Genomic DNA, 288,358 nt, shown 5'->3' on the forward strand with positions numbered 1-288,358 from the left:
TGTTGCTAAACAGAAAATTTCTACGATTTCCACTCACGCTCGAAAGCAGCCGAACACCACTATATTACATTAATCGGCAAGAGCTGAGTATGGCCTGAAATTAATTTAATAGACTGCGACGAAAGTGATAGTTAAGGTCATCAGATTTAAACCAGAAAAAGATATCGTTTTTGAGGTTTCAGATAACGGAAAGGAATTGCTAACGCTAGTGTCAGGAAAACTCTACAGTTAAATGCTATTACAACAATTTAGAGGAGAGAAAGTATATTAATCAACATGTTCACTTCATAAACAACCTCCTGACATGTTAGACCTATGGATGGAAAAGAGGAAGTGGAAAAGGGACCATACTCAATTCCCATAATATTGTCTTTTTATATTGACCACTAATCGGAATAGTCTTCACATTGCAAATTTAATATTACGATCCTAGGCACTAACCTGCAATAAGATTTGCATTTCATAATCGCAACTATCTGCATTAACCGTCATCAGAGCAACGTCAGGGGCAGAATGCAGCAATGCCTTGGTAACTACTTGGGGCCTGCTTGAGTCGTGTTCTAAAGAAAGCGTAGTTTCTGTTTCACATTATATTACTCAAGCGAGAAGTACCGAATTTTCGTTTTTCTCTGCAAACATCCAGAACTAAATTCAGTAATAAAATTCTAAGAAGATATTTCCATTGTGCCAACTCAACGATCAACCTATTTTTATAGATTTTTATTTTCACACCCATTCTCGTTCTGCATTGCAATAAACTTCGCTCATTATTTGCTCGATCTTATTACGATTATTATTGTCATTTTCTCACTCGCAAGAGTTTTCACTTCCCTATTCGGTATCGATGCACATGAAGAGTGGCTATGAAAGATGGGAATACTGAATGTTACGTCATGTAGAATACACTCCTTTACTTCGGCACCTCGTGATCAACGCTACAGAAGAAGTGAGATACATAAAGTTGACAGTTGGAGGACAGATACGCTGGCACAACTCTGCAACTACTCCTGTTGATTTAACACAGTGTTACCAGATAAACTGGTGCTGCGGGATCGAAAATGTAGTGCGAACTTTGCTACAGTAGCAGAGAGATGCTAATTTCAGACCATGACGGTTGACCACACTTGGGTCAGCTGCTGGTTAGAGTGTTGCAACTGTAAATGGAAGACTTTGCTTGATAGTTTTGTGCTGATGCAGTCTGAATAAATTATGTCATTGGATAAAAAACGGTTTAGTTTTGAGACCTAACCCTCGAGGGGGGAGGGAGGGGGGAGGCAAAGTGGTCTGCTTCATGAATTCCAAACAAAAAAACACACAGGAAGGGTTCAAAGAACTACTTTCTTGCAGAGACATGCATTTGGAATCTACTGATCGTTTAGGGGCCAAATAAGAGGGTAACATTTTGGAAACAATGATTAGGTTACTTAGTATATAAGAGAGCATACAGATTTCAAGGAGGAAACGTATGAAGACGCAAACTTCTTCGTTATCCATATGTGCTACATATCTTTCGTGTTAACGAAAGTAATATCCCGCTTTACCTCTTCTTAAATCTCAAATGAAATGAATACCATGAGGAATCGAATATTTGTTGACTGTGTCTCCTTTTGATTCCATCCCTACCAACATATTTCTTCATTTTCGTGGTAATCGTGACACTTTATATGTATGCTGCAGAAGATTGAACGTGGGCACATTCGACATCGAGGTGCAAAGCGTTTGATATCTTACATTACATTATATTCAAATAAGCTTAAGATGTATTTTTACTTCGTCTGTAGTTTGAGATGATTATGAACGTTACGGAAAATTATTTCACATGCTTTATGCTGAATGAGAAACACTGAATCATCCGTTTCGATTTCCTACGTTGAAATGATATAATGTCGGTTGTCAACAACCCTCTCCCACGCCGGAAGCTGAAACTTCTATCATTCTGGATTAATGATAATTGAATGCCTCAAATGTATACATAGCCCCCATGGTGACGTCAGAAACTATCAGGAGAGACCGCCGCATAAAAACCAAACATGCGCGCACGTCTCCCCCGTGAAGAACCGAATCGGACAATCACGACAAGCATTTCGCTGAAGAGCTGCCTCGTAAGAGAGCCGGGAATAGGCAGCGTCGTAGCAAATATTTGTCAACACTGTGATAGCGCATTTACTTCCGGGTGTAGCCCGGTATTACCTCGCTAAATTCATATGGCTTTCGTTTTTCACATCGAAGACTCATACGATATAACCCACTGTAAGACGAGACACTTAGAAAGTATATTTAATTTCTGGACTCCAAAACGGCGTTCTTCACATAAGTAACACCTGTTTGTGCGTTTAATGTTGCGCTTTGAGGCTCAGGCAATACCGCAATGACTATAGTCAGCCTGTTACGGCCAGTGTGTCGTTAGCTCAGTGGTTCCCTTATGCGTTGCGATGATAATGCTATATGAAATGGCTGTTCCAATCTGGGAGAAAGCCGCTGAACACAACCTTTTTATATTCCATTTTAATCAATGGAGTTACAAACTGCTAGTAAAAATTCCTTACACGAAATGTGAGGAATGCCTTTACACACAAATCTTCGTGCAATTTCGACTTAGTAAATTATGTTAATATCACGGATGTCTACTTTGCAAATGCCAAGGTGCTTCACTGTGAACTAGTTTCGGAAACGATACAAATTTGAGGTTTGTTCGTCATATAGGTCTAACATGTCAGGAGGTTGTTTATGAAGTGAACATGTTGATTAATATACTTCCTCTCCTCTAAATTTTTGCAGTAGCAATTAACTGTAGAGTTTTTCTGACACCGGCGTTTGCAATTCCTTTCCGTTCTCTGGAACCTCAAAAACAATAACTATTTCTGGTTTAAATCTGATGACATTAACTATTCTCCCGATAAACGTTAAATACTTCATGAATTCATTCTTGGAACTCCAAATGTGCAATGTTCCTGCACTGCTACAGAGCATGCATTGCAAGGTATTCACACAGTTTATCGCATAGACTTACCACAAGGAGTGAAACAGAAACCGTAATACACTTTACACCAGAGTAGCTCAACCGAGCGAGGTGGTGCAGTGGTTAGACACTGGACTCGCATTCGGGAGGACGACGGTTCAACCCCGCGTCCAGCCATCCTGATTTAGGTTTTCCGTGATTTCCCTAAGTCGCTCCAGGCAAATGCCGGGATGGTTCCTTTGACAGGGCACGGTCGACTTCCTTCGCCATCCTTCCCTACTCCGATGAGACCGATGACCTCACTGTCTGGTCTCCTTCCCCTAAGAACCCAACCCCAACCCTAGCATCCCACAGAAGCTCACTCTACCTTAACGAAAACATCCTAATATTGCCCAAAAGTTGCACAATTAATTGAATTTGGAAGAAAAAGAAGCGAGGTATGAAGCATTTATAAATTCATGGAATGTAGTGAGTTGATTTAATTTCGTCCCAGTGTATAAAATTAATTTCGGGTCATACTCAGCTCTTGCTGATTAATGTAATACAGTAATCTCTGTTGCCTTCGAGCGTGAGTGGAAATCGTAGAAATTATCTGTTTAACAACATTTAATAATAATAAAGCGTTTTAAATTATCATAAGCGATGAGCGGTAGCAGGCGCTTTCAATATAGAACGGGGGAGTGCAGCGCCGCTTCTGTCGCCACGGCCGCTGCCGGTAGCCAGCAAGTGGGTCCCGGAGCTTTGCCGCATACAGCGTCCAGAGGAGGACAGTCTTCGAGAAATCTGCTGCAAAATGCTTACTGTATAAAATTTTGCTATTGGTGTGTCAGAAAGTAAAATAGATTGAATCTGCGCTACCTTTAAATCCACGTCTTCACCATTCGGACAGAAGAGGCTATAAAAAATGTTTTACTCCAGCTGGTCTCGATCCAGAGACATCGTAGACAGAAAGAACGCATGCTACCACTAGACCACAGGCGTAAACAGACTACATTTTCTCTAACGTTGGACAAGACTTCCTCCAGGAAGTGCCGCAGTCTACAGTGTTGCCAGATTGTGCAGATAGCTGCAGAATTAGCGAGTTGGTCAGTTTATTTGTCCCATGTCGCGATCGGCGCGGACTTAGCCTCTGCAGCGGCCGGCCGCCGGTTGAGTATTATGTCAAAGAGTGTACATAAAAAACAATATTCCATTTGAGTCCGTAGACATATCACAGCACAGCACTGACGTGATATTTGGATGTTGTACAGGGTAGTTGCATTTAGTGTAACTGAACTATTAATTATTGTTGTTTATAGGGACCCTAACTCTGACTTCAGAGCATTTCTACTCAAGCTACAGAGGGTTCTTGATTCACTTTGTAGGAAGTACCAGAAATGCAGTGACTTCAATATAAATTTTTTATATGATGGTGCAAGGAAAAGAATGTTGGTAGATCTCCTAAATTCATATGATCTGATGCAGATAGAGTTTTTTCCAACTAGGGTGCAGGGGAACAGTAGCACAGCCACAGACAATATTTTCATTCATTCTTCGTTGCTAGATGGACATTCTGTTAGTAAATGGCCTTTCAGACCATATCTACATCTACATCTACATCTATACTCCGCGAGCCACCTTACGGTGTGTGGCGGAGGGTACTTATTGTACCACTATCTGATCCCCCCTTCCCTGTTCCATTCACGAATTGTGCGTGGGAAGAACGACTGCTTGTAAGTCTCCGTATTTGCTCTAATTTCTCGGATCTTTTCGTTGTGATCATTACGCGAGATATATGTGGGCGGTAGTAATATGTTGCCCATCTCTTCCCGGAATGTGCTCTCTCGTAATTTCGATAATAAACCTCTCCGTATTGCGTAACGCCTTTCTTGAAGTGTCCGCCACTGGAGCTTGTTCAGCATCTCCGTAACGCTCTCGCGCTGACTAAATGTCCCCATGACGAATCGCGCTGCTTTTCGCTGGATCATGTCTATCTCTTCTATTAATCCAACCTGGTAAGGGTCCCATACTGATGAGCAATACTCAAGAATCGGACGAACAAGCGTTTTGTAAGCTACTTCTTTCGTCGATGAGTCACATTTTCTTAGAATTCTTCCTATGAATCTCAACCTGGCGCCTGCTTTTCCCACTATTTGTTTTATGTGATCATTCCACTTCAGATCGCTCCGGATAGTAACTCCTAAGTATTTTACGGTCGTTACCGCTTTCAATGATTTACCACCTATGGCATAATCGTACTGGAATGGATTTCTGCCCCTATGTATGCGCATTATATTACATTTATCTACGTTTAGGGAAAGCTGCCAGCTGTCGCACCATGCATTAATCCTCTGCAGGTCCTCCTGGAGTACGTACGAGTCTTCTGATGTTGCTACTTTCTTGTAGATAACCGTGTCATCTGCAAATAGCCTCACGGAGCTACCGATGTTGTCAACTAAGTCATTTATGTATATTGTAAACAATAAAGGTCCTATCACGCTTCCCTGCGGTACTCCCGAAATTACCTCTACATCTGCAGATTTTGAACCGTTAAGAATGACATGTTGTGTTCTTTCTTCTAGGAAATCCTGAATCCAATCACAAACCTGGTCCGATATTCCGTAAGCTCGTATTTTTTTCACTAAACGTAAGTGCGGAACCGTATCAAATGCCTTCCTGAAGTCCAGGAATACGGCATCAATCTGCTCGCCAGTGTCTACGGCACTGTGAATTTCTTGGGCAAATAGGGCGAGCTGAGTTTCACATGATCTCTGTTTGCGGAATCCATGTTGGTTATGATGAAGGAGATTTGTATTATCTAAGAACGTCATAATACGAGAACACAAAACATGTTCCATTATTCTACAACAGATTGACGTAAGCGAAATAGGCCTATAATTATTCGCATCTGATTTATGACCCTTCTTGAAAATGGGAACGACCTGCGCTTTCTTCCAGTCGCTAGGTACTTTACGTTCTTCCAGCGATCTACGATAAATTGCTGATAGAAAGGGGGCAAGTTCTTTAGCATAATCACTGTAGAATCTTAAGGGTATCTCGTCTGGTCCGGATGCTTTTCCGCTACTAAGTGATAGCAGTTGTTTTTCAATTCCGATATCGTTTATTTCAATATTTTCCATTTTGGCGTCCGTGCGACGGCTGAAGTCAGGGACCGTGTTACGATTTTCCGCAGTGAAACAGTTTCGGAACACTGAATTCAGTATTTCTGCCTTTCTTCGGTCGTCCTCTGTTTCGGTGCCATCGTGGTCAACGAGTGACTGAATAGGGGATTTAGATCCGCTTACCGATTTTACATATGACCAAAACTTTTTAGGGTTCTTGTTTAGATTGTTTGCCAATGTTTTATGTTCGAATTCGTTGAATGCTTCTCTCATTGCTCTCTTTACGCTCTTTTTCGCTTCGTTCAGCTTTTCCTTATCAGCTATGATTCGACTACTCTTAAACCTATGATGAAGCTTTCTTTGTTTCCGTAGTACCTTTCGTACATGATTGTTATACCACGGTGGATCTTTCCCCTCGCTTTGGACCTTAGTCGGTACGAACTTATCTAAGGCGTACTGGACGATGTTTCTGAATTTTTTCCATTTTTGTTCCACATCCTCTTCCTCAGAAATGAACGTTTGATGGTGGTCACTCAGATATTCTGCGATTTGTGCCCTATGCACAAATTTTAACACTAAAAGGCTTTTGTAGTCAAACAAATGTCACATATAATTACAAACTATGTAGGAAAGGTAATCCAACAGCAATAGAAAGTTTTCTAAACCTTGTGAAGGAACAAGAGTGGCAGGATGTTTATAGTACTGATAATATAGATGATAAATATAATGATTTTCTTAACACATTTCTCATGCTGTTTGAGAGTTGCTTTCCACTAGAAAGTTCTAAACAGGATACTGTCAGTAATAGGCAACCCAGGTGGCCGACTATTGGGATAAGGATATCATGTAGAAAAAAAGTGGGAGTTATATAAAAATGTTAGAAGTAGTCACAATCAAGCTACAGTAGCCCATTGCAAGCGGTATTGTAAGGTGCTTAAAACATTAGGAAGGCAAAGATTATGTGGTATGCAAATAGAATAGCTAATTCACAGAATAAAATTAAAACCTCATGGTCAGTTGTGAAGGATATGTCTGGTCACCAGCACCAGGTCAACAATATAAAATCAGTTTGTAGTAAAAATATTTCTGAAACTGATAAATCAGATATATGTACAGTATTAACAATCTTTTCTGAGCATTACTGACGAATTAAATAAAAATTTAATTTCTACAGGGAATCATATAACATTCTTGGAAAATGCCTATTCGAGATTGATGTCTGAATACTCCTCTGTGATACAGACAAGGGGGAGATTGCGTCAGGAATTAAAGCACTGAAGACTAAGGACTCTTATGGATATGATGGAGTCCCTCGCAGAATATTAAAGTACTGTGCTGCACATGTTAGCCCTCTATTTAACCAAATTTGTAATTTTCCCTTTAGGACTGGTCAGTTTCCTGAACTATTAAAGTACTCAGTAGTAAAGCCGCTTTATAAAAAGAGAGAAAAGGATAAGGCAGACAATTTTAGAGCTGTTTATATGCCATCAGTGTTTGCTAAATTTAGCGAAAAGGCTGTGTATATAAGGATAATTGATCATTTTATATCACACGATTTGTTGTCAAATGTACAGTTCGGCTTTAGAAGTGGTTTAATAACTATGTGAGGTACTGGATGGGTTAAATAAATGGTTTCGAACGCTAGGCATATTTTTTGTTTAACTAAGGCACGTGATTGTGTTGATCACAAAATATTGCTCCAGAAATTGGACCATTATGGAACACAGTGAGTAGCTCACAATTGGTTCACCTCTTACTTCAGAAACAGACAGCAAAAGTTCATTATTCACAATGTTGAGAATGACTGTGATGTGGGGTCTGATTGGGGTACAGTCAAGTGAGGGGTGCCCCAGGGATCAGTGTTGGGGCCACTCCTGTTCCTTATATATAGAAATGATATTCCCTGCAATATAATAGGTAACTGTAAATATTTATTTTTGCTGATGACCTAGCTTGGTAGTAAAGGATGTTGTGTGCAATGTTGACCAGATTTCAAATAGTGCCATTCATGATCGAAGTTCGTGGCTTGTAGAAAATAAACTAATGGTAAATCACAGCAAGACTCAGTTTTTACAGTTTCTAACACACATTTCAACTAAATCTGACGTTTTAATTTCACAGAATGGGCATATGGTTAGTGAAACTGAACAGTTCAAGTTTCTAGGTGTTCAGAGAGATAGTAAACTGTTGTGGAAAGCCCATGTTCAGGATCTTGTTCAAAGACTTAGTGCTGCTATTTTTACTAGTCGAACAGAATCGCAAGTGAGTGATCATTCGACACCAAAAGTAGTCTAATTTGTATACTTTCATTCGCTTATGTCATACGTTATATTTTGAGGTTAGTCTTCCCATTCTAACAGGATATTCTTGGCTCAGAAATGGGTGGTTTGTGCAATAAGTGGTGTAAGTTCACGAAACTCTTGTCGACCCTTGCTCATGAGTCTGGGTATTTTGACATTGGCCTCTCAATATACATATTCTTTACTGTCATTTCTTGTTAAAAATATTAGCTTATTCACAAGAATAAGCAGCTTTCACTGAGTTAATACTAAGCGGAAAGCAAAACTGCATTTGAATAGGACTTCATTAACTCTTGTGCACAAAGGTGTGCAATATACTGCTTTATCCATTTTGAATAAGCTACCGCTCGAACTAAAAAATCTTTGCCGTAATCCACGCACTTTCAAATCTAAACTGAAGAGTTTCTTCATGGGCCACTCCTTGTATTCTGTCGATGGGTTTCTTGAAAAATTAAGCTGATTCTTGTTGTATTATTGATTGCATTTACTTAAAATTATGGATTGACTTTTTTCGGGTTCATAAATCTTTTATTGTTATCTGTTGTTACTTTTATGCTCTAATTCATGTACTCACATGTTCCATGACCTTAGAGATTTGCTCCTCAATTTGGTTCTATGGAACTTGACATATAAATAAATAAATAAATAAACGAAACCATGTCTGTGCTGTCATGAAATGTGTCTATACATTTCTACATTAGTCTTACACCTGCTGCCACCTGCCAGAGTCTCTACTTTTTAGTGTAATTTACTTGCCATGTTAATTCAGTCTGGATTGAAGAAGTATATCAAACGATATTTGCAAATTTCTCCATTGCATCAAATGACACTGGGAATGCAAAATTATTCCATTCTGTGTCAGATGACATTGCAATAATTAAATTGTAATTTTTCTGTTATAGTAATGACTGATTTCACAGAAAAAAATTGCAAAAAGTATCTTTTTACAGAGAAGTATTAACTTTTATCAGAATTCATTATTATTACTGATGCAAATTAATGGAACATATGAATGCCTGTTTTATAATTGATTAAGCAACCAAAGAAAATACAGTATAAAATTAAATGAATAAATGATGAAGAAATTTGTTACCCTACATCTTTGTTATTATTTTCAAAAGCCTAAATCAGAATTTTGACAATGTGATTTAGTATATAAAGTGTGCAAGACACTTGCTTTAGTTTTCATTTTTTAAAAAGGTGAGTGTTATTTAGAAGGTGTAGTTTACAGATGAGTACAACAGGGTTCATATACTGATCAATTGGGGTTTTACATGATGATATGCACCTGTAGATTTCTGGGAATAAGTAACGCCTGATCACTGCTGTTTCGTAACATGCTTAGAAGCTATGTGTAAATTTATATCACCTGTGCCTGAAGGAGACCATAGACATTGTATCTGGATGAAGTTGTAAGCTGAATAAAAATGTATCCTCATAACATTAATTGTGTCAGCTGATGGTAGGTGAAAACAAAGTAAAATCAGGGTGAAGTCATTATTAAATAGTGAATTTGTTTTAGCTTCATTTATTTATTACCCAACTTGAAAGCAATCCAGGATTTTCTGAAGCAGATACATTATTTTGTCCATTTCCATACTTCTTCTTGAGCTGCTGAATGGATTGGCGCCGGCCGCGGTGGTCTCGCAGTTCTAGGCGTGCAGTCCGGAGCCATGTGACTGCTACGGTCGCAGGTTCGAATCCTGCCTCGGGCATGGATGTGTGTGATGTCCTTAGGTTAGTTAGGTTTAAGTAGTTCTAAGTTCTAGGGGACTGATAACCACAGCAGTTGAGTCCCATAGTGCTCAGAGCCATTTGAATGGATTGGCACCTTTATCATTCGAGGTCTCAAATATCTGCATATGTTTAGATACCATGTATCCACATAGCCTTCTTGGAGCAATTGACATAGACGATAGTGTCTGTGAAATCGAAGATAGAAACAGTGTCACCACATCCTTGTAAGATATGTCTGGATCATTACAGTGAATTGCATAGAAAATGTATTTAACCATAATCCTGTCTTATATGTTTTGCCACACTTTATACTCCACATCCCTGAGAGTCTTCAGCGATGCTGTATTAGCTGAGAACGTCATTATTACACATCCACAGTTTTTGTAAAAGCAGTGAAGGCAATATGCTTAACTACAAACTGTCTGCATTCATTGGAAGAGCCTTGAACATTTACAGTGATGTTCACACTTCAAGCTGCCATCGTGAAATGGTTTGGATGTGACACAACACTTATTCATCTATATGGCTCGTTGTGCAATTCCTGTGAAGGGTGAATAGTTAATCAACCAGTCATGCAGAAGTACCTGCTGGGGGAGAAATTTAACTGTATTGTTCTCTTTTGAACAATGTATAACAATAAGTGGTGCCAGCAGCTTAAATGTCTGCAGGGTTAGCAGACATCATTCTACTGTAACGTCCTCATAGTAAAAACGGCGACACCTTGCATACATATAAAATCTTAGATTGTGGGTATAAAGTTTCCACTCCACTCATAAATTGTGATATGGACAATAAAATGAATTCAGGTTGACTTTGGCGTTAGTTAAATTACAGCAGTGAAATACCATCGAATCGTTTCCCATGTTGCCATTCCTATTGGTTTGAAATGCTCTTATAATGAATCTTGGTGTTCCTTATTGAATGGACATTTTAACAGTCTACATGTGCTTGGATGCCGTCAGTAAAATAGGATAGGCAAAGTGCTCCCATTAATGGAAAGTTAATGACAGATTCAAATGTTAGTCATCTGTTACAGTGATATGGGACATCTTACACCTTATTTTATCAACGATAATCTCATTCACATCACCATATCCTAATTCAATGTATGAGTTACAAACCGTTGCATTTCTTACCAAAACAAGTTCCTGCTTCAAACTCATAATTATATGCTTCATGTCCTTGAAGTATCCCATCAACATCTTGAGAGGCATACATTCATTAAACTGACTACTATTTTACTGTTCTATTCCACAGTTCATTTTGGAAACATCTTGCGTTTTCTAAACCATTCAAATCTCAAGTTTTAAGAGTTAACGCCTAAGAGTTAATGTTACACTCACATATCGTGTGTGGTCAGTCTTGACCATGTTCTGTTCATACCTTAATTCCTTAAGCACAAATGTTAAATCATCACATGTAACATTTGATCCAACTGTAGCATTACCATAACTTTTGCGAAATTTCCCATTGAAATATAGAAACTATTACTATCCTTATCCAGCACATAAAAGTTATCAGAATGATGCTAAACCTGAATCCTTGAGAAAGCTAGTAGTGGTCCTATTGGGAAGTCTTGGATGAAATCTATTGTCTTTTGGTAAATATATCTCTTTTTCGCACCTATTGCCTTCGCTTCATCAGCCAATATTTGATATGATGCATGACATTCTGTCAAACACTGATTTGTAGCATATGCAACATCATGATTCTTGTCCACGTCACCCAACAGATTAATTCCCATATCATCATTTTCTAACTCTTTTTGAAGTGTTACTCCAGGTATATGTTTGGCATGTGTAGTGTTCCAGCGCAATGACAAGCGCCGGCACAAAGACAAAGAAACGAAGAGCAGAGAAGGCTGTGAAATGACGTCAGTCAATAGCTCACTGACAAGGACCACACCACGACAGAAGCGGCCTCTCCTCGAAGAGAATATAAGCGCAGCTCCTGCCAGCCACAGCTGCACAGCTCTAGACCAGCACTCGCAGAACTGTCATTAGTGACCCACAAATTGTGTGACAAACTTGCATGAACAGTGTATATAGCAGAAGACTTTGAGGATTTATGTGTCACCCATCGCTTGCGACTATTCAGTGTAATTATAATGTTAAGTATCGTATCTTCTTTAATGTAATAAGAACTATTAATGTGATTTGCTTGAATTGTTGTATAGCATTCCGAGAATGCACCCTATACGAGACGAGAGGGCAGGAACCCACATTGGCAATGAGGACTTACAAACAAATCGCGCGCCTGATGCTTACGGAATATCCCGTTTTTTTTTTTTTACTGGCGCCTTTATTCTCTCTTGTCTTTACATTGTGGGGGCGTTTACTTGCTTTAATAGTTTATTGTTGTTTTTGCTAATCAGTGTCTTTCATGTGGGCGTTGCAGAAATTTTCTTGGTTCTTGTCCTTCTTTTGCTTGCTTGCTTTGTCTGTTTGCTGCATTTGTCTCTTCCAACATGCCAACTTCACCTATTCCATCCCCTACAGAGGCGCCGCAGCCGCAAACGCCAGATGCCACGCTGCTAGTGCAGGTGTTTCAGTCCGAGACGCAACAGACATCTACTCCACTCAACACGGCGCAGCAGCTGCTGGCCAATGCGGCACACTCGACGGAACGAGCACCACCTACAGCAACACCTGCACTATAACGCTTCTTCGACAGTTTTGTGAAGAAAAAGAAGAATGGCTCGAGTGGTTGTCCTAGTTTGAGACGAACTTACTAGCTCACAGCTTTCCAGGTACTGTGAAACTTTCCTATCTACTATCAATGGTAGAAAGTGCAGTGTTCAGACTTATTCAGAAGTTGTATCCTAACGCCACTCTGAATGAAGTGTCTTATGCCCAGCCGGCCGGCGTAGCCGAGCAGTTCTAGGCCCTACAGTCTGGAATCGCGCGACCGCTACTGTCGCAGGTTCGAATCCTGCCTCGGGCATGGATGTGTGTGATGTCCTTAGGTTACTTAGGTTTAACTAGTTCTAAGTCCTACTGCACTGATGACCTCAAAAGTTAAGTTCCATAGTGCTCAGAGCCATTTGAACCAATCTTATGCCCAGGTAATCCCAACGCTGACTAATTATTATGACCAACAAGGGATTGTGGTCGCAGTTAGGTATGAATTCTTTCATTGCAAGAAAAGGCCAGAACAAACACATCGCAAATGGGTAACAGATTTGCAGGGTATGACAAGGAAAAGCAAATTCACATATGCTTGCAGTGCTTTGTACTGAGACGTTATGTTACGTGATGTGATCACATACAATGCGCCTGATGTCAAACGCAGAGAACAGATTCTGAAACAGTCTAATACATCATTTCAGCAGGTAGTGCAAATACTCGATCAGTACGACTCTGGCGCCCTGTCAAATGTTACCCTTGCTCGCGACCGGCCCATTCGCTGGCGGCAGCAGCTCACCTCTCCGAATAAATAACCTTCCACACTGCGTAAGCAGTTCGCTAAACATGCTACACAGACGAACGGAATTATGTCTTGCCCTTGGTGTTATATACAGCACAAACGCCAAGATTGCCCCTCCCAACAGGCTCAGTGTTACGCTTGTAGTAGGAAAGGACATATACAAGCCATATGTTTGTGACGGAACAAACATAAGAATTCGGCCCACTCACAAAAATCTCGTCACTGGACCCATGTCATTAATGCAGTATATTCAAAGTCTGCAGAAGGCATATGCAAACCTAGCAAGTGTGCAGTTTCTTCAGTGATACGCCAGTCAAACAAATTTTTTGTTCATTTAGTTATTTGTGGGATACGTGTGAAATTTCAGTTGGCCATTGGTCCCTCTATCACATTCTCAATCGTCACACATATCAACTGTTAGGCTCCATGTTGTTGTTGCCCATACGCCTGTCTAAAACTAGCATGCAACTGACTGCTTATAATGGACAAGACCTTCCCATTCTCGGAACATATACTTTGCCTGCCATGTATCGCTAGCATAAGTGAGCAGTGAGTTTTACAGCGCTACACTCACGTGATGGTGAGAATATATTTGATCTTGATTCTTTTGATTTGTTTGACTTTACCATTGAGGACAATGTGTTATCGATGTCTGCATTCAATGCCAAAGACAGTGTACCTAGCTAGCTTACTAAAAGAATTCCCAGAACTCTCTTCTGAAGGGTTAGGCATAGCTAACAATTTTGTTGCGCATATTACTCTGAAAGACAACGCTCAGCCGAAATTTTGCCGGAACAGAACTGTTGTCATTGCATTACGGGACAACGTTGTTGCTGAACTTCAAGAATTACAAGATAGCGGAGTTATTGCGCCCATATCAGCTGGGCAATGGGCAATGGGCAAGTCCAATGATTTTGCTCCCCAAAGCATCACATCGCATTCGCCTGTGTTCACTTTGAGTGTACAGTCAACCAACAAACTGTCATTGATACTTATCCATTGCCATGGCCAGATGATCTCATGGACAGATTAGCTGGATGCTACTATTAAAAAATTGACTTGTGTGATGAGTATCTTCAAATACCGCTTGAAGAAGAATCTCAAAAAGTCTGTGTAGTAAATACCAGTAGTTGAACTAAGTTCGTTGTGGTCCATTTTGCTAGTGCAGGTTGCCTACATCAGGGGCAGATATGCACTCAGGGGCAAACCTATTGTTCTCCTTTGATTGACAGGTACTTAACCTATTGTTCTTCTTTGACTGACAGCTGCTTAACCTATTGCTCTGTTAAGTAGTTTTCCATGTCACTCCATCATTTCCTTTTAATTGACAGGCACTTATCCTATTCCAGAATGAGAACTGCAGCGGAGTGCAGTGGAGTGTATGCTGTTATGAAACTTCCTGGCAGATTAAAACTGTGTCCCAGACCAAGACTCGAACTCAGGACCTTTGCCTTACGTGGGCAAGTACTCTACCAACTGAGCTACCCAAGCACAACTCACACCCTGTCCTCACAGCTTTACTTCTGCCAGTACCTCGTCTCCTACCTTCCAAACTTTACAGAAGCTCTCCCGCAAACGTGTGCTAAGCCATGTCTCCACAATATCCTTTCTTTCAGGAGTGTTAGTTCTGCAAGTTTTGCAGGAGAGCTTCTGTAAAATTATGGTACACTCACACCGTCTATACGTATGGGCCTAGGAAATTATCTGTCAAAGTCATCGAATCAGTGCTACATCCTGCCAGGATTATCTCAAACAAGTGTTATGAAGGACAAGCATCCGGCACTATGTGTAATAATGAATATTGCACCGACGGACGTAATGCTTGGAAAGACATCACTGACGTCGGTTGGTGTACTGTAATCATTACTATGACAAGGAAAATACAAAGGTACGCTTAGGGGTGCTGATAACATTCTTTCTGCTACGTAGAGGCTCCCATATCCCAGCACAAATGGTGGGATATGATTATCATTGGCTCTTATCGAATTTAACCCACTGAATTACTGATGCCACCTGTGTGGAAGCACTGTCCACCTTTTTTGTTCTGCACACGAGACTTTCAGCGGCAAAAAACCGTATTACACAGATCGCTATATTGCACCAACAATTTAACCTTGCTATGTGCGCTACATATCGTCAAACACAGAAAGACTCTTACTCAATGACACTGACCTGTCACTGAGGAAAGGAGCTTGATATTAGAATGTGAAACCGATCTCCAACCGAGCAATATATCACCGCATTCCGTGTTGATGTAGTAAACATGCAATTCGTATCATGTGCCATAGACAATCACCCCTTTTATAACATTCGTACATACACCACGAAGACAGACAGCATAAGCACATGCACCATAGCTATACTCACATCACTAGATATTTCTCGCGAGGTTGGGTGGTCATCAACTCCCAGCACGTGACCAGTGTGCCCTCACAGGGTCGAAGTCACTCTCAGAACTTTTGTGCAAAGATGGGCTCATTTCCCCCATGGCACAAATGCATTACTGTCTTTGGTAAAGACCTGCTTGCTTGCTTGCATTTCGACACATATCTCGAGACTCTGGATTACAAGAACATATGTAATTTCGCATGGTTGGCTAGAATATCACACATTTTCATGGTACTTCTCGATATCAAGCACATGTCAATATTGCTTTCATAGCAATATCACTTTCATGACAGCAGGGTGTATTTCTGATACTTTGCTCATTCTTGAATGTCGTTCAGTTGACACTCTATGGTTTAGAGCATGTTCCTCCTAGACATTTCTAGTCTATGTATTCGGAATTATGTCATGTGGATAACCACCCAACCTCACGGGAAATTTCTAGTGCTGTGAGTATAGCTATGGTGCATCTCTTGGTGGTAGGCCTGCAACTCTACTATGAGTCATCACACCAGCAATGGAGCCTAGGTGAACATGTATTTCGACAGGAATTTCTCAGGTGTCAAGTATGAAATGGATGCCGCCGCCTCAGGTTTGCGGGTCTTGAACTAACACCTGTGCGTCACTGGGCACCTGAGGGCCGCATCGTCAATTTGTGGGACCCGCTGAAGCACCCAGACTCCAGCATCGGGCGTCAGATAGCCAGATATGTTTTGGTGGATGCAATCGATAGAATAAAGTTTAAACAAAACATAACTATATTCCATCGATTTCACCAACCAATAATATGCTGTGAATTAAGAAAAACTACCCCATACATGTGAATTTAATTAATTTGCATAAATTTTTTATATCAATGTGGTGTTAATGGTACAATAGTTAAGGGGAGGGGGTGTGTGAGTGTGTGACATGGAGCAGAACAGCAGGTTAAATGCTGAACAATAGGTTAATTTGCATAATTTTTATGTAAAATGCAGTGCAATAAATTAAGGGTGTGGGTTACACATAAGAATGCGCTCGTAATGGCATTGAAAGGAATGTGAAATTCGAGAAGTGCACCAGAAAATGGTGGGAGGGCATAACTAATTACTTAATTTGGTATCAAAGTTGCTACAATAGTTTAAGGAAATGGGGTGACATGGAAAACCACCTAACAGAATAATAGGTTAGATGCTGACAAAGGCCTAAACATTAGGTTAAGAGACTCAGAGTACAGTGCCGATCATTAAGTTATGTAACATGTTTGCCTCATGTAATTACTTGTTACAAGACCTGCATGTTTCCAAACAGCAGAGGTGATGAGCAAGAGAAATCCAACCCCACGAATTGAATTTTGTATAAATTAACAATAAACTATTGAATTTCCTTTTATGAGATCCTTCCTCTCCACCACCACCAGACTACCATATTGGATTATGTCATGGAAGGGACAACAATGTGCTCTGGTGGCAGTACTGTGTACTAGGTCAGTTGGACTCTGGACCTTGGGGTGAACACACTTGATTGCGGGTACTGCCTCTAATTGATTAAATAAAGACTGAAAATAAAGACTTATGTCCAACACAGACAGAGTCATTTTCCCGCCATTCCGTAGGAGGAAGTAGCAGTTGAATGACTTAGGTTAGTGGAAGTACCTGTGCACTTTCTTTCCCGCCATTTTTTTAGGTTAGTGGAGGTAGCAGTGGTATGTTGCATTGTCCTGATAGAATTTAAACTTACCGCCACTTTTTTGGGGGAGGGGGGTTTACTAGTGGGTGAAAGGTTAATTAATTGATCTATTTAATTTAGTAGACAGTCAAACTGATGAGAGTGAGAGGAGCAATTCCAGTAACTCAGACCTGAAACTGTACCTGCAGCAATGAGGGGGGAGGGGGATGGTTGAGGGGGAGGGGTTTGATTGAAAGGGGAGGGTGGGATTACAGAACAATAGGATAAGTGCCTGTCAATCAAAAGGAAATGGGGTTGACATGGAAAACCAGTTAACAGAACAATAGGTTAATTACCTATAAATCAAAGGAGAGCAATAAGTAAAGTACCTGTCAATCAAAGGAGAACAATAGGTTTGCCCCTGAGTGCATACCTGCCCCTGATGTAGGCAACCCACTCTAACAAAATGGACCACAACAAGCTTAGTTCTACTACTGATACTGATGAGGGCTTGTTCCAATTTTTGCATTTGTCTTTTTGCAGTGCTTCCCCACCTGTCATTTTCCAATGGTATTTAGAGCAGTTTACTGCACAAGTTCCACACTGTTCAAACTATACGGATGATATTGTCATAGAAGGTCGTACACCTGAAGAACATACTGCAAATTTATGTGATTTGTTTCGTGTGTTATCTGATGCAGGACTAAAGTGTAGACAGGACAAGTGTGATTTTGTAAACATGAGTTGCAGTATCTTGGTCATGACATAAACAGTCAAGGTGTACATGCTCTTCAGTCGCATTTGTTAGCAACACAAGACTTGCCAATTTCTCACAATGTCACAGAATTGGAGTCAGTCTTAGGGAAAACGAACTTTTACATTCGGTTCATACTGAATGCTGCACGAATCACCGCACCATTGCGTTGCTATTGTCGCAAGAATGTCCCCTTTGTTTGCACAGATAAGTTGCATTTGTCAGTGATCGATGCTTAGTTCACTTCGATTCTGGCAAACCAGTCGTACTACAAGTTGATGCTTCCTCTTCCAGTCCCGCGATGCGCCCACACTGCAGCTTCCCCCGCCAGGGAGTAACATTGCGGCGTAACCACAAGCTCCGGCACGACGACGAAGAAAGCATGAGCAGAGAAGGCTGTGAGACGATGCCAGCCGATAGCTTGCTGACACGGACTGCACCACGACAGGAGCGGCCTGTACCTGAAGAGAATATAAGCGCTGTTCCTGCCAGTCTCGGCCGCACACTACTTGACCGTCACTCGCGGAACAGTTAATAGTGATCCACAAACTGTGTGACAAACTCGCATGAGCACTGTATACAGCAGAGGACTTTGAGTATTTACGTGTCACCCATCGCTTGCGATTACTCGTTGTAATTATAAAGCTATGTATTATCGATCTTCTTTATTGCAATAAAAATTATTAATGTGATTTGCTTGAATTGTTGTATAGCATTCCCAGAACACAGCATCCTTTAGGCACCCTATACGAGACGAGTGGGCAGGACCCCGCACGTAGTTCGATCATTAGTTTATCTATAACGCTACCACCACCTCTGATGCACTTCCTAACACACCAGGGATATTTCTCAGGTGGCGTCAAAATTTTGTTCGCCGAGGTTGTGCTTGCATTGAGGTTGATGGCCATCGGAGTGTTTTACAAGATACAGTGCAAATGGTACGTTTGTTTTGTCAGTGATGGTATTTGCAGTTAACTATAACTAATGTAAATAAAAAAGTACATCGCACTGTGATTTTTTTCCTATTATCTCCTTAAGCTGGCTTCTCCAGCCCCAGATTCCCTACCTCAAATTGTTGAATGGAGCATCCACTATCACTATGTCCTATTGGATTTTTGCATGCTCTTGCAGAAACGCACTGTATAGCAAATCACATGCATCCAGCCAACTTTCATCTAATGATGGGAAACCAACCTACTTAACTAATGACCTAATCCTGGATGTTTTATCAACCACTCCACGAGAAACACATGTGGTTCAGAGCTCTTCTCCAATTCTTCTGTGTAAAAAGCCCAGAAATTTCTTCACCTTTGCCATCTTTTAAGATATACATCCTTGTGTTTCATCTCTGCAGTTTGAAAATGGTAAATATTTCTGATGGTCAGTTCAGTACACATGATTTCTCAAATTCAGTCTTCTACTCTGAAAGACCAAATCAGCTACATTAAATGTCTGACACTGTGGATCTTCCATTTTAATATGATTGAGTTAGAGTCTCAATACTATGAATATTAAGCCGTTTCATTCATATTGTATGACATACAGTTCAGTTAGGCTGTTCAGTTCTTTGCGGGAAAGTGTGGGAGAGTGTCTAGCCATTAGTATGATACTCAAAGATTAAAATGTATCGAATTTTTTTTCATGCTATTCAAACGTATCAAGCGAGAGGAGCAGAGTATTAGTATATTCTATACAACTACATTAACGCCTTAAAATACCTATTGTAAACTTCATCTCCATATCAGTTTGAAGGATTCCAGGATACGGCATCAGTTGTTCAAACATCCACCCAACTTCACCTTATCACTGGCAATGTCGAGGAAAAATTGGAATACATATCAATAACCATTAAGATGTACTCGAATCCTCAATTATGTCTTAAATATTGCATTGTATGTACAAGTCATGCAGTCCATGTGCAATAACATGCCTATGACAAAATCTTTCATGTGCTGATTTGTGTGGTTCTCAGACTACTGTCTCCATATTTGTTTAACAATTTGCCTTTCCCTAAACTGTCGAATGACTGATGTGATTTCACTCATATGAGCTCTAATTCCAGCAGTGGCTGATGCTGTGAGCAGTCATAGCTGCCCTTTTGTTTCAATGGAAGTTACATAATATATGTAGTCCAGAGATTGATATTTATCTTTTTATGCTGAATGTCAGTATCTTTACTGGTTCTGCCGCATAACACATGTTTAATAATGTTTGTGTGCCACCTAATGTTAGGGCTTTTTGTTCGACTGTTTGTGCCAACGCAATATTTCAGCACACGTTTTTAGATCTCTGGGTTCATGGCTGCCAGGCATTGAAGGTTTTAGGAATATTAGATCCATTAGTCCAAGCATTCTTTCAGAACCCTTATTCTCAACAAATAGGGCATGCTTGGTGAAGCTTACAGGCTGCGGAGCCTACATATATTGTACTTACCCACTGCCCTCAGTATGTAGAGTCTGTTTAACTGTCTCTGTGACAGCTAAAGAAATCAGGAGCATCGCATCCTAATCATTCTTCTTTGGCCCCATGTACCTTAGCAGGAATGTGTGAGAGTCGCTCTACAGATACAGTTGGATTAAACTTTTCTGTGAGAGAGTGAACTCATTCTGAGTGTCCTAACCTTAGAAATCGTAATTTCTGTCGAATGGCCTTTCGTGAATCAATGACTTTACGTTTTGTCAACATGCTGTTGCATACTAAACTGATTTCGACACAATGTGCAACTTGTGTGGTCTCTGTAGACTTATTTTCTCCGTATTTCTAAAATTCGTTCATCGTCATCAACCTTTACATTTAATATAACAAATAACTTCTCTACGGTTATGACATTTACTTCTTGTTGAACTTGTGTCCCCTCAATATCTTCAAGTTATTTTGTTCATATCTTGTAGTGTTTATTCAGTTAACATCGCCCTTGCAGTATGCATATTAATTGTCTTCAGCATGTTCTTGTTCTTCTGGAATTTTACATCAGTGTGCTGATTAACCATCACAGACTTCATGTCGACCACTTTTGTCGATCTTCTGCTGATGCCTTTTTTCTACTAGATCTTCTGCTGATGTTTTTTTTTTCAGTTTCACACTAAGATGTGATAGATAGATTCAGTTTGTGCATACACATGGACAAATGTTCTGTGTATTCATACACCTATTTTCAGACTGGATACATGGCCTACATGTGAATATAATCATAATGTATTGTAGACTGAAATATTCAACTCCTTCATTGCTATACGTAGAGAAGTTGCTGGAAATTCCACTTTTATTGGGTGTCATTCAATTTTCCTGTTTAATCATTTACCAGACACCTGTATTTTTTGTAATACCAACAGACTCCACATACCTTCATAAATTCATTCCTATTTCCTACATGTACTTGATAAATGTGTTTTAAATTCATATTGTCTTGTTTGAAAGCGATAATAAGATTTGAATTATTCCTTACCAAATACCCTAGAATATGTCAGACTCGTGTAAAAGATATCAACTCATATATGGTGACGGATATAGAAACATTCCAGTAGTTGAACCTCGTTTTCCTGTGCAACATCATTGCCTCCACTCTTTCTGTCAGTGGGATGTTGTGTAAGTTACTCCATTGATGCTGGCAAATCTACTGTACTAACTGTTATTTACGCTGCAATTGCGTTTTGAAAACTATATACACAAGTTCGAATAGATTCCATCTGGATGTGTTAGGAATGACATGACAATATTCATGTTGCCACGGTCAGATAGACCTACAATGCATTATCAGGAAGTAGTGTTCCTTCTTCTTCTTCTTCTTCTTCTTCTTCCTCCAGTCTTCGCAGTACTGCAGGATGTATCAGTAATTCAGAGATCTTGAAGAGCTGTGAAACAAGACTTTAGCCCTCAGTGTCACGTTACATACAGTGTCACTGTCGACCACTAAACGCTCAGTCTTCAATGTCTGTCCTTTGCTGACAGACCTAAGTGTGGTGACGTAAGCTAAATACGAGTCCTGACTTAGATTTTGTGAATGATGAATTTATACTGGTGATCGATGCAAGGTTCTACAGCAAAATAACGCAAAAACAGGAAACTTAAAAAAAAAAAAATGACTGAAGTTCTAGGGCATGTTCAAACTGTTTAGTATTTTTGTTCGAAAATAACTGAAATCTTTGAAATATTCAGAAAAATTAATGTCCAATGCAAAAAAAAAAAAAAATTTGAAAACGTTTCCGCTGGAATTTTTAGTATAGGCTGTTACCAAATGTAGACCCAGCGGTACATGGAAAAAGTATACCACTACATCGCTGTCATGAAACACATAACAATTATTAGATAGGTTTGAGTACCTTAAAATATTAAAACACTCTCTAAATACATTCTACCCATAAATTACTAAAAAGAAACATAGTTACATATTAATTTTATTCCTTGAATCCATGTTGACACAGAGATAAACAGTTTTCTTCAGCCACATATTGTCACTTGCTGGGAACATCCAGAGAGGACAACAACTGATCCACAGAAAGCACATGGTGTATGCTGCAATCAAGCGCAGTTCAATCTACTTCCTGACTCAGGTGGACAGTGGTCTGAGAACATATTTTTTGGGTTATTATTAAGTGTCATGTGCTGATTTTTTTTTCAGTTTCATTATAATACATATTGAATGTGATCTAGTAATGGAACAGTGTAACTATCAATGCCAGCTTCTCAGTCATCAGCAATTTCAGCAGTTTTTGTGATCCAGTCGAGGAAGTAGGTTACCCTGGAGAAGCCACCAGGTATAGGTACGTCGCACTTGTCATACACAAAGCTGGCAATGCCGATCTGCTTGTAGCCTTCTTTGGTCTTGAGAACAAGGGCTCCGCCATGGTCATACTGCAATGTAGAAAATGATTACCTTACAATATCTTGTAGACTTCTGCTGCTGATATTAAAAGTTTATGAACGATATTACACCTTGACCTATACAAAGGATGCACCACAGGTATGAAGGCCTCTTCAGAATCTGTTTGTTTACCGATGACACAAGTAAGCTGATGGAAGGCATAAACAAACCAGTACGAGGAAGAGTCTGGGTAATAATGTAACAGCTTTATCACTGATTCCCAACAAACAACTTCCTTTCTTACGAAAAAGCTGTATTGTTAGAATTTAAGTTTCACATGTTGATATCAATGCGGTCCACACTGGATGGGATTCCATATGAGACATTCTTTTACATCGAGGTGCACAACAGACTGATGTTGTACCAGCATGTGGATATGTTTGGCAAGAAAGATTAAGTGAAGTTGCTATTTCAGCATGTTGCGAAAGTCTCTTCAATGACCTTGGCATTATTAAACTTAAGTAGCATTACTTATAGTCATAAGTTATTAGCAGGAAAGTATGTACAATGGACAGTGGAAATCACAACAGTGACACTGTCATTGGAGTACTCCTGAAAATATATCTGTCCATATCTGCTTTTAAGTCCTAAATCCAGTCTCGAATCTAGGCCAATACTCAGAAAGCTCGGACTATATTCTTCATTCGAAAATGTGAAACTGTATCGAATGCCTTAAGGAATCCAGGAAACAAGTACTGTTCTACACTAAAAGTATCTGAATAAAAAAGGACGTAGTTATACAGTCAATATGAATTATATTTTACCGATAGCGATTTTCCTGTAAAATTGTACAATGGACAAAAACGAAATTTGTCCACCAGAGTAAAATTCGTGGCTTTAAAAATATAAACGCACAGCAAGTCTTATATATTAGCCAGCAAATTTATATTTCTGCTAGTAAATAATCAGGTACCTATGTCTCTAAATTAAAAATCCCGTAATTCTCAGACCATTTTGTTTGCTTCAAATTGTTAATGTCTCTCCACAGTTATCTTTGTCAGCAATTTTGTGCGGTTTCTGTACTTTTTTCCACGTAGAGGTTTGTTTGTGTTCCATCCATGGGTGCAGCATGCGAAGGCTTCTGCGACATGTCTGTGAGAACTGTCGTTTGCCTCAACTTATCTTTACTATAGATGTGACGATCTGAAGAATATTTGTAGCTTTTGCCCAAAAAGACAGTTCTTGACATTTTCTTACAAGTTTCTCGCAATAAGTACGACGACATCTTTCTCGGAGTGTCCCCAGTTAACATTTTCCCACGTATCTCCAGGCAGTCAAATAAGCCTGTGATCATTCGCACTGCCCTTCATGGCACGCTCTTGGTGATTCGTGTTGTTCAAATTCTCCATCCAAGATTCCACGGATTTCTCTGTGTGCTTCCTACGAACAAATTCTCAATGCAGTCAAAAATATGTCTTGACAGCCCATATGAACGTGCTGTCGATGATAATATTATGTATGTTGTTGAATCAAATATCTACATCTACATCTACATCTACATCCATACTCCGCAAGCCACCTGACGGTGTGTGGCGGAGGGTACCTTGAGTACGTCTATCAGTTCTCCCTTCTATTCCAGTCTCGTATTGTTCGTGGAAAGAAGAATTGTGGGTATGCCTCTGTGTGGGCTCTAATCTCTCTGATTTTAACCTCATGGTCTCTTCGCGAGATATACATAGGAGGGAGCAATATACTGCTTAACTCTTCGGTGAAGGTATGTTCTCGAAACTTCAATAAAAGCCCATACCGAGCTACTGAGCGTCTCTCCTGCAGAGTCTTCCACTGGAGTTTATCTATCATCTCCGTAACGCTTTCGCGATTACTAAGTGATCCTGTAACGAAGCGCGCTGCTCTCCGTTGGATCTTCTCTATCTCTTCTATCAACCCTATCTGGTACGGATCCCACACTGCTGAGCAGTATTCAAGCAGCGGGCGAACAAGTGTACTGTAACCTACTTCCTCTGTTTTGGGATTGCATTTCCTTAGGATTCTTCTAATGAATCTCAGTCTGGCATCTGCTTTACCGACGATCAACTTTATATGATCATTCCATTTTAAATCACTCCTAATGCGTACTACCAGATAATTTATGGCATTAACTGCTTCTAGTTGCTGACCTGTTATATTGTAGCTAAATGATAAGGGATCTTTCTTTCTATGTATTCGCAGCACGTTACACTTGTCTACATTGAGATTCAATTGCCATTCCCTGCACCATGTGTCAATTCGCTGCAGATCCTCCTGCATTTCAGTACAATTTTCCATTGTTACAACCTCTCGATATACCACAGCATCATCTGCAAAAAGCCTCAGTGAACTTCCGATGTCGTCCACAAGTTCATTTATGTATATTGTGAATAGCAACGGTCCTACGACACTCCCCTGTGACACACCTGAAATCACTCTTACTTCGGAAGACTTCTCTCCATTGAGAATGACATGCTGCGTTCTGTTATCTAGGAACTCTTCAATCTAATCACACAATTGATCTGATAGTCCATATGCTCTTACTTTGTTCATTAAACGACTGTGGGGAACTGTATCGAACGCTTTGCGGAAGTCAAGAAACACTGCACATATCTGAGTGCCTTGATCCATGGCTTTCAGAGATTCATGTGGAAAAAGAGCGAGTTGAACGTCAGACGTCGATATTTACAGAATCCGTGATGGCTGGCATGGAGGAGGTCTCTGAACTCAGAGTATGTTCTGAGATTCTACAACAAATAGCTGCCAATGATATTTGTCGGTAAGTTTGTCGATCAGTCCTGATGTCCTTCGTGGACACAGGTATGACCCGTGCATTCTTCCCAGCAAACGGCATAGAGTTCTATTCGAGTGATTTTCGATGTATAACGGTTAAAAGTGGTTCTAACTGAGTCGCAAATCATGTATAGAAACCGACAGGGATTCCATAAATCCTTGGAGCTTTGTTCAGTGTAACGACTTCAGCTGTTCCTCAACGCCACTGACGCTAATGTCTATATCAGTCGTCTTTGCACTGGCACGAGAATAAAATTGGGGCAGTACTTGTGAGTTTGCCTTTGTAAAGGAACACTTGAAACCCAAAGTTTCAGTTCCTGTCTTGTCCATGTGTTTCTGAGCACTAACTCTGAGGCCACTAACAGCCTTTACATATGCCCAATATTTCTTCGTGTTATGTGACATCTTTGGGTAATATTCTACTATGGTACTCACTGAGGGCGTCACGCACTGTCTACTTTAAAGCCAAATCAGCATCCCTGTATGTACATCGGTATTCCATGTTTTAGACCGAATATGCGGTTGTCTCTGTTTCCTTAGAAACTTCTTCACAGTGACCATATACCAAGGAACGTCCCATCGACCACGAACTGTTCTGCCAGGTACGTATTTATCTAAGGTATGGTCAACTATTCTTTTGAATTTGAGCCATAGTAGCTCTACAATTCCTTCATCTTAATCTGTTTTACTGAACATATAAATCCTTGAAACTGTTTCTGTTGCCCTTTTTAAACTGGTAATCGTTGTTGCTACAGCTACCTCATAGTCGTTGAGACAAGTTTCACTCTGGACATTCTCAGACAGATCAGGTGTATTTGCCTCATTAAATCCAATATACACTACTGCCGCCATGACTGGAATTCTGAACTATATGTTGCTGGTAGTTATCAGAGAAGGCATTTATTGATGTTTCGCAGGATGTCTTGTCACGTCTGCCACTAAAAAAACTGTAATTATCCCCACCAGTTGTTGAATTAAAGTCTCATCCAGTGATTACAATATGATTGAGAAACTTAACATTCTAGTGATCTAATGGTTCTCTCTCACGTTTTCAGTAACATTACGAAGTGAGTTTGGTTATCAATAAAAGAATCCAATTATAATTTATGACCAGTCCTGCTATTGAGTCTTGCCCAAACAATGTTACATGCAGCTGCAATTACTTCCTCAATGGATTTGAGTTTCTTGTGTACTACACAGAATACACAGGTTTCTATAACCAAATTAATCGTTTTGTTATCCTTGCCTTTAATAAAATAATTGTCGTTAATTTTACATATTTGTCTAAAGTATTTCACAATGAAAAGTTATTTAGTTAGTAAAATCTGATTGTGAATATATTGTAGCCGCTGATAAATTGATAAGTTTCGGTAGAACAAACTTGCATTATATAATTAAATTGTGAGAGACAGAGGTAGCATAGACCGCAGGGGAAGTTGGCAAGGCGTGGAGGGCATGTGGGGTGCCGACAGCTAAGAGTCAGGTGGCAGTGCGTGACTGAAGCGGATGCGTGTGGGGCTCCCAGTGCACCAAATTTCTTGCGATGAAAGTTATGGAGTGGATCAATATGGAAACTGAACAGACCACCAGTAGGTGGAACGATATTGCCATTATAACATGTTGGCTTTGCCAACTGTATCTGTGTGTGTGTGTGTGAATGGCAGGCGCTATAAATACATCTCAGCGTCGGAGGACACGTAGGACAGCCTGCAGCACATCACCATAGCCAACAGTACTGCGGCTTCCTTAGTTTTGTAAAAGAGCAGGAGCAGTGAACGTTATTCTGTGAGAATATAATAATGAATCTTAATCTGTGATAATGTAACAATTAACGGTACCTCTTCAAATCAATTTTTAACCAGAGTGGTATTACCTGTATGAGTTTTTTCTATTTGGTCCTTTAATGAACTGGCAAACTATCAAGGTGTCATGTTCTAACTACAATCAAGACAAAACCTCAACACAAAGCCATTGGTCTACCACAACACTTACAATCGAAAGCATGTTTTTTACAACCACAAACACACAGAAACAAGACAAGTGATTCCTGAATCGATAATGCTGCCGTTTATACAGCATCGAAAATTCCATATTATACGAACATTTCAAATTTCAGAAACTTTCCAGAAATGAAAACCACTAAATGACAAATAGATGCTGGTGGTTGGGTTTGAATGGGCGATCGGCAGTCATTTAACTTATGCATTTCAGAATCTGTAAGAGACTTCCTCCCAGCGTATGTCTAACATATGAACACATACAGATAGAAGAAGTTGACATTGTTAGATTTCTGGGATTACAACTCGATAATGAGTTCACTTGGGAAGGGCATATCACAGAATTGATAAAGCGCCAAAGCAGGTCTATATTTGCAATCCTAATGACGTCAAATGTAGCAGATACAAATGTAAAAAAATGCATATTTTGCTTACTTTGATTCTGTAATCTCATATGTGAACATATTTTGGTATAACTCATCAAATCGAGAAAAAGTTTTTAGAGTTCAAAAGAGTATAATAAGACTCATTTGTGGAGTAAATTCAGGAACATCATGTAGAAACCAGTTCATCGAACTGGGTATCGTAAACATCGCTTCTTAGTATATTAATTTTTTAATGAAATTTGTTGCAAATAATATGCCTCTTTTTCAACCAATAGCTCAATACGTAGTGTCAGTACTAGGAAGAGAACAATGTACATAAAGACCTAAAATGACTCAACTAGGTGCAAAATTGATCCAATTGTCATGAACACACATTTTCAATAAATTGCCAGTACCATTAAAAGCTTTCTGCTAAAACACAATTAAAGGACAGATTGAAGCACGTTTTTGGTAGACAACTCCTTCTACTCTAGAGTATGTTACAAGGAACTGTTAGAACAGCTTAAGTAGAAACTTTAGATTCTGTTATGACCTCACTTGGTCACAACAGTCAAGATTAGGTATTTTGTGTATGATAAATTTATTAAACGTACTTAACTATGTTACCTTCTGACAGTGTATGAATTCTCCAAATATTATCAGTTCCAATTTACTGTAATGTAATCATATATTTTAACAAAATGATATGATCGTTTGGTATTGATGGTCAGGAGGCCCAGTTCTGCGAAGTTCGGCCACCGGGTTTCAAGTCTTATTTCAGGCGATGCCCCATTGGGCGACCTGCGTGTCAATGATGACGAAATGATGATGAGGACAACACAACCCCTAAGACACGAACAGAGGAAACCTCCAACTCAGCCGGGAATCAAACGCAGGCCCACTGCGTGATAAGAAAGCAATTTACCCCTCACGTAAGCAGTAAGGGACATGTTTTTATTATCTCTTGACAAATGATCGGGGAAGTGAGTTTTATATTGAAATGTTCTGTGCTTTCTGTGTTATAGGTTCCGAAGTGTTCCACATCCACGAAAATCATCTCATCCATGAGTCTATGGAACGAAACTGGAATCTAATATAATCTAATCGGCATGCCTGTCAATGACGGCTAACCGTTACAGCACATTGCATACAGTGCAGTCCACGGCATTTCTCCCTCTCCTGGATAAACAGCGACATGTTGTTTCTGATGTTCTCACTGGAGCCGACTGCAGCACCCTGGATCTAAATCGTGTCAGTGAAGCTCGGCATGGCAATACTGGGATTCTCACGTTCCAGTCGTGTTGTCACATCCACTGCAAGATGGCAAACATTGAAGGTAGTCGCTCTGTCAAAGCTTCACAGTTGTCGAGGTGGTCTTCAGTTTCCTTGACTGAGGAGCTTCCAGAGTTATCTGCCCCTCAGAACTCTAGTAGGTCGTCATATGAAGTACATGGACGACATCTCTACATATTGGTCCTCTTGATGATGGGGTTACAATCCTCGACTTTGTAAGTGGCATCTGAGAACCGACAAACAATACGATACAGCACAAAGTAGATCTGCTTTAGTATCTTTTCCTGGAGTTCACCTTCCTACACAGGTTTAAATGTCCATATCAAATCTGCCTGGCTGTATCTCACAGGATGGCATTAGGCACCATAGTGATCTCGGTCTTTTTCGTGGGTGTGTTTAAAGTCTGTACGTGAGTCAGCTATCTTGCTTCTTTCGTCTTGGTGATGTGTTTCATGCAGCTGTACTGAGTATTGTCGCGATGAAACGGGCGCTGTGTATCTGTTTTCATTTCTGCCTCACGACTGTGGTGAAGTCTGTTTTTCTGCTGTGTTCAAGAATGTTACACGGGGCATTTTGTATTCCACTCCTGTTTGACATCAGTCTGCATCTCCAATAGATCTGCCAAGGTCTCATTAAACTGTCCTGTGAGGCCAATCGTCTGTGCCTGGCCAGGAGTCGTCATTCTATGGGTGATATCGCAACATGAAATTACCTCACATTCTAACCTCAACAAGGAAACCTTTCTATGACCAGTGTTGGAGCACTGTACTTCAAAATGATGTATAGTACATGGATCATAGCAACATCCGAAGCTTTGAGAAGTGACACTGCCTTGGTGAAACCATAAAATGTGAGGTATTCAGCCAAAATAATTATATGTCAACTTAGGGAACCTCCTCTAGATGTCGGTATCAGTTCGGTGCAACGGTGCTGCTGCGGGCAGAATTGGTACCAGATGTCCCAGAGGTAGCTGTGGCATGTGCTTCCATCGCTGGCATTCCTTACAGTAGCTCAGATAGTGTCTAACAGATCGGTAGAGTCCTGCCCAGAGATAACTGAGACTAAGGCAGTCTTTACGAATTCCAGGTGATCAGATTTTGGAGTTCATGGAAAAATAGGAAAACAGCTGACTGTATATGTGTCGGGATGATAACCTACCTTTTCTGCCCCATCAGGTTACAGTAATTCTAATACGATGTTCCCTTTTTTAATTGTAATCCTCCTTTGATCAGTACGTCCTTCTTCACTGCTGTTATGGTCCATCGCACTGGTGAATGGTTAGCCAAATAAATATGCCAAGAATATTTTAATGATTCAGCTAACTGAAAGACACACTTTCTCAGGTGCAGGTAGTTCATTTCGAATGTGGAGAGCAGGGCAGAAGCACCTTCCTGAATACTAGAACTGAACCCACTCCACAAATGCTAGCGTCAGGGAAACGTTCTGTCTCGGCTTTCTCGTTATGCAACGTGCAGAAGTGTCAGAGACAACCTAAGGGCAAGCAAACATGTTTGTGGCTCTCGTTACAGGAAGATTTTAAGGCTCCTTGAAATACGCGCAAATGAAGTGCATTGGTACACAAAACAGGAGTTCCTTATAAATGGCAAGCAGTATGAGCACATTGTGAGAGAGCTTCTCCACCAAGCGAGGTGGCGCACTGGTTAGCACACTGGACTCGCATTCTGGAGGACGACGGTTCAATCCTGCGTCCGGCCATCCTGATCTAGGTCTTCCGTGATTTTCCAAAATCGCTCCAGGCAAATGTCGGGATGGTTCCTGTGAAAGGGCACGGCCGGCTTCCTTCCCCGTCCTTCCCTAATCCGATTATACCGATGAGCTCACTGTATGATCTCGTCCCCAAAAAACAACAACAACCAGAACTTCTCACATCATGAATGTGTGGAGGATCGTTACGGCTATTATTTCCACTGGATCAGGAAGGACTCCTTTGGTACGAACTAAATGCTCAAAGCTTCTTGTTTTCCACGTGGTGAAGGTGCACCTTTTCGGAATCAGAAATCAGTCTGAACAGATCCCATATAGGTTGTAGGCAGGTTAGATGTTATTCAGATGTCTTCCTAAAGCGACAGTGTCACCCAAGTAGCAATAAAGCTTCGTTCATTAATGGTAACTAAGCAGGTTACCCACCATACGCCAAAGGTCCGGTCATGCTCCTCAACCTCATTTTGCTAGGAGTCTGTTTGCAAATCATTACTAGAGATACACTTTGCCACTTTCATGCACTTTAGGATGTCATCACTGCGTGGCAATGTGTAGACATGTTATTCAAGATTTTCTTCAGTCGATGCAAGATCTCCATATTCTGCACTTCTTCACAATTGGCCCAGGAGAGGACCAAGGACTGTCTGAAATTTGAATGACCATGCAGGATCTCCAACCACAATTATGTGTCTTCCGACTGGCGACTGCCTAGACTCATAGAAGAGCTAGCTAATTGGTGGACGATGTCCAGTGTTGATACGGTGCTTTACTATTGACCACTTAGTCTGCTTTTCACCTCAGATACGAAAGCAGCCAAATACTGTCCCAGAACGGCTAACACTCACCGCCCTCGATCCGCAGTCAGCCAGATGCAGTCAGCATTTCGCAAAAAGCTTCCTCCATTGCAGTTTCCTTAGTGGTAGTGGGGTACAATTTGTCGTTGTTGGTACTGAGCTGCCAATGCTGGACTGGTTGAGCTCTTTCTGTGCACATACCTTCAGGGATGCGTTGGTGCTGCTCGTCGTAATTAGTCAGCAAAAGATCTCCTTGTCAGCCTCTAATCCTTATGATCGTCACTAATACGTAGATTTCATTTATGAGCCCGTGTAGCGTTTGGCAATCTAAACAAACCTCCACAGTTTAATCAGCATCTAGACTGACGAATAATACTAATACGTTGATGACGGCAGGATAACAATGTTTCAACGGCGAACAACAATCCAGAGCAATATTCGTTACTGACGCATTTTTCTCAGTAGGTACTGTAAGGTTTGACACCAATGATTCGCAAAATAAAAGTCCGCAAGCTTCTGAATTGAGTCACCATAAACACAGTCTTGAGAAATTTCTTCTCCGCTATTTGCAGCGTGGTTCCAAACAGAGCACCAAACATACCTGTAATAAAATTCTTTGTTCTCCCCCACAGGTATTCAATGGATATTTGCTGTTTTCGATTTAAAATTTTTTAGAAACATTTCTCATTGATTTAACCATCAAACTGACGTGGAAATTCTGTGTTGTCAAAATTTTCATCACACCAACGCAGATCTATGGCCCCTGGACCTAGACCGGTGGCGGAGACCGCACTTGCAGCGGCCGGTGTAGGCGTGTAAGGAAAGGTAAGTAGAAGTGCATCATGTCGCGATGTATCGATGTATTTGTTGATATGTGCAACTTTCTCTCTCCTGCCCTGCTAGCATGACAAAGCCGTTACACGGGCTGTGCTGGCAGACTCGAAGCCCGGTCTCCTCCAGTTGATGCCACAGCACGGCGCCAGTCAGGGAAATAAGTCAGGGAAATAAGTCAGGGCGGCTGGAGACTCTCACCCTGCCGGTGCCTCAGCGTACAGCCTGGACTTTACCTCAGAGGGTGGCGGCACAGAGATGGGAGGGGCTCTGTGATGTAGCTTATGTTACTGTCGTCCATTCCATGCAAAAGTTGCTGGTCAATTTTGCAAGCCTAGTGCCTCAACCTCCCTTTTACGTCATACTCAGAATCACTGAGCTCTAAGGCCAATCTTGTCAGCCTACTGGATAGCGGCTTCAAACCTAGTTACCATTTAAAAGCAGCATGATCTGTCACCACACTGATCTTCTTTCCAGACAGGTAACACAGGCTGTACGTTACACCATACAGTAGACCATTCATCTCTCTTTCTGCCATTGCATAATTTCTCTCCGTTACATTAAGGGGAGCAGGAACGATGAAAATGTCAAAATTAACGTTTTTTGGGGTTCTTCTTTGTAACACTATTTAGACTTTTCTGATTAAAACAAGTCAGGCTTCACTTAGCGTGTTTTTTACCATTTCAAAGTTGATGCACCGCGTCGCGCCACGTAAATGGCCATAGCGAGTTAGTGTGTTATCTCTGACGGCACCGCTCGCTGTCTTTAGTTAGCGTTTAGTGGCGGAAATCACCAGTGTTCTGTTTTCCAACGTTGTAGGCCTTTATATCTGTGACAAATAATCGTTCATATCCGCAAACATAAATGGCACGCCGTGTTTGTTGACTTTTGACGTTTTTGCTATGTGTTTGTTGTTTGGCTCAGCAATTTTGAGTATTTTACGAATGTTCCTCGTATCTGTTTTACATATTTGGTTTGTGGATATAAATGTGTCCCATTTCAGCAATCGAATGTATAATTAAAGACGCAGTGAGTGAAATAACAAATCCCTTGTTGTTTTGAAGGGAGATGCTGTTCCGTCTGCTTCGCCATCCACTCTCAATCTGTGTGAGAAAACTTCTTCCAGCAAGAAACCTTTTGATAGCAGAAAAAATTTGAAAACTATGCAAATTACAGTAATGATGTGAATGAAATAATTAACATTTCCTTGCTGTCAAATATTTTGAAACATAATGTATTATTCCAAGTTTGCAAAGAAAGAGGACTCGAATTGAAAATAATTTCACACATTGGTTTGATATGTAAAATGTTAATGAAGAGTGACAAATGTGGTGTAGAGGTTCCGTTTTATAATTCTAATAGTATTCCTAGTAGTGTTAACAATGGAAAGAAGGTGTATGACATAAATGTTAGGCTAGTGTATGGCATGCACGGCATAGGAAAGGGCAGTGCTAGAGGAACAATGTTATGTGGAATTATGAACTTGTCAAAAGCGCCAACCAAGTTCGAATTTTATAATGAATTGGTGAGGTCTTCTGCTGAAGATGTTGCACAAACAACGATGGAGAAAGCAGCTAAAGAGGCTGTGACTGATAATGGAAATTGTGGAGAATGACTATTTCTTTGGATGGATCATGGCAAGGTAGAGGTCGTAAATGTCTAAATGGAATCGTGACAGCTACCAGTGCAGACAGTTGCAAAATTATTGATGTTGTTACTCTCTCCAAACATTGTAGATGTAAGGGCAATACCAAGGAGGAATATAAAGAACGTTCTGAGGGAAATTTTCATGGCACAGTTGAACAATGGAAGTAGAGGGCGCGAAAAGAATTTTTTTCAGATTGCACTTTGGAGTGTATGATGGAGTTGCAACATACAGTGCCGGAAACGCTATGTGCTGAAATGCTTAGGTTTCCAACCAGGCACAATAGCATTTTCGCAATGCGCCTAACGGATGAAGAACGACTAAGAAATGCAGCAAGAAGAGACAGAAGTCTGCAACACGTAGCAAAAGGGAAGCAGAGACCTGTGAAAAGAAAACTAGCACTAGAAAAAGAAGAGGATGCTGATGACCCATCATATGGAGTGTATTAAAAGACTTTGTAGCCATTTGCTGCAAGTTTCTAATTTTCTAATTTTCATATTTAGGGAACATTTTCTTAAAAACTACTAACTACAATACCATTTATTTAATTTCCTTAATTGTTATAACAAATTGTAAAAAAATTGTATAATTAAGGAGCTACAGAAGTAAAGATGCAAAACTTTAGAGAAAAAATTGGCAACATTTAAAAAAACTGCAAAACAGAAACCAATAAGTATTACTTAACATGGCGTTATAACTCTATACTCATTGAAAATATTCTCCAAATTTTGGAGCTGTAAGTTTAATGCTTCAGCTAAAAAAGTTCCTTGTATTTGCTGAAATTAACATGGAGAAGATAGAACGTTCTGGTTCCCCTTACTTTGTCTTAATACACAAGTGATATGGTGTTCATCTCCATCAGCCTCAGGCACAAACTGCACACGAGGGCTTGGTCTGATGCATCACATAATAATATAAATTTCTTATGAAATCTGGAAACATCGACACTGGATTCAACGTTAGTATCTCCATTAATTCGACGAACGACCTTGACTGTCTTAAGATCACACAAACGTGTATATTTCTTTAATAACTGCATAAGCAGTCGTGACATATCCACAAATCCACTCGTGAACTTTCTACAAAAATTTCTGAGGTTTAGACATTATTGTAGCTCCTTTCTCATTCCTGATTCGGAAAATCTTGCAGCCCCTATATCAAACTCGGATCAGTCGTCACACCAACCTTAGTAACTATGTCACCCAAATAATCTTGCAACACAAAGTAGCATTTCTCCCTACACAGTGTTAGGCAAGCAGCTCGTAATGTCTTGAATATTTCTTTCAGGCTTTGTCTGTGTTATTGAACACCCAATGCAAAAACAAATATGTCATCCATCACTTGGCATCGACAAGACTTCAATACTTTCAACACCTCATCTAACAAACTTTGGAATGTCGCTGGTGCATTCTTAAAAACCAAACAAATAATTTCCCCAAGGAAATACCGATAATTTCCCCAAGGTGCTGAAGACAAAGTCTTCGTTCTATGCTCTGGAGCGACTTCTAACCGATGATACCCACTCTTCAATGCCACTGGTGAGAAGTCCCAACACTGCCAAAGATTAGCGATCGTCTCTGTGACGTTTGGAGTTGGGTAGGTATCTATCGTAGTCTTACCATTTGTTTGTTGTTGTTGTTGTGGTCTTCAGTCCTGAGACTAGTTTGATGCAGCTCTCCATGCTACTCTATCCTGTGCAAGCTTCTTCATCTCCCAGTACCTACTGCAGCCTATATCCTTCTGAATCTGCTTGTGTATTCATCTCTTGGTCTCCCTCTACGATTTTTACCCTCCACGCTACCCTCCAATGTTAAATTTGCTCCTCAAATAGCAAAACTCCTTTACTACTTCAAGTGTCTCATTTCCTAATCTAATTCCCTCAGCATCACCTGACTTAATTCGACTACATTCCATTATCCTCGTTTTGCTTTTGTTGATGTTCATCTTATATCCTCCTTTCAAGACACTGTCCACTCCGTTCAACTGCCCTTCCAAGTCCTTTGCTGTCTCTGACAGAATTAGAATGTCATCGGCGAACCTTAAAGTTTTTATTTCTTCTCCATGGATTTTAATTCCTACATCGAAATTTTCTTTTGTTTCCTTTACTGCTTGCTCAATATACAGATCGAACAACATCGGGGAGAGGCTACAACCCTGTCTCACTCCCTTCCCAACCACTGCTTCCCTTCCATGTCCCTCGACTCTTCTAACCGCCATCTGGTTTCTGTACGAATTGTAAATAGCCTTTCGCTCCCTGTATTTTACCCCTGTCACCTTCTCAGATAAGGCGTAAGGTCAGTATTGCCTCAAGTGTTCCAACATTTCTACGGAATCCAAACTGATATTCCCCGAGGTCGGCTTCTATCACTTTTTCCATTCGTCTATGAAGAATTCGCGTTAGTATTTTGCAGCCGTGAGTTATTAAACTGATAGTTCGGTAATTTTCACATCTATCAATGCCTACTTTCTTTGGGATTGGAATTATTATATTCTTCTTGAAGTCTGAGGGTATTTCGCCTGTCTCATACGTTTTGCTCACCAGATGGTAGAGTTTTGTCAGGACTGGCTCTCCCAAGGCTGTCAGTAGTTCTAATGGAATGTTGTCTACTCTCGGGGCCTTGTATCGACTTAGGTCTTTCAGTGGTCTGTGAAACTCTTCACGCAGTATCATACCCCCCATTTCATCTTCATCTACATCCTCTTCCATTTGCGTCCATTGCCCTCAAGTACATCGCCCTTGTATAGACCCTCTATATACTCCTTCCGCCTTTCTGCTTTCCCTTCTTTGCTTAGAACAGGGTTTCCATCTGAGCTCTTGATATTCATAGAAGTGGTTCTCGTTTCTCCAAAGGTATCTTTAATTTTCCTGTAGGCAGTATCTATCTTAGCCCTAGTGAGATAAGCCTCTACATCCTTACATTTGTCCTCTAGCCATGCCTGCTTAGCCATTTTGCACTTCCTATCGATCTCATTTTTGAGACGTTTGTATTCCTTTCTGCCTGCCTCTCCTTTCGTCACATAAATTCAATATTTCTTCTGTTACCCAAGGATTTCTACTAGCCCTCGTCTTTTTACCTACTTGATCCTCTGCTGCCTTCAGTACTTCATCCCTCAGAGCTACCCATTCTTCTTCTACTATATTTCTTTCCCCCATTCTTGTCAATTGTTTCCTTATGCTCTCCCTGAAACTCTGTACAACCTCTGGTTTAGTCCAGGTCCCCTCTTCTTAAATTCCCATCTTTTTGCAGTTTCTTCAGTTTTAATCCACAGTTTATAACCAATAGATTGTGGTCAGAGTCCACATCTGCCCCTGGAAATGTCTTACACTTTAAAACCTGGTTCCTAAATCTCTGTCTTACCATTATATAATCTATCTGAAAACTGTCAGTATCTCCAGGCTTCTTCCATGTATACAACCTTCTTTTATGATTCTTGAACCAACTATGATTAAGTTGTGCTCTATGCAAAATTCCACAAGGCGGCTTCCTCTTTCATTTCTTACCCCCATTCCATATTCACCTAGTACGTTCCCTTCTCTTCCTTTACCTACTATCGAATTCCAGTCACCCATGAGTATTAAATTTTCGTCTCCCTTCACTATCTGAATAATTTCTTTTATCTCATCATACATTTCTTCAATTTCTTCATCATCTTTACAGATAATGGCACATAGACTAGTACTACTGTCGTAGACGTGGACTTCGTGTCTATCTTGACCACAACAAAGCGTTCGCTGTGCTGTTTGTAGCAGCTTACCCGCATTCCTATTGTTTTGTTCATTATTAAACCTACTCCTGCATTACCCCTATTCGATTTTGTATTTATAATCCTGTATTCACCTGACCAAAAGTCTTGTTCCTTGTTCATTACCATTTAAATGACGCTAATCCCAACAGAATCGATATTGCCTCAAACCACCCACAGACTTCTTTGGTACAATTGCAATTCCTACCTCTCCCAGGGACTACTAATTTTTCTAATATGCTGTCAGCCAACTGCTGATGAATAACCTGTTGTAAAATCAGCTGCAGAGACTGACATATTCCATATGACCTCCAGTACGCCAGTAGTTGGTTCCCAGTCTTAGCAGCATCCTGTGCCCCCTCTCCCCTCATATCCTACACCTCCTATGCAGCTGACTCGTTCCCCACCAACAAAGTTCTCTTTAACAACATAACCTTCTAAGCACAAAAATTACCCACATTGATGACTTTTACTCTACCACCGTCCTTCTTCTGTGTGCTTATGATGCTTCACTTTACTAATCAAGAAGCTGCATCTAATATGTCACTATTTTTCAGTGGGTCCACTACACGAAACGTACCTGTCGGTAACTCGGGCCTAACATTCACCCATAGCGACTTCCCGGTCCCACTCAGCACCCAATCATGTGAATTAAGGCCTAATGTCGTTGTTAACAGTTTAACTGGGTTATCTTGTACAACAGACTCCATTTGCGATGGATCGGAACTGACGACAGCTTTCCCTAGCCGTAATGTTTTCCCACTAAGCTCCACCACATGTCATCAAAGGTCAACCATGGCGTGACGCTGATACAGAAACTCTTACCCTAGGATCATGCTATAGCCATCGCTTACATCAAAGTCTACTTGCACACGCTGCCTGAACTTGGTTGCCTGCAACTGAAATTTCTTCAGCATCTACCGCAGCGTCGAACATCACTGTCCTCTACCCAACTCAGCCTATAATGCATTGGTTCCATTGCCTCTTATCGACCTCAGTGACTGAGCTTCACTGTCCCCTACCCAACTCGATCTATAGTGCAGTTGTTTCCATTGCCTCTCACCGACTAATTCTCTCGAGGGTACCGGAACATGCGCCACCAGCTGTTGTACCCACTATTGCACATTCCACTACTGCATTCGTTTTTCCTGTGTTTATCTTTACCGAGAACAGCATCCGACAGATCTGGGGTTCCTTCTGACATTCAGCGTGTGCTTGTCTAACAAAAACGTGTACCCTTTACCAGCTATTGCACCCGCTATTGCACACTGCGCTTCTGCATTCGTTTTTCGTTTGTTTATTTTTACTGAGGACAGCCTTAGGCAGTTCTGGGTTTCCTTCTTGTCTTTAGCAGGTGGTTACTTGTACCCAGTCCATCCCTAAATCGCACAATAAAATTAAGGCATGACTTCTTCGACAATCCGTAATTGTCTCCCACTGCGACTCGGCGACTTGGACTCGGCGGCGCTTCAGGCAGCAAGATGTCGACACATGAAGGAAAAAGCCACAGCTCAGAAGTCCAAATGAGTTGCGGGGTGGATTAATGATGTCACAATGGCAGAAAATTTCACCGCAGTGTTGCCCAGTGTCACCCCGGACGTCATCACACGATGGGAACGTCGCACGTCATCCCTTCTTTTGACGCCTTTTTTGATGGAGGGTAGACTACAATACCCACCATTGAAATCGTGAGATTTTCTAATGGGTTTTCAAGGAAAACATTTGACACACATCGCCGATTACAATCGATACGAAAATTTCTCAGGGGACGGCAGAAAGGGCGTCAGTGAAACCAGCCCTTCCCTCCGGGAGTTGTTCCACACACGTTTCTCACTACTGCTGCCCCCTGGGCGTTTCAAACCTACTTAGCACCTACATCTACATCTACATGATTACTCTGGAAGACACCATTACGTTTCTGACAGAGGAACATCCTTAGGCTGCAGCAACACAGAACGTGATCTCACTCCTTTCGAGTGTACTGTGATCGCAATTTTTGCTCTGGCATACAGAGTGGAACTGATAGGGGCTCTTCAAACCACTTGACGAAATTTCTACGTGATCCGAAGCAGCCAAGGGGGTTTCTGCTTTTTCAGCCCTCCTTTTTTGCGCCCTCCTGTGGCATGATCATTTAGGGGTACAACGTTAACATGTGCGTGAATGAAACAGGAAGGTACGCCCTCCCACTCCATTTCGGCAACGGTGCCACGTTTGTTGAACATTCTACAAATGTACCTGGCAGAAATCTAGAAATTTCGACACTAATTCACCATTGCGGCTACTCTAGCACCTGAGGGTTAGGCAACCCCTTCGACATATTTTAAGAGTGGTTTGCTTGCCTTCAGTGTTTAGAGGACCGCCATTGGTATAGAAGTTTCTGGCAGTTACATTGGTAAAGTCCTCAACAAAGGTGTGTGGATGGCACCGAAGGTGTTGCCCAACAGGGGAATATTAGAGGGACCCTTTGGAGTTTGCCGGCCGCTGTGGCCGAGCGGTTCTAGGCGCTTCAGTCTGGAACCGCACTACCGCTACGGTCGCAGGTTCGAATCCTGCCTCGGGCATGGATGTGTGTGATGTCCTTTTTTTCATAGTTCCACACAACTTCTTCCTGTTTTCTCAGTTTATCTGTGTTCAGTTTTTCAAGGCCTATCCACTGTGTCAACTTATAACTAAATCTGAGGGGGGCGCGATGGGGAGGTTCCCTTGTAAGATAGCAGTTGCATTATACAGTTGCACCCTCAATTGTTCCGGATACCCTGTACAGTCAACAGCATCACCCGAAACACTGAACAGTACACTCCCGGAATGTAACCGTCGTATTCAAGTACTGCATGCCCTAGGAAAAGGCGACGTAGCACGTTGTAAAAAATCTCCCTCCGAAAATTCTCTGATCGTTTCGTGCTGAAATAGGTTATTCATGACAGAAGAAGTGGAATATCAGAACGAGATTTTTCAAGTTACTGAACTTCCTGGAAGGAGGAGTTCATGGTGCTCTTACTGCACAAAAATTCGTTCAGAATATCTTGTCATCTAACTTCACATACACTGCAGTGATACTTCACATAGATTCAAAGGAAGCTAAAAACTCGCTAAAACCTAATCGAAAAGTACGACTATATCGTGTATCTAGTTAGTTACTTCACATAGATTCAAGGCAAGCTAAAAACTCGCTAAAACCTAATCGAAAAGTACGACTATATCGTGTATTTTGTTAGTTCTGACTCATTTGGCGCAAGACTGCAAGTTAGTAAATGACAGCCAACAAAATTAAATAAATTAAATCTACATAATCATTTTTTTATGTGTCTAAACCCGTGTTATAATGCTAGAAACCGCAGTAAAACAGCAAATTCTCGTACTGTGGATGCAGTGAACACCATCACAAAGCTGTCTCTACTGACACCTTTTCAGCTACTTCTGTGGGGAAAATCGACGTAATTTCAGCAGACTTTACTTGTCTCTAGATAGCTCGAGTTTGTATCAGTGAGCCCAGAAAATTAAGCAGATTTACTCGCTGCGCTCAGGTTAGTGGTAGTGAGCCAACATTCATTTCCAAGTTTCTCATTGTTGCTGTGTTTAAGAACTACAGAACAAATTGAAACATGTATCACCACCTCTGACGTGATAGCTGCTACTTCAAAGAGTTGCAGGATTCTCCCTGAAGGGGATCTGGAGAAATTCCATGAAGTCTGTGATGCGTTTGGAAGCACATACTCATTTTCCAGGGTCCCGATTGTATCTTCCAATATTGAGAGTATAGTTAGTGATCCCAAGGGAAGGCCGAGACCCTTGTAGGAGCAAATTATTATCGGAAAACCGTTAAAATTTCTCTCCCCATCCCTCTCTCTCGATTGAACTAACATTGTTCTGGTACCTTCAACTACAGGCTGCATTCTTAGCTAGAGCAAATGAGGCACTATGCCAAACCTTGTGATGGCAAACGACGGCGAGAATGAATGGCGATGGCAGGGGAACAAACAAGAAATCTGAATCCGGAATCTGAAGGACTTGGCCTAAGACTTTTCAAAACCCTACAAAAAGAAGGGTTTCTTTCTCCAGAAAATCCAGCATTATGGTGCCTAGTATTATTCAGCGAGCAGGGAAAACATTTATTTCACTGGAGGATATATTTATAAAGGACATTAACCAAAAAGAGATTTTTCAGGCGGAGACAATACACTGCGACAAAGAGACATGTGTGTGGAAGCTTCCCATTCGGGACAGATTGCGCAATACATTTTATATTCCACATCATGAAGTAAAAAAAGAAAACCTCTGTGCTTCATCAAATGGAGAATTGTATTCGGCAGTTTGTTATACAAGAAGAACTATTCGTTGAATTACCCTTTAGAAATGGGCCCTGCTTTACTCCTTGGAATCCATTCATTATTACTGAGATTCTGTCTATGTCCTGTAGCCTTAAATACCAATATCAAACAAGCATTTCTACAGTTAGTTCTTCATAGGAAGGACAGAGATCTCATGAGGTTTGTCCGGTTCAGAGTAATTAAAGACCAATGAGGAAACTACCAGGAGATCAAAGTCAGTATAAATTTGTAAACTGAATAAATCACGGAGTGATGTAGATAGAGAGGTACAAATTGGCACACATGCTTGGAATGACATGAGGTTTTATTAGAACAAAAAAAAAAAAATACAAAAGTTCAAAAAATGTCCAACAGATGGCGTTTCATCTGATAAGAATAGCAATAATTAGCATAACAAAGTAAGACAAAGCAAAGATGATGTTCTTTACAGGAAATGCTGAATATGTCCACCATCATTCCTCAACAATAGCTGTAGTCGAGGAATAATGTTGTGAATAGCATTGTAAAGCATGTCCGGAGTTATGGTGAGGCATTGGGGTCGGATGTTGTCTTTCAGCATCCCTAGAGATGTCGGTCGATCACGATACACTTGCGACTTCAGGTAACCCCAAAGCCAATAATCGCGCGGACTGAGGTCTGGGGACCTGGGAGGCTGAGAACACGATCATCACCAAACAACGCGCGCAAGAGATCTTTCATGCGTGTAGCTACACTCCTGGAAATGAAAAAAAGAACACATTGACACCGGTGTGTCAGACCCACCATACTTGCTCCGGACACTGCGAGAGGGCTGTACAAGCAATGATCACACGCACGGCACAGGGGACACACCAGGAACCGCGGTGTTGGCCGTCGAATGGCGCTAGCTGCGCAGCATTTGTGCACCGCCGCCGTCAGTGTCAGCCAGTTTGCCGTGGCATACGGAGCTCCATCGCAGTCTTTAACACTGGTAGCATGCCGCGACAGCGTGGACGTGAACCGTATGTGCAGTTGACGGACTTTGAGCGAGGGCGTATAGTGGGCATGCGGGAGGCCGGGTGGACGTACCGCCGAATTGCTCAACACGTGGGGCGTGAGGTCTCCACAGTACATCGATGTTGTCGCCAGTGGTCGGCGGAAGGTGCACGTGCCCGTCGACCTGGGACCGGACCGCAGCGACGCACGGATGCACGCCAAGACCGTAGGATCCTACGCAGTGCCGTAGGGGACCGCACCGCCATTTCCCAGCAAATTAGGGACACTGTTGCTCCTGGGGTATCGGCGAGGACCATTCGCAACCGTCTCCATGAAGCTGGGCTACGGTCCCGCACACCGTTAGGCCGTCTTCCGCTCACGCCCCAACATCGTGCAGCCCGCGTCCAGTGGTGTCGCGACAGGCGTGAATGGAGGGACGAATGGAGACGTGTCGTCTTCAGCGATGAGAGTCGCTTCTACCTTGGTGCCAATGATGGTCGTATGCGTGTTTGGCGCCGTGCAGGTGAGCGCCACAATCAGGACTGTATACGACCGAGGCACACAGGGCCAACACCCGGCATCATGGTGTGGGGAGCGATCTCCTACACTGGCCGTACATCACTGGTGATCGTCGAGGGGACACTGAATAGTGCACGGTACATCCAAACCGTCATCGAACCCATCGTTCTACCATTCCTAGACCGGCAAGGGAACTTGCTGTTCCAACAGGACAATGCACGTCCGCATGTATCCCGTGCCACCCAACGTGCTCTAGAAGGTGTAAGTCAACTACCCTGGTCAGCAAGATCTCCGGATCTGTCCCCCATTGAGCATGTTTGGGACTGGATGAAGCGTCGTCTCACGCGGTCTGCACGTCCAGCACGAACGCTGGTCCAAATGAGGCGCCAGGTGGAAATGGCATGGCAAGCCGTTCCACAGGACTACATCCAGCATCTCTACGATCGTCTCCATGGGAGAATAGCAGCCTGCATTGCTGCGAAAGGTGGATATACACTGTACTAATGCCGACATTGTGCATGCTCTGTTGCCTGTGTCTATGTGCCTGTGGTTCTGTCAGTGTGATCATGTGATGTATCTGACCCCAGGAATGTGTCAATAAAGTTTCCCCTTCCTGGGACAATGAATTCACGGTGTTCTTATTTCAATTTCCAGGAGTGTATATGGGGTGGAGCGCCATCCTGCATAAACATCGTACGTTCCAGCAGGTGTTTATCAGCCAGGCTGGGGATGATGCGATCGAAGAAAAAATGCCCGATAACGGTAGATGTGGTAAATCCAACCCATACCATGACTTTCTCGTCGTGCAATGGAGTTTCCACGACAGTTCTAGAATTTTCAGTAGCCCAAATTCTGCAATTGTGGGCGTTGACAGACCCTCGGAGCGTGAAATGAGCTTCGTCGGTCCACAACACGTTACTCAACCAATCGTCATCTTCCGCCATCTTTTGAAACTCCCACACCGCAATTGCCCTCCGCTTCACTAAATCGCCAAGTAACAGTTCATGACGTCGATGGATTTTGTACGGATCGCATCGGAGGATATGTCTCAGTGCCAACCAAACAGTAGTGTATGGAATGCCGATGCGACGTGCAACAGCACGAGCGCTGACTTCCCCATGCATAGACGAACCCGCTGCAGTCTCCATTTCTTCCTGAACTGTCTGAGCAGCATTACGCCTTGTGCTCCGTCGGCCACTACGGGGTCTAGCGTCTAAACACCCCGTAGACTTCGAAATCATTCTCGCCACAGCTGCATTTGTCAACGGACCTTTACCCGTTCGAATCCCCTTCCTATGGCGTTGGATCGTAACGCTAAACCAGCACATTCCCCACTCTGATAGTACAGCTTCACTAAAAGCGCCTTTTCAGATAACGTCAACATGCTGCGACTGCTGACGCATCTGATTCTCTCTCTCATTACAGCTCCTTTGATACACGATTGTCATGCGCAGTTACTGACGTTTTGCTGTCCAGCGCCATCTGTCGGACCTTTTGTGAACTTTGTTCATTCCAAGAATGTGTGTCAATTTTTACCTCTCTATCTACATTGTTCCGTGGTTTATTAAGTTTTCAAATTTATGCTGACTTTTTGACCACCCAGTATATTACATGTGACGAAACAGTTACATGTCGCTTCATCCAGCTACCTTTCGGAATCAGCGGTAGCCCATTTCTTCTTGCAGCCACCTGTAAGAACTTGCTAAGACGCACAAAACGAATTTTTGTCGAGCTGCTTCACATAAAAAATGGTTCAAATGGCTCTGAGCACTATGGGACTTAACATCTATGGTCATCAGTCCCCTAGAACTTAGAACTACTTAAACCTAACTAACCTAAGGAGAGCACACTACACCCAGCCATCACGAGGCAGAGAAAATCCCTGACCCCGCCGGGAGTCGAACCCGGGAACCCGGGCGTGGGAAGCGAGAACGCTACCGCACGACCATGGGATGCGGCCTGCTTCACATATTGAAGTTAAAGTGTATATAGATGATTCTTTGGCAGACGCTGAACATGACAACGTTGTGATTAACATAAACGCATCAAGAAAAGGTTTGCATCACCCCAGTTCCTACAAGTCCTGAAGATAAACATTGACTGGATATTGTACTACAGATGCAGTCCCTTTGACTGTTCAGAGATGTCATTAACCCGCCCAAAGATGTAAACAACCACGCATGACCAGTGCCTACTAGGCGGAGGGGGTCTGACAGCCGATCAGTTCCAGTCATTCCACCAAAAAGGAGGTGCATGGCTCGTGTTATCTGTAGGTCAATCGTGTCCGCATTGTTACTTTATGCCGGGAAAGGCTCTCAACAAGGGAAGTGTCCAGGTGTCTCGGAGTGAACCAAAGCAAAGTTGATCGGGCATGGAGGAGATACAGAGAGACATGAACTGTCGATGACATGCCTCACTCAGACAGTCCAAGGGTTACTACTGCAGTGGATGACCGCTACCTACGGATTATGGCTCGGAGGAACCCTGACAGCAACGCCACCATGTTGAACGATCCTTTTTGTGGAGCCACAGGACGTCGTGTTACGACTCAAACTGTGCACAGTAGGCTGCATGATGCACAACTTCACTCCCGACGTCTATGGCGAGGCCCAACTTTGTAACCACGACACCACGCAGCGTGGTGCAGATGAGTCCAGCAACATGCCGAATGGACCGCTCAAGATTGGCATCACGTTCTCTTCACTGATGAGGGTCGCGTATGCCTTAACCAGACAATAGTCGGACACGTGTTTGCAACCCGGTCGGTCTGAACGCCTTAGACACACAGTCCAGCGAGTGCAGCAGGGTGGAGATTCCCTGATGTTTTGCATTAAGTGGGGCCGTCGTACACCACTGGTCTTCATGAAAGACGCTGTGACGGCTTCACTATACATGAATGCGATTCTCGAACTGATAGTGCAACCATATCGGCAGCATACTGGCGAGGCATTCGTCTTCATGGATGACAATTCGCACCCCCTCGTGCACATCTTGTGAATGACTTCCTTCAGGATAACGACATCGCTCGACTAGAGTGGCCGACATGTTCTCCAGACATAAACACTATCGAACATGCCTGGGACAAATTGAAAACAGCTGTTTATGGACGACGTGCCCCACCAAAAGCTCTAAGGGATCTATGCCAAATCGCAGTTGAGGAGCGGGAGATTCTGGACCAACAGCGCTTTGATGAAATTGAGGATAGTATGCCACGACGAATACAGGCATGCATCAGTGGAGGAGGTCGTGGTACTGGGTATTAGATGTACCGGTGTGTACAGCAATCTGGACCACCGCCTCTGAAGGTCTCACTTTTTCTAATGTGTATTACGAGCTTACAACACCCATGTGGCAGATCAGCCTACTACTGGTGATGTGGACCATAAATGGAAGCCAATGGACAGAAATATGGCAGGAAGAAGATGTCGTAAACAGCTCAGATGTTGAGGTACTAGCGGTCAACTGGAACATGTGGTATCATGTATCAATACCATCCTAATGGCGCAATTAAATTGGCAATGGAAGTGTATAGGCAACAGATAAATCAGCAAGCTAGCGAAGACTAGTTTGCACCAGAAATAGAGCAAGACACTGAAGTGGATAACCTAAGTGGACATACTGGAGACGATATTCGTCAAGGAACCCGAATAATTCGCGAACTGGGTGCACCTTGTTTTACAGAAAACACTATGATGGAAGGTACAGGTGGTGAGACACCGGAAAGACAAGATGTGGAAAGTGATATCGATGGGTTACAGAATAGGCCTATCTGTTTGCCTATAACAGACCCATTCGCTTTACTTCTACGTGAGTTAGAAGATTGTGACAGAGAACATGATCACATACAAGGAGAATGTGGGAAGGCAAGCGACGGCTTGCAAGCAGAATGCGAGAGAGAACGTAATAGGAAATAGCCGCTGAAGCGAAATAAAGGGTGGAACTCCAGAATTGAACAGGTCGTGGAAAAGTTCACCGGAACTGGATACAGTCCTTGTCCATGCTACTAGAAACTTTACAAGCTGGGCGCTTGGCTGTAGAGGAAGATGTAGCGTCACTAACTGAACGCTTTGATAATCTTGCAGTAGATACAAATAAAAATGTAGAGCAAAACTTTATTGAAGAAGCAGAGAACAGAGAATCTGAATTCAGTAAATGGTTAGATAGCGAAGATAATGACATTGCCGACTGGGTAGTGTATAGGTAAATCAAGAAAAGCCCCAACAAGCTAGGACAAAAATTTAAAACCGATGATAATAATCACTAGCGCGACCGCTGTAAGCGTCGGAAAAGATGTATTTTGCTACGCCGGAAGGTGAATGACAAATGATGGAAACTCCATTCAATTTTTATGTCAGTAGTTTAGAAGACTGTGTCTTTAGTTCTCGTAGGGAGAAGACGTATTCTTGTGAGAAGCGTGTAGTAGACATTGTGTTACCTGAATAATATTTTTTATGAAAGTATGAAGTGTGAGAGTTCTTTTTAGTGCAAAACCACGAAAGTTTTCTTTTCTTCCGCGCACTATGCTAATGTCATGTCACTGTAGCTGCCTGCACCTGAAGAGGAATCCGATAAAAATCAGTATTTTATTCACAGTGAAAAATGAGAAGTAGTCATGGCGGAAGAAGAAGCATATAACCAAATTCCGTAAATCTCTATGGCGTAAAGCAAGCAAAATCGACGTAAGTTTACGCCACCGCTCACTGACAACAAGATTTTAAGGCTTCGTAATTAATTCGATTAATATTGATAATAAGAACATTTACTATGTTAATAATTATATGTTTGCACAGCAGGAACTCAAGTAAAGTGTCCAATACAGTGCCTAACGAAGGAAATACCAAGCAACAAAGTTGGCACGAGTGTTTTTAATGTACAACCTCTTTTGATGAATTAATAAAGAAGTTGAGGGTAGCTACCGTTAACTTCTTTACTAATTCGTCAAAAAGGTTGTGCATTAAAAACACGCCTAGTGCACTCAACATACCCACTTATTACTTAAATCACTTTTGCCTGGGTACATTTTACTTGTAGCCCACTAATCTGAGTTCGGACGATCATGATACTGAGGAAAACGAAGAGGACTTCAATCTAGTGGAATTTTTAATGGGAATGGAGAAGAAACTTGATAGCATAAAAGGTATGGAAGAAAAGATTAACAGATTAGAAGGAATGGAGAGAAAGATGAATAGACTAAATGAAATGGAGGAGAAAATTAATGACTGAGTCGTGATTATAACGAGACGAATACGGACATCAAAAATATCGGTGCTCAGGTAAATCAGATGCGAGAGGAACACAAGTGATGGGAAAATAAACTCCAGCGAAACCTACGGATAGTAAACACCAAAGAAATGAAAGGTTTAAAGATTGCACATGATGCTAAGAAGAATGCAGAGAACGCCAAGACCGTAGCCAGTATCGCCAAACGAATATCAGCTGAAGCATCGAAAGCGAGTAAACGCATAGGATTGCAAAGACGAGAGGCGGTGATCAATTTCAGCAAGAAGGTAGAATGCGTGGAAAAGCGGCAAAATGACGAGTCAGCGACCATGGACAAATTAGAATGTGACCTATGCAAATTAGGGACTGGTTCGGAGGTAACAACTGCAACTCCAGTGAGTGAGACTGAAGAGGTCCGGACTCTCCTTTCGTTCAAAGCTCAACAGGAAGTTATCAACACGCGCATGGAGAAGAAACTGGAGGAGGCGCTAAGGAAACAAATTCAAATGTGGCCAAGCGCGAACGCAACAGAACCTGAAACAAATTCAGTCGGGACGGGTAACTGTATACCGTTAGCGGCAAGCAGAGGATATGGTGAGATAAACGCCGCATTTTCTCGAAGCCGAGGAGGCAGCACAAATAAGGGGACGTCCAACGAGGACAACCAAAAGTCTGATATTTTCCGAAGGACGGAAGTTGTCGATGAAACGCCATTTGATTTTCAACACTTCTTACAAGTCCAAAAATTCGAAATTTTCCCAGATGAGGGTGATTTTGCTCACCCACGCACTTGGATATTACAATGTGACCTTTCTTTACCTCCAAATTGGCCTTTAAAATACAATTTGCGGACACTTGCAAGGGTTAGTCGCGGAGAAAATGCGCGGAACAGCAGCAACGTGTAGAAGTTACCATGAGTTCAAGGACAGCTTCCTAAATATCTACTGGTCAAGGAGACGCAAGAGCGCATAAAATACGAGATGATTGCTGGCAAAGATTTCGAGAGTTCAGGCTACAAAAGCCCAGTCAAGTTCCTTGATGCAATGATTGACAAGAACCAGTATCTTGACGTACCACGCTCTGCCGGTAAAATCATTCATTGTCCATCGTTACACCAAACTTCCGTCATCATATGAACAAGTATTAGCCGGCAGATGTAATGTGGAGCTCAGTACTTTCGGTAACACACTTTACGAATTAGAATACGCATTCCGAGCGGAGAATGACAGTGCACACAGAGGGAAGTTTGACAGATACGTCGCAGGCCCTATGTCGCGTCCACAATATAACCATTGCAATAACAGGAACGGCAATGAGCGGAATGGAGGGCCTTAAGGAAACCATTCACGGTCGGGAAATTTCGGGGGGGGATGAAGTTGAACAACGAAGAGACGGGATGGGAACCGCAATAATTATGTACTACGCAACAGAGCCTGGAATGGAAGGAGGAATGAAGGCTACAGACTACAAAACAATGGATGGCGAAACCATGGCTCCGGTTTCAATGACAATAGTAGATGGGCGCAACTGAACAACGGAGAAAACGGGAATGGAGCTCAGCTAGAGGCAACTGAGATTCGGGGACCAAACCCAGGTCGACGGGCGCGAGGAAATGACAACCAAGGCCACTGAACTTCGGAACAAGGCACAGATAGTTTAATGGTCGGTGACAGCCCAACATAAGCTTAGTAGGATAAATTTTGTCTAGTTATAATAATTTTAAACACAACAAGCATTTCTTTACATTTTCTTTGTAATTCCACAATGGTAATTAGCATAGCAACTTCTCCCATTACTGCCAGTCGTGAGAGTTGGTATTGTTAGAATTTCACTGTAGAAGTATTTCTTCGTAACATGTATCAAGTGTAGAGATGTACAGCTGGTCATCCCAGAGATGAATAAATTACAATTGTTGAGAGTAGAAATGTGCCGATTTCACGACAGAAACTTCGTTGTTTATTTGAGCCCTATTTCGCATAAGTTAACATGTTCTCAAAGCAGTTTTGCATTTTGCACGGAACGACAGAATCAGGTGTCACAACGACAGACTTTTATATCCTCGAGTACGAAAAAAGTGCACGAGTATTGGGGACGGAATTGTACTTGTAACATCTTAGATTTCAGCTACAGTCCTATTTCTTCTGCTTATTGTGTGTGCATCGCAGTGCAAACCCTTGTAGGATGCGGTATATAATTTGTAGTATAGTGTGTGAGAGGGGCGTCGTTGAGATTAGTTTGCGAGATTCTCGGAGGTATTTTCGCAGGATGGTCCAGTATTGTCCATGCAAAAAGGCTGTGGTTTGTGACCAGTGTCCAATGCAATGAGTCTTCCCTGTGGGCTGATTATTGTTATCGCCAGTGGCGCTATGTATTTGTGGTGTGTTTTTTGTCTGTGGATGTCACTTTCGGTGCAATGTTTCTCACGAATTAGATATTTTATTCGAGTGTAGTTACACAGATGAGCTATCGCGTCTAATGCGGTTGTTATTCACTGTGGTTCTTCGCTTGTGGTTTTCGCATGTGGTTTTCCACACTATTGTGTGATGATATTCGTGTAGGCTTTCGCGAGTAATTTGCGAGCGCCTCAGTGGTTTATTTTGGGCGATAGTTTGTACTATGTGGCGTGAGCACAGAATGTGCGAGTCACTTTAGTACGTTTTGCAGAGTGAGCGAGGCACACCATCAATTTGTGAGAAAGAGAAGAACGGAAGATGTGTAGCTTTGCAGTAAAATGTCGATAATACCTTGTGCTTTTTATGTTTGTTTCAGGGGCTGGAGTGAAAAAAAAAATGTGTACACCAACCTGTGAAAATTTTGTGTCAGTTGCAGCAAAAAAAGAATTTCGCGTTTTTTTTAATCCCACTTAGAACAGCGAGCAGACTGGTGACGTCAGTACTCATTGAGATTGATGCCATACAACAGTGTTAGTGCCACCTTAATGACATCAAAATGGGAGTATAGTAGTTTGCATATCTTTTATAGCAGTTGGGTTGCATGAATAAGTAGTATGCTGCGATGGAATGAAAATGACTGAAGTGAATATGTAGTCTAATCTGGCTTAGTACATTGAGTGTATGTAAGGGTGTGGGAAATTAACACTACACTATCATACAGTACAACACCTCACCACTACTTAAGATTATAGAGAAAATTAATCATTTAAAATTACTGATGTAATAATATCATATTATTTATGTAACAGAACAGGATTATATTTTTTTAAAGAATTGTAAACCCTTTTATTCTTTTTATTCTGGGAGTAATCATTCATTATAATTCACTGTATTTATGTTGTACGGTGCCTGTGCGGTTCTAGGTGCTGCAGTCCGGAACCGTGGGACTGCTACGGTCGCAGGTTCGAATCCTGCCTCGGGCATGGATGTTTGTGATGTCCGTAGGTTAGTTAGGTTTAAGTAGTTTTAAGTTCTAGGCGACTGATGACCTCAGATGTTAAGCCGCATAGTGCTCAGAGCCATTTGAACCATTTGACAGCGATAGTAGGAGGTGATTCACCTCAAACCTTTGTCCATATGCTGCACAGGTCTTCCCACGAACGTCTTCAACAGTGTCAACGCATTGCCGACCACCACGTCATCCGAGACGCTCAGTATACGAGATGGCAATGAGTACTGCCAGAGACCAGGTCCTGCCACACTGAGGGTGCTGCCCGCGCTGTACATGACGAAAAAAAGCTGTAACCCACCTTGCACAAACTCATCCCACATAGGTGCCACATCCAGCCTGTTACATGACGTATGTAGTGCGGTGTTTTTCTGTGACAATAATAAATTTTAATAAATTCGTCTCCCTAAAGACCTTTGAGAAGGGAGCTGCAGGCAGCTTTGTTTTCAGTACTGATTTATGTATGTTCCTTTTATATATATATATATATATATATATATATATATATATATATATATATATATATGTATTATGTGTGCCTTACCGTTTACATTTTACAAGATAAAATGTAGTCTCTATGTTCTATTGTCAAGTTTTATTTTTTCTTAATGAACTCATGTATTATTTTTTTCGTTTAGTGCAAAGATTCACTTGTTTTATGACAATCATATGTTTTTTTGTTGTGTTGACACTTATACCTTTGCATTTAAGGAACAACTTACACATTTTAGAGATATAAGATGCACAGATCACTTGCAAATTTGAACCTAGTAATACTCTCTTTTTAGATGAATGTGAGGACGTTCGTAACCAATATTATGTCAAGGAATGAATGCAGACATGTGTATTATTGAGCAGGGGTAGTAATTTTTCCGTGGGGCAGAGAATCCTCAAGACCCCAATATTATATTCAGGTTAGGGAATAACCTTCTCTGGCCCCAGTGTCAGGATGAATGTGTAGATAAATGACTGCATGACCCTGTAACTGTTTAGTAATTGTTATTTAAATCTTGGCGTTCAAGAATATAATTCGATGGTATGCCCATCACACTTTATTTCTCACTTAATTTTGTGGAAATGCAGCAGAGAGGGTCTGGATGATCCCTGGTTGAACTTGGTAAAGACAGAATATAACACTGTGCTGGGATTTATGGCGTACAAAGATTGATTCATGTTTGTTTCTTTGATAATGACCCAACTGAAGTTTAACACAGAACTATTAACACTGTTCTGTGTAACACTAACCTTTTAAAGTGTGAGATTCCCCATGAATAAATTTGAGAGGGATGGGGAGATTGTGAGAGATTGCAGGGCACTCTCATTTCTAATTCGGTGTTATGGCACTTCATGTTCATAGGGAATATGATCTTTATCCCGATTTTGACTTCATACACCATGATGAAATGGTGGGCACTAGTTAAGGCTCTTGCTTGCGTGCTCTAGGGCAGAAATAACGGTAAGCTTTACCTGCGTTCAGAGGAATAGAGTGCCAATTTAAACGACTGCAGTAAAGGCGTCTGGTGATGGTGGTGTCAAGGGAAGCGCGTTTTTTCTGTGGAAGCTGGGTGATACATTTCCTGACGGCCGAGTTCTGCATTCTGATTGTGCAGACACATTGGTTGGCGCAGGTCAAGAGGCTGCAGCATCCAGGTAGGTTGACTAGCACCGAGAAGTCGTCACTGCAATGGCCAGCACATTGTAGACAGGCAAAAAAGCAGAAGATGGACCCTTGTTATGCAGGAAGCCGACAAAATAACTGTGAGCGTTCTGCGAATTTCCGTGGGACAGTGCGACTGGCGCCCAGACATCCGGACTCTGTTACGAAACATATTTGTGAAAGCATGAGGCTTTTAGTGAATTTATGGCCGTTCTTTGGAAACTTAGAAATAGATGCAACAGGAGAGACAACAAGCTTTTTATGGTGGGCTGTAGTTCTATCCTGTTCATGTTGTAAGCAAAAGACATGGTATAACGAAGTGGGAAAGAGGCCGAGAAGCTGACTCTTTTTTCCTTTTCGCCCCATTAACTTTAAAGTCTCTGATTGGTCAGATCAGTATATGCAGAGCAAGAGGCACTCTCCGAGTTTCGAATGATGTGTTCCAACTCGTGACTGGCTTGTACTAAAGTAGAGAAAGTCTAAGAGGTAAAATGTGCTTTCCTGCAGATCTGGGCAGGAAAGCAGGCATGAGAGAAGAGAACACACTTGTACTGGCACTTCGCTAGTAAGGAACTGCAGGGCTCTACCTGGAAGGTGAGACTTGTGTCGTTTGCTAATGTGCCACTCAGAGCCTGTGCCAGGCCCTTCTGAACTGCCAGAGGTACTGCTTCTAGCATCACGCAGATAACAAGTGATGCATGGGTGTACTTATTTGTCTTCAGTCAACTGTCTAAACATTTGAAACATTCCATCACACATAGTCCTGGAATGGAGTCAAATTTGTTTGGCAGACTAATAAACAGGTGTGCCGCATTCCGAATTAACCAAATGCGAGGCTGAGTACTTGCATTTTGTGGGAGCGCGCCATTAACAACAGATTGCGGCCATAAATGACTTGTGTCGCCGAATGCATTGTGGTGTGCCTCCCTGACCAGTAGGAGGGTAAGATATTCGCTGCTATGGCGTAGTGCTCCAATATATGTTTCTCAGCACCCTGTTCTTTCGACCTATATTTTTCTTTTTGGAATGGTAAAATATAGATGCTTCATGGTGCCATAGTTTTTGTGCCATATCCCGGATTCACGTGTATGAAGTCAGATGAAGCGATTAGTGTTCCTGGTAATGTCCTATGTCGATCCCCAACTATTCACTTTGTCCACCGTAGAGCCCATGTTAGTGGAAGCGTTTGTCGAATAAAAATGTTTGTGTGACGTTTCTTTATTACTTTTTTTCTTGTTATGTTAAGATAGAATAAATCCATTGTCATTTAGATCACGACTTATCTCTGGTGTCTGAATAACAGTACCTTCCTATTTTATTATTGAAGTCTGTATTTGAAACGTGAGTAGAAGGCTTTCAAAGAAGCAAACAAATGAAAAAATATTAAATCACTTTAGAAACTGTACTATTCATTTATATTAAATACATATCAAAACAAGAAAAAGAACAGCTTGTAATTGACATCGAAGACGAACAAAAACCACAACTTACAATAAAATTAGAAGATGACAATCTGAAATATAAAAACTAAGGCAGGTAAACCCCAAAATACCTAAAATAGGGCTGAATGATATCATCTACATCATCACAACTTATGATCTGCAAAAACATCATTTCATTGATATTGCTGGAACAATAATCAAGTTAATCAAATCTTAGTTATCTGTAAACAATTCTCGAGAGCACCCAGTGCCAGCTAAAGTAGGCTTTGTCCTGCAGCCAGACAAAAAATTATGTTATGTCTATTGTGGATTATGTATCAACTATAAAGTGATTTAATATAGGTTTAAATCTGCTTTTAAGTGCTTCATGATTGAAGAAGCTACAATATGAAATTTGGTGATATAAACTATTATATAGATAGTTTTGTTGACTAAGAAATTAATTCATTTGCAATCATGATCTCAGTAATGAAGAAATTAAAAATAAGTTATTGATTATATTGTGCAGAATATATCCAACCTGATTAGTACCATAGTAAGTAACTTACATCTGTTACTTAAAGTATTTATAAACAATACAAATTTCTTCACCATTAAGTTTGAATAAATAATTCACACTCTTATCAGTTAATTGATTTATGAATTTAGTGACTACATCTTCTTCATTATCAGGATAACATACAAATAAAATATTATGAAAGTGTTAATTTTCTCATTTATATTGCATGATACATTTATATTTTAATATTTTTACAAATGATAAATGAAAATTTAAGACTGTCCAAGTCAGGTAACCTAACATATAGTGAAAAACAAGACCCTGCGATAGGGCTTTTCATGAAATATTATTATTTTTATCTACTCAACTATTATGTCAATTATCAAATACAAACCATTTAACATATACTTGTATCCTCTCTTTCTCAATACTTTCTCAACAGATATTCATAAAAATTTGCTTTTACTTCTTCACCATTTAAATCCCTTATTTTGTGCATGAATGAATAACACTTTCAATTTCAAAAATATCTGTTGTCCAATTAGCTGTGGAATCTTTTTCAGAAATTCGTTTAAGTTTAGTAATTCTAGCTTTATCGCCTGTTTCAGATTTAGCATAATCATTAGATACAACAACAGCTGGCTTGTAATTTTTTCATTAACTTATATTGGTTTCATTTTTTTTTGTTTTGTGTTATTGTGTTCATCAATTGATTTAGAACCTGAATCGTCTTACCTGTAATTGCCTTCAAGACTAAATATTGTCTGCATCTTTTATTTAACTGTACTATGAAATCTTTCTACAACAGATACTGAGAACACTGAATAGTGATAAATGCTATGTATTTTCATAAGTTTTATTTTTATTGTAAAATTCTTTGCCATTATCTGTTTGTAAATTTCTATGTTTTCTCTCTGTATATTAATCTTCAAAAGCTTCAACTAGAGTCTTACCTGTTTTACCTTTAACAGGAGCTCCCCCAAGCACATTTCGAAAAACATCAATGACAGTTAATAACTGTTTATATTATTTATTTATTTTTATATTCCTTTTTAGTTCCCATAATCTATTTCTACTACATCAGCTTGCCCCAAGTCATCTATACTAAGAGAAATGGCACTTACTTCTTTTAAATTTTTTTCTCATTGGTTAATGAAATTCATCAATTTCATGAGTCATTTACCACAAAGAGGTCCAATTTTAACAGATCGATTTCGAGATATAAATATTTTATCTTCCATTTTCATTTCAAGGGATGGATTACTGAACTGTGTTAGAAACAAAATTTGTAGTTCATCAAAATTATATCTATTGCTTTCTGTTTCTAAATTCATAGGTACCACATCGCCATTTACGTTGGCTGTATATAAAATAATCCTCTTGATGTGTAAATGATAGTCAAATATGTAATTTAATATTCCATCAATGCTAACAAATTTAAATATGAGTTTACATTTGATACGAATTATTTTTCAAGAGCACTTAATTGACATAGTGATGGTGTTAAACCTTTCTTAGAGAAATATTTTACATAAGCTTTTCCTACTTCCTTTTTTGTACAGTAAGTTGTAAAAGTGTTAAGGTTACCACATTGAAGCTGATTGAACTGTTTATTAAGTATGTTTTAGCGAAATAGTTATCAAATTGTATTAGAATACTTGCACATTCATTTTTTGTAACAAGATTAGCTGTTAGAATACTTGTACATTCAAATCTGTTACAAGATTAGCTAATCCGTTTTCTGAATATTGTTTGGTAACTACATCATAAGCGGTTATTAGATCTTTGAAACCTACTAACCTTCTACTTTTAAAATCAGTATATAATTCAGTTACTTTAAAAATGTCTCATCATACTTAAAGAAACTGTATAATTAAATCTTCTATTTTTGCGTCTAATTTTGCTTCTAATTCATGTATATTTTCCTTTCATTGCAGTCTGTGCCTGTAGCTTATCCCAAAAATGTTCATATATTGAACTCAATACATTATTAAATTTCTTATTATCTGATAATATTTTTAACACAAATGAGCACAAATGGCCACAAATTACTTCATTCAAATTTTGTATTTATTGCCAATTACATTACAGTTCATTTGAGCCAAGATATTTAACCACTTCTTTAGGAATATTTCCTCCAAATGAATCAAATACAAATTGTTATCTCTGTTGTTATAGTAACAGATCCAATGTGAGGCAGCATCATCAGATGTACCTAAATTTATTATTCCAGGTTCATATTCTGTAGCATGACTAGCGACAGGTGAAGCAGTCTTAGGTATGGCGATTGCCAAAGCAGCAGGATGTGAAGCAGCTTATGTGGGTAAACCAGTCTTCTTACGACAATGTATATTTTTAGGCAGCACTGAAATGAAGCTACTTCATTTTTTATAATCGCCTGCCATTACCATCAAAGACAGTCTAAAGCCTCTGTGCAGCCCTAAGGCTACCTCAGGTACTGCTGTTCAAGTCCCACACCTAGTTTTCATTTTCCATACATTATTCCTCTAAATGCAGTCGCAGCTAATCCGTTTCCTATAGATGCATCAGTAGCAGGTAATTGAAGTTCCTTATCTGCTTCACACCTTTTTTCTAAATCTTTATTACATTTATAGGCAGTATTATGTTTTTTTACAAGCCTCATGTAATGGATTTGTTCCTTGGTATCCTCTAGGTAATCTTTCATCTAGTTTGGTCCCCAGGCCGCAAAATCGGTAGTCTTGAAAGTTTTGTAGATTTATTTTGAATGGAAGTTTGATAATCAAACTGTTTACTAAACATTTTCCACAATTTTTTGTTTTCTGCAGAGTGTGAGGAAGATTATTCAAATATCTAATCAAATACAGAATTCCTTCTGGATTGCTGATTATGAAATCACTAACTTTATTTGTTAACATTTGCATTATTTTTACTTTTTTGATTGTAATAATCTTTATTTCGACCTAATTTTTCTCCACGAATTACTGCTAATCTGTCGATTAAATCTCTAACATCATTCAAGCAAACACATCCAATGTGTTTCTTTGTATAATTTTTACTAGACCTCCACCAAATTTTCTGGGACTTACAGATTCTCTTATTTTCTGCCTTATCAGATTTTTTAATGTGTGATATTTCAAACATTTACTTGATTTAGGTTTATTAGTATTAGGATCGATATTTTAAAATCTAATATTTGTTGATATTAACATGTCTTTATAGTAATATGTAGTATCATCATTACAATCATCAATATATTTTAGCTAAGAGTTTCCTTAAATTATCAGTATCTTTATTAGGTTTTTCATTGATAAAGGTGTCATCATTGTTAAATCTTAGTTCAGAATCCCCAATAGAGTGTTTAACATTTATGTATGCAAGCCAAAAACTATCATTAAGGGCATCAAGATACTTTGTTGTTGTTGATTAAGGGCATCAATATACTTTATTGTTGTTGTACTTATATAAGTAGTCAGAGGTAAAACCTTTTTTGGCTCAGTTTTTGTACCTCATTTTCTTCAAGTTGTTTCCATCTTCCCCGAAGGTGGAATTTCATTATCGTAATGTAATAAGCTTTTCTAACATGATGATTCCGACAGTGCTGATGGAGTAGGAAACATGCCATCATACGCATCTTTGTAAAGATGGTAATAAGCAACCATAGCTTTCAGAGCATTACCACATAAACCTTCAATTCCTTGTCTAACCTGTTCCTTTGCATCAATAACTAGTAGATCTTCTTTCAAATTTGTCTCATTCTGTTCTTGGTTGTTTTTTCAAATCTTGAATTGTTCTTTCACTTCAACGTTTTTCTATTTCCTTAAGCTTTTTTTACCAACCTCTGGGTCATATTTCCAAAACATTTAATATAAATAAGAAACATTAAATATAATTAATTCTAACATTCAATGTTTATGTCTATGGATTCAAGAGGAACAATTCATTCCCCTTTACGTTGTCAGAAATTTTTGTATTTTATCCCTGAACTGACTTTCAGTTGGGTTTCTAGTCATATGTAGAGAAAAAATACAAAGTGACCACTGCAATATTTACTGCACATTTGTTTAAAATCATCAAATTTTCAACCACCACCAAAAAGTTGTGTGAATGTGATTTTAATTTGTCATCCTGTTTGAAAATATTTAAAAAGTTGAGATTATTGTGGAGTAATTGTTTGGAATTTTGAATAAGGTATAGCTAAATAAAAAGAATATGTTACTCAATGGTGACTTCTAGTAAAACATTCTCTAATGATATCTTGATTTTCAATAATTAAGTCACCAAATATTACCAGTGAATTATCTTGTCATTGATCCAGAGGTATAATTTCATCACGATTTTCAATAAAATTAATGAACTTCTCACTATATTTGTTTTCAATTTTTTCCACTTTTTATAAATTCTTAATATTTCGGTTCATCTAAACTTTTAGGATAAACATACAAATGATTGATTGTATTCCTGTCAACCATCCTGGTGCTAGAGAAAACTGTCAGTTATTAATGTAGTTTTTCCACATCTGCTTGGTCCTATTATTACACATTCAATAGAATTCCCCAACATCTTACCATGTTTATATGTTGATTCCTTCAATGTAGTTCTTATTTTTGATTCCCAATCAGTTTTCATTTAATCAAGATAATTTTTATTAAGTAAATGATTAGGTTATTTCAGTTGAGTAGTAACTCATCTGTTCTCAAAAAAGGTCAGCTGTGATATTTGAGACAACTATAGTAATGTAACGCCAGTTGGTTTTCATACAACATTTGTAACTCAGATATTATATGAAAAATAATAAACTTTACTTGTAAGGAGAAACAATCGAAATTCATATTTGCCAGTGCAGTTTATAAGTTTAAAAAAATTTATATATACAAAAAACCAAATGTTTACTTTAAAAGAGATTAAATTTTAAATGGAATTATTATTGACAGAGATGCTAAATTAGGTATGTGTATAAAAGATAGTATTGTAAGTGTGCTTGGATTTAGTGATCAGACAGTTAAACCCAATACAAAACTGTTGCTAATGATGTTCCTAAAATTACTCCACTCGAATTAAATAATATAAATTTTAACTTAGCTGATGGAATATTTATAAAGTATACTGATAATTTTGATTGAGAAACTATTTTAATGTTTCTTTCAAATCAAATGCAGAATTTGGTGGTCTGATAATTTATGAACCAAATTGCCCTGTAATTATTCCAATTTTTGATCCTATTTAAGATTTAGAAATAACTATACTTGATGAAAATGATTATTGGATTGATTTCAATGGTGCTTGTGTAACAGTTGTTTTAGAAATGGCTTGATAAAATTTATTCTTTACGATAAAGGATGACAGCCAAAAACAGTTGCAGGATAAAAATTTATTAAAATTCTTGACCAAGGTTTTGGTACAATACGCGAAGTAATGGTGCAAAACTGTTCGCTTTGACCCTGTGCCTATAGTCATGTTGTACAAATGGAGAAGATGTCTTAATTATTGATGACGCCTTTGGCACAATTGTTTTATTAATCTCTATTGCATGACGTAATTTTAGATTTTTTACTTCTGATGAAGGTATATTTATATGTACCGAAACCTTGGTCAAGAATTTTAATAAATTTTTATCCTGCAACTGTTTTTGGCTGTCATCCTTTATCGTGAAGAATTTCAACAGTTGCTGTTGCAGCCATGTTTAAAATCTTGATTTATTCTTTAATAAATAATGAACAAAATAAATGGTCATCAAATTTACTTATTCTCTGTAAATCAGAAATCTAAAAATAAACTGAATGTACCTAATGAGGATACAAAGATTAATATAAATAATTATATATTTAAATTAATTATACAGGAGCTTCAGTAGAGATTATCCAACAGATGATGGGAAATGCCATAAAATTAATTGTTTATTATGTAGTTAAGCTATTTGATTTTGTAGCCATAAAGAAAGAAAATAATATTTCATCGAGAACTGAGGACCCTTTTATTTCAACACCAGTTCTGCTGTATTTGACTTCATCTGTTATCGATAAAATTAGTAAGGATGGACAATTACTTAAAAATGGAAAAATAAAAAGGAAGAGAAATGAAGTACTTTATCCACTGAATATGGTTGGTGGTTTCTTTGGGTACTATAAAGAAATTTTATGGGAAGGTGATCTTACTGTAATTTTTAATTGGAGTTCCAGTGGTGATCATGCTCTTCTTACATGGCCTGCTAAAAGGATGCTGGAGTGAAAATAAAAGACATGTTTCCAAAATGAGGAACATTTGGTGTAGAATCGATGGAAATTCTAGTACCAGTCGTTAAATATCAATCAAATTACTAGTTAGGACAATGAGAAAATCTATTGAAAGATCCTAAACTTCCGAAGTCTTATTGTGAACTGCAAACTGTAGAAATTGCTGTACTGACTGGTAAGAAAAATTTTAGTCAGGTATTAGGAATTTCTATAGCTCTCTAGAGTTTGATATGCCATATTTCGTACTTCCTACATTTCAAACAAACTGCAAAAATAATCAGTTGCTGGACTCTTCATTAATCAACCAAGTGAAGCTACAGAATATACAGGGTAGTCCATTGATAGTGACTGGACCAAATATTTCACGAAATACGCATCAAACGAAAATACTACAAAGAACGAATCTCATCTAACTTGAAGGGAGAAACCAGATGGCACTATGGTTGGCCCACTAGATGGCGCTGCCATAGGTCAAACGGATATCAACTCTGCTTTTTTAGATAGGAACCCCCAATTTTTATTACATATTCGTGTAGTATGTAAAGAAATATCAATGCTTTAGTTGGACCACTTTTTTCGCTTTGTAATAGATGGCGCAGTAATAGTCACAAATGTATAAGTACGTGGTGTCACGTAATATTCCGCTAGTGAGGACGGTATTTGCTTCGTGATATATTACCCATGTTAAAATGGACCATTTACCAATTGCGGAAAAGGTCGATATCGTGTTGACGTATGGCTATTGTGATCAAAATGCCCAATGCGCTTGTGCTATGTGTGCTGCTCGGTATCCTGGACGACATCATCCAAGTGTCCGGATAGTTACGTTTTTTAAGGAAACAGGAAGTGTTCAGCCACATGTGAAACGTCAACCACGACTTGCAACAAATGATGATGCCCAAGTAGGTGTTTGAGCTGCTGTTGCGGTTAATCCACATGTCAGTAGCAGACAAATTGCGCGAGAATCGGGAATATGAAAAACGTCGGTGCTAAGAATGCTACATGAACGTAGATTGCACCTGTACCATATTTCTATGCACCAGGAATTGCTTGGTGACGACTTTGAACGTCGTGTACAGTTCTGGAACTGGGCACAAGAGAAATTACAGGACGATGACAGATTTTTGCATGTGTTCTATTTAGTAACGAAGCGTCGTTCACCAACAGCGGTAACGTAAACCGGCATAATATGCACTGTTGGGCAATGGAAAATCCACGGTTGGTTGCGACAAGTGGAACATCAGCGATCTTGGCGGGTTAATGTATGGTGCGGCATTATGGGAGGAAGGATAATTGGCCCCCATTTTATCGATGGAAGTCTAAATGGTGCAATGTATGCTGATTTCCTACGTAATGTTCTACCGATGTTACTACAAGATGTTTTACTGTGTGACAGAATGGCGATGTACTTACAGCATGATGGATGTGCGGCACATAGCTCGCGTGCGGTTGAAGCAGTATTGAATAGCACATTTCATGACAGTCGGTTTGGTCATCGAAGCACCATACCATGGCCCGCACGTTCACCAGATCTGACGTCCCCGGATTTCTTTCTGTGGGGAAAGTTGAAGGATATTTGCTATCTTGATCCACCGACAACGTCTGACAACATTCGTCAGCGCATTGTCAATGCATGTGCAAACATTACGAAAGGCGGACTATTCTCTGTTGAGAGGAATGTCGTTACACGTATTGCCAAATGCATTGAGGTTGACGGACATCATTTTGAGCATTTATTGCATTAATGTGGTATTTACAGGTAATCGCGCTGTAACAGCATGCGTTCTCAGAAATGACATGTTTAGAAAGGTACATGTATCACGTTGGAAAAACCGAAATAAAATGTTCAAACGTACCTACGTTCTGTATTTTAATTTAAAAAACCTACCTGTCACCAACTGTTCGTCTAAAATTGTGAGTCATATGTTCGTGACTATTACAGCGACATCTACCACAAAGCGAAAAAAGTGGTCCAACTAAAACATTCATATTTCTTTACGAACTACACGAATATGTAATAAAAATGGGGGTTCCTATTTAAAAAAAACGCTGTTGATATCCATTTGACCTATGGCAGCGCCATCTAGAGGGGCCAACCATAGCGCCATCTGGTTTCCCCCTTCAACCTAGACAAGTTTCGTTCTTCGCAGTTTTTCGGTTTGGCACTTCTTTCGTGAGATATTTGCCCTGGTCACGATCAATGGACCACCCTGTATACCTGAAAAATGGAACAAACGATGTCTTCCCTCAAGAGACGTGGAATATTAACCCTCCCAATAATATTCGCAAAGCATATGATGCATCTCTCGATTTTGAATGAGTTACACTATTGCAAGAGGGTACTGACATAAGTCAATTTCATTTCGTAATAGCTATCCTATCTATGTGGTTAACATGACTCATAGAAATGATATTGTAGCAACTCAGGAGACAACAATGAAATAAGTTGCAACTTTTAATGAAAAAAATCCTGCAGTTACTTTTGCATATGTAATTATGTATGGTAAAAAGAACCTCACAATGTGCAACACAGAATCTTAGCTGAGAATTTTTAAAATGAAAAGCTGCACATCTAATTATATCTGATTTTATTCATTATAATTTTTCTGAATATCCCTTTTCATATAGGTTACATTAACATTTTGAATATTTTTTGTTTCGTGAATTTGTACTTTCCTGAGTGTGAGAGGTAGTGGAAGATAAGAACCAGTTGGCGACTCAAGGCAGGTTTCACTCACACATATCTCTGAACATAGCCACAAGAAAGGTGTCTATGTATTGACCAACAGTTGGCGCAGTTGGCAGCGTCTATTTGCATTAATATCGGCACACGATTCATCTTATTCACATATTACTCTTTTTTAATGCTAGTTTGAGTGCTGTCATTGACATTTACATTTTGCTGACATTTCATTTCTTCAAATAAATATAATGTTGTGAAGAAAATAATTTATTTGTACCCAAATTTGACTGATAAAAATGACTTAATTGGAAACACTTTGTCACTCAAATATCAACTACATACAGATTGGAGACTTCTTTACTCCATCAAACCTCTATGCAAATATGTTGACAGAAGTATGTGACATTATCTGGTGAAGTCTTAAATACATTATGTTGGGGGAGAGAACCCTATTTGAGAAAATATTCTATATCCTCGCTTCTGTATGACTCATCGCCACTCCTGGATGGGTTTGAGACCTGTCCTAAAGAAGCAGTGCCCTGTTAAGTCGGACATGGACTCCATGCTGCACTGATGCACACAAGGTCAGAGGCTGGAAGCTTGGTGAGAGCGTGGGTGATCATCAAATGGAAGCGTTCAATAGGACATGTTTTCTACTCTCTGAGATCGAATTATTTTTTTAAATTAATTGTACTGTACTCAACATGGCCAGAAAAATTTATGTAATTAGTAAGTGGATAAGTTGAGCAAACTGGCCGTGTTTTTAATGCAAACTGCTTTTGACACCTTAATAAAGAAATTAAGGGTAGTAATAGCAATTGCTGCAACCAACTCTGACAGTGAGTTATTTGACCTTTAAGTCTATCTGAATTGGGTGGACTAAGAGGTCAAAGTTTTAACTTTCAAAAGGGTTCCCAGCAACTGCTTTATTAATTCGTCAAAAACGGTTGTGCATTAAACTACTCCTAGTGCGCTCAACGCATCCACTTACTACTGTTGGCAACATGGATTCCACTATATCTGAGTCAGACGACACAGGGCACAAAAACAAACCAAGCAACACGCTCTGGCACTGAAGTGCTTCAGAGTGTTTAGACACTAATTGCAGTCCAGTAGACAGTAATTGGCACATTGTAAAATGTGGTGTGACAACATTCTTCAGTTGCAGGGGCAGCAGCTCCGGTTTCAAACTTATTACTTGAAGAAAGCTTGATTAAACATAGACATTTTTAACCTAATATTTAGAAATCTATTCACCCAGTTGTGTCCAACGAAGTTTTAAAAATACTATACCTTTGGGTCAGGGGCAAGAAAATCCAATTTATTTAGTTTAAAACTCGAGGTGAACCATCATTATGGCCACACATTTGGCAGAGACTTGTCGTAGACAAGAACTATTCAAAAAACCATTTCTAGTGAAATTCTGGTCAATTGGTATACAGCAACATTTATATAAACAGACATTAGGGCCCAGAATCGTATAACTCAAGACAGTGTTCTTTGTGGAATTTCCAAAACTACACAAATAAAACGCGTTACTGGGTTGAACCGATCTCTACTGACATCATCTGCTTATTGAAGACTAGGTTACCTCACAATATCAAAGAAAACTTGATCAATGTACCTGAAAATGATCTTGAGCAATTTATGTTCGTCCTACTGACCTCACACAGGATGTCATAAGGCACAGTAGTGAGCATGGGAACAGTAACGCATCTCCATCGAAGCGAGAGAGACCCAAGTACTTGCTGCATAGCAAAGGCAATAGAGGTGGCAGGAAGAGTAAGTACAATCACAAAAACAATAGACAACAAAACGATCGCGGCAATCAGTCACTTAACCGAAAAAGGTGTCACAACGATAAAAAGCACTGAAGCCCTAAACATAATGCGAAATTGAGAAATACTAGGCAAGGAGGACATTCTGGAACCTGTAACACAAATCATGGACCACCGCATAGTAATTTGAAATGCAAAGTAACAAAAGTCGACCTATTGTACAGGGGTAAATCCGCATACCCATCAATGGCAGAATTCCAATCAAAACTTGTGTATAGTGGACATAATGGACAGAGACCGCTTTGTCTCTCTGTTCCGCTGAACTAGATTTGGCTACACAATACGCACTCCACTGCTGGCCATATGGTAGAGTGAGAGCAACATGGCTCACACTAATGGGGCAATGACATTGAAAGTTAACCCTGTGGGCACTGTAGGAATGATCGAGAAAGTATGCAAAATTTGGTTTACTAACAGCTCAGGAGGGGCAGCAGCCTTTTCAGTAGTTGCAGGGGCAACGATCTAGATGATTGACTGATCTGGCCTTGTAACACTCACCAAAAGGGCCTTTCTGTGCTGGTACTGCGAACGGCTAAAAGCAGGGGGAAACTACAGCTGTAATTTTTCCCGAGGGCATGCAGCTTTACTGTATGATTAAATGATGATGGCGTCCTCTTGGGTAAAATAGTATCTTAGAAGAAAGATTAAGAAAAGGCAAACCTACGTTTCTAGCATTTGTAGACTTAGAGAAAGCTTTTGTGAATATTGACTGGAATACTCTCTTTCAAATTCTAAAAGTGTCAGGGGTAAAATACAGGGAGCGAAAGGCTATTTACAATTTGTACCGAAACCAGATAGCAGTCACAAGAGTCGAGGGGCATGAAAGGGAAGCAGTGGTTGGGAAGGGAGTGATACAGGGTTGTAGCCTCTCCCCGATGCTATTCAATCTGTATATTGAGCAAGCAGTAAAGGAAACAAAAGGAAAGTTCGGTGTAGGTATTAAAATCTATGGAGAAGAAATAAAAACTTTGAGGTTCGCCGATGACATTGTAATTCTGTCAGAGACAGCAAAGGACTTGGAAGAGCAGTTGAACGGAATGGACAGTGTCTTGAAAGGAGGATATAAGATGAACATCAACAAAAACAAAACGAGGATAATGGAATGTAGTCGAATTCAGTCGGGTGATGCTGAGGGAATTAGATTAGGAAATGAGACACTTAAAGTAGTAAAGGAGGTTTACTATTTGCGGAGCAATGGTCGAAGTAGAGAAGATATAAAATGTAGACTGGCAATGGCAAGGAAAGCGTTTCTGAAGAAGAGAAATTTGTTAACATTGTGTATATATTTAAGTGTCAGGAAGTCGTTTCTGAAGGTATTCGTATGGAGTGTAGCGATGTATGGAAGTGAAACATGGACGATAAATAGTTTGGACAAGAAGAGAATAGAAGTTTTCGAAATGTGGTGCTACAGAAGAATGCTGAAGATTAGATGGGTAGATCACATAACTAATGAGGAGGTACTGAATAGAATTGGGGAGGAGTTTGTGGCACAACTTGACAAGAAGAAGGGACCGGTTGGTAGGACATGTTCTGAGGCATCAAGGAATCACATATTTATCATTGGAGGGTAGTGTGGAGGGTAAAAATCGTCGAGGAAGACCAAGAGATGAATACACTAAGTAGATTCAGAAGGATGTAGGTTGCAGTAAGTACTGGGAGATGATGAAGCTTGCATAGGATAGAGTAGCATGGAGAGCTGCATCAAACCAGTCTCAGGACTGAAGACCACAACAACAACAACAACAACAACAACAACAACAGCATTTATATTCCCAAAACAAAGAAAGACATAAATTATGCTAAACAAGATATTGATTGAATACCGTAAATAAGGGAACAATGGAAAAGGATCCTGGTTGGCAGAAGTGAGTCTAGTACCCTCGCCCTAAAAATGTGCATAACGCAATCTAAATTGATCTGACGCTAAGCAGACTTTGATTGATCAACTGAGAGCAAGTGGCGATTGAGATCTGTATAGCCTGACAATGCCGGTGCGGCAGTACATTACCGTGTTGGCTTCATGCGGCGATGTAAATTGCACCTAGGGAGAAGTGTGCAGCGGTGATGAGACTTGGAGGCGGCACCTGTGAATCGACCACGGCTCGCAAAAGAAATATAAAAATCTTATGGTCTAGCGATCAGGCAGACGGATCACAATTAACTATCTACCAGAGCGCTGAAATCACAGAAGATTTCAGTGTGTGACACACCCATTTGCTGGTCGTACTAAGGACCAATTTGGCTCACATATACGACAGAGCGCACAAGGATACCCAACGTCAAAACTGGTAAACCAAAGGCGAATAAGTGTGTCCTCGGCAAACGAGTAGTCAGAGACGTTTCAAGTCACACTGTCAGTACAGTAAGAGCTTCACCACAGGCTCCCCAGTCTAAACTACCTGCAAGCAAAGTCAGTCTCAGGACAGGTCCCACGTACCAACCACACATGCCAGAGCCTTGACTGGCAGTGTTTCCCAGGCCAAAGTCCAGCCCCGGCCCCGGAGAGCTTCGCACCTCTTCAGAAAAAAAATAAATAATCCGTTTTCCTGCAAAGTGCACGAACGACACCGCCTTCACGCCATCTTGAGCCAATCGCAGGTCTCTAGAGGCACTAAATGCCCCTCCCCTATGACAACACAAACTCCTGTCAAACCAGGGCAAGAGCTAAGAAACGTGCGTCCCTGGGAAAAAAGAAGCCGCCCATTACTGCTTTTTTTAATTTTTCGCAGAGGGGGAAGATGATTTTCTCTGACGTCGTGTCGCTTCCCACGGGAACAATCAAACAGATACAATCTTAAAGGTCTTGATCTAAATCGCCTGTGCCTTGGAGCTTGTTAGTCCTAGCTATGAGGTGTAATAAAGATTCTATCTATGAAGATTTTTCCGACACTGGAGTTACTCGTACAACCGAGGCAGCCGATGGAAGTGGGTCACAGGCCTATGTGCAGAATCGGCAAACACGAAAACCTGTGAATATTTATCACGCATTGGCTCTGCACACAATGCCTGGCTTACTTCTCCACCATGTAGACACATACCTTCAGCCCATTGCCCCCAGCCCAGCCTTCTGCTGGCGCCGCGGCATGTAGCTTGGCATTGTTCTGCTGGAGACCTGTCTCGACAATGGGCTACATTGTCTGCCCTGTACGGCTGTGGGCCTGTTCGGCAAGATTTACTGAGGGATGAGCTTGGCGCCAATTACTTCCAACTCCCAACATGCCGTTTCTACGAGCTAAGAACCATAAAAATACCTCAAGCTTTTAGCGCCCTACCAGGCTCCATCAACATCTGCTCAGGCTGTTAACTTTCTAAAGTCTGGCTGAAGGTGCCTCAGGTTGTAATAAAATCTTTGATAATTTTCCGTATGAGGAAAATAGGTGAGAGAGTAACTTGTCCTCTCTAAACATAAACTCCTGGAAATGGAAAAAAGAACACATTGACACCGGTGTGTCAGACCCACCATACTTGCTCCGGACACTGTGAGAGGGCTGTACAAGCAATGATCACACACACGGCACAGCGGACACACCAGGAACCGCGGTGTTGGCCGTCGAATGGCGGTAGCTGCGCAGCATTTGTGCACCGCCGCCGTCAGTGTCAGCCAGTTTGCCGTGGCATACGGAGCTCCATCGCAGTCTTTAACACTGGTAGCATGCCGCGACAGCGTGGACGTGAACCGTATGTGCAGTTGACGGACTTTGAGCGAGGGCGTATAGTGGGCATGCGGGAGGCCGGGTGAACGTACCGCCGAATTGCTCAACACGTGGGGCGTGAGGTCTCCACAGTACATCGATGTTGTTGCCAGTGGTCGGCGGAAGGTGCACGTGCCCGTCGACCTGGGACCGGACCGCAGCGACGTACGGATGCACGCCAAGACCGTAGGATCCTATGCAGTGCCGTAGGGGACCGCACCGCCACTTCCCAGCAAATTAGGGACACTGTTGCTCCTGGGGTATCGGCGAGGACCATTCGCAACCGTCTCCATGAAGCTGGGCTACGGTCCCGCACACCGTTAGGCCGTCTTCCGCTCACGCCCCAACATCGTGCAGCCCGCCTCCAGTGGTGTCGCGACAGGCGTGAATGGAGGGACGAATGGAGACGTGTCGTCTTCAGCGATGAGAGTCGCTTCTGCCTTGGTGCCAATGATGGTCGTATGCGTGTTTGGCGCCGTGCAGGTGAGCGCCACAATCAAGACTGTATACGACCGAGGCACACAGGGCCAACACCCGGCATCATGGTGTGGGGAGCGATCTCCTACACTGGCCGTACACCACTGGTGATCGTCGAGGGGACACTGAATAGTGCACGGTACATCCAAACCGTCATCGAACCCATCGTTCTACCATTCCTAGACCGGCAAGGGAACTTGCTGTTCCAACAGGACAATGCACGTCCGCATGTATCCCGTGCCACCCAACGTGCTCTAGAAGGTGTAAGTCAACTACCCTGGCCAGCAAGATCTCCGGATCTGTCCCCCATTGAGCATGTTTGGGACTGGATGAAGCGTCGTCTCACGCGGTCTGCACGTCCAGCACGAACGCTGGTCCAACTGAGGCGCCAGGTGGAAATGGCATGGCAAGCCGTTCCACAGGACTACATCCAGCATCTCTACGATCGTCTCCATGGGAGAATAGCAGCCTGCATTGCTGCGAAAGGTGGATATACACTGTACTAGTGCCGACATTGTGCATGCTCTGTTGCCTGTGTCTATGTGCCTGTGGTTCTGTCAGTGTGATCATGTGATGTATCTGACCCCCCGAATGTGTCAATAAAGTTTCCCCTTCCTGGGACAATGAATTCACGGTGTTCTTATTTCAATTTCCAGGAGTGTATCAATATTGAAATGCAATGACGGGCTTGGCATACAGCAAGATTTGCTGGATGAACAGCGGTGATGTCTGAGGACAGATAGAGAACTTGTGCAGGCCATAGTAGAAAGAACCATATGTAGGATACCTGTCAATATAATCATAGGCACAAGAGGTTCTATGAACGTAATGAACGTAAAGAAAATTTCTCAGGCCCAAAAACTAACGACGTTATGGGTAAGAAACTGTAGGACGACAGGTGCTATTGGTGCCACATCGCAACTGATAAAATACCAGGTTCACGTTGTAATAATGGTAGGAGAGGAAGCTATTAAAAGCACCTTTCTCTGAGGACTCTCGGTTGAATGTATTCTGAGTTGCGAGTTTCTGTGGGAGTTGATAGCGAATATTGACCTATCCAAAATTGACATAAGCTTCAGCAAAGAGTCACTGGTAATGGGGACAACGGAATACATGGCAAATACCGCCAAAGTATCTAAATTACGCGTAGGGGGCCAAGTGTGTTACAAATCTGCAATACGATGTATGATGAGGGATACTGCTATTCAGACACTGGGGAAAATAATTTACTTCAGGTGGAAGAGCCGATTACCTCGAAAACACGAGATTCATAATACCTTACTAGTAGCCAACAAGTCGAATTTGGTCAGCTTCTCTAAAAATACTTAGAGGTCTTTCCCGACAAACCAGTATGTAACAACAACTGTACATATGATAATTTTTTCTTCTGATTTTCGATAAATTAGTGTAAGCAATGTTTTGATTTCATTTCTTTTTCTTTTCGTGTCATTATGTTAAAGAAACTGTAAGCAACTTTCGATTTGAATATTAATATTTATGTCAAATTTCAAGCAATGCTATAACAGAATTGAAGTGTAACCCATGTTGAATCTATTGTAACATGTTTAAAATTGTAATTGTGCGCCTGGTCCATACGTAGGCAATGTATTAGGATATGTGGAATGCAAAACCTTTGGTGAATACCCTGTCTGTAGGGGAGCGGTAAAAGGTGGATGGTAGGCGAGCGCGGGAAAATACACACGGGCGCTGCACGGCATAACGGGCTCAGCAGTAGTAGTCGGAGTTGGGCATCGGTCTGAGAAACACGCTCTGGATCGAGGAGGCTCTCCTGGAAAACGTGATTTCATTGGGCCTCGGATGTGCCGTTTCCGACGACTATACAGCATGGCTATATTCCATAGGCACTAAATGGAAAAGGATTGCGAAGCTAAGAAGAAGCAAAGTGCCGATACATCAAGAGCCATAGCTGTGATTGTATGTGTGCTGTGCGCCTCGCCATCTCGCCGCCCGCCAACCGCCGCATCGACACGAACAGGTTGAAACATTTACTACTGTATTCGTGTGGACCAGTGTTAATTTTGTTCCTGACTGTTCAATAACAACTTAACTTTTACCGGAATTGTCCTATCATTTAATTATCCTCATCAATAACCTAGACAGGGTCCTTTCCACATGTTGTGCAATCCGAGTGTCCCGAAATGAAGATTTAAAGTTTATGTTAATAAGAATTACCTGCAGACCTATCTACGCTAGAATGATGTTTAAGGAACTTTATTGTTAATGAATATACAATAAAGAACATAGGACTGACAAAGTTGGAAGATAATGTTGAAATTGGTTTGGTAATGAAGTATAATTAATTTGAGATAAAAATAATGGTAGTTAAATAAGCAAGAAATAAGACAAAAAGAGTAGTAATTCATATATTGGAAACCTTGAGTTCTTAATGAGTTCAATAATCAAAGAATTTCAATACGGTGACAATTACAGTTTCAGGGTCCCCCCCCCCCCCAACCCCCCTTTTCTTTTCTATTCATTTAAATTCTGAAGTCTACTGAACTGATTTGACCAGCAAAGTTAAAGTCAATATAAAAACTAAATTTATCAGTGTTTTACCCTTCTTAAAATTGACATTGTATGTGTGTTTCAAAAGTGCTATTTCTAGGGTAACCTATGCCCGATTTCAGTCGGATCAATAGACAAAACGCAGTTTGTAGTAATCATTATAGTGTAATGTCGTGTATTTATAGCTTGTCCAAATTAGTACAGAAAGGGAAAATATTAGTTCAGTAGATTTTCCTGGTTCTAAAATTTACCATATAATGCAGTATTACTACGTGTTGTTATGCTTGTACGTACATCCACTTGTACAAGGAAAAAACTCACTTAATGCCTAATTAGGCTGGCGACCATATTATTAACAATTGGTAGCATCTGCTGTGTATGTTTCTTGCCCGTCCTAACGTGTAGTTGCACTTTAGAGTTGCTTGACGTATCATTGTTGTTACTGACTGGGTGTAAGTCTGATTTTGCCTCCATTCAGGTACACGCGGTCAACATATTTACTAAAATCCTTTCTTATAAGGTGAAGCCCGTCAACTTACCATAGTACAGGCTTTAAAGAGTTAACGTATGCCCGAGCGTAGACGTTACAAGTATCATCAAGGGACACAAGTACAATACAAGGGTGATACCTCACAACAATTTTGTCATGCCACTTACTCTGTACCGTGGACCAAGAAGGAGTCAGTCACCAAGAAAATAAGGAAAAAGGTGAGTGGGGAATAATAGAACCTTCCTTGTCACCTTATAGTAGTCCTTTAGTTGCTGTAGCTAAAGCCAGTGGGAATATCCATCTGGTTTTAGACGATAGAGACATAAATAAGATAACTGTACTGCTTTGCACCAAACTGGAGAATCTGGAAGAGCATGTACAAATATTCTTTTTCATTAGATATCTAACATCAGTAGATTTAAACTCATTTTAAACGCAGATTCCATTAACTGAAACTTCTAAGAGTGTACATCACGCATATTTTGTGGTAGAAGCTACCACTTTGGAGTATTACCATTCAGTCTGAACGTTAGATCATATGTATTTATAACAGTACTTGATACAATGCTTGGCCCAATAGAGTAACATTATACTTAGATGAATTACTTATTGCCACCCCAACATCACAAGAGCATGTAGAGATCTTAGAAAAGGTACTGCAAAACTGTCTGGAGCAGGTGTGACTGCAAGCCTCGATAAATCAAGGTTTGGCGGACACCAAATCAAATATCTTGGACATGTTATTTTGCTCTTAGGCATCATTGCTCCTCCTAAGGAAATGCAAGTGACTGAGGAATTTTCTCAGCCAACAACAAAGAAGCAGTTAAAGGCTTTCATTGGCGCTGTGGTTTTTTTTTGGCATTTTGTGTCAAATCAAATTTTGAACAGTTAACAGCTGCTGAGATTACTAAGCAAAAACGCACCGTGGATGTGTTCAGCAGAAAGCCACAGAGCGTTTGCAACAATAAAACAAGCCTTGTTGGAAGCAAACCTGCTGTACCACCCAAACATGACAAATGAGTTCTGTATTGCAGCAGACCATATTCACATGGGCTAGGATGTTGTCTGTTCCAAGTAGAAAAAATGAACAGTTGCTAACAAATACAAGCAATCGGTTTTGCAAACCGAGTTCTCACAAGTTGTGAGAAATCCTAATCATTAATGGAGTTGGAGCCTTAGCGGTTGTTTGGACCACCAAAACATTCCATTTTTACATCCACAGTAAACCAATAATAGTATACAGTGATTATAAAACTCTGAGCTTTTTGCTTACATGCAAAATTGTACATGACACGTCGTCCCAGTAGGCTCTATCCTCACAACAGTAAGAACAAAGAATAACATGTATCAAAGCATATGACAACTTAGTAGCAAATCCTTTATCACAGCTACGGCGCGGTATGGATGACCTTACTGATCTGATTTAACAGGCTTCTAGGTACTTAGGGGTCAAACACATAGGTAAAAGTCGTTGCAGATGTGTAAAGACATGGCCGAATTGCAGAACTCAGATCCGACTTGGAATTAGGTAAGAACATTCTTGTCCTAGGATCCTGTGTGAGCCCTAAGCGGGAGATGTAAAATAGAAAATTCAGTCCTTTTCCATAGGAGGGATGTAAACACAGATGTGAGGTGCATGCGTACATCACAGTCGTGCATGAAATATTTCATCTAGTGCATACACATGACTTTGGGGCATATACGAATTGATAAGTGTGTGACAGTCATAAAAAGGTAGTGTTGTGCCAATGACCTCAAAAGACAAGCACAAAGCATAAAACGAACATGTGAAATATGACAGAAGACGAAGCCCATGAACAGATCAAATAAGAGATTACGGCGACGCGGAGCAGACCGTGTACGACCGCAGCAGTGAAGGTTTGCAGAACGCAGTGTACCCGCGAGCGTCTGCGCTCTATGAATTTACCAATAAAAAATTTTGCGTAGCGCAAACCGAGGCATGTTCAGTAAATTTGGAAGATGTGTGACAATACATCGCCAAGCCAAATAATCTTCAGAACTGGTCCTGAACAAACAATAATAACTTATAAGTTAATTAGTGTGTAGTGATGTACTTTAAACATTTTTCATAGACACGCATGGCGGAGCTGCACAGTCGAAAGCAGTCGAGGCAGCGACAAGTTGGCCGCATCTGCTACACAATCGTCGCCCAGAGGTTCGAGTTTGACCCTGTGCTCGTGCCGGGCGTTTCTCAACATCTACACCGAGACTACAACGTCGAGGTAGCAAAACTTCGCCTACATCGTTGGAAACTTCACACGAAGGGAAACATCTCCGAAAAATTGAAAACATTTCCATTGTATAGTTGGAAAGACAAACTCTTCGGAGAAAAAAATCAATGCTTGTAGCCAAAAATAATTATGCGGTCATGTCTGACCTGTATATATAAATAAAATGTTACCATAATAGCTCTCATTGAATGTAATGTTTTACAAATGCCACACAAAAGTAAAATCTGAGCAAACTGTGAGTGGAGATAGGCTCTTTCCTGTTTTTTCGAGCCGTTTTTCCTGTGTACTGCGCCCTAATAAGAGGACCACAAACTTTCTAACGACTCACTCTAATAAATCTGCAGTCCAAACAAGTGTCGTTTATAGGAACAGCTGCAAAACTGTGTACTGTCAAGTAACCTTAAAAATGCGCTGCAATAGTATACACAATCAAAAGTAGCAGCAAATACTAGTTTATAAGTTTCAAAATTGCAACGTGTAAGAAGGTAGATATGATGAAATTACACGCAATTTTTTATAAGATGAACATTAACCAGCGAACTACATAGATGTTACGTGTAAAAATCTGTGAACAATGATCGTACCATGAATTGTTAGCGACTAAGGATCATGAAATATTATTTATGTGTGTGTGTGTGTGTGTGTTATAAAAAACAGGGACTCTAAAGGAATGCCCTTTATAGGATATATTCAGATGTACGTATGGCCATTCCAGGTAGCAATATAGCATCCCCATGTGAATTTACCACGAACATTCTTGTATTTGTGACGAATTAATGAACTGTGGAACTTTAATAAAACAAACTCTGTACAATGTAATAACTAGTGGAAAAGAAAATCAGTGAACATGGGGCATAAGATTGTTAATTCTACGACTGATATTTAATGCTTTCATTTCCCAGTTTTAATGGCACTGTGTCAAATAACGGAACATTTACAGCAATTCTAGCAAGCTAGCAATTCTAGCAATACACATTTTACACACATAGTGCAGTTATCCTCTATATCTGTACAGCGCCCGAAAAAATTATGGTATGCCTGCACTCACACAGGCTATATGTCTCGATTCTACTCAGTCCTAGGAAAGTCATCGAATCAGCGCTTCTGGAAGTGTCGATGTAGTAAACACACAAATCGCATCCTGCGCCATACAGAATCGTCCCATTTACATCATTTGTGCATATACTACGAAGACAGACAGCACCGTCTACACTCCTCGCAGCACCAGATATTTCCCTGCGAGGTTTGGCGGCCACCCACTCTCGATGGGTGATCAGCGAGCCCTCAGCGGACCGAAGTCACTCTCAGAACTGTTCTACAAATTCGGGCTCGTTCACCCTCGGCGCAAACGCGTTACTGGTTTTGGTCCGGACCTGCTTGCTTGCTTGCTTTTCTACATCCATCTCCAGACTCTGGAATACATTTAGTTTCACGTGCTTTGCCATAATATTACGCCATTTTCGCGGTACTTCTCTATATCAAGCACACCGCAGTAGCCTCCCGATGGCTCGCGTCAACATAATTTGCGAAGACATAGACTGGAAATTATTTCTCTACGAACCCGAAACTTCATGGAGGTGGAGCGTGCTGTAAACCACTTAGTAACCAGAAGCTTATACCGCCTGTGAAGACCTTTACGTGAGAATTGGAAAAAAATAGAGGAAACTGATATTTCCACTCATGAATACCGATACTGTTGATGTGTCAGATTCCAAATCACCCCTATAATTTACAAAGTCAAATAAGGGCTTACTCTTATCTAGAGAACCAGCAAATGTGTCTTTCACCTGCTAGATGCATACACCACAATCGATGTTCCCTCAACTAAATTAAGGCGCGAAATGTGCAGAAGCGCTCAACTGGACAATATACATGGAAGGGAATAACGGTCCAGCGCATACACACGTCCATACTGAATCTTGTCACGTTTACACGCGATCACGAATGCTACACAACAGATACTAAGTATTAGTTAGCTATTCAGCCGTCTACAACAATATTGTTAACTACATTCCTACACTCCAACGGCCCTCTGCATTCGGACGGCTCCTACAGTTAATGGGAAACGTGAATCATTCCTGCCAAAGGTCACCATCGCTGCATGCCAAGGACTCATAGACAGAATCTTCCTCATATATATTTTATCCCTATACTTACAACTAAATGGTACGATTGCGGACTCAAAAAATGGCTCTGAGCACTATGGGACTTAACGTCTATGGTCATCAGTCCCCTAGAACTTAGAACTACTTAAACCTAACTAACCTAAGGCCAGCACATAACACCCAGTCATCACGAGGCAGAGAAAATCCCTGACCCCGCCGGGAATCGAACCCGGGAACCCGAGCGCGGGAAGAGAGAACGCTACCGCACGACCACGAGCTGCGGACTTGCGGTCTCAGCTGAATGACATTTGACAATGAGCAGAGTATCGGAAATACACCCAGTTGACAGCTGCGGCTCTGGAAATAGAAATATCGGTACCATTCTTATGACTTGACATATTCTCCCCTTTGCTATCACAGTACTCCACGTCAAATCCATACCTTCCATAAGAATGGACATAGTCATTTCCTTTGCACATGTCGGAACAGAATCACATACATTATAAGCCTGATGCTCAAGGCGAACCTATCACGCACTCCCTACTACTAAGCACAATACTTCGTCAATAACACATTGCTGCCGATACGAAATAATACTGACCGAAAATCAACGATGGGTGGACGTGTCTCTTAAGTTTTTCTTGCGAGTGTCAGAAGCTCTCCTGTGAACCTTGCAGAAGTTCTGCAAGGTTCGCAGGAGAGCTTCTGTAAAGTTTGGAAGGTAGGAGACCAGGTACTGGCAGAAGTAAACCTGTGAGGAGGGGGCCTGAGTCATGCTTGGGTAGCTCAGATGGTAGAGCACTTGCCTGTGAAAGACAAAGGTCCCGAGTTCGAGTCTCGGTCTGGCACACAGTTTTAATCTGCCAGGAAGTTTCATATCAGTGCACACTCCGCTGTAGAGTGAAAATCTCATTCTGGAAGTCTTTTAATGATTACAGCCACTAGTGAATCATATTTCTGGCACTCTGATATCTCGAAACGAGTCCCCTTTCTCGAACCTATCTGCTACAGTAAAATTCCTCGTTTTAGATAGCCTCTATGCATCCTGCAACTGCCCCCTCAGACTCTGCGCTACCATCCCTGCAGCTTTGCGCACATGATCATTCCAATTTAAGTCAGAACTGCGTAGCGTTCAGAGGAAACTATATCTACCACCTTCTGCACCCTGTGTAGAAACAGACGAAACTGAGCTACTGGGACAGAACTGTGTTCTGACCATTCGTTGGAAACGAGGCTTGCTCCCGCAACACGTGGTAGAAGAAGACAGTATGGGAACTGGGGGGAAGGACGTGGATTTTGCTACTGCACTGTAGTGCTTCTCCACTCCACACAGAGGTAATGTAGATCCACGTCCATCAGGGTCCATTCACGCCTATCACCCCAAAATTCTATCATTGTTATTCTATTCCATCGACCAGAGAAAAATTACAAACTATAAAAGCTCCACTAACTTCATCCGATAGAGAACTCGATAAGATTTTTACCGCATCTCTTTCCCCCCATATTTCAAAAACAAATACCGCATGTGTGCCGGCTTCCTATTAAATATACATGTATTGATCCACTGCACAGAACGGTTTAAAGTTTCATCACCTGAACTGTAAGATGATGACCGTGTCCCACAGACCATACTGTAAGTCGCAAGAGACGCATGCTGTGACCCTGAGTCTTTGTTTGAACATTGTGTTTTTTCTGCTGTAACACTCTTTGTACACTGCCATACATTTTATTTTTCCACCACTACTTCGAGGTCTGTGTCAGGTCCTAAACTGAAATTTAAACGTTCTGATGCATTGCCTCTCCCAGAAAATTAGACGTCACATAGTGTAAATCATCTTGTTACTCCAGCTACCATAACACACCACACACACTGGATGATTTGAAATAAAAGACAGTTACAACATAAGGAAACTGGAAAAGTTTGGCGGCGTTGTGGAGAATTTCCAAACTGACGTCCAAAAGTGATTGACGAGCTCTACATTCAAACTCATCTCTCACAGTGACGGAGTAGCTGATGGCTCTGCGTTCCATTTCGACTGATTCCCCACATTGCAGTTATGTACGTGATCGCTGTTTCGGTGCTTTCCATCCGCAGAAAGTGTTGTCCCTCCACAGAAACTCTTTCTCCAACTCAAACAAGCGATGTCAGTCAGTCATTATGTGGGAACCAACAGTGTACCAGTGGATGGATGGGGTGGAAAAGACACCGTCAATGTACTCTAATAATAAGCATCACATTTGATAGTGCAATTTTACAGTAATTACAACACTGGGCAATGCTGCGACAGCATGTTTCCCCAATTTCAACATCATAGCTTTACTGTCCTCCTCTCTACTTCTCGAGTATTTTTGCGAATGTAGATAGCGAGTCGCATATTTAGCTTTCATATTTGTTTTGCAGTTTGATTCTTAATTTTTTCCGAGTGTTTGTGCGCTTGCATATTTAATTACATAAAATCCTTGCGTATTCTCGTATTTGAGAGGAGTAATATTGCTTATTGATAGTCGTATAGTATAAATTCGCGGAGTCGTTAGATATTAGCAGTAGGATGGATAGGGTGTGTGCGTGCTGTGTGCGGGCGCAGGAGGAACTGCCGCGGTTCGCGAGCAGCTGAGCGTGCTGTTGAGCACGGTCAGCTGCCTTCAGGCTGCTGCCTCGAGGTGCAGCGACGACGGAGGGTCTGGCGCGTCGCTTGAGACACCCAAGGTGTCGCTTGCTGCGTCCGCGAGGCACCTTCTAGTGTACCCTGCGCGTTGGGACCGCCCTCACCTCAGGGTGAGTGGCAGACTGCAACGCGTTCGGGTCACTCGAGGTGGAGGGCCAATGTGGAGGCTAGCCGGCTGGCCTCGCCCGTTCATCCTGTCAGTGGGCAGGTGGCCGCTCCTTCAGCAGGGCCCGAGCAGGCACACGGGGGCAAAGGCTTGCTGGTTATTGGGAGCTCCAACGTTAGGCGGGTGATGGAGCCCCTTAGGGAAATAGCGTACAGAGCTGGAAAGAAATCCAACGTAGTTGGTCACGTCGGCACCAATCATGCCTGTCGCTTGGGTTCTGAGGCGATCCTCAGTTCGTACAGGCGGCTGGCGGATTTGGTGAAGACCGCTGGTCTCGCACGCGGGGTGCAAGCAGAGCTCTCTAATTAGTGCATTGTTCCCAGAGCGGATCGGGGTCCTTTGATTTGGAGCCTAGTGGAGGGTCTCAACCAGAGGCTTCGTCGACTCTGTAACGGTCTTGGCTGCAGGTTTCTAGACTTACGCTATTGGGTGAGGAATTGTAGGACGCCCCTAGATAGGTCAGGGGTGCACTACACAAAGGAAGCGGCTACTCGGGTAGAAGAGTACTTGTGGCGTGCACATGGGGTTTTTTTGGGCTAGGCAGTAGTGCGAGGTGTTCTGATGAACACTCACCAGTCGACGCGCAGGCAGGGAAATCAGGACGCACTCAGTGTAAAGACACTTCAGCTATCAAGATATTAGCAGTAAATTTTCAGTGTTCGGAAGAAAGTTCCTGAATTTACTGCCCTCCAGGAAGCGTGTGGCGCGCAAATTATTCTCGGGACTGAGACCTGGCTGAACCCTGAGATAGGAAGTTCTGAAATATTTAGTGAGGATTAGAACGTGTATCGGAAAGACAGATTAGACTCCATAGGAGGTGCTGTCTTCATTGCAGTTGACAAAAATATTGTGTCTACTGAGGTCGAAGTAGAGTGTGATTGTGAAGTTATCTGGACACGTTTAACAGGGCTACGGGAAATAAAGTTAATTGTGGGGTGTTATTACCGGCCACCAGGTTCCACCGTGGCAGTTCTAGAATCATTCAAAGGGAGTCTACACTCTGTATCGCAGAAGTACCCGGATCATGCTATATTAGGGGGAGGCGACTTCATCCTACCTAGTATAGACTGGGATGTCTGTGGATTCACTACAGGTGGTACAGACAAGCCGTCGTGTGAATTACATTTGAACACATTATCCGAAAACTGTCTCGAGCAGCTAAATCGACAGCCAACGCGTAATGGAAATATTATACAGCAGACCAGACCTCATCGACGGTGTCAGTGTTGAGACAGGGATTAGTGATCATGATGTTGTCATTACGACTATGGTTACGAAAGTTAAAAAGTGGGTCAAGAAGGCTAGGAGAGTATTCTTACTAGAAAGAGCAGATAAGCAGTTGTTAGCATCCCACTTAGCAAATGAATCGACTTCATTTACTTCCAGTACGATGGACGTGGAAGAATTATGGGCAAATTTTAAACACATTGTAAATCACGCATTGGACACGTATGTGCCGAAAAAGTGGGTTACGGACGGAAAAGACCCACCGTGGTTTAACAGCGGCAGCCGGCCGGTGTGGCCGTGCGGTTCTAGGCGCTTCAGTCTGGAACCGCGTGACCACTATGGTCCCAGGTTCGAATCCTGCATCGGGCATGAATGTGTGTGATGTCCTTAGGTTAGTTAGGTTTAAGTAGTTTTAAGTTCTAGGGGACTGATGACCATAGATGTTAAGTCCCATAGTGCTCAGAGCCATTTGAACCATTTTTTTTTTAACAGCGCAATTCGGAGAATGCTCAGGAAGCAAAGGCAGTTGCACTCGCGGTGCAAGAAAGATCGGGAGAATGAGAACAGACAAAAGTTAGTAGAGATTCGTGCTGCTGTAAAAAGAGCGATGCGCGAAGCATTCAACCTCTACCACCGTCATACCTTAGCAAAACATGTTGCTGAAAACCCACGAAATTCTGGTCTTACGTAAAATCGGTAAGCGGGTCGAAGGCTTCCATCCAGTCACTCACTGATCAGTCTGGCGTGGCAACGGAAGACAGCAAAACGAAAGCTGAAATTTTAAATTTAGCATTTGAGAAATCTTTCACGCAGGAGGATCGTACAAACATACCGCCGTTTGAGTCTCGTACAGATTCCCGTATGGAGGACATAGTGGTAGACATCCCTGAGATTGTGAAGCAGCTGAATGGGTTGAAAATAAATAAATCGTCAGGTCCTGATGGGATTCCAATTCGGTTTTACAGAGAGTACTCTACTGCACTGGCTCCTTACTTAGCTTGCATTTCCCTCGAATCTCTTGCCCAACGTAAAGTCCCGAGCGACTGGAAAAAAGCGCAGGTGACGCCTGCATATAAGAAGGGTAGAAGGATGGATCCTCAATATTACAGACCAATATCCTTAACATCGGTTTGTTGCAGGATTCTCGAACATATTCTCAGTTCGAATATAATGAATTTCCTTGAGACAGAGAAGTTGCTGTCCATACATCAGCACGGCTTTAGAAAGCATCGCCCCTGCGAAACGCAACTCGCCCTTTTTTCACGTGATATCTTGCGAACCATGGATGAAGGGTATCAGACGGATGCCATGTTTCTTGACTTCCGGAAAGCGTTTGACTCGGTACCCCACTGCAGACTCCTTACTAAAGTACGAGCATATGGGATTGGTTCCCAAGTATGTGAGTGGCTCGAAGACTTCTTAAGTAATAGAACCCAACACGTTCATCTGGATGGTCCCAGGGAAGTGTGGTAGGTCCGCTGCTGTTTTCTATCTACATAAATGATCTTTTGGATAGGGTGGATAGCAATGTACGGCTGTTTGCTGATGATGCTGTGGTGTACGGGAAGGTGTCTCTGAGTGACTGTAGGAGGATACAAGATGACTTGGGCAGGATTTGTGATTGGTGTAAAGAATGGCAGCTAACTCTAAATGTAGATAAATGAAAATTAATGCAGATGAATATGAAAAGAATCCTGTACTGTTTTAATACTCCATAGTGTAGTGCTTGACACAGTCACATCTATTAAATATTTGAGCGTAACGTTGCAGAGCGATATGAAGTGGGACAAGCATGTAATGGCAGTTGTGGGGAAGGCGGATAGTCGTCTTCGGATCATTGGTAGAATTTTGGGAAGATGTGGTTCATCTGTAAAGAAGACCGCATATAAAACACTAATACGACCTATTCTTGAGTACTGCTCGAGCGTTTGGGATCCCTATCAGGTCGAATTGAGGGAGGACATAGAAGCAATTCAGAGGCGGGCTGCTAGATTTGTTACTGGTAGGTTTGATCATCACGCGAGTGTTACGGAAATGCTTCAGGAACTCGGGTGAGAGTCTCTAGAGGAAAGGAGGCATTCATTTCGTGAATCGCTACTGAGGAAATTTAGAGAACCAGCATTTGAGGCTGACTGCAGTACAGTTTTACTGCTGCCAACTTCGCGGAAAGACCACAAAGATAAGATAAGAGAGATTAGGGCTCGTACAGAGGCATATAGGCAGTCATTTTTCCCTCGTTCTGTTTGGGAATGGAACAGGGAGAGAAGATGCTAGTTGTGATACGAGGTACCCTCCGCCAAGCACCGTATGGTGGATTGCGGAGTATGTATGTAGATGTAGATGTAGATGACTGTGCAGTACGTCCATTCATTGTTAATTGTTGAACAAATACATCATCTAAGTATATCAGCATCTCAAGCATAGTGCTTAATTTACGATCTATCTCTATGCTGATGGGTGTCACAGAGAATTCTTACAGTCTTGGGGTAAGATTAGAGACTGAAAGAGCCCTCACATTGTCATTGACCAACTCGCCCTGCAGCATCGTTACCAATTTAATCTGCAGTCTACCAGAAGTGACCGCTACATTCCACGTCTCGTGAATGAATGGATCTAGCCAAGGCCTCGCCCATCCAAGTACACAAGATTTCTCCAGATACACTCATGTCAAGGGGTTAGCACCCCTTATCGGTGTACAGTAACAAATTTGAAACTGTTGCGATGAAATAGCACAGGTTTAAGAAGCATTTTACGTAAAGCAACTACTTTATCAACTCTTAAAGTATTGTTCTAGAGTCTAGAATCTGTACCCGGAAGGTACTGGTAAGAGAGATCATAAACACACGCACTCCAAAGGATCCAAACTTAAAACAGGCTATAATGTTAAATCGCTTGAGTTCCCGACCTATCAGTCGTGTGGAACGCAGCGCTGTTAATATTCCAGTGTAAGAAGTATATTTCCAGCGCATGACATACATCCTTCTTGCAGGGTTCTCTATCATTCACTATGATATCGAACCATAAAACGAGAAAACTACTTCCTTAAAACAGCGGCTCTGTGTGATACATGCACAACATACACTCCTGGAAATGGAAAAAAGAACACATTGACACCGGTGTGTCAGACCCACCATACTTGCTCCGGACACTGCGAGAGGGCTGTACAAGCAATGATCACACGCACGGCACAGCGGACACACCAGGAACCGCGGTGTTGGCCGTCGAATGGCGCTAGCTGCGCAGCATTTGTGCACCGCCGCCGTCAGTGTCAGCCAGTTTGCCGTGACATACGGAGCTCCATCGCAGTCTTTAACACTGGTAGCATGCCGCGACAGCGTGGACGTGAACCGTATGTGCAGTTGACGGACTTTGAGCGAGGGCGTATAGTGGGCATGCGGGAGGCCGGGTGGACGTACCGCCGAATTGCTCAACACGTGGGGCGTAAGGTCTCCACAGTACATCGATGTTGTCGCCAGTGGTCGGCGGAAGGTGCACGTGCCCGTCGACCTGGGACCGGACCGCAGCGACGCACGGATGCACGCCAAGACCGTAGGATCCTACGCAGTGCCGTAGGGGACCGCACCGCCACTTCCCAGCAAATTAGGGACACTGTTGCTCCTGGGGTATCGGCGAGGACCATTCGCAACCGTCTCCATGAAGCTGGGCTACGGTCCCGCACACCGTTAGGCCGTCTTCCGCTCACGCCCCAACATCGTGCAGCCCGCCTCCAGTGGTGTCGCGACAGGCGTGAATGGAGGGACGAATGGAGACGTGTCGTCTTCAGCGATGAGAGTCGCTTCTGCCTTGGTGCCAATGATGGTCGTATGCGTGTTTGGCGCCGTGCAGGTGAGCGCCACAATCAGGACTGCATACGACCGAGGCACACAGGGCCAACACCCGGCATCGTGGTGTGGGGAGCGATCTCCTACACTGGCCGTACACCACTGGTGATCGTCGAGGGGACACTGAATAGTGCACGGTACATCCAAACCGTCATCGAACCCATCGTTCTACCATTCCTAGACCGGCAAGGGAACTTGCTGTTCCAACAGGACAATGCACGTCCGCATGTATCCCGTGCCACCCAACGTGCTCTAGAAGGTGTAAGTCAACTACCCTGGCCAGCAAGATCTCCGGATCTGTCCCCCATTGAGCATGTTTGGGACTGGATGAAGCGTCGTCTCACGCGGTCTGCACGTCCAGCACGAACGCTGGTCCAACTGAGGCGCCAGGTGGAAATGGCATGGCAAGCCGTTCCACAGGACTACATCCAGCATCTCTACGATCGTCTCCATGGGAGAATAGCAGCCTGCATTGCTGCGAAAGGTGGATATACACTGTACTAGTGCCGACATTGTGCATGCTCTGTTGCCTGTGTCTATGTGCCTGTGGTTCTGTCAGTGTGATCATGTGATGTATCTGACCCCAGGAATGTGTCAATAAAGTTTCCCCTTCCTGGGACAATGAGTTCACGGTGTTCTTATTTCAATTTCCAGGAGTGTAGCTTTCCAGAGATGTATAGCGTCCACTGACCACATCCGATCACAATTCACAAATTATACTATGCGCACATCAGTCCTATATAAAATGATCGTTGGTTACGGAGAATACCTCTTACAAAGAAAGTAAACAGCACATCTGCCAAGCAAATGTATACACAGAAGATTGCAGTGTCTCACAAACACTATCGCTAACTTAGTTATGATAGTGAAATATCGATTTTACACTTAAGGTGCGGCAGGGAGATGGAGTACATCGCATAAATCTTCGTTTGTTTAGAGGAATGTGTCACGTTTCGTCACACATGAGATGGAAGTCCTCTAATGACCGAGAGGTTTACTGTACACCATCACAAGTAGACACTGCTCTAAGACCCACACAGAACAAGCGGTTGTATACGAGTTGAACGCAGGCTAGGTCACACATCTGATTCATCCTGACAGAACATCAGCAAAAAAATGGTCAAATGACCTGCAAAAACTTCCCCCCTCCCTCTCTCTCTCTCTAGAAAGCATCATAAGTCTACCATTAAATCGCACCTCGTTACAACTCCATCTCAACCGACCAATCCATCCACTCCATGTCGTCCTTTAACGCAGGTGCAAGTGAGTTTAGAGGCAGATGTTGCTCTGCCTTCCTGAAATAGCGTCAAATACAGTAGTTAACTCGCGTGTGTTACCTCAATAGACAAGCAGTAGAATGCTGCCTCGACGAAAAAAAGTGACTGTTTCCGTGGTTCCCTTCGCGTCCATGTCGATGTTTTCTCGAATACTTCTTGCTGTCGGATGCTTGTTTCCATGTGCAAATTGTTCTGCGCAGGAAGAAGACACACAAGTACTTCCTCAATTTCCCCACATTCCATCGATTTGGCAGACAATTAGGGTGTCATGAATTTAAAAAAACTTCTCCAAACATGTGAAGAACATCGATTTAATTAATGTGCATAAATTATTTATATCAACATGGTGTTAGTGGTACAGTAGTTAATGGAGGGGGCGGGGGGGAGTGGGCATCAGTGTGTGACATGTAGCGGAACAGAAGGTTATGTGCAAAAAAGTATGTTAATTCGCATAATTATTATGTAAAACGCAGTACAATAGTTTAAAGGGGTGGGTGACAGGGAAGAATACGCCAGAAATGGCGTTCAAAAGCATGTGAAATTCGAAAAGTGTAGCAGAAAATGGTGGGAGGACGTAACTAATTACTTAATTTGATTTCAAAGGAGGTACAATAATTTAAGAAAATGGGGGTGACATGGGAAACCAGTTAACAGAACAATAATTTAAGTGCCAACAAAGGGCCAAACATTAGGTTAAGACATACAGACTACTGTGCCGTATATTAGGTTATGCAACATGTTTGCTCCATGTAATTACTTCTTACAAGACCTACATGTTTCCAAACAGCGTAGAATGACGAGCAAGAGAAATCCGACCCACACAAACTGATTTTTTCATAAATAAACAAAGTACACTTGAATTTCCTGTTATGAGATCCTTCCTCTTCACCACCAGACCACCATCTTCGATTATGTCACGGAAGGGACGACAGTGTCCTCCGATGGCAGTACTGTGTACTAGGTCAGTCGGACTCTGGACCTTTTGGAAAACACACTGGATGGAATTACTGCCTCAAATTGTTTAAATGAACAGTTTCCACACATTGTATAAATTGTTGAAACAAGATTGTATAAATTGTTTAAACAATACTCCATACACAGCAATTGATTTCCCTCCAAATGACTGATAAAGTGAGCCTATTTCCCGCCAATTTCCGGGAGGGAGGCTGGGAGGGAATGGGGGTTTACCAGAGGGGTATGAATTTAATTAAGTATTCAATTTATGTCCAGCTCAGGCTGAGTCCTCTTCCTGGCAATCGCTAGGAAGAGGTTGTGGGTCGGGGGACATAGGATAGTGGATGTAGCCCAAGTGACATATCTTCCCCTGCCATTTTCTTGGGTTAGTAGAGATAACTGTGATGTATTGCATTATCCTGATGGGCTTTGAATTTCCATCCATTTTCTGGGCGAGGAGAGGGGAGTGGGTGGGGTTAGGCTAGTGGAGGTAGCGCAAATGGCCTTTTTCCCCGCCATTTTCTTAGGATAATGGAAGTAGCTGTGGTATGTTGCGTTGTCCTGATGGAACTTGAACTTCCTGCCATTCTCTGGGGGAAGGGAGGAGAGGAGGAGAGGAGTGGTTTACCCAGTGGGTGAGAGGTTAATTAATTGATCAATTTAATTATGTAGTCAATCAAATTGATAAGGGTGAGAGGGTGGCCTATTCCAATAACTCAGACCTGAAATTGTACCTGTAGCAGCAAAGAGGGGGGGAGGGGATATGGGGAGGGAGGGGGCAGGGGGAGCAATGGGTTAATTACCTGTGAATCAAAGGAGAACAATCACTTGGCCACTGAATACATAGCTGCCCCTGATGTAGGCAACTTGCAGTAACGAAATCCACTGGCATCCTTGTTACCCCACTAGTAACGTCTTGCTGCATGTAAAACGTCTCAATCATTCACATGCTGCTTTGCAGAGAGTGCATCCTTCACTGGGCCAAACATGTGGTCCTTTTTTCTTTTTATGCTCTTTTGTTAGGGGGCGACGAACCCAGTAGGTACATAGGTTTCATTACCTCAGCTGGTGGACAAGTGTGTCAGCACTAGTAACAGAGATGTCCAGTTAAGTGGAGAGGTGTTTGACTGTGATCCATCGATCACCTCAAATGATAGTGTTCAGACATTCGTACACTGGAGATGCAACTGTGTGCTACCAGCTGGGACGAAGGAGACCTGACAGGTCTGCACGACCTTGTTGCGATGATGAAAGACGCCTCGCCCATCAACTCACCGTGCTTCTGTTCACTGCCAGTTCTCAAGAGATATTTCGCCTGCAAGTACGAATCTATGATCTGGTTTGCTGCCAAATGAAACTCAGTGACAGTTTTATGCTTGGAAAACACTTCCATTATAGACATAATTTTGAAGCCTACATATAGTTTCGCTACTCATCAAAACTTTATGAAACTATAGAGACCGAAGTGAGGATATTCTACGATGTCCCACGACAAATTCCACATTTTCTCAATCGATACTAGCCTAGAGAAAAAACATTGAATTATTTATTGGACGCCACTCGTGCATCACAGGGTGCAGCCAGAGTAGCAATATCAGTGACGAAACAGGGAGGCAGAGCTATTGCAGCGTCGATGGCATGGTTCTTTCACATCTGAGCTACAGGCGTGTTGTGACTCACGCGATCAGAACTGATGCACTATCAATGCAAGTAGGCACCAAGCCAGTTTACATAATGCACCTTTTTTAAATTAAAGGTATCACAGTTAGCCAATTGCTAGTCTCGAGAAGCGACCAAAGCTGGCCACCAAGTTTACAAGTCTACAAATCAATATCAGTGTACATGGCTCAATCAGTCACTGACTGTTGTGTTGTTAGCTGTGGCACTGCTGTTGGTGCCAAGTCCAGTGATGTGTACTTAATACTTTTCAATCAGTGGGCCACATGCAGGGTCTGCTATCTGCTTGTGCCTCTGGTTTCCGTCCAGTCCACCATCTCCTGTGTGTGCGAACTTCTTGCTGCTTACCTTTGCCCTGGGCAGACTCTGCTGTTGTGAGCTGCCCCTTCTGCATGGGTAATGAGCGTGATCACCCACGCCATGACTGCCCCATCTGGGCTGTAATGGCATCAGGTCGGTGGGATCAATGTGATGTTCCTGTCCCTCTGGGTCAGCGCTTTCGCACTGCCACTGCCTTCGCCACTGCGCCACCGGCTCGTGGCCGTGCACCATGTGCTGGCTGTGGAATCTTCTCTGGCTGGGTGTGCACTGCTTATGTCCCATGGGCGTTGGTGTCATGGGGCATCGTCACAACGAATGCCTTCTGAGTAATAAATGAATGAGTTTTCACTGTTTCTCTGGCGTACCATCCAGAATCTAACAAGCACCCATTCACCACTCTACTGCAACTTGTGATTTTCTGGCAGCCTGACCACGTTATACCTGGTTCCGTTGTCCACCGTAGAGGCATTCAACATAGTCGTTAAAATACAAATCTTCCTCTTTCACCATAATCAACCCCATCTTACATACTGACCAACAGTACAATCTTGTGGCACAGAGCGACTCACATGCCAGGTGTTTACATACTGAAACAATGCCACAGAGACTCGACAATGCCCCCACTGCCAAGAAGTGTGCGTGGCTTACCGAGTGTTCTGAAATGTCAGACTCGCTGGCTAGCGTGTGTTAACAAAAGATTATGAGTTTAAAAAGCACGGTACCTCTTACGTGTTGTCGAACACTTTCTGCAGGTTTGTCGATGGTTGGGGGGGGGAGTATGTAAGTGGTCGCTGGTTGTCAGTCAGGGTCATCACTGGCTGACATAGAGCCACGTTGTTGCCTTCGCAACTGCTGCTGAGAAGTTCTGCTGCCTCAGGCGCTCCACATACGAGTATCACAGCGACGATTCATCACTGCTGCAGACCCTAACAATGAAATGAGCAACAGCACAGCATTCTGATGAAAGGTTTGTAATGAATAATATCCAGGAAAGTGGTCCTGAGCTTGTGATAAATGCAACGCGAAAATTACTGTGGTCTTTCTTTACTTCACTGTACGATGGAAAAATTTTCTGTGAGAATAAGTCTTGTAAGTGTTCACTCCAGTAAATCTATACGCGAGCCAAGCTGGTGTACCTACATCATTTATCTGTTACTGACTGCAAATGCCATATTCATGTACAAATGTATTTAAAATTAGTAACGTGTATTAGTTTCACAGCGTCTGACTGCAGACATTTCCACCGCCATCAATGATATATATTATGGAGAAAAGATACAGCAAACTGTTGCACCTACCTCTAGTTTGAGTCACACTGACATCTGCTGACAGTAACAAATTAATAATAGAAAAGCGTAGGAGATCAGGTGCCGTGTTACATTAGAAAATACACCGATTTTTTATCAATGTTCACAAGCAGACAGCACGACTTAGTTATGAAAAGCAGATTCTGTGAAGTCGATGGAATAAATTGCTACAATATTAGTTACTTGAAAGACTTACATTGTAGAAAGCATTTATGGAAAGTCACAGAATAAGATGTTGATAGTAAGTTGTCGTGGTAGACGACACTTTTTACTCACTGAGCAGAAGCCTTTGAACTTGTTTCCGGCACACAGCGTACTTTCAAGAATGAAACCTGGTCCGTAGCCCTCCTCGCATACTGAATTGGGAACAACCGTCAACTCAGCATACCGAAGAGTGTGAGGAATGTATCCGTCTGTAACGAAAAAACTCAGTCATATCATACTGGTACATCTTCACGAACATGAGCATCCTGTTACTGTACCTTTCAGTATCAACATAAAATTAGTTAGTAATATCCATCCAAGATACAGTTTAAGGATCTTTGCAATATTTTTTGCAATAATTTGTGAAAGCTGTTCAATAGTTTACCAAACTCAATTTGGCCAGTTTCTTTTATTACGGCAGAGACTGAATCAGTTTGCATATCATGAACAAATCACATGTTTTGTACATAGCTACTCACTAATGTAGGGACACCACAGATGATGATGATGCTTGGTTTGTGGGGCACTCAACTGCACGGTCATCAGCACCCGTACAAAGTCCTAATTTTTACACAGTCCAAGTTTTTTCGCAGTCCAATCTAGCCACTGCCACGAATGCCGATAATGATGACGAAATGATGAGGACAATACAAACAGCCAGTCCCTAAGCAGAGGAAATCCCCATTCCGTCCAGGAATCGAACCCGGGACCCTGTGATCCAGAGGCAGCAACGCTAGCCACTAGACCACGAGCTGCAGACGACACCGCAGTGAAACACACTACATTTTATTATCATGTATATACATATTAGTTCGCAGCAAGTTACATGACATTTGCAACACTTACCTTAAATGAACTGAGGAACTAAGATGTTATTCCTCTTGACACTGTAAGTAATTTACGTCTGATCAAAAATACAACAGTGAAAGAAAAGGAGTGTTCTAAAACAAGCAGCTTCAGATAAAATGAAAGTTGTCTTTGCTAACCCTAGGCGTTTTCTGTTACTAGAGATGGATTATTGTGACAGTGTGCTGTGCTGCTTGTACGAGTAGGTAGAAATTTTTTGAGGAACAATAAAATAAATATTTTTGAATATTAAGTTTCTTACTACAATTTAATAAATGCACGATAAATTAGTTATTTATAACCCTTTTTGTTAGTAGTTATATATGCCAGTAAAGGAGCAGCTACGTTTCTCTAACAGAGAAGTCATTAAAATCATAATGAACGAACACTAATGTTTACCACCGCTGTCCATTTCTACCACACTTTTGTTCATAGATGTTAACTACATAAAAGCCATTTACAAAAGGCCAGAAAAAATGCAGTATGCATTGGTCAGAACATTATGTCCACCTACCTAGTAAACAGTATGTCCACCTTTGTCAGGGATAACGGCGGCGACGTGTCGTGGCCTGGAAGATACGAGGCCTAGGTAGGTCGCTGCACGGAGCTGCCACCACACCTGCACACACAAGTCTCCTAATTCCTGTAAATTCTGGGGAGGGGGCGATGAGTTCTTCATCACGTTGAGTCACATCCCAGATGTGTTCGATCGGGTTCAGATCTGACGAGCCACTGTGTTCCTCGAAGCACTCCATCACTCTCCTGGCCTCGTGGCATGGCGCATTATATTGTTGAAAAATGCCTTCGTCGTGTAGTGATTCACACGGTCTGCAACCAATGGACGACACTCCTTGGCAGTCAATGTGCCTCGCACGAGCTCCACTGCACCCATTAGTGCCAACGTGAATGTTCCCCAGAGCATAATGGAGCCTGCTTGCCTCCATCCCGCAGTACAGGGGTCAAGGAGGAGTTGCCCAGGAAGACGACCGATTCGCGCCCTCCAATGGGAATAACGCAGAAGTATTGGGATTCATAAGGCCAAGCGACGCTCTACCACTACGTCGACGTCCAGTGCCGATGGTCACATGTCCATTTCAGTCGTAGTTGCCAATGTCGGGGTGTTAACATTGACACATTCATGGATCGACAGCTATGGAGGCCCTTCGTCAGGAGTGTGTGGTGCACTGAGCAGCGTTAAAGTCTCATGTTAGTTCCACTGGAAGCCTGTCCTGTTTTACCAGTCTACCCCGCCTACGACATCCGACATCTATAACGAGGAGTTGCCACGAACCCCACCATGTCTGGAACTGGTTTTTCCTTGGTTTCGCCTGTTGGTGAAGACACAACAGCACTCCTCGAACACTCGAATTTCTTGCAGTTTCCGAGATGTTCGTGCTGACAGTCCAAGCAATTACTATCTGTCCTCAGTCAAACTCAGATAGATTGTGTACTTTCTGCATTCTACAGACAGACAGCATGCTCACTAATACTACATGTACGGTGCGTGTGTCTGACTAGCAGTTATTCCCTGCCAGGTGACGCTACTACAGCCTGGATGGGTTCATATTGGTAGAAGGCCGGTGGTCGCAATGTTCTGGCCGATCACTGTATAGTGATACAATGATTTCTATGCTGGATGAACAATGATCCAACGAGTGAAAATTGCTGTAGCAATTACTTAAAGTAGATAAGCAGTATTTATGGAACGTTAGATACCAAAAATTAGATCAATGTGTATTTTTTTTAAAGCCTACCATTTTGCCTTTGTCACATTTCTTTACCTTCTACTGTAATTTTTGATATTAATAATTACATACAATGTGCAGAAAGGCAAGTCAGGTCTTCGTGGAAATACAGGATTTTTATAATTGTTGTTGTATAGGCGCTCCGTCTTCAGGCCACGAGTGGCCTACCAGGATCATCAGACAGGCCACGAGTGGCCTACCGGGACCATCCGACAGCCGTGTCATCCTTGGTGGAGGAAGCGGATAGGAGGGGCAGGGCGTCAGCACACCGCTCTCCCGGTCATAAGATGGTATTCTTGAGCGAAGTCGCTACTATTCGCTCGAGTAGCTCCTCAATTGGCATCGCGATGCTGAGTGCACCCCGAAAAATGGCCACAGCGCATGGCGGCCTGGATGGCCACCCATCCAAGTGCCGACCACATGCGACAGCGCTTAACTTCGGTGATCTCATGGGAACTGGTGTATCCACTGCGACAAGGCCGTTGTTGTTGTGTATGGAAAATAAAAATGTAATGTATAAGAAAATTAAAGAAACCTTTGGACAAAAGAGAAGCAACTGTATGAACATCAAGAGCTCAGGTAGCAAGCCAGCAATAAGCAAAAAAGTGAAGCCTGAAGACAGTAGAGGAGAGTAGGTTTTTTTAGTGCAGGTTGCCTACATCAGGGGCAGGTATGCACTCGGGCAACCTACTGTTCTCCTTCGATTGACAGGTACTAAATGTATTGTTCTCCTTTGATTGACAGGCAATTATCCTATTGTTCCCCCACTCACTCCCCCTCCTCCAACTCCCCTCCCCCCCCTCGCTGCTACAGGTGCACTTTTAGGTGTGAGTCATTGGAATAGGTTCCCCTCTCACTCTTGTCAATTTGATTTATGCTTTACTAAATTGATCGATTGATTAACCTCTATGGCAGGAAAGTGTCACATCCTCTTGGTGGGAAGTTAAAATTCGGTAAGGACAATGCTACCTCTATTAACCTAAGAAAATGGAGAAAAAATAGGTCACTTTGGCTACCTCCACTAACCTAAGTCATCCGACAGCCACATCTTCCTAGGGATTGGATGGAAATTTGAATTTTGGTGGTAAAGAAAGGCCACTTGGGCTATCTCTACTAACCAAAGAAAAGGCAGGAATGTGAGGGTACTTGAGCTACCTCCCCTAACCTAACTCATCCAACCACCACCGCTTCCTAGGAAATGGTGGGAAGAGAACTCAACTGTGCTGGACTTTCAGTCTTCATTTAAACAATTAGAGGCAGCACTTCCATCCAGTGCATTAATCACAAGGCCTGCAGTCCAACTGACCTAGTACACAGCACTGACACCAGAGGGTGCTGTCATTTATTCCATGATTTAATCTAAGACTGTGGTCTGGGGTGGGGGAAAATGGCAGGAAACAGTGTGTTCGCCACGAGATCTGGGCCTAGTACACAGTACTACCACCAGAGGGCCCTGTCGTCCCTTCATGATGTAATCCAAGATGGCGGTCTGATGGTGGAGAGGAAGGGTCTCATCACAGGAAATTCAGGGGTATATTGTTCATTTTTGAAAAAAATTAGTTTGTGGGGGTTGGATTTCTCTTGCTTATCATTCTCTCCTGTTTGGAAACATGTAGGTCTTGTAAGAAGTAATTACATGGAGCAAGCATGTTGCATAACCTAATGTTCAGCACTGTACTCTGGGTTAGGTTAGGTTAGTGTTGTTTAATGTCCCATCGACAACGAGGTCAGTAGAGACGGAGCGCAAGCTCGGGTTAGGGAAGGATGGGGAAGGAAATCGGCCGTGCCCTATCAAAGGAACCATCCCGGCATTTGCCTGAAACGATTTAGGGAAATCACGGAAAACCTAACTCAGGATGGCTGGAGACGGGATTGAACTGGCGTCCTCCTGAATGCGAGTCCAGTGTGCTAACCACTGCGCCACCTCACTTGGTGTACTCTGGGTACCTTAACCTAATGTTTGGCCCTTTGTCGGCACTTAACCAATTGTTCTGTTAAGCTGTTTTACATGTCACCATCATTTCCTTAAACAAATATACCGCCTTTGCACCAAATTAAGTAATCAGTTATGTCATTCCACAATTTTCTGCTACACTTTTCGAATTTCACATGATTCTGAACGCCATTTCGGGCGCATTCTTCTTTGTCACCCACCCCCTGAAACTATTGTACTGCATTTTACATAAAAATTATGCAAATTAGCCTAGTGTTCTGCACTTATGCTCTGTACTATGTCACCCACTCACACACACCCTCCCTTAACTATGGTACCACTAACACCACTTTGATATAAAAAATTTATGCAAATTAAATAAATCGATATTTTTCAAATGCATTGGGTAGTTTTTTTTTAATTAGCAGCATCCTATTGGTCAGTGAAATCGATGGAATACAGTTTAAACAAAATATCGCTAGTAAAAAAAAACATGCCGCCACTCGACACCCAGCGCCGTCACTGGCGCCGTCCTCGCTGCTGCTGCTGTTGCCGCCTCCGCCATTGCCCCCAGCCCCAACCGTACCCCAGCTGTGGCTGCCACAGCATCGCTCTGGCGTCTGTGGGTCGCCCTCCCTCAGGCTAGCAGATTAGGGCTGCCGCAACCAGGCTGCTGACAGTGGTCTGATTCTGCAGTGACTCCTCCTCTGCCGTCACATCCTGGCCCATCACATGAGGTACAGCATACACCTCTGTCCACCTCGCCACAAAACTCCAAGGCCCACTCACACTGATCCATACTCAAACCCCCTCTGGGCAGCATGTGTGTTTACCATTGCTGATGCTATACCTGTGGATAATGATGTCACAGATCGCGCTATAGAAATCTGTTCCAGTACAGCACAGGCTGCTTTCTCCCTACCAATCCTAGCGGAACATATGAGCTGCGTCCAGCTGTGCTTATCTGCCCCAGCATGACTGACACCTCACCGTGAAATGTCTGCGTGGTTACTCACCATCTGAAAGGTTCTCAAAGTTATACTGATGCCACCTGCTATGAAAATAAGAGATAAGTCAACCTCTCGGAAATTGTATAGTGTCCCAGAAATAGCTAATGGTCGCTTGTTAGTAGATTTTACGATGTCTCAGCTTTTCCACATGGAAATTCTTGTCCTAACAGATCCTGTTTACGAAAATAGCGCGGAATACCGACGAATGCATTCCTCCTGATGGTCCTAACATGGCACACCAATTGTCACGTCTTACCCTTCCTGCTTTCAACATACACAGACGTTCTCACCGCTATGAGAGCACAAAGGATGTCTTGAAAGGGGATTTTTGATTGGCTCTTATCGAATTTACCCACTGAATTACCGATACCGCCGATGTGGAAGCACCATCTGCTCTTTTTTTTTCTTGCAGATGAGACTTTCAGCCGCAAAAGCTATTTTATACATATATCCATACTGCAATTATACCTTGCAAAGTGCCCTTCATATCGTCTAATAAGAAAAAACTCAATTACACCGCTATCCAACTAAGGACAGGAGCTTCAATATTAGAGTGTGAAACCGATCTCCAACCCAGCAATATATCACTGCATACCATGCAGATCTAGTAAACATACAATTTGTATCCTGCATCATACAAAGTCATCCCTGTTACATCATTCATACATATACAGCGAAGTCAGACAGCATAAGCACATGCACTGTAGGTATACTCGCAGCACTAGGTATTTACCACGAGGTCGGGTGGGCATCCACCCCCGATGTGTGACAAGAGCATCCTAAGTGGATCGAAACCACTCTCAGAACTGTTCTACGAATTCGGCCTCATTTCCTCCCTCGACACAAACTCGTTACTGTTTCTGGTCCGGACCTGCCTGCTTGCTTGCTCGATTTTCTACCACCAGATGCTCATACATATACCGAGAAAAATGTCATACAAAGGCTGAGTCGTTAGCCCTCAGCACAAAGGCGTCACTGTTCCTGGCCCCAACATATTTGCATGCCTGCTTGCTATCTACACCCATCTCCAGACTCTGGGATTACAAGAACATACCTAATTTCGAATGGCTTGCTAGAATATCAAACGATTTTCATGGTAATTCTCGATATCAAGCACACCATAGTAACCTACCGATCGCCCACACGATATAATTCCGAAGATATAGACTGGAAATTATTTCCCTACAAACCCAGAACTTTAGCTAGGTGGAGCGTGCAGTAAACCATAGAGTAACTAGAAACTTACCCCGTCTGTGAAGACCTTTACATGAAAAAACTCGACAAAAGAAAAATGGAGTAAACTGATTTTTCCACTCACTCATACCGATGTCAGTGATCTAAGAATCCAAATCATCCCTATAATTTACAAAGTCAAATAACGTGTTTCTCATGTGTACAGAACCAGCAAACCTGTCTTCCACCAGCTAGTTGCATACACCACAATCGATGTTCTCTCAACTAAATAAAGACGCGAAATGTGAAGAAGCAGACAACTGAACAATTTACATGTGTGGTAATAATGGCCCAGTGCAAATAGAAGTTCATATTGAATCTTCTCAAAATTCCATGAGATCACGAAAGCTGTCCAGAACATACAAAGTATTAGTTCGCTATTCAGATGTCTAGAGGACTACCTGGTTAAGTCATCTACATTCCTGCACTCCAACGGGCCCTTCAATTTGGGTAGTTCATACCGTCAATGGGAAACGTGAATAATTCCCGTCACCGGCACTTCATGATAGGCATGCATAGGCAGAATCATCCTACAAAACCAGTCACATATATATTTTATCACTGTACTTTGAGTTCAATGTTACCATTGAAGTATCAGTTGAATGACATTCGACAATGAGTGAAGTATCGAAAACACGCCCTGCTGACGGTGGTGGCTCTGGAAACAGAAATATTGGCACCATTCTTATGATTAGCTGTCACAGTACTCCACGTCAAATCCATACTTTCCTTACAACTGGACATAGTCATTTCCTTTGCACATGTTGTAACACGAACACACACTTTATGCTAGATGCTCAAGGCAAACCTATCTTGCAGCCCCTACTACTAAGTATAATACAATAACCAGTTGATGGTGATAGGAAATAATACTGACCTAAAATCAACGATGGGTGGACATGTCTCATAAGTTTTTCTTGCGAGTGCTACCACCATGTCTTAGAAAGGGAGGTGTAATCGTCTTACAAACAGCTATATGTTAAAAAAAAGACACAAACATATTACCATCACAAGCGGTCATGGTTCTACAGGTGCACACAAGTATCCATGTTAAACCCTATACCAGCTTTATAAATCCATGTATGGCATTAGCTAAGAATGATGTGGTTTTCTCAGACAAATACCATGACATTGAATATAGATGGTGACTGCCGGAGTGTATATTATCACACCAGCAGTGTGGTTACACACCGCCAATGGCGCACCCTCCTAATAAAATTACCGAATTTTGAAAACGATTCGGCTAAGGAGCAAGGTATGAAATAGTATCTGCAACCCCCTCACGCCGCCAATGCTAGATATTTCTCCAGTATTTGTACCGCATTCTGTCTTGATGCCATGTCATAGGGTTGATGATATATCCACTGGGCTATAGGCAATCTTAGATTGAGAAGGATCACAAACAGTAGATGGTGTGATGATTGGGGTCATAAGAAATGTGCACTAGCTTTTCAGATCTCTAGTGCTACGCTATCTGCTAGAAATGCCGTCTGGGATCAGGAATCAAGTCCCTCCCATTCAAGCAAATACTTGCATTGGATCCTATGGAGAAGTCTTTTAATGGTTACAGCCACTAGTGATCCATATTTCTGTCACTCTCATATTTCGAAATGAGTCACCTTTCTCGAACCTACCTGCTATAGTAAAAGTCCTTCCTCGTTTAAGATAGCCCCTATGCATCCTGCAACTGCCCCCTCAGACTCTGCGCTACCATTCCTACACCTTTGGGCACATGATCATTCCAATGTAAGTTGGAACTGAGTAGGGGTTAGAGGAAATTATGTCTACCCTCTCCTGCAACCCGTGTAGAAACAGGCGAAGCTGAGTTACTGCTACAGAACTGAGTTTTGTCCATTCGACGGAATTGAAGCTTGCTCCTGCAACACTAGGTAGTATAAAAGACAGAACGGGAACTGGGGAAGGACGCGGATTTTGCTACTGCATTTTACAAAGCACAAGCAGGTTCTGTAGATCCACGTCCCTCAGGGCCCATTCACGTCTATCACCCCAACAACCATCATCATTATTCTATTCGATACACCAGAGAAAAATTACGAACTATAAAAGCTCCACTAACTTTATCTGTTAGAGAATTCGTTAAGGTTTTTACCGCATCTCTCTCCTCCCATATATCGAAAACGAATACCACATGCCTGCTGGCATCGAGCACATGTGACGATCCTATTAAATACACAGCTATTGCTCCACTGGACAGACCAGTTTGAAGTTTCATCACCTGTGCTCTAGGAGGATGACTGTATCCCACAGACCATACTGTAAGTCACAAGAGATGCTCCCTGTGGCACTGTGGGGTTATTTGAAACATTTCTTTTTTTTCCTGTTGTAACATGCTTCGTACACTGCCATATATTTTGTTTTTCCGTCACGACGTCGAGATCACTGTCAGGTTCTAAACTGACATTATTACTTTCTGATCCATTGCCTCTCGCAGAAAACTAGATGTCGCATTGTGAAAATCATCTTGTTAATCTGGCTACCATAACACACTACACACACTGGATGATTTTAAATAATAGACAGTTTCAACATAAGGAAACTGGAAGAGTTTGGCGGCGTTGTGGGGAATTTCCAAACTGAGGTCCGAAATTGACTGATGATCTCATCTGTCGCAGTGACAGAATAGATGAATGTCCTGAATTCCGTTTCGACTGATTCCACACATTGCAGTCATGTACGCGATCGCTGTTTCGGTGCTATTCATCCACCAAAACTCTTTCTCCAACTCAAACAAGCGATGTCAGTCAATCATTATGTGGTAACCAACAGTGTACCAGTGGACGGATGGGGTGAAAAAGACATCATCAATGTACTCTAATAATAAGCATTCCAGTTGATTTAGCAATTTTACAGTAATTTCAACACCAGACAATGCTGCGACACACATTCGGGATAACGTTCATGTGTGGATCTGCCGCGCACTACATATATCCGGACCGATGTATGGAGGCAGATCCACCATGCGTCACATCTACGATAGGGCTCACAGATGGACCAATCACGCGTAACGTCCGAACACGTGCTCTATGTTAGAAGTTTGGTCCACGCCGAATTCGTGCCAGGCTTCACCGACCGACATAGATACCTCTCTTCAGTGCAGCACTCCGTGAAGAATGGGCTGCCCATTTCCCAAGAAACCCTCCAGAAACTGAACGAATACCTCCGAGAGTGCAGGCTGTCATCAAGGCTAAGAGTGGGCCAACAATATATTGAGTTCCGGCGTTATCAAGCGTACAAAAGATTGCACTCTAACGTCTTACTCATGCACAACTCATACGGGAAAAGGAGGAGTTGTTACACATATTAAGGCAGAACACAAGTTCAAAAACGCTGTGCTAATCAGATTTTGTAGTGAATTAATATTGAAAAATAGTTCACTTTTAATTGTAACTATATATAGGTACCAACAGGGCGATTTTGAAACGTTTTTGAGGTCCTCCTAAAGGTTTGGCACCTATATCACCCCTTAGCTAAGACTTGCATTACTTCCACTTACGTGTGTGAGGGCTCTTCTGTTTTCCTTTCCATCGGCCTCCCTTGGCCAACTCTTGTCTTTCGACCCGAAAGGTATTAGGTTTCGAGGCATGAAGGTGTCTTTGCTTTCCTTTTCTGTTTCTAACGTCGGAGAAGATGGTACGGCGTCGTAGACAGAAGAAGAAAATTTTAGCATCTGTTCTCAGAGAGACGGTTACAAGCAAGGTAGCGTTCATATTAAGTGGCTGAACATGGCTGCACAATCACATGCAATCATATGGCTATGTTGTAACGAATGGGACACTACCATATTATTGTCCTTGGGAAACATAGTGTAGCTTTAGTTGTCTAGGAATTCAGAGGCAAAACTTCCCCTCAATCGATTCTCCAGGAGGGGCTTACACTGAGATAAATACAGAAGTGTAGGAGGAGGATGAAGAAAGAAAGAAAAGACGGAGTAGGAACGTTGAGGATTGGAACTTGGAATATACTCACACAATTGTAGGCTGGCAAGCTGGAAAATGCCTAGCAGGAAATAATGAAGAATAGATGGGATGTATTAGGTACATCTCAAATGACATTGGCGAGTGGAGAGTACAAAATATTTTTCTCAGGCAGCTACAAGACTGGAAACTATGGAGTGGCATTTATGATAGGAAAACAACTGATGAACAACCTGTTGAAAGTGGAGTACATAGATGAAAGACTGATTATGATGAGATTAAGAGGGGACAAGAGGGTTGTCGTATTAATACAAATACGCGTACCACTGAGTGAAAACGATGGTGGGGTATTAAAGGACTATTGTGAAAAGACTGAAGAAGTACTGCATAAAGAAGAAAAAATTGTAATGTGGATTTGAATGCAGTGGAAGGAGAGGGAAAAGTAGAAGGAGTGCTTGGAAGATTTGGATTAGGAAATAGGAATGACAGGGGTGAAGGGCTGGTTAATCTCTCAAGAGAAAATTCTCTTATGATTGGAAAAACATCGTTTGAACAATACAGAAAACGAAATATACATCGATAGCAAGGTCAAATGAAGAAAGATAGCAAATTAATTATACTATAATGCAGATTAGGTGAAAAATCTGCATTAAAAATGCTAGAGCAGACACAGATTTGGATCACAGATTGGTGGTACTAATTTGCAAATAAGATTGAAAATAATAAGAGGACGAAAACAGTGTGAGAAATTTGATCTAGAAAGACTAAAGTAAGAAGGTAAGGGTGCTGAGTTAGAAAACACATCTCCCTCGAAATGGGATAGAAGACCCAAGGAAAGGGCGCAAATGAGAAATAGATGAAGATGGAAAGAGGAAACAGAGTAGGAAGAGGGAAGGGAGGTTAATGATTGGAACATGAAATGTACTCACGCTGTTGTAGGCAAGCTAAACAGGGAATGATGAAGAAAAGACTACATACATGAGGTATATGTGAAGTGATACGTTGGGAATAAGCAATAACTGGATAGTGAAGAGTACAAATTGTTTTATTTTGGGAGAAGAGCCGCAACTATGGTGTGGCAGTTGTAATAGGAAAAGAACTGATGAAGAATTACTGAAACTGGAGTACATGGATAAAACACTGGTGATGATGAGCTTAAGAGGTGACAAGACTGATGTCATTTTAATACATACACATGTGCCTACATGTCATCACACTGATGGGAAAGTACACTACTATAATGCAAATGTTGATAAAATTGTGGTTAAAGAAAAAAAAGAAATGCCAGGATCATCATAATAGGGGATTTGAACACAGTGGCAGGAGAGGGAAAAGAAGGGAAAGTGACTGGAAGATGAGAGGTGGAAGTAAGGAAGAAGTGTATAATGGAGAGTGTAAAATGTTTTACTCAGGGAAGGAGAAGAGTGGCAGCTATGGTGTGGCAATAATGATAGGGAAACATCTGATGAAAAATTATTGGAAGTGGAGTTCGTAGATGAGAGACTAATTATGAGATCGTGAGGGGTCCGCTTGTACGTGGAGACCAGTTTTGTAATACAATTCACGAAGAATGACCTGAAACGATTGTCACATGTAGAAGAGATTGTATTTTTGACACCACTGAACCACTCTGTCATAAGTAGGATGTAAGACTTAAAGCTAGTGGCTAGCTGGAAGAATTTAGTTGTTGGCCTATGGATGCAGCAAATACAGTTTTTATAAAATGAAGTGATGAATGGCTATAAGACCATCAAGAATGGAATTAATACTGATTGTTAACAACATTGACCACTGTCCATGGCAATTACAGAAGAGTAATGAATTGATACTGTACCTATTGACCACTGACCATAGTAATTACAGAAGAGTAATGAATTGATACTGTAACTATTGACCTCTGACCATGGCAATTACAGAAGAGTTATGAACTGATACTCTAACTCAAAGTGAAAGCAACTGGAACAGATTTGTAAGGTAATGAAATTTAGTTCTAAGTATGCAACAACGCAGTGTGGATTTAGATGAATTTTACAATACTGATCCCTGAATGTAGGAGCCAGGTATTTTCCATCAGGTTTAATGTATAGGTTGATTAGGTACACGCGATTTGTAATATTTTGTGTGTTTAGTAATCCTGATACAGAGAAGTTAAATTCTAGAACCTTTTTTGTCAAACAATGTCAGACTTTTTGTCATGTAACGATCCAAGTGCTTTTAACTACGACAGTAAGTTAGAATTGTAGAACAGCTGAGAAGTTAACTCATTTGGAAGTTAATGTAAAAATGTTTCATCTCAGATTTTGTGGAGGAGAAACTTTATTTTCAATACAGTTTTCTACCGAAGCATTTGGTCTTAGGATATCTCCTTATCAGTACCTCTTCCTTTCCTATGTCATGTTTGTTTGAAACCAATGAATATTTTTTAAGAAAATCATACTTCAATCAGAGTCAGAGAAATATTAATGTGCCAGAGTCAGAAAAGTCTAAATGTTTGTAACAGCTTCAATGCTGGCAGCATTGCACAGCGCTGAGCCAATATCCAGTATTTTCACTGAACATTTGCAAGGTTATTCATTTATCAACCAGTCTACCGATATTATTTCTATGACAATATTTCATGGCTGGCATTGCACTTTGCTGTGCCAAGTTTGGATATTTTCTATGCCTACTGTGGAGAGAACAGTATACCAAGATTACATCTGGTGTGGCTCTAGAGCTGAGGAAACTTCATTTTGTTTATCAGCACAAGGAATTTTGTCAGTTTTTTGTACAGGGCCATAGAACTCAGTGCTCCCTAGACTGGGTAAATTTGAGAGGGATTGATTTCATTATAGGCATTGTATACAGATTTTCCAGATTAAGTTGTTTAATTTTTTTGAATTGCAGTAAAACTGATTAGCCACACCATCACCTTAACAACTCATCATGCAGTAAATTTGCATGACACAAACAAATAAACACAAAATATATATAAAGACCGTTACACTAGGCGACAGCTCTGCCAGTATTTCACTTTATGAAATCTATGATATTTAAAATAGTCACTCTGTGGCTATGATAGTAGTTTTACTTTTTTATGTGATACTTATACTTGTCTTGCAGATGTCGTTATTTGCATTACCAGTACATCTCAACTTATGCTCATTTTAGTTCCACATTCAAGTCTACATATCCATAAAACACAATCTTTTACTTGCCAGACTTCCTATGCTTATACAAATTCTATAGGTACATTTTTTCATGATTCCTCGGTTATTCACCATTTTATTCACCATTTTATTAGGTGCTTACATGCCCAGTAGAGAGAGTCTTTCAGGTCGGTTCTCATACCGTAAGTTTCGGCCTTGCACATTTTTCTGTTTCCATATGCATGTGCATGTAAACGACAGCTGAAAGAGACACCATTTTTTTTGTATGTGTCCAGCAGATTACATCCCTTGCATAGTCTGACCATTGCAAACGGTAATTCAAACGTTTTTTTCTTCATAATAAGAATTTTGTCCTTTGCTATATAGCCTCTATATATCTTCATTTATCACTGATGCTATTATGACTTTGCTGATGCCGTGTAATGTGTTTCTTTTGTGATGCTATGCTACTCCACTTTGCCATTATTGCACACCACATGCAAGATAGTATTACTACTGATATTTATGTTTTTGTCTGATGAATTGTTATTACATTTTTGTTAGGTTAGTCACTCTTTGAACATTATAATGTTGCCATGTTTCATTTATGCCCAATCTTGTGTTCTAATGTGATATATCTCCTGTACTTGATGATGTCAGTATTTTACTTCCTTTCACCTATGTAGACTCAAGAAAGCTTTGTACTCTGTAACACATGTCCATTGCATATGCTCATCAATTTTCTTTATCTTGCAGAAGAAAGCTACTGAAGTCTCATTGTACCCAAACCAGGCATTATGCTTGTAAATAGAAGCATATGAAAGTGTGAAATACATTATATAGAAAGCATGACATAAGCAACTTATGCAGAATACTAAATACCATTGACACTCCTCACACTGTTTCCTGGCAGCCCTTTACAAATGTTTTCCTGTTAGTGTACTAGGTAAATTAGGCAGATTGCCTATAAGGATTTAGGATTAAGGAAATTTTTCTCTGCCTCTTCTCTTAGATATAAGAGTATTACTAGAATATTTAATGAGTGCACCAACTTATACGGAATAATGACGGAATTCTGATGTTTATGAGTGTTCATATCCTAACTGCACTACAATAATGAGGATTATATTGACATGTTGATCATTCTTGTATAAGAATATTGTATGATGTTAATATGTCTTTCATGTATATTGACTTCTTTCTAGGAAAACCTGTCTTACCTTGTGCCATATGATCAGAGGTGTTTGTGGGAGAGAGATTGCGTATGATACTGCCTTCTTATGTTAGCAATCATGACTGACGTTTTCTTTCCAGATTAATAACCACATTTCCCAGTTCCACTATTTCTGCAATTCACTTTCATCTTTGCGTATTTATCTCATAATTTACTGTGATATGTTACATTTACCTAGTCAATAAACTAAATTGCAGTTAGTACTCCTGTCTTTATGCTTGCATATATCATAATCATATTCTTCTTTTCTTTGGTCATAGCACTTCTTGACTCAAGATGAATGACAACTGACTGTTAATCATTTCCTTTAGAGACAAATTGCACTGCCCTTATCAATCTTTCCCATATCTTTCCCTACAGCAATGGCCACTGTTAGAGATATAGTTCATTTACTAGACTGAAATTTATGAAGCCCTGAGGGTGCTACACAACCTATAAGTATTGGGTCTTTACAAACAGGATACCATACTTTGATTCTATGTTTCTATTTGTCTAATATGTACTCATACAGGCCATACAGAGCCATATTTCCATATAATACTGCACATTGTTCTTGTGAAAGCCATATCGAGTTATGTATTTTCATTATGAATTATGCATAGGCCTCTGAATGTCATAGTTAATGATATTTTATGACACTTTGTTAGCTTTCATATTTATCATATGTAAAACTAGGCCACTTGGAGCCCCAAACGTTTACTAGCTAAGATCAGCATTAATGTGTGTAATAAGGCCATGTGGAGCCTCTGATTGGTATTTTCTATTCAGTTGTTTTATATATTAAGATTTGAATGTATTTCATGTACTAGGCCGCAAGACCAGCCTTTATTCATGTAGAAAGGCAAATTTAAGCCTCTGATAGATATTTTCTATACGATTCTTTAAAAAATTAAGATTTGCTTGTATTAAAGTTTTAAACATGGCTGCATTGAGAGGAACCATTACAAAGTAAAATAAAAGAGATAACGGCCCATGGTCACAAAAATGACGTCTTTTTGGCCTAGGTTTCGGCCTCTACTAAGGATGCCTTCATCAGCAATAAAACATTTACACTGGTCTATACCATGAGTGCAAAGACTTAGGAAACGTTTTTTAGCTGTAAGTACTGACAATCAGTATAAAAAGAAATGGCATAGTACTACATGTCAAGCATAAAATAAATATCAAGCACTAAAGCTTTACTCACAAAATTTTAAAATAGAAAACAAAGAAGGCAAGCCACTATGGGCTGCTGACTCACATCGAGCTGTGGTAGCATCAGACTGAGGCACCCACGTTAGCAACTGCGGGCAGGTGAACATTATATCAAAACTGCCATCTAGCAGCCACAAATACATACAGGCTACCCAACATTCAAAATATAGACAGCCGAATATTGTGATGAACATTATGTAACACATGAAGTAAGAGGCAATATTTTATCTGGCAGCAGCAGACATGGTAACAATTTATGCACATAAGAGCTTAGAAGTACAGTTTAAAGACTGAAAACGCCATTACAGAATTACAAAGGGAGCTGAATGACTCAGTGGGTAGAAAAACGGTATAACATGAAATGTAGTTAATACAAACCATTTAATGAACAAAAAATTATGAATCGACTTAGATAGAAAAAAATATTTCGGTAACTGCGCGACGGAATACGAAATCAAATATCAAGTAATGGCTTCATACCATTGAAGAAGCTTTTATTATGTAATAGTAGCTGCTCATTAAGACTGAGGCCATCATTTCGATAGAGATGTTTAATAATTTCTGATTCTTTGAGAACATCTAATCTACGCCCTTTCTTCTCAGTGTGCAATAGTCACACCTTAGTCCATAAATTAAAAGATTTAGAATGCAGCCCTGATACCAAGTTGTTTTCACTAGATATCAAAAATCACTATACAAACATTCCAGAACAAGTAATGCTTACAATAGTAGAAAAAAATTTACGTCATTTCAACAAAGAACTTTCAGAAGAACAAACCACTGACTTTATGAATCCAATTACAGTCATAGTCAAATACAACTATTCTGAATTTAATGAAAAATTGTATCAGCTATCCGACGGTCCTGCTATGGGAAATCCGTTAGCTGATATCCTTGCTGCCGTTTTCATTAACTCTCTAGAACAGTTCTTCAACTGTTTTTCAGCTACAGCGCTAGGCACTCTCCCCTATTTCAGATATGTCGATGATATTTTCGTCATCAACAAAGGACCTGTTGAAGGCATTGAGCGTATTTTCAATCTCTTCAGTGAACTTCACGAGGAAATATCCTTCTTCAGCAAACTCGAAAACGAGGACCGTCAATTGAATTTTCTTGACTAGACGCTTACAGTAGAGAAAAATAAATACTCATTGAATATTTTTCTTAAAGATAGATTTACCGATCAGATCTTACCTGCCTCTTCTATGCACCCACAATCTCATAGAAACGCTGTTCACAGAGCTACTTCTATTCCTCTCTCGAAAAATTAATTTAATCAGTAGTTAATAATGAATACGAACCTGCCATAGTGGATAACATCCTTAAAAAGAAAACTGTTAAAAGAGTTAGTACACTAGGCACCCCTATCATTAAGTCCAGCCGAAAGAAGAAGTTTTTTCTATTCCTTTCTTGCTACCCATCTCCTCTGAGATTCAACGCCTTCTTCGTAAGAAATACAACTGTAATGACACCTTTTTAACGAATAATAGTCTGAAACAAAATTGTATTCGTAATTTAAAATCGACCCGTTTCCCTTTGGAAAACTCTGGTGTCTACAAGATTATTTGCGACACCTGCTGTTCTTACTACATAGGACAAACAGGACGTGACTTTACAGCCAGATAAAAAGAACATTTTTTAAGAAAAAATTATACTAGCACCCAAAATTCGTCTTTTACCGACCATCTTCTGATTACAGGCCACGAACCTAAAGCTTTTCACGATACCAACGTTTTGCACACTGAGAAGAAAGGGCATAGATTAGGTGTTCTCGAAAAATTAGAAACTTTTAAACATCTTTCTCGAAAAGATGGACTCATTCTTAATGAGCAGCTACGATTACGTAATAAAAGGTTCTTCAATGGTATGAAGCGGTTACTTTATAACGATAGCATGGCAATGTAAGTGCTGTTCTATCACTTTAACACATATATAACGATAGTATGTAGACATAGTAAATGTTCTAATCCTGTCTAAAGGCCACTTACAACACTCACGGTTTCTACTCCAGCAATTATGTTTAGTACTTAAGATGTTATTCTAGCTTCGGTAATTGAAGCACTTAAACACAGCTACGTCCTTAACAATCGCTAGTGGCCTTAGATGCCACATAATGGATAAAGCTCGGTCAAATGTGACGTTATCGTATAGTCTTGGTTGCAGCTTTTCTTTTTCGTCAAATTACATCTTGCGAGTGTTAATAATACTGAAAAACACGGTCGCCAGCCAATATTACGAATCGATTGACGTTATTCAACAAATTCACCAAATTTGGTCTTTATTTTGGTTCTTATTAAAACTTTTTCTCTTTTAATTATTTCTATCACTGAAGGACCAGGCTAATGCACGTAGACTGCTTTCAGAATTGCTCTCTCTCTCACACACACACACAAACACACACTTCGGAAGTTTTGGTCCATGAAAACAATGCCTGAACGACAATAATGCCTACTTACGTTTCAGAAGGTAAGATCAGCAACACTGCCTCTGAAAACATGTATTATACACAAGAAACATTTTACGATACCTTTGTTAGTATCGAAATCGAAATGATTGTAAAAGGTTTTTTATACTTGGTTTTTCTCAGTTTTATTGAAATACTTTATGTAGTTTCTTTGACAGAAGATCCCAAAAACACTAGTTAGAATTGCTATTTACTTTACTTTCTTTTAAGGCAATCTGCAATTCTTCACATTTACATTGCAAGTAAACGCTCAACTGCGCCACAATGTTTCTCACCAATGGATTCTCGGTTTCGTTCTCTTTACTATAGTAAAGGATCCCTACATGGAACACTTTATATTAAATGTCTAGTTTAGTGTAAAAAAAACATTTAAACGATTATTGAACACGCAAAAACTTGTCAACACAGCTCGTATACAGAACTATGGACGGTTAATTTCAATAGTGTCGTTGTGAGTACAGTTGCTGAAGATTTAGGTGCCTTGAAGGCACGTACCATTTGCAACGATGGAGATTATTACTAGTCTTCATGGCGTCGAATAATGCGACTTATACCGTCGTAAATTAGTTTGACTTTCCTGGGGATCTGTGTCAGTCTAAGTAATGGATGCCTTAGAAGGCTTAGACCATTTCACATCGAGCAACGAACACTCGTTGCAAACGTAATTTTATATCTGCTCTAAAGCGTTGCAAATTTGTACCTTAGCACTTCCCCTTCACTCACACCTATTAAGCGGTTAAACTTTAGCTTTGTTTAAACAATACTGCGGTGTACAGCGCGCCATCAGCTTTCGCCACCTTCCTCCACAGTGTCTTGCCCGCCCCTGTCTGACTCCCTCCACTTCTCCCCTCTCCTAACTGCTTCTGTTAGCGGCAAAAAAACTCCACCTTTTCCGACCTTCCGGAACGTCGGTAGATCCCTACTGGTTTTCAACTATATTTAGCCTGAGCCCTGTGCTGGAATTGACTTCACTTTACAAACAATAATACATAGTTAAATAAAAGGTACTTATTGTTACTTACATAACATTATAAACATTTGTTAATTACATATAAACATTAAACTTCACACAGTCAAAGAATATTGTCTTCTGCAGACCCTCTTATACACTGCATACTGTACAAGTCTCATTTTTTGCTTCCTTTGTGCAAAGTCTCTCGACTCTCAAAAGGTCGATAGTGTTACAACTTTACATTTGATTTCGTGTTCCTTCGTACAGGTACCGAAATATTTTTTCTATCTCAGTCAATATGTAATTTTTGTTCATTAATGGTTTATATTAACTACATTTCATGTTATACCGTTTTTCTACTCACTGAATTACTCAGCTTCCTTGACTCTTACTCCATGTGTTACATAATGTTCATCACAATATTCGTCTATCTATATTTTGAATCATAAGTAGCCTGTATGTATTTGCAGCTACTAGATGACACTTTTGGTGTAAAGTTCACCTGTCCACAATTGCAAATGCGAGAACCTCAGCCTGATGCTACTGAAGCTCGATGTGTGTCAGCAGCCCATAGTGGCTTGCCTTCTATGTTTTCTATTTTAAAATTTTGTGACTATAGCTTTATCGCTTGATATTTATTTTATACTCTGTTCTTTTTATACTGCTAGTCTGTACTTACACTTAAAAACCATGTTTCCTAAAACTTTGTACCTTTGTTATAGGTCAGTTTAAATGTTTTATTTATGATGAAGGCACTCTTAGCAGTGGCTGAATCCTAGGCTTTATTTTTGCGACTGAGGGCTGTTATTGCTTTAATTTTATTTGTATGTATTGCAAGTAGAAGGCCACCTGAAGCCAATATTGCATAAAAAAGGCCATTGAGAGACAGCATTCTAAGTTTCATGACATTTTATGAGGAGCTGGTGTAAACATTTATGTCAAATGGCTATTGAGAGCACTCTGTCATAGGTACAATGTAAGACTTAAAGCTAGTGGCTAGCTGGGAATATTTAGATGTTGGTCTAAGGATGCAGCATAATACAGTTTTTATAAAATGATGTAATGAATGGCTATAAAATTACCAAGAATGTAAGTAATACTGATTCTTAACAATACTGACCACAGTCTGTCAATTAGAGAAGAATAATGAATTGATACTGTAACTCAATGTGAAAACAACTGGAACGAATTTGTAAGTTAATGAAATTTTGTATATTTAGTTCTAAGTATGTGTGGATTTAGCTGAATTTTACAATACTGACCCTTGAATGTAGGAATGATGTATTTTCCATCATGTTTAATGTATAGGTTGATTATATATACCCGATTTGTAATATTTTGTGTGTTTAGTAATCCCAATAATGAGAAGTTAAATTTTGGAATCTTTTTTGTCAAACAATGCCAGACTTTTTGTCATGTAACAATCCAAGTGCTTTTAATTACGACAGTACATGAGAGTTGTAGAACAGTTGTGAAGTTCACTGATTTTAAAGTTAATGTGAAATGTTTCATTTCAGATTTTGTAAAGGCGAAAATTTATTTTAAGTACAGTTTTCTAACTGAAGCATTTGGTCTTAGGATATCTCCTTATCAGTACCTCTTCCTCTCCTATGTCGCATTTATTTGAACCCAATGAATTTTTTTAAAGAGATTATTTTTCAATCAGAGTCAGAGAAATATTATAAGTGTTAATGTTTGTGCCAGCTTCAATGTGGGCAGCATTGCACACTTCTGAGCCAACATCCAATATTTTCACTGAACATTGGCAAGGTTATTAATTTATCAACTAATCTACAGATGTTATATGTATGAAGCTATTTTACGGACAGCATTGCACTTTACTGTGCCAAGATTGAATGTTTTCTATGTCTACTGTGGAGAGAACAGTATATCAAGATTACATCAGTTGTGACTCTTGAGCTGAGGAAAATTTATTTCATAGTTCAAAAGCACTTCGCAATCTCTTCAAATGAAGAGATTAGGAACGAGAAATGGAAGAGGGTAACCCAAAAGCTTAAGGTAACTTCTGAAGAAGTTGTAAAGGTGAGGGAGTCTGAGAGAATAATGTTAAGAGTGGGTAGCAACTCAGTGCTGGACGAGACTGAACAGAGAACAAAATGGATGATAATATTAATTGAATGAGGGGAAAGAATGGACAGAAATCTCAACAATGAATTAAGAAGAGAAACTAGAATAATAAGTAAGATATGGAACAGTGTATAGATTAGCTGCTGGCATAGTCTCTGAATCAAAGTAAAGCAGGACAAGTACGGAAGTAGAAAGAAGTGATGGTACAATGGTACATAAACTGGATGAAATGCTGAGAAGATGACAAGCAAATGTAGAGTGCCTAAATAAGACTGATCAAAAACCAAACGATACTGGATTAGAAGTGGAGATGAGAGTTGTAGATGAGGACAAAGAATACTGCATCTTGGAAGGAGAAGTAAAACAGGCTTTGGAGAAGAATCAAAACAAATGGAACTGATGGATTACCAGCAGAGTTGTTTAACAGCCTTGGCAGTAGGGGTGTGAAAGAGTTAACTTATCAATGTAATAAGATACAGGAAAAATGTGAATGGCTAGATAACCTTCTCTTGACAATAATGAGACCGATTGAGGGAAAACACTTTGCCAAGAAATGTGGTTATTTTAGAATCATACGTTTGATTTCTCATGCAGAAAAAGTTCTACTAAGGGTGATAAATAGAAGACTCTATGGGAGACTGGAATAAAGTATCACAGAGAAAGAGTATTAATTTAGAAGAGCGGAAGGTACAATACATGCAAATGGACTGTTGAGAATTATACATGAAAAATATGCTGAACGTAGAAAGACATTTATACTGTTTTCGTTGACTTGGAGTAATCCTATGACAGAGTAGGGTGGAATAAATTCATTAACATTCCATGGAAGAATGAAGTCGGCTGGAGGGATTAATGGCTGATAATTTATATCTAATACAGAAAATATGAGCACAGATTGGGGATGTGGTGATAGAGGAAAGCACAGTTGGAAGGGGAGGGTTGCACAGTTGTTGTCTCTCTTCAATATTGTTTAACATATATTTGGAGCATGTTATTCAGGAATGTTTGAAACGAAAAAAGATGATTGCGTGTTGGTGGTAGAAGGATAATTTGCATTCAATTTGCAGGTGATGTGGTGTTATTGGCAGAGATAGACAGAACTATTACAGGAATGATAAAAGATTTAAATAAGACCTGTGAGGAATTCAGAATAAGAATTAATAAGAAAAAAAGCACGATGATAAGAGCAAGAAATTATTTTTCTGTTCATTTTACAGTAGCAGCCTTAGCAACAACATAGTTGGGGAGATACAGAAGCCAATAGTGCTTTCAAATATCTTGGAGAAGGCATAATTACAGAAGACATATGATGCAATAAAGGTGGGGTAAGATGATGATGGTGTCCTCTTGGGTAAAATATTCCAGAGGTAAAATAGTCCCCCATTCGGATCTCCAGGCAGGGACTACTCAAGAGGACGTCATTATCAGGAGAAAGAAAACTGGCATTCTACGGATCGGAGTGTGGAATGTCAGATCCCTTAACTGGATTAGAAAATTTAAAAAGGGAAATGGATAGGTTGAAGTTAGATATAGTGGGAATTAGTGGTCAGGTGAATACAGGGTTATAAATAAATATTCAAATAGGGGTAATGCAGGAGTAGGTTTAACAATGAATAAAAAACTAGGAGTGCGGGTAAGCTACTACAAACAGCATAGTGAATACATTATTGTGGCCAAGATAGGTACCAAGCCTACCCCTACTACAGTGGTACAAGTTTATATGCAAACTAGCACTAAAGATGATGAAGAAATTGATGAAATGTATGATGAGATAGAAGAAATTATTCAGGTAGTGAAGGGAGACGAAAATTTAATAGACATGGGTGACTGTAATTCGAGAGTAGGAAAAGGGAGAGAAGGAAACATAGTAGGTGAATATGGACTGGGGGTAAGAAAAGAAAGAGAAAGGCGTCTGGTAGAATTTTGCACAGAGCATAACTTAATCATAGTTAGCACTTGGTTTAAGAATCATAAAAGAAGGTGGTATACATGGAAGAATCCTGCAGATACTAGAAGGTATCAGATAGATAATATAATGGCAAGACAGAGATTTAGGAACCAGGTTTAAAATTGTAAGACATTTCCAGGAGCAGATGTGGACTCTGACCACGAGCTATTGATTATGAATTGTAGATTAAAACTGAAGAAACAGCACAAAGGTGGGAATTTAAGGAGATGGGACCTAGATAAATTGACTAAACCAGAGGTTGTACAAAGTTTCAGGGACAGTGTAAGGGAACATTTGACAGGAATGGGGGAAAGAAATACAGTAGAAGAAGAATGGGTAGCTTCGAGGGATGAAGTAGTGAAGGCAGCAGAGGATCAAGTAGGTAAAAATGCGAGGGCTAGTAGAAATCCTTGGGTAACAGAAGAAATATTGAATTTAATTGATGAAAGGAGAAAATATAAAAATGCAGTAAATGAAGCAGGCAAAAAGGAATACAAATGTCTCTAAAATGAGATCGACAGGAAGTGCAAAATGGCTAAGCAGTGATGGCTAGAGGACAAATGTAAGGATGTAGAGGCACATATCACTAGTGGTGAGATAGATACTGCCTACAGGAAAATTAAAGAGACCTTTGGAGAAAAGAGAACCACTTGTATGAATATCAAGAGCTCAGATGGAAACCCAGTTCTAAGCGAAGAAGGGAAAGCAGAAAGGTGGAAGGAGTAAATAGAGGGTCTATACAGGGGCGATGTTCTTGAGGACAATATGATGGAAATGGAAGAGGATGTAGATGAACATGAAAAGGGATATACGATACTGCGTGAAGAGTTTGACAGAACAGTGAAAGACCTGAGTCGAAACAAGGCCCCGGGAGTAGACAACTTTCCATTAGAACCACTGATAACCTTGCGAGAGCCAGTCCTGACAAAACTCTACCATCTGGTGAGCAATATGTATGACACAGGCGAAATACCCTCAGACTTCAAGAAGAATACAATAATTCCAATCCCAAAGAAAGCAGGTGTTGATAGATGTGAAAATTACCGAACTATCAGTTTAATAAGTCACAGCCGCAAAATACTAACGCGAATGCAGATGACTGGAAAAACTGATAGAAGCCGACCTCGGGGAAGATCAGTTTGCATTCCATAGAGATACTGGAACATGTGAGGCAATACTGACCTTACGACTTATCTTAGAAAAAAGATTAAGGAAAGGCAAACCTACGTTTCTAGCATTTGTAGACTTAGAGAAAGCTTTTGACAATGTTGACCGGAACACTCTCTTTCAAATTCTAAAGGTGGCAGTGATAAAATACAGGGAGCGAAAGGATACTTACAATTTGTACTGAAACCAGATGGCAGTTAGAAGAGTTGAGGAGCATGAAAGGGAAGCAGTGGTTGGGAAGGGAGTGAGACAGTCTTTTAGCCTCTCCCTGATGTTATTCAATCTGTATATTGAGCAAGCAGTAAACAAAACAAAAGAAAAATTTGGAATAGGTATTAAAATCTATGGAGGTTCGCCGATGACACTGTAATTGTATTAGAGACAGCAAAGGACTTGGAAGAGCGGTTGAACGGAATGGACAGTGCCTTGAAGGGAGGATATGAGATGAACATCAACAAAAGCAAAACGAGGATAATGAAATCTAGTCGAATTAAGTCGGGTGATGCTGAGGGAATTAGATTAGGAAATGAGACACTTAAAGTAGTAAAGGAGTTTAACAATTTGGGGAGCAAAATAACTGATAATGGTCGAAGTAGAGAAGATATAAAATGTAGACTGGCAATGGCAAAAATGAGTTTCTGAAGAAGAGAAATTTGTTAATATCGAGTATAGATTTAAGTTTCAGGAAGTCATTTCTGAAAGTATTTGTATGGAGTGTAGCCATGTATGGAAGTGAAACATGGACGATAATTAGTTTGGACAAGATGAGAATAGAAGCTTTCGCAATGTGGTGCGACAGGAGAATGCTGAAGATTAGATGGCTAGATAACATAACTAATGAGGAGGTATTGAATATAACTGGGGAGAAGAGGAGTTTGTGGCACAACTTCACAAGAAGAAGGGACCGGTTGGTAGGACATGTTCTGAGGCATCGAGGGATCACAAATTTAGCATTGGAGGGCAGCGTGGAGGGTAAAAATCGTAGAGTGAGACCAGTAGATGAATACACTAAGCAGATTCAGCAGGAAGTAGGGTGCAGTAAGTACTGGGAGATGAAGAAGCTTGCACAGGATAGAGTATCGTGGAGAGGTGCATCAAACCAGTTTCAGGACTGAAGACCACAACAACAACAACAACATATATAGTAGTTGCCAAGGAGACATTTGATAGGAAGAAGAGGCTTCTAGGTGACTGCATGGACACAGAGCTGAGGAAGATACTAGTGAAGTGTTTGATGCGAGTGTGTCATTATATTGAGCTGAGACATCGACACTGAGGAATAAGGATGAAAGAAGATTAGAAGCATTTGAAACGTAAATTTGAAGGATGATGGAAGAGATAAAATGGATAGAAAAAGTGAGAAATGAGGATGTGTTGAGATGAGTGGGGGAGGAGAGAGAAATTTTAAAGTAAACAGGAGGAGAAAACACAATTGGTTGGGACAGTGGAAAACAAGAGATTGTTTAGTGATGGATCCTGTGGAACCAACGGTGGATCTAAGAAGAAGAAGAAGAAGGCACACAAGATATCGGAGTATATGAGGGTAGCATATAACACGACTGCAAAGAGACCTGCGTTAGGCCAGAACACTGATGATGATGATGAGGAATCTGGATTCTTTACTATGCTATCTGTCAGACAGAATCAGGCAGCTACTAAACTGCGGTTACTTCAGTATAGATTTTCTAAAGCATTCTGGGATGCTAATTGACAATTTTTTCTTTCATGAAACTCAAATCAAGAAAATAACTGTTTACCCAAGAACAAATCCTCTCTCTGATCATGGTACACACTTAGTTAGGCTAAATAAGAGAGCACATTAGTGTTATGTCTGAGTCGAAATTAGTTACAATAATTAATGACTAAAAGACTAATGTTTTTAAGAATAGCTTACAAGAAAAATCCCATGACGAAATTTATGATTACATAATTGTTAACATAAAATTTATTCTGTTCCATGATAAAATAAATAACTCAATACAGGAAATTACCCATGTTGAAATTTATGGTGAAATAATAGTTATTGCCTGATAAAATAAATAACTGAAAATAGCTCTTCACATAAGCTAATCAGAAAGGATATTAAACAGCTATATAAAATAACACATTTCATTAAATGGGTTAAAGTACCTTGTGTAAGGAAAAAGTAAATATACCCATCTGTGCGGAGGAAGAAAGAAAGATGCTGCAGTAGTTGTAAACTGCTAAATACTGAAAATTACTAAGAAAAGATATTAAAAAGTCAGGCAACATGTACATAATTTCAGAAACATTTAACTGTGACAACAGACTGAATACTACATGTAATGTGGTGAAATGAGGGACAGGACAACCACCCATAGATAGGGTAACATCACAACTGAACTGAATGGAAGGGCTGTAAGTGATGAGTCACAGGTAACAAATATCTCTCTAATAATCATGTCTTAAATATAGTAGAGAAAATAGAGAAAAACAGTTGAAGTGTAAAATCACAGCAGTCTGTTGAAAAATAAATCATCACAAAATTCAGTCATATGAATGTATCACCAGCTTCTCATTCCAAGATTTATGAAATTATATATTGCCTCTAAAACTAAATCTCATCTGATTTTCATGGTGTTTCCAATACAGTGGTAGAGATTTGTTCAAATATAATAAGTCCTGTCTTACCCGAAATCTGTAATGGATCACAAATTCAAGGCATTTTTCCAGAGAGACTGAAATATGACATTGTTAAACCAATCTTTAAGGAAGGTGATGGGAGAGACGTCAATAACTACCAACCTGTTTCACTGCTGACTGCATTTCCCAAATTTTTTGAGAAGGCGATGTATTCTATAATAGTACCTCACCTGGACAACAATAATATCCTCAGCAAAGTTGCTCAACTCAGTATACCACCTACACATTCATTCAAATTTACCAAATTTCACAAGAATGAAATAAGGCCTTTGACTGTGAATCACAATATTCTCCTAGATAAACTAAAGTTTTATGGGATTCATGATATAGCCAACAAATGGACAATGTCATCTCACACCAAACGAATGCAGAAAGTTGTATTTCGTAATTTAAGCAATATTGTCTGGGGACATTATTCTGATTGTTGAGAAATCATGTATGGGACTCCCCAAGAATCAGTCTCTGATCCCCTAGTCTTCATCATATATGAAAATATTCTTCCATCTAATATAAATCAAGCCAAATTAATTCCTTTTGCGATGACAATAGTATTATAATCAATCCAAACATACATACAGCAACAGAAGAAGTGGCAAACAGTGTTCTTAAATGTACCATAGACTGGTTTTCTGGGAATGGTCTCAGTTTCAAAGGCACAGTATATTCAGTTGTGCATGTCTAGTGGTTGAATATCAATGATAAGCGTAATACATGATGAGGAAATAATAAATAGGGTGGAAACTTCAAAATTTTTTAGTGTCCACTTGATGAGTATCTAAAATGGATAAAGGACTTTTAAAACTCTTAAAACATCTTTGCAGCCACGTTTGCATTTATAATTGTTGGCATTTCAGTCAATAATTACATGTGGAGTAATGTTTTAGGGTCACTCATTTCTAATGGAGCAAGTGATCATTGTTCAGAAATGTGCTGTAAACATTCTAAGTGGTGCTCACCCATGATCATTTTGCTGGAAACGTTTTGAGGAGGTGGGCTTTCTGGCTACTGCTGCACATTGTATTTATATTCTCATCATTATTTTTGTAAATAATCTGGTGCAGTTCAAAAGGAACAATGATGACTTAATTGCAATACCAGAAGGAGAAAGACATTCATTACTCCAAAATAAACCTTTCTTGAGTACAATAAGAGATGCACAATGCTGCAACTAATGTTGTTGGTAACCTACCCAGTGCTAGAAAACATCTAAGAGACAGCAAAGTAAAATTAGAAAACAAACTGAAATAGTTTCTTCTTGCAGCTCTTGCTGTTTTATAGAAGAATTTCTACTATTTTAATGTGCAAAAGGAATTATGAACTCACATCTGCATAATTAATAACAATAATGAAAAATGGAAAGCAACTATGCAGATGTCCATCATGTAGCCATATTTACAAATTAATTTGCTATGTGAAACTTGTATGGACTCATCCATATCACTATGAATTATCATGCAAATTATCCATGGAACATGAAACAAAGTAACTAAGTAACCATCTAAGTAACCAACTCCTCACCACCAATATTCCTGGTGTCCCACCCCCCACTGTTCAAGATATCACATATGTTTTATCATTAGTGTGCTCCAGAAAATTTCTCTCTTTGAACAGCTACATAACCTCCAACAGCAATTCTTATCAACTCAATCTGCTTACCATGTTACCTACTCTGTAAAGCAGTTGCAATTCCTCTGCAGCCATCTTGATATTCTTGTCTGAAATGGTGCCCAACAACACTCCTACCTAACGCACCATGGCACAACTGCAGCTCAAGATCCTATTAAGTAACATCCATTCCCTCTAATTTGCATGCTACCCCCAAACTTTATCCTTTCGTTTACCTTTCACTAAACATTCTGACTACTGCCCAGCATAATTTGCATGTCATCCAACACTTCACACATATTCCCAAAACCTGTAGCCAAAATGGGAGTTTCAGCAGGCCATGTCTGATATAATCTTATTTGCCTGAACACTTATTCAATCTTCATGTATACCACTTACTTCAAGAGTATGACAGTAACAGGTGTCACCAACTGTATCAGTCTCAAATACTCTGCTTTCAAAGCCTTCATTGTACACATTAACCAGATTGCCCCCAATACACACACAGCTGTTAACATGAATAGACGCTTCCTTGGCAAACTTGACCAGTGGCATCTTGTTTCTATCACTCTAAGAGCTGACCAGGTTCTCTTACCCCAGTACATTTGACCTGAAAACAGTCCCCTCTGACACCATCCTCACCTCAACCAACCACCTAAAATGAATGTCACCAATCCATTTGCAAGTGATCATATTCCCATACTTTTCTCAATAGCTTACACAACATTCAAAAACACAAGGGCGTACCACTGACCCTCCATCAATGTCACACAAGTTTACTGAAATACCAACACCATCTATACCCACATTGAAGACCACAAAATTACTCTGAAAAAACCATATTGCAGAACTCACATGAGACACCCTTCACTGCCTCTGTCCTCATGACATGTCTCAAGCCACAAGTCGACCAAACACCAAGATAGCAATCCCATGTACTAACTATTCATTTAAACCACCATAGCAGACTATTACTGCAACTATTAACAGGGCATATCTAAATCTACACTTACATGGTGGGGGTCCCAAACACTAGAGGAGTACTCTACAATACGTCACTCTGTTCTTTATGTGACCTCCTTTATAGATGAGCTACTCTTTAATACGCTTCCAGCAACCTGAAGTGAACCATTCACCTTCCTTGCTATCAAACTTACGAGGGTGTTCGATGCTACATTGGTTTGCACAGTTATCTCCAGACATTGAATAGAAATGACTGTCAAGTAGGACACAACTAGCAGTGCATTCCAGATTTACAGGATAGTTTTCCCTACTTATCTGTATTACCTTATATTTTTCTAAACTTAGAGCAAGCTGCAATACATTACACAATTAAATAGTCATCCTGTATCCTCCAACCATTATTCGACGACACTTTCCCATATAGTACAACATCATCAGCGAACAGTCGCTACTGACCAACCTATCGGTCGTCATTTGTGCATACAAAGTACCTTGGAACATGTTTCCACATTTGGAGTAACGTTAGTTTTCTGGAGTAATTTTTGAAAAGCCTGCAGCACCTAAAGAGTGAATGGCAACATATAAAAATACATGAAATTGATAGATCTTATAGATTTTTACAGTCATCCATGGACAATTTCTCCATTATTTTCTTACTATGCACAGAAGGGCAAGACAGTACCGCATCGGTCACTGTTCAAAATGAGTTCTCTCATGCATTATAATTCTAATTATTTCTAATTTGCTGCCCATCTTCAGTGCAATGCAAAATGACGCTAAGTGACTGTTCCTTGTATACTTGGTGGTGAAATCATAATATACATAACATATCAGTTATCATTCCCTGCACACAATATAGTTGTAACAACATTTTAATTTTGCTCATAAATTTCTGATCTATTTGGTGGCAAATGTGTTAAATGCATTTAATTGTATGGATATGAATCTCATGTACAGAGTCAGTTCTCAGATTTGCTTAAGCACCCAATCACTCCATCATTAACATAATATGGAAAGATACACAGTTCATATTGACATAAGAGACTTGGGAAACAACATCTCACTAACCCTCATACTTGAAATATGATGAATCTGATTCTATTGATTACAGCACATATCAGAGCGATTGTTATAGTAAAAACATCGCAGACTATTTACTACCAGAACATAGATAACTTAATTCAAGAAAAGAACAGTATCTTAATTAATAATGAAGTAATTAAAAGTCACACTGTATCATTAAATATGGCAGATACCATAAGGAAGATTTTTAAGAGATATTGTAACCTATATGTACAAAACTAATGTGATTGTACCAGTAAACAGCTTTTACACCTTCATATTCTATGCAGTAATTAGTCATGTTCGTATATTAATGTGCATCATGTTGTAATGTTATTTTAAATCAGTTAGGGACAACAAAAGACTTGGAACATAAACTGAATGGAATGGATAGTTTCTTGGAAAAAGGTAACAGAATTAACTGAATTAAATCTATTTATAATGAGGACTGCTGCCAATCTGAAAATAGCAGCAACAGTATTTCTGAAAATAAGAATTTTATTAACATTGAGTGTGAAATTCAGTGTAAGGAGGTCTTTCCTGAAGACATTAGTCAAGAATGTTGTCCTCTGTGGAAGTGAATTATCGAAGAAAAATATCTGTGACAAGAATACAATGCAAGTATAAGCTTGAATTCCATTTTTTACCACCTTCCATGAGCAACTGAGAAGGTGACAATCCATTTTACCACCTTTCATGGGCTTTTCTTCCACGAGACGATTCGAATAATATGTCACATGCCATACTTTGGACGTAGCAGACTTAATTTGCAAATCACACGATAATGAAAGTGTACATGGCTGCTTGGAATACGATACCAAATAATCCCTTGCCCCATTCGTGTGTACATATATTTTGGTAGGAATTCAGACATGGAACTGAGAGGAGGTGATGAGCTGTGATGCAGCTATTTCTTTAAAAGCCTTTTTTCAGATACTGTGTCACAGGATAGGGATGGGTCATAAATATAGTGCCCGGGAGGGATACAGCAAGGGCCTCGACAGAGCTGCAAAGCTTGTTTCGCCACAGGGAGTCTACAGTGTGTTTACTGCCTCAGGTGTCCAAAGGGAGAGGAAACTGCGCAGTTCCGACTAATTGGATGGGCTGCAATTTCGGATGCAAAGAACGGAATACGTAATTAAAACGGCAAGTGGCACTCACGTGAGCAGTACATGATCTCTACACATACAAATGAATCTCGTAGAACGCTCTATAATTGGCGGGACAGTCTAAAACTTTCCAGTGGGGGGAGATCGCCCTATTTTCGTCATTTCTTTATGGAAGTGGAGTTACCAGGTATGACAACTGACAGTTTTTTTAGTTAATCATATGAGTAGGGACCCCTCCATCGGGCAGGCCGTTTGCTGGATGCCGGTCTTTCAATTTGACGCCACTTTGGCAACCTGCAATCGATGAGGATGATAGGATGATGATGAGGACAGCATAGCACCCAGTCCCTGAGTGGAGAAAATTCCCCAACCCAGCCAGGAATCGAACCTGGGCACAGAGGATTAACAATCTGTCATGCTGACCATTCAGCTACCGGGGGCAGACAGCACAATTGACAGTAATGTTTTGAGGGTGGCAGAAATAATTCCTCTACATAGCAGTTTGGTCGGCAGACTCCAATTTTGGAGCGTGGCATTACTGTCCACAGCCAGCAGAGAGGTGGCTCAATACATGCAATTTGCAGACAGGAAAGTACTCTCTCTCTGTCTCTCCAGAATGTTGTGTTGATACACAGAGTGCTTTATTCCGTGGTCACTTTGATCACAATGGACTCTAAATGGATCAGCAATAAATAAGCTGAGAGTCTCGAATGTTCTCAAAATGGAGACAGATGGAAGAGTCATGTCAGTTAATATGTTCTTGCGAGGCAAGGGCGTCACTGTGCGCATCGCCTCACCAACCTGGCTAGTGTACGCGGCCATTGTAGACAGACTGGGGACGAATAGTGTTCTGCTTCACTGAAAAACCCGGTAAGAATATGTGACTGACACTTCAGTCAAGAGTATGCAGTTTAATAGGTTGACAGGCAGTGCAGAGTACATATAGTTATCTGGCCTCCCACACGCTCAATGACACACTGGGAGGCAAAGGTAAATTATGCATTGCTATTGCACAGGATGCACATTACATATGATGTTGTCACAAGGGTGCCTCTTCATCCAGTTCCATGTTTGGACTACTACACTAAGCCCTCCTTGATGGTGCATTCAGCCAGGCAACAAAGTAATGCTGAATTTCATTTAGGAATGATTTAGGAATGGTTGACTGGCTATGTTAACTAATGTTCTTTAAGCATAATATATTTCAGAATACATTTCTGCAGAGTTTTCCCCTTTTCTTACTTGTTTGCTTTATCTAGAACTATCTGACGCTTGTATCGAGACTGACATGTCCTTTTTTAAATTTATTTACCAGTAAACGTTTTCTATGCTGTATCACTTTCTAAACAACATGATAATAAAAACAATATAACAGTACATGGCAATGGATTGTTTTCCTAGAAATAGGCTTCCTACTCTCATTATATTAAAGAACTAGATAGATAAACTCTTTCAGGAATCCACAGATTACCATTCTTCTGATGTCTACCTAATTCCACAATTCGTGCTCCCCACCTGGCAGAGCCCGAACACAAACACTTCTAGACACACTTGTTGCTGTTCTTACTATTTTTGCGTGGCTAGTGGTGGGGAGCAGACTGTAAGAATCGCTGAAATAGTGAAGAAGATTTTGAAATGTGGTGCTACAGAAAAATTCTGGAGATTAGGTGGGCAGATTCGATTAAAGAGGAGTCATGGAATCGACTAGGGAAGAAAAGGCATTTGTGAAATAACTTGATTAAGAGGAGGGGTCAGTGATAGCAAACGTTTTGATGCAGTGAGGAATTGTGATTCTGTTAATGAAAGATAGGTTTAGGAGTCACAAGTGCATAAAAGTTGTAGTGAAATACCGTAACTTGGTTACTGTAAGCAGTTTCAAATAGGCATGGGTTACAGTAATTATGCAGTGATTGGTAGGCTTACACAGGATACAGTGGCTTGGAGGGCTCTATGAAACCAGTATTCGGAACAGAGATCACCACAAAGCTGTCTTGTAAATTCAAGTCAGTTAAATTTCTGTAAACAGTGGTCAAAACGAATAAAAGTGTTATTGTTTAATATTTTCCTCTGTTGCACCTAATTTGCGTTTCAATCTGCTTCTCAGACTAAGATAATGTTATCCTAACTGGCTTGTCAGTCGTGACTGATATTTGTAGACACTGCTAACACGAAATAATTGGAAGTGGTAGTTACTGCCAAGCTCTCAAAGGAACTAGATGCGTGTGCCTGTAGATACTTGTTCTTCAATATTTTCAGACTGATAATGTGTCAGGCATGTCGGGTTGTTATGAAAAGGTGATTATTTTATTTCCATCAAACAGGCTCTTTGGACATTTCGTTATAAAAGTTTGGACGTGTAGAGGGGAGTGAGATCATAATATTTTGAATGGGATCCCACGTCTGGAAACGTACCTTTTCTGTTCTACGTTTCAGAGTTACTTGTCCTGGTTGCAGTGGGGTACAAAAGATGAAATGTAGTCTACTACATCAGACAGTCACCTGATGTGGAGTTGTACGCAAAGCTTAATTTATAAAATTCTTGTAGAGACAGAGGAAGATCTCCTAGCACAAGTTCTGGCCTCTGCACTAGAATCTGAAGAGACACCAGGTGGGATGCTGAGTGTACAGGAATGTGCTTCAGAGGTAGAATGTCTGTAACAACGTTGGTGGTCGCCACATCAGTTTGTAGTTGTAATGAGTGAGTAGTGTTCTGTACATACAGATGCTGGATTCCTTTTTGTTCTGGAATGTGATGTGTGTTAATACAAATAAAAGTGTTTAAGTGATAAATGAATATTTCGTTTATGTTTCCTTTCAAACTGTTGCCTAATAATGATACTGCGTTAGGCCCAATTCAGTTCTTCAAGATGAAGTGGATAGTTAAATATCTGAGTTGAAACCATCGTAGAATGGAAACGGTATGTTTCCAGACATGGGTTCCTATTCAAAACACGATGTACTCACTCCCCTATACAAGTCAAAGAAGGCTGTAACGGGAATTTCCGAACACCCTGCATATGAAAGTGAAACGAACAATATTTCCTTTCACTAGTTATGTAATATTTGCTAAACTATCAATTCCATAAAAAGTGTACTTGACAGTAGTCAACACTGGATAACGCTACTGATTGAAATGTGAATGTCTTTCTTAATATACAGATGGTCATTACTGAATTACAGCTATGTTTCGTGCGTAAATAATAATAAATGCCCAACAATGCCATACTTTCCACTAAATGACAAGATATGCGATAGGTCCTAAATGACAGAAGCAAACTTAATTCAGTACTCCATCACAAATGAAACTAAGTCGGCTACTTACCGTCACCTGTTTTTCCCCAGCCGCTGAGCAAGGCAGTTTTTCCTACGAAGGTGTCATTGACCTCGCTGAAGGAAGGTAACGTGATCAGCTCAATGAAACCTTCAGGACAAAATGTTAAATTATTTATACTGAAAACATTTTATGTTTGGATTGTCTAAATCTAGAAAGCAGTACTACCTAACAAAGGACATAGATTGAAATAACACACCTATGCAATCCTCATGTTAGCTTGACAACAAGTCCTGAGCAGTCACATTATGAGATGGTAACACAGGTGGTTACCAGTATAATAGTGGCACGCCTTGAAAGCAGTCGCCAACTGTTCCGCGAAAGTGTCCTTACAAGGAATCACTATTACAAAGTGATGAATATGGGACCATGCTACAACCACCTATGTACCGTCCCCTGTCAGGTCACACTTTCATCTGACATGTGGTTATGTATTCCTTTTTCTCTTCCCTTTCATCGTCTTAGTGGTATAGGAAGATGAATTAAGCCAAAGATAACAATCTATTGATACATAGTCAACCCGGATTTAGGAGACGTCGTTCTCGAGAAATAGAATTAGCTCTTTACACAGACGAAGTGTTGAGTGCTATCGACAAGGGATTTCAAATTAATGCCATATTTCTAGACATACAGGCGGCCTTCAACAACCCTGTTTCACAAGCGGCTTGTAATCAAACTGCGTGCTTATGAAATATCGTTTCAGTTATGTGACTGAATTAATGATTTCTTGTGAGAGAGGTCACAGTTCATAGTAACTGATGGAAAGTCATCGAGATATTACAAGGTGATTTCTGGCATTCCCCAAGGTCGTGGAGGGGCTGTCTAAGTTTTTTTCCAGATAATATTGTCGTTTATCGTCTAGTAAAATCAAAAGATCAAATCAAATTGCAAAACGATTACAGATGATGGCTGTTGTGTGTTGTCTTCAGTCCAACGAGTGATTTGATGCAGCTGTCCATGCTATTCTATCCTCTACAAGCTTCTTAACCTCCAAGTACCTACTACAAACTACATACTTCAGAATCTGCTTAGTTTATTCACCTCTTGGCCTCCCTCTACGATTTTTACTCTCCACTCTGCCTTCCAATACGAAATTGGTGATCCCTTGATGCCTCAGAACATGTCCTACCAACCGATCGCTTCTTCTAGTCAAGTTGTACCACAAATTCCTCTTCTCCCCAGTTCTATTCAGTACCTCTTCATTAGTTATGTGAGCTACCCTTTAATATTTAGCATTCTTTCAAAAGCTTCTATTCTCTTCTTGTCTAAACAATTTATAGTCCATGTCTCAATTCCATACATAGCTAGATTCAATACAAATACTTTCAGAAAGGACTTCCTGACGCTTAAATCTATTGTCGATGTTAACAAATTTCTCGTCTTCAGAAACTCTTCCCATGTCATTGGCAGTCTACCTTTTATTTCCTCGCTACTTTCACCGTCATCAGTTACTTTCCACACCAAATAGCAAACCTCATGTACTACTTTACGTGTCTCATTTCCTAATCTAACTCCTTCAGCATCATCTGATTTAATTCTACTACATTCCATTATTCTCGTTTTCCTTTTGTTGGTGTTCATCTTATGTCCACCTTCCAAGACACTGTCCATTCTGTTCAACTGCGCTTCCCAGTCCTTTACTGTCTCTGAGAGACTTACAATGTCATTGGCATCCCTCAAAGTTTTTATTTCTTCTCCATGGCTAGCCTCTGTGACTGAGCGGTTCTAGGTGCTTCAAGTCTGGAACCGCGCTACTGCTACAGTCGCAGGTTCGAATCCTAACTCGGGCATGGATGTGTATGATATCCTTAGATTAGTTAGGTTTAAGTAGTTCTAGGTGTAGGGGACTGATGACCTCAGATGTTATGTCCCATAGTACTCAGAGCCATTTGAACCAAATTCTTCTCGGTGGATTTTAATTAATATTCCAAATTTTTCTTTTGTTTCCTTTACTGCTTGTTCAATATATGGATTAAATAACATCCAGGATATGCTACAACCCTGTCTCACTCCCTTCCCCTCGACTCTTACAACCGCCATTTGGTTTCTGTACAAATTGTTAGTAGCCTTTCGCTCCCTGTGTTTCACCCCCGCCACCTTCAGAATTTGAAAAAGAATATTCTATTCAAGATTGTCAAAGCTTTCTCTAAGTCTACAAATGCTAGAAACGTAGGTTTCTCTTTCCATAATCTATCCTCTAAGGTAAGTAGTACGGTCAGTGTTGCCTCACGTGTTCCTGCATTTCTATGGAATCCAAACTGATCTTCCCTGAGTTCGGCTTCTACCAGTTTTTCTCTTCGTTTGTAAAGAAATAGTGTTAGTATTTTCCAGCCATGACTTATTAAACTGATAGTTCGGTAATTTTCACACCTGTTAACCGCTGCTTTCTATGCGATTGGAATTATTATATTCTTCTTGAAGTCTGAGAGTATTTCACCTGTCTCATACATCTTTCTCAGCAGATGGTAGAGTTGTGTCATGGCTGGTTCTCATAAGGCTATCTGTAGTTCTAATGGAATGTTATCTATTCCTGGGGCTACAATAATGCCTTCGCTATGCTGTTCATAGTAGCTTGTGTGTGTGTATTTATAAACAATCCATGACCTTCGGCAGTTTAAATGATATGACATGATGAAACAATTTATTTCTTGCTAAAATCGAGGACCTCATTCCTTCCTTCCCTAAAATAAATCGTATTATGTATGTGTTGCTGATGTACTTGATTTTACGTTTTTTAAAGAGCCATAGGTTCTTAGTAAGACTTCTCATCGATTGCATTTTATTCTTATGGTCCAGTTTCTTCTGTAAATGAAAAATACGATGTTACTTGATGACAATATACACATTATCAGGTTGAATACATTTTACATATTTATAAGGCGCATCTAGAAAGTAAGTTACCCTAGTGTTTTAAAACAAAGACAACATAGTTGCATGACAAACGTTATTGGCAACAGCCATAGCAAATGTTTGAGCTATTTTTCGACACAGTCACCAAAAGAATTGAGACATTCGTCATATTGTGAGATCAATTTTTGTGTTCCTGTGTTGTAGGTGTCTGCTGCCTGTGAATAGAACCAGCATGCGATAGTCGTCTTCAGCTCTTAGTCGTTGTTAAAACGCTGGCCAAAGTACAGGAATTTCTTGAGGTTCAAGAAAAGATAGAAGTCGCTGGGAGCACGATCAGAACTGTATACTGGATGACCAGACAGCTCCCAGCCGAACTTCTGCACAACAGTTGCTGTGCGCCGAGCCATATGGGCCTGAGCACAACACCCGCAGTAAGCATTCCAGTCCTTTTGTTCTGAACGGCACGTCGCAGTTTCCGCATTTTTTTTTTCAGTAATGGTCAGCATTCAATGTGTCGACTCTGGGCAGAGAGTCATTGAGCAGAATGCCCTTACTGTCCCAGAAAACCGTGAACATTAGTTTCTGCACTAACAGTTGGAATCTCCTCCTGACTGGGAATCTGCAGAGATGCCAATGCATTGACTGTTGGTTGGTTTCAGAGGCCAAGTGACATACCCACATCTCATCGCTTGTGGCGAACTTATTGAGGAACTTGTAGTCGTCACCATGATACTACTACAGAAAGCTCAGTACTGCTCCAGAGCGTTTCATTTTGTAAGTAGTAAGTGGGTACATTCAGTGCACCAGGGGATTATTTAATAATCAAACCCGCCCCACCCAACAAAAATAAATATAAAAATCAGCAAATCATATTTTATATTGAAAAGGTGCACAAGTTGCTCAAACTTAGTTTCGATAAACATTATTATGTTTTTCTTTAGTATACTCAGTAGTAGTAAGTGGTTAGGGTAAGTGCACTAAGGGATTATTTAGTGGTCAGACCCACTCCACCCACAAAAATAAATGTAAAATTTAAATCAATAACAACTAACTCACATAATGAACTCCAAATTCTGAAATTCAATATAATTTTGTAGTTCTTTCCATTCCTTTATATTTTAGTTTAATATTACCATCTTCAGATATCTAATGTCAGAGCTAGATATTATTTTATTAAAGCTGTCTGGCAAAATAATTTTAAATTAATTATCAAGCTCAGTACAAGTTTTCTCCCTGTATCTACTTTTTAAGTATTTAGAGTCTATAATGTAATACAATTCATTTACTTCTAGCTCACTAATCTTTTTAAACAAATTAGAATACTTTCATTATGAAGCTTCTTCAGTAGAGCATCCATTTATATGGAATAATTCTACACTTTGAATCGATGTCCTTAACAGATATGGCTATGTAGGCAATTGTATCTTTCGGAATTTTATCATTAAAATGGCAACTAATTTCATTTTAGCCTTCTGTATGGCTAACATATTCATTCTCCCAGATAATTTTCGATAAAACTGAAGGGATTTGCAGTGACGTCATCATTCAGTCAAGTGACACTCTTCAAATTTAGGAAACCATCACATGCTTTTAATAAGTATTTAGTGGTTATAGATTCCACATATCTTGACAAAAAACATCGTTTCATCCATTCCTTATTTAGATGTTTGGTAATTTAACTTGACTGAATAAAGAAGAATCAATTCACTGATTATTTTCTGTGTTATTCTGAAACATAACAAAACTAAAATTAGGTATATCAAAGTCTGAGGAACTATAATAATTATTAATTTCTTGTTCAAAATTTCTTTTTCCTTCTAATCGGGCTATTTCAATTGTTTGTGACTCAAAGAAAGAAAATAGAATTTTTGGAAATATTAGTCTTCCTTCTTCTAGCTCTAGTATATATTCTGGTTCATATTTTGCGACATGAGTACGAATTTCCATAGATTCTACTATGATTTTACCTTCTTTTGGAAGTGAACCTTCAATATTTCCATTCCAGAATTGTTTCAGCCTGTCTTTGAATAGCATTCTTTGAATAGCATCTCCAGCACTTGAACTCCAAGTAAAAATTACTGTTAACTCCCTTCTCAAGTTACTTCTTTACATCACATGCGGACAGATGAAGAAATGAATGGATGCTACATTCTAGACCAAATATTGTTTCATTTCTTTGTGGTGATGTACTTGAACAGCTTTGACATATTGTTATTATTAATTTTTTTTCGATTTTGCATCATATGATGGAAACTTAGTACCATCAGCTGCAGTAATACTAAAGGTCATGTAAACTGACAATCTCCAATGTTTTTATTAATCTCTGTGTTCTTGCTGTGGGGATTGAGATTATTTTTAGTCTTCTCATTCAGTGGGAATGGGTAAACTGATAACTCTCGATTTTGTCCATGATTTAATAAGGATAAAACTTATTAAGTCATTTCTAAAATTACTGTTACATAAGCAACATTAAAGTCAATAAAATTATCATTTTCATCAGTTACAGTAATTTGTAAATCTTGACTAGGCTAAAAAAATGGAACATGTAAAGAAGAGTTTGGTCTACCAAATGCTGTATATGGTTGATGAGAAATAATATTTCTCTGTATGAGTAAGTGTGCAGGTTGAGTGCACTAGGAGATAATTTAATGAGCAAACACAATAAACCCAAAAAATAAATATAAAAATTAAAAGAATGAAAATTTAAATAAAAAATTATTCAAACAATCAGCTCTAGATCATGGAATTCGCTATCATTATTTTAGCTATCCCAATTCCTTTATACTTTAGTTTAATATTACTTGATTCAAAAAATTGAAAGTCCCAGTTAGTTTTTATTTCATTAAACCTGTCTGGCAAAATAATTTTAAATATACTACCAAACCCCATACAAATTTTTTCTTCTTTTTACACATTCACACCTTGTAATCTAATACAATTTATTTATTTACTTCTAGATCACAAATAATCTTAAAAAATTAGAGTTCATTGTATTACTTAGCTTCTTCAGTAGCATATCCATACAATTAAAAATATTAATATTAAAAGTTGTCACTCAAATTTCTATGCTGAGCATCATATGGTAAATCTTTCTTGCTATGGATGACTGTGTTAACAACTGTATATTTCGGAATTTTGTCATTAAAAGTAGCAACTCGTTTCATTGCAGTTTTTTGTATGGCTTGCATATTCATTCTCCTAGACATATTTATAAAAAAAGAGGTCAATTTTCAATAAAACTGAAGGAATTTACGTTGACATCATCATTCAATTGAGTGACACTCTTAAAATCGAGGAAATCATCATATGCTCTCAGATTATTATTTGGTGGATCAAGATTCCGTAATTCTTGAGGATTCACTTCATTTCTTACTTTTTTCACATAGATATTTTGTGATTTAGCATGACTGAATAAAGAAGAAACCGTTAGGTGATTACTTTTTCGATTAGTTAGGAAAACAACGAAAATAAGGCATATCTGATACTGCAGAATTATAATAATTAGTAATATCTAGTTCAAAATTTCTTTTTCCCTCTAATCTGGCTATGTCAACTGTTTATGATTTAAAGAAAAGTGAATATTCTGGTTCATACTTTACAATAGGAACACGAATTTCCATGGATTTCACTCCATTTTACCTTCTTTTGGTTAGTGTATCTTTTACTTCAATTCCAATGTCATTTTTATCAGCCCATCTAAAAATAGCAAATAGCATCTCCAGCACATGAACTCTAAGTAGAAATTACTGTTAACTCTCCATCCAATGCAACTTCTTGAAAATTCCAGCAAACAAATCTAGTGGACAAAGCACTTCATTTTCCTTTCTTTTAATCATACATTATTAAGGATATGACACTCCACAGTTAAATCACTGGCTATAGTCAAAGTTAATCTCACAAAGACAGATAAAGAAACGAATGGATGTTCCATTCTAGACAAAATATTGTTTCCTTTCTTTATACTGGTGACCTCGAACAACTTTGGCAGATAGTTATTAACAAATTTTTATTGGGTTTTGCAACATATGAGGGGTAATCTGTACCATTTCTGCAATATCACTAAAACTTATATAGAATTATGCATGGTGGGATGAACCAATCCATTTCCAACATCAATATTAATTTCTTTATTTTTGTTGGGGAGATTCAGATTATTTTTAGTCTTCTCATTGACTGGGAATGAGTAAAACAGATAACTCTCGATTTTGTTCATGATTTATCAAGGAAAAAATTTATTAAGACATTTTTAAATTACTGTTACATGATTATCATTAAAGTCAATCAGATTACCATTGTCATCAGTTATGGTAATTTCTAAATTCTGAATAGGTTCAAAAATTAGAATAATACAGGATAATGTGACTCGTGAATTACTGCTTCACCAAATGCTGCATTAGAATTAGAAGTGGGACACTGTCCTCAGCCTGCTTCAGCTGGCACTGTCTTAGGCATGGATAACAATCGTTGGGGAGTGTAAAAACATTAATCCTTATAAATTTTTTATCTGTATAAACGAACAACTTAAAACTGATTATACATGGCTACCAAATGGCAAAACTAAACCAAATCAATTCAAATTAAATTAAACAATGAAAGACTATGTAGTGTTGAACCATTTTAACCGATGTTCAAAAAAAAGGGAAAGAAACAGAAAAAAAACTGGTTTAAATTTACTCACTACATTAGGAATTCCTGTAGTGAAAAAGATTATTGAATATGTAACAAAAAAGAAAGAAGGAAAAAGACTAACACAACACAAAGCTAGATTTCTTCAATTGCTATTAGCAGCATTACCTTATTTTGCAATAATTGGTTCCCTTGCTGGTGGTTCTGCAGCAATTTCAAATGCAGTAATAAACAAGAGAAAAGGTGATACAGAGTTGGAAGAACAGAAAAGTAAGGAAAAGAAATACACTGGTGCTAGAAAAAAATTTCAAAGAGGAGTTGAATTCTATGCTAATGCATAAGTAATTTCGATATAGAAAAATTAGTTAAACATTTAAAAAATAAATATTTTGGTGACTCTTTTATGATTCTTAGAGAATACAAATCTGGAATAGTTAATTTAGATACATCTGAGCATGTTGGTTCTCATTGTTATTATAAGAATATTGATATAAAATTTGTTTAATTCATTTTGTGGTAAGACACCAATTTAACTACTTAATTATTTAGGAAAAAATGATCTGTACCACAATGTTAACAGAATACAAAACATGAATTAAGTAATTTGTGGTCATTTATGTCTATTTGTGGTAAAATTGCTGCCAGATAAATACAAGTTTAATGATATTTTGAATATAATCAATAAACATTTTTACAAATAAGATCAATAACTATTTATACTTTAAATCATTAGATACAATACTTAACAATGAATTAATTACAAATTTTAAAGATTTCCAATCAAAAATCAATAGATCCACAAGCAGATAATGTAATTCAACAATTTAAGAAAAAAATTAAAGCTATTTTCAAAATTACTAGAGATTATATTGGGTTTAAAGGTAGGAGAATTGTGAATGTTAATGAGACAATTGATGCAAAGGATGTAATGAACAAACATTTACAGAATGAGTTATGAAATGTTACAAATCCTAAACATACAAGAATTCTAACAGTTGAATAATTATGTCAGTAAAACTAATCTAACTGATTACTTTACAAAAACACCAGAAAAATGCTTTATAGATTATTTCTCAAAAACGAGTTTAATTCAGTACTTAAACTATTTAAGTAACCTTTAAAAAAGTGTATGATAAACAAATTCTTGCATTTACTTTTATGACTGGAGGCATACGAAATATACACAATTTCTAGTACAAGTATATTTACAAAAAAATTGTTGTTATTGGTCGAAATATAAATAATGTATTATCTTTTCATGACTCTGATACCACACAAAGTGTTTCCAATATCTATGTGAAATGGCTCCTACTCAGTCAATAATAACAAACAGATCAAGCTTTCTCATTATAAGATTAAAAGATTCTGTTAAAACTGTTCCAGCTGATGCAAAGTTAATCATATTTGGTGAAAAAATTAAACCTTATTTTTATTCTATATAAATGGATAATCATACTTAGTTGTACTGTTTGAAGTATAATAATTTTATTAAAGCACATAATCCTCATAGATTAACAACGAAATATGAATGACAAGGAACTGAAGTTCTTTGTAAGTATGTACAACTAAAATGAGTAACTTTGTTAAATAATTTTGTAAGTGATGTAGGTCACCAGAACCGATTAATGTTGATGTTCAATTTATTAATGAATTCCATAAACCAATGAGAAAATTTTTTAAAAGAAGAAGTGTTGTTTCACATGGTATATCTGATTTATAGCAAGCAGATTTAGCTGAATTGGACTCTGGAAAACTAAAATGAATTTCGAAATAAATAAAGGATATAAATACTCATCAACTGTTATAGATGATTTTTTCAAAATTTGCTTGGGCAACTCCAGTTACAAATAAAACAGGGAAAAATATAGCTGATTCTTTCAAAAAAATATTCATTGCTAGAAAACCTAGAAATTTACAAACAGAGAAGGCAAAGAATTTTATAACACAGAATTTCATGAAATAACGAAAAAATATAGCATTAAACATTATTCAGCTTTTAGTGTATTAAGAGCATCTGTTGTTGAACGATTTAACTGAACATTAAAAGAAAATATGTGGAAAAATGTTCTCTTGAAGGAAATTATTAATGTGTGGAACTAGTTTCGGTATTAGTTGACGAATATGACAACACAAATCATACAACTATAAAAATGAAACCAACAGAAGTGAAGGAAAAGAATTATTTACCCACTACTGTTGTCTAATGAAAAAGCGAAATTTAAAATAAAAGATAATGTCAGAATTAGTAAACTTAAAGAACTTTTGGAAAAAGGTTCTACAGCAAATTGTCAACAGAAATTCTCAGAATTGAGATGTTATTCATTCTAATCCAGTCACATACAAATTGAATGATATTGAATGATATTTTTATGAACAAGACTTATAGAAAACACAATATCCAGGATTATATCTTGTTGAAAAAGTTTTGGGAAAGAAAGGAGGTAATGTTTATGTTAAATGGTTGGGTTTTGATAATTGACATAATAGTTGGGTAAATAAAACAGAAGTAATTTTATAAAATATTAATAAAAACTCTTCTATATAAATTCCTACACTAAGAATGAAAATATTTTCACTTTTATTCTTTCTAGCTGTATTTTATCTGATTGAAGAGACCTCCCTCCATATTCATATATCATTTAACTGGTGAAAGTCTGAATTACTTGTAAATTCTCAAGGAGACGAATTTGTATTGTTGATGAATACATTAATAAACAGACTTATATTAATCCAGTCTGATCAAGATTCATTAAATCATTAGTCAGTTCTTCTTGTGTATAGTCATGGGAAATATTAAAATAATTGTTTTGACAAACTATCATTAAATTTTGTTTCATTCTTTGGTATAAATTTATTAACTTATGATCATATTCAAGTCTCAATGTTTTTTCACAGTCTGAATGTCTATCTATAATTATATTTAACTGTTTCACACATTTCTTAATTGTGTTCTAACGAACTAATTTGTATATTCATATTCATCATCAAATAATTTTAAAGAAAAAACATGTCTCAAATTAAAATCTTGAGTTGGTGTAACTACATGCAGCTGTATTTCTCTAATTATTTCATTTTCCTCATTGATTTGTTCTCTTAAGTTTTGAATGGCTTCTCTTCTTTTCTTCAGAACACAGGTAGCCATTTCTTTATCAGTAAGACACTGCTGGTTACACTTTAATTCTCTGTATCTTTTAATAACTTTCCCTTAACATTATCATCTAAACCTTTTCTAGAGATAATATATCACTTACATCTTTAGCTTTAAACCATGGATTATTCCCTTTATCATTTGTCAGACAAACTTTTTTACCATTATAAAAATCGTGTTGTTATAAATTCAAATAAATTTTTCATAGAAGTGCTTGAGACTGGACTAAGCCTGCTTAAACTAGCGCTGCTTCACCTGTCGCCATTACAAATAATTTTTATTACTTTTTTATTTTCAGAGGACGATTTGTTTCAGTGGCTGACTCTCTTTAAGATGAATTTTGGTGAAGAAGATTCTTAATATCTTTAATCAATTCTTATTGAGGATGATTATACAAAATATTGAAATAATTTCGATGGCAATTATTTCTTAATGTGTCTTTCATTCAATGATACAAATTTACTGAATTTTGTACATAACTAGTTCTTAAAAATACTTAGCAATTTAGGTGTCGGTTTCTGATAATATCTTTTTGTTTTGCACATTTTTAAATTGTGCATCGATAATATAATATTCATAATTAAAATCATATCATTATGAAATAACAAAATTAGGTCTCACATTTGCATGATATAATTGAGGAACAATATGAGGTAAAAATGTATTGATTTCTTCATTTCTTCTGTTTATTACATCAAAAGCCATATCAACACTTTCTCTCAAATTTTCTACTCGTTTTTCATGCAATTTATCTATATTCTCTAGTTGTTCTGTACCTTAATTCTTGTATCTATTTGATTTCTATAGGCATCTATCATTTCATTTCTAATCTTGTATTCGCCATGTTCGAAAATTGCTGGTAAAACGTCTTGTGTAACCCAGTTTCTGAATGCTTTGCTTCTTGGTTTTGCGATTTGAAAATTAAAAAATGTTAGCCCCATTCATTGATTAATATTGATGATTTTTCATTAACTCTTAATCCCGAGGTGGCCTTGGTGTATAAATTTTTAAATGTAGTTTTATCTTATATATCCACATGTGGTCTAACTGCATAGTCAGTGTCTTCATATTCTAATACTTCAGCAACAACTTTTGCTTTAAAACACAAGGTATTATTTTCACCAATAATCACAAATGCATACTTACCATTATGTGGAAGCTTGTTATTAGCAAGTTCTATGATTGACTCCATTTATATACAATAAAAATATATTACATAAATTAAAAATCTTTAGTGGTCCATTCAAAATTTCGTAATAAATGTATTTTTCTCTTCTCATTCATTTCATCAGCAATATCACTGGACTGGTCACATTATTTCTAAATGAAATAAGACTGTTGAAGTGAATTTTGTACATTTCTTTACTTTAATCTGCTCTGTGTACAACAAAATAAATATTAAGCATATGATCTACTAATTTATAATTGTACATTTATATATTCTACCATAAAATATTTTACTTTCTTTAGGTCTTCCACTTTTATAATTCTAATATCTTCCTGAAAGTTGATTTTTGTACAATACAGCACCAAAATAATTTTTCCTGGCATATTTCTTGGATCTGGCAATGTAAATAAATTGTTCTTTCTTCAGCTCTACTACATCAGAAATTATTTCTCAGTTGTAGACAGTCTTGGTCTTTTGCGTTAATTTCTATTGCCTATTCTTCAATAATGTTTTACAATTTATCTTTTTCAACAATTGCCTTATACTGCAGATAATCGAGTAATTTTGTTCTAAGAGAACGTAATATTTTATTACTTTTTTATACTGTTTGGAATGAGTGTCATTACCAAGTTGTTAAAACTTTCAATATTTCGTAAAATACATTTCGTCTGAACAAAATTATTTGGTCTTAATGTTTTAATTTCATTTTGAATGTATTCACATTCTAATGCTAAGGTACTGTCATAATTAATTTGTTCGTTTGGTATTTCATTATGTTTAAGAGATTTAAGATAACCTCTTCCTCCAGGTGGGAAATTTTTTCCATCAGGTGTTCTATATAGAAAAGTTAAAATATCATTTGTAGTTAATATATTTTTCCTTTAAACAATGGATCCTGAATATCTTTAAACCATGTATCTAAATTTAATTTATAATTATTCTTCTGAATAAATTCTAATACAACCATTGTACTGCAAATAACATTAGATGAACTTGAAACCACTTCATCTGCCACTGTAAGTGGCACCCTTTATATAGAATAATAATATATTAGATAAAAGTATTAACAATAATTTCCTTAAGTGTGTGCGCAATTTATTTTTCATGAAATGTGTATTGTACTGCAAAATCATAAATAAAATATAAAATACACAGTAGAAATGTTAGTGAAGGTAAAATTAAGCATGTAATTATTTTATGTATACAATTATGTAGACCACAGCAACAAGAAAGTGGGTTCATTTATTAAGGATTAATTTTCATGTAAGTAATGAAAAGTAGTCTTAATAAATGGAAGTCAAGAAACGTAAAGACTGTGAACTGGAGACATCAGTTGATACCTTTCACTTATATAAACTTGTAACGGATAAAAATTCACATATTTATAAGGAATGTATTAGAAACTACGAAAACAGTAGATGTAGTAAAGTATTTTGTTTGTGTGGAAAAGCTACTACATCTGATTAATATAAGAAATATATCAAACAAATTTCATGTGAGGAGCAATTTAAAATATTGTTATCTATAGAGAATGATGATTGTGATGAGTCACCAAAAAATAAATTGGTTGTCAAGAAATTAAAGAGTTGAGTTATTTTTACCTAATTCCTACATCTAGGGAAAAACATTTAAGTAAATGTAGGATATTTCAAATGGAAGATAAGAAAAAATGGAGTGTAATTGTGGAAAAGAAATAAATACAGGTCATCTCAAAAAAAGATGTACAGTCAGTGAACCATATAAAATGGATGGAAGGTAAAATTTAATTAAGACATCATTTTTTCATTTCTCACTTTTTGCAAACGTTCTCACTTTTTGCAAATGTAATTTTTTATCCTTAATTAATTAATTAATTAATTAATTTAATTATTTCATGTAATTTATCTCCAAATACAAGGACTCTGGATAATCTGAACGCAAGGCAACTCAAAGCTCAAGCAAAAAATCTTAGTATTAGAGGATACAGCAAATTAAAGAAATCAGAGATAATTAATACTATTGGGTTACTAGAGTTTCAACTTCATCCAGAATCTAGTCGAAAAAGACTAGATCAAGACTACAACAAGTACCTAATATAAATTATTTTTTTAAATTTGATGAGGATATTGAAAAAACTCGACAACATAGAGAAGAAAAAATAGTGAGACTTCATCAAATTTATCCATTCAGTACCAAACTATATGACCAAGAAAAAGAGTCTGAGCCATCTAAAAAGCATTTATTTGAAATTAAAGAAATTTCAAGCTTTCTTCTGATGAGTATAAAATTATCTTTAATGATGCTAAACTCGGTACTGTTCATCAGAAAACTGATTGTATAACGATGGCTCTCCATTCGATGGTTAAAGTAGCAAAAAAGAACTAATCATAGAAAATGAGATAGGTTGAATATAACCTCCAAAAATGTTTTATCCAGTGCCTGCAGGGTGTAAACATCTAAGAATACTTGAGAATCTGTTCGAGTTTTTTGCAATAATATCAGAGATATATTAATGTCTGATGAGAGTAATTACATAGCAGATGCCTCGTCTAATACGCAAATGATTGCGATTCCTAGAGGATGAAAACGTAAAAAAAATAATAAACATAGCTGATGTCAAAAAGACTAAAGATCTATTACTAGAATTAATGTTAATGATGATCTGTGTCGTCCTTGAGCAATAATAGTGACATTAACACACCAAATAAAAACAAGATTAGAGAAGGAGATGAAACAGAGGTTACAAAAAGAGTTAAGTGAAATATTATGTAGTGAGTTGGTTGAATGTTTTGCTTTAGATGAGATTAAAAATGTTGAAGAATTGTTGGGTATTGAAATAAATGTTGTATGTGTTAAGAATTTCAATTCAGTCATCTATAATTGTCCTGAGAAAAAAATAAAGATATATCTGAATAAAGATCAAACCATTCTTACGTAATTAGCAGTGTGAATGCTTTCTTATGATCATCATATTTTTGTGATAAACGTGACAAACCAAATAAAAACAAAGATGAATAGAAATGTAAAATAGACTGTAAAATCTCTATACTACTCAAAGGTTCAGAAACTGTGGAAAACTAGATATATTCTGAAAACTGCAATATGTACTGTTATAATGAAGAATGCTTAGAAAATCACAAGAAGTTTGTGAAACAGCTTAAAAATGTGAAGGATTTAAAAAGATCTGTTTGAGATTAAACCACAAAACTGTAGCTTTTAACTTTGCAGAAACTGTAATCAAGTAGTGAAAATTGAAAATCATAAATCTTACATATAATCTGTATCGCAAAAGAGTATTTCTGAAAGAAAATTTGATGACGGTTTTATAGTGCGAGGTTGTCCAATGATGATGGTGTTTGGTGTGTGTGGTGCTCAAGTGCATGGTTATCAGCGCCAATAGAAAAGCCCAGTTTGTTCACAGCCCAATTTTCTTCACAGTCCAATCTCACTACTGTCATGAATGATGAGGATGATGATGAAATGAGGAGGACAACACAAACATCCAGTCCCCAGGCAGAGAAAATCTCCAACCCAGCTGGGATTCGAACCTGGGACCCTGTGATCCAGAGGTAGCAATGCTAGCCTCTAGACCATGAGCTGCAGACAAGGTTGTCCAAATTGTAATACAAATGGTTGCTACATTAATGGAGTATTCAATGATTTTTATGTTTACCAATGCTGTGAATGTGGAAAGATAGTTGCTGATACACAGTTTGAGTGTTATGAAGATGGATCCCTTAAGAGAGTGAATTCCACCAACACAGAAAGATATGTCTGGTTTGATTTTAAAGCTCAATAAGAAACTGGTATACATACTGTGAATCTCATAATAGTTCACAAATTTTCAATGAGATAGTGTTTATAAATTTGAGACAAATGATGAGTTCTGTAGTTGGACGAAATGTGAAAAAAAACCAGCATTACTCATTCATAGTTCACTATGCTAAAGGATGCAATTCACTATTCATTTTCATGTACAGTATTGAAAAGACAATAAAGCAATATATCGTCTACACAGGAAGTAAATTAATGTTATTGGGGATCAAAGGGTTAGGTCTACAAACTGTAGATACCACTAATATTATACAAGGTTTACTTAGTAGTTTTCAAAAATTTGATTTCAAAAAATTGAAGAAAAGATATTTTCCACATCTAGTCAACAGACAAGAAAATGAATATTACATTGGACCAGTTCCAGATACTCGATTTGATTATGTTGACACCTTGAAACTGAAAGATAGAGAAGCATCTCTCAAGTGGCTTAGCTCCAGAGTCAAAGAAAATTATATGTTCAATATGAAGAAAGAAATTAATGAGTACAGTAATTCTGATGTCAATATATTAAGAAGAGGTTATTTGTAATGAAGAAAACAATTTCTATAGATAGCTAATATTAATTCTTTCTGTTATTTAACGATATCATATGTTTGTATGGCTATTTACAGATTTGAATAATAACCTGATAATACTAACACTGTATAAGATACAGAACAAAAAGAAAACTATAGTAAGGAATCCATAGGAAGGTTGAATAGTTTAAACAATAATAATACCTATCATGTTTTTAGTGGTGGAGAAGTAAAAATAGCTGCAGCAAAAGTAGATGGATCTGAGAGAGATAATATTACTGTTTACCCATATCATCGTTTTTATGGCATTTTTGTAAATTTTTTTTAAAGTGAGATGATTTACAATAAATAAAAAGAAAAATGGATGACCTTTACCAAAAGATTTTAACAAGAAGTGCAGAAACATGAAATGCAGGATATAACTAGTGGAAATACGGGAATATGATTGGCTTAACTCAGCAGAGTATAATAGTTACCAGAAGTTGTCAAACCATTGAATTCAAGAGAAGCTTTTTATGGTGGTCAAACAAATGCAAAAAAATTCAGAGCTAAAGTAAATGGTGTTAGTATAAAAATAAAATACATGGACATATGTAGTCTTTATCCTACTGTGCAATTTTGTAATTGTTGTTCTGAACAACATCTGAGAAAAATATGTGGATGAAGATATTATTCTTATAATTGATATGGTTTAATAAAATGTAAAGTATGCCACCTAAAGGATTGTATCATCCTGTTCTATCAGTAAGTATAAACGAAAAACAGGTGTTTCCTTTGTGTGTCAAATGAACTCAAGAAAATATAAATAAATGCAATGACAATGATGATGAAAGTAGTTGTATTGGTACTTGGACAACTGATGAAGTGAAAATATCTGTAGAAAAAGGATACAAAATTTTAGATGTCTATGAAGAGTGGGATTTTAGAAATAAAGGCAAAATCTTGTTAAAAAATTATGTGAAAGATTTTATGAAAATAAAATTAGACCCCAGTCCATATGATTTTGAAACTGATGAAGACTATGTCAAAACCGTTTAAGAGAAATTAGATACTGTTGTAGATCCTGGAAAATCCAGGAAAACGAGCTGTTGCTAAGATATGTCTTAATTCATTATGGGGGAAATTTGGGCAAAGGCAAAAATGAGTCAGTCTACAGATGTAACAAATTTATAGCTATTTTACAAGATATTATTGGATGATTGAGTGGATAATAGAGATATCAATTTTATTAATGTCAATATGGTTCTGCTGAAGTTCAATTTCAAGGATTATTATGTGTAAAATAGTACAGCTAAAGATATTGTTATAGCTGCTTTCACTACATCAAATGCTTGGCTTAGATTGTACGATATGTTACATAAACTATGAGCATCTGTTATATATTTTGATACAGATGGTGTAGCATATATTGATTTGGTAAAAGTTCTGTGGAAGCATATTGTATGTTAGGCGAATGGACTGATGAATTAGAAAATAACTGGATTACAGACTGGGTTTCAACTGGCCCAAAAAGTTATTATTATGACAAAATGATGAAAAAACAGAGATGAAGGTAAAGGGATTCACATTAAATTATAAGAGTATTCAAAATCTGAATCGAAAATCTGTGATGAGATTATTTGAGAGAAAGGTGAAGAAAAAGATAAAACTACAATAAAGTCAGATCATTGGAGATGTTTATACTAAAAATTTAGTCAATGTACAGGCTAAGAAAGGATTCTTATTTCAGTATGTTAAAAGAGTTGTTCTAGAAAATTCTGATACAGTGCAATAAGAAATTAAAACATGTTTATTTTATTGATAAATATTAATAACATTAAAATAATTTTTCTATTACATGAGTAGCATCCTATAAATTTTTAAACTTATTTTAATTGATTTACTTTTTGTATTTAGTTTCATGAGTGGGTTGTGTTTGCCCATTGAATTATAAGTGTGAGTCAAATGAAAACCATAAAAAAATTTTAAAAATATTATTTATTGTGCAGAAGTGGTACAAAGCTGTATCGCTTTTCAACATACTCTCCCCTACGCTCAGTGCAAGTCCTCAAGAGCTTACAAAGCACATAAATTCCCTTCGAAAAAAATTCTTTTGGTAGTCTGTGCAACCACTCATGCACCACATGGCGTATCTCTTCCTCCCATTTCGTCTTTGAGTGGTCCAGACATATGGAAATCACTTGGGGCAAGGTCTGGTGAGTATGGTGGATGAGGAAGACTCTCAAAGTGCAGGTCTGTGATTGTTGCAACTGTTGAACAGGCAGTGTAGGGCCTTGCATTGTCATGTTGCAAAAGGGCACGTGCTGACAGCAATCGACGTCGCTTTGATTTGACTGCAGGTTGCAGATGATTTTTTAGGAGATCTGTATGCGATGCACTGGTGACACTGGTCCCTCTGGGCATGTAATGCTCCAAAGTGACGCCTTTTTCGACCCAAAAGAGAGTCATCATAACCTTCCCTGCTGATGGTTCTGTTCGAAATTTCTTTGGTTTTGGTGATGAGAACTGGCACCATTCCTTGCTCGCTCTCTTCGTTTCTGGTTGGTGGAAGTGAACTCAGGTTTCGTTCCCAGTAACGATTCTTGCAAGGAAGCCATCACCTTCTTGTTCAAAGCGCCGAAGAAGTTCTTCACAAGCATCAACACGTCGTTCTCTCATTTCAGGAGTCAGCTGCCGTGGCACTCATCTTGCAGCCACTTCGTGAAACTGGAGCATATCAGGCACAACGTGGTCTGCTGACCCACGACAAATTTGTAAACATGCTGCAATGTCATTCAGTGTCACTCGGCGGTTTTCGTTCACTATGGCTTCAACTGGTGCAATGCTCTGTGGAGTCACAACTCGTTGTGTCTTACCTGGACGAGAAGCATCTTTCACCGATGTCTCACCATTTTCGAACTTCCTACTCCATTTGTAGACTTGCTGCTGTGACAAACATGCATCACCGTACTGAACCTTCATTCGTCGATGAATTTCAGTAGGTTTTACACCTTAACTACGCAAAAACCGAATAGTAGAACGCTGTTCTTCCCTGGTGCAAAGTCGCAAGTGGGGCGGTCATTTTTATACTGATACTGCGACGGTATGTGTGCATCTGCACTACGGTGCCACTTACAGGCCATTCTGCACGCTATTCGTAGCATGCTTACCAACTTACTGGATAACGGCGGAAAAATTTCGATTTGTTATTACAAATTTAAGGTTTTCATTTGACTCATCCTCGTATCTCCTAGTGCACTCAAGTGACCCATTTAGTACTACTGAGCATACTAGAGAAAACCATCATAATATTTATGACAAATTAAGGTTCAGCGTTTTGCTCACCCCTTCAATTTCAAATATCATTTATTGATTTAATTTTTTTATCTATTTTCGCGGGTGGGGTGGGTTTGATCATTAAACACCCTAGCGCACTGAATTTACCCTCATACTACTTTTGTACTCGCGTGACAGGTTTTTTGGCACCGACCTGTCACACAATTTATTCAACAGCAAGTGCATAGTAACAGTTTTGTGCATCAAGGATCGCGATACCTGCGGAAACTGGCTGTTGAGCTCCGTAATCGTGAAGCAACGGTTCTCCAGGATATTCTGCCACACCACTTGAACCAGGTGATCACTGATGAAGAACTGTTACGCACTGTGCTCTTCATCATGGATATTTTGACAATGGTACCTTTCAGAAAAAAAACCTTCACCAGCTATGCATCATCTGCTCATGCTGTTCTGCCCACAGACCTGACAAAGCTGACAATGAATTTCGATGGGCGCTAAGTTTTGTGCGTTAAAGTACAAGAAACCTTGAGGATGTCTGGAGAGCGAACAGGAATGGCAACAGGCGGGACCTCTCCAGCCATCATTTGTTTGGCACATGATAGAGCTCTAGCGAATGCGCACTTTTCCCATCTACATACATCTACATTGAAGGAAACATCATGGGTAAATTTACTTTCTGGACTCGGCTTATAGATACTGTTGCAACAGCATATTGCTAACACATTTTTAGAATACTATGGCGTCATAGCTGAGGTGAAGTAAATAATTTGACACCTCCAAAGATTTCCTTGTACTTAACCTCAACTAGATCCCAATAATTTTGGGCAACAGTTGTTAACGATTGTACTTTTCTAGCAATACTTTATCTTCATTCTCCCCTCCTCCACCTGACTCATACTTAGGATTTCACAATCATCATGAGACATGTTTGGAAAATAATTTTGATCTAAACATAACACACTGCATTTTTTGCACAGTGTGAATACCCTTTAGGCATTTAGATATCGCTGCAACATACTAAAAGCAGTTTAGGCGTTTAGATACTGCTGCAACATAATCATTACATTTTCTGATGCATTTAAAAATATTGTGGCATCATAGATGAGGCAAAGTAATTAATTTGAGATCCATCTAGATCCAAAGAAAACTGATGCAAATATTCTACTTTTGCTTATCGGCGAGTTTTGCAGACATTTTGGAATATTGTGATCTCATAGTAGTGCTGAATAATTAACATAAGACTCTGTTGCATGCTAAAAGATGTGTGGTCCATAGATATGACTACTCTGCACAGACTACAGTTGTTAACAGTAAGAACACCTCATGGTACAGACAGCGAACTTTTGTCGCATTTTAACAGTGGACCATCTGTTTGTGAGAGGAAGCAACTGGGATGTGAAAGAAGAGTTGATTTCATTTCGCAATTTCAGTGTATACAGAATACTATTTGAGGTAAAACTGTTCGACCACCACATATTCCCAAGTCATTATATCTGTGTTACAGGCAAACATCGGTTTTTAATGATTTGCAGAGAATATGTTACATATCGGTTCCAGTATTGCATGGTGAATGATATATGATATATAGCTTCGAATAGAAATTGCCAACATGATATGTGGACCAGTCTGTAGACTTATTTTTGGAACCCAGTAATGTAAACATAGTTGACAAAATTTTCGATATTTCAGGCTATTTAAATACATAAACGTATTTATCATATTATAGTTGGTGAACAGGCTAGATGGAGGTACATTGCAATGGTAATTTTAGACTCTGACTGGAGGAGGCGAGAGACATGTATCATGCAGTTTTTCATAGATAACTATGTTCGTTTGGCTAGTTTCGACCACAGACCAGGTGGGACACTACTGTGTAGTTTGCTCTTTTCATTTTAATGGTGACTAAAATTCTAGGCTATGACAGAAGGAGATTAGAGAGATGTAGTATGTTATGTAATCTGTCATCAAACAATTCAATGTAAATTTTATGGACAAGGTGTGATTTCTGTGCATTATTTTAATATTCTACTTTAATTGGTTGGAAAAAGGAAAGTGACAGGTATAAAGTGGACAATTGGCCTGTACATAAATTATGTCAGATAGCACCAGACATGGTTTTTAATTTCCCACTAACACTATTGCGCTATTTCTGCAACCTTGTATTTTTGTTTTTCTCCTGCATATTTAATACTGCGCTGTAACTACATCTACATCTATACTCTGCAGACCACAGTGAGGCGTATGTCTCATTGTTCCAGTTATTAGAGTTTCTTTCTGTTCCATATATGGAGAGCAGGAAGAACGATTGTTTGATTGCAACTATGTGGGCAGTAATTATTCTAATACTGTCCTCACAATTCCTTTGTGAGCGATACATAGAGTGTTGTAGTATGTACCCAGAGTAATCATTTAAAGCTGGTTTTTGAATCTTCGTTAGTATACATTCTCAGGACTGTCTATCTCCAAGAGTATTCCAATTCATTTCGTTCAGTATATCTGTGAGACTCTCCAACAGGTTAAACAAACCTGTGACCATTTGTGTTCCCCTTCTCTGTATACGTCCAATATCCCATGTTAGTCCTATATGGTACAGGTTCTACATTCTTGAGCAATATTCTAGAACCAATCGCACAAGTAATTGCTTGTACTTCCCCCATATCGTACCAATAAACTGAAATCTTTCACTTGCTTTATCAATGACTGAATCTATGTCATCATTCCATTTCATATCCCAACGAAGTGTTACATCCAGGTATTTATCTGAGTTGGCATATTCTAATAGTGACTCACTGATGTTATAGTCGTTGGCTACTACATTTTTTGTTTTATGAAGTGAACACTACGTTTATAAACATTTAAAGCACATTGCCAATCTGTACCACTTTGACACCTTATCAAGATCTCACTGAATATTTACGCAGCTTCTTTTAATCATTATTTCATTATGCACTGAAGCACCTAGGAAACTAGTATAAGCATGCGTATTCAAATACAGAGATATGCAAATTGGCAGAATACGGCTCTGCCATCGGAAATGCCTATATAAGACAACAAGTATCTGGCGCAGTTATATGGTCAGTTACTGCTTCTGCAATGGCAGATTATCAAGATTTAATTTAGTTTGAAACTGGTGTTATAGTCAGCGCGCGACCGATGGGACACAGTGTCTTCGTGGTAGCGATGAAGTGGGGATTTTCCCGTAAGAACATTTCACGAGTTTTCCGTGAATATCAGGAATGTGGTAAAACATCATATCTCCGACATCGCTACGGCCGAAGAAAGATCCTGCAAGAACGGTAACAACGACGTCTCAAGAGAATCGTTCAACGTGACAGAAGTGCAACCCTTCCACAAATTGCTGCAAATTTCAATGCTTCAACAAGTGTCAGCGTGTAAACCATTGAACGAAACATCATCGATGTGGGCTTTTGGAGCCAAAGGCCAACTTGTGTACCCTGGATGACTACACAACACAAAACTTTACACCTTGCTTGGAACTGTCAACACTGACAGTGGACTGTTGATGGCTGGAAACGCGTTGCCTTCTCGGACGAGTCTCGTTTCAAATTGTATTGAGTGGATTGATGCGTACGGGTATACAGACAACCTCATGAATCCGTGGACCCAGCATGTCAGCTGGGGACTGTTCAAGCTGGTGGAGGCTCTGTAATGGTGTGGGGTGTGTGCAGTTGGTGTGATATGGGACCCCAGATACGTCTAGATACAACTCTGACACTCTGATGGGTGACATGTACATAAGCATCCAGTCTGATCACCTGCATCCATTCATGTCCATTGTGCATTCAGACAGACTAGGGCAATTCCTGCAGGACACCATACACATCCAGAATTGCTACAGCATGTCTCCAAGAACATGCTTCTGAGCTTAAATACTTCCGCTGGCCACCAAACTCCCCAGACATGAACATTATTGAGCATATCAGAGATGCCTTGCAACATGCTGTTCAGAAGATATGTCCAACCCCTCGTAATCGTAAGGATTTATGTATAGCCCTGCAGGATTCATCATGTCAGTGCCCTCGAGCACTAAGTCAGACAGTATTCGAGTCCCTGTCATGTCATATTGTGGCAGTTCTGCGTGATCACGGGGGCCCTACACGATATTAGGCAGGTGTACCAGTTTTTTTGGGTCTTCAGTGTAGATAACTGCATGAACTTTAAAAAGATTGATTTTACTATTGATATAGTCTCCGAGGTCATTTGTGTACAATATGAAACGGAAGGGTTCCTACACACTTCCCTTGGCACTCCCAAAGTTGCTTCTACATCTGACAGTGAGTCTCCAACCAAGATAACAAGTTGTGTCCTCCCCACCACAAAGTCTCAACGCAGTCATAAATTTCACTTGATGCCGCATATGATCTTTCTTTTGACAATAAGCGTAGGTGTGGTACTGAGTCAAATGCATCCCGGAAATCAAGAAATACAGTATCCACCTGATTGCCTTCTTTTAGTATGTCATGCGAGGGAAGTTCCAGTTGGCTTTTACATAATCGATGTTTCCGAAGTCCATGCTGGTTGGCAATGAGGTGGTCATTCTGTTCAAGATATCTCCTTACGTTTAAGTTCAGAATATGTTCTAGGATTCTACAACAAATCGATGTCAGTGATACTGGACGGTAGTTTTGTGGATCACTTCTACTACCCTCCTTGTAGTCAAGTGCGACCTGTGCCTCTTTTCATGAATGGGGCATGGTTTGTTGTTCAACGGATCTGTGATACGGGCCAACTTAGGCGCAAATTCAGTGTAGAATCTGACAGGGATTTCATCCAGCCCTGGAGATTTCTTCAGTTTTAACCTTTTTAGCAGTTTCTCAACACCACTGACACTAATACTTATTTCATTCATCTTCTCAGTGGTACGAGGATTAAACTGGGGAAACTCTCCTGGGTTTTCCTTTGTAGAAGAACACTTTAAAACGAAGTTAAACATTTCAGCTTTTGCTTTGCTACCTTCGATTTCAGTTCCTTCTCCTTCGCTAGGGACTTGACACTAACTCTGGTGTCATGGACAGCCTTTACATATGACCAGAATTTCCTTGCATTCTGTGAAAGATCACTTGATAATATTCTGACAGCGTAGTCACTGTAGGCATCACACGTTGCTCTCTGGACAGCCAAATGTATTTTACTGAGCATCTCTCGATCTATAGCCCTACACTTTGTTTTACACCCATTACGCAGTAATTTCTATTTTTTTAGAATTTCCTTTACAGTGACTGTATACCAGGGAAGGTTCTACTGTTTACATGTATATCCAGTGCATGTTCCACTATACGTTTAAACTTTAGCCAGAGTTCCTCTGCATGTTCATGCCCTTTGCTGAAAGTTTGAAGTTCCTGATTGAGATATGACATTACTGATTTTTTTATGTAGCTTATGGGACGTGTATATCTTACTACATGTTTTAGTTGTCCTTTGTACTTCGGTAATTACTGTTGGCACAACTGTGTCATGGTTACTGATACCAGTTCCGATGTATACACCCTTAAAGCGGTCATGTCTATTTGTTGCCATTAGATCCAATGTATTTCCATGAGTGAGGTTACTAACTATCTTTTATAGGCAGATTTCAGAGAAGGAATTTGGTAATCACGCCCAGAACTAACAGGACTGTCATTTTGCAAATTAATTGTTGGATGATTAAAGTCTCTGCAGCTGATGACAGTGTGACTGGCGAATTTATGTGCAAGTGAACCGAGGTTTTCTTTAAAGTTTTCGGTTATATCAGGAGATGAATCTGGTGGGCGATAGAAGAATCCAATTATCACTTTATGCCCACACTTGACACTGAGTGTTCTCCAAAGAATCTCACTTGCAGCTCCAATTTTTACCTCAGTGGATATGAGTTTGTTGTCTACTGCAACAAATACACCGCCTCTGTTTTCCATTTGCCTATCCTTACACTCTTAAATTTTCCCCAAAAGTCTCACTACTATAAGTTTCAAGTTTCAAATAGCTTTCTGTACCAAGTATTATGAGAGCTTTACTGCATTTCATGGGCACTTGAAGCTCTGGTACATTCTTGCGAATGCTTCAGCAGTTTACCATTAGTATTTTAATACTTGTGGGTGGCATTGCTTTGGATCTTACACTGATATTTATCTGTTTCCTACAGCTGTCGTTATCTGAATTGGATGGAGAGTCGCCTAATCTAAACAGCCTTGTCTGCAGGTCATACATAGTCAGCACCTGAGTAGCAGACTCTGATGTGTAGTGCACATGAGAGCATTTTAGAGGGACCCTACAGTTCTGAACCTCATGGTGCAAGTCCAGGAAGTCTCAGCCGAGCTTTTCACACAACTGTCTAAGTCTCTGGTTCAGTCCTTCCACTCTGCTCACTACCAAAGTGCCACGATCTGTTCTGCAGACATTGCTGCCAATTGTGAGCTTTGTTGAAAGTCCAGACACAAGGTTGGTCTTCTCAACCTTGTCTGTCATTCGCTGGAATGACCCAAGAATTTATTGTAATGTGCGCCAAAGTCTGCATTTGGTTGTACCCTGTTCCGTCAATAGCTGCTGGAATTGCCTTTTCAACATGTTGAATGAGGCCAAGAGGCATACAGACTGAGTGCATCTGGCATCCTTTCCTGTTCCTTGCTGCCGTCATTCGCTGTATGTTCGAGCTGCCGACAATTAAAAGACCCTGCCCTTATGTGTTTGCCCTTTCCTGACACTGAACCAAAACAGATTTCCCAAAAACAGTTGAAGTGTGTCCCACTGACTACGATTCGTTGGAGATTAGGAAGGGTCATGAGTTCCCACTGATAAAGGTGATGTCATTGTTGATGTCAGTAGTTCAAGATCATCAGTAATGAAATAAGGCCAACAACTGATTTCCGCGTCAAGTACGACGTCTGTGGAGGTTCTACCTGTGTCAAAATGACTATACTTACACTACCACTGTAGCTGATTGGCTGGTTAGTTGGTTTAAGGGGTCAGATGGACAAAACTGCTTGGTTATCAGTTCCCCTGCAGCTGGAACGTTCGTGGCCCTTGCACAAGTTGTCAGCATGACAGCTGAGCGGAAGATGGGCAAACATCGCATTTGATTCAGAGTTATTTCCAGGGTACCTCAAGTCAAAGTACACTTTGACTCTGCAATTCAAACACTGGGATTATGTCATGCCACCTTGTCTGGTGCATGCTGTGAGAACCTATGTATGAGGGAAAATGGCACCATTATGACCACCAATTGCAGCCATTAACTTACTGATGACAGTGCTTGGCGTCAACCATTGCAAACTGTAACAGCGAAAAGATGCGACGCAGTTCGGCAAGTCACTCATGAAAAGAGCTGCAAATAGTGAACAACTTTCCAATTCAGCGCTACATGTAGTGAACAACTTCGCAGTTCATATCACGTCCTTGCTGTGGCGTAGAAAGTATCTTCCGAATCCTTGAAAATGCATCTAGTACACAAAAATCTTCTCATAGATTGGGAGGGGGGGAGGGTAAATAATAATATTAGTTGATTTCAAAGGCACAGTGACAGGTCACTTGGACTGGTGGTACACTCCAGTGGCATCAAAACCATGGAAACGTTATTAGGTGCTTTCTTCTGTCTTTTAACTGATCGCTATATAGGCTGGAAGGGGAGGTATTATTGTTTGGTAGTTTTTACTTTGGATGAAGTACCAATATTTATTAGATTTATTTGGTTTCACATCTGTCATCAGTGAAATATTATAAAACCTATTGCATCCTCATGGGAGTTCACTACTTGTGGAATGGTCTGAGATATCTGCTGACATACACCCAATCAAGAATGTTTAGGGTTACAAGAAACTTGCAGTGCAATATCACATTCAGATGATCTCAGGTGAGCCCACATCAAACAGTGATAAAGGTTTCAACAGCAACTCCTTGCTTACCTTGTAGACAGGCCTAGCATGTTACAATGGACAACGTAGAGCAACACATTATTGAATGTAGCCCAGCAGCGACCATGATTTTACATATAGAAATAAAATGTGCATACCTGTCGATTCTTCCATGATTTACAGTCTTCAGATATGCACCCATGTCAGGTGTTACATTTATTCTAATGTCATCCAGTCCACAGTCATTGTAGAACAATCAGATAATTTCTACAAAACAGCATAAAAATAACTTGAGTAAACAAAGAACTGAAAAAAGTAACTATGTATTATATTACACCATGCAGTCACATTGACGTGAACACCTGTCAGGATACTGCTGCTCATGAACACACATTGTGAGCTGTGTGCCACGCTGCATTGCCCTGCTGGTAGGTGCCATCGGTCGAGGAAAAAGGAACTGCATGTAGTGGTAGACGTGGCTCCCAATGATAGAAGCATACTTGTGCTGATCCGTTGTGGCTTCCAGAATGACGAGATCACCCGCGTAATGCCGCAAAAACTCTTCTCAGACCGCAACAGTTTGTTCTCTGGCGCAGACCCTTCTACAGATTGCTGCAGGGCGTTTATTTTCAGACGTTTCACGCTGTACAGCCCAACTGCCTGATGGAATATAAGGTGAGCTTCATCTGGTAAGGCTGCCTGCCCCCACTCACTGGACGTCCAGTTTCGGTATTGGCATACAAATTCCAGCCTCTGTCACCAATGAAGAGCAGGCAGCATGGCTGCATGAACCAGTCGTCTGCTGCAGAGACCCATATATATAGCATCATTCGCTGAACGGTTATTGAAGAGATACTGTTGCTAGCCCCTTGGTTTATCTGGGTGGCCAGTTGCTCAACACATGCACATCTATTTGCCGCAGTCATCGTTCATATATGGTCCATGGTGCACAGGAGATGCCTTACCACCAGTTTTGGATAGCGCCATTAAGCCATGCATGTTGTACTTTAACAATGGCGGCATGTGGACAGTTAACAAAACTAGCCGTTTGGGAAGCGCTTCCACTCTTGTCCCAAAAAGCAATGATCACGCCCTTTTGGATGTCAGGCAAATCGATCCGTTTTCCCATTATGACACCTGCACTTTTTTCAATCCCTCTCCCCCACCCAACAATTTTTATATGCCCTCCACTGTTAATGCTGCCACCTGCCACCTGTGACTGATTATTGTACTGACGTTGAACATAGGTGATGGCCACATTAATGTGACTGAACTGTGTAAAAAGAAACTATAGGTTTCAGACCGTACACACTCCTTTGCCAGACTTTCGCAGATGACTTTCGTTAATCACTACTGTCTCTGTCGCTTTCTGTCTGTCAATTTATCTATGTATATATCTGTATGTATATCGCTCTCTCTATGAAGTAAGAGCGCTGCTCTACTACTTACTGCTGAGAGGAGCTTTCTGGGGCAGGAATACTACAGCCACGTTGTGACTCATATAGGCTTCCGTACTGTAGTCCGGGTGGGCTACAGCCCAGTGGGCGGCAATGATCCAGGCTGTGGTCTCGTTCTTAGTCCGATGAATGGATCCCAGGCGAATGATGAACTTGTCAAATCTGCAAGAAGTAATCAATTTTCAATTGCAAAGCAGACAGGCGATGTAAATAATTTTTACTGATAGCTCATGGTAATCAGTGCCACAGACATTACCGAACAGAAGAAAACACAACTAATCTCTAGTAAAACTGTATCAGGAGCCTTTTCGTGTATCCAAAGACATCCACAAACACAATAAAATATCAACAACGTTAACTTAACAATGTTCTTCTGAGTTTAGTAACACAATATGTTATTTGTGTAATGAGTGAGTCATCTGTGGAATATTTCAGAAATGGTTTAAATATGCTGAAGGTAAGCCATTACGTAAGGAAATGAAGAATAGCACTCAAATTCCTGCACAAAATCACTGTTGTTAGCATTTTCGAAAATTGTGGAAAAGTTAGTATAGAAGCTGTATCTTATCTACCTGACTACAAATAATATACTGTCTATGACTCAGTTAGGATTACAAAATAATTACAAAATAGATTATGGATATTTACACATTGCATTTGAAAGAAAATGACAAAGATTTTTGGGCAAGGGTAGGAAGAAACAGGTTAGAAGAGGCTGAAGAATGAAGAAATATACGATAAGATTAACTCGTTTAATGTAGTACAGAAAGTAAAAGTTGAGCTACTACAATAGGCTGAAGATATTGTGAGGATGGCTAATGGTTCTGTTTCAGAATAATGGTGGTAGCAAGGCCAGAGAGAAAGAGACCTTTGCAGAGATTAGGAACAATACGGGACGATATGCTACACGGAGATCCACAGTAGATTAGATTCTCAGGAAACTGGATGGAAGGTGCACATGACAGGATCTGCTGGCGGGGGGGGGGGGGGGGGGGGATTTGTTAGATATTGTTAGATAGGTGCATGATCGTCAAGGTCCTTCTCGCTCGCTAAACAAGAAAATGAGTGCCAGAGGGTTATAATTAAAATGTAGCTACTCATGGAGGTGTAGTGTAGTCTGTGATTATTGTGTGGCAGCGAGACTTGGTAGATAAACTAACGCGTAAACGCGTAACCGATTTACGCTGGAAAATAATGTTCCAGTTTCGACAACCACATGCAAATCTGGTACTGTACACGGTTTTTATGACGGTATGACAACCACAGTCTCATTTGAAAAGCCATGGTTGGTGAGTGGACAGTATGACTATCGAGAAGAGAATCCATGTTCTTTGAGTGAAACTGTTTTATGTGAACAACAGCAATTACTGTGCTACATTGAGAGTGTATCACTGACTGAAAGATCTGAGGAGCCGCCCAATGTCATTAAATGGTTTAATGACGACGATACCGAAATTCTAAAACACAGGTGAACTTGGTATGGCATCTGAGAAATGAACGTGTCCTTTCCTGGTGGAAGTTATTGACGAGGTTGATGTTGCTGTAACTGAACGTACAGCATGTACTCTGGTCAACAATATGGAAAGTTTTGCGATACAGACTGTGTAGTAACTGGAACCGCATGATCTGCAGCAACATTCTAAATTGGCGCTTTGCTTTCTGGCATGGAACGAAGTTCATGACATGTTGACAGGAAATACTCTATGGAATGACGAGGCAGATTTTACACTGCAGGATTCAGTGAATACATAGGACTGCCCAATTTGGGGTACCGTTAAATTGGGTGTTTTGCATGAGTAGCCATTGCACTAGCCGTATGTGACTGTATGGCATGGGTTCACAAGCAACTTTATCCTCGGCCCATTCTTCTTTGGAGACAATACACCTAGAGGGTCTGTCAGATGAACAACGACGTCTGCAAGTTTTGGAAACCTTATTGTACAGCATGTCACTGTTGCTTTGAAAGAGCACAACTGTGTGGACACCCCGTTTTCTTGCAAAACCACGGAGCGACGTGGCACAGTGTTAGCACAATGGACTCGCATTTGGGAGAACGATGGTTGAAACCCACGTCTGGCCATCCTGATATAGGTCTTCCATAATTTCCCTACTTCGCTTCAGGCAAATGCTGGGATGGTTGCTTTGAAAGGGCACAGCCGACTTCCTTCCCCATTCTTCCTTAATCTAATGGGACCGACGACCTCGCTATTTAGTCCCCCTCCCCTGCCCCCACCCAATTCACCAAGCAGCCATACAAGATGGGGCAACACCTCATTCTGCTCGCCAGTGAAATATCTGCTCAATGCAACCTTCGACAAATGTGTTATCTCCAGAATTTTTCCAGATATGTAACCTACAAAATCACCTGATATGGATCCATAAGATTTTTAACTCTGAGGATATCTAAAAGATCGTTATTGCTAGGGACAGATTCAGTCTCTGCCTGTCCTGAACGCCAGTATACAGGATCATGTTGTTTTATGGATGCAGCATCTCGTTGTCGTTCCTGGTGCTCGTAATGAACAAATTTTGTAAGTGGTGCTTAAAAATAATATCAACATTTGGCCTTTCTCACTTGTTTGACCTTTCGAATCCACGTTCCATTCCTAATACATTACACATGGAAACATTTCTATAAGTTTTTATTGCATTCACAGCACCTGATGTTCACCTGGTAGCCGAAACTGGAACTAATTTTTATCCAGGATTAGGAATGACTCGAGTATTAAGCTATCAGGCATGATAGAACTGCGAATTTATTACATGCCACCATTACTTTTTCTTGTGTGTGTCAACGAACTGCCATCACTGACATTCCCATATGCCAAATTTGTTTCGTTTCCAGTTCATACACACATATCAGTAAATTGCCAATCGGTTAATGAAATGTTCACAGTTATTAATAAATATCTTCTAGCCAGTTCCTTATAAGAAACTTCGAGAAAAAATACTACACGCTGCTCAGATATTGTGCACTATCCTTGTAAACTCCTAAAATATGAGGACATGACAAGAGTAGAGATCTACAGTGTTAAATTATTGAGACAGAAGCTTAATAATAAGTTTAACTGCGAGGTACATAATATGAAACTCTTGAAGCACCTTTACAAATTTTTATTTGCGATGCAGATGCTGCCACACATAAATGATATAAAAATTAAAAAAAAAAGGTTCCACGATTTGCTTAATTTCATTGCCTAATGTAATCCAGTATCTTTGTTGGGTAACTTAACACACCAGGCATAATTTTTCTGTGTCCAAAAACATGTGATACGAATTATTAATTCTGCCAGTTAAGAATTTCCTACACAAACCTGTCCAACCAAGTACAGATACTAACTATTGCTTCAAAATGTGTATATTCGTTAGTAAAATTAGTCATAAATAACATACCCTTTTTCATATCAAGTGATCAGTTTATGCAATTCGTAAGAGAAAAAAGAATACACTTCTAAAGATTTAACATCAGTAGTTTTGTACAGAAAAATGAACATTATTAAAGCACACATAACACAGTTTTTCATACCAAAAGATCAGTTTATGCACTTGGTAAGAGAGAATACTCTTGTAAGGATTTAACATCGGTAGTTTGGTACAGAAAAATTAACATTATACAGAACACACATTTTAATAACTTGCCAGCAGCTATATAGACTTTAACTACTAATTATGTTTGGTTTAAGGCGAATTGTTTGGGGCTTAGTCATTCTACTACATTGACGAACATCTTAGGTGAAGTGACTGATTTGTTTATATTATAAATAGACTTAATATTTCGTAACATCTAGCCACTGTTGATTTTCAGTGCACTAATATAATCAATGTAAGCAAATGTTACAAACAATTTTTTCCACTTTGATGATTTGTGGTTACAATAGCTTAAAATTATCGTATAATCGCATGCTGCTGCAAATGTATGTGTGTCTGACAAGTCTGTTATTACTTTCCAAGTGAAAGTGTGTTTAAGAATTTTTAATTTACTCCCAATCCATGAGGACAATTTTGCTTGGGGCCTGTGTAACAGTCATTGTTGCATCTCATTTTCATATTAATAATGTATTATTCTTTCCTGATGTGTTCTAACTTCATGAGGATCTCCTGACTATGAATCTATCGAACGAAAAGCACATCGAATCTAATCAGTTCAACATACGACAGACAAAAGAACAAAGATGCTGCCCTTAAGTTCATAATATTTACTTTCTAAAAAAGCTGAAGAATGTGAGTGTGACTCTGATACTTCAAAAAAAGTGTGAGAGCAGCCAACACATGGTAAGCTAGGGTGAACATTCAAAAGAAACGACTAAGAGAGAAATACAAATTCAGTATCAACATCGATCAACCACATAATAAACACAGCGAAACGAACAGTTTAATAGATTTTCAGTGAAGTGCCATGGCACTGACAAGTTTCATTCCTAAATAGCAAACCTCACACTATGTTGCTTCAGCACACAGCGATCTCAGCGGCCATTGCTGACTGCTGCATACAGAAGTCGACTCTGATGCAGTTATTCTGGTGAACTACGTGTTCGTTTCTCCACTGCTGGTCGCTATGTATATGGAAGTGTGGAAACAAGTTAACGCCATTAATGTTGTAGTTCATGTGCCACAATAACGAAAAAAATTCGAAGGCTAGCCTTCAGCATTCTGTATGGGAACTTGATCATGGGACCCTTGTTACAGCTGATGGGTGTAGCAGGATTAACTGACCACATTGTTGTTTATGCCAGTGGTATTCCTGTTTTAGGATAGCGAAGACTTCAGACAATAAACTGGAATGATGATGAAAACCGTATGGTATGGTACAAAGGCAATAAATTACAAATTTTGATTTATAAGATCGCATACACCTTGTGGAAGAGCAGATTGTCTTTCAGTGAAACATTATACTGAAAGTCAGACCAAATTCTATACAATATAATGATAGTTGCAGGTTTTTAACTCTACTATTTGATGAACAATGAGTTTCATGAATCATGACACAATTGGAATGCACCAGAAATATGCACAAACACGATAGTGTAGGCATTGCCCGACTTCCAATGCAGGTTGTAAGAGCATACTGTAACACAATCTTCACTACTTTATCAGAACATTTCTCATGGACAACAGTAGTATTTTTCTTTCTATATTTTTAGTACTTTAAAATGAACATAAACAGTCTCGACAATAAGAAACCTTTATTTTTGTGGTTACCAGTTTTGGTCGGTTTTTGACCATCTGCAGACCTCATATCATTGCAGTAGGTGATGATCGTGAATGGAGCAATTAGTATTACTCCACTTACTTCAACTGCTCAATATTCACTGCATTTGTGAGGATTCGATCTAACATTTGGATTCATCTTTCTATATCCCTGATGATAAGTGTTAAAAATTAGTGTGTGTAATATTTTCAGTAAATCATCATATCGACATTCTGTTTCCTCTACAAAACTCAAATTTAGTCTATTCAATTATGTTAAGCACTCCAAGTAAATTATATGTAAATATTGAAGCATTCACAAATGTAAATACTATAGTACATACTGTTTAAACATTTTTCTGATAAGAACAAGCACACTACTCGAATATATACATTGATGTAATACACTGTAAATGTTAGTAAAACTGGAAAAGTTAATTATTTGATTAAGTATAACTTAATGTTAATATTTTGTTACAACTTCTAGTTTTACAAATTTTAAATGTAACTCGCAAACACTTTATTGTTGTGACTGATCAATCAGTGTTTACGTTTTGTCACGTTTGCGACAGTGCGATATAACTGAACTAAAAATTATTTCAGTGATTGTATCTTGTTAAGACTGTAATTCTGACAATTAATGAATTGATTTTTATTGTGACGACCACTTAGATAGTCATGCATCTCAGCCCACAAAGTCTGTACACATACATATGAGACCAATCTTACGTTATCTTCTGTAGGTTTTATATTTGGAAAAATTACCATGAATTTAATACAATGAAGTAAAAATTTGAAATGGTGTGTTCATCTTTCATTGGAAAGCCCTAAAAATGCTTAACACAACAACAAGGGTGGAAAATAGTGAAGTCTTACACCTTTGCTTTATTGATGACTGAACAGAAACTAAAAATAATTGTTATAACTTTTACCTTGATGCTACCCAACTCAAATTGTGTTTTATCAGCTTTGAATTAATTATTCAAAAGGGTCATAACATGCAGCTGTAATATTTCATTTTATAAATGAACTAGTAGCAACTAAAGCACTGCAGATGCTGTAAGTCATGGCATACCTGTAATAATAAACGGACATTTTAAAGAATACTGTTACAGTTTAAAACAAGAATTATATGACAAACATTATTTGAAACTAGTCTGTTATTGAAATGGAAGCAGTGTACACTTATAAAGGGCTTCATACTGCAGTGGTAATAATTTTAAAATGTAATTACTGATATAGAATTGGACTTCAACAACAACTGAGACAATAGATAAGTAGTGTTAATGTTATTTTAGTGAGATTTGAGCATTGAGTGTGAGTCTTTGAACATGGTACTTTTTGTGATCTGAAAAGATGTAGCAATACGATTAAACAACAGCCAAATTCGAACACCCTTGCAGGAAAAGTTAAGGTTATGAACAAAATCTCAGGAGTTTACTTTTACAGAACAATTCTTAGATTGAACACTTGCTGAGGGAGATGCAGATTATGAAGAGGTAGCTTGGCAGTCTTATATTCCATATTAAAAGTAGTATATGTAAACTGGACCATCAAGTAGTGGGAACAAAAAATAAACCAGATGGTTACATAACAGTATTGAAGATTCAAAATGCCTATTACAGTGTAAACATGACAGCACACTTTCACAAGTGAGCTGGTAAATAAGAATATCCAGGTGGTTGGAGTCTATGACAAAATTAATAGATCAAAATACCCTACAGAAGCAGGCAAATGCTCTAGTTGATGTAGTTGAATCTAACATTGCAAATGTAGAATCAAATCTTACTATTAGATGAAAAAAGACTTTGAATAATTTTGAAATACTTAAAACTGTCATAATGCAGGATAATTAACTTTTGAAACCAGAAATAACTAGGACTAAACCGAATCTTGAAGAGAAGTTGAAACTTTTTGATTTCTGTTATTAATAGCGAAACAGTGGATGAAGAATGAATAGTTGCTAATGAGGTAGATGCATACAAAAGCAGTGTGTGACACATTATTTGGAAGCTTGTTGAATTACAAGAAAATCTCTCTACAAAGCATTTTGTTAATAACTGTGGTGGTATTTGGCGTAACACACCTCTAATAAAATTTCCTAGGGTTGTAAATTACATCCTATCGACTTTGCATAAAACTCTTGTGACAAAACTTTCTTTAGTGACTGATATGGTTAAAATTAAATTTGCAAAATGCTTTTGACAAGTATGTACTTTCATAATTGAGTCAGAATGTCTGTTCTCTTATGTTCTATATTGTTATGTATTTCAAAAATGTGTTCCAAACAAATTTTTCTCAGAATCAGAAGCGAGTTTTTGAGTGGGTCTGACTATATAGAGGGAAATGAGAGTACAACAGAACTTTTTGAGAAATGGCATAAGAGAACAATACATTTGGTGAGATCTTTGGTGAGTTGACTCAAAACAAATGTCCTAAAAACAAGACTTCCAAGAAAAGGGTCATGAGGGATACTTCATGAGCCAGAAGTCCCAAATGAATATTTTCTAAGCTATGTTGACAAGCTGGACAATCTTAGAGACATATGAGAGTCAGAAATTTAATCATGGTGCAGTTGACAGTTATGAACATCGATATGGGATGGAAATTAAAATGGGAAAATCAGGGAAAGAAAGAAGTAGGATACCTCAAGAATGACTGTCAGGGATTTTGAAATCATAAATGATATTTACGTAAATGAGAGAAATAGGAATAGGAAGAGAGAATTTTAAGATAAAGCTAGGCCATTGGAGGGAAATAATGGATCATAAGATAATAGCGATCAAATAAGGAGGGAAATGTTCAGTGAAACTTATGGTTGTTCCATTGCGAGCTTGTTAGTTTGGAGGAAGAAATATGTAGCGAGATATGGGCAGTAATTATGTGATCCAAGTATAGAGGAAAGAAAATCAGACTCGTATATCTAGAACAAAATAGGAGCCTACAAACCGAATATAATATACTCTGATAGGGAGTTCAGGAAAGCAATGCATTTTAATCCAACAGACAACAGAAATCCTAAATATTGAAGAAATTTCACATAAGAGTGGGCTGCAGAGATGCTCTCAAATGCCCATAGCCTGTTGGGAAATGAAATTTCAAACAACCAGGAAATGACAAATAATAATAATAATGATAAATGAGGTATAGATAACTTAGTTATTATTGAGAAAGCACGAGTGAAACGTTGCTATTTCCAATGATGTAGCTGATGTGTTTGATGATCATGTACAGGGGGTAAAGACATTTAACCATTCAATTGTAATAAGACTGATGATGAAATTGATAATTAAGATAAATACAATGCTAATTGTGATGAAGAAACTGGCAGAATGGTTAATATCGAAATTACAGATGGAGCAGTGGAAGTTAATCATGTAGACAGTCGTAATGCAAATAGCTGGAGCAGTCAGGTTGCTGATACAGAGCTCCATTTGAATCACATTTTTGGCACTCAATAGGTCTTTAATCAGTAACAGAAATAATAAAGTGTGTGTGGAAAATTTAGATAACGGAATATGAGGTTTTTGTTCAGAAAAGTTTGTAGTGACAATAACAGAAACCGAAAAATCGAGACTAATAAAAAAACGAGTCTGTGAGATGATGCATCCAAACGGGTGAGAAGAAAATAATAGATTGGATAATGAAGGGAATCTGTACCTGGTAAATATTCTTCCAATAAAAACTGTGGAATTAGGGCGGAAAATTATATGACTATTAGCATATTACAAACAGAAAAGAAGGCATCATGAAAAAGGTAGGTCACAAAATGGGTTTCAGTGAAACTCAAGATAATCTGTTTCATAATGGAAATGATAAAAATCTCTGTGACCCAAGCGGAACTCCTTATATTTACATTCAGGCAGAAAACTGGGATTCTAACAGTTTGAAACATCCTGGCTGACGAGTCTCTAGAAGTTCATGAAACATGAAACATGACCATGACTGTAATGGTGGTTAAAATAAATGCAATGCTGGGAGATATGATAAAGTAGTGAAAGAACAAAATGTTACTATTATCGACTGGTGTTGGAAACATAAAATTTATGCAAGAATGTCTAGTTATGGCGGATTTCAGTTAAACAACCATATTACATATAGACAAAATTGTAAGAACTGGAGTGAAATTTGACTGACCAATAAAGAACTAATATTGACTCAGCCCTAAAAATTTTTTGATAAAGACAATTAATTAGTCTGACTTATATAAGTAGAACATCCAGATTAGGGAACTTAGTTTGACTTATGTAAACAGAACGTCCAGATTAGGGAACAGGCAACTCATGACACGAATCAGCACTAGAACAATTAATAGAATAACAGTTTTGGTCTAAGACCATCGTCCAGTTCTCATATCAATGCTAAGAAAACAAAAGTGGCTACAGAAGCTTAAAATACAAAGCATCATATGGACAGTGATAATATAAAATCGTTATCTATGGAAACTTACAAATTACATACCACTCACGCAGAAATGTAAAATCACAATAATTACGAAGCTCTTCAACAATAGCAAAGCATGTAAGGATTGCCCCGCATCTGTAGTTATCATCATGCACAACAACAACAAGCAACTGACCATTTTATTAGGGCATAACTTGAGTAATCAAAGTATTGTAATCTCAAAGATAATACCACAAAGATGTCTAATCGACATGGGCAGTATCACACTTGGGTGATTTTAAAAAAATTATTTTACTTTGTATCACATCAAGAATACATTACTGAGACTGAAGAACATGGTGTTAATGGCAATAACATCCACTTAACGTAGATTTACTGTATGATTTACTGTATGGTTAAATGATGATGGCGTCCTCATGGGTAAAATATTCCGGAGGTAAAATAGTCCCCCATTCGGATCTCCGGGCGGGGACTACTCAACAGGATGTCATTATCAGGAGAGAGAAAACTGGCGTTCCATGGACCGGAGCGTGGAATGTCAGATCACTTAATCGGGCAGGTAGGTTAGAAAATTTAAAAAGGGAAATGGATAGGTTAAAGTTAGATATAGTGGGAATTAGTGAAGTTCGGTGGCAGGAGGAACAAGACTTTTGGTCAGGTGACTACAGGGTTATAAACACAAAATCATATAGGGGTAATGCAGGAGTAGGTTTAATAATGAATAAGAAAATAGGAATGCGGGTAAGCTACTACAAACAGCATAGTGAACGCATTATTGTGGCCAAGATAGATACGAAGCCCACACCTACTACAGTAGTACAAGCTTATATGCCAACTAGCTCTGCAGATGACGAAGAAATTGAAGAAATGTACGATGAGATAAAAGAAATTATTCAGATAGTGAAGGGTGACGAAAATTTAATAGTCATGGGTGACTGGAAATCGAGAGTAGCAAAAGGGAGAGAAGGAAACATAGTGGGTGAATATGGATTGGGGGAGAGAAATGAAAGAGGAAGCAGTCTGGTAGAATTTTGCACAGAGCATAACTTAATCATAGCTAACACTTGGTTTAAGAATCATGAAAGAAGGTTGTATACATGGAAGAACCATGGAGATACTAAAAGGTATCAGATAGATTATATAATGGTAAGACACAGATTTAGGAACCAGGTTTTAAATTGTAAGACATTTCCAGGGGCAGACGTGGACTCTGACCACAATCTATTGGTTATGACCTGTAGATTAAAACTGAAGAAACTGCAAAAAGGTGGGAACTTCAGGAGATGGGACCTGGATAAACTGAAAGAACCAGAGGTTGTACAGAGTTTCAGGGAGAGCATAATGGAACAATTGATAGGAATGGGGGAAAGAAATACAGTAGAAGAAGAATGGGTAGCTTTGAGGGATGAAGTAGTGAAGGCAGCGGGGGATCAAGTAGGTAAAAAGACGAGGGCTAGTACAAATCCTTGGGTAACAGAAGAAATATTGAATTTAATTGATGAATGGAGAAAATATAAAAATGCGGTAAATGAAGCAGGGAAAAAGGAATACAAACGTCTCAAAAATGAGATCGACAGGAAGTGCAAAATGGCTAAGCAGGGATGGCTAGAGGACAAATGTAAGGATGTAGAGGCTTATCTCACTAGGGGTGAGATAGATACTGCCTACAGGAAAATTAAAGAGACCTTTGGAGATAAGAGAACCACTTGTACGAACATCAAGAGCTCAGATGGAAACCCAGTTCTAAGCAAAGAAGGGAAAGCAGAAAGGTGGAAGGAGTATATAGAGGGTCTATACAAGGGCGATGTACGTGAGGACAACATTATGGAAATGGAAGAGGATGTAGATGAAGATGAAATGGGAGATACGATACTGCGTGAAGAGTTTGACAGAGCACTGAAAGACCTGAGTTGAAACAAGGCCCCCGGAGTAGACAACATTCCATTGGAACTACTGACGGCCCTGGGAGAGCCTGTCCTGATTAAACTCTACCATCTGGTGAGCAAGATATATGAAAGAGGCGAAATTCCCTCAGACTTCAAGAAGAATATAACAATTCCAATCACAAAGAAAGCAGGTGTTGACAGATGTGAAAATTACGGAACAGTCAGTTTAATAAGCCACAGCTGAAAAATACTAACACGAATTCTTTACAGACGAATGGAAAAACTAGTAGAAGCCGACCTCGGGGAAGATCAGTTTGGATTCTGTAGAAATACTGGAACACGTGAGGCAATACTGACCTTACTGCTTATCTTAGAAGAAAGATTAAGGAAAGGGAAACCTACGTTTGTAGCATTTGTAGACTTAGAGAAAGCTTTTGACAATGTTGACTGGAATACTCTCTTTCAAATTCTGAAGGTGGCAGGGGTAAAATACAGGGAGCGAAAGGCTATTTACAATTTGTACAGAAACCAGATGACGGTTATAAGAGTCGAGGGACATGAAAGGGAAGCAGTGGTTGGGAAAGGAGTTAGACAGGGTTGTGGGCTATCCCCAAAGTTACTCCATCTGTACATAGAACAAGCAAGAAAGGAAACAAAACAAAAATTCGGAGTAGGTATTAAAATCCATGGAGAAGAAATAAAAACGTTGAGGTTCGCTGATGGCATTGTAATTCTGTCAGAGACAGCAAAGGACTTGGAAGAGCAGTTGAACGGAATGGATAGCATCTTGAAAGGAGGATATAAGATGAACATCAGCAAAAGCAAAACGAGGATAATGGAATGTAGTCGAATTAAATTGGGTGATCCTGAGGGAATTAGATTAGGAAATGAGACACTTAAAGTAGTAAAGGAGTTTTGCTATTTGGGGAACAAAATAACTGATGATGGTCGAAGTAGAGAGGATATAAAATGTAGACTGGCAATGGCAAGGAAAGCGTTTCTGAAGAAGAGAAATTTGTTAACATCGAGTATAGATTTATGTCTCAGGAAGTGATTTCTGAAAGTATTTGTTTGGAGTGTAGCCATGTATGGAAGTGAAACATGGATGATAAATAGTTTCGACAAGAAGAGAATAGAAGCTTTCGAAATGTGGTGCTACAGAAGAATGCTGAAGATTAGATGGGTAGATCACATAACTAATGAGGAAGTCTTGAATAGGATTGGGGAGAAGAGACGTTTGTGGCACAACTTGACCAGAAGAAGGGACCGGTTGGTAGGACATGTTCTGAGGCATCAAGGGATCATCAATTTAGTATTGGAGGGCAGCGTGGAGGGTAAAAATCGTAGAGGGAGACCAAGAGATGAATACACTAAGCAGATTCAGAAGGATGTAGGTTGCAGTAGGTACTGGGAGATGAAGAAGCTTGCACAGGATAGAGTAGCATGGAGAGCTGCATCAAACCAGTCTCAGGACTGAAGACCACAACAACAACAACGTAGATATAAAATAAATTACATTCGTTCCTGATTAGGAAAGCCTTATAGTAAGTCGATAAGGCAATTTTATCCATGAGATTAGAAAAAATTAAAAAAATCACTTGTATGAATTATGTATTAAAGAAAAAAGCTAATAAGCTAATTTTAATGCAAAGAATGAATAAAGTTTAAGATAAGAAAAGACAGGACAGTTTTTTTAAATATTTGCTATCAATTGGTTGTAGGTGGATATCTAAAGTTGCCATTCACGAGGCTGCGTCCTCAGGTACCTAATGTATGCTGGACAGAGTTTCAGCATATTTCATAGAGTACATTCCACGACTATGAAGTGCATCTTTTGTCACTGCTGTCCACAGGCACACTCGGTACTTTCAGCTGTTCCTTACTTGTACTTCAAGTCCTGCCATCTTCTGCACTTGGTGCATAATGCGATTTAGGATGGTCCACAAGCTCCTAGGTCTGTTGGGACCCTGGAGGAACTCATGTATGTTCCACACTAAGCCATTCCAAATTCTGCAAACCACTACTTCCACCATGCTGTTTCTAGATGGAATCGTTCAGAAGTGAACCTCTTTCCAAGTCTACAGGGGGGTTTCCTAGATCTAAGTTGTTGCCTTTGAGTGACATCACAGTCTTGATGTAGTGGCAGCTCGCAATTTCTGCATCATGTCTCCCATTCCTTTTCCAATGGAGATTGACTTTGTGTCTTCCATGGTTCGACCAGATAGCCATTCAGGGGTGTGGATTTTATTGTGCCACATATTCTTCTTATTGCCACATTCAGCTTTGTATCAATCATGTCTGTATGAGCACTATTTAGGCGTACTGGGCATCCATAGTCACCAACAGAATAAACAAGTGAGAGGGCAGCTGTCTTCAGAAGTGCTGCCTTAGCTCCCCAACTTCTTCCACATAATTTGAATTGTGCATTGCTTTTTTGTTCTCATTTTTGAGGCTGTTGATGTTAGGTGTGTTCTATTTCGATTCAGGGTCACATCAAGATATTTTAGGGATGGATAATTTGACAGCAACTGATTTCAGAATACAATTTGAGGTTTATGGCCCATATGCCTGGTACTTAGATGGAAGGTGGAAGTTCCACTTTCATTTTCATTTACTTTGAGTCGCTGTACATAAAAAACCTTATAATCCTAAGTGAGAGTCGTTTCTGAAGCTGTAAAATTAATAGATGTCATCAGCATAAATAAATATTCTCGCTTTCATTTTCGGCCAGTTGGCAACATATGATTTGAAATGTAGTGGGGCCAATAAAGATCCGTGCAGTAGTCTGTCAGTTAAATTGTACACTTTGGTTACTTGACCATTTACATGAATTTGTAATTTCCTGTTGGACAGAACGTTATTGAATATCTGTGCAATTCTTTTACATGGAATTATTCTTAAGAACTTTAGAAGCATTCGTTTCCACTACGCTGTATCATATGCTGATGTTAAGTCAATAAACAGGGCTGTCGTTTTCTCCTGACGCTTGAAGCCCTTCCATATGTATGTTGACAATGTTGGCACTTGATTGCTGCAGCTGTGTCTGGTCTTAAGTCAGCCTGTTCTAAGGGAATGTTTCTGAAGATAGTTGGTGCTATTTTATTGTAGAGTGCCCTCTCCAACAGTTTATGGCAGATGCGCAAGTGTAATAAGTCTGTAATCTTCAGGCTTGTTGCCAGATTTAGAAGGTTTCAGGATGGCAATTATCTTTGTGCTCTTAAAAAGATTGGACGGTCTGCTTGTTATGAGGATTTCATCAACCAGTGCAGCCAGCAACAGCACTTTGGGTGCAGAGATTTTTTTTTGCGCAAATCCGAAAGGCTGTGCTTCAAACAGTTTAGACTTGAGCTCATGTGTCTTTCCATTGATTTCCGGTTTGTTGTTGTTCCTTACCACTGTTGTTAGAAAAAAATGGCTCTGGGAATTATGGGACTCAACTTCTGAGGTTATCAGTCCCCTAGAACTCAAAACTACTTAAACCTAACTAACCTAGAGACATCACACACATCCATGCCCAAAGCAGGATTCGAACCTGCGACCGCAGCGGTCTCGCGGTTCCAGACTGTAGCGCCTAGAACCGCTCGTACAATCCCGCCGGCTGTTGTTAGAATGACAATCCTATGCGCTATATTGTTATGATTTGTTTTGTGTCGTAAGGAATTTTGACATAAAACAGCCATAATAATAACTGTTAGAATAATGTTGTAACATATGACCAAAGCAGAACAAGAAGACTTCGAACTAATCACAGTTATGACATTACACACACACACACACACACACACACACACACACACACACACATGCACACCTTAAAAGTTATGAACACTTGTTCATTAGAAGAGTTGTGTTTCAAGCTTATAGCTCTTAGGGTATGCATTTTAGAGAATATGTTTACTGGACTTTTTTTCTTGTTTTGGTACATACTACCACTTTCCAAAATATGGAAAGCAAAGCAGTTCCAGTAGAAGAGATGTGATTCACAGTATCGAAGATAAAGAACTGCTCAGAGCTCTAAAGGTATGCTTTTTAGAGCTCATATTTATTTGCCTTTTTTGTTTCGAATGATCATTCCAGTCATATCCCTGAATATTGACCATCAGTTCTGAAGCACCCTATATATATATCTGAGTGTGTGTGTCATGTTACATACATATTACAATGTATTATCTGACTAGTAAAAAACTAAATGACAATAAGGGAAACTACCACAAATGACACTGAAATATAATTCAAGCAAATGTGTCAATGGTATTATTATACACAATTTTTGAGTACCATATATCATACAATGCAGTGTGTCACATGTCTCAGTGCACAATGTCCCACAAGCAAGGAATACCTATCTGGATAAAAGGGTAAAACTGAGGACCACAAATTTTCCTAATAAGCTTCATGATGACAGATACACAAAAAACTAAACAGAATTAAAAATAAACGTTACACAGAGGAAAAAACTCAATGACCTACTGAAGAACGCTGTAAGCAGAAGTATTTTGCATTTATTGGGAAAATTAAAATAATCTAGCATACAATATCAAGAGTTACAGCCAACAGCAATAACAGGGAAATGTATTTTCCAAAAAATCAGTAAGCAGTATCAAAATGTGCCATACTTGAAGGTAAATATGGACATGTGTGAATACCTGCTAGTGGTTCTTTTATAGTCATTCAGATGTTAGAACTTTGATTCCAGTCAGGTTGTGAAACAAGAAAACTAAAGTACAGGCAAAAAGCCAGACTAGTTGTCACCTGGCTATGAGAAGGCTAGTTACGTGGTTCTTCCTTAGTATGATAATATTTAAGAGAAAATTAAACAACTGTTCAGAACAAGGTAATGCTATGATCTCTTTTCAGTCACATTGGCATGAAAGTATAGCACAATATAGAGATTGGACTAATCTGGGGTATGTAAGAATGAAGGTATTCAGCATGACAAATTTTTCACAGGTCAGGCTGTAAAAAAACAAGTTCTGAAGAGCATTCTTCACCAAGTAATACATGAGATCTAGCAGCACTTCTAAAGACTCGCAAATACAGTCTTGGTAATATAAATGATCAGATGGAATTGTTACACAAATCTGGAGAAAACTAGGAACGAATTTACTACAAGAGACTGAAACATATTTTACATGATGAGACATTCTGATGGGATCTAAAATGAACAGGCTGATTTGAAAAGTAAGAAGTATTTAAATAATTGTGTAAAAGTTTTAGATATGCAGTGACATTTATGATTCTTGTTGTGGTTTCTGGTGCACAATATTCTGTATTTTATGGATGATTAGGCCCTGATAGCTAGTAATTTGGTATTGCAGTAGTTTCAAAAGAGTTTAAAAGTTATAAAACTTTTTCACCTCATACTGGTACTACCATGCATTGATATGTCTTTTCTTAAGACAGTGTTTTAAATTTTGATGTTAGCAAGTTTGATTTTTCTTCATATTTAGGATATCAATTACGTAGCAGTCTGTTACCCATTAATTACCTCCCCCTTTCCCTTCCGCTTTCTGGCCCATTTCCAACGCTTCCACCCCTATTTCGTCTTGGGCACCATTTCCCCCACCTCCTACAATAAGTTTGGTTATGTCTCAACCTTCAAACTTTAATGTGTTTACAAGGTTGGATATTACATTTTAAGCCTATTTTAAACTTTCCATGTTAACTTTTGTCATTATGTGATTCATTCTTTTGGTCTTTCTGTTAAGATATTTTGATTTCATATTATTATGATAGAACACTACTCTGCATTCTTGTATGTTGTTATCCAAACTAGTTATTATCAGTTATGTCTTCAGATTAAAAAACCTATAATCTTAACATATTAAATTATCTATTTTTATAGTAATTGATAACCCCCCCTAAATGATATATTAAACTTCATGCCACTGCACACCCAGCTGCAGAGTGAAAATTTTATTCTGGAAACATCCCCCAGGCAGTGGCTAAGCCATATTTCTGCAGTGGTCTTTCTTGTAAAGTGCTAGTCTTGCAAATTTCTCAGGAGCGCTCTGTGAAGTCTGGAAGGTAGGAGATAAGGTACTGGTGGAATTAGAACTGTGAGGACCGATTGTAACTGGTGATTGGGTAGCTCAGTTGGCAGAGCACTTGCTTGGCAAATGCAGAGGTCCCGAGTTAAAGTCTTGACCTGCCACATATTTTTAATGTGGCAGAAAGTTTCATATTAGCACACAGTCTGCTGTAGAATGAAAATTTCATTCTATTAAACATGAATACTTTCCTCTGTGTACCTTCTGGTTATTTTGTTGCTATGTATTAAATTTGTACTGTTATACAGTTTTTTATTAGTAAGTCACATTACACCTTATGGTACATTCAGAGAAATATGTGGTTTAGCGCCATAATATTTAGTAGGATAACAGCTTGTGACATTTGTATGACTTGTGAGAGTTGTATGAATTTACATTTCTGCTCTGTTGAGTTTCACATTGTTATTACATGTTACTAGTCGAATAGGTATTTTGATTAAGATTATTTGTGGCTGGTAATGGTCGATAATCGTTTATGTTTGTTTTATTTACTATTACTTCCCTAAATTCACTTCTTTACTTTTTCATTTATTTTTTTTACAGGTTGCACTTCCATTTACTACAGTGTTTACATGTCTGAACCAGAGTATCCTGTATTCATCCTGATCCCTGACTGACTCTAAGAAGCTCACTACTAGTTAGTTCGAGTGTCCACATCTACCTTAATGTCTGACACAATTTCATGTTAAGTGCTGATCATTTTGGGAAATATATTTCTGTATTATTCATGTTGGCTATATAGTTGGATATTAAGTTTCAAAACGTGTTGTGTATATATATATATATATATATATATATATATATATATATATATATATATATATATATATATATATATATATATATATTGGGAAATGTACTTCCCTATTATTCATGTTGGCTATGTAGTTCGATATTAAGTTTCAAAACGTTAATATATATATACGAAAAACATTTTTAAGCGATAATACAATTGCGTTATTAGAAATGTTCTGTGTTTGTACGAATTTTTAGGTTATCGAGCTTCTTCTGTTACATTTCAATTGTAGATACAGGCAGCGGACTCCAAGTACACCAATGCATGTCGTAATTAAGAAAATTCTCCTTACTTGGTTTCGTTTCACTTGAGCAAAACGTACCTAATACTGGTATCAATGTTCTTCTTATTTCGAACCATGTACGATACACCACACTTGTAGCCTGTCATATTTCCAAACAGCACTTCTTAACAGAATTCTACATACAGGAGAGTGAGAAACAAAATCATGTACAAAAAATGAACGACGTTTTTTTCATTTGTCTGCACCTTACCGCACATTCATAACTATCGTCTTTGCCAACACTCACGGTCGATCGGTGTTTTAGTTTTTGTTTTTAAGAAAACATAACTTTACGATTTCCTGGGGTCTTCCATCATGCACCTACACAATTGCCCCCACACTGTACGTTGACATGGTATGGAGACGTATAACGTTTCCTGCTTGTACATATTTATATTTGCTGGTAGGGGTCGATGCCCTTTGTTTGCCAGCTTCTCTTTTATTTAATGGAATGGATATGTCAGCTTATTCTATGTATGTTACAGTTCTACAACAAACTGAAAGACTATATACATAATATGATAGACGATTACATATTTCAGTTTAGCGCACTGACAATAATGTTCAGTTTGCTTCGGTCTTGCTGCAGTCTTGCTCACTGGCAGATTTGGTGCCTAAGAACTAGTCACTAACGGTCATCATGTCAGCTGTTACCGTCACACGTGCGTGCACTCACTTTCTTAATGTTCATTTCACATTCAGTGTCACACGTTCATCTGAGTATCACATATTAGAGAATTGCTGTGACGTTTGTCTTCATTCTGGGGGCAGTGGATGTGCGCTTATTGTTCAAAATCCGACGCTGTGGCAGAAGATCTCAATTTTTAAGGCCTGGGCGTCATTATTACCCGTCGTAGTCGCATTTTCAGCAGAGAGAACCGCGACCAAATCATCTGTCGATGAGGTAAGTACAGGTTCGAACAACTATAGTTCACTTGTTAATGTGAGCAACGACACTCAGGAATTATTTGGTCGCACACACATGTTCATGTCACTCATCTTGACCATCCACTTGTTGAAAGATACATGTAGCCATCCAAAACATAGTATAAATTGCTTATCTTCATAGTTCGTTTATTCCTATGGAGTTTGGTTTCCAATGAAAAGTCATACCAGTATTGAGTTACAACAATATACATAACACGATAACTTATATCTATGGCTGACACTCCACCAATTTCTTATACTATGAACATAAATTTCTCAATATTTAAAACGTCATCAGATTTTCATTAACTGGGTTCTGTTACTACAGCTTTTTTTTGTTAGTTTCAACTTCTCTTCATTCACATCACATACATAAATTATTTAAATACGCATTATCTTGATACAATATAAGCATATGATACATTTATACTTCATTTTACAGATAGGCTTTTATCAGTTATGGGAGTTCATTCCTCCCTTAGATGAAGGAGGGAAAAAGCATTGGAAATAGGACTAAAACATTACGCATTGCTGACCTAACTATGCTTGGCGCCATCTCTTTCGTTTGGGAGGGAAGAAAGGAAATACTCATGTACTGGTTCAAGAATTTATGAGGAAATGTTACTCATATAGTCATGAACTAGTTTCGCAGAAACTTTTGTTTCATGGAAATAATGTGTACCGACTGATCATTCATATTATGCCATGTTTTTCATCATATGATACTGTTATTTACTTCAATTCACGTTTAGTTAAGTGTTAAATTCCTGGAAATGTCATTATTCAAGTTTTCACGTGACACAATAAAAATTAATTGGTTTTTGTAAAATCTCATCCTTAAATGTTTATTTGTACTCTGCAGCGAATAGGTACTGATAATTCTCACGGAGATATACTGCGAGGATGCATATTTCATTTGCCATTTGCCTTATGACCTTTGTATAAATATTCTTATAACTAAACTGTTTACTCGAGGTGCGGCCTGTTTCTTCATTTGGTACCTACTACTCTCTCTTCTTCTGCGCTGTGACGATACACTGGTCGCTGAAAGAAAAAAAATCCTTAAAACTAACTTAAAAGTAATTGCATTACGTAGCTCAGTGGCAACTCTTACATTTGGTCATTACATCCGTCCGCAGATATTTCCATACTTTGTTTAAATTTATAGACATCGTTTATTCTGTTACCCTTAATGATTTACTCTGCAAAGAAAATTGACATTTCGTACGGTATTTAGTCGTTTGTCCTTAGCTTACACGCCTCGTATAATTTTTCATTATGCTTCCTTTTGCTTATTAATATGTTGTATGTAGCTTGGTATTTAATTAAATTTCTGTGTACATACACTACCGGCCATTAAAATTGCTACACCATGAAGATGACGTGCTACAGACGAGAAATTTAACCGACAGGAAGAAGATGCTGTGATATGCAAATGACTAGCTTTTCAGACCATTCACACAACGTTGGCGCCGGCGGCGACACTTACAACTTGCTGACACGAGGAAAGTTTCCATCCGATTTCTCATACACAAACAGCAGTTGACCGGCGTTGCCTGGTGAAACGTTGTTGTGATGCCTCGTGTAAGCAGGAGAAATGCGTACCATCACGTTTCCGACTTTGATAAACGTCGGATTGTAGCCTATCGCAATTGCGGTTTATCGTATCGCGACATTGCTGCTCGCGTTGGTCGATATCCATTGACTGTTAGCAAAATATGGTATCGGTGGGTTCAGGAGGATAATACGATTCAAAATGGTTCAAATGGCTCTGAGCACGATGAGACTTAACTGCTGTGGTCATCAGTCCCCTAGAACTTAGAACTACTTAAACCTAACTAACCTAAGGACATCACACACATCCATGCCCGAGGCAGGATTCGAACCTGCGACCGCAGCGGTCACGCGGTTCCAGACTGAAGCGCCTTTAACCGCACGGCCACACCGGCCGGCGGGTAATACGGAACGCCGTGCTGGATCCCAACGGCCTCGTATCGCTAGCAGTTGAGATGACAGGCATCTTATCCGCATGGCTGTAACGGATCGTGCAGCCACGTCTAAATCCCTGAGTAACAGATGGGGACGTTTGAAAGACAACAATCATCTGCACGAACAGTTCGATGACGTTTGCAGCAGCATGGACTATCAGCTCGGAGACCGTGGGTGTGGTTACCCTTGACGCTGCATTACAGACACGAGCGCCTGAGATGGTGTAGCCTACTCAACGACGAACCTGGGTGCGCGAATGGCAAAACGTCAAATTTTTGGATGAATCCAGCATTGTTTACAGCATCATGATGGTCGCATCCGTGTTTGGCGACGACGCGGTGAACGCACATTGGAAAGCGTGTATTCGTCATTGCCATACCGGCGTATCACGCGGCGTGAATGTATGGGGTGCCATTGGTTACACGTCTCGGTCACCTTTTGTTCGCATTGACGGCACTTTGAACATTGGACGTTACATTTCAGATGTGCTACGACCTGTGGCTCTACCCTTCTTTCGATTCCTGCAAAACCCTACATATCAGCAGGATAATGCACAACCGCATGTTGTAGGTCCTGTACGGGCCTTTCTGGACACAGAAAATGTTTGACTGCTGCCCTGACGAGCACATTCTCCAGATCTCTCATCAATTGAAAACGTCTGGTCAATTGTGGCCGAGCAACTGGTTCGTTACAATACGCCAGTCACCACTCTTGGTGAACTGTGGTATCGTGTTGAAGCTGCATGGGCAGCTGTACCTGTACACGCCATCCAAGCTGTGTTTGACTCGTTGCCCAGGCGTATCAAGGCCGTTATTACGGCCAGAGGTGGTTGTTCTGGGTACAGATTTTCAGGACCTATGCACCCAAATTGCGTGAAAATGTAATCACATGTCAGTTCTAGTATAATACATTTGTCTAATGAATACCCGTTTATCATCTGCATTTCTTCATGGTGTAGCAATTTTAATGGCCAGTTGTGTACATCTGCAGCCTCCTAAATGAGACATTACATCATTAAGCAGCGTTGCTTGTTGCGCTCGCTAGACAAGCGCTGTCCTCGCCCAGCTGCCGCTGCCGCCGCCACTCACTTGACGGTGCAGCTGGCGGCGGTGAGGACCGCAGTTTTGGTGATGAGCGACCCGCCGCATATGTGGGTCCCGTCGCCGAGGACGAGAGCCTGGTGTGGGAACTGGGCGAGCCTAGCGGCTTCGCCGTCAGTGATGCGCGCACTCCCCTGTCCGTGCGGCGACTGTGTGCCTGAAACAGGACAGCAAGGTGCGGTACAGTTCTGCTGTACTCTCTGGGCGTTTTGCTAATCTCAGATCCAATGCCAACACACAACCTACATCTTATTGATAGGTACACACGGAAGGCTCTTCGTTCACTACAATATAAAAAATTCACAAATAAAAATTACTTGTGGTGTAGCACTACAGACGCTTTTGGTTACAACACAGAAGTGTTGGAAATTATTTCTACCTTTTTATACCATTCAGCGTGCTTATATTTACTCTGAAAGTTCATATAGTGCTATCCCTGTTTTCGCTTTCTCCCTTCGTTTTTAGAAATTATGTCTAAAATTACTAACATTTGTTAAAAGACAAAAATCTTCTACATCTACATTTACATTTATACTCCGCAAGCCACCCAACGGTGTGTGGCGGAGGGCACTTTACGTGCCACTGTCATTACCTCCCTTTCCTGTTCCAGTCGCGTACGGTTCGCGGGAAGAACGACTGCCAGAAAGCCTCCGAGCGCGCTCGAATCTCTCTAATTTTACACTCGTGATCTTCTCGGGAGGTATAAGTAGGGGGAAGCAATATATTCGATACCTCATCCAGAAACGCACCCTCTCGAAACCTGGACAGCAAGCTACACCGCGATGCAGAGCGCCTCTCTTGAAGAGTCTGCCACTTGAGTTTGCTAAACATCTCCGTAACGCTATCATGGTTACCAAATAACCCTGTGACGAAACGTGCCGCTCTTCTTTGGATCTTCTCTATCTCCTCCGTCAACCCAATCTGGTACAGATCCCACACTGATGAGCAATACTCAAGTATAGGCCGAACGAGTGTTTTGTAAGCCACCTCCTTTGTTGATGGACTACATTTTCTAAGGACTCTCCCAATGAATCTCAACCTGACACCCGCCTTACCAACAATTAATTTTATATGATCATTCCACTTCAAATCGTTCCGTACACATACTCTCAGATATTTTATAGAAGTAACTGCTACCAGTGTTTGTTCCGCTATCATATAATCATACAATAAATGATCCTTCTTTCTATGTATTAGCAATACATTACATTTGTCTATGTTAAGGGTCAGTTGCCACTCCCTGCAGCAAGTGTCTATCGGCTGCAGATCTTCCTGCATTTCTCTCCAATTTTGTAATGTTGTAACTTCTCTGTATACTACAGCATCATCTGCGAAAAGCCATATGGAACTTCCGACACTATCTACTAGGTCATTAATATATATTGTGAAAAGCAATGGTCCCATAACACTCCCCTGTGGTACGCCAGAGGTTACTTTAACGTCTGTAGACGTCTCTCCATCTCTCAATTGAGAACAACATGCTGTGTTCTGTTTGCTAAAAACTCTTCAATCCAGCCACAAAGCTGGTCTGATATTCCGTAGGCTCTTACTTTGTTTATTAGGCGACAGTGCGGAACTGTATCGAACGCCTTCCGGAAGTCAAGAAAAATAGCATCTACCTGGGAGCCTGTATCTCATATTTTCTGGGTCTCATGATACGAGTTGGGTCTCACACAATCACTGTTTCCGGAATCCATGTTGATTCCAATAGAGTAGATTCTGGGTTTCCAGAAATGACATTATAAGCCAGCAAAAAACATATTCTAAAATTCTACAACAGATCGATGTGAGAGATATAGGCCTATAGTTTTGCGCATCTGCTCGACGACCCTTCTTGAAAACTGGGACTACCTGTGCTCTTTTGCAATCATTTGGAACCTTCCATTCCTCTAGAGACTTGCGGTACACGGCTGTTAGAAGAGGGGCAAGTTCTTTCACGTACTCTATGTAGAATAGAATTGGTATCCCGTCAGGTCCAGTGGACTTTCCTCTGTTGAGTGATTTCAGTTGCTTTTCTATTCCTTGGACACTTATTTCCATGTCAGCCATTTTTTTCATTCGTGCGAGGATTTAGAGAAGGAACTGCAGTGTGGTCTTCCTCTGTGAAACAGCTTTGGAAAAAGGTGTTTAGTATTTCAGCTTTACGTATATCATCCTTTGTTTCAATGCCATCATCCCAGACTGTCTGGATATGCTGTTTCGATCCACTTACTGATTTAACGTAAGACCGGAACTTCCTAGGATTTTCTGTCAAGTCGGTACATAGAATTTTACTTTCGAATTCACTGAACGCTTCACGCATAGCCCTCCTTACGCTGACTTTGACATCGTTTAGCTTCTGTTTGTCTGAGAGGTTTTGGCTGCGTTTAAACTTGCAGTGATGCTCTGTTTGCTTTCGTAGTAGTTTCCTAACTTTGTTGTTGAACCACGGTGGGTTTTTCCCGTCCCTCACAGTTTTACTCGGCACGTACCTGTCTAAAAGCCATTTTACGATTGCCTTGAACTTTTTCCATAAACAGCTGACATTGTCAGTGTCGGAACGGAAATTTTCGTTATGATCTGTTAGGTAGTCTGAAATCTGCCTCCTATTACTCTTGCTAAACAGATAAACCTTCCTCCCTTTTTTTTATATTCCTATTTACTTCCATATTCAGGGATGCTGCAACGACCCCGTGATCACTGATTCCCTGTTCTGCGCTTACAGAGTGGAAAAGTTCGGGTCTGTTTGTTATCAGTATGTCCAAGATGTTATCTCCACGAGTCGGTTCTCTGTTTAATTGCTCGAGGTAGTTTTTGGGCAGTGCACTCAGCATAACGTCACTCGATGCTCTGTCCCTACCACGCGTCCTAAACATCTGAGTGTCCCAGTGTATATCTGGTAAATTGAAATCTCCACCTAAGACTATAACATGCTGAGGAAATTTATGTGAAATGTATTCCAAATTTTCTCTCAGTTGTTCTGCCACTAATGCTGCTGAGTCGGGAGGTCGGTAAAAGGAGCCAATTATTAACCTAGCTCGGTTGTTGAGTATAACCTCCACCCATAATAATTCACAGGAAGTATCCACTTCTATTTCACTACATGATAAACTACAACTGACAGCGACAAACACGCCACCACATTGTTAGCAGTCACATAACAAACTTAGTGGGAGACAGCCTCCTTAAAATGGTCCGAACAAGCCCATTATGAGAGCACTGCTCAACCTATTTTATGGCTCAGGTTTTTTTAACTCTTTTTTTTTAAGAGCACCTTTTTGAAACCATTGACGAATCTCAGTAGAAACACATCAAAAAATTCCGATTCGTGTGTCTACTAACACCTTAACGAACATGTATTTAATAATAATAATAACAATAATATATCATATGCACAGCATTGACAGAGTCTCATTACATGTTCGTACTTCCCAAGTCAAACACAGGCACTTGATGTACACCCTTTGGCATAAAGCATGGCAGCGGCCAGCAGCTGCAGAGTCCGAGCCCTCGGCCATCGCAACATGCGACACGTGACCTGGCCACGCTGATGGTAATCTCACGAGGAGAACACTCACTCGCAATCCGATTTTCCCGGAAAAACTCAAATGAAATGATTGTATAACGTTGATAACCAGGAGCTAGTCTTTTCAGTTGATGACACATTGAGTGACTTGCGTATCGACGATAACGAAATGAAGATGAGAACAACACAACACAAAGCTCCGGAACGGAGAAAACCTCCGACCCGGCCGGGAATCGAACTCAGGCCCGCTGCATTGTGGTCATAGGCGCTGGTTACTCAGCTAAGGTAGGGGGGGGGGTTGGGGGGGACGAGTTCCCAGACACTCCGCTCAGTGGAAGAGCGCTCAAAATTACCGAACACATGACTCAGCTTATCGGTAGATTTTCCTATGTCTCTGAGGAAACGACGGTTGTCGAGTATTTTCTGTGTCCTTTAGCGTCTAAATACACTGCCAGCCAAAACGTAATGATCACTGTCCACCGCGGCGTTTGATGCCGCCTAGTCGCGTTGTGGGCACGTGACGCTGTAACAAAATTATGCGAACGGAGCACACATGTACGAAGGGTCACTCTAGCCAAAATATTGGTTGTAAATGGGGAAATCCATTGAGATAAGCGACTTTCACATAGGACCGATTATTATTACGCAGAGTCTGTGAACTAGTATTTCGAGAACGGCGAAGGTGGTCGTATGTTCACACGGAGCTGCGAAATGAGGTAGAAGGACAGTGAAACTACCACTAGGAGGTAAATGGTTGGACGCCTACGACTCTTCACAGAACGTGGGGTTCGGAAGCTTGTCTGATCTGTGAAGTAGGACAGATGGTGATCTGTGTCATCTCTGCTGAAGGAGCACAATACTGGAGCACACACAAGTGTTTCAGAGGACAACGTTCATCGTACATTGTTGAACACTTAGTCTGCAGAAGACCACCCTTACGTGTTCACATGTTGACCCAACGACATCGTCAGTTACTACTGCAGTGGGCACGAGAGCACCGGGATTCCATCGTCGACCAATGGAAACGTGTTGGCTTTTCGGGCGAATCACATTTTTGCTGCATTAGATCGCTCGTCGCCTCCTGATGACGATCAGGGTGAACTGCAGCTGGAAACGTGGCTCGCGCCACAGACGCAAGCTGGTGGGAGCAGTACTGTGCTATGGGAGACTTCTCCTGCGCTTAAATGGGACCTACGGTGGCAATCGAAGACACGCTGACAGCTGCAAACCACCTGCATCCCCCTTCATGCTTGATGTCTTCCCTGACGGCGATGTCATCTTCCAGTACTGTAACTGTCTGTGTCTCGGAGCCAGAACAGTGCTACAGCGGTATGAGGACCATTATAGCGAGCTCACGTTGATGTTCGGCCACCAAATTCGCTTGAGGAAATCCAATGGAACCCATGTGGGTCGCTATCAGGCGCCATCAGCGCCGTGTGTAGATATCTAATGCCACGTACCTCCACAAACCTGCCAACAAACTGTCGGTTCCCTGATATGCAGAAACAGTGATGTATTTCTTTCGAAAGATGGACAAACAAACTGTTAAACAGTTGGTTATAATGTTTTGGTTCATCAATGTAGTTGGCACATTGGTCAGCATTACAGCTTCACACTTTTGCTCCCTTTGCGCCCTGTTTTCGAAACTTGATTATTATTGATATATTCTTTAGTTTTCCATTCATCTATCCACTTCTGTAAAAGACTGATATACAAATGTTTCCCAGTGTATATAGAAATAACGTTGTCCGTATTTCTCTACTAATTGTGTGTCAGGTGAATGAATTAAAAAAATGAATGAATGGAAAAGTTATCTAAAATTATTTCGCTGAAATTTCTGCGGCGTAGCTGTGAAATTACTGCCAATTTGTGAAATCTTCAGCAGTGTTAAGGGGAGATGGTGGCAGTCTTGCACTGATATTTTTGTAAATCCATATCTTTGCCATTTTTTGTTCAATCTCATTGAAATTTTGCACACTTTTGTATAGAGATCTAATATTTTTTTTTTTTTAATTCAGAATTTTTAATAACAATCTAAGGCAGTGAGATAATTTTGAATTTTTTATTGTATTTTTATTTTATGGTACACTTTTTCATAATTTCGAGGCAAATTTAGCAAATTTTTTAATGGTAAAATAATCTACACTAATAGGTGTACAATTACGTGCTGCAACTTTTTGGTAGATTAATACTATTATTTTCTGTGATATTTTGGATTTGAACATTTTTTACAAGCAAACTTTACAATATATTATCAATCACAAAACTGTGTATAATATCTCGATTACAATTTTGTCCCACTTAAATATTGCTTCAAACTAAAAGAATAGGTGTGCCAAGTTTCATTGCAATCCTTCCAGTAGTTTCTGATATATGTGTTCCTGAAAGCAGAAAACCTTGAGTTACAGAAAAATCATTTTAAAGTTTGGATGAAACGTAAAAAAAAAAAAAAAAAAAAAAAAAAAAAAAAAAAAAAAAAAAAATCTGTCATACCTCAGCTAAAACTGCCTATATCCATATTCTATTTCTTCCTCATCATCCTCTACAGCTCTTTTATCTTCTCTGCTCCTTTGCCTAGCAATTTTTTGTATGTTCTGGACTGAAGTCTCCGCCTTCGCGAATCTTTACTTACCGATGATCTGCAGTATCTGCTCAGTGAAGACTCCAGGTGTAAAGCCAAACTTGCTGAGGATGTGAAGTCTTACCACATTCCCATCTTTAAACACTGCTGCAGCTTCCAAAGCAGAAATCTTCACCACCAAATTGGAAACAAATAGTCTTTGGACATCTTTTCCAAATAAGAGCATTGAAACTTTCATTTGGGTTCTGTGTTTTCCCATGCAGACATTTTTCTAGCAGTTCTGGTGAAGCCAGTGCTCTAAAAGTTGGTTTAATGGCCATTGAAACCTCATAAGGAAGGTTATTTTTATGGGTATAAGCTCCCCCACATTCCTTACTTTTCAAAAATTTGCACCATTCATTAGAACAGAAGCCATGTTGAGGTGTAGTGTCTGTCGACAAGTAATGATACCAAACGGCCCATACTGCTTTCCTCACACTGTCCAAGCTTGTGAGGTTACTTCTAGTTGAGCTCCATAATAGATTTGTAGGCTGTCAATTCTATTCTTTGTTAGTCTGTTTTTGCCTCCCAGTGGCTTCCCATCCTCTAGTAGCTTGCCTTTATTGTCTGCAACAAGTCTTTGGAGTGGTCCACCCATCCTCTACTGAATATGGCCTAAGCACTCCAGTTTTTCAATAGTGCAATCTTTTCCATAGGGCTGACTTTCAACTACATTCTTGAAAGCACCTTTCTCCATCTCCTAAATACTGCACATATCTTACTCCATACTTTTGCAAAGATCTATAGAAAATGAATTTCACAGCTACAGCTTCCATCCCACCACTAGAGCCTGCATAATTTGTGCTACAAACAGCTTTATGGGCTTCTTGCCATTCTGTTTCTTTACCTGCATCAATATATTTCTTTTGCAAGGAACATGCAGAGCAATATTTAGACATCACCTCTAAGTCTAATACTTTTCCAGTGTTGACACTAATGATTATTGGAACTACATGCAGTGAAATATGCCCCCCTCTTCATCCAGGAACTGTCACAGGAAACTGCCATATCATTGCTATTAGTTGCTTCACAATTTTCTTGAATTGCCCCCAGGACTGCCATTTTCATGCTCTCTTCACTTACTTCCAACTGCATTGAGGAGAGCAGTATTCATTGCAGAAAATTTTAGGGGAGGACTGGGCATGTTCATAATATCACATAATAGGTTTCCACCATCTCTTCCAATCCCTATACACCTTAGTCCATAAGCAAATCTCATATTGGCTTCATAGATTCTATTACTGCCCTTTGATGTCTTGAATGGCCTGTCAGCATTACAGTTTTGACACAAAATGTGCAATGTGAAAACCAAACCTTCCCTCTTTCCATCATCAACCAAATCCACATTTTCTCCACAAACAGAGCACTTGCAGACTTTTCTAAGTGCTTCTGCCACCATTTCCAGATCCACAATTCTGAAACCTGTATTTCTGTCATGATTTGTTTCTTCTGACACAATCCCTGTCCCAAATTTCATTTTAGATGCACTTGGAGACAAGCTAAAGTTTGCATCTGCAGGCCCGACCCCAACCTCAATGTCAGTTTTTCGCTTTATATTGGAAATATGGAACTTACTATATTTTTAAATACTTTACCAGGCCTAAGCATTGTAAAAAGGGATCAACAGATTCAACCTTTCACAAAGAACGGCACAATAAATCAAGCGTCACTCGAATTCCACTGAACAGCTCAAAATTTGTTTACAACACTCCACAGCCTTCTATACCACACTGATTGAACCAGAAAATGGCTCCATAGCCTTCTTTACAACACTGCTGTTATGTATACAAAAAATCAAAGCCTTCTAAAGCTACATTTTCTAGGTTCACAGGCCAAATTCTGCAATAAAATTTTTCCTCCATCTGGTACATTGAAAAGTGGGCTTGGCGCATTACACTGCTTAGGGTTTTAATTTTTTATGCCATTTGTAGTTCGAATTTCAAGGAAAAAATTTGGGATAATAATCTCAATTATATTTACCATCAAATAAGCAAATAAAAATAATTTGTAAATTTTTCATTATTTCTGCCACCGTCTTTCCTTAACGATGTTTCTTTCCTGAGTGATAATCATATGAAAAAATGTCGCTGTGAGAAACCTACCTTCGTGTGACACTCGTTGCGTTCGAAATATTCATGTTTCGAATGTTACTACAGTCGATATTGTAACGTAGCAAGTTATTCCGTATTATCGAGGGTGCTGTAAAGTATGGAGCAGTGAGCGCTACCGGTCCAGTGGCTGCAGGATATTCGATTGTCTTTTCTTGTTTCTCCTTTAGTCAGGATGTAGCTGACGCATCAGTGTCAGATGCCACCTGTGGCAGTGACTCAGCCTGACAGTATAACGCTACGAATAGTTACACCTCATACGAGCCTAAGTGAACTACTTGAGTTACTTTCCGGTTTTGTTGAGACTTTACACATTGATTTTTGTTATTGCTAAAATGATACTGTCCAAATTTTATTTCTTTGTTTATCATAGTTTAGAAGACAGAAAATTTAACTTAAATATGACACAAAACCATACTGGTATTTCAAAACTGATCTAGTTACGTCAATAGATTAACCTTCAATATCGTATGGATGTAATGAAAAGTTCAGCTGCCAGAAGTCAGTTAACATAACATTTGTAATTTTTATTTTAAAATTGATATTCATTTATATTTTTTATGAGAGTGAGTGGGAGTGATTGAGAGAGTGAATGAGAGACTTACGAAATTGGAAATGTTTTATTTTGTGAAGATCTATATGAAATTCAAATCTTGGGACAATTCCAAGGAAGAACCACAAGTCATGTGACATACCTTTGAGTGAGCAACGTTTTGTAAAAGGCAGCCAGAAGAGAAGTGAACAACACAGTAATTTTGATATTTAGTTCTGGATTTACTTCATACTTTTTTTGGTCTGTAATTAAAAAGAAATGTAATAAATTGAGGTTCTGTTTGCATAAATTTACTTTCTGAATTGTGGTTGGATAAGACAGGATCTGGCTATGAGAATCATCTAGAAGAAATTTCTCATTGGTAGTTCAGATCAACAGTCAATCAGAATTGAGAGCTTCCCGTGTTGAGAGACTAGTGCTATCTGTATGAGCACACTGCATGGGAACCATTGTGCTAAACACGTGATCTTAGATTGCTCTTCCCAGATAGTGTGTAAAATGAAGAATTAGACACGTAAACTCGGTTCGGTGAACGTTTGGTAATTTTATGTGCTTCCGTGTGAAAGATAACCGCGTGTGAAATATTCTGCTGGAACTTAGAAAATCCTCGTGGCATACTTCGCATTCGTCACAGAAGAGTGCAGCGAGTACATCTATAAAGGGAGACCACTGAATCGACCGATTGCTTAATCCCTCCTAAGGTTATGGGTCGATGACTGTTTATTTCGCAAATAATATTCGGATCGAAATTACAAAATTTCTGATTGCTTTTGTAAAGCTATGTGCAGCAGGTTTTTATAAATGTTAACCTGCAGAGGAGGTATTAGTGCAGATGTAGGTACGGATTTGATAGCCATTTCATGAGTCTTACTGGCAGTACATAGTCAACAGAGCTTTAAATATCTTGCTACGAGAAGGAAAAAACAGAACGCCTGGTATTTATCATGAACTTTCAGGACCTGATTTCTTACTAGGGTTTCGTGGCCTCTGTTTGATAGGTATTAGGTGGTGATTTCTTTAACTCTTCTTTACACATACTAACTGCAAAGTGCAGACAAGAAGCCTATGAGCTAGGTGGATTGAACTGTGTGAAAGTGATAACAATAAGAAGAGAACGGAAACCCGCTCCGCCGCATCCAAGGGAATGTACCAAATCTTCCTAAACAGTAAGTCTACGAATAAAACAAAGGACAATATAATTCTCCCTCTTAGTCTTTTACCCACCACGCTTCCCTCCAATACTAAATTGATTATCCCTTGATGCCACAGAACGTTTCCTAGCAACCTATCCCTTCTTTTAGTTAGACTGTGCCACAAATTCCTCCTCTCCCCAATTCTATTCAGTACCTCCTCATTAGTTACGTGATCTACCCATCTAACCTTAGCATTGTTATATAGCACCACCTTTCGAAAGCTTCTATTCTCTACTTGTCTACACTATTTATCGTCCACGTTTTACTTCCATACATGGCCACACTCCATACAAATACTTTCAGAAAAGTCTTCCTGACACTTAAATCTATACTCGATGTTAACAAATTTCTCTCCTTCAGAACGCTTTACTTGCCGTAGCTACTCTACATTTGCTATATACAAATACTTTCAGAAAAGGCTTCCTGACACTTAAATCTATACTCGATGTTAACAAATTTCTCTCCTTCAGAACGCTTTCCTTGCCGTAGCTACTCTACATTTGCTCCCCAAACAGCAAAACTCATCTACTACTATAAGTGTCTCATTTCCTAATCTAATTCCCTCAGCATCACCTGATTTAATTCGAATACATTCCATTATCTACGTTTTGCTTTTGTTGGTGTTCGTCTTATATCCTCCTGTCCATTCCGTTCAACTGCTCTTCCAGGTCCTTGGCTGTTTCTGACAGAATTAAAATGTCATCAGCAAACCTGAAAGTTATCATTTCTTCTCCATCTTCATCATCATCTTGGACAGTTTCCAGCCACTGGCTGGGTCTGTCGGGAACACAAGCCTCTACATCGTGTTCTGTCTTTCCACCATTCCCCCTCTTCCACCTTCGTCCAGTTCTCTCCTCTTCTCATCACACATTCCTTCACTCCCTTCACCCATCTATCTCTTGGTCTTCCTCTGGGCCTCTTCCCCTCCAGTTGCAGGTCAAACATCCTCTTTGGAATTCTTCCCTCATCCATTCTCTTCATGTGTCCATACCACTGCAGTCTTGATTTTTCTATCCTGTCCTGTACTGGTTCCTCCTTTAGTCTTTCCCTCACATACAAATTTCGCAATCTGTCTCGTCTTGTTACACCCAACCTGCTCCTCTGGAACTTCATTTCACTAGCCTGTATTCTACTTTTGTCGCTTTTGTGCATTACCCATGTCTCACTTCCGTATGTCAATATGGGGACAAAGTAGGTTCGGTATATAATTCCCTTGGATTTCTGTGGCACCTCCTTGCTCCAAATAAGCCCCCTAATGCATTTGTAGAACTGCCCTGCTTTTCTGCACCATTCATTTATTTCCATTGCGTTTCCCCCCTTACTTTCAATCACGCTTCCCAGGTACTTGAAGTTCTCTACCACTTGTAGTTTTTCCCCTCCACAAGTTATATCCACATTTGGCCTATTCTTCTTCCTTGTTGTGACGATTATTTCACTTTTCTTTGCAGAGAAATGCATTCCATATTGTGCTGCCGTTGCCTCCCATGCATCTAACTGCTCTTGCACCTCCTTCACGCAATTTCCCCATAACATCAGGTCATCGGCAAAAAGCACTGCTTTCATTTTATGATCTCCAATTGCATCTGATACTTGCTGTAGGATTTCATCCATAACAATAATAAACAATAAAGGCGAAAGTGCACTTCCCTGTCGCAGCCCATTTTCCAGCTTGAACCATGCAGTACGTTCCCTCCCCACTTTCACACAACTCTCACTTCCCTCATACATTTTTCTGACTTTTCGTGTTATCTCTTCATCTATCCCTTTTGCGTTCAGCACATCCCAGAGCTTGTCCCTACAGATACTGTCATACGCCTTCTCAATATCCAAAAAGGCCATGATTAAGTCCTTCCCGTACTCATAGTGCCTTTCCTGCAGTTGCCTTGCCGCAAATATGAGGTCCGTTGTTGATCTTCCCGGTCTGAAACCGTACTGCTCCTCTTGCAGTCTACTTTCAATACTGCTTCTTATTCTCTTCTCCAGCATCTTTTCATAGATTTTTCCACAGTGGCATAGCAGGGTGATTCCTCTGTAGTTCTCACATCTCCTTTTATCCCCTTTCTTGAAGATCGGGACTATAATTCCTTTCTTCCAATCCTCAGGAATTCTGTTCTCCTTCCACACCACCCTCAGCACTCTGTATAGCCACTGGGTTCCTACTTCTCCTGCTGCTCGTATCATATCCACTGTTACTTCGTCCCAACCTAGTGCCTTGCCCCCTTTCATCCCCTTTATGGCTTCTTCCACTTCATTCCAAGTTAGATCATCAATTTCCCCACTATTATAATCGTCTGCTGCCTTAGGCTCTCCATTGCTGTTAGTTACCCGCTTGGCGGCATTCAACAGATCTTCAAAGTACTCCTTCCAAATCTTTTTGAGCTCATGCATTTCCTCCACAACTCTTCCATTATTATCCATGATCCTCAGGCACTCGCTTCTGTCGTTCCTCTTATTTCTTACCATGGTGTAAAGTACTTTTTTGTGCCCTTCACTGTCCTCTTCTAACATTCTTGTCCATTTTTCCATCCACTTCTTCTTCTCCGCCCTTACTATGGTCTGTGCCGCTTTCTTGCTTTCCTTATATTTTACCCTAGCTTCCTCTGTTCGGGTCTGGAACCATTCTCTGAAGGCTTTGTTCTTTCGAAGTACTGCCTCTTTACGTATGTTGTTCCACCATGGGGTTTCCCTACTTCTCCTCTTTGTGCTAGTTCTTCTGCACACAGTTTCAGCTGCCTCAACTAGAGCCCTCTTAAAATCGCCCCATTCTTCTTCCACTGTTCTCTGATCTTCCTTTGGCAGCTTCTTCCTGATCAGTGTCTGGTACTGGGTCCTCCGTTCATCCTCTTTCAGCATCCATGTCTTCAACCTTTTCTCCTGTATATCTGTTGCCCTCCTATCTTTTTTCTCTCTCAGGGTGGCTACCAACAGCCGATGGTCACTGTCTAAGGCCTCATTTCTTCTCCATGGATTTTAATTCCTACTCCAAATTATTCTTTTGTTTCTTCACTGCTGAGCCGTACTGACACCAGCTTATGCGTTGCTTTTAAACTTGGCTGTTACTCTGCGTTTCGTTCCCCACTGTTATTGCAGTTATGTGATGGTTCTTCCTCTTTCTATGTGTGGCAGCAGCGGTGTGTATCGATATTTGCACCGTATACCATCTTTGGTCTGGTGTTCATAGTTGTGGCTTGGTGGTATGCAGCCAGTTGGTCGGTTGGAGGGATCAGCAAGGAGGTCTCCACACGGCGCAGTCATCCAGGGCCTACTGGCGGTCTCTATGCAGTGTCGGAGTGTGTGGGAGCTGTTCCCAGTGCTATGAGGTTCGTGGCTCACCGACACAGGACATGAAGGTTGAGTGGTGATTTAATTACTGAAGCCACGTCTGTTCACGTTGTCCCCTTAGTTGGTGGTTCGCTGTTGGCGGTATTCCCGGGAGCAGCTGCGAGTGTTCGAGTTGGTGAAGATTTAGCCGCCGTGTGGTGGAATTAACTGTATTTGTCGGTTTGAAATTCAAGTACACCAGCGGAATTTTCTGCTTGTGGCCGTTACCAGTTCGGTTACCTGCCCTGGTCGCTGAACGTAAGTTCAGACAGTGTCCTTTCCTCACCTGTTGTCACTGTCCAACTTGATGTGCAGTTTTTGACAGCTTAATGTATTTTCCTTGTGGGCGGCTATGTCTGTAACGTTTTGGCTTTGGAATTCTCGTCTACTGGTCGTTGGCTAGCAAGTTGTCTTGTTGGTGGGTCCCTGCCAGTCTCTTGGTTGTGTTGCCGGAGGATCGAGTATAGTTGGCCTGACTTCTTGTCTCACCTAAGCGAATGTTAAGATTTCAAGGGAAGACCGAGACCCCTGGAAACTTCTGAGCGCCGTTTTCTATACTGCCTTTCTTCTTGGCATTTAATTGTGTATTTTTAATGGCTCATAGCCGATGGTAGGAATTTGTATGCTTGTAATTGTGTTTTTAAAATCAAAGGCCTACAGCCGTTTTAAAAGTAATCTCTAAATTGGTCCAATCTTACATTGCCTGAAGATAAACCTTTGGACTTCTGCCTGTTGAAAATTTATTGTATTGTTTTAAAGCATCGGCCTTCAGATGCTTTATGTTTTAAGGATCTTACTTATCAGGTAATACCTTTTGGAAGATAAAGCTGTGGGCTTTCTCCCTGTTGAAAATTTATCGTAGTTGTATTGTTCTCAAAATGATGGGCCTTCAGCCACTTTAAAATTTTGGATTCTTACTTATCAATTCTTGCATCACTTGGGATTAAATACCATTTAAGGTTAAAAGCTTTGGGTCTTCTGCCTTTCAAAAATTGGGTGCAGTTTTTTTTTTTTTTTTAACAAAGTAAGGTTTCTTATTGGTCATAAAGCTTGAGATTTCTGCGTATTGAAAGGTTATTATAGTTATGTTGTTTTAAACTGCTTTCAACTGCTTAAAAAAAAAAAAAAACTTGATCTATCTGAGCAGTCAAGTCTTACATCACCTGGCCTTAAATAAAGTGTTATGTTTGGAATGTAACTAACAGTCGCTCATTCTGGCCCCCTTCCACAATTCCTACTACCTGTTCTGTCCTGCGGTTTTAGCAGGGTGTCTCAATATACAGTTTGAATAACATCAAGGATAGGCTACAGCTCTCTCTTACTCCCTTCTCAACCACCGCTTCTCTTTCGTAGCCCTCGACTCTTATAACTGCCATCTGCTTTCTGTACAAATTGTAAATAGCCTTTTGTTCCCTGTATTTTACCCCTGCCACCTTCAGAATTTGAAAGAGAGTATTCCAGTCAGCATTGTCAAAAGCTTTCTCTCTCTCTACAAATGTTAGAAACGCAGGTTTGCCTTTCCTTAACCTATCTTCTAAGATAAGTCGTAGTGTCAGTATTGCCTCGTGTGTTACAACATTTCTACAGAATCCCAACCGATCTTCTCTGAGGTCGGCTTCTAGCAGTTTTTCCACTAGTCTACAAAGAATTCCTGTTAATACTTTCCAACCATGGCTTATTAAACTGATAGTTCGGTAATTTCCACATCTGTCGACACTTGCTTTCTTTGGGACTGCAATTATTATACTCCTCGAAGTCTTAGAGTATTTCGCCTGTCTCATACATCTTGCTCACCAGATGACAGAGTTTGTCAGGGCTCTCTCCCAAGGCTATCAGTAGTTCTAATGGAATGTACTCTATGCCTGGGGCCTTTTTCTGACAGGTCTTTCAGTGCTCTGTTAAATTCTTCACGTAGTTATTTCCCATTTCATCTTCATCTACATCCTCTTCCACTTCCATAATATTGCCCTCAAGTATATTGCCCTTGTATGGACCCTCTATATGCTCCTTCTACCTTCCTGCTTTCCCTTCTTTGCTTACCACTGTTTTCCGATCTGAGCTCTTGATATTCATACTGGTGGTTCCCTTTCTCCAAAGGTCTCTTTAATTTTCCAGTCGGCAGTATCTATCTTACCCTAGTGATATATGCCTCTACATCCTTACATCTGTCCTCTAGCCATACTTGATAGGCCATTTTGCACTTCCTGTCGACCTCATTTTTGAGATGTTTGTATTCCTTCTCGCCTGCTTCACTTACTGCAGTTTCATATTTTCTCCTTTCATCAAATTCAATATCTCTCCTCTTACCCAAGGATATCTACTAGCCTTCGTCATTTTACGTATTTGATCCTCTGCTGTCTTCACTATTTCACCTCTCAAAGCTACCCACTCTCCTTCTACTGTATTTTATTCCCAATTCTTGTCAATCGTTTTCGAAAACCCGGTTCTTTAAGTTCATCCATGCCCCATCTCCTTAAATTCCTACCTTTTTGCAGTTCCTTCAGTTTTAATCTACAGTTCATAACCAACAAATTGTGGTCAGAGTGAACATTTGCTCCTAGAAATGTCTTACAGTTTAAAACTTGGTTCCTAAATCTCTGTATTATCATTATATAATCTATCTGAAACCTTCCTCTGTCTCCAGGTCTCTTAAAGCAAGTGTCAGCTATGATTAAGTTATGCTCTGTGCAAAATTCTACCAGGTGACTTCCTCTTTCATTCCTTACGTCCAGTCCACATTCACCTACTACTTTTCCTTCTCTTCCTTTCCATTGTGTTGAATTCCAATCCCCAATGATTGTTAAATTTTCGTCTCCCTTAACTATCTGAATAATTTCTTTTGTCGCATCATACATTTCTTCGATCTCTTCATCATCTGCAGAGCTAGTTGGCACATCATCTTGTACTACTGTGGTAGGTATGTACTCACTGTGCTGTTTGTAGTAACTTATCCATGCTCCTATTTTTTTCTTCAGTATTAAACCTACTCCTACATTATCACTAACTGATTTTGTATTTATAAACCTGTATTCATCTGACCAGAAGCGTTGTTCTTCCTGCCACCTAACTTCACTAATTCCCACTATATCTAACTTCAACCTATCCATTCTCCTTTTTAAATTTTCTAACCTACCTGCCCAATTAAGGGATCTGACATTCCACACTCCGATCAGTAGAATGCCAGTTTTATAGCTTCTGATAGAGACATCATCCTCAGTAGTCCCCTCTCGGATATCAGAATGGAGGACTATTTTACCTCCGGAATATTTTACCCAAGAGGACGCCATCTTCGTTTAACCATACAGTAAAGCTGCATGCCCTCAGGAAAAATTACGGTTGTAGTCTCCCCTTGCTTTCAGCCGTTCACAGTACCAGCACAGCAAGGCCGTTTTGGTTAATGTTGCAAGGCCAGATCAATCAATCATCCAGACTGTTGCCCCTGCAACTACTGAAAAGGCTGCTGCCCCTCTACAGAAGGGTGTAGGCTTGCATTTGTGGCCAGCATTGAAATAATACTGATCGAAAAATCTGCAAGAAAGTCTTCCAAATGAAGCTTGAGGTTATTAAAACTCAGTAAAAACGATTTGGCTGTCCCTATGGCTCATGCTTGGTGTCCCTAGAACTCGCCATCTTAATCTGAAGGTGGAGACTGGAATGGCAGCGATTTCAGGCATTTGTCACACCTGCGACTAACAAGGAGGGATCCCCAGTGGTGGCAACAGCTTCTTGTAACCATCTATACGGTGATGCTGGTTAAGATCCCAGGTATCACACCCCGCAGCCATTCACCCTGGTGGGCCCTCTTTTGCGACTAATTGGCGAAAAAAGAGATCCAAGATTTTGCCTGACCCTCAGTAACGTTGAAACATATGTAATGTGTAGTTTTGTTGTGTAGTGTAATGAGAAGGGCTTCAAATATAAAAAAATCGTGGGTTTGGTGCTCATCAGGCGCTTCGAATTTTATTATTCTTAAACCTTCATTGAAATGACTCTACTTCTCATTTATAATTAATTAACTGGTTTAAATGTAATTTATTAATTTACATTTCTTTGTTACGTCGCTTTAACCACAACTTTTTCGGTTGCTCTGATTTTTTCTTTACGTCGTTCTTTTACCATTCGGAATTTTTTTAATGTAAGTGTATTTATATATTATTATATTTAAATATTTAAAAATGCCGATCTATCAGTTAGAAAACAAAAGATGAAATAATCTGTGAAATGCTAGCAAAAATGTATGTTTTGTTATAAGCTGTGTATTTTTTGGTTGGTAATCGTTATACAAACATTTAAAACATATCCTGCATTATGGACAAAATAACGCAGACGAAGATTTAAGAAAAAGAAGAGATTATAAGTAAAACGAAATTCAAGCAAAATGAGGAATACAAATAATGAAAGTAATAATACACACAAAAATATAGAATTATTGAGCGAAAGAATTAATACATAAAGGTAATACACAAAGTCAATTAAAATCACATGAACAAAGATTTCAAGCAGAAAAAGAATAATGTGAAGAAGGTGATAGGATGATTAAAATGTAACAAAGTAGCAGAAATAAAAAAAATACATTTAAACAAATTAACAGAATAAAATTAATGATCAAATTCATTTAGATATAGATTTAGAATAAAAAAATCTTATAAAACTGGACAAGTTTCGAGTCAACGACCTCCTGTACGCAAAGTCCTTACCCTATCTATTACACTACACAACTAGTCCGTTACATATCAGTTATTTAACGCTGTTAATTGTTACTCAAAATAAGAAAATTTTTCTTCGATTACTCGCAAACGAAGACCCACCATGGGGAATCACCACATAGATCTTCCAAAAAGTCTATTCCACTGCTGGGGACCTCTTGTCGTAAGTTCAGCTCATTCGAAAAGTTGTTCAGAACCCCAGTCCATATGCTCAGAGACACCTCACTGCTCGGTGGATTACGTGCAGAGAAGGACCCCAGTGGAGAAGTGTGGCAGGGAAGAGCCCGGCGGCGACGAAGTCTGCTGAAGAAGTTATTTTGGTTCATCTGCTCACAAAAAGGAAGACTAGCATCTTAACGTTTTCTTTCACCATGTCATCTCAGTTGTGACTAGTGTTCTGAGTGCTAACCAGCAAAAAAAAGAAAAAAAAATGGTTCAAATGGTTCTGAGCACTATGGGACTTAACTGCTGAGGTCATCAGTCCCCTAGAACTTAGAACTACTTAAACCTGACTAACCTAAGGACACCACACACATACATGCCCGAGGCAGGATTCGAACCTGCGACCGTAGCGGTCACACGGTTCCAGACTGTAGTGCCTAGAACCGCTCGGCCACACCGGCCGGCCTAACCAGGCAAAAGATGCCTTAAAAGAAACTGGTTCTCTCCTGAATTCTGATTTCAGGCAGTTAACCAGAATCACGCTCCCTAACATTTGGTGGTGAAGAACTGCTGGACGCACTGTCTGACATTTCTGTGACCAATGAGGCAAGTCCTCATTAGCACAGTCGAGTTTCTGTCTATTAACTTCATTGCTCGGCTCCTGCAGAAAACTTAATTTGTAATTTGCTTTGTCACTCTGATCCAGCTCATACAAATGTACGTCTGCTTTCTTTATTCTATCAGTTAAATCCTCTATGCCTTCCACTTGCCTCTTTGTAATATCACTCAAATGTTCCTGGCAGAAACTTGCACTCTTCTGCTTTATGAACATCTACAGAAATCTCCATTTTATATGTTCAAACGCCTCCCCCTTTCTCAGTGCTTCCGTGTATCTACAAAAGTTTGCCTCTCTTGCTAGACCTAATTTTGCTACCTGCAACAAGTGCTCAACCACCAAGTCTCTGCGACATTGTCAGGTTCTCCACGAACAACATCACATCCACAAAAGGTACTGACTAGGCTAGTGGCAGATGGATCTGTTAGATGGTTCAGTGTGTGGAACAACACTATTTCCTCATGCTTAGCTACAAGCTTATTCCATAATTCTGTGTTATCTGGTCTACCCTGTGTTACTTCATCAATCAATGCTTTAGCTGTCTTCTGGACAGTAACATCCTGTATCTCATTTCAACTCCTTTACTGCTCATTCACACACAATACAATACGCAACAACTGCCAAACTGAAGAACGAATAACCCAGAATCCCAATACTGCCTCACAAGATGACCAAAGCTGTGTCACATGAAACAAGTTACAGGTACAGATTCAGTGCACAATGCAGAATGCTCAAGTATTTACACTGTAAACATCTAGCAGTCCCAGATTCTGCCCCCTGCTGTTGCCCCAAAACTCAGACTCATCAGCCAGTTCCTCTGGTGTATCCAAAGTAATCTCTACGCTTTGGTGACACACTATTCTAGATCCATGTGTATCACACATATCGAAAATAACCAACAGTTTCTCCACTCACCCCACTCTGTAAGCACTGTAGGTTGAGGTCCACTCTGCGTGCTGCGTGGATGACGCAATTTCTGATACCTACTGAAGATGATGCCACTACTTGTGAGGCAATTTACAGCCGACTCTGAGAGTGGCAGGATGGCCATATTGTCAGGTTGTCAAACAACACACAGCTGAGGTTGGATGAATACACAGAGGGAAACGGCTGTCAAAACCAATGAATTACTCTCTATTTGTACATCAGCACTGTGTCGAAATGGGGACGTGATCACTCTGTCTCCCCCGAAAAAAGCGCTGGCAGCAAGGCAGGTACTTTGTAGTGATCGGACAGCTGACTGCAATGTGTGCTCGTGTCCTGTTTTGCTGACGACTGCTGTAAGCACCTGGCTTGTGCACCTGTGTCGTAAGCCACAGCACTGGCGTCAGTTGACTGGAAACAGCCACGACTCTTACAGATGTGGCCAACTACGCGATTAACGACCGCCACTCTTAAGCAAACATAACTAACTTACATGACAACTGAGGACCCACTAAACGTCCAATACAGCGATCAGTGAACACATAGTTTGATATGCTGGCCGACGCAACAAAGAAAAATCGCGAGAATTGGACTAACACAACTCTCGAAATTAAAACTTTCTGATACTCTTTGACGAGACCTGTCAGCAAATAACAAAGTATGGAAATGGTGCCCGAGATTAAGAGATGGGCAGGAAATCATAGTAGGCCATTATAAACTAGTCAGGAGAAAAGAATGCAAATTAAATGATGCATTGGTTAACGCTTGATAACGAAGGCAAAATCTGTAAAAACATTGTGTTAAACCAGTTGACTGGAAGACACTCACTAGTCGCCGCCATCGCCACCAGGAGTGCAGCCGCGAGCGCACAGTGGGAGCGCGTGGCCATGGCCGCCGCCGTCGCCGCCTGCTCTGCTGCCGCTGCTGCGACCGCCTGGCAGCGCGTCGCCTCGCGCACTGGCGAGCCACCTGGCGGCGTCGTGCCGAAACAGGCGTGTGTGAGCGCAGCACACGAGTACGGGGGGCACCCGGGCGAAGGCAAAGGACAGATTACTATAAGGCAGGGCCTGGGAACGAGTACTCGAAAACGGCGAAGCTTGTCGAATGTTCACGTGCTACTGTCGTAAGCTTCGTCAGAAGGAAGCAGGACTGCGAAAATACCACTACTCGCTAAATGGTTGGACGCCCATGACTCTTCATACAAAGTACTGTTTGGAGGCTTGTCTGCCCTGTCAAGGAGGATACATTGTGATCTGTGGCACTTCTATCAAAAGAGCACAACCACAGTGGACGCACAAGCGTTTCAGGGAACACCGTTCATCGTACATTGTTCGACATTGAGCTCCACAGTCGACCATCCTTACGTGTCCACGTGTTGAGCCAACGACATCGTCAGTTACGATTGCAATGGGCACGGGACCACGGGAAATCTTCGATCAATGTAAACGTGTCGGCTTTTCGGGCCAATCACATTTTTGCCGCATTAGGTCACTGATCGTCTCCACAAACGCCGTCACCAAGATGAACAGCAGTTCGAAACGTGCCGCGCGCCGTAGTTGCAAGCTGGCGGGAGTAGTGTTATGGTACGGGAGACACCCTCCTACGCCTGCATGGAACCTCTGGCGGTAACTGAAGACACGTGACAGCTGCAAACCACCTGCATCCCTTCATGCTTGATGTCCTCCCTGACGAAATTTTCAATTCTGTCGGTCCCATCTGGTTCACTATCGGGCACAATCGCCGCGAATGCAAATAAGCGACGCTTATTTACGAGAATTACATGACCTCTGCGTAGATATCTAATGCCACATACCTCCACGAACCTACCAACAAATTGTCGGATCGCTGATACACAGAATCAGTGATACATTTCATTCCAAAGATGGGCACACAAGCTATTAAGCAGGTGTTCATAACGTTTTGGCTCATCAGTGATGGATTCGTTCCAAAGATGGGTAAACAAGCTATTAAGCAGGTGGTCGTAATATTTTGGCTCACCATTGTATGCAGTTAATGACGCAGGGGTGGTGTGCCGTTCTTAAGAACGCTACACGCGTCAGTAGTAGATGTGTTACGAGCTCGGTGGTGCTATCTCCTACTATCCAAGGACCCAGCAATCCACAACACTTCATGCTGTTCAAGCAAAGTCACGTTAATATGCAGGGTATCCATGAATTTAAACCCTCATTTTAAAAAACCATACTTTCGAAACTATTTGAGACAAGTTATCGTATTGGATTGGTGCATAAATTTGTACTGCTGTTCCATAAATGTAATAAACACAACAGATACACATACCACAGATATTAGTCATCAATAATATATTCTCCTTCGCTATTTACAACAGTGTGCAAAGGCTGGGGTAACTTTTCGATTCCGCGACTGTAGAAATCACGTGGTTTTGAAACGAAGAATTCCTCGATCCCTGTTCAGAGCAAATTTTCTTGCGAAAACAAAGTTCCTTAAAGATTGTTCGATAATACAGAGCGAAAAAAGTGAAATTGTGAGGGCACAAGATCAGGTAAATAAGGTGGGAGCAGATTCACTTCCCAACCCTACTCACTAGTCTAGCAGGACGCGAGCGGGCATTATCGTGGAATAGCGTCAATTCACGCAGTCTGCCTGGTCCTTGTTCTTGTATTGCATCTGTAAGACGTCTCAGTCGTCGACAATAAATGTCAGCAGTGGTGGTTATACCCCAGGAAAAAAATTCGAATTACACCGAACCATCGCTGCTCAACCAGATGCATAACATTATCTTTTGTGAATGCGAACAGGTCTTTCTATGGGAAGCTGTTGCTTTGTTTAGGCTCAACCAATCCTTTCATTTCCTGGAGTTAGCAGAGAAACGCCATTTACCGTCATCAGTAACGATAGAGCATACTTATGGTCGGTGTTGTTCAAGATACAATTGATTACCAGCAAGCAGAGATACCCATATGGGCACCTGCTGATTTGTGTGATTTTGGCTTGAAGCGTGCAGTACCAACGTGCCCGATTTCTGAACCTTCCCCACTGCACGCAAATGTCGCACTGTGGTGGAATGACTACAGCTCATCACATTTGCTAGTTCTCGAATACACAGGCGTGGATCATTGTGAATTAATGCGTATGGCGATCTCCGTCAACGTCTGAATGTCTTCCTGAACGTGGAGAGTAACTAACATCTAAAGGATCCTCCTTAAAAGGAAAAAACATTTTTTTGCCATGCTCTGTGCAATGCCACTATCCCCGTACACGGCGCAAATATTTCTGCCTATCTCCACTGCTGTCACTCTCTACTGAACTCAGACAGAAGAATGTTCTGATTTCCCCAGTTGGAACTCCATTTTCTAGCATCCAGAGCTCCACTTAGTACCTCCAGCTGACAAAATGACAAAATGTAAACTCAAACAGCAACAATAAACCACAAATGGAAAATGACAATCAGTACATAAACCCATAGCAACGCGCTAAACAACAACGCTACGAATTTAAGCGCCATTCTTATACTTCGTTGTAAAACAAAGAGTAGGTCTCAAAATTATTTTAAATTCAGCTCAGTCTTAGATTTTACTTGCAATGCATCAAAATGACAATAGACTAGGAGAATGTGCATTGTGTAATCCGGTACGCAGAATTCAAAACTGTGACAATGGTATCACATAATTATACGTAGACGCCATTTTAGCAGAACACGACCTCAAAAATTAGCACGGTGAGATGGATCAAAAACCGTAAAAGGCAGACATTTCTCTAAACAGAGCCCGCACCCTACAACACACACACTCCTCCAGTGCCTCAAGCACGTGTTGTCATCTTGAAAGCTGCCAGAATGGTGGTGAGCTGCGACTTCACACGGCAGATGGAACGTGGACGACGCGCTTGCTGAGGAGTGGCTGGACCGCAACGGCCTGGACGCCACACCATCAAACTTCTGTTTGTGGTGTTACGTCAAGGATCCCGTGTAGACGACGCTGGTCGATGACATTCCCACCCTTCGTGCTAGTATCACTGAAGAAATCTGAAGTGTTGATACTACAATAATGACCCTCGCATGGGCAGAACTCGAATTTCGACTTGATGTGTTACGAGCGACAAGTGGGACACACATTGAAAGTCCGACACAACAGCAAAAAAATCTCTGAGAGCTCTTTAACTTTTTACAATAAACCACAATGATCTTTCACGAATAATTTCCAAGTTATAAATTTTTGAAGTCATGCGGGACCTTACGAACTCCCTGTACTTTATTGCAGCCGCAAGGCAAAGCTGAAAAGAACGATAACAGTCTGTTGTTCATCTGTCATCTGATGTTGGTGATACTGTACGTAAAGATGATGATTTAAGTAGAGGGAAATTTGCAGCCTCACTGTAATGTCTGTAGTACTGATGTATTCAACCCTACCATGTCTTCCACTTTAAATAACGAACACTGATGCGGAAGTAAATTTAATGCCAAATGTTGAATATGTAGGATACACCAAAGCCCAGCTCATAGAAACTGAAGCATGTGATTCTATGTTTCGTAACACTGATGAGCATCAAGTCTTGGCAGGAAAACAGGTGAAGAAATTTCTCTTCAGAAAAAAATCTGTTATTGGGGTAAATGTACTATTATCACACATTTGTAGTATTGAAAATTTGATAATGACAAACGAAAACGGTAACTCTGATACTGTAGTTGTTGTAATGTGGTACATTTATAACGACAGTACGTATGTTTACTGAAAGCAGGATGTTGGTTCCATTCTGTGCGTTCATTGTGTAAAGATAGATGTAAATTATATTTGCCTTGTCGTTAACGAATATTCTTAACGCGGTAGCAGTTTCCTGTTGTTGAGTAAAAAGGAGTTTGTTATTTGAAAAAGCAGTGCTCGGTTGTTTACGAAAATGAAGACAACCACCCGACAAGTGTGCCTTATGAAATTGGACATGGCTGACATTAAGATACGCGAGTATGATGGAGAAGGCTACTGGAACTGGAAACGGCGAATGGAATGTTTCTGAAAACGAAGAAAAGCTATACAGTGGCTTCGAGGGCAAAACCAAGCAAGGACAAATCGAATACTTTCGAAGAAGTAAATCTGAATGCAATGATCTACATGTGTGGAACGATTTCGAAGAAGCAACTAGAATTCATGAGTAATAAGAAAATTATATTTCAAATAATGAAAAAATGGATGTATTATACTGCAAGGAATCGATAGCATTGAAAAGGGTGTGAAAAAACGAATTAGGGAAACTGAAGTTAAAAGTTGCAGTGACAGAGCAACAAATTTTATACCTGCTGCTGGTATATTTCTTGATCAGTCCAAGGCATTTGACATGGTCGACCACAAGCTGCTTCATATGTAACTCGAGAAATGTGGGATTACAGGTGTAGACCACAATCGGTTCCATAAATAGCTTAGTGATAGAAAGCAATGCATAGAAATAAGAAAATCAAAGACATCCAGGCACTGCAGGTCAGATACACTACATACAACAAATGGCGTCCCTCAGGGATCCGCTCTTGACCCTGTTATTTTCATATTGTTTCATAAAAGTTCTCCCAGAACCTGTAATATTAGTAATTTTCGCCTCACAAACATTAATATACGCTCAATAGTAAACGCCCTATAGCCTAAAGTTATCGAACAATTGTAAAGTAAAAGAAATGAACCATCACATAGCAGCGACAGAGTCTATTACTCTTTATGTTTGCCGTTATTGCGCGCTGCCTGTAAATCTCTATGTACCTGTATCAATTAATGGTATAAAAAAGAATTCTGTTGTTTCAAGACCAATGAAGCCTCACCTTTTACTGTTTGTATTCTATGAAAGGCGGACGCGGACTTGCTGCGTTCCGCAACGGTATTTTATATTTCATGTGAAAATATTGAGTGAATATGCTAATTGTTATTTTTCCAATCAGAAAACATGTAGTTTCATGTAACTGATTACGAACAGACAGCATCCAGAGGGCATTTTGACTGTTATGTATAAAGTATTTAACCACAGTGGTCATCTATCGTAATTTAATATAAAAGGTACATAGCATTAAAAACAGTGTGTTAAAGATAAGTTTGCTTATTTTAGTAAATTAACCTTGATGATTTCCATTTCCTTATTTACCCGAAGGATAATTATTTTGTGTTACTTCATCACCAGAAATTACGATCACGCTGATGGGCCGAACGCAGAATGAGGCAGAAGGAACATTATCGTTTTCCTATTATATCTGAACAATTTTTTTTTTAATTCTGTAGTGTTGCATTTCTTTTAAAGTCTATAAATCTTTTGGTCCCTTAGTGTTGATCTGGGAATGACTACATCGCGACTATAAAAATGCAGAGAAATGATAATGTTTCTTCCGAACGATCTCAAATATGTATAAATATGCTGCTCTTATTCAGGTATTTAATGCTCAACGTATGTTATTATAATAGTGTAATCAATCCCTGATTCTGTTGCCAAGTGGCCCACCAAAATATTCACTTTTACGACATTTAAAAAAAATAAAAATTCTTTTTATTTTCGTCCCCCAAGGGCAACGTTACACTTGACGACCGAACAGGAACTTGATCAAAAATCACTTGACGTATGTGTCTAAAAATTTTTCAGTGCTTGTTCTAATAACGTATGTTATAAGTGGGAAAACCTTTTAATTAATTCAGACGAACGATTGGTGAAATCACAAAAAAAAAAAAAGAAACACGCCAGTATCCAGCCGTATCACCATCAAGACAGCCATAGTAAGTGAAATTTTTATACGCAGTAGCCAAGCTTTCGTAGTGACGTTGCAGCTTTCGAGTTGACCAGAACGTAAACCTGTCTCTCCTTGCCTTGAAACAGCTTTATTTCAATTTGTCCATAGTCCGTTCTTATGTAGTTAAATTCAATGACAGTGAACCATTGTTGTCAGTGCATAAAATTTTTTTTAACAATATGGCGGATAATTACGCTCAAAACTGGTAAAACGTGTGATACTTCATTTGTTTGTAATTAGTAGCAACCATCTTGTCTTCTTGGCGTACATGAACGTCAGTTGTTACCCAGAGTTAAAATTTCATCTTGGGTCCCAGTAAGCCATAGCACTGCGTCACAGACAAACGACTGACGGCAGTGACAAACAATATCTGTAACATTTTGGCGTTTGACAAATAATTCATGAACATGGCTCACGGTAAACAGCGGACACAAACAAAAGCAGACGACAGCGGTGATGCGAATGGACCTCACTATCCATTACGATAACGCGCGATAGGTACACGATTGGAGGCAGAAGCTGTGTCGACCGAAGTTTCAGAAGCCGGTCCTAGTATGCAAACTATTCCCGCTTTTGAAAAAAAAAAAGACTTGGCCGCAATGATCGAAGCAATAATGGAACGTAAGTTCGAAAGCCAAAAACAGGAAAGATTAGATGAAAAAGCCCGCGAAGAAAAAGAGAAGGCCGAAGGACGGCATAATGAAGATCAGGTCCTTACAAATCTGTGCAATTCAGTGAAAACAGACATAAATTCAGTAAAAACGGATATAAATTCAGTAAAAAAAGATCTGCAAACGGAGATAAATGACATAAATACACGGTTAAATTCGGTAAAGGCCGAATAAAGGCAGACAAAGCAGCTGATTTAAATACCCTGTTGGATAATGTCCAAAGCCAAATCAGTAGTCAGATCACGACCATGAGGTTAGAAATTGACACACAAGTAGAATCAAAAATAGAGGATATTTCAAAACGGTTAGACGAAAAAATCGAAGCAGCCAAGGGAGAGAGAAATTCAAAAGTGATGGAATATCAAACACAAGCTGCGACCTTAAAAGAAGATTATACTGCAATCTCTGATGTGGTCAAAGGAGTTAAAACCGCAGTAGACACGATCGAGAAAGTTGTTGATGATCTTTCCAAACAGATTGAGACTCTTAATGTGGAGGATCAAATAAAGAATACTGTTAAGGCACACGCTGAAGCATTGTCCGACCACTACCAAGAGTGGATTAAAAACAAAGACGGATTGATAGAACAAGGTCAAGAACGAACTCAGGGAAACTGTCAAAAATGTGACCCTTGAAATATTGGCAGCCCCTGGAAAAACAGGAGAACGGTCATGTCAGAATTAGGCCAGATAAGGCGAGCGTTAGCTCAAGATTTACCTGAATGGCGTCAACAGATAGTTGATGAAGTTCGTACACTAAAATGCCAAGTTGAAAGTTCCCCACCTCCCGTGTCAGGAGAGTGGAATAATTCACCACGATGTAATGAACAACAGCAGGTACATTACCGTTCACCATTTGATAACGCTCAAACTCATAGTTCTATAGAAGCACAATTTAACCAGAGTACCAGCCCACCCACTTTTGTCAGTTTGATGCAGGAGAAAAGCGTGATAAAACATCGTGTTTTTCCGACCTTTCACCCAAAGAAAAGAGAAATTCATCCTATAGTGTTCCTCCGAAATTTTTCAGGAAGTTTCCCGAATAGCTGGAGTGACCGCCAGCGAATTCAATTCGTTACTGGATTTATCGTAGGCGATGCTGCCTTATGGGGAACCGAAATGGTCGACTCTTGAAAGAGTTACAAAGAGTCTGAACAGATGTTTTTAGCTAAATTCTGGAGTTCTGGTGTGCAGCAGCGCCTGAGAAAAGAGGTTTACAACGCCGAAGTGTTTAACAGTAAGCGCGGTAGTTTAAGATATTTTGAAAAGTATTTAGCGAAAATCAAGTTCTGGGATTCGCCGATCACCGCCAAAGACGTTATTATGATTCTAAAAACTAAGCTACCGATTGCGATCAGAGAAAAGTTAGTAAACGAGTCTGAGGACGATACGGACACCTTCCTATCTGTGTTAGACTCATTAGATCTGATTTACGAGGACGCTAGGGTTGATGTTGGCAACGCCCACTTCAGTGAAGGCGGCCAGCACAATACAGAATACGCAGGCAACAATGGTGGTCGAGCGAAAGCACGTCACAGGGATGGCCAGTACCAACCCCACAATGGTTTCAAAAATAAACACACTACGTACTCCAACAGTAAATACAAAAAATAAGTACAATAACGACTAGAGATACAATCCAATATATAATTCGTCAGTACGGAAATGCACATTATAATACACAGCCATAGCAATATGGAAACACGCAACCGATCAACGGTAATTATCAAAACGATCAGTCTTACGATTCAAATCGTCAGTGGAAAGGAAATAAATGGCATAATCAAGGTGAAGACCAACGTACACCTTTCAGTAACGGTTACAATCAACACAAGCCACAGCAAAATACTTTCCAGCCACAAAATATACACTTCACGCAACAAGCGAACGGACCTTCGGGAAGTCTTAAGCCTAAACGCCAGCATAATACGCAAATTTATTATGCGCAAGCGAATACGCCAGAACAACAAGATCCATTTCCACCCGAGTTCGTACCGCAAAACCAACACCAGTTCGAGACGGAAGAAACTTTGAGAAATATAAATCAGCAGGAAAGTAAGTGTCGAGCGGAAAATTAAAAGCAGCACCTTTGAGCCTCCTAGAGGATGCTGCGGGTTTGAATGGGGGGCACCCTGTCCATTAGTCCACACGAAATTAAAGCAATTAGGTATGACAAAGAGACAAACTTACGGGATGATCTAGTAGCAGACACTGAGACGAAAGACAATAATGACGCATGGGACGAACAAATTCAAGCTTCCGTAAGAGTATCAATTGCAACATACCAGTAACAGCCATTGTAGGTACAGGAGCTAATATAAATGTCTTATCTTTATGTTTATTTAAGCAAATATCCTCTGTATGCAAAGTTTTATCACTTCCAATTCAAGGTTGCGCCGTTTCGGGAGCAATTGGTCCACTAACACAACGTGTAAATCTTCAGACTCTGCTTCAAATCCAGATAGAGTCTATTTCAGTAACGTGCATTTTTCTTATTGTTGAAAACCTATCAGTGTCATGTATCCTGAGTATGGAATTCTTGAGGCAGACGAAAGCTAAAATTGACATCGAGTGTGGAATCTGTACTCTAGTAGCGAGTCAGCAACAAGTAACTGTAAATTTGTTAAGAAGTAAGGTGAAGACAAACTTTGGGGTGCTTCAAATAGCAGTACGGCCATGGACTAAAAGACAACAGTGCAGTCAGACAGAAGACATGACAGATCTTGAAAGTGTTAATGACGATGAGTATAAAGACATAATTCCCGGTCAGAATGAATTATACGGAAAAGCTAGTGAGTCCACTGAATTACCCAAACAACAGAAGAATGAGCTTTATAATTTGTTAACAGATTACGTTCAAGTATTTTCTAAGAAACCTGGACTAATAAAAGGCTTTGAATATCGAATGGATGTCCTGCACATTCAACCTACTGTAGAACATGCTATTCCATTCCATATCCGAGACGCGAAGCTGTCAAGTGCGAGATCAGGAAAATCTTACGCTGGAATGTGATAGAAGTATCTCATTCACCTTATTCGAGTCCTTTATTGTCTGTACTAAAATCAGATGATAGCGTAAGGCTAGTCTTAGATGCAAGATTAATCAATAAAATTATAGTACCCATAAGAACGAGAGCAGAGGCTCTTGAAGAGCATCTGCAGGAGTTTCATGGAGTTAAGTATTTGAGCACCCTTGATTTGAAAAGCAGTTACTGGCAAGTAAAACTTGCGCAGGAGTCTAAGAAGTACACTGCGTTTATATTTGCAGGTAGATCTTACCATTCCAAAGTTGTACCGTTTGGACTAAATGTGAGTTGTGAAATTTTTGTTTCTGCCCTGGACTATGTACTAGGTCCTGAACTTTTAGATGAGATAACAGTCTATGTGGATGACGTTGTAGCATCGAAAAATTGGGAAGATCATGTGGCCCTTCTGCAAAAGGTATTTCAACGATTCAGAGAGTATGGTGTTACAGCAAATATTAAGAAATCCAAGTTTGGAAAAAGTGAAATTAAACTTTTAGGACACATCATCACCCCTGAAGGAATTATACCTGACCCGGAAAAATTGTCTGCTATAAAAAACTTTCCAACCCCTGTTACAAAAAGGCAACTGAAAGGATTTATCGGTCTTACGTAATTTTTCAGACGTTTTTTTCCCAGTCAGGTATTGAACAATTCCGCTCTTCACAACCTTTTAAAAAGGAATTCACATTGGAATTGGACGCCGGAATGCCAAGACGGATTTCAGAAAATTAAAGACAGTTTGCTGAACAGTGACATCCCCCGACATCCTCAGGTGGCTAAGGAATTTTGCATTACTGCAGAAGCTTCCTTTGTGGGTATCGGCGCTTGTCTTTTCCAGATTCAGTTAGTAGATGGACAAGAGCAAATTCAAGTGATTAGCTTTGCGAGTCGAGTGTTATCTAAGTGTGAAAAGTCTTATTCGGTTACGGAGTTGGAGGCACTCGCCGTTGTATGGGCTTTTAGGCGATTTAACTATTATATCTATGGAAGAAAAATTAAAGTCTATTCAGACCATCAAGCCTTATCATTCCTCCTTACCTTCAAGTTGCAATATCCCCGTCTTACTCGATGGTGATTATTCCTGCAGGAATATGACTTTGACATTATATATATAAAAGGTAAAGATAATGTTATAGCAGAAGCACTTTCTCGCTCACCTGAGGGCTTACCAGAAACCAGCGAACTGGTGGAACATATGTCTAATTATAAAGTTTTGTTAATGAAGGATCCAATTCACAGAAAGTATTTTCTTCAGTTATGTAGGCATATTCAGGTTCTTCAAAATACAGATCCAAAATGGAAAATGGTTAGACAAATTCTTCACGAAAATCCAGCCCACAAGTTGTCAGTTTTATAAAGTTCATAACCAAGTGCTATTTCATAAGACGTCTGAGTCATCTGAGAGGTGGTGTGTTTGCATCCCTCGAAATTTCATTGAACATCTTCTGTGGTACACTCACATTTCATGGGGTCACTACGGACCAGAAAAATATATAAGGAAAATCTCGACTTACTGTTATGTTCCGAATCTACATCAGAGAATCCATAAATTATTGAGAAACTGTGTCGTCTGTCAAAAGGCAAAATCCTTAAACATTTCCACTTCAATCCCACTAAATCCAATAATTGCTGAAAGGCCAAACCAGCTTCTTAGTATTGATTTGGCAGGTCCACTACTCACCGGTAGGGGAGGCGCTAAATACTTAGTAGCAATCCTGGACAATTTTTCTAAGCACATAAGACTGTACGCAGTGAAATCGTCTTGTGCAAATCCGAAAATTCGTCGCATTGAAAATGATTATTCCCACGATTCGGGGTTCCAGAATCAATCTTGTCCGATAATGCTTCAAATTTCACATCACGCCCGTGGAGTGCATTTCTTGCTCGCCATGGAATCAAACAAATTTTGATATCCCGGTTTCGACCGCAATCGAATAGGGCAGAAAGAATCTTCAAAGAATTTAACAGATTTATAAGGACGTACATTCCGAATAAGCAATCTAAGTGGGTAGACTTCGTAATACCTTTCGAACAGATTGTAAACCATCTTCTTCATCTGTCGACCAGATTCACGCCACATGAGTTAATGTAAAGATCAAAAGAAAGGAATGAGTGGATAGACCCCCTTCCAAAGTTACAAGACAACGAATTGGACCTAGGCGCAAAAATCAGGCAAGCTCTCATATCGTTGACAACGTATGCTAACCTCCGAAAAAAGGCATTTGATAAGAAGGTAAACAGAGTTATCGATTTCAAAGAAGGAGGAAAGGTATTGGTCAGGACTCACTTCAAACCATCCCTGTTGTTAAACAAGAATCATAAGTGGCAACACATTTATGAAGGTCTCTTTGTGATAATGAGGAAACCACACATTGGTAGCTATTTGTTATCTGACCCTGCCACGAATGAAATCAAAGGATTGTTCCACCATCATGATTTAAGAAAATTTTGCAACGCCAGGAATTAAGTTAATTTAAGCTGTAAGAAAATTCTAAGGTATTGGAGATGAGGATTAACCAATGAGTGACAAGAACCAAACTGAACTGACTACGGACGTTAACCGGTGCTAAAACGAAACCTTATGTATTAAAACAACGCGTCTGGAAAATAAAATACAGAACACGTTGTAGACAAGTATTTATATGAATAATCTTTATGTAAACAGGACGACATGTCCTAAGGGTGATTTTCAATTTTAGTTATAAGTTAGTATGTAAGAAAAATGATGTACTCGAGCGTTATTAATTAGCCCCGAGGTACTAAAATGATGAAAGTGGAAGGAGCGAATAATGCACTTCTCTCGCTAAATAGTAATTTGAAAATGAGCAGGAAGGAGCGAATAATGCACTTCTCTTGCTAAATAGTAATATGAAAATGATGATTATATGTGCTTAGTATTAGTAAGTGAAATTTAATCGAGGGCAAATTAATGACCTGTTTTGAAAGAAAATACTCAACGTCCAGACAAAACAGGAAAGTAGTGTGAAAAGATTCTATTCCATGAGGTTATTCCCTATATTCAAAAGTGACGTAAATAAGGCACCACCCGTTCGCGCAAAACAGTCGGTAGATTTAACTTGTAAGTTCCAGCACAGTGCTGTGCCAGCGATAAAATAGCATCTCTTTGAAGTCAACAGATACCTAGGATTAAGCATGAACAGATTGATAACGCAGTGCAATTGTTCTAAAAAGGCCTGACGTTAACCTTAAGTAAAAGCGTGATGGAATAAAAAGGAAGTTTATTATATAACGCAAAGTAAGATGAGTCCAGACAATAAACAAGCTGAGTAAAAGAACATATGAGTAACATGGTTTATTATGGCAACTTCACGGTACTATAGAGCATTAGCGATACTGCAAATTCACAAGCTAGCAGCAAATAGAATAAGAATCTCGCCCAAGCTACACAGGTCGCCAAAGCAGCAAACAACAACACTGTAGTGAGAGGCTTATATATACAAATGATAAATAATACCCAAATGTGTAATACATAAACTTAACTTAGTCTAAGAAATGAACAAAGAGTAGTAACCAAGCTGCAGCAAGATACATATTAGATATACATACGTCAAGTGATATATTTTAAGTGCGCACTGCAATCTTTACTGTTTTCTCTGTGACTATTGAATCCCTTTCCTAAGTGCAAATCCTTTAAAATCCTTCATCCTATCCACTCCCCAGGATCAACTTGTAAAGATGCACGTGTGCTTGGGAAATTGAAGCACTACGTATAAAAATGAGTAAGTTCGCGACGCGGAAATTGCTTTTGTAATACGTAATGTAAATTAAATTTTCGACCTGGTTGACGAGTAATTTTAATTCTGTCGACGATCCGCGAGTAGGCCCGCTTTGCCCACTTTTCTTTTTCGAGTGTTTGTATTTCTACACGAAATCCAGAGGCGGATTTGCTATTTTCAAATCTGTCCTCGAACTTTCTTTAAAGACAAGCACATAAGAGAGAAATTTTGACATAAATGAAGCTCCTCTCACAAGTCACAAAATAAGATGAGCATTAAAAAATGTATTGGGCCTACAAAATCAATAAGCAAGCGTGATAAAGATTATTATGAATGAAATTAATTTGTAAAGGAGATTGGAATGAATTTGGTCAAAGAAAAAGGACTTGTAATAGCTTACCTGTGACCGTAGGCATAAATAGCAAAAAAAAAAAAGACTAATTAAAAAACAATTGTTCTGATTCAAAGTGGTCAATTAGATTATTTCTCGATTCAATGAACTCTTGTAAATATTAGTATGTAAATCAACTTCTAAACACCGTATGATGTTATGAAGCGAGAATTTCTTTTAATACACCGTTCACGCAGACGCTCACCACAGTGCAAGTGAAGTTTCAAAGTTCGACGAATTTCAGTGGCAGTATTCTACTGCACCATATGTGTGAAAAATTCATTGATGTGTGCAGTGTGTCATAATCAGTGTCATTCCACACACGCAGTTGCAGCGGTAGCTACCACTTACGTGTGAATCCGTAATTGGATAGTGGACAGGAAGTGATTTGAGGTAGTTTCGGTGGCAGAAGCTCCCTTCAGCAATCTAAAAGGCACAAAGCGACGATCCGCCGAACAAAATCGACGCACGGCACCTCAAACGCGAAATCAACGCTCTACAACTAAGCTCCGGTCACGCGCGCGCGCACAGACTGAATTTCAAGACTGCTCGCAACAGTGGAAGCGGACAGCCACCATATCACGAAATAATGTAAACGTTCAACCGCCAACAGCAGTTGCTGTGCGCAACATTCTGTAGCAAAAACATTCACACCCAGTACTGAAAACATTTTTGTATGTGTCATAAACCTTCTGAGAGACTCTAAGATAGAGAAGTTAGCGTAATTAGTATATGACTGACTGTACGCAGTGATAAGTCACAAGGTCACCTCTGAACACTTGAACACTGTTGAAATGTAAACTTTAATGAGAGGTCACGATACGAATGAAAATAAGTACACGAAAATACGTCAAAGGATCCGATCCTTCCTATATCCAATCCCACATGTATATAAAATTAGTTTTGTAAGCTATTCTAATATAAGATATTTTATCTGTTTCATATGTGAAATAATTCGGAGAGCCACACTCGAGCCCTGAAAGTGAAAGATATGGACTCCCTTGTCGAAGCCATCACCAGTGGCCGCCCTACAATCCAAGTCTATCATAAATAGTGTATGTGCGACGAAAATAAATGTATAATTAGGTGCGATAACGGACAAGGCAATCGATTGACAAGACGATTACAATATAATGAATACAATTAAAACAGAAAGTTGTGTACCAGTTGCGATACTTTTGCAACGATGAAAAATGAAGTGTGACTCTATTTCCTTATAAATTTTGTAAATATTTGTACTTATAGCCTAAATTTTAAGAATCAACAAATGTAAGACTGAATCCATACCAACACTGATAAAACACAGAACAAATTCACAATGATCCACCGTCAGTAATTACAAATTTAAACGTTAATTCTTTTATTATGGAATGAATGTGAAATGAAACTTTTAATAACCTGTATGTTACACCCGAAAATTACAAACATGCCAATGGGCATGAGGATGAAAGTAATACCTTCGGTATTCCTTCCCTCCTCATGGGAGGCAGTGTAACATTAGTAATTTTCGCCTCACAAACATTAATATACGCTCAATAGTAAACCCCCTATGGCCTAAAGTTATCGAACAATTGTAAAGTAAAAGAAATGAACCATCGCATAGGCGCGACAGAGTCTATTACTCTATCTTTGCCGTTCTTGCGCGGTGCCTGTAAATCTCTATGTACCTGTATCAATTAATGGTATAAAAAAGAATTCTGTTGTTTCAAGACAAATGAGGCAATTGGCGCCTCACCTTTTACTGTTTGTATTCTATGAAAGGCGGACGCGGACTTGCTGCATTCCGCAACGGTATTTTATATTTCATGTGAAAATATTGAGTGAATATGCTAATTGTTATTTTTCCACCAGAAAACATGTAGTTTCTTGTAACTGATTACGAACAGACAGCATCAAGAGGACATTTTGACTGTTATGCACAAAGTATTTAACCACAGTGGTCATCTATTGTAATTTAATATAAAAGGTACGTAGCATTAAAAACAGTGTGTTAAAGATAAGTGTGCTTATTTTAGTAAATTAACCTTGATGATTTCCATCTCCTTATTTACCTGAAGGATAATTATTTTGTGTTACTTCATCACCAGAAATTACGATCACGCTGATAGGCTGAACGCAGCATGAGGCAGAAGGAACATTATCGTCTTCCTATTATTTCTGAACCAATTTTTTTTAAATTCTGTATTGTTGCATTTCTTTTAAATTCTATAAATCTTCTGGTCCCTTAGTGATGATCCAGGTATGAGTACATCGCGACTATAAAAATGCAGAGAAATGATAATGTTTCTTTCGAACGATCTCAAATATATATAAATATGCTGCTCTTATTCAGGTATTTAATGCTCAACGTATGTTATTATAATAGTGTAATCAATCCCTGATTCTGTTGCCAAGTGGCCCACCAAAATGTTCACTTTTTCGACATTTAAAAAAAAAATCGTTTTATTTTCGTCCCCCAAGGGCAACGTTACAAACCCATACCAAATGCCAGCTCCTTTCTGTATGCCGACAAAACAAATATTCTGATAACCAGTAGAGGTGACACAAAGCAAGATGAAACTACCTGTCAATTACAATCTTGGTTTGAAGCAAATAGACTACTCATACATATTAAAAAAAACGTACGCATGAACTTCCGCACCAGACAGAATCTTATCCCCTTCAATGCAGTTATAGTTATTGGCAAAGATGACATTACAAACAGGCAGGACACCTAATTTCTTGTACTTACTATCAGTAACACATTAAATTGGAAACCACATACTGAGGCACTGTCACAAAAGCTTAATAAAATCTGTTATTTATTAAGATCATTAAAAGACACAGCCAGTGTAGATACCTCAAAGCTGGTGTACCATACCCTCTTTGAGTCTGTCTTGAGCTCTGGCCTGATCTTATGGGAAAATAGCTCTGAATCTCTCAAAATTTTCAGGTTACAAAAAGAAGTGGTAAGAATAATGAAATGTAAAAAAAAAAAAAAAAAAAAAAAACTGAACACTGTAAACCACTGCTTCAACAGCTAAGAATTCTATCACTGCCATGCCTCTATATAATGCAACTAGCTTGTTTTACAGTACAGCACTTGGAATCCCTCGACAGAAACGCAGACCGCCACACACATGCGACCAGAAACAAAACCCAATTACAAATTATAGCTCGCAACACAAAATTATATGCTAATGGATTTAAGTGTATCAGCGTTAAGACATACAACCACCTCCCAACAGACATAAAAATACGCAAAAACCCAAAAATAATGATAATTAAATTAAATCAATTACTACTAAATCACTGTTTCTATTGTTTACATGAATTTCTTGAAACAAAATTTTAATTACTTATAATAAGGTGTTTATTCACTTGTAGATATTTCTACTTAGTAAGATAATTTAATTACTATATCTTACTAATATTCTGTCTGTATCTCATATATGTATTCTGCTATGTGAAGTATGTACCACAAAATTTTAATTACTTGTAATAAGCTGTTTTTTCACTTGTAGATATTTCTACATAGTAAGATTAATTAATTCTTGTATATGATTTATATTGTCTGTATCTCCCCCGATGAACCACGGACCTTGCCGTTGGTGGGGAGGCTTGCGTGCCTCAGTCACACAGATGGCTGTACCGTAGGTGCAATCACAATGGAGGGGAATGTGTTGAGAGGCCAGACAAACGTGTGGTTCATGAAGAGGGGCAGCAGCCTTTTCAGTAGTTGCAGGGGCAACAGTCTGGATGATTGACTGATCTGGCCTTGTAACACTAACCAAAACGGCCTTGCTGTGCTGGTACTGCGAACGGCTGAAAGCAAGGGGAAACTACAGCCGTAACTTTTCTCGAGGGGATGCAGCTTTTCTGTATGGTTAAATGATGATGCTTTCTCTTGGATAAGATATTCTGGAGGTAAAATAGTCCCCCATTCGGATCTCCGGGCGGGAACTACTCAAGAGGACGTCGTTATCAGGAGAAAGAAAACTGGCGTTATACAGATCAGGGCGTGGAACGTCAGGTGGGTTAGAAAATTTAAAAAGGGAAATGGGCAGGTTAAAGTTAGATGTAGTGGGATTTAGTGAAGTTCGGTGGCAGGAGGAATAAGACTTTTGGTCAGGTGAATAGAGAGTTATAAATACAAAATCAAATAGGGATAATGGAGGAAAAGGTTTAATAATGAATAAAAAAAATAGGAGTACTGGTAAGCTACTACAAACAGCATAGTGAACACATTATTGTGGCCAAGATAGACACGAAGCCCACGCCTACTACAGCAGTACAAGTATATATGCCAACTAGCTCCGCAGATGATGAAGAAATTGATGTAGTGTACGATGAGACAAAAGAAATTATTCAGGTAGTGAAGGGAGACGAAAATTTAATAGAAATGGGTGACTGGAATTCGACAGTAGGAAAAGGGAGAGAAGGAAACAAAGTAGGTGAATATGGATTGCATGTAAGAAATGAAAGAGGAAGCCGCCTGGTAGAATTTTGCACAGAGCATAACTTAATCATAGCTAACACTTGGTTCAAGAATCATGAAAGAAGGTTGTATACATGGAAAAATCCTGGAGATACTAGTACATATCAAATAGATTATATAATGGTAGGGCAGAGATTTAGGAACCAGGTTTTAAATTGTAAGACATTTCCCGGGGCAGATGTGGACTCTGACCACAATCCATTGGTTATGAACTGTAGATTAAAACTGAAGAAACTGCAAAAATGTGGGAATTTAAGGAGGTGGGACCTGGATAAAGTGAATAAACCAGAGGTTGTACAGAGTTTCAGGGGGAGCATAAGGTAACAACTGACAGGAATGGTGGACAGAAATACAATAGAAGACGAATGGGTGGCAGCAGAGGATCAAGTACGTAAAAAGACGAGGGCTAGTAGAAATCCTTGGGTAACAGAAGAAATACTGAATTTAATTGATGGAAGGAGGAAATATAAAAATGGAGTAAATGAAGCAGGCAAAGAGAAAAACAAACGTCTGAAAAATGATATCGACATTAGGTACAAAATGGCTAAGCAGGGATCTATCCTACCCTCACTAGGGGTAGGATAGATACTGGCTACAGGAAAATTAAAAAGATCTTTGGAGAGAAGAGAAACACTTATATTAATATCAAGTGCTCAGATGGAAACCCAGTTCTAAGAAAAGAAGGGAAAGCAGGAAGGTGGAAGTAGTATTAGAGGGTCTATACAAGGGCGATGTACTTGAGGACAATATTATAGAAATGGAAGAGGATGTAGATGAAGATGAAATGGGAGATATGATACTGTGTGAAGAGTTTGACAGAGCACTGAAAGACCTAAGTCGAAATACTGCCCTGGGAGTAGACAACATTCCATTAGAACTACTGACGGCCTTGGGAGAGCCAGTCATGACAAAACTCTACCATCTGGTGAGCAAGATGTATGAGACAGGGGAAATACCCTCAGATTTCAAGAAGAATAAAATAATTCCAATCGCAAAGAAAGCAGGTGTCGACAGATGTGGAAATTACCGAACTGTCAGTTTAATAAGTCACAGCTGCAAAATACTAACGCCAATTCTTTACATACGAATGGAAAAACTGGTAGAAGCCGACCTCGGGGAAGATCAGTTTAGATTCCGTAGAAATGTTGGAACACGTCAGGCAATACTGACCTTACGACTTATCTTGGAAGAAAGATAAAGGAAAGGCAAACCTACGTTTCTAGCATTTGTAGACTCAGAGAAAGCTTTTGAAATGTTGACTGGAATACTCTCTTTCAAATTCTGAAGGTGATAAGGGTAAAATACATGGTGCGAAAAGCTATTTACAATTTGTACAGAAACCAGATAACAGTTATAAGAGTCGAGGGACATGAAAGGGAAGCAGTGGTTGGGAAAGGAGTGAAACAGGGTTGTAGCATATCCCCAAAGTTACTCCATCTGTACATAGAACAAGCAAGAAAGGAAACAAAACAAAAATTCGGAGTAGGTATTAAAATCCATGGATAAGAAACAAAAAGTTTGAGGTTCGCTGATGACATCGTAATTCTGTCAGAGACAGCAAAGGACTTGGAGAGCAGTTGAACGGAATGGACAGTGTGTTGAAAGGAGGATATAAGATAAATATCAACAAAAGTAAAACGATGGTAATGGAATGTAGTCGAAGTAAGTCGGGTGATGGTGAGGGAATTAGATTAGGAAATGAGACACATAAAGTAGTAAAGGAGTTCTGCTATTTGGGAAGCAAAATAACTGATGATGGTCGAAGTAGAGAGGATATAAAATGTAGACTGGCAATGGCAAGGAAAGCGTTTCTGAAGAAGAGAAACTTGTTAACATCGAGTATAGCTTTAAGTGTCAGGAAGTCGTTTCTGAAAGTATTTGTATTGACTGTAGCCATGTATGGAAGCGAAACATGGATGATAAATAGCTTAGACAAGAAGGGAATAGAAGCTTTCGAAATGTGGTGCTACAGAAGAATGCTGAAGATTAGATGGGTAGATAACATAACTAACGAGGAGGTATTGAACAGAATTGGGAAGAAGAGGAGTTTGTGGCACAACTTGACAAGAAGAAGGGACCGGTTGGTAGGACATGTTCTGAGGCATCAAGGGATCACCAATTTAGCATTGGAGGGCAGCGTGGAGGGTAAAAATCGTAGAGGAAGACCAAGAGATGAATACACTAGCAGATTCAGAAGGATGTATGTTGCAATAAGTACTGGGAGATGAAGAAGCTTGCACAGGATAGAGTAGCATGGAGAGCTGCATCAAACCAGTCCCAGGACTGAAGACCACAACAACAACAACAGTATGTATCACCAGTGTCATCTCTCATCACACAACACACTTTTTATATATTGTCTGTATATCCCATATGTATTCTGCTATGTGAGTTATGCACCACTACTCTCATCATACACTGTCTCAACATAATATTCAAATTTACATGTCCTGTATCATTAGGTGCTTTACGGTTCAAAATGTATGATCTAGAGGACTAATAATAAATAAATAAGTTGTTCAGTCTTTTCTTCCGATTAAATTTCTCCCTGAGGCATTTAAGTCTCGTCTTACTTCTGCTTTCATCATTAAAGCTAAATTTTCAGTTTCTTTGAAAAAAAAAGCGAACCAATTAAAATTTGGGGGCGCGAAAGTGACGGAAAAGAAACAACTCAAGTACATGTTGAAAACGTTTCCGTAATATTTCAGCTATGTAGGGCACTTGATCATGCTTAGAAAGAAGAGGATAAGGTAGTCAAATTCGTTAAAAGCAAAATTCAGATGATTGATTTAAAAGGCAAGGATGGAACTGAAGCTGAAAAGTATTGAATGTGTAGAATACACAAAACATCAGTTCAGAGAAACTGTAGCAAGTGATTCCCCATTTAATAACATTGACGAGGCTCAAGTCATTTTGCAATAAATGCGTTTGACACTAAAAAGAAAACGAGTGAGAGGTACGAGGAATAGTTAATTTGTGGATGAGGCAAACAAAGGTACTTTTAGAGGGAATGACGTAAGTCGGAAAGAAGCAGAAATTAATGGACTCGTGGCGTACATCATCGGGCAGTCGACGCGACAGTTGGGCGAAGCGAGCTGTGTAGGGTGGGTAACAACAGCTGGTCGCATGGTAGAGGTAATCAGCGTGGTTCAGGAGGCGGTCGTCATCCAGAACGCCGAGGCTATCAACGGAACAGAACCGGCGTGGTCATTGTTGCAACGGAGGTACAAACCACGAAAGCATGTAATAATGATAAGTGATGTAGCATAGTCCCGACTCCCTGGATACTGGAGAGTCCTTGTACAGATCATGTTGTTAATTGTGGAAACTATTTATATGTATACACAACTTTAATGCTTTCTGTGAATATCAAAAATGCCGACAGTAAAGTTTAGCAGTCTAAAAAAATACGAAGTATAATTAGATATTTTCCAGTTCATGATGACATGATTCCGACCGATATGAGAAATATAGTTGGCGTCAAAGACATGGATAGAGGTTGGATTATACACGTGAAAGTAGCAGAAAAACATTTTATTTGTATGAAACACCTCACAAAGATTTGATAAGCACAATAAGTTACTAGCGATTAGATTGAAAGAAGATAGGCTGTATAAAATGACAATTATAAATTATAAGGAAGAGATTAATGTTAATAGTGTGAACAGTTAGGATATTATCTCAATAAAGGAGGAATAGATTTGGCAGTGGGACATGTAAATTTTTAAGGTTTGAGTATATTGTGTAAATATCAGGTAGCACATATACGTATTCCCAAAAAATTTAGAGTAAGAGTTTATGAAATGAAGCACTAAGAACCATAAGGACCTAAAGTACACTGTCGTCAGATCTTCATGACAGTGAATGCCAGAGAAACCAGTGAGGCAGCTTTTCGTGATCGTTGATCTGTACGGTTTGGACATACAGCACAGATAAACCTGGCTCACCGTAAGACAAACAGATGCCAGAAGCATGCATACGTGCTACAGTCACAAAATCGACGATGGTGTGCCTTAGGTCATTATGGTTCTCAGTGCCTCAACTGTAAACTTTGTATTGAAAATAAAACGCATCATTTACATTTTGAAAAGAATGTAAGCAAGCTACAAGAAACACTAGAGATTATTCACAAAGATGTGAATGGGTCACACTCAACTGAAAGTTTTCTTAGGGGGAACCACCCTCTCACTTTTACTGATGACAGTAGTAAAGCAGGTACAGTCTAGACTGTCAAATTTTAAATTCAGGTTTATGAGTGTTTTGGGGAATACGTTAATGAAACCGGAAATTTAACTGGTAATAGTACTAAGAAATCCAGGTGCGACAGTGGGAAGGAACGGTTAAATTCGGATGTTTATCGGTTTACAAGACAACAACCCGATTATGCATATGTCACGATGCCTGTACTCTGAAACAAGAGTAAATAGGGGAGTTTTGCCTGAAGTAGTTTGTGCAGCTGCATACCTTAAAAACAGAAGTTCAGTCAATACTGTTGAAAGAAGAATGGCTTTTTTTGGGAAGAAAACTAATGTCAGACATTTAAAGTTATATGGAACTAGTATTTTTGTACATGTACCAGAGTGACTGATAAAATCAAAGTGTGTTCGTAAAGCAGCCTTGAGTACTGAAATAGGCTACAGTGAAGTTGGATACAGAATATTTATTAACAGATCATAACTGTATATTGAATTTTATACAGTCATGGGAAGTTCCGTTTCTGAGGTTTCAGTCAAACTGCTGGTCTCTCAAACAGCAAAACTGTGTGGAAGACGTTCCATGGCTTTACAGTGTGTATCGATTTCTTGTAAAAACCTGTCGATGCACTCTAACATTGACCTTCTCTATTCCTGGTGCGATATCAGCGTTTCGTCTGCAGCTATAACTCCACTTACGATTTTCTTATTGCTCATAGTTGTACTTTTTTCCACAGTGGTTGGCTTCACCTAAGGCAATAGCCTATAAACATAAAAACCACAAAAATGATAAATCAAAACATTGCAGGCACCAAAGTTTGATCATCTCATTTGATTTCTGTAGTTTCCATAGAATCAGATAATTCTTAAGTGCCACAAATAATCTTTTTAAAGCACTGAAACACAGGATTGGTGTTGTAGTTAAGATACTTTCACATACGTGATGGTGTGCTCAGTACAGAGTGAAGATTAGACGGGTAGATCACGTAACTCATGGGGAGGCACTGGGTAGAATAGGAGAGATGAGGAATTTGTGGCACACCCTGTCTAGAATAAGGGGTAGGAGACATTCTCAGACATCAAGCGATCACCAGCCTAGTACTGGTGAGGGGGGAGGGGGGGGGAAGTGTGGGGGTGTAAAAAATTGTAGAGAGGAAACGAGAGATGAATACAGTAAGCAGGGTGAAGAGGATGTAGGTTGCAGTAGTTATTCGGAACTGCTGAAGAGGGTTGCACAGGAAGAGTAGCGTGGAGATCTGCATCAAACCAGTCTTTGGTCTAAAGACCAGAACAACAACAACAACAACAACAACAACATATTTACCGGGCAAGAAACAGCTAGTTACGTGCTGTCGCAGTGTTCAGTGTGTAAAGATAAATGCCTTGCCTTGTCGTCAAGAAATATTTCTAAAGGTAGTAATTGTTTCCTAATTGGAAAAGAAAATTTCGAAGCAATACTCCGAGCCAGAAGCAAGAATACGAGTATATACAACCATACGTTGAAAATGATGTCAGAGTAGCTGCTGAAGTTAAAGCTGTACACAAAAATTGTTTTAAACGCAAAAATACTATTTCAGAAGTTGCTGAGAAAAAGGTAATCGGATACAATACTGTAAGGTGTCATGCCTAACCGAATAATAGTGTTTCATGGACGTACGTTGTGTAGACAGAGCCACAGTTTTGATAGCACTGCACAGGAAACAGTTGGTGCAGTTGAAGCAGAGAGGCATGCACGCAATTCTTATGAGATGGAGCAAAAATCGTTCAAAATGTTGCTTATCTGCAATTAGTAACCTATCGACTTACAGTATCAAAACAGACTCAGCTCTCAGTAACAATTTCTCAGCTTCTGCACGTCGCGAGAGCTGACGAATCAGTCGTAAAATGTAAATTCAGTCGTTTTAATTCCCAGAGAACTATATGGAATGTGCATGTATCTGTTATTTTGGTGTGTCATTCTATGGGAAAACAACACAGTGAAACCGGAAAACGATGTTGGCATGTTTAAAAAGTGTTTTTTGAGGAAATACTGATCAAATGAAATCCAGCAAAGTTTCTTAATTGACTTCTGAACCGGAATAAGTATCAGTGAGTAGAGTTTGGGGGTATTCCTCGACCATCTCAGCTATTTAGACGCATGTATGGAGGCAAAACTTTTTTTCTGAACTACAATTCTCGTTTATCTTGCGTCGTAACACGATGGCAGCCAGTGGAAATAATTATGAGTAACGTACAAAATTATGTTGAAGTTAACGTTTTGAAGAAAGTTTTCTTTTCCGGTTTTGTAGGAAGAATCTGAACCCAGTGTGATGCATAGCTGATTGAAAAGATAATTTACGTTGCTCAGTTTCCGTGACGTTGAAAGTTAAACGGAGCTACAGATAAAAGGCTGACTTTGTCCTTGGCGACTAGAGCATTAAGACAATGAAATGACATTCACATTTCCTGTGGGTATTAAAATATGATTACTGGTTTTACTTCGAGAATTAATTCCGTTTTAGCGGTAATTGGATTTACAACCTCTTTTGAAATCCCGTTATTACACTGAAATACCTCAATCTGTTTTTGGAGCGTTGGATTATAAAGCAAATAATACTTCTATCTCCACAAATAATTGTACCTATACACTGGGAGATGTTGCTTCTGATGAAAGGACCTCAGCAGTATCTCCTGCACTCCACGTGACACCATTTGCATTTCTTATTGACCTTTTATGTCTAGCGTGTGCACAGTCCTTTTAGTCTTATATTTCATGTAACAACAACTAAATTTTTTGTGATACATAAGTTTCATTATATTGGTACTTTTCTTGCGCCATATTTCTGTTCTTTATTGTCTCTATTTGCTTCTTGAGGACCTCCATTTTTTTATCTCAAGCTCATGGGGATGGATTCAGAAGTGATTCAGTACTAACTGCCTGGTCAGCTTTTCTCTTTTCTCGATGTAATGAATGAAAACTTGCTAAGGCACTTTCTTTCAACCCATATCTCGTTTAGTCTCATATTATGACGATGTAAAGTCAAACATAAACAACCAGTATACCAAATGTTGACAAAGAAACATGCAGAAATTTTACTGACAAGGGAACCTCCCCATCGCACCCCCCTCAGATTTATTTATAAGTTGGCACAGTGGATAGGCCTTGAAAAACTGGACACAGATCAATCGAGAAAACAGGAAGAAGTTGTGTGGAACTATGAAAAAAACAAGCAACATATACAAACTGAGTAGTCCATGGCCAGATAGGCAACATCAAGGATAAAATGAGCTAAGGAGCGCCGTGGTCCCGTGGTTAGCGTGAGCAGCTACCGAATGAGAGGGCCTTGGTTCAAGTCTTCCCTCGAATGAGAAGTTTACTTTTTTTTCGCAAAGTTATGATCTGTCCGTTCGTTCATTGACGTCTCTGTTTACTGTAATAAGTTTAGTGTCTGTTTTGCGACCGCACCGCAAAACCGTGCGATTAGTAGACGAAAGGACGTGCCTCCCCAATGGGAACCGAAAACATTTGATCGCAAGGTCATAGCTCAACCGATTCCTCCACAGGTAAACACGTCTGATATATTCTATATGACACTGGTGACGGCATGTGCGTCACATGACAGGAATATGTTGTCGACCCACCAAACTTGTACACTGGGCGAATGGGTAAAAAGAGTCTTCTACCTTGCCTGATTTAGGTTTTCTTGTGGATGTGATAATCTCTCCCAAAAAAGTGATTAAAACATAAGAGTTTGTCATATAATAGTTGAAAATAAAAAATTAAACATTTCATTCGAGGGAAGACTTGAACCAAGGATCTCTCGTTCCGTAGCTGCTCACGCTAACCACGGGACCACGGCGCTCCGTATCTCTCTTTGTCCTTGATGTTGCCTATCTCGCCATCGACTACTCAGTTTGTAAATTCTGCTTATTTTTTTCATAGTTCCACACAACTTTTCCTGTTTTCGCGATTGAGCTGTGTTCAGTTTTTCAAGGCCTATCCACTGTGCCAACTTATAACTAAATCTGACGGGGGTGCGATGGGGAGGTTCCCTTGTGAGTAAACTTTACCATAGTTAAGAAATTACTTCCCATGTAATCTCCTAGAATGTTAAAATCCCTATACAGCATTCTGTGTGTTATTTACATGATATTTACATACTTTGTATTAATGATCTGCATTTGGAGTCAAGGACCTAGTCAAAGAGGGGTCCACACACCTCATTACTTAAATGACATTACAAGCGACAGTTGCCAAGTAGTGAAATACTTTGATTTTCAATCATACGAAGAAAAAGGAACTGCCAGCCGGTGTGGCCGTGCGGTTCTAGGCGCGTCACTCTGGAACCGTGAGACCGCTACGGTCGCAGGTTCGAATCCTGCCTCGGGCATGGATGTATGTGATGTCCTTAGGTTAGTTAGGTTTAAATAGCTCTAAGTTCTAGGGGACTGATGACCTCAGCTGTTAAGTCCCATAGTGCCATTTGAACGAAAAAGGGATTGCACTATCAGTAATCAACGAAGCTAACGATGGATTTAAATTATCTACATATCCATAGCACTATCGGCTATCGCTCAGCGAAGACGAACTACTTTACGGTTTTTGCCGTGCTAGAGCTCGGTTATCTTTTTGCTAATCAGTCCAGTTCTCACTTGCAGCTCAATTTAATATAATTGTTACCGTTTTTTTTCTTTTTTTTTTTGCTGTTCAGATATAGTTTCTAATTGTGTACAAGTCTGTATCACGAAAGAAGAGGAAAACGGTTTTTGTCACCGAAGAACTCAAAAAAGTGCACTGCAAGTTGTTACAGGAAATAAGTTGTCCTTGGTAAAGAGCCTTAAAGGCAAATTCCCAAGACCCGCATTCAAACATATACACTGCTGGAGAAGAAAATCAGCACACCTGGAGAGACGGCGTTGATTTTGATTCGATTACCGAGTACGCCACCTGGTGGATAGCAGATGCACTGATAACGGTTTCAACGTCGTCCACCAACAGTGGCATGGCTACCAGAGTGCCATCTGTGTTTACCTTTTAGTGGGGAACGCCCACAGCCAGAAGGCTCATCGAGGTGCAACCAGGCAGCCATGGCTGGAGATGCGCTCGTGCCGCCTACAGCCGACTGAGCGCGTTCCAAAGGCGTCGGGTTGTGTCCCTCCGAATGGAGCGATGGTCCTGCCACACATGTTGATGATGTTGAAGTCACCGGTCACGTGAACATCCCCACAGGCACTGACAGGTCGAGGGCCCACTGGCACTACGGGCACGGAGACCTCTGGCCCCTCTTCCACTCACGCCACTGCATCGGCGATTGCGGTTCGACTCGTGTCGCCAGAGGATCACTTGGAAGATGGAATGGCGCTCTGGGGTCTTAGGCAATGAAAGCAGATTCTGAATCCACGCAGGTACGTCGTAGACCTAATGAGTAATGTATGTACCCTTATCTAAGCAGCTATTCAATACATTACTACAATATTTTCTCTGTTTAAATTCTTTACCTATGTATAACATAAAATTGATGCAAACGTCCACGCACTTTACCCCATATCTCAGCTTACATTCAGGATTTCCGAATTTACTTTTTAGACAACATTTCTTGGGTTTACAGGAATACGTCTACAGAATTTCATAATTCTTGCTTTCACAGTTACTTATCTTTCCTTCAAAGGCCTCTTTAACTTTCCTGTAGGCGCTATCTGTCTTTCCCCTGGTGAAATATGCTTCTAAATCCTTACATTTGTCTTCTAGCCACTCCTGTTTCTCCATTTGGCGCTTCCTGTCAGTTTCATTTTTTAAAAGTTTGTAGTCTCTTTGATCTGCTCCAATCGCTACATATTCATATTTTTTCCTTTCAACAATTAAATTCAGTATCTCCTTTGTTCTCGAAGGAATTGTACTGGGCCTTGTACATTTATCTACTTGATTTTTGCTGCCTTGACTATTTCATCTCTGAAAGCTACCTATTCATCTTCTACTGTATTCCTTTCTCCTATTCTTGCTAACTGTTGCCTAATTCTCTCTCTGAAACTCTCAACACAGTCTGCTTCTTTCATCTTACCTAGATCCTATCTCCTCAATTTTCTACCTGTTTGCAATGTCTTCTGTTTTAATGTACAACTTACAGCCAATAAATTGTAGGCAGAGTCTTACAAATTAAAATATCTCCCAGAGTCCACATTCACCTACTATTTTCCCTCCTCTGCCTTTTCCTACTATCGAATTCCAGACTTCCATCACAATTAAATTTTCGTCTCCCTTAACTATCCTACTAATTGATTTTGCCTCATCATATATTTTGTCTCTCTCTTCATAATCTGTGGAGCTAGTTGTCATATAAACTTGTACTAATGTAGTATATGTTGACTTCGTGTATATCTTGGTTACAATAATGCGATCATTGTGCTGTTCGTAGTAGCTTATTCGCATTTCCATTTTCTTATTTATTATTAAATCTACTCCTCCAATTTTTATTTACAACCCTAACCAGAAGTCCTGTTTCTCGTGCCACCGAACTTCACTAATTACCACAATATCCAGCTTCAACCCATCCATTCTCCTTTTGAAATTTTCCAACCTACATGCACGTAGCATTCCACGCTGCGCTATGTAGAACGTTAATTTACCTCCGAAATATTTTAACTAAAAGGACGCCATCATCATTTAACCATACAGTAGAGCTGCGTGGGCTCGGGAAATAGTACGGTTGTGTTTCCCCCTTGCTTTCTGCTGTTCACAGGACCAGCACAGCACGGCTGGTTTGCTTGATGTTACAGGGCCAAGTCAGTCAATCATGCAAACTATTGCCCCTCAAGTATTGAAAAGGTTGCTGTCCCTCTTCTGGAACACCACATTTGTCTGGCCTCTCAACAGATACCCCTTCGTTGTGGTTCATCCTGGGGATTGGGGCGAAGGGGGGGGGGGGGGGGGGCGTTGGCTGTTGGATGGAGGGGGCTGTATGATTAAGTCCATAAATTCCTGCTTGAACTCTGAATGCACACCAGTCACAGTAGGCGTAATGTCCTACTCTTGTATTCGGCACGTTGTTACAGCCAGACCACGCTGTTCAGTAACACGGAAAACAACCTCCGTTATGACAACGCATTGTTCCTAGTTTGCTGAAAATAACCTAAAAGTGACTACTTTACTTCTAATTCTGTGTTTCCTGTGTTAACGTGACGAAAGATTTCACTGATTTTATCCATGTTCGAGGTGTCTTCTTGGTGTCAACGATGATACAAAGTTATATCGACTTTTTAATGTCACTGAAAATGTTTTCCTAAACAAGCCAACACAAAAGTGAGATGAAATCATTTCTGTAGTGGGCGTTGAAATCTTCTAAAACTTAAGCTCGGCTGTTACAGAATGGAGTGTTCTGCCTTGCTCAAGTGCCCTCATAGTACAATATTACGATAGCAGTCTAATAAACTGATGACAATTTCCTGTTTTCTGCCAACATGTGCTCTCTGTGGCCGTGTAATGGAAGATTACGCTTAGCCCAAAACATAGTGACGTATAACAGTCTTTCTAAAATATCTCCATTTTCGTTTTTCTGTTTCAGATGCTGCGTAACATGATCAATCGTTCTGTTGGAAATCAGACTACCTCTTAAGCTTTTCCGTTTTTGAAACAATTCCGATGTTTTTCAGAGGTTTTGTTGGTTATAAACTTTCGGACTACGTTCCCACAATGCTTCAAAACCAGAGACAAATTTAAATAAATTGTTCAAACTTGTGACTATGCTACGGAGTCCACAGCAGAAACAGTACAAACTTTGGTTTTCCGTTGAGTATGCCATCCAGTTTCTCATACGTCTCTCACTATTTGGGTGACTGGTCTAGAACCAATCAGAAGTCAAGTGTCAGTTAACGCATTTTGTCTCTTAAAAGTGCAAGTAATCCAACAGTTTTGAAATGATTCACTTCTTATTTTATTCAATATAACCCTTAGATTTGCTGGAACGGGGGAAACCTGGTGAGATACGTCAGAAAACAAAATATTGTTGCTACTTTCAGTTTTTTCTTTTTCACTTGCTCCCTGTTGATCCATAAGCTGTCTTTCAATCTAGTTTCGTTTATATCACAGTTACCTACATGATTTTCTACATTCCTCTGAGCTCTTCATTTTCTCCGTCCATGTCTTCCTTAACTTTTACCTCATTTTTGTCACTGCTGTCAGTTTTTTCGCCATCTACTAACTCAGTCTGGGATTGAGATAATTTTACGCCTTCTTTCGTTTGATTTTAGTGAGGTGTGGTCTGAATGGTTGTTGCTGACGCGAAAGGTTTAACAAATTTCACCACTGAGCTGACCACCCATTGGTCACCAGAACTTCGGCTCTCTGGTTTTTCTTTGCTTTGCTCCATCTGGACGGTGTCATGTTTAAAAAACTATCACATATTCTTACGGGAGAGAGTACTAGATAAATTTAGAAGAAAAGTTTGTATAGAGACATGTCTGGAAGGCAACACTTGTTGAGATGCGTGCGAATCTGTCCACTGAGTCACATCTGTCCGTTATGTAAAAGCAGACACTACGGATATTGTTGCATGTGGTTGTCACGCACCCTGACAGACCGTTCACCACTTGTTTGCAGAACATCTCGCTCTCTTTCAAATACATATGGCTCTAGTCGGACTGCGTCACATAAACTGTTCACACGCTCCTGTAACGCCTGTACTTTGCCTTAGTGACGGGCATACACCAGTGTATTGTAGAACAAAAGCAAACTGGTGCTTTTCATTTATTATACACCAGTGTCTTCAAACATTCCAAAAGCTAGAAATCTGACGGATTCAGGCACATAATGAGGTTAATGAAAACGGTGATAACGAGAACTGTAAAGTGTCGGAATAGGTCGTAAGTGTGTGTATGTGTGTGTGTCTGCGTGTGTGTGTGTCTGTGTGTGTGTGTGTGTGTGGTAGATTTAGTGTCTGTTCTTTATGTTCCGATTAGGTTTCACACTAATTTTACTTTACAACTTTAAAGCTTTAAAATGATACTATTGTCACTGCTTAAATATGAAAATTTTGTGAAATAACATTAATAATAATACATTCTTAAATATTAATTGATATTTCATACCTTAATTTGGTACATTATTTTTCATAGAAAGGATAGAATGTTGAGACTTTGTGAAAAGAAATTCAGACCTATGAGACTGGTAGTTTGTCTATAAATTTGATTTTCACAATGATCTATTTTTCTCAAAACTTTGTGCCTGTGCTTTGGGTCCCTAAGGCTCTCAGTACCTCATTTATTTTAGTCAATAAGTGGATTTAGTCATTGATAAAAACGAAATAATTGTAAAAAAATTGTAAATTCCTTAACCACAAGCAACATTTACTTATTACTGTGTAAAATAAAGAATACGTCCGTAAACAGTGTTTCAGAACTATAAAACAAAATGTTTTGTAGCATTAAGCTTCACTCCGCCTAAACATTTCGTGCACAAAGCGTTGGAAGGAATTCTGCACATTATTTCCTTGAATACTAGTTAACTTTTGAGCTAGGGCATATGCAGCATCTCTCCACTTTCTTCAATGTTGGTTGTAACATTATGTGTTCTCTTGTCTCTTGTAAGTTGTGTCGGACGCGCATGTCTTGCCCCCGAATTATTATTGTTAAAAATAATATTATTTTAGTGTAAAGTAAAAGTTTAATACTAAAAGTGCAATACTAAAAGTGCAATACTGCATAGCAGTAGATTTATTGTGCGACGTGTATGTGAAAACGTCAAAGGAATTATTTTCATTACGAGAAGTGCGAGTCAAAACGGCATCCATATTAAATCCTTCATTGCAGTGTAAGTTCATGTATTAATTACCATAAATTCAGTTAAATGGAACTGGTGTATGGACTATTTATTTTGTACACAATCTATGTCTCACTCCTTCATGAAGTTACTTAATTTTCTTTATATTTCTGCCAAACAGAGAGTTCACAGTCACGAATTCTTTCGTCGAAATCGGACGGAAGTTGCTTGCGGCGAAATATTTTCTCCGCGCCATATTCTACTGGTAAATGCATGATAAGCTATGGTCCCTTAGGAAATTCATGTTGAGCTATCCAAAAATAATTATATTTTGAATAGGAATTTACTGTTCTCTGCAATGCAACTTCCGACTGATCAGACGATCCAACAAGAAACAGCCGCACAGGGTCGGCGTTCCACCGCTGATTATAGCTATATGTTACAGCACAAAAGTAAATATATTGTTATAATTAGCGACTACAAACGGGGACATTTATAACTGTATGTTTATGTATACGCATTACGTAAACATATCGTTATAATTGGCGCACGAACAGGGACGCGAATAAAAAAAAAAACCCTCAAAGGAATAAAAATTTATATAAGATACGCATTGTGGAAATATTCATAAAGAATTGTAGCTAATCTTGTGCTTTTTATTTGTTACATGGCATCAAACACCATCCAAAAAAATTTACATTGAGCGAAAGAAAGGAGATATTCAGAGAAAATTACGGAAGAGAGATTTTTTTTGGGACAGAATTTGTGCGAAAATCTAGCTGCAACGCCCAAGGCAGTTATTAGCAACGTAAGTCAAAATTTCGTTAGCCGCAGCCAAGCTCCCTTAATTTCAGCCGACAGTAATCAATTTGTGACGATCTTTAGTAGTTGCAGTAAAAATTTGCTTTGAATTCAGTAGACTGGTAATTTCTTTAAGTATTGCTTAAATTCCATTGTTGTGTATTGCATATCACTTGTTTTTAAATGTACGCTGCCTATTCACGTAGCTGACCAGCCTTAGTTTTCATTTATTTTGACCAGCGTGCAGTCATACTTTCTTTACGGTCCAGAATAGTCTCTTGTCCTCGTGACGTGCAACTCCCGACATTCCTATCTTGTGACGTAGCAGTGACAACCGACTCGCAACCGATAAATTACATCTCTGTCTACAGCTGATGGCCGTAGCGCAAACGAACTTCATTGACTTACTGTTTGTAAATAAATGAGCTATGGGAGACGATAAAATGTCATCACTAGATTCAAATGAACAGAATGAAACGAGTGAAGTGTCGCGTCGCTTACGGTCCTGCAGGATAATTAGTAGGGCTGAGACACCAATCGAAACAATTGTAGAAAGTGAAGTGGGAAATCTGATGGACTTTGGTGCCAACACCATAATGTTACCGGTACTGTACTAGACAATGCCATCATAGTTTCTGCCACTAGTACTCGTAGCTATATACCGGTTACAAGGGAGGCAGGTGAAAGCAATTCAGGGGTAGTGACAGACGATGTATTCAAACAGGTACTGAGTCAAATAAGTCAAATGATGCAGGATGGAAATCGCCAAATGGTGAATTCCATTAAAATGATTTGAAAGACGAAAATCGTCAAATGAAAGAGGAAAATAGACAAATGTTAGCCTCGCTTGAAGATAAACTTTCTACAGTATGCGAAGAAATAAAAGCTGTTAGAGAAAACGTAGCCAAAGAAGTAGCAAAGCAAGTTAAGGACGCTGTTTCTCAAATGCGAAGTGGAATAATTTTCGAACTGAATGACACTTTAGCTACCATGCAAAGCGAGACAGCAGACATCCGAAACGCAACCAAGAATCTTGACTCCACCCTAATCACGGTTACTCACAAATTAGACAGAGTAACTAAGCAGGTACAAAAACTAACCGAGGGAATGTCAAATTTGACTCTGGAAACTGAAACGAAAGTAAAGGAGAGGCTAGATAGTCATGAGAGAGAATTTAGAGAAAAGTATGAGAACTGGATTGCTGGAAAGGACAACTTTGTCGAAAATAAAATTAACAAAGACCTAGTAGAGACTGTGAAAGCAACCACTCTTGGTATCTTGTCAGCTCCTGGAAGCTCCGTAGATACCGTAATGTCTGAACTCGGTAGCATTAGCCGTACCCTTCAGCAAGAATTACCAAATTGGAAGCAAGAGGTAACGGAACAACTAAATAACCTGAAGGCACAAGTGAGCAGTAGTTCCCGAATACAGAGACCGAATTATCCTAACTCTTTAGCCTCAGAGGAAGAAGATGAATTATTTCGGCAATTCTGAATACCTGTTGAATCTGACTCAGTAGTACAAATGATGAAGGAAGATAGCACGATTAAGCATCGAGTTTTTCAAGCCTTTAACCCGGAAAAACGAAATATCCACCCAATTGTTTTTCATCGTGAATTCTCTGGCATTTTTCCAAATTCTTGGACTGATAGACAGCGTATCCAATTTGTTACCGGTATATAGGTGGCGAATCGGCGATATGGGGAACCTAAGTGATTTAAAGTGTCGTACGTATGAGGAGTTGAAAGTACTTCGAAAAATATCTTGGCAAAATCAGGTATTGGGATACCCCTATTAATAGTAAAGATGTACTTATGATTATCAAGTCTAAATTACCCATATCGATTCGTGAAAAGCTGATAGCCATACCAGATGACGACCCAGATACCTTTCTGTCGATATTAGATTCCCTAGACCTGATCTATGAGGACATGAGAGCTAACAAACCGCGGAATACTCCGCACAATTCTTGGCCACAACATCACGAGAGTAACGGCTATGAAAAGCCAGGGAACGGTCACAAAAATAGTAACGACTGGCAAAACGGAAATAAAGGAAATGGGTATCCGTACAAAAGGAATAGACATAATCAACACAGCCGATTCAATCCCGTGTATAACATGACTGGTAACCAGAACGGCAATCAACCGTGCAAACAGAAGTTTGGAAATGCTTTCAGTCAAAAAGGTTGGCAACAGCAGAGCGGATCGCAATGGAATGCACCGTACTCGCGCGGCCAAGACTCACATTACGGGCAGCAACAAACAGCTGATAACACCCACTCATACCAACACAACTCCGCGCCTAGTGAAAATCAAGCGGAGGAAATGTACAGAAACACACAATTTAACAGCAAGCCACAGTGTGAAGGAGGATTTCACCGTAACAATTCTGGAAATCATAATAGTAATAAAAATCATCAGACCCCGCGAAGGCAGTACAATCCCCCTGTATTTTTCGCAAACGCGAAAGACTGTAACACGTATTGGACACCAGAACAAACGCAACAACATTTTGACACAAGGTTTGTGCATAACAGTAATTTTGTTCCTCAGTGTTCTCATAATGTCAGATTGGTCGAACTTTCTAATGATGAAGGCCAATCAAAACCACACAAACAGGAAAACTAAGTTCAGCATCTGAAAGCTCCCTAAGTGATGCTGCGAGACAGAATGGGGGCGACCACTTCGACGGAGAGACTAACCATGACGTACTTGTACTGAGATACAATGACGGGATTGACATGAGACAAGAATTATTTCAAGAGAAAGAGACGACTGACGGTGATGAACAGATAGATGACCAAGTGCAAGCTATGACAAAACTTCCTATAACCGGAATTTTGTCGACTGTAATCCTAGATACAGGTGCAAATATTAATGCTATGTCCTTACGTTTCTATAAGCAAATTAGTACATTAATTAAAATTCCGACACTACCCGTCCAAGGATGTTCAATAACAGGAGTCATCGGCTCCCAGACACAAAAGGTCAGTATACAAGTTTGGGTACCACTGGAGATTCAATCAATACCCATCAAATGTATTTTCCTCGTTGTCAAGAATTTGGCAGTGCCATGTCTCTTGGGAATGGACTTTCTACGACGATATAGAGCCCGAATAGATCTTTATACAGGCATTTGCACACTGTTACTACAGCAGACAGAAGTTGCACTGGATTTAGTGAAAGAAAGATTAAAAACTTTGGCACTTGTAATAGCATTAGATTACAAAGGATAGGCAGAAAACCTCCTTGTCGTAATCATTTCAAATTGTTCTATGGTAACTTTGATACATTTAATGATACAATAACAGTCAGTGACTTACCCTCTCAGCAGGAAATAACCAATAAGACTGCAGAATCAACAGTGTCATCAGAACCTCAGCGACAGGAATTATTCACGTTGTTGTCACACTATATCAACGTGTTTTCAAAACTACCTGGTATTATAAAATACTATGAATATACTATGGAAGTGGTGCCGCACCAAACTTTCTATCGCACGACATATCCCATACCGTATGCAAGAAGGGAAGCAGTTCGTAATGAAATTAAGAAAATATTGAACTGGAAAGTCATAGAGTATTCTAATTCGCCGTATAGTAGTCCCTTGTTGACGATTTTGAAACAGGATAACACTGTACGACTCATACTTGACGCACGAAACATAAATAAAATTGTTGTGCCGGTACGAACGAGACCTGAAGCGATTGAAGAACACCAGAACAGATTTTATGGAATTAAATATTTGAGTAGCATAAATTTGAAAATGTCATTTTGGCTAGTGAGACTAAATCCTAACTCACGAAAGTATACGGCATTTATCTTTGCCGGCAGATCCTATCAATTTCAGGTCATGTCTTTTGGATTGAATGTTAGTTCTGGAGTATTCATCTGTGTCCTAGATCATGTTCTTGGTCCAGATCTTATTGATGAAGTCACTCGCTACGTTGATGATCTTTTAATTGCTACTAAAACCTGGGAAGGCCACGTTGAACTAGTACAGAAAGTGTTTCAGCGATTCCTGGAATACGGAGTCACTGCCATCTTGCAAAAGTCACACACTTTGGCAGAGCCGAAATCAAATTCTTAGGACACGTCATTTCATCTGACGGAATCCGTCCTGATCAGGCTAAGCTAAGTGCAATTAGAAATTTTCCTATCCCATCTTCAAAACGACAACTTAAAGGTTATCTTGCACTCGCTTCATTCTTCAGAAGATTTTTACCAAAGCAAGTAATGAACAACCCTGATCTATTGAAATTGTTAAAGAAAAATACTCAGTTGAATTGGACAGACGACTGTCAAAAGACATTCGTCGATATCAAAGAAGCTTGGTTAAATAGCAACATTCTTTATCATCCAGAAATGTAAAAGGAATTTTGTGTGTCATCTGACGCAAGTTTTCCGGGGTTAGCCGCATGTCTCTTCCAGATCCATGAAGCCAATGGAAAACGAGACATCAGAGTAATTAGTTTTGCTAGTAGGGTTCTTAAAGAAACTGAACGGTCCTATTCTGTTACTGAATTGGAAACTCTTGCAGTAGTTTGGGCTTTCAAGAGATTCAACTACTACATCAATGGCAAGAAAATCAAAGTATGTTCTGATCATCACGCTCTTAGTTTTCTTCTGACGTGTGAACTCCTATATCCTCGCTTAACGAGGTGGTGTCTTTTCTTACAGGAATATGACTTCAAAATAATCTATATAAGAGGCAAAGATAACATCACTGCGAATGCTCTATCTCGCATGCCTGAAGGATATTAGGACAGTACTGAAATTTTGTAACAAATGTCAAATTACAGAATTCTTTTGATGAAGGATCCAATACATCGGAAATATTTTCTTGATCTTTGTAACTAGATTATCCAATTGCAGGAAACTGATCCAAAATGGAGAGGTGTGAAACAGATCTTCGAAACTAATCCTACCCATCACATGTGCAAATATTACAAATTGCATAAGCAAGTTCTTTTCCACCGAACATCATTGTCATCAGAAAATTGGCTAGCATGCATTCCGCAGGAATATGGAGAAAACTTACTCTGGTACACACATATTTCGTGGGGACACTTTGGTCCAGAAAAGTGTTAGCGTAAAGTAGCTAAGTACTGCTACATCCTTAACCTTCATAGCAGAATTCACAACCTCTTGAAACACTGAATCATTTGTCAAAAAGCAAAACCTTTTAAACTCTCGAATATACTGCCTTTGAATCCTATTATCACAGAGTAACCTTGACAAATCCTAGGCATAGATTTGGCAGGACCCCTCCCACGAGGTCGTGAAGGACTAAGGTACCTCGTAGCTGTCATTGATCTATTTACCAAACATTTGAGATTGTACGCTATGAGATCTGCAAACAATCAACTAATCATCAATCGTTTAGAATGTGACTACTTTCCAAGATTCGGAAAACCTGAATAAATTCTCTCAGACAATGGGTCTAACTCGTCTGCAAAAGATGGAGACTTTTCCTTGCTAGTCATCAAATAAGGCAAATCCTTATCTCCAAGTTTGGACCGCAGTCGAACCAGACTGAGTGGGTGTTCAAGGAGTTTAATCGTTTCATTCGCACGTATGTACCAAATCAGCAGACTCGCTGGGTTGACTTTGTGTCACCTTTCGAGGAAATTGTGAATAATCTACCACACCTGTCTATTGGTTTCACTCCGAGTGAGTTGATGTCTTCTGACCAAGAGAAAAACGAATGGGTCAATTCAATTCCTAAGTGTAACAACACAAGCGCTAGTTTAGACGCCAGAATAAGACAAACTCTAACAACGTTGACCACCCAAGCCAATTTACGCAAGAAGGCGTATGACAAACATATTAAAAAGGTGTTAACTTATAAAGTAGGCGAAAAGGTCTTGCTAAAAACACCTTTTAAACCATCGTTGCTCTCGAAAATGGCAAAGTCTTTTTGATGGACCTTACAAGATCCTTCGAATACCACACACAGGTTGTTATCTGATTTCAGATCCCGCAAATGGAAAAATAAAAGGGTTATACCATCACTCTGATCTGACTTCGATAAAAAAAAGCTTACAATAAATTACACGACAGTGAATCTATCCTGCTATACAGCAGAGAATTTGAAATATGTTATCTTGAGTCATAATTTAAGTACAGACAAGCTCATAGATTTAAAAAAAAAATCTTGTTTAACAAAGAAAGTGATCAACTTCAAGAACTCTATTTTTAGGCTTTAGTTTTAAGGAGATAATATTTAAGAGAGAAAAATGAAATATAAAGCTAAGGATGCGCCTAACAATCCGGCTTCTGCGATATGAAATGGTAAAGAAGTGAAAATAAAACATAGTATGTAAGAAATTTTTTTAAGTTCAAGGAGGAATGATCGAGAAACAAAATTTATTTTCGTCAAGGACAAGGGTCGCTTGACAATTATTGGTTCCTGATCCCACTAAAAAGGAAAACAAGTAACTAGTTTCTAAGTCAGCTGTGTCTAGATTAAGTTCTAATGTACATAGAAATTTGGAACAGGTTCATCTCTGCATTAAAATAACGTAATGTTTATGAAGCATGTGAGTTACTTGTAAGTACCAACATGACTACGAAAGCGCTACCCTTCAGATAGATAAACAAAGTAGCATTAATTGTAATTGCAATACGCTGGTCAGATACATTCAAAGCCATAAGTGAAATAAATACCAAGTATAAGAGCGCAAGTGACAAGGGCAAAGCAATGATGACTTAAGGTCATATATAGAGGTCAATGCAGTGTAGCGCAAGTAGGCGTCAAATCAAGAATGAGAGTGAAACCGCCGGCAAAACAAAGCAGCTAGTTCTTAATTGCAGCGCGTACGCAGACGTACGGCGCAAAGGAAAATTAATTTCTAAGTCATAAGGAACAAGGTGTTGTCTGCTAGATTTCTTCTTCTATGTACTATTATATCTTTATCTTTCTTCTGAGTTTGTGTAAATATCCTAACCCGCCTAAACCTGTCCCGTAGACTTGACGTCACACAGATTGAGAAGTGCGGCTGACGTGGAACGCTGGTTTGGCATACGATTTTCAAAAGGAAACGCGTGAACGAAATCGGGAAAAGCTAGTTTTGAAATGTCTTTATTTTTCCTTTTAAAGTCAATCCGAGACGCAAACCGAGATCGCGATAAGGAATTTGAATATTTTCTTGAATCGTGTTCTGTTCTCATGTGAGGGGGCGATCAAATGTGATTGACTGATCCTCACATCTAGTAAAAAGGAAATTTTTGTTGAAATGACAGTGGTAGCCTAACTTTAATGAATCTAATGAATAGATAGAACGATTCAAATGAATTAAAATAATAATAATAAGTGCTAACACATCGGCGAAACTAATGTATTGTGACTGTGAACTGAAAGCATAATTAGTCTTAGAGAAAGATGATGAACAATGTAAAGCGAAATGTTAAGGTGGTAACCAACAAAGCAACAGAAATTGAAATGGACATGATAATCGAAGCTCTCAATTAGCAAGCCTCAAAGTGAGGCAAACTATTTGATTATAAACTGTAAAAAATTTGTGTACATAGTAGTGTATAAGTGAAGGCTTAAAATGCCGTGGAAGTCTGCCACAGACACGAAGCAATGCGTCGTTGTTATAAGTAAGAGATAATTTCATTCACGATGAAGATAAAAAGTGTAAAACGTGCAGATAGGCCGACGGACAGTGATAGTCCGGTTGTGTAACCGAAGGCGTTGATGTGATTAAGTACAGTACATCGGAAATCAAGTGTAAGTGTTAGCTGCTTTGCAAAGTGCGAGCGCTAGCCTACCTTTAAATATTCAAAATCGGCTGGAAAATGTGGAGGCAGGGATGGTTCCAATGGAGTGTCTGTCCCTGGTAATCCTCGTACCTCCGCACCAGCTCAGCAAACCACAAAATACCACAACACCATCGACGCAACGTGTTCACTGAACCGTGCGCGGAAAAGCTGGAATACCGCGTGGAGGCTGGTGAGCGCCTCGAGTTGCGATTCAGCTCTAACAATCAGCCTGTGCCAATGTCCATCGACGCAACAAACGCGTTAAATTTAAAGTGCTGTACTAGCACAGCACTCCCGCTGCAGTTCGACGAAACTTACTTTCCATGAAAGCCGCTCCCAAAACAAAAGACTCTTACATGAGTTCACAACATGTCATTTACTATGCTAATGTTATATCCCGTGAATGAAATGCGAACAGGCAAACCACACGCGAATAGTGACAAAGTCAAATTCCTATGAATCCCAAGTCCTAAAATTAGATTTAAGCTTAGTTCTTAGACTAGTGGGTACATGTAACGTGTGTACCTAACGTGCGAGCGAGACTCGCCGACCAGAGCTGATGAAAAGTTTTCTACTCGGAGAGTAGCGATCCAACTTCTCAAGGAATAAGCTTCACCCGGAGAAGAATCAAATTTTAACTTACCTTTCAAATTCACAGTCAATGAAAGCGTAAAAATTATGACAACTAGTGAGAAATGGAAAATGGACACGTGTGAGAAATTCCATGTGTGAGAGTTATGTGTGTATAAAAAGATGAATGTCTATGTGTTTTCTTTCAGGAGCAAAGAGCCTATGAGCTCTGGACAATAACTTGAGGCCACAGAGATGGTCGTTACGAATTCTGTTAAAAAAAAAAAAAAAAAAGACTGTTATGAGCATAATGTATAATCTCTATTGTAAACTTTGTAGATTTAATGTCTTAGTTTTAAAATTTTTGTGTGTATCTTTACCTTAAGAATTGTCTTTGTCTATGAATGAGAGATCACCATATTTGTGTAATCCTAATAATCAAATGACAGGAATACTGTGTTTGATCAATGTAAATCTGTGAAGTACTCAATCCCATAATGTTAACGGCGACATGTGTGTCTTGGTAATCTTGATTTCCAAGATTCCCATGGAAGGCAATGTAACATTATGTGATTGCCTTATCATTTTAAATCATTCACTAATCGAGCAGTCGCTCGGCAACAGCTACAGTTAGCAAATAATGTTGCGAGAATGTAAAAGGTGAACGACCAGTGACGTAACTTGTTTATTGTCGAAGCGCCGTCAGATATGCAGTGAGTTACTGACTTTGAAAACCACGGCGCGAAGAACGGACAGAAGAAGAACACTTTTACACATTCTTTTGATGTACGAAATATTTTCGATGAACAGTTACTCGGTTACTCATTTTTTTTTCTCTTGTCGCTTGTAACTTGTGTCGGACGCGCATGTCTTGCCCCCGTATCATTATTGTTGAAAATAATATTATTTTAGTGTAAAGTAAATGTGCAATACTAAAAGTGCAATACTGCATAGCAAGATTTATTGTGCGACGTGTATGTGAAAACGTCAAAGGAATTATTTTCATTACGAGAAGTGCGAGTCAAAACGGCATCCATATTAAACCCTTCATTGCAGTGTAAGTTCATGAATTAATTGCCATAAATTCAGTTAAATGGAACTGGTGTATGGACTATTTATTTTGTACACAATCTATGTCTCACTCCTTCATGAAGTTACTTAATTTTCTTTATATTTCTGCCAAACAGAGAGTTCACAGTCACGAATTCTTTCGTCGAAATCGGACGGAAGTTGCTTGCGGCGAAATATTTTCTCCGCGCCATATTCTACTGGTAAATGCATGATAAGCTATGGTCCCTTAGGAAATTCATGTTGAGTTATCCAAAAATAATTATATTTTGAATAGGCATTTACTGTCCTCTGCAATGCAACTTCCGACTGATCAGACGATCCAACAAGAAACAGCCGCACACGGTCGGCGTTCGCAAGTATATTTCCACCGCTGATTATAGCTATATGTTACAGCACAAAAGTAAACATATTGTTATAATTGGCGGCTACGAACGGGGACATTTATAACTGTATGTTTATGTACACGCATTACGTAAACATATCGTTATAATTGTGGTCCATTTCTTAGACCGTCGTGTCGTAGTTGGTTCTGCTACTGCTGCTTACTTGCAGGTTCTCTGTGTCTATCAGAAACAAGTTCTGTCTCTTATGATATTGGATACGCGTATATGACTATGCTATTACTAACTTCCTACCGATCTTTCTCACGATAAGTTAGCTTTCAGCTAATTTTTCTGTGTATTTTTTCTATTGCTAATTTCGTAAATGACACAGTTGTTTGAAACGCAGATGTTTAAAAATTAGAACACGGTAAGTGGTCACGTGATTGTTTAGCCATACATGCTGTAACAGCTGAGTGTGTGTTAGCATGTGTCGAATCCTCCCATAGTGTAAATGTAAAAGGGTGCCTGTATCTTCTTGTATTTTGGCATCAGTCGGCATTGCTTATACTGTATGAAAACTAAACAGTGAAACTTCTTGGGGACACAATACACATTTGTCTCGCAAAAGCAAGCAAACTTGATCTCAATAGGCTCAATAGTAAATTAACGTTAATTTTACCAAAATATTCCTACCAAAGCCAGGATTTTTGGTTTTTCAGGAAAATACTGCTTAGAAGAACAATGACCCCAAAATGAAATTAGTTACTCATCAATTGTCACATATTCTTTAATGATATCTGTGGTGTCACCGCCAGACAACACACTTGCTAGGTGGTAGCCTTTTAAATCGGCCGCGGTCCGTTAGTATACGTCGGACCCGCGTGTCGCCACTATCAGTGATTGCAGACTGAGCGCCACCACACGGCAGGTCTAGAGAGACTTCCTAGCACTCGCCCCAGTTGTACAGCCGACTTTGCTAGCGATGGTTCACTGACAAAATACGCTCTCATTTGCCGAGACGATAGTTTAGCATAGCCTTCAGCTACGTCATTTGCTACGACCTAGCAAGGCGCCATTATCAGTTACTGTTGATATTGATTCATGTACCGTCAAGACCGACGTTCTTCATTAACGGATTAAAGTTAAGTATTCCACCAGCTACGTCCGTTTTTCTAAATTCTAATTTCCTTGTCCTGTTCCAGACCTCACGCCAGCCTGCGTGAGCTAAAACGCTTGCCTTTCGGCCTCCTCTAGTAACTTGGTGTTGGCTCTCCTGCCAACCAAAACAATATCTACCTTCAACGTACTTTTTCCTATAAAGGAAAGTAACTCACCAATATTAAACAAAAGGCAGATTTCTTCATCTTATAATCACGTACTTGCACAGGAAATTGATCTTCTAGTGCGGTTATAAGGTTTAGAGGTGGTGAGCCAGGTTAAAGCAGATTGCAAAGCCGTTCCTCGCAACAATATGAGTGTCGCTGTGTTAAGATGGCGTTGATCGTGAGTAAAATTTATAAAAGATAAGAACAGGATAAATGTTCATGTAACAATGTATGAGTTCTTTCCGAGCCTCATTAAATAACACATGCTTGTTTGTCAACATAACATTTTTTAATACGTAGCAATGTGTTGTAGGCCTACATAGTTAAGTAAGGGGCTCCGGAACGCCCTATACTTGCAATGTTAAAATAACGCTTATAAATTACATCTTTCCTCACAAAGTATTTGAGGTAGGAAGTTGAACTTTTTACAGATTATTTATTGGAATATGGGGTACAACTTAACACAGGGATTTTACAAAATTTTAGTTCAGTTATTAAAGATGATTTTTTTTTCAATTGTAATGAAAATTCACAACATTTTTTTGCAATTTTTTATTTATATATTCAAAAATATACAGTTTTTTGGAAAAAGGCTGTGTTAAATTATGCAGAAGGTACTGTGTAACATTTACTGAAAGTTTGAAACAAATATGTCTGGAAGATCCTTAGAAAACATGTAATTAGTATGAGAAAATAAAAGTTTTGGGAATCGAGCGACAAAGATTGGATTAACTTTTTAGTGCATTCCAGGTCCATAGGATGGATTATCTTCATCCTCTGCAAACTCCTCCTCCAGCTTCATCTTGTTCCTCCTCCTGTTTACTCTTGCTTGTATTTCTAGACCCTTTACAGCCCTGTCTGCAGCCCGAAGGCGTTCCTTGTCTAAAGCAAGCATCGCTCGTACCATGTTAGAACCTATCTTCATTCCCATATTTCTAAATACCTTGCACCTTACAATGTTGCCATCATTGAAAGTCGCAACAGCTTCATACACACCAAAGTGAATTGTTTCTATTCCAACAAATACAGTCTTGAGGATTCTCGACCATATAACACTATTTACACTTTCATTGGGGTGTTGAGTTTTTCCTTGAATACACTTTTTCAACAGTTCAGGTGCTGCTAAGTCTCTGAAAATAGGTTTTATCACCTCCATTATTGCATGAGGCAGACTATGCTTATGAGTGTACACTTCACCAGTTAGCAATCCTTTGTTATATTTACACCAACTGTCTTCTTCTTTGGGACACAAGCTATGTTGGGGATTTTCATCGGTTGAAGAAGTATGAAAAAAAAGAGCTCAAACAGCCTTCTTCATTTCGTCGACACTTTATGTATTTTGCCTAATAGCCATTCCATAATAGTTCTGTATTTTGTCAATTACACTGTCATTTAACCTTCCGTTCCCATCCAACCCTTTACCATCACTGAGTTTTTGTTTTTGTACGAAGCTTTCAGTCGCCGAAGTCTTGTTCCCATTCGCTTCTGTACGTGTCCAATACACTCAAATTTCTGCACTACAACATCATCTCCATAGGGCTTCAGTCCTTGAACATGTTTGAAACTTTTAGAATCACCGTCACCAAGGTAATTAACATATCGCACTTTATCACACGCCTCAGAACGCTGGAATATACTGGCAACACCAGCCACTTCCATTCCTCCATTACTGCCACTATAGTTAGCTTTGCAATTATTTTCATGTGTACCTTTATATTTCTGTGGACATCTACAATACTTTGATATTACTGCTACATCTAAAACTTTCCCTGTATACATACTGGTGGCAGATACTACACCATGAAGAGATGTGTGTCCCCGTTTATGCCAGGTACCATAGAACGCTGCAGTCAAATCTCTGTTACCATTATTTTCCATTACTGCTTCTTCCACAGCGTTCTTCATAGATTCTATACAGACATCTTCTACTTTAGACCCTATTAATTTATTATAGGTCGTAAACTTGGTTGGGGGATTTGGAAGATTCATGATGCCACAGAAAATTGCACCTGCAGTAGCACCCTTACCAACTGAACTGTTGTGTTCGTAGATTTTATTACCATTTTCTTCAGTTGCAGTTACACAACACTGTTCCAAAAGGTGGTCATGTATGAACACTTATCACATTTCAGTTGTATTTCACTAGCAAGTCCTACGTGCTTTATTATGGAGAGTTCCAGACCAACTTCACTACAATGAATACATCTTACACAGTTTGAAAAAATTCCTTTGAGAACCGACATATCAAATATTTCATTCACATCCGATTCGCCCATAAAACATTCATAGTTTTCACTCATTGAACCAAGCTTCTTCTATGAAGTATTTTCTTTCCCACTTTGACTGCTATGGGCAGGTGTACTTGAGAGGTTAGGTTCACTCACTTGGTTATCGTCTTTATTGTTTACAGTAATAACACATACCTTTGGCTTTCCAACATTTCTCCTTTTCTTAAAAGCCTTCAGAGGATTTCTAATAACTTTAATTTTACTCATTATTATACTTCAACAAAACAGAGACTCAAGAAACAGAATTAATTACGAATATTTTCGAGATAACGACAGAGTAAATAAACATGAAACAATCGACAATCACACCAGCGATATATATTGAACCATCACAGGTTAGCCACAACACATACTTTATCTCACATCACTAAAATGTACCTGATGAACACGGACGTTAATAATAACACCATTTGACAGCAGTTTAACAGCGCCACAGTGGGTCACGCCCATGTAGAACACATTTCAAAAAAAATTTAAAAGTAGTTGTAGTCTTCGGAATTGAATAAATTATATATCTATTAAAAGGTAATAGTCTGCAGATTCAGAAAACGCAAAAAAGTAAAAATTGAACTTTTCATGATTTTGAGCCTTTCCGGAGCTCCTTAATAAGTCCAGTAATATTTATCAGATTTTTTAAAACGGATAAGTAGTTTATGACGATACCAGTATCTGAAACTTTAAAATGTGCATAACGGAGGAATGATTACGAAAGGCAGGAAAAATTGAAACTTCCTGGCAGATTAAAACTGTGTGCCCGACCGAGACTCGAACTCGGGACCTTTGCCTTTCGCGGGCATGTGCTCTACCAACTGAGCTGCCGAAGAACGACTCACGCCCGGTACTCACAGCTTCACTTCTGCCAGTACCTCGTCTCCTACCTTCCAAACTTTACAGAAGCTCTCCTGCGAACCTCGCAGAACTAGCACTCCTTTAGAATTTGAAAGAGAGTATTCCAGTCAACATTGTCAAAAGCTTTCTCTAAGTCTACAAATGCTAGAAATGTAGGTTTGCCATTCCTTAATCTATTTTCTAAGCTAAGTCGTATGGTCAGTATTGCCTCACGTGTGCCAACATTTCTGTGGAATCCAAACTGATCTTCGCCGAGGTCGACTTCTACCAATTTTTCCATTCGTCTGTAAAGAATTCGCGATAGTATTTTGCAACTGTGACATATTAAACTGATAGTTCGGTAATTTTCACATCTGTCAACACCTGCTTTCTTTGGGATTGGAATTATTATATTCTTCTTGAAGTCTGAAGGTATTTCGCCTGTCTCATACATCTTGCTCACCAGATGGTAGAGTTTTGTCAGGACTGGCTCTCACAAGGCTGTCAGTAGTTCTAATGGAATGTTGTCTACTCCCGGGGCCTTGTTTCGACTCCGGTCTTTCAGTGCTCTGTCAAACTCTTCACGTAGTATCGTATCTCCCATTTCATCTTCATCTACTTCCTCTCCATTTCCATAATACTGTCCTCAAGTACATCGCCCTTGTATAGACCCTCTATATACTCCTTCCACCTTTCTGCTGTCCCTTCTTTGCTTAGAACTGGGTTTCCATCTGAGCTCTTGATATTCATACTGGTGGTTCCCTTTCTCCAAAGGTCTCTTTAATTTTCCTGTAGGCAGTATCTATCTTACCCCTAGTGAGATAAGCCCCTACATCCTTACATTTGTCCTCTACCATCCCTGCTTAGCCATTTTGCACTTCCTGTCGATCTCATTTTTGAGACGTTTGTATTCCTTTTTCCCTGCTTCATTTACTGCGTTTATATTTTCTCCTTTCATCAATTAAATTCAATATTTCTTCTGTTACCCAAGGATTTCTACTAGCCCTCGTCTTTTTACCTACTTGATCCTGTGTTGCCTTCGCTACTTCATCCCTCAGAGCTACCCATTCTTCTTCTACTGTATTTCTTTCTCCCATTCCTGTCAATTGTTCCCTTATGCTCTCCCTGAACCTCTGTACAACCTCTGGTTTATTCAGTTTATCCAGGTCCCATCTCCTTAAATTCCCACCTTTTTGCAATTTCTTCAGTTTTAATCTACAGTTCATAACCAATAGATTGTGGTCAGAGTCCATATCTGCCCCTGGAAATGTCTTACAATTTAAAACCTGGTTCCTAAATCTCTGTCTTACCGTTATATAATCTATCTGATACCTTCTAGTATCTCCAAGATTCTTCCATGTATACAACCTTCTTTTATGATTCTTGAACCAAGTATTAGCTATGATTAAGTTAAGCTCTGTGCAAAATTCTACCAAACGGCTTCCTCTTTCATTTCTATCCCCCAATCCATATTCACCCACTATGTTTCCTCCTCTCCCTTTTCCTACTCTCGAATTCCAGTCACCCATGAATCTTAAATTTTCGTCTCCCTTCACTACCTGAATAATTTGTTTTATCTCATCATACATTTCATCAATTTCTTCATCATCTGCAGAGCTAGTTGGCATATAAACTTGTACTCCTGTAGTAGGCATGGGATTCGTATCTATCTCGGCCACAATAATGCGTTCACTATGCTGTTAGTAGTATCTTACCCACACTCCTATTTTTTATTCATTATTAATCCTACTCTTGCATTACCCCTGTTTGATTTTGTATTTATAACCCTGTATTCACCTGACCAAAAGTCTTGTTCCTCCTGCCACCGAACTTCACTGATTCCCACTATATCTAACTTCAACCTATCCATTTCCCTTTTTAAATTTTCTAACCTACCTGCCCGATTAAGGGATCTGACATTCCACGCTCCGATCCGTAGAACGCCAGTTTTCTTTCTCCTGATAACGACGTCCTCTTGAGTAGTCCCCACCTGCAGATCCGGATGGGGGACTATTTTACCTCCGGAATATTTTACCCAAGAGGACGCCATCATCATTTAACCATACAGTAAAGCTGCATGCCCTCGGGAAAAATTACGGCTGTAGTTTCCCCTTGCTTTCGGCCTTTCGCAGTGCCAGCACAGCAAGGCCATTTTGGTTAGTGTTGCAAGGCCAGATCAGTCAATCATCCAGACTGTTGCCCTTGCAACTACTGAAAAGGCTGCTGCCCCTCTTCAGGAACCACACGTTTTTTGACCTCCGTTGTGGTTGCACCTACGGTACGGCCATCTGTATCGCTGAGGCACGTAAACCTCCCCACCAACGGTAAGGTCCATGGTTCATTTGGGTAGGGAAAAATTGATAGTTGGCCAAATACGCATTACAAGTAGGATGATGAACTATTAATATACTTGCATATCTGATCTTACAAACTCTCAACGACTGTAATTTATTGCAACTGATTTGGATGCTTTTGAAATACTCGTATAAAAGAGCTATTAGTCAGCTGTTATTCAACGTGCATTGTTAAATTACTAGAATGTGAACTAAAAATATCTTAAGTGGGGCAATAAATTTTAATTAAATTGGATAACCATATTGTAGCTCGGAGCTTATTTCAAGTCACTGCCCTGCAGATGTTGAGCGTTTCGGGTTGTCAAACAATGCTTCAGACAACGTAAATAATCTTAGGAAATATTAATTGAAAGTTTTTAATTGCAAGATGTCAGAAGTGATTGTTCCGTTATTTTTTAAACATTAGGTTACGTTCCATTCGGAAAGTGGGTGCACTCAGCGCCTGTCATGTGACTTACAAATTATAGACTGCAGCAATCAATCGTCCTTTTTTAGATTTTATTATGCAAATCCAGATTTCGGCTAGTAGCTAGCCATTCTCTATGCAGTATTCAAAGAACTGTGAATGACGCCCGAACAACAGGGACTTACACATCATTTTAATATCAGAAAACAAGAGCCATTATTCACAGTACAATATGAACACCAGAAATTGCAGCAATATTTGAATATTTGAATAACTGTAGTTTTCACTTTCTTCAGCCTTACATGTACAATTTCAGAAAAATATCTCTCAGATTCGGCAACATAATAGTGAAAAAGTAATTTTACAACTAATAGAAGAAAAGAAAATGATGTACTAAAGTACTTGTAAACAGTTACATTTGTTCAGTGTAAATGATTAAATACTTTACTCGATCTTCTGTAGACTATATCTTTCCGCAGAAAACACTCAGGAATTATGACGGAACAATTCCAGCACTCAACGCCATGTCACACACACAACAACAACAGTTTTAAAGTGAAACAATAATACACTGCCGGAAAAAAATTAGTACTCCCTTTTAGAGGTGTCCAATTCACTCAAGATTTGCTGTTGCAACAGTGCGTAAGAAGTACATGCACAGATTACAGTTACAGATCGATACCACAAGCGGTTCTCGGCTACCAGGTATCAACCCATGCTGGTACACCTGTATTAGAACGTGGGGGGAAACGGAGGCGCTGACTCTGACATCCGATCGATAGTAGAGGTGGCGAATACCGTCCTGGGATACATTATTCCGAGCACACTCGACCTGTTCACGCGGTTGTGTAAGAGTTATTGGTTGACGACTTCCAAGACTCACTTCTCGTCACATCGTATCCCACACGTGCTCCATTGGAGTCAAATTCGGAGATCTTTCTGGCCAGGGAAGTTGCCACATGTGTTGCAGACCACGTTGACTGTGAGTGGGCGAGCGTGATCCCGTTGGAACAACACATCACCATCCTGTTACAAGAACTGCAAAACAACATGGCTGACAACGTTCTCCACGTACCGAGCACGGCTCAGCGTTCCCTCCAGAAACCCCAGAGGTGAGCGAGAGTTGTAGCTTATCGCAGCGCAGACCATAATGTCTGGACTAGGACCAGTGAGTGTTGGACGAATGCACTCTACGAGACAGCGCTCACCAGGTCTGTGTCATACGCGCTAACAGAATCGTCTCTCATCGCTGAAGACCACGGCGAGCTATTCCAGCTTGCAAGTGATCCTCCAACGGCACCAGCTTGAGCCAAGCACGTCGATGCTGTGGCGTGAGTGGAAGATGGGCTAGAGGTGTGCGTGTCCCACTGCTAATAACCGGTTCGCAACAGTTCGTGTTGACACGTCTGTGCCCACGAGCCTTCCTGTCTGAGCTGTGGCAGCTGTACGACCTGCCTCTGCTGCCCTCACAGTACGACGATCCTGGCGGGCGTCTGTGGTGCGTGGGCGTACAGGAGCTCACCTATCGGCGTGAGGATGTTCACGTGACCACTGATACCAGCAAAGTTGCACAAATGACGCAGCACGTCCAACTTGCGTGGCAATTCGCCGAACGGACCATCTCGCCACTCGTAAGGCGACAATGTGACCCCTTTGAAACTCGCTCAGTTGGCTGTAGGAAGCAAGAGCGCGTCTCCGTGGGGTGCTAGCACGTCATTCAGCATTCTGGCAGTGAGCATTCGCTGTTACAGGGTACACACACGCGGCGCTCTGGCAGCTATGACACTACGCTATCTGTTGGCAGACATCTGATATCCGCAGGTGGCATATGCCGTCATCGGAGACGTCTGATATCCACAGGTGGCATATGCCGTCATCGGCCTAAAATCGACGTCGTTTTTGGAAGTGCACTTTATTCCCGGCATGGTACAAACAACGACTCTGATTCCAAACATATAAAAAAAAAGCAAATCCACGGCAGTCCACCAGACGTTGAGTCACGTTATTGAAAGTGTGGCCGACCGAGTGGATGCACGCCATATTTATATCGAGTAATGCATGTCAGCATCATTTTAAAAAGACAGTACATACGTAGTCTTAGTTGTTTATAATTTTACTTAGCAAGTTAGATGGTTTTACATTTCGCGGAAGAGGGTATGAACAGGGGGCCAGAACATCCTCATGTTGTCGCAGCGTAATGACTGCTTTAGTAAATTTCGGACGTGGGGCAGCATTAATTCCACTTTTTTATCTGATATTTCGGCTCCATACTCTTCAGCCATCTTCAGATGAGCCGGAACGAGTGCTTTCCTTTGAGTCTCGAACCGCAAAGAACCACACACATGGGTGAATTACAGCTGCCGCTACCTAACCGAGCCACGTAGGGAAGTCGATGTAGCACCGTGAGCTGCACTGTAGGGACGTCTTCGCCAAGTTTGTTAAAGAAAGCGCCTGATTTCATGACTTATCCAAGCTAAAACAGCTGCATTAAATTGATCGTCAAACGAATTTTAATTATTTCTTTTGAAACCAAGTCCTGAGCAGATGAAATTTACGCCTGAACTTCGATGTTTTCGTACGACATAGTGTTCCCAGTGTCAATGTAGTACACTGCCACAGCAGATTTTTTGCGCTGCGACAGCCGAATGTACCCACGGTGTTCCGTGCAACTTTCACGTTCTGCACTAGACGCTTGTCCGATGTAAGAGAGGCCACTCCCACCATGTATCTTGGGGAACCCAGCCTTCCGGATCACCAAATCGTCTTCAGCGAAACTCAACAACGCTGCTGTCTTCGCTGGAGGGCAAAAAGTCACATTTACGAGGGTTGTTCAACAAGTAATTCCCCACTTTTTTCTTTTACTGAAAGGTCCTTAATATACATACAAAAACGTCCTCGTTGTTGCTTCACATCTGATGTTTATTCTGTGCGTCGGCGAATTTTCTTACCGTTCTGGCAGATGCCAGAACCGTAGTAGTGGGTCAAAGTGGCGTCTACATTCGACTCACGTTACAAGCTGCGTGTTGTTATTGAATTCTTCTGGGCAGAAAAAGAAACCGTGGTGAACAATCATAAACGTTTAAGTGCAGTGTATGACGGTGCTGCAGTTGATAGGAGGACAGTTAGGCTATGGGTAAAGAAAGTTACAGCCTCAGGAAATGCAGAAACAGAGCTGTACGATCAGCCACGCTCGTGCCGACCGATGCTTAAAGATTCTTTTTGGGGAAAGTCTTATTAAGGCGTTCAGTAAACCCGTTGTTTTGCGGATGGTGGGCAGTCGTCATGTGATGAGTAACGTTGCACTCACGGTTTCTCTCTGTCACAAGATTCGATTGAAAAACTTTCCCTCAATCCGTGATTAACGACCCTGGGGCACCGTGTTTTAGTACAATGTCTTCCACGACGAATTTGGCTACCTCAGATGCTTCGGCTGATTTCACGGCTTTTGTAATGGTATGGTGTGTCAGATAATCAGTGCACACAATAATCCATTTATTGCCACTAGCAGACGTCGGAAATCGTCCCGAGGAGGTCAATCCCAACACGCTGGAAAGGCGTTTCGGCTGGTGGTATTGGTATGAGTCAGGCAGATGCTTTCTGAGGAACAGCCTTTCTCCTCTGTCACTCTCGACAGTGCGACACATATGTCTTAATAAATCATATGTCTTAATAAATCCCAAATGTCCGGCCTCAGGTGTGTCATAGAATTTGTGTAGAGAATCTAAGCGCATGTGTTTAGGAATCACTGGTAGCCACATCTTTCCAAATGGATCAAAGTTTTTTTTGAAAAGTAATCCATTAACTACCTTAAATTATCCTTTCACATCCTCTGACCGATTTAAGGCAAGCATAATTTGAGATATCTTGGCGTCCTTCTTCTGCTCAGCAGAGAGATCCTGGACTGCTGCGAGACAGTCACTATCTTCATCAAAGACTTGACGGCCTTGCACAGGGTTTCTTGAGAGACAGTCGACATCTTGGTGTTTTCTTCCACTTTTGTACGCTATGGTAATGCCATACTCTTTAATACGTAGTACCAGGCTGGCGAGTCCTCGTGTTGGGTCCTCAGGACCTGTCAGCCAACAAAGTGAATGATGGTCTGTAACAACCGGGAATGGCCTTCCATAAGGATAACGTCGAAATTTGCACATGGCCCAGATCACAGCAAGACATTCTCATTCTGTAATTCAGTAGTTTCTCTCGGCTTTTGAAAGTGTCCTAGAAGCATTTGCTACAACCTTCTCTTTTCCATCCGAAATTTGCACCAGAACATCACCGATCCTATACCCACTGGCATCTGCGTGTAGTTCTGTAGGTGCTCTCTCATCATACAGACCAAGTACAGGGTCAGCCATCAGAGCTTTTCGCAGCACATCGAAAGAGTCTTGTTGAGCACCATCCCAGATAAATTTAGCATCAGCTTTTAACAACTTTTGCAGTGGCCTGGCTTTGATACAAACTTCTTTGATAAAACGACTGTAATAAAAACATAACCCGAGGAAGCTTCTCACATCTCTAATACTTTTAGGAATAGGAAATTACGTTGTAGATCTCATCTTTTCTGGGTCTGGCCGCACACCTTCGTTTGACACAACGTGCCCAAGTATTTTGACTTCTTTTGCTCCAAAGAGACACTTCCTTAGATTTAATTTCAGTCCACTTTGTTGGAGACACTTCATAACGGCCCTCAGTCTCCTTATATGTTCATCAAATGTCTCTGTAATGTCATCTAAATAACAATGACACATAGTCCACTTCAGGTGACGTAGATTATCAATCATCCGTTCAACAGTTGCTGGCGCATTACACAAACCAAACGGCATTACCTTAAATTCATACAGGCTCCCAGGGGTGATGAATGCAGTTTTCTCACGATCAGCCTCATCTACTTCGATTTGCCAGTATCCCGAGTACATGTCCATGGTTGAGAAAAACTTAGCCCCCTTCAGACAATCTAGAGTATCGTCAATTCGTGGAAGAGGGTAAACGTCCTTTCTAGTTAACTTATTAAGCTTCCTTTAATTAACACAAAAGCGCCAACTGCCATCTTTCTTCCTGACGAGGACCACTGGTGACGACCGTGGGCTCTGCGAAGGCTGAATGATGTCAATGTCCATCATTTTCTCTATCTCGTCGCGAATTATTCGACGTTACGTTGCTGACACACGGTATGCTCTTTGGCTTATTGGTTGATGGTCTCCAGTGCTAATCCGGTGCTTCACCGTCGATTCATCTAATTTGCTCTTCACGTGTGGGTTGAAGAATGGCAAGTAGCTTCTTCTGTTGTTCCTTGGTGAGATCTGGTGATAGTCGAGCTAGAAGATATTGTCTCGCAGCGCTAATTTCGCCCACAGACTCAGCATGGTAGGTTTCTACGACGCTCAGCTGTTCTTCAATTAACAGCTCAGCTTTCGCTACGCACATGCATCTTGGAATGATCTTCGGTTCTCGGCGACAGGTAACTATCCACAGTTCACCGAATCCATTCTTAAACAAGACGACAAATGCTTTGATGACCAAATTATTCTTCAGTGGTATGATTCTCTTACATTCCACTACAAGATACATGAATTGATGCTTGGCATGACACGTGACTGTTACCTTTCTAACGCTGACTTCATCCAGCACACATAGTCTCCACACACTTGGTTGGTTGGTTGGTTTGAGGGATTAAAGGGATCAGACAGCTACGGCCATTGGTCCCTTTTTCTAAAACTTAAAAACACCCACACAGAATAAAAGCGAACAAGGAAAAGATGACAGACGACGCAGGACAAGGGAAACGTAGACAAAGACCAGACAAAACGAATTAAAATCATACAGAGTGTGACGGTGGTTGGCCGACCATAGATAAAAAAAAGGAAAAGCCAACCACCAAGAAACACATTAAAAACTCATTCTAAAATCGTAGGCCAAAGGCTAGACTCAACATAAAAAAGCATAACAAACACTCAGATTAAGTGACAAAAAAACCCCTGCCCGAATAAAACGCAAAACTAAGCCTGCCATGGCAGTGTCATTTGGTAAAAGGGCAGGGAGCGTCTCAGGCAGTGTGAACGACTGCTTGATCATAGCTAAAAGTGGACACTCCAACAAAATGTGGACCACCGTCAAAACGGATCCGCAGCGACATAAAGGTGGGTCCTCACGTCGCAATAAGTGGCCGTGCGTTATCCGTGTATGCCCGATGCGCAGCCGGCAGAGGTCAACAGACTCCTTGCGAGAGACCCGCAAGGAGGAGCGCCACACACCGGTATCCTCCTTGATGGCCCGAAGTTTGTTTGGTGAAGGCAGGGCGCGCCATTCAGTGTCCCAAAGTTCGAAAACTTTGCGGCGTAAGACAGCTCGCAAATCAGTCTCCAGGAGGCCAATGTCCAAAGTCGGTTCACTGGTGGCCTGTTTGGCCAAGCGGTCGACATGTTTATTGCCCGGGATGCCCACATGACCAGGGGACTACACAAAGACCACAGAGCGGCCGTAACGGGCAAGAGTATGGAGTGACTCCTGGACAGCCAGCACCAGACAAGAGCGAGGAAAGCACTGGTCGATAGCTCGTAAACTGCTCAGGGAGTCGCTACAGATAACGAAGGACTCACCTGAGCAGGAGGGGATATACTCTAGGGCACAAAAGATGGCGACCAGCTCAGCAGTGAAAACACTGCAGCCAGCCAGCAAGGAATGTTGTTCATAGTGGTCCCCAACAGTCAGAGCATAACCAACACGACCAGTAACCGTCGAACCGTCAGTATAAACTACGCCAGAGTCCCAGTACGTGGCAAGGATTGATAGAAAGCGGCGGCGGAAGGCCTCCAGAGGGACTGAGTCCTTCGGGCCCTGTGGCAATCAGAGCCGAAGGCAAGGGCGGGGTACGCACCACGGGGGTGTACGCAGAGGGGCCCAGAAAGGTGGTGGAAGAGGAAAAACCTCAAGCCCTGAGAGAAGCTCTCTGACTCGGACCGCGATCGTACAACCCGACCAGGGCCGACGTTCTGGGAGATGGACGACCGACTGTGGGAACAGAAGACGATAATTTGGATGCCCGGGCAAGCTAAAAACATGTGGAGCATAAGCGGCCAGTAAGTGTTGGCACTGTAACTGCAGTGGAGGGACACCTGCCTCCACAAGTAAGCTGTTCATAGGGCTGGTCCGGAAAGCACCAGTGGCAAGGCATATCCCACTCTGAAGGATTTGGTCCAGCACCTGCAACGCCGAAGGGGATGCTGAACCATAAGCCAGGCTCCCATAATCCAGACAGGACTGGATTAACGCCTGGTAGAGCCGTAAGAGGGTATATCGGTCGGGGCCCCAGCTGGTGTGGCTCAATCATCGCAGAGAACTTAGATGCCGCCAACACATCTGTTTAAGCTGCCGAATATGAAGCAGTCAAGTCAACCAGGCATCAAAAAACACACCCAAAAACCTATGTGACTCCACCTCATCAAGAAGTTCGCCATCAAGATAAGGCCATGGCTCCAGGTGAACAGTGTGTCGCTGGCAGAAATGCATAACGCAGGTCTTGGCAGCTGAAAACTGGAAGCCATGCGCTACAGCCCAAGACTGCGCCTTGCGGATAGCGCCCTGCAGCTGACGTTCAGCAGCGGCAATGCCAATGGAGCTGTAGTAGAGGCAGAAGTCGTCAGCATACATCGAAGCGGAGACAGACATTCCCACCGCCGCAGCGAGCCCGTTAATTGCAATTAAAAACAGGCAGACACTTAAGACTGATCCCTGTGGTACCCCGTTCTCCTGAACTTGGGAGGGACTATGGGAGGCTGCGACTTGCACGCGGGAGGTACGATGCGACAGAAAATTGCGTATGAAAATCGGCAGCGGACCCTGAAGACCCCAATCATGAAGTGTAGAGAGGATGTGATGGCGCCACGTCGTATCGTACGCCTTCCGCATGTCAAAAAAGACAGCGATGAGGTGCTGACTGCGGGCAAAGGCCGTATGGATGGCAGACTCCAGGCTCACCAGGTTGTCGGCGGCAGAGCGGCTTTTACGGAACCCACCCTGAGATGGAGCTAGGAGGCCCCGAGACTCGAGTACCCAACTCAATCGCTGGCTCACCTTCCGTTCGAGCAACTTGCAAAGAACGTTGGTGAGGCTAATGGAGCGGTAGCTGCTCGCCTCCAAAGGGTTCTTGCCAGGTTTCAAAACGGGGATGACAATGCTTTCCCGCCATTGCGACGGAAACTCACCCTGGACCCAGAGACGATTGTAAAGGTCGAGGAGGCGTCGCTGGCAGTCCATGGAAAGGTGTTTCAGCATTTGACAGTGCATGCAATCTGGCCCAGGAGCAGTATCAGGGCAAGCGGCTAGGGCACTGTGAAATTCCCACTCACTGAATGGAACATTGCAGGATTCAGGATGGTAGGTGCGAAATTAAAGGCTCCGACATTCCATTCGCTTTTTAATAGAGCGGAAGGCCAGTGGGTAGTTCACAGAAGAGGAACTCAGAGCAAAATGGTCTGCCAAGCGGTTGGCAATTAAGTTGGAGTCAGTACAAACTGCTCCATTCAGTGAGAGCGCAGGGACGCTGACAGGGGTCCGATAGCCATAGAGGGGTCGAATCTTGGCCCAGAGCTGCACTCCTGCTTGCGTTGGCGGATGATGCGGCGGGCCCGCGCATGGAGCTGTTTAATGGCGACGAGGTTTTCTAAAGATGGATGCCGCTTGTGACGCTGGAGCGCCCGCCAGCTATCTTTAATCGCTTCGGCGATCGCAGGCGACCACCAAGGCACAGTCCTCCACCGAGGGTCTCTTAATAAATTTTTGAATTTAACTTTTGAGTCAAAAGGCTTAAATTTTTCTTTAGGACGAGAAGACCCAGAAGAACGAGGAATGGCAGATTCTTCGGCAGTAACGATGCCGGTGGTGACCGAGTGAACCACCACATCAATGGTGTCATTAGAGAGAGGCTCAATAGCGGCAATGGAGGAGAACAAGTCCCCGTCAGCCTTATTCATAGCCCAGAAGAGTGACTCTGTGGCAGTGAGAGAAAGATCAGAAAGTGGTCACTACCACACAGGTCGTCATGCACACTACATTAGACAGCCCTAGGGCTGCATATCGAAAGGTCGATGGTGGAGTACGTGCCATGCACCACACTGAAATGTGTGAAGGCACCATCATTTAAAATGGAAAGATTGAGCTGTGCCAATACATGCTCAATGGTGCCACCTCGACCTGTTGCCACTGACCCACCCCACAGATGGTTATGGGCGTTGAAGTCGCCCAGTAACAAGAAAGGTGGTGGCAATTGGGCTATCAGCACAGCCAGGACATGCTGCGAGACATCACTATCCAGTGGAAGGTAAAGACTGCAGACGGTAACAGCCTGTGGCGTCCACAACCGAACAGCGACAGCCTCTAAAGGTGTTTGTAGAGGGACAGACTCGTTGTTAAGAGAGTGAAGGACATAGATGCAGACGCCACCAGACACCCTTTCATAAGCTGCCTGGTTCTTATAATAACCCCGATAGCCACGGAGGGCGGGGGTTCGCATTGCTGGAAACCAAGTTTCCTGAAGAGCAATGCACATGAAAGGGTGAAGGCTGATAAGGTGTCGGAGCTCAGCTAGATGGTGGGAGAAACCTCTGCAGTTCCACTGGAGGATATTGTCCATGGCTGAGAAAGGCGTGAAGCGACTGGGAAGGCAGATTTCGCTGCTGGGTCACCTGCTGCCTCCTATTGAGCACCTGTGCTAGTGCTAGCCTTGTTGTCTGAGGGACTGGCGAGATCGAGGTCCTCAGTGGACGCCAGAATCTCCACCTCGTCCTCAGATGCAGAGCTGGAAGGTTGCGGTGGGGTGGGTGCCACCGCGAGTTCCTTGGGCTTAGAGCTCTTCTTCTTGGATTTCTCACACTGGCTGGGTGGGCTTCACTGATTCAGTCTCCGGGATGGAGGAGGATCGCAAACCCCTATGACCAGCTGATTGTGGGCACATGTGCCACTGTCAGTCGTGAGTCTTCCGCTTGTGGAAACTTGGGAAGGGAGGGACCCAAGGGACCCCTTGCAAGCATGAGAAGTTGGACACTTCTCCAGTTTAGAAGTGGGGATGGATGTCCCCAATGGTTGGGGGGGGGGGGGTGTTGCTCCCGAGGTAGGTGGCGCAGGAGCAACAGGGGGGATAGTGGCCCCCATGGGCAAGGGGGCATGTTGAGTTGTACGGCTCTCTGATTTGGCTGGAATATGCTGAACTGATGGGGCTAACACAGTTGTCGTCCAGTCGGTCCAGGGTCTTATATTCCATGATTTTGCGCTCTTTCTGTAAGATCCTGCAGTCTGGCGAGCAAGGGGAATGGTGCTCTCTGCAGTTGACACAGATGGGAGGCGGGGCACATGGAGTATCGGGATGTGATGGGCGTCCACAATCTCGACATGTGAGGCTGGAAGTGCAGCAGGAAGTCATGTGGCCGAACTTCCAGCACTTAAAACACCGCATCAGGGGAGGGATATAGGGCTTGCCGTCACCCATCGGTAGACCATCACCTTGACCTTCTCCGGTAATGTATCACCCTCGAGGGCCAAGTTGAAGGCACCGGTAGCAACCTGATTATCCCTCGGACCCCGATGAACGCGCCGGACGAAATTAACACCTCGACGCTCTAAGTTGGCGCGCAGCTCGTCATCAGATTGCAAAAGTAGGTCCCTATGGAAAATAATACCCTGGACCATATTTAAACTCTTATGTGGTGTGATGGTAATGTGAATATCCCCCAACTTGTCACAAGAAAGTAACCTGTGTGGCTGGGCAGAGGATGCCGTTTTTATCAAAACTGACCCACAGCGCATTTTGGACATGCCCTCCACCTACACACACTTGTCCTCTAAATGCTCTACAAAGAACTAAGGCTACACAAATACAAAGGATTCCCCATCTGCTCTGGTACAGACGAGATACCTGGTCGAGTAGGTTTCACTTTCATTTATTGCCTTTCGTTCCTCCCATGGTGTAGCCAGGGAGGGGAACGATTTGGGGTCATACGCATTAGCTTTAAAATGAGCCCTCGAACGCTTAGAGACTGCTGGTGGCTGGCCATCAGCAAGAGATGATGTGCCACGCTTCATTGCGTGTCATCCGCCCTGATGCCACCTACTCTGACCAAGGCCCCTCCCCCTGGGCGCCACCCAGCCACAGCAAGGGCCACCTGGCAGGATGGCCATTGCCGGGAGTCATGATGCCCTAGGGAGATGGGCATCTACACCTTGGCATTCATGGGGGGTAAACGGCGCAGGCATCAGCAGAGCGATCCTTGTGTTGTCAGGGGGCTACAACCAACAGGGTACATGGCGGCCCCACCACAACGGACTGGCTACCGTGCTGGATTTTAGGTGACATGTAGTCCATGGTCGCCGTCAGTGCAGAAAGTGGCACTGCACATTGCATTGCGGAAACTGCACGCTGGAACGTATCCATGGCCAAGGGATGGAGAGGAGGCAGGACTACAATGCAACAACGGTTAAGCTGGCGAAAGTTCTCAACGCAAGATGGACACAATGCACCAAGTAAGGCGCCCTTCCCCAAGTGGCTCGCTCTTCGGAAAAATTTTGAGATATGGAGGTCAAACCCAACCTGGGACCATCACATAAGGCCGAAACGTTTGAGACTCCTTTTAGTCGCCTCTTACGACAGGCAGGAATACCGCAGGCCTATTATTACCCCCGAACCCACACACTTGGATGCGCATCATGCTGTCCACAGTATCGCATCTCGTCCAACATAAACTTTGAGCGACCTCAATCTATAATTGCCTGAGAAGCTTTCATAAAGTCCCATCCAAGACTGACGTCATGACAACGCTCTTGTAAGACGAAGAATTTTAAGGGCTGTATATGGCTGTGTATGGCACATCTTCCTGAAGGTTTAACATATTCCCCATTAGCCACCTTCAGCAGAGATGTTTTGTTGTCGACGAATTCAATTTTCTGCAACTTGCGACGGTACCTTCTCCGAAATGACTAAATAGGATGCTCCAGAGTCCACGAGAGCTTGGGCTCATCGGCCATCCATGAGGACATCGACGTAGTTTCCTATCATTTTTGTAGTAATCGACGGCGGAGGATTTTTCTCTTCGGCGGCTTCACCTCGAAGGAAGGTCACACCCTTTAGTTTTCCAGGTGGTGGCGGCTAGGTGATCGGCTAGAGCTTCTAAGCGGCCCTGGAGGCTTTGGTCGGGACGTTGGTGAGCGTCTTCTCCAGTGGCTAGCTTGCGGCGATGGTGACCTACGTCGTCGTGCACCCACATCTTCTTGTTCATCTTCGTCGTCCTGGAGTTGCCTTCTGGCGCGGGCGTCATCAAATATCCGCCGCCTTTCTCGACAGTAGCGCACCACATGTCCCGGTCGTCCAGAGTGGAAACATACTGGTTGGTTATCCTGGGTCCTCCAGACGTCAGACTTCCTTGGTGCCCAAACAGGTTCCTCATGCGGCATTGTCTGTGTCTCAATTTTTTCACCGTTTTAAAGGGAAATGAAGGAGGAGAGATTGAGTTCAATGTGTTCCACTTCCTCCATTATAACCTCTTGAAGCTTCTCGGTTTTTTGCTTCGCGTGCAATCCAGGTTTATCTGAACTCCCTCTCTCACCATCTGACGGAGAACACTTGTGAAAGCAGTTGTTAACTCCATCAGAGACATCGATCCGACATTTGGAAGCCGTTCAAACTTCTTGCGTGTAATTCTTTTTTGATGCAATGTCTCGATATACTGGCACCGTTTTATGAAGTCGTGTGCTGTCGAAACCTCCTTCAGGAGTAGGGCTTGATACATGTCCTGCAAGTAGAAAAATACGTTAACCAAACACGCAGTGTCATCCCATTTGTTAAATTTGGCTATACACTCATATACTTTCCGCCACTTGTTTGGGTTTTGGCCATCGTCACCAGAGAACCCGGAAGGATGTCTCATGTGGTTGCACACAGTTGCTGTTATCGTAACGTCCTCCTCTGCTTCTGTGTCCGGTAGATTGCGAGCTGTTGAATATGGCTCGAACTCGGGTTTCTCGCCACGTAAATGGCAGCTCTGTCGTGGCCTGATGGGAGCCACTGTGTCGTCGATAATGTGAGCGATAACAAGTTCCAACACCCAGCGCATCCACCAGAATAATGTCACGTAGAAGAAGGTGTAATTTGACGAAGTTTAATCCGACACTTGCACATACAAGAGGGCGTAGCGAACTGCCTCCGGCCAGAACACATACAGTACATATACAGCTAAAGAACACTCCAGTACAATGATTCTTGACAATTGTGGATACTAGTCCGCCCCAGTAGCTGAGTGGTCAGCGTGACGGATTGCCGTCCTCTGGGCCCGGGTTCGATTCCCGGCTGGGTCGGAGATTTTCTCCGCTCAGGGACTGGGTGTTGTGTTGTGTTCATCATCATTTCATCCCCATCCGGCGTGCAGGTCGCCCAATGTGGCGCCGACTGTAATAAGACCTGCGATATGGCGGCCGGACCTGCCCCGCGAGGGGCCTCCCGGCCAATGACGCCAAACGCTCATTTCCATTTGTGGATACTTCTAGAATGTACTCAAACCGAATATAGAAATTAAAATTGTACAACATCAGTGGTTTTTTTTATTGTGGTGTACGCGTATGTGGAGACAGTGTTTGCGCAGCAATCGGCGACATAATGTAACTGATGTGGAATGAGGGGAACCAGCCCGCATTCGCCGAGGCAGATGGAAAACATCCTTTTAAACCATCCTCAGGCTGGAAGCACACCAGACCTCGACACAGATCCGCTGGGCGGATTCGTGCTTGCGACCGGCACGCCATCCCGCCCGGGAAGCAGCGTGTATTTTTTTTTAACTGCTTGTATCTCTTTCACAGAAGGAATAAAATGGTTTCTGTCAAGCGAGACTGGAACCGAAAACCATATCAGACGCATTTTTACAGGTCAGCACGTTACCACAGAGCTACTTTTTTTGTTTTTTTTTTTTTTAATTGCCCGCATGTCAGACGCTCTATCCATCTGAGCCACTTTTTTTGTTTTTTAGCCGAAATGTGAAAAAAAATTAAAAATTGTTAAAGGCGAACACATGACTACAGGTTCAGAATGCACAACGATTACCTCTTTTTTTTATAAATACATATACAACGACACAGACAAAATTTTTAATAAAGTGAAAAAAGAGAACTAATATTGGCACCAGGGAGGTTCTTTTTATGAACCAGCCAACTGTGAAATTCAATAATTTATCAATCTATCACGCTGCCGATTCCGTCTTTTTTTTTTTTTTTCTTTCTTTTTTTTTTTTTTTTTTTTTTTTTTTACGCAGGAAACACACCGAAATATACAGGGTGAAAAGTATTGAAACCGACAGACTCTGGGAGGTTGTAGGAGACATCAAAACAAATATTTTGCCCTAAAGTAATTTTTTCTTATAAGGAATATTTAAACCGGTAGAGGAAGATTTCTCTGGCGGCAAATTAATTAAACCAACAAACACTTTTCCGTTTTTTTATGGCCAAGAACAACAAACAGGTAGCAGATACGACCCAGTCAAACAGTCCCCAACAACACCGACCCACACATTAATGAAGAACCGCACTTGATGAGCGCTAGTAACTGTGGCACGTGGGTTATCCTCACTCCAAACATGCGAATTGTGCATGTTGAAGGCTCCATCACCCTCGAACGTTGCTTCATCGGTAAACAACACAGAGGATGGAAATGTAGGATGCATTTCACACTGTTCCAGGTACCAGTGAGAAAACTGTGCTCTGGGTGGATAATCAAACGTTTCCAGGTTGTGGACACGCTGCAAGTGAAATGGACGTAACAATTGCTCTCGAAGGACTGTTCTTACATTCGTCTGATTCGTCCCCATGTTACTTGTAATTGCACGAGTGCTGATTGAAGGATACCGCTCCACATGCTGCAAGACAGCTTCCTCAAATTGCAGCGTTCTTACCGCGCGTCGGCGTCCCTGTCCAGGTAATCTGCAAAATGACCCGGTCTCATGCAGACGTTGGTACACAGCAGTAAAGGTCGTATGATGCAGGATACGGCGATTAGGATATTGTTGTTGATAAACCCGCTGTGCAGCTCGTCCATTGTGGTGCGCTACGAAGTACGTGCCAACCATATCAGTGTACTCACTCCAGGTGTATCGCTACATTAGTAAACAGAGACAATGCACTACTACACTGGTGGACAGCAGTTGCCTACAACTGAAGGGCGTAATACGGCCTCCACAGGTTTAAATAATCCTCAGACGAAAAAATGACATTAGGTAAAAATATTTGTTTTGATGTCCCCTACAACCTCCCAGAGTTTGTCGGTTTAAATACTTTTCACCCTGTACACTCAAATGGCAGTGTATTCCTTCAAAAAACGAAAATGTTCTCGTTTTCTCCTAAAAAAAACTTATTGAAGGCAATCAATTAAAATAAAACAAAAGAAGTCATTTCGACAAAAACAAAATGGCGAAATCAGAAAAACGTATAGGAAGGAATGGAGCGTCAATTTTAACGTTCCCACACATATTTCTTCCGCCACTTCGACATCGCGGAAGTGTCCACAAAAATAAAATAAAAAAATAAAATAAAACTAAAATAGGGGGGGCATGGCAACTCATCCAACGCCGTGGCGATGAAAAACAAGATACAACGTATTAGAAAAAAATTCACGCAAACGGGGCATCCGGAGCCACGTCCAATGTGCGGTGGCCATATAGTAGGAGAAGGTACACAGATAAGCGTCATCACGTAGTGGACATAATGGCCAACAAGCCACATGACGGTATTGTCCTTCGATCGAGGAAAGAAGGTGGAATCGGGACACACGAGAATCTCCCCCGAGATAGCCGCTTCCGACGTCCTGAGGAGAAAAGCCAGTTGTCGGCGAGGCCATCTTTAATGGTCATGACCGCAGGAAATCAACCGATGGGGTAATGTATCAGTTTCATGGCAACGATTGCAGCGATCCGTTACACTGAGGCCAATACGAAAAAGTCGCACGTTGGTATGCATGATACCATGAACAACTAGGTACCACGAGGACGCCACTTCCATCGGGAAAATCGGGAGGCTGATGTTAGACCAAATAATCTTCCAGTTCGTTTCTGGCGACAGGGCTTTCACAGAGGGAACACTATAAGGAACTGGCCAGCGGCTTAACTGCATTTTTAGGGAGAGATTCGCTTTGGAAAAGATATTTACTCCTAAATAACTGACCTCAAGAAAAAATTCCCTGACATGCCGTAATTTGTAACTAATCCTACCAATATCTACTGGCGGTGTTAAAATCGCAGGTCGGATACAGTCATATAGGCGAGCTGTAAGTGACTGGGGGGCGCTTTGACACGCTAACACGGTGCGACGGGTGAATAAGGCAGAAGCCTTAACCCGAATGTCAGGGAGGCCCAAACCTCCCTGCAGACGAGGGCGCGCCATGACCCCACAACGCACGCGAAATACAGAGTGGCGCCAGATAAACCTGCCAGTTAAGCTTTGCAACGTGCGGGACACCATCGCAGGAAGTGGAAAGAATTGTGCAATAAAATAAGCCTTACGTAACACATACGTTTCCATGGCCCGAACCTTATGAAGAAGTGAGAGCGACGCTCGTGTTCAGTGATTGCACCCTGAATCTTATCCGTGACAGACTTGCAGTTTATAGTAGCCATCTTTAGCGGACAGCTGTCAATTATAACATCCAACGATCGATATCGGGTAACCTTCGAAACCCATGGAATTTCAACAGCGTCAAATCCTCGCAAACTGAGTAAACGACATTTCTGGTCATTAACCCGCGCTCCCGTAAGACGACAAAAAGCATCCAAAACTTCCTTCAGCAGTGGTATATCATCATGGGTACGGAGAAGAACCATAACGCCATCATCATATGCACGAACGGAAAACATTTCTCCCAGCAGCGACCAGCCACTCAAACGAGCAGCTATAGTTCGCAATAATGGTTCCAGAAACAGCACGTAGTGCGACATTGATAATGGACTCCCTTGAAGGACGCCCTGACACAACGCGATGGGGGAAGTAAGACGGCCATTTACGTCAGTGGACGACCGAATACCAGTGATTAGAGAGCTAAACAGCCGTCGTGCTGCATTATTGAAACCAACAGTCGTCAATACTCGCATAAGGAATCCTTGAATGACGCTGTCGAACGCTTGATGAAAATCAATGAAAAGCAAAGCGTTTGGCACGGGAATGGTGGAAGCAATCGAAATTAAGTCTCGACATTCAGCAACGGGAGTCAGGAGAGTACGACCCGGAAGGCAACTTTGATGACTCGCGATGATGGTAGTCAACAGTACCGATAGTCGACTATTGACCGCTCGCACCACTATTTTATAATCATAGTTGAAGAGGGTTAGCGGGTGGACATGATCCACACGCAAACGTCCCGGTTTTTTGGGAATGAGGACTATTTTAGCAACCTTAAAGCTGGGCGGGAGAAGGCCTCCGTGGAACACTTGACTCACAATGGAAGTTATCGTATCCCCTATTAGGGGCCAAAATCGAATATAAAATTCTTTGGGAAGGCCATCGGGGCTAGGTGATTTGTGGGAGGGAGAACGAGCCACAACATTAAGTACATCATCGCGATGGAATACAAAGAAAAACTCTTCCAGGAGAGCTGGTGTAACAACACGATCAAGGAGGGAGGTGAAACCAACAGACGGTGGACCGTCTGAATCCACTTCAGCATAAAGCTCGGAGTAGTACTGGTAAAGTTTACACATGATATCAGATTGGGAGGACCATTCACGCCCATCTGGAGAACGAATGGTAGAAAGACACGTCCTTTGAGATCGCTTGTGAAGCCGGAGAAGATGATAGAGAGAGGTCAACCCATCCTGTACGATTGAACGAGGCTGGGAACGCAGTCGGATCCCATCCATTTGCCTGTGTTTGAGTTGGAGAAGTTTTACCTTCACACGGTGGACGTCGACGACCCTCAAGGGAGCATCACGAGCATTATCGTAAAGATCGCGAAGGACTGCATAGTAAAATGCCTTATTTCAGCCGCCTTTTCAGCGCTAAAGTGCTTGAGTGTATTTCGAATCCGGGGATTAGCAAAGGTAACCCACCATTCGAGAAGTGAGGAATAACGCGTGTGGGACTGGGTTGTCCGCCGCCAAACGTCTGCGACGATGCCTTGCAGAGAGGAGTCCGTGAGAGGTAGAGTGTTTAGCTTCCATAAAGGGCGCGAAAGATGTACCCGCTGCGGGACGTGGCTAAAAGTCATGGAAACAGCACTGTGATCAGTGAAACTGGCAGGAATTACATCAATCGATAGAAGCTGACTACACATGGGGGCAGATAAATAAAAGCGGTCCAATCGGCTACTTGAAGTAGCTGTAAAAAACGTAAACCGCACCAATGTAGGATATCTGCAAACCTAAGGATCCTGGAGGTGCAAGGACGTCACGATATCATTACGTTCACGACAAAATGTACACTCCTGGAAATGGAAAAAAGAACACATTGACACCGGTGTGTCAGACCCACCATACTTGCTCCGGACACTGCAAGAGGGCTGTACAAGCAATGATCACACGCACGGCACAGCGGACACACCAGGAACCGCGGTGTTGGCCGTCGAATGGCGCTAGCTGCGCAGCATTTGTGCACCTCCGCCGTCAGTGTCAGCCAGTTTGCCGTGGCATACGGAGCTCCATCGCAGTCTTTAACACTGGTAGCATGCCGCGACAGCGTGGACGTGAACCGTATGTGCAGTTGACGGACTTTGAGCGAGGGCGTATAGTGGGCATGCGGGAGGCCGGGTGGACGTACCGCCGAATTGCTCAACACGTGGGGCGTGAGGTCTCCACAGTACATCGATGTTGTCGCCAGTGGTCGGCGGAAGGTGCACGTGCCCCTCGACCTGGGACCGGACCGCACCGACGCACGGATGCACGCCAAGACCGTAGGATCCTACGCAGTGCCGTAGGGGACCGCACCGCCACTTCCCAGCAAATTAGGGACACTGTTGCTCCTTGGGTATCGGCGAGGACCATTCGCAACCGTCTCCATGAAGCTGGGCTACGGTCCCGCACACCGTTAGGCCATCTTCCGCTCACGCCCCAACATCGTGCAGCCCGCCTCCGGTGGTGTCGCGACAGGCGTGAATGGAGGGACGAATGGAGACGTGTCGTCTTCAGCGATGAGAGTCGCTTCTGCCTTGGTGCCAATGATGGTCGTATGCGTGTTTGGCGCCGTGCAGGTGAGCGCCACAATCAGGACTGCATACGACCGAGGCACACAGGGCCAACACCCGGCTTCATGGTGTGGGGAGCGATCTCCTACACTGGCCGTACACCACTGGTGATCGTCGAGGGGACACTGAATAGTGCACGGTACATCCAAACCGTCATCGAACACATCGTTCTAACCTTTCCTAGACCGGCAAGGGAACTTGCTGTTCCAACAGGACAATGCACGTCCGCATGTATCCCGTGCCACCCAACGTGCTCTAGAAGGTGTAAGTCAACTACCCTGGCCTGCAAGATCTCCGGATCTGTCCCCCATTGAGCATGTTTGGGACTGGATGAAGCGTCGTCTCACGCGGTCTGCACGTCCAGCACGAACGCTGGTCCAACTGAGGCGCCAAGTGGAAATGGCATGGCAAGCCGTTCCACAGGACTACATCCAGCATCTCTACGATCGTCTCCATGGGAGAATAGCAGCCTGCATTGCTGCGAAAGGTGGATATACACTGTACTAGTGCCGACATTGTGCATGCTCTGTTGCCTGTGTCTATGTGCCTGTGGTTCTGTCAGTGTGATCATGTGATGTATCTGACCCCAGGAATGTGTCAATAAAGTTTCCCCTTCCTGGGACAATGAATTCACGGTGTTCTTATTTCAATTTCCAGGAGTGTATAATTGGGGGTCTAATCAACACGGTGTAAGACGCAGTTAAAATCGCCCCCTAACAAAACCTCGTGAGGGTTCCGTCGGAGTAAATAAACAACTTCTTCCTTATAGAGCCGGACGTGATCGGATGAATGACCGGATCCAGATGGAGCGTAAAGAAAAATTAAGGCGAGGTCATAAAAACTACAGCCTATACCGGAACCATCATCTAGCGTTTCGAACTCCGTCAGCGGGATTCCATCTCGATAATGCAAAGCCATACCGGTAGAATTTTCAGGCGCGATACTGAAAAACATAGAATACCCAGGAAGACAAAACACATCAAACAATACCTCTTGTAAATACACGATATCAGCTTGGGAATCGTAAATAAAATGGCGTAACGCAGCAAGCCGTAATTGGGAACGTATCCTATTAACACTGAGGGTTATAAATGTATACGCCTGCATCCGTTAACACTTGTAAGGTCAATGAAACAACATAAGGAAAAAGCACTATCACGTCCGTCTCTCCCCAAACGTCCGGAGGCGGGGAAAAGAAGGTACAATGCTAGTCCTCCGCAGCTGACGCCGAGGAATCCTCGCTTTTCTTTTCACGACGCGCCGCGGCACGGGCAGGTTGAAAACGCTGTTTCACACCACTCCGTGAAAACACAGACTCTCGATGTGGAGGGGTTGGGAGCACGTCAAGCTGCGATTTGACAGAGGAGCCGTCGTCACCGCACTTATCGAAATCGGGGAACACAGAACGACCAGCAGCAACATCAGCTACATAAGAGACATGTAATGCAGTACCAGTGTCGCGTGGCATCTCCTGGACATCAGGAAGAGAACCCGTAGAATCCTGTTGCTCGGCCGTCTCAGCGTGAAGGAGGGGTGGTACTGCACTGGAACACTGGAAAGGCTGGCCAGCAGGCAACGTCTATGAGGGAACAATGGAAACCACGGGAACCGTCACGTCGACGGGTGGAGTGGGGGACGCACGTTGAACGCACATTTGAACATCAACAGAAGCAGCTACATCATCTCTGGTAATATTGGAATCACAATCAACATCAGTAGACAACGCATTACCGCCAGAAGATGCACCCTCTGTCAACGCCGAGTCAGAAGAACGAGACTGGAGTGGGGTGTGGGGCGTCCTCGAAATCTGTACCGTCCTCAGTCCGCCGGCGTTTGACGTGCGGTGCAGGAGCCGTCGTCCCCTCGTGGACAGAGGCCGCACTGGGACGCGTCAGTAACGGTGGAAATTCCCGAGGAGTAGGGGGTAATGTTGCCCCTACATCGCTTAAAGCTGGAGGCTGACTGACAGCTGACTGCAAAGTTACTGTGTCTGCTGACGTTAAAGGAAGACGTTTTTGAGAAGACGACGTCAGAACAGTAGTACGGCGCGGGCAATCAGAGACGACCGCTTTCGTTACAGAGAAAACAAGTTCCTTCTTGCCCTGTATACGTAACATGGATTCGGTAACCACTAACAGTTAGTGGGAAGGAATATTCTTTTTAACGCACATGTCCACAGTCCGGATACCATTGTAACACTGGAAGCGATGTTGTGCTGACCAGCGTTACCATCGGATATGCCGTATGACTCCAAACGGAAGTAACACCGTTTTAAGAAATGAATCGTCCACTTCAGGAGGAAGGTTATAAATTCTAACTGGAGTATACTCGAGTGCCGCATTTTCAAAGATGACTTGACTAACAGTACCATCGCGATGTATAAACAACACTGTAGAACCAACCCGGGAGAGAAGTCTTTCTACTTGAACGGGATCATAAAACTTCACAAAGAATGCATAAAAATCATAATCGTAGTAAGCAGTGTCTACCTGATCAGGTGTAACACGGCTAACATCAGCCAACTAATCGTGAATTTCTGATGAGCCAGGTTGAACATGACGCGTGTTCATGTCAAAACTGAAACGGACAGTAGCTCGACGAGGAACATATTTAGGAGACTCGACAGACACCATGGCGCGGGCAGAAAACTCCGCCGCCAAGAGGAAAACGACAACAAACTCCGCTAAGCAACTACGATGTGACTCCAGCCGATACACAAACAAGACTGAGTAGCTTCGACACAAGTGGCGCTGCGGCACAGGCGGAAGTTAACGACAATCAGTTCGCTTGCAGACGCGGAAGTGTTAAGACGTGCTACGCGGTCGCTCTTCCGTATGACGCTTGTGTTTACCTACTAATGCACGCGCGTAACAGCTTTCATTTGGTACGGTTTTCTGTTAGGCACATTAACACCTGACATTACTATCGGTGACGGCAAGCCCCGCCATGTATGGTGGGGTGTATGGAGAAGGGGGTGGTGACTTCGACGCCCCTATGGGACAACATCAATAACAACCACCTGCCCAGCGGCTACATCAAGATGCAGCACCCTTACTAGCTCCTCCAGGAACTACACTGGACAACACGACGGCTGTGATCAGCCACTCGTTAGCAGTTGTTCGGGGAGAATCTGGAATACGGCCGGCAGAAGAGCATATGGATCTATCGGAACAGGATTCCTCCAGCTACTCCGCTACGAGAAACAAGCGACAAAGTGAGGTCAGTCTGGATTTAAGAAATTCCAAAACCTTCATAGCAGACGCTAATCAACTCTTACCTGTAACTGACGTTTCAAATGTCGCTGACCCCCTGTAGCAACTGCTTCTGTGCTCACTCCTAACCAACATGCGGCAACTAACACCCCTCCTGTGGGACCTGCACCTACTCCGAGGTCTCTCAACTTTTACGAACGTACAGATAGGGGACCATTCGTAGTTTACATGGAATATTTGGACAAAAACTTAGCCCGCTTGTACCCTATGGCACTAGGGAAATTATTGCATATTTCCTTGCTAGAAGTGAAGAATTCTATACTTAACATCTCTTCAGCAGGAAAAACAAAAGTTAAGGTGGAACTGAAAACACCAGACAAGGCTAATTTCCTAGTTACCAGTGAGGTATTAAAGTCAAAAAATATAGAAGCTTACATTCCTTCCTTTGTTGTCCATAAGCTGGGAGTAATCAGGAAAGTAGACACCAACCTTGAAGAAGCGGAGAATTCAGAAGTCGTACAATCTCCCTTCCCTGTTGTAGGCGTTCGGAGGTTTACGAAGAGATACGGTAAAGATCAAATCGTTAAATTGCAGACCTGTTTGTTAGCCTTCGACTCTCAAACCTTACCGGAAGCCATGTCTATTCACGGAACAAGATGTCCCGTAGACTTTTATGTACCAACTGTCAGGCAGTGCTTTAATTGTCTTCGTTACGGGCACATCAGCAAACAATGTCGACCTCAGATGAGATGCATTAAATGTAGTGGTCAACATAATGTCGAATCCTGTGTCTCACCTATCACTATTTGCGCTCATTGCGGGGGACAACACGCGTCCACGGACCGTTCCTGCCCGGAATACCATATACGGCGACGAGCTCAAGAATTAGCTACGTTCGACAACATTGACTTCCAGGGATGCGCTGTCTATTGCTCGTATGCAAACCTATGCATCCGTCACCGGGGTTCAACATCACTTGCCGGCTCCGATTATTCCTGCTCCAACAAATTTGAGCTCTCTGGACTTTCAAAACCCACAACTCTTCCCGCCGCTGCCCGCCGCAAGAATGCAGAGTCAACAACGCGGAAGTGGGGACGCAACTCAGTGTGCAACTGTGCCCCAGCAGACACACGTCGCTTACAGGTCTCCCCGGCGGCAGGCGCAAGTAAACAACCAAAGTAACGTAACCGCAGCCTGTTATATCCCATGCAACATTCATTTACTCCTATCAGCCAAAATCCATACCAGTCTGCTGCTCACAGATTAGCAACCCCACAAGCGCCGAATCAACGACAGCCTCAAGGTCATGCTGAACTTATAGATAAGATAATAAATATGATTGATATTGTCATCCAAAACGTGAGACAAAATAGTGCTATGAACAATTCCGATATCCGGCACCTCGTTACTGGCATATTTCTATCTCTCTCTCCCTAAATTATGACGGCTTTAAAAGTATTGCAGTGAAATGCGAAATCGGCTAATTCTAATGGAGAAAGCTTGCAACGAGAACTGTTCGTAAGTCAGCCTGATATCGTTCTGTTATGTGAAACTTGGTTCAAATTCGAACGAACTGTTCGCTTTCAAAATTATTCTATAGTAAGGGAAGACCGTCTCGATGGGTGGGGCGGCGTAGCTATACTGGTAAAAACTTCGCTGCCGCATCGACCACACCCGTTATACGTACCAGTCACCAACCTTGAATTAGTTGCTGTGGAGACACGAACTGCCCACAAAACCTTTACAGTTGTCTCGGTGTATAACGCTCCCCACCACAGTATCTTGGAAGATGACTGGAGACAATTAATAAGTCAGCTTCGTCCTCCCTTTATCGTAGCTGGAGACGTGAATGCCCACCATGTAGCGTGGGGAGGAGACGTGACAGACGGGAACGGCAGGACCTTGATAAGCGTTGTCGAAGATAACAACCTAGTGATACTCAACGGTGGCTCTCCTACTATGATAACTTCACCTCTCCGTAGACCCTCCGCAGTTGATGTAACTCTTTGCACCCCTTTCTTTCCTGAAATATCTAATTGGTGCGTTAAATAGGATTCAATGGGATCCGATCATCTCCCAATAGAGTTTCACATTAACATCAACGTCGATACTACGCACATCTGTTACTCTAATAGTACGTGGAAAATCAAGGAAGCCAATTGGGCCTCTTATAAGGAAACGGTTCGGCGGGCACTCGCAAATACGAGACGTGACTTACGGGACGAAAATGCATATCCAGTTTTACTCAATGCTATGAACGTCGCAGCTGGCATCAGCATCCCTAAGATAAAAGATTTTACAGTACTGAAGCACCGTTCTCCTCCTTGGTGGAATTCTGAATGCTCTCGGGAAGTTGCGAAGCGACGACTCGCCTTGAAAACCTATCGCCAGAATCCTTCATTGGACAACTTCTTGGCTGTGCAAAAAGTGAATGCGCGAGTTAACAAATTCCTGAAGAAAACCAAGAAGGACAGTTGGAAACAATTTTGCCTGTCCCTAAATAATGAAACCAGTATGGCAAGCATCTGGCATAAAATAAAAGCTTTTAGAACAAGAAGACTGTCTTCCTCCCCTCCTGCTATAGTCTACGGCCTGGTTAGAGGAATTCATAGATACAATCGCTCCTCCCACGGTGCCATTTTTAAACCATCGGTTCCCTGCTGAAGAAGACCGCTATCATGTTCTCCTTTGTCCTTTCTCTAAAGAAGAACTCAACGAAGCTATTAAAGTATCGAGCGACAGTTGCCCTGGCATTGATCATATACACTACTCTATGCTTGCACACCTACCTATAGAAGCGAAAGACTTTCTCTTGAACATTTTAATTTGTACTGGATGAAGAAAGACCTCATATCAACATGGAAGACGCAAGTAATAATTCCAATTTTCAAAAGTGGTAAAGATCCAAATGTCGGTACTAATTATAGACCTATTGCCTTGTCGTAGTGTGTTGCAAAAACACTGGAACGAATGGTAAAAAGGAGACTAGAATGGTGGCTTGAAAAAAGTAATTTGTTGCCTCGGAGTCAATACGGCTTCAGAAAAGGCAAAGGGACCTTGGATAACCTGTTTTTGCTTAATGTGGATATCACATCAGCCTTTCAAACGAAAGAGACAGTAGTGGCAGCTTTTCTTGACGTTAAGGGTGCATATGATCACGTACAAATACCGATACTCTTGGACAGGCTGGCAGGACTCGGAATTCCTTCACGGATGATCTACGGTATCAGGACCCTGATTAATCAAAGGACGATCCACGTCCGTTTCAAAGGCACCATGGTCGGACCTCTTTATGTCTCCCAGGGCTTGCCGCAAGGTGCCATTTTCCTGTATACTCTATATACGCACGACCTAGAACGCATACTTACTCCCCCCACAAAAATCCTACAGTATGCTCATGATATATGTGTTTATTCTACTGCTGCTTCATATCTTCAGGTCAAAACGGCATTAACCACAACCATCGCACACATCGATGAGTGGCTCTCTATCAATGGGCTGGAGATCTCGGCTGAGAAATCAGCAGTCGTTCCCTTCTCCAAGTCGACGACAGCTCGCACTGAAGATCACACTAAATGTGGCAAGTACACCTTGCAAATAAAATCTCACGTTCGATTTCTGGGGATGATTTTTGACTCTCGGTTAAGCTGGGCGCCCCACATCCGATCCACCGTTACCAAGTGTGAAGACGGTTTAAATGTAATCAGATCATTCACTCGTGTCTGGTGGGGAGCGCACCAGAGTGTTTTACTCACCATGTACCGAGGGATAATTCGATCTCGATTAGACTATGGCTGTCAATTCCACCACACTGCGTCAAAGATTCATCTCTCCAAATGAGATACTCTTCAATATAGAGCCATTCGTACCTGTCTTGGAGCCATGCGATCGACGCCCACCAAGGCCCGTTTAATAGAAGCAGGGGAGATGCCCTTGAGCATTAGGCGCCAAATGTTATCGGACAAATTCTACATTCAAGGCATGGCCATTATGGACAGTTCCGTCTATCAAAGTAGAGACTACATTTATCGACTGTGGATTGCATCCCACAGAAGGAATAAAGTGCCAGCCGTTTGTGCCAGCTTTGACACTTGGTCACCTGTCATACATTCTATACGGCGTTCAGCGCATCTATCTGTTTTTGAATATGATCTTCAAACGCTCTACTCCCAGATCCCAGTCCATTATTTAAGTACGACCTGGCTGGACAGTACTAATGTCAACGTTGCCTTCAATCGTCTCGTTCAAGCACAATGGCCGGTTTTTCTCTGTGTATATACCGATGGCTCCAAAATTCCGCAAGAAGAGTGTACAACAGGATGCGCTTTCTTCTGCCCTCAGATCCAGATCCGCAAAACCTTCAAGCTGCCTACGAGCACTTCTATTTTTACGGCGGAGGCAGCGGCAGTTTTGGAAGCACTTAAGTTTGTCTCTAGCACTTCCTTCCCCAAGATATTGATAGTATCTGACTCGGAAAGCCTTCTTAAAAACATTCAGTACAGTCGATGGAACAAAACAACCAACAGTTATATCTTGGATGTGATATCTGAATATATTCGCAGCACACGCACGGGCCGGACGATCCATTTGTTGTGGGTACCTTCCCACCCTGGTATCCTCTATAATGGTGAAGTTGATGCATTAGCCAAACAAGCGGCAACCTTAGGCACCGTCCTGGATCTGCACCTTCCTTATACAGACTACTTGCGTGAAGTCAAGGATCACGCAGGACAACAATGGCAGGAAATGTGGAACGTTTCTCAACAGACAAAAGGCGGTTATTACGCAATGCTACAACCTCGGATTCCTTCACAGCCGTGGTTCATGAGGACACATCTGGACCGATCCACGATTTCCACCATCATAAGACTCCGCTTCAATCGTGCCTCTTTCCCACAACATCTACATCGGATCAACGTTTACAGTTCACCAGCATGTGAGTGTGATCCTGAGTCGGAAGCTGATGTCAACCACATCTTATTTATGTGCCCCAAATTTGACCGTGAACGGTTGGTCTTTCTGAAGACATTGCTGAGTATGGGCTACCATCTTCCTCAATCAGCTTCTTCTCTTTTGTGTGCTAAAGACGTTCGTCTATATAAAGTGACAGTTAACTTCATAAAGAGTACTGGTCACATTCTGTAGGTTTTAATGGTGTACGTAAATTATAAATATGTCTTGCTGATGAAGATATTTCAGAATTGGTGTGAATTGTAAGCCAAGACGCTTTTAATTATTTTACAATTCAATTCAATTCCATTTTTAAAACATTATGTACAAAACTGTAACAGTTAAGCTTTTTATTCTTGTAAATATGCATTTCTGTATTTGTTTATTCAACTATGTGTACATTGTCACTATGTGTTGCCGATGGCTAAATTGAGTACACACTCAAAGGCCAAATAAACAAAAAACAAAAAACAACAAGTTATCGACAACCTGCTCGCTCGACGCGCAAGACGACGCTATGGGCATCGAACTCACCACCCTCCATGCAACAGGTTATCATCATAACCACTGCACAGCCGTGTTCCTCAGCTTGCTCTGCGACACTCTTATGTACTAGGTAAACAGCGTGAAGCATTCTGCTGAGGTGGAGGGCACGTGGAAAATTGTCAGCTATGTTTCTGCAACCTGCAGTCGTACATTCATTATCTATATTCCCGTTCCGGGGAGACATTTTAATTGAAAGACGCTTGCCCGGTGTCGGAGGATAAATACGATATTGCACTGCATGTATCGTCCGGAAGTACGATGCATTGTTCATTCGGACACGCATGCATGTCAAAAGGGATTTTGCATAGTACTTCTGAACAATACAGGTACTGCAATATCGCATGTATACTGAGGTGACAAAAGTCATGGGACGGCTCCTAACATCGGGCTGGACCTCCTAAGACCGGCGTAGTGATGCGACACGACTCGTCATGGACTCAGCAAGTCGTTGGAAGTGACCTACAAAAATACCGAGCAGTGTTCACTCCATAGCCGTCCATAATTACGAAGGAGTCGCCGCTGCAGCGTTTTGTGCTCGGACTGACCTCTAGATTATGCCCTATAAATATCCGAACTGTCTAGAATGTTCTTCAAACCAATCGCGAACAATTGTTGCCCAGTGACAGGACACATTGTCATCCGTAAAAATTCCATCGTTGTTTGGGAACATGAAGTCCTTGAACAGCTGCAAATGGTCTCCAAGAAACCGATCATAACCACTTCCAGTCAGTGATTGATTCCATTGCGTGTAAACACAGTCCACATCATTATGGAGCCACCGCTGACTTGCAGAGTGCTTTGTTGAGAACTTGGGTAGACATTTGGGGGACCTGCGCCACACTCGAACTCTACCATCAGCTCTTACCAACTGAAGTCGGGACGGATCGACCAGGCCACCGTTTTCCTGTCGTGTAGGACCCAACCGATGAAGTCAGGAGATCAGGACAGGCGCTGCAGGCGACGTGGTCCTTTTAGCAAAGGCATACGCACCTATCGTCTGCTGCTACAGACCACTAACGCCAAATTTCGACGTCTCCCATTGTCTTATGCTGTTATCCCACTCAGTGTTGTTTGTATGTCAGCACCGACAACTCTACGCAAACGCCGCTGCTCTCGGTCGTTAAGAAAAGGTCATGGTTCCCTCGCTCCATTTGTGAGTGGAATACGGATGGAAATGATTGGTAGTGGTACATGGTGGCCTTCGGCATACACCGTGAGGTTGCGTTGTCCGTGGTGAGGTAATGCTTGAACTTTGGCATTCTCGGCACACTCTTGACACTGTGTATCACTTAATATTGAATTCCTTAACAATATCCGAAACGGAATGTCACGTGCGTGTAGTTCCAACTACCATTCTACGTTCAAAGTCTGCTGATTCCGGTCGTGTGGCCATAATCACGTAGGACACCTATACTCGTGAGTAACCTCAGCAGAAATGAAAGTTCCGGGAGTGCACTGTCTTTTTATAGCTCGTGTACGAGCTACTGCTGTCATCTGTATACGTACATATCGCTATTCCACGACTTTTGTCACCTCAGAGTGTACGGTAGTACACTACTGGCCATTAAAATTGCTACACCAAGAAGAAATGCAGATGATAAACGGGTATTCATTGGACAAATATATTATATTAGAACTGACATGACATTTTCACGCAATTTGGGTGCATAGATCCTGAGAAATCAGTACCCAGAACAACCACCTCTGGCCGTAATAACGGCTTTGATACGCCTGGACACTGAGTCAAACAGAGCTTGGATGGCGTGTACAGCTACAGCTGCCCATGCAGCTTCAACACGATACCACAGTTCATCAAGAGTAGTGACTGGAGTATTGTGATGAGCCAGTTGCTCGGCCACCATTGACCACACGTTTTCAATTGGTGAGAGATCTGGAGAATGTGCTGGGCAGGGCAGCAGTCGAACACTTTCTGTATCCAGAAAGGCCCGTACAGGACCTGCAACATGCGGGCGTGCATTATCCTGCTGAAATGTAGGGTTTCGCAAGGATCGAATGAAGGGTAGAGCCACGGGTGGTAGCACATCTGAAATGTAACGTCCACTGTTAAAAGCGCCGTCAATGCAAACAAGAGGTGACCTAGACGTGTAACCAATGGAACCCCATACCATCACGCTGGGTAATACGCCAGTATGGCGGTGACGAATACACGCTTCCAATGTGCGTTCACCGCGATGTCGCCAAACACGGATGCGACCATCATGATGCTGTAAACAGAACCTGGATTCATCCGAAAAAATGACGTTTTGCCATTCGTGCACCCAGGTTCGTCGTTGAGTACACTATCGCAGGCGCTCCTGTCTGTGATGCAGCGTCAAGGGTAACCGCGGCCATGGTCTCCTAGCTGATAGTCCATGCTGCTGCAAACGTCGTCGAACTGTTCGTGCAGATGATTGTTGTCTTGCAAACGTCCCCATCTGTTGACTCAGGGATCGAGGCGTGGCTGCACTATCCGTTACAGCCAGGCGGATAAGATGCCTGTCATCGCGACTGCTAGTGATACGAGGCAGTTAGGATCCAGCACGGCGTTCCGTATTAACCTCCTGAACCCACCGATTCCATATTCTGCTAACAGTCATTGGATCTCGACCAACGCGAGCAGCAATGTCGCGATACGATAAACCGCAATCGCGATAGGCTACAATCCGACCTTTATCAAAGTCGGAAACGTGATGGTACGCATTTCTCCTCCTTAGACGAGGCATCACAACAACGTTACAGCAGGCAACGCCGGTCAACTGCTATCTGTGTATGAGAAATCGGTTAGAAACTTTCCTCATGTCAGCACCTTGTGGGTGTCGCCACCGGCGCCAACCTTGTGTGAATGCTCTGAAAAGCTAATCACTTGATTATCACAGCATCTTCTTCCCGTCGGTTAAATTTCGCGTATGTAGCACGTCATCTTCGTGGTGTAGCGATTATAATGGCCAGTAGTGTATATAGTAGTACGTGTAAAACATATGGCTGTCTGTCCAGCACTGTAACTGATAACAACTAGTGCGAGATAGAACTTACAAAATCTCGTATACTGTCTTGGCTCCAACCTAAGCACTGACGGTGGAGGATTTAGTATGCTGCAGAATTGCTGGCATATGTTTGTAAAATGCAGTGGCCAGTCATTCAAGTTTACCTACTGTACCGTTCTCGATCATTCCACTGCGTTTTTCTTTCTTTTGAGAACTTTAGAAAAGACTATAAATCTGATTGTAGTCTTCCCGTGTTTGTGTGTGTGTATACAAATAAGTAATATTCCAATACCCGTTGACTTTTTAGTAAGTTCCATTTTTTAACTACTCTTGAATCAGAAGACACAGTAGATCTACCGGTAATAAATGGCTGCCACAACACTCGGAGATGAATAACCATTATAGGTTCCAATAGGCAGGCCAAATTCTTAAGTTTCTAGCTGGGACGACTCAGTAACTACCAAAGCACTTCGTTTTTATGGGAGGCTTTTGTTACGCCCAGGACAAAGGGTGCTCAGTCCCCCAGTCATAAAGTTTAGAAGATCCTTTACGGTATTTGTAAACCAGAATATTACCTTCGTTATTTCTTATCCATGTTTTCTTAATCGTAAAATTTCTCAATGCTGTAAAACAAACGTCGATTTACCATCAGAATTAGTCTTCAAAGCGTGGGTACGCTTTATGGACTGATTTCATAGATGCTTGATTGCCAGGGAATATTTGCTGGTGACACGACCGCAAGAAGCTGACTGTACCAATAATGTTGCTGGCCATTTAATGCAGGAGTGGCATTGGCTCCAAAAATGTGGAAATCCCCCTGACGCGAGATCTGGACTGTATGGAAGATGTACAGGGCGTCCCAATTCATCTGCTGCAGCGTACTTGAAACAACCTGAGAGGAAGCACATGGCGATTAATTATGAAATAATGAACAGTCCACTTAGTTTTTTTTACTTGTCTCGTTTTCATCTCCCCAGGGAAGCGTCCTGGGACCTCTGCTGTTCCTGATCTATATAAATGACCTGGGTGACAATCTGAGCAGTCCTCTTAGGCTGTTTGCAGATGATGCTGTAATTTACCGTCTAGTAAGGTCATCCGAAGACCAGTATCAGTTGCAAAGCGATTTAGAAAAGATTGCTGTATGGTGTGGCAGGTGGCAGTTGACGCTAAATAACGAAAGGTGTGAGGTGATCCACATGAGTTCCAAAAGAAATCCGTTGGAATTCGATTACTCGGTAAATAGTACAATTCTCAAGGCTGTCAATTCAACTAAGTACCTGGGTGTTAAAATCACGAACAACTTCAGTTGGAAAGACCACATAGATAATATTGTGGGGAAGGCGAGCCAAAGGTTGCGTTTCATTGGCAGGACACTTAGAAGATGCAACAAGTCCACTAAAGCGACAGCTGACATTACACTCGTTCGTCCTCTGTTAGAACATTGCTGCGCGGTGTGGGATCCTTACCAGGTGGGATTGACGGAGGACATCGAAAGGGTGCAAAAAAGGGCAGCTCGTTTTGTACTATCACGTAATAGGGGAGAGAGTGTGGCAGATATGATACGCGAGTTGGGATGGAAGTCATTAAAGCAAAGACGTTTCTCGTCGCGGCGAGATCTATTTACGAAATTTCAGTCACCAACTTTCTCTTCCGAATACGAAAATATTTTGTTGAGCCCAACCTACATAGGTAGGAATGATCATCAAAATAAAATAAGAGAAATCAGAGCTCGAACAGAAAGGTTTAGGTGTTCGTTTTTCCCGCGCGCTGTTCGGGAGTGGAATGGTAGAGAGATAGTATGATTGTGGCTTGATGAACCCTCTGCCAAGCACTTAAATGTGAATTGCAGAGTAGTCATGTAGATGTAGATGAAGATGTAGACATCTGAACACCACTTCACCACTTGTACATCACATGACTGTGCAAACTTTATTTAAAAGATTCTGAATTGAATTTTATCGTGCCATACTTAAGCACATATCTCCTGAGTTTAGGTTCAAAATAAATTTTGTTGAACACATTCTCTTTTAATAAATGTAATAAAAAACCGTAATGTGAACACGGTTATGAGGTTTCGAAGTTTTCATAGCGAAATTTGATATTTATTTAACGAAAAGATACTGCTATTTTATGGTAATAAAATCGAAGATTCCAAAAGTATGTAGTTTTGTAAAAATTATTGTTTCGATTAGAAATGTGTACTGATTAGGAAACTACAAATGTTTAGAACACTTGTGCACGAAGCCACGAATTATATAAGCACCCAAAATGAGCCAGTGCGTCAGTCAGCTGTTAGTTAATTTTTAGACACGTAACCTACACTTTATTTGCCTGCCTCATGTGAAAAATTTTCGAGTCTTTAAGTACAGTTCAGCTTTTGTCACGTAAACATGAGATTCTGTGTTGTGTTCTCAATATGTACGATGTTATGAAAATGCATGAAAGTCTGTCAACAAAATGATACTTTTTGGAATAAATATGTTCTTGTCTGCCCACATCAAATGAATGTCGTTTTGGAGAAAAAGTAACACGAATAAATACGCAAAAATCATATAAATGCAGCATTCACCCCACACAGACATTGATGCCAGTGGTGTGCAACCAATAATATTCAACACCATAAGAGAAGACAGATATTATCTTCAGAAACTTGTAATTATCATTCTCCTACATTATTTTCAGTGTCAAATAGTGGTTTTCCATCCACCTGACTTTCAGGAAGACTGAAGTGTATTTTATATACCTTAACATATACCTTAGTTTGGAAATTACATTTATAATTGTGTTTGCTCAGCTGGAATATCTAGAATGCTTAGATACCATGTCGTACGAATAAATACTAATAATTTCAAGTTTGTATAATCTAGGCTTATACAAGTATATGGTCCATTAGTAATTACGTGAGAACTAAAGCTGAAACATAGTTAAGTAAACTAGACGTAAAATTTGATCTTCTTTTTATTAAACATCCCAATGAAACGCGAATATTTAATAAATTATGTCTGCCTGAGTCAACCCTTTAACAAAAGTCTAACTATATAAGTACGTTGATATATGAGAATAATAGGAGAAATCGACATTTTCCACACATGAAAAGGAGGTTACTCGACGCGAGAAACTCGTTGATTGCAAAAGATAACAGTAGACGATGAACTAGCATCATTGATATCATACTTACAGTATTGCCCGTGTATCGTTAACGAATAATGCACTAAACAAAACACCTACATTCACATTAAAAGGTAACATACACAATTTTGACCCATACTGGGAACGAGAACAACATTTGATTAAAACCATGCTCAGATATCCTTCCTGCTTGTCCCAGAAGGCAGGCACGGGACTAAACCTAGTCAACAGTGTGGCCAACTTTTACTATACTCATCTTCTTCCAAAATTAAATCTACCTCACTGTGGGAATTACTAGCAACAACACGAAGCACCCTCTACCATGTTGTACACCATTATTTGCGCTGCGTGTGTGCGTGTGTATGCGTGTGTAGAACCTCTGAGTTATGTAAAAAGATCCAGATATATTACGTAAGCAAATTATCTGCAAATTAGTGTGGCTGTTATTTTGCACAGTTTTGTGTAATTTTTCTTGCGCTACCACAGTTTAGTTCCATTCCACGTTAAAATGGGCTCCACTTAGTTTGAGCATATTTGGATAAAGGAAAGGGATGACCTTAGCCCTCAGATCTACAAATACAAAAATTTACATCGAGACAAACAAAATTAAATCTAGATGAAATGATCAGATGTCAATGTAACTTCGTATGTGCACGCCTCATTAGCTGGTATGTAAAGAAACATCAGTGGCCTGTCATTAAGTTGTTTGCATTTTGATCTACTTGTAGATCGAAAAACAGTTCGTTAAGAATATGTTGATTTCTACTTAGGGCGATTTTCGCTTTATTTCTCGCTTGCATGGTGAAATGCCGTCTGCTAGCATATTGTTGTTTTTCTGCATTGGACATTGATAACTTTGGTCTAATTTTTAGTTGTTCTACAACATTATGCATATCTTATGTTTTTCAAAGCACACTTTTATGCACACCACTATATTATGTTTGTTTTTGTACTTCTAAGTATGAGTTGTGGTTTGTGTCTTGAAGTGTTGCCAACACTTCCACTTTCCACTACTTTGTCTTTGACCTACAACCTTTTTCTTTTCTTTCTTTATTACATTATTGTATGCAAGTAATTCTATTTAAGTATGTTACTATATATTTATATACTGCGTAAGAATAAAGAAGGAATAGTGATGGAGTGACCCTTTTTTTCCAGTGTAGGGGAGAGAGAAACCACGATGAGTGGGCAGTGTGATGGAATGTGAGTTAGAGGAGAAGGTGTGGAGCAAGAAGTAAAATGTAAAATAAAATTGTGAGTGCGGGGGAGGGGGGGGGGGGAGAGGGTTATGTGAGAGTGGGAAGGGATGAAGGATGGAAAAGGCTCTTTTCTTTTTCATGTAATTTCATCAATTATTTTATATAGAGTCTGGTTTTGGAAATTTTCTTGGAAAGGGAGGAGATAACTTCATTGATTTTTGTGATATTCATATCTTTTTCAATATTTCTTGGTCTGTGGCAGGGGTTGGCAACCTTTTGAGTCGTAAGAGTCAAAAATTACAATTTATAAAATTTCAACGTTTTTAAAGAGCCTCAAAAATATTTCTTGCCAACAATAAATAGTACTTGCATACATAAAATTTTTTAACGAAAAAACTAATCTATTCATTCATAAGAAAAATATATATTTATTCATATACTACAAGTAGTGTTTTCTTCACAACAAATTAGATCATATATATAAGGAAAATATTAAAACAATTAAACATTCACTTACAACACTAACTTGTACTTCAATAACAAACAATTGAGCAAACAAATTCAATGGGAGCGATGGCTTTGCATGGTTATTCAAGCAGAAAAATTGAACTTCACTAAACAATATAACATGTGCTTAAAAATGAACAAAGAAAACGATAGTTGTTTTAAGTTTCAAACACGACTCTAAATTTTCATTCGTTAGTTGGCTCCTTACTTTACTTTTAATTATGTTCATGCAAGAGAACTCTTAATCGCACGAATATCCCGATCCGAAGATAGTCAGCACTCCAAATGCCAACTTCTTCACCTCACTGTAGCTATCTGGAAGACTATTCTATGCGTCGAATACAATTGCCTCAACTCGTGGCATTTTTTTTAGCTGTCCACTTTTGTTGCATTACGTACATTCATTTCCGGACTTCCAGCTCTTCCAGTTTGCTTATCAACGCTGTGAATTTTCCACTCCACAAATCTTTACTTTTCAAATCGATCAGTTGCATTCCTAGAGATCCACTATCAACTCCAAATGGCTCAATGTGGATTTCGTTACTATTTGCGATGAAAGCATTTACTATGAATGCTAAAGTGGTTTGTTGGCTTTGAATTGCTGAAATCTTTCATTTTTTTTTAATAACTGTGTTGAAGTAACTCGAGTCAGCAGTTACACTGGTTTTATCGTGATATTGCTTTAGAAATTGAAAATGACATAATTTACCGCCCTGAATATCTTCTGCAAAAATAATTAATTTTTCTTCGAAACAAGCCAGTTCTTCTACCAAAAAATAGGCTGGGTTTCCCTTTCCTTGCAGTTTTAGATTCAGCTCATTTAATTTCGCGGCCATATCCACCATAAAGTAAAATTTTTGCAGCCATTCGCTGTTCTCTAACTAAGGGTGATTGATGCCTTTTTCATTGAGGAATGTATTTACTTCATTCAAGCACAAAGCAAAACGTTTCAACATTTCACCCTTGGAAAGCCTTCGCACTTTATTGTGAAGGAGGAAGTCGGAACACTGAGTCTCCATTTCGTTTAAGAATACTTTAAACTGACGATGGTAGAGTGCTTTTGACAAGATGCTGTTAACAATCTTGATTACCAAATTCATGACCTCAACTATTTCGGCCGGAAACGTTTGCACACAAAGCGCTTCTTGGTGTATTACGCAGTGAAACGTAAGAATTTGGTGGTTTATTTTTCTCTGAAGAATCGTTGTTGTCCCTTCATTTTTTCCTGTCATATTTCTGGCTCCATCAGTTGCTATTAAAACGATTTTATTTGAATCGATCTTATTATCGTCGTGGCATTTCTGCACGGCGCTCGCTATGTATTCCCCTCTAGTTTGTACCAAGAGCGGTAGCAATCCTACAATTTCTTCTTTCCGACCTTGGTAAGACATATAACTCACAAAAAGGGATACTTGTGCCGTGTCTTTTATATCGCAAGACTCAGCAAGCGATAACGCAGATAGTTGTCTTCCACCTGCAAATGTGTTACAGTTGAAGACATTTTACTTATTCTATCTTGTACTGTTTTAGCGGATAGTGGCAGATCTTTGATTTTTTCAAGATTTTTGGTTTGTTTTTGAAATTACGAAATAGTTCTTCAGATGCACGTATGAAGCAATCTTTGACATACTCGCCACCTTTTTTTTTTACAATTTCTAGTGATACCACGAAGCTTGTCAGATTAACATTGCTTGTAGATTGCGTCCAGTTACTTAACATGGGACTTGATTGCTGTACTTGTTTCTGGAGCTCGTCGACACCTTTATTTCGTTCTTCGTCAGCTGGATATTTACTAGCAAACTGCGTACGTTTTGTAGTGAAGTGTCTCTCTAAATTTGATTTCTTATTGTGTGCGGGTTTTTCGTGGCAAATGAGACAAGTCGGAAGGCCATCTGAGTTGCATATAAAAGCAAACGACTCCTTCCAATCCCGATTGAATTCTCGATGCTCTCTTCGGTTTTTTTTTTTTTTTTTTTCCTTAGATGCCATGCTCGCGGTGAAGCTGTGATGAAGAATTTTTAAAATCATTGTTCATGTATCCAAAACAGCAGATGACAAGTTTTGCCGTTATTTACTATGTCAATGTATACCTGCGTAAATGCATACGGAAAGCTGGGCTTTAAAATACTTCCCAATTAAAGATACTTACCTTGATAGAATAAATGATTCTCCAATAATTGAATTATTAAAATGAATAATTCAGACACGAAACACTGTTTGTCTCACTCTGCGGTCGCCTCCCGTGTGCGGTGATCGCCGACTGGCACCAACGGACTCGTCAGAAGTCAGAACGTGCTGCTTGTCGCGGTGCGGCAGTGACGAGTGTCACGGGCGAGGCGTGCGGTGAAGAGTGAGAACAGTGGGCTGATTGTGAGCAATAGAAATGGTGCCTAATCCTCGTTAGTCGATTCGGAACGATTAAAATTTTTTTTTCTTATAAAATAAATAATATTTGCGTATGGAACCAAAGAGCGGCAGCTTCACATCCAAAGAGCCGCATGTAGCTCACTAGCCGCAGGTTGCCGACCTCGGGTCTATGGTGATCCTCTTTTAGATGATCTGCAAATGTTGAATGGTTTTTACCCTATTTAAATGCTCTGGTGTGTTCTAATATCTTATGTAGAACATCTACATCTGCATCGATACTCTGCAAATCACATTTAAGTGCCTGGAGAGGGTTCATCGAACCACCTTGAAAGGTGGCTACACTGAGCCACAGCGCCAGAGATTGCGCCAAAGAGTATTATCCCGCCGCCTCCACTGGCAGTGCTTGTCGGAAGTCGTGGTAGGGAGTGCTTGTTGAGATGTAGCAGTGGTGAGTCGTTGTTGAGAAGTTCCCATGGAGAGTGCTTGTTCAGATGTTGTCATATTGTTTTGATGGGCAAGACACCAGATATTGTTGGATTGGGGATGCTGTAATGATCAGAGTGTGCTTTTCGTCAATATATATGAAGGTAAAAAATTCATTTCTTTTTTATTATTTCAATGTCTTAAACAATAATGCCTCTTGGTCACAGGTTCAGTCAACAAAGCATCTGGCTCGTGTTCTTGTAT

General features: G+C 40.5%; 1 protein-coding gene across 1 annotated transcript; it reads right to left on the bottom strand.

The window, feature by feature from the left end:
• Positions 1–22,855: 22,855 nt before the first annotated feature.
• Positions 22,856–199,797, bottom strand: LOC126425306 (collagenase-like). Its single transcript, XM_050088285.1, has 6 exons — positions 199,725–199,797; positions 179,177–179,345; positions 156,559–156,728; positions 127,861–127,959; positions 92,331–92,467; positions 22,856–23,160 (listed from the first exon to the last, which is right to left on the bottom strand). Exons 1-6 carry the CDS (start codon positions 199,783–199,785, stop codon positions 22,993–22,995), a joined length of 804 nt encoding a protein of 267 aa, XP_049944242.1. The 5' UTR covers positions 199,786–199,797; the 3' UTR covers positions 22,856–22,992.
• Positions 199,798–288,358: the final 88,561 nt, after the last annotated feature.

Source organism: Schistocerca serialis, chromosome 10, assembly GCF_023864345.2.
Source record: "Schistocerca serialis cubense isolate TAMUIC-IGC-003099 chromosome 10, iqSchSeri2.2, whole genome shotgun sequence".
Classification (NCBI taxonomy): domain Eukaryota; kingdom Metazoa; phylum Arthropoda; class Insecta; order Orthoptera; family Acrididae; genus Schistocerca; species Schistocerca serialis.

Coding starts and splice junctions, on each gene's coding strand:
- LOC126425306 (XM_050088285.1), bottom strand. CDS start 199,785: ATGGCCACGCGCTCCCACTGTGCGCTCGCGGCTGCACTCCTGGTGGCG. Junction 156,729..179,176: donor GCCGCCAGCTGCACCGTCAA/GTGAGTGGCGGC, acceptor TACTTCTTGCAG/ATTTGACAAGTTCATCATTC. Junction 127,960..156,558: donor CCAGAAAGCTCCTCTCAGCA/GTAAGTAGTAGA, acceptor TTTGTCCTGAAG/GTTTCATTGAGCTGATCACG.